Source organism: Dermacentor variabilis, unplaced genomic scaffold (assembly GCF_050947875.1).
Source record: "Dermacentor variabilis isolate Ectoservices unplaced genomic scaffold, ASM5094787v1 scaffold_12, whole genome shotgun sequence".
Taxonomy (NCBI): domain Eukaryota; kingdom Metazoa; phylum Arthropoda; class Arachnida; order Ixodida; family Ixodidae; genus Dermacentor; species Dermacentor variabilis.
In genome coordinates this window covers 14,944,682-15,222,974 of record NW_027460280.1, presented here as the reverse complement: position 1 = coordinate 15,222,974, position 278,293 = coordinate 14,944,682, and the positions used below count along the sequence as shown (strand labels likewise).

The 278,293-nt window shown below is 46.9% G+C and overlaps 1 protein-coding gene, 1 non-coding gene and 1 pseudogene across 2 annotated transcripts; 2 read left to right on the top strand and 1 right to left on the bottom strand.

The window, feature by feature from the left end:
• Positions 1-45,450: 45,450 nt before the first annotated feature.
• On the top strand, positions 45,451-260,229 carry LOC142566228 (growth hormone secretagogue receptor type 1-like). The gene is made up of 6 exons (XM_075677065.1): positions 45,451-45,841; positions 46,893-46,914; positions 50,938-50,989; positions 53,289-53,731; positions 226,943-227,487; positions 259,868-260,229. The coding sequence occupies exons 1-6, from the start codon at positions 45,668-45,670 to the stop codon at positions 260,096-260,098; spliced, it is 1,467 nt and encodes a 488-aa protein (XP_075533180.1). The 5' UTR covers positions 45,451-45,667; the 3' UTR covers positions 260,099-260,229.
• Positions 59,437-147,997, bottom strand: LOC142566188 (uncharacterized; annotated as a pseudogene).
• Positions 61,347-61,418, top strand: TRNAT-CGU (transfer RNA threonine (anticodon CGU)). The gene has a single exon. It is a non-coding gene; the product is annotated as a tRNA-Thr (tRNA).
• Positions 260,230-278,293: the final 18,064 nt, after the last annotated feature.

Here is a 278,293-nt window from a genome sequence, read left to right as displayed (position 1 = left end):
GTTTTAATCACTTGCTCTGTGGCATTAGTCAGCAGTGCCTTGCTCTTTGGACCGAGGTGTTATTGCGATAGCAATTGTATGGACACCAAGCGCATTTCTGCCATCGGCGTCGCCGTGAGATTCCACATAAAGTCCAAGGCCGATAAAATTGTCGCCGTGCACCGTATGCTGCATGTACGAGTGAAAGCGTGCGAGTGAGCCGGCGATCATGGCTCAATCTCGCACACGAAAGGGAGGAAAGTGGAGAGGAAGTGCGCCATCTTCCATCATGTGCAAGGCTCCGGGGGAGGGGAGGGAGTGGGGGGGGCACGTTCTTCCTTCGGACAGCTCGTGTGCATGCGTGCACCCGCTTGGGCTGCTGTATCTTGCAAGCCATCTGCGACGTGTACAGAGCCTGCCGCGCGCTGTGTTTTCGCGGCTTAGTTCACATTGGGATGCGAGACAGCACGAAGGTCAGTTCACTCGCTGCTGCTGCCGTGCTTCCTCACTCCAGTGTTTTGACAGCTAGTTTCCGCGATCATCGAGTGAGATGTGTTCATGTTTGCTTGTGCGTGCGTGACACCTTGCTTGTTAATTTAGTTAGTATGCCTATGTTTAAAAGTTTATACGGCCAATAAAACTACTATCCTTCGTACAGCTAGTTGTCCACTAATTTGCTATCGCAATCGATACTTCACCTTTTGGGTGAAACCGCAACTTTTATTATTAGCTGTATTGCAATTTCATCGGGTCCTACGGCTGCGTTGCTAAAGACATTTTCTGCTTTTTTCCAGTAAATGTTTTCTATCTAGATTGTTTTTTAGATTTCCGTTGTTGCTGGATCTGTTTGAGTCTGAACTATGCTGTCTTTTGTGCCAAAGTTATCCCTAATAACGTCACTGATGTACCGCAGCGTATCGTCGTCTTCGACAATGTTAACATCTTCATTCCTTGTAGCTGTTTGCGAAATTTTAGTTGGAGCTCCGAGTGATCTTACATGGTTCCAGAATCTTTTTGGTGTGCCTTTGTCTCTTTTGCGAATGTTATGCACCCAGCATTCGCTGGTGCATTTAATTTTTTCTTCCCCAAGCTCACTCGTCATCTTTTTCTTTTGTTGGTATTTGTTCCATCTAAGGAGCACCTCTTCTTTGTGTAATCCCAACTTTTTGGCTTCTCGATGATCTTTAGATGCCTACTTTTTCTCTTCCATAGCTTGCTTTATTTCATTGTTTCACCACTTAGGTAGTTTCCTCTTTCCAATCCAACAATATTTGTTGCCGTGCCCATCTTATCTCCTGCTGCATAACGTCTACCAGTCCCTTATATCGCCGGACTGCTGTAGGAAGTGCCTCCATTTTCTTCTCCGTTTCTTTTGTGATCTCTATTATTTTATTTTTCATTCATTCTTAGAATTCTGGTGTGGCTGGTTCATGTTGTGCATTATTGTCTCTCAAATTTTAAGGTTAAACGTGTACGATTGGTACCCTGGCTATCTTCTCCATGTTCATCAATCATCATTTGGTCTAGTCGTTTGTGGACCGTTTCTGAAACTAAGGCGTAATCAATACATGACTGCCTATTTATGCATTGCCACATTACCTGTCCATGACACTTATTCTTCCTGTTAACTTCTGTAAGGTTCTGTTCATCACACAGATCCAGCACTACCGACAGGAAAGGGCGCGTCTCTGCAAGTAAGGATGCGGCAAAGATGTTCAACTTGGCTACAGTGGCTAGAATAGGGAAGTGTGGCGACCAGCACGGAGCGCCTACGAGACGCAGTGAAGCCGCCCACAGGGGAGCCGCGAGGGGGTGCGCGCTGACGTTTACACGTCGCCCGGTGCGAGTTGCGCCGGCTCTGCTGCTTCAGCAACGCCACGCGCCCTGACCTCTGAGAAGTAGTGCTCGTTTCTTCTTCTGCTGCAGCAATTTAAAAACGTAGAAGAGCGCACGCACAAGCCACTTGCCGGCTCAAAGCCTAGCTGTCACTTTACACTCAAACCATCGAGAAACTGAAGAGACAAAAATGCAGAACTTGAAAAGGGCGTCCTCGCAGACCGGTTACACGCCCTTCCACCGAAGCAAAGACTTGCTGTTATGCAATGCTTTCAAGCTGCTCGCCAAAAATCAACGAAAGGTATGTAGTATAATCCGGACTGGTTGCTGAATTGCGTGATAATGCTAATGAAAAACTCGAGGCTCGACGAGCATGTCGGGCGGGAAGGCATACTCATCCTCCCAAGCGGAAGCTGTTTGAAGGTGCACATGCGGAAATACAAGGATGGGTTTGGCCTCAACCCTGCTATTATCACAGGCATTGAAAGAAAAACAATGTATTGAGGAATTCACGTGCCATGGTGGCCTGATTGTGGACGAAATGAAGCTGTCAGAGTTCTTGAATGTTGGCGCAGGAGGGAAAGTAGGAGTGGTGGACTTGGGGAAAATTCACATTGGAAAATGACAAACATCTTCCCTGCAATCACGGTCTTGTGATCATGTTTCAACCTTTCACTGGTTCCTAGCTGGCACCAGATATTCGGCGTTTTCGCTTCCAGGGGAGATGTGAAGGCTGCTTTTGTGCAAGATCTTGACAGAAGCCGTGTAGCTCGCGGAAAAGGCTGGACTGAAGGTAGATTATATCACGGCGGACGGAGCTTCATGGAACCGTTCATTGTGGCGGCTTTTTGTGATTTCTGGCTCCTCGACGTCCATAAAACCATCTGCACCATATCCTGTTGACACTGGAAGACGCCTCTTCATTTCGGATTTTCCGAGCGTGATAAAATGTGTTCGAAATGGCCTTCTTAAAGCAAGGTGCAAAAGGCCTGAAGGGTCTGTTTATACTGAGCACATCAGAGCAGCACACATAGAGGATAAGTGTCCACTTACCCTTAAAGTGATGCCGAAGATCACTCTTGCTGACGTGAGACCTAACAACTTTGAAAAGATGAAGGTAAACCTGGCATTGCACCTTTTCATTCCCCAGGTGCTTCGGGGCCTGTTTTTCTACAAGAAGCAACTAAAGGAGCACTGGAGTGACCCCGCACCAAGTCGAGCCTTTGTTCTGCTAATGTGGAAGCTAGTAAAAGCAATGACAGCACGGATTCCACCTGAGGGATTGAAACCTGACTCTGAACATGAAAGGCACGTCAAGGATGTATGAGACTGCTTAAACCGATAGGAGGCTCACGCGGGAACGTCACCAGCAGGATTTCTTTCAGCAAGCACTGCCAAGGGACTAAGGGTCACCCTTCATGCCACGCTTGATTTAATGAAGTACCTTCGTGAGAAACTTGGCTTTAAGTAGCTGCTGACGTGCCGGCTGAGGCAAGACTGCCTAGAGAAATTGTTTGGTATCATTAGACGATTTTCTGGTTGCAATGACAATCCCTCTTCTGCCCAATTCTTGCTCGTTGTGAACTGTTTGAGTTTTTACGAATTGGTCAAAGCGCCCAGGAGTGGCAACTGTGAAGGGGGCGATCTGACCTTTCTCCTCAGTGGTTAGGATGCAAGCCATAGCGGGAAGGTAGAAGAAGCTTCTCACGTGATAAAGAAGTTCGCAATGCTTCCATACCATGAGTACCTTGAAAAGATGAGCGATCCGCGGCTAGTCTTCTACATGGCAGGGTATGTTGTACACGAGACAATCCTGAAGACTGCGTGCAAGGAATGCTTTGACGAGCTCCTTGTTTTCGCCGACGAAGCCAAAGAATAGCTGGCGATGTTCATCAAGTTCTGCGGGGCCTCATATACCCTTCTGAGAAGCTCTTCTCATATGTAGACGCCCTTGAAACTACTTTTTTCGGTGTGGTTCAGTTACAACGAGCTGCATAGTGACTTCTTGGAAAAGCTTGTCTTCTGCCTGCAAAAAAAAAAAAAAAAAAAATGACGCCATGCTAGGCTGTGCACAGCATGGCCCCAAATTCACCAACCAGGTTACGAAATTTATTTTGGTCACTCGTTTGCACATTTCTACACGAAGGCACTCAACAAAGAGAGCGCGTTTTCCTGTGAAAAGAAGCACCTGAAGCTCAGGCGCGTCACTTAGCAGAGGCTGACAACGTTCTGTTTGAACTGCTTGTAAACTATTTAAACAAAATGTTTTTTTGTTGTTGTTCTCGTGAAAAAAAAAAAAGCACCAGCTCTGGCGTGTTGCGTATCAAAATATCGTCGATGACTGAGAATGGTTTGCTTCCTACAGATTCTAAGCAATTCTTCAAAATATGAGTTGTTTGTGCAAGCAATGTGTTGAAAATAAAATACTTGCTTCCGAGTTACCACTGGGAATTTTCTTGCTTTGCGTTCGATAACCAGATAAAACAAGGTGCATTCTACCATCGATGTGCGCTCAATCGGATTGTTACCTTGGCGCCCTGTGATTCGTAAGGAGCTATGCTACTATATAGCAATTTGCAGCCATGAACGAGCGAGCATATACGTAGTGTGAAGCTCTCTTATTTGTTATTGCATTCCTGACCGCGCGCGGATGATCGCATTCCACGCAGGGCCCCTGCACCACAGAACACCTATACAAACTTCTGCACTGCGGCTGCTAGCCGCCGTCGCTGCCGACGTGGATGGATGGATGATGGATGGATGATTGTGGCTCAACCCTTTGAATCGGGCGGCGGCGGCGCGCGCCACCTAGCCTTTAATGGTTCTATATGCATGCATACCTATGTATTTACTCCTTTACTTTTGCGTTGATATTGTCCACCAATCAGATAGCCTCCGTTTAGTTATTTCTACCTGTTCAAAGTCTATTCTACTTTCACTGTCTTTAAAACCCAAGGCTTTGAATAGTTCCCCGTTAGATTCAACTGCAGGGTGAAGTTGTTTACAAGCAAGTATCACGTGTTCCGCCGTTTCCTCCTCCTCTCTACACGCCTCGCACACCAAATCTATCTCCTGGTATCTGGCTCGGTACGTTTTAGTCCTGAGTACACCTGTCCTGGCTTCGAACAACAATGAGCTTCCCTTAGAGTTATCGTAAATATTTTCTTTGGCTATTTCTTGCTTAAACGTCCTGTATGTCTCCAATGCCGATTTGGTTTGCATCTCTGTACTCCACATACCCCTCTCTGCCTCCTTAACCTTTTTCTTGACAGATGATTCCTTACTTGTTCCCCCGCTACTGCCCAAGTATTTGCTTGTCAATTTTCTAGTTCGCTTCCTCCACCTCGTGTCAACATTCCTCGTGTATAAGTAACTGAAAACCTTCCTAGCCCACCGAATTTCCCCCATTTTTCTCAATCGCTCCTCAAATGCTATCTTGCTAATAGCCTCTCTGCCCTCGAAAGAAGACCATCCCAGATCCCCCTGCACTCCAAGATTTGGTGTCTTGCCATGTGCTCCCAGAGCGAGCCTACCCACACCACGTTGCCTAATTTCCAACTGTTGCCGGGTCTCTGTTCTAATACATAGAACTGCATTGGCAAAAGTCAGGCCTGGTACCATTACCCCCTTCCATATCCCTCGTACTACCTCGTACCTATTGTAGTTCCACAGTGCCCTACTCTTCATAATCGCTGCACTTCTGTTACCTTTAGTCGTTAGATATTTTTCGTACTCTGTCAGATACTCAATGCCATTATTTATCCACACCCCAAGGTACTTGTATTTATCGACTATCTCTAGCGTGGCCTCCTGTATCTTATGCTCGCCGCAACTGTTACCATTAAAAATCATGACTGCTGATTTTTCTTTGCTAAACCTCAAGCCCAACCTGTCTCCTTCTGTACCACATATGTCCATTAATTCCTGCAGATCTTCTGCATTGTCAGCCATTAATACAATATCATCCGCGTACATCAGTCCTGGTAATGACTGTTCAATCAATTTTCCTTGCTTGAGAAATGATAGGTTGAAGCCGAGTCCACTTTGCTGTATTTTGGCCTCTAGACCTTGTAGGTACAGCATAAACATCAGAGGTGACAATGGGCACCCCTGCCTAAGCCCCCGCCGAATCATCACAGGCTCCGAAACCTGCTTTTCCCATTGTATAATCACCCGGTTACCTTTATAGATATCTTTTAAGAAATTGGTTACTCCATCTTGCACTCCTAAAGTTTCCAGAATGCCCCACAAGCCCTCTTGAAGTACACTGTCTTGAAGTACACGTGTATGCGTGTGGCAGCGCCCCCTGGAAGTTTCCTTCCAAAGCGCCACGCGCGAGCCGGCGCGTTCATCGCACTGCTAGGGTGGCTAGAAGGGGAGGTGCGGATACCGGCGGCGCAAACGTGACCCCACAGCGCACCGATGCCGCGGGGCGGCGCTGTTGACCAAGGCGGGGTAAGCACGCAGCCGAAATGAGCGCCTCGCCAGCCTCGCGTCGGCTGCATCTCTACCACCGAAGGGAAAGTGAGCCCGTTTCAAGTATCGCGCGCTTTCTGCGAGCGTCAAAGAATTAATCTTTATCATGACAACAATGTTATGTCAGCCCACATCGTTACACCTGCGAAATTTTACGGGCCCAGTTCGCACTGTATCGAGATTCAAACACGTTTCTTCTGTGCGCATTTCGTGAGCTGGCTTTGGGTACGTACGTGTTAAGGGCTAGTGGGGGCTTCGAAATAATTTCGACCACTTCGGGTTCTTTAACGCGCACTGACATCATACGGGCCACGGCGGCCGCATTTCGATGGGGGCGAAATGCGAAAACACCCGTGTACTTAGATTTAGGTGCACGTTAAAGAACCCCAGGTGGTCCAAATTTCCGGAGTCCCCCACTACGGCGTGCCTCATAATCAGAAAGTGGTTTTGGCACGTAAAACCCCATAATTTTTTTTTGACATCATACGGCGCATAGGCGCCTTGCTTATCGCCTCCCTGAACATGCGACCGTCGTCCCCGAGATTAGCAGTCAATCACCCTATGCGTGCCGTAAGACCTGTAAACTGCAGACATTACCTGATAACGTCTGGACGTGTTTACAAACCACTTTTTGTCTGCGCTTGCAGACCTGTAGCATGTCATTTTGACGCTCATATAAGCAATTTACTATGATTGCAGACGGTGAAGCAACAGATCTGGTCATGAAATCGTTTATTTACAAGTGAGGAAAAAAATTTACAACACACGAGGTTTCAGTGTTTTCCGTTTCTTCTCACTGCTCTGCTGATTGACACCTTTAAGCAAAAAGTGAATCTCTGTGAGGCAATAAAAACGTATAACTGAGGCTGTCAGGGTAGCAGAATGGTCTAGGCAACCAATCTTTGATGTTTAACCAATTGACTGCAAAATCTCGGCCACAGCTTTGGCATGCCAGCGTGTTACACTGAATCAAAAATTATGGGGTTCTACGTGCCAAAACCATTTTCTGATTATGAGGCACGCCGTAGTGGAGGGCTCCGGAAATTTTGACCACCTGGAATTCTTTAACGTGCACCTAGATCTAAGGACACGGGTGTTTTCGCATTTCGCCCCCATCAAAATGCGGCCGCCGTGGCCGGGATGCGATCCCACGACCTCGTGCTCAGCAGCCCAACACCATAGCCGCTGAGCAACCACGGCGGGTGTTATACTGAATAAACGAGTGAGTTTGTTTTCAAGGGCATTGTCCAGCTTATAGAACGATTCTGAGGGATATAAAAGGCCCTCAAGGTGCCACTCTTTGGATGTCTCTGATGGAAGTTCTCTGGGGATATTGCCTTTATCACTAAGACATGCTGCTTTGCAGTCTTCACAATGTGTGGGCAAAACACGCCTTCTCGCCCCATAACCTGCAATGTAATAAACTTTAAGCCGTGCGTCGCTGCGGTGCTCTACATAACTGGTGGTCCACAGCCACTTGCACGGCATCTGTTGGCACAGCCTTCACGCTGCCTTCACTGTGGCTTTCTTGTTCAGCCAGCACCTCTCCAACAGATAACAACTCCGGGACATCCGACGACACATTGCCGTCCTTGGGGCTCCTTGTGAGGTTCTAGAAACTAAGACACCTGGATGTGCGCAAGCAACATTTGTTACTTAAGCATGCCGAACTTCTGTAAAACATTGGTACTATTTACCAAGCTTGCACGTATGCACACCTTATGACTAGAATGAATTGAGGTGGGGTAGGATGATTGTTTGCCCCACTCGCTTGTCTCACAACGCCGAAACATTGCTCTAGGCGGTCTTGGCTCAGTTTCGAAGTCATCATGTACATGATGTCAGCATTGTCGGTAAGGTACTTTAGAAGGTGTTTTGTTGAATGGATGGTCATCGTCAGCCCCTCAGAAGTACTGTTACTAAGAAAGCCGAGCCCATTGGAGTGAGCCTCCCATTCATCAAGAAACGGAAGAGTTTCATCAAGGGTGGCCTCTTTCTTGCTGCCCCATCTGAAATACCAAAGAGAACAATCATGCACCATTTTGAGAGAAAAACTATGTTAAAATAACCTCATGACTTCTGCAGGGAACCTCGACGTCATAGCTTCAATGAGCCTGGCCTGACCATTGGGACCACTCGATCCCGTTTGGCAAATGCTTGTTTGCAGGCAGGGGCACGGAAGAGATACCTTTTCTGAGGTTTTCTTGCACCCAGTATCACATCCGGGCACAAAGCTCCGTCTTCTTTTTCGCTGCCGACTGCATCTCGCCCTCGAATTACGGATTGTCGCGAGGAACACTCCAAGAGGGGCGCCGAGACCAACTGACAGCGGAGGCGCAGGCCAGCACGGCTAAGAGTCCCCCGCCGCGAGCGGCAGCGCCACATTCCCCCTGGTGGCATCGGTGTGCAAGGGGGTCACGCGCGCCCGAAGGAAAGCGCCACCGGTATTCACACCTCCCCTTCTAGCCATAGAGTTTCCTACAAACTCTATGCTTCTAGCCACCCTAGCACTGCCCTATTCTAGCCACTGTAACTTGGCTGCAGGGTGGCCAGATCACTCTAACCACAGGTAGCCAAACTGGCCTCCGCAGTAGCCCAAATGTAGCCAAAAACGAAACTTCTGGGTTACCCAAAAGTAGCCAAAGAGCTGTCTTTTTGTGAAGTCATTTCTTGAGCATATTGAATTAATTTTCGGCAAGAATATCTACATATTAGTTGCCCGATCGAGCGCGCATTATGAAACAGTAGTTGTAATTTGAGCGCCTCCATAAGTTTTTTGTTGTTCATTCATTCATTCAAACAACTTTATTCAGTGCCCTGCGATTTGGTGTCAGTCTGGACCCCGCCTAAGTTTCGGCCAAGGGTTGTTGGCCCTTGGCGGCTTCCTCGGCTCGCTGGACGGCCCAGAGTTGGTGCTGCAGGTCTGAGCTGAGCAACGCAGACTCCCAGCGCGCGCGGAGGCTGTCGCTGTTTGAGGCTGCATCACCGTTATCCTGTATTACAGCCGTACATTCTCATGGGATATGCTCCAGGGTGGCTGTAGAGTTGCAATGTCTGCACTTGTCCGTCGTGTATAAATCTGGGTGTGTTAGGTGCATAATAGCTGGACTCGGATAGGATTTGGTCTGTAACTGCCGCCATTCTACAGACTGGTTTTTGCTTAATTTTGGGTGTGGCGGCGGGAATGTGCGCCTCTGTAATCTATGGTGTTGCGTAATTTTGTGAAATCTGGTAATTCGATCGTCCCACTCCCACTCATCGGTAGTCGGTGAGGCGGGGCTAACCGAGGCTCGGTCCGTAAGTTCTCGAGCCATGCGGTGCGCCGCCTCATGGGGCTCTTGCATTGCCCAAGGGGCGCTGCGAAAATGGTGCTAAAAAGCGCCCTCTGTCCTGAACTGGGTAGTACCAAGCTCGGTCGTCTGCTTCGGAAAGCACGTTTACAATATGGACCCGCCACTTTCGGTTTTGTTGTATCACGGCTTGCAGCGAATATCGGGCGCCGAAGGTCTTTTTCAGGGGTGGCACGCAGCGTAAAGTGAACAAATTATGCGACGCCGAATACCTGTACGCCGTTCAAGAAATAAGCGGCGAAGTTTTAGCGCGGTGTCAATCGCAAGTGAAGCGAGGCGCGTACAAAGTTGAACTTCAGGTAAGGTTTGCATGATTCAGGTGCATAAACGTGAGGAAGTGCTTGCTATAAATGAATTCACAGCAGCGATAAGCAGAGATCATGTGTGCGGAACTGCTCGAGCGCACGACGGTACGCGCCGCGACGGCTGCGGTCTTTCGACATGCCGCGAAACGGCGGGCCTCCTGCAATCTTTGTTGACTGCATGCCGCAAGACAAGTAGCTATGCCTGCACTGTAGTAGCGGCCATCTGTCCCTTTAGCAATTGATAAATAACTGGTGCAATGCGTATGAGCTCGCAGTAACGTACGTGCGAATCGCGCTGCAGCGCGAGCTCGTGCGCTGCTCGCTTGATGTAGCTTTTAATGACAACGTTCGAACATCGATGTGCTGCAATCAATACTACCTTGCTGCGCTGCCTCAACGTGCTGGCTTGAGGTCAAGGATGAGCACATTGGACTCTCTAACCTGTGCTGCTCGTAGTGGGATAGGGAATTGACAACGAATCAGCCCGACCATTTGTGGTCATTTGCACACACTTGGTCACTTCACCACTTCGCACCAGTCGAACTGTTAATTGTCGCTGTGGCCGGGTCTCCAATCGTGAATCACCAGCCATGCCTGCTGCTATGTCGGTCTGCCGTCGGGACTGTAGGTGCAAAAGACCGAATTTTAGCAACGCTGATAGTCAAGCAAGCTTCAAGACAGGCGAAGCAGTCAGCATGGCGCGAAGTTTCGTTTACCCAGCGCGACGAACTGCAGCTATCCAAGCAGTGGCGTAGCTAGGTCGTCTGGAACCCGGGGCCCATAGGTCTTCTGTCACCCTACCCCGGTTGTAGTCGAGGAAGGCGAGGATATCAACAAGTTCCGGGTGTCTTCAGACGTATATGACACCCCCCCCCCCCCCACTGGCCCCTTGCACCCGGGGCCCACGGCCCCCCGGCCCCCCCTGTTGCTACGCCACTGTATCCAAGGCGCCCGACGCAACGCTCCGCTTCGTGAGGCCTTGAAGGAAAACGGCTGAATCTGATGTTGGGATTCAGGCCTTCTTGTTCATGGCAGCCTACGACGCAGAAGTAACGATGGTGAGCTTTTTTGAGGCTGAGTTAGGTCTCTCCGGATCGGCGTCGCCGATTCCTTCTGCTTCCAGCATTACGTTTCACGGAGAGTCCGTTTTCGTTAAACTATAGGCTGCGGCTAGCTCGCAGCGTGGTCTGTGAGAAGTGACGAGCCTTTTCGCAGTCGCAACAGGGCAGAAAAAAGTGCGGATCGACGTAAAACTCGGGCTAGAAACATGCTTCGCCACAGCCAGGGCTCAATACTACCCAAGCCGGTACTACCCAGATAACGTTTCGCGCGCCGCGACCCCCCAGGCGCTGCTACTATATTACCTCAAACTCCAGCGCAAGACGCCCATTGCTACCGTCTGGTAGTGTGTGAGCGGGTGTCCAGATGATATCGACACTTTTGTCGTGGTTATTAGCTAATTTTAGGAGTCATAGTGCCTCTGGGGAGATTCGACCGTTGGCGAAGTTTCCTATGACCGTCTGGGAATCACTGATGATTATGCCAGCTGGTATTTGTGCTATGGCTAGCGCAATAGCTATTTCCTCTGCGGTTTCTGCGTGTAGCGTGTTGACTGTAGCGCTCGTCGTGCATTTTCCCTCTTAATTTATCACCACTGCTGTGTAGGCGCGCTTGTGTCTGTATCTAGCTGCGTCTACAAATGTGGTGTTCTTGCTGTTACCGAATTTCTTCTGTATATTGCGTACTCTGCTTTCCCGTCTACCCTGATGGCGGGTAGGATGCATATTCTTGGATATTGGAGGGATGGTTATCATGTGTCTGATGTGTCTGGGCATATCAACTTTGACGCCATGTTGGGTATGATACCTTATACCTAGGCGATCCAATATTTGCCTACATGCTTTAGTTTAGGAGTTCGTATTAGTGCTATTCGTTGTGCCTCGATTAGCTCATCCAGTGTATTGTGGAGACCTAGCTGCAGTAGTCTACCGTTGCTGGTGGTGATGGAGAGTCCGATTGCTTGCTTGTAGATTTTTCTGATTAAGCATAGAGCGCATTCAAAAGTCACCTCCTGGGGGAAAATGGTGAACTGCTTACGAAACAAAATCATAGTCCCGCTCCTTCACGTCCGATAGCGCAGTGTGTCCGTGATAAGGCGAACAAAGTCTCGAAAGCTGCGCTTGAAATCTCAGATAGCGGGCGGTTATTTTTGCTTTCGATATATGACGAGCGCGATAATTTCGGAGAGCGTTCAAACATCACAGCCTAAGAGAAAAAGGTAAACGGCTTAGGAAACAAAATAGATCCCCTCCTTCACCTCCGATAGCGCAGTGTTTCCGTGATAAGCGCAAAAATCTCGGAAGTGGCGTTTGAAATCATAGATATCGGGCGGTTATTTTTGCTTTCTACTATGACGAGCGCGATAACTTCGGAGAGCGTTCAAACATCTCCGCCTGGGGGAAAAAGGTGAACTGCTTAGGAAACAATATTTCCCTCCTTCACGTCCGATAGCGCAGCGTGTCCGTGAGCGGCGCTAAAATCTCGAAAGTGGCATTTGAAATCATTGATAGCGGGCCGTTATTTTTGCTTTCTACTATGACGAGCTCGAAAACTTCGGAGAGCGTTCAAACATCTCCGCCTGGAGAAAAAGCGAACTGCTTAGGAATCAAAACAATAGTTCCCTCCTTCACGTCCGATAGCGCAGTGTGTCCGTGAGTGGGAATAAAATCTCAAAATGGCGTGTGAAATCATCGATAACGGACGCTCATGTTTGCTTTCTACTATGACGAGTGCGATAACTTCGGAGAGCGTTCAAACATCTCCGCCTGGGGGAAAAAGGTGAACTGCTTAGGAAACAATATTTCCCTCCTTCACGTCCGATAGCGCAGCGTGTCCGTGAGCGGCGCTAAAATCTCGAAAGTGGCATTTGAAATCATTGATAGCGGGCCGTTATTTTTGCTTTCTACTATGACGAGCTCGAAAACTTCGGAGAGCGTTCAAACATCTCCGCCTGGAGAAAAAGCGAACTGCTTAGGAATCAAAACAATAGTTCCCTCCTTCACGTCCGATAGCGCAGTGTGTCCGTGAGTGGGAATAAAATCTCAAAATGGCGTGTGAAATCATCGATAACGGACGCTCATGTTTGCTTTCTACTATGACGAGTGCGATAACTTAGGATAGCGTCCAAACATCTCCGCCTGGGGGAAAAAGGCGAACTGCTTAGAAAACAAAATAATAGTTCCACTCTTTCACGTCCAATAGCACAGTGTGTCCGTGGGCGGGGGTAAAATCTCGAAAGTGGTGTTTGAAATCATTGATAGCGGGCGGTTATTTTTGCTTTCTACTTTAACGAGCGCGATAACTTCGGAGCGCATTCAAACATCTCCGCCTTGGCGGAAAAAGGAAACGGCTTAGTAAACAAAATAATAGTTACCCTCCTTCACGTCCCATAGCGCGGTGTGTCCGTGATAAGGCGCGGAAAGTCTCAAAATGGGCGTTTGCAATCGTAGATAGCGGGCGGTTATTTTTGCTTTCTATATATGACGAGCGCGATAATTGCGGAGAGCGTTAAAACATCACAGCCTGAGGGAAAAGGTGAACGGCTTAGGAAACAAAACAGTTCCCCTCCTTCACCTCCGACAGCGCAGTGTTTCCGTGATAAGGCACAAAAATCTCGGAAGTGGCGTTTGAAATCATAGATATCGGGCTGTTATTTTTGCTTTCTACTTTGACGAGCGCGATCACTTATGAGCTCATTCAAAAATCTCCGTCTAGGGAAAAAAGCGGACTGCTTAGGAAACAAAATAATAGTTCCCCTCCTTCACCTCCGATTGCGCAGTGTGTACGTGATAAGGCGCGGAAAGTCTCGAAAGCGGCGTTTGAAATCTTTGATAGTGGGCGATTATTTTTACTTTCTACTTTGACTAGCGCGATAAATTCGGAGCGCGTTCAAAAGTCACTGCCTGGTGGAAAAAGGCGAGGGGCTTGGGAAAGAAAATAATAGTTCCCCTCCTTCACGTCTGATAGCGCACTGTGTGCGTGAGTGGTGCAAAAATCTCCAAAGTGGCGTTTGAAATCTTGGATAGCGGGCGGTTAATTTTGCTTTCTACTTTGACTATAGCGCGATAAATTCAGAGCGCGTTCAATAGTCACCGCGTCGGGGAAAAAGGCGACGGGCTTGGGAAACAAAATAATAGTTGCCCTCCTTGAACTCCGATAGCACAGTGTGTCCGTGATAAAGCGCAGAAAGTCTCGAAAGCTGCGTTTGAAATCATAGATATCGGGCGGTTACTTTCCTTTCTACTTTGAAGAGCGCGATGACCTCGGAGCGCATTCAAAAGTAACCGAATTGGGGAAAAAGGCGAACTGCTTAGGAAAAAAAAAATAATAGTTCCCCTCTTTCACGTTCGATACCGCAGTGTGTCCGTGAGCGGCGCAAAGATCTGGAAAGTGGCTTTTGAAATATTGATAGCGGGCAGGTATTTTTGCTTTCTACTTTGACGAGCGCGATAACTTTGCAGCGCATTCAAAAATCTCCGCCATGGGGAAAAGGGCGAACTGCTTAGGAAACAAAATAATAGTTCCCCTGCTTCACGTCCGATAGCGCAATGTGTCCGTGAGCGGCGCAAGAATCTCGAAAGTGCCGTTTGAAATCATTGATAGCGGGCGCTTATTTTTGCTTTCTACTTTGACGAGCGCGATAATTTCGGAGCGCATTCAAAAGTCACCGCCTGGTGGAGCAAGGTGAACTGTTTAGGAAACAAAATAATAGTTCCCCTCCTTCACTTCCGATAGCGCAGTGTGTCCTTTAGTGGCGCGAAAATCTCGAAAGTGCCATTTGAAATCTTTGATAGCGGGCCGGTATTTCTGATTTCTACTTTGACTAGCGTGATCACTTATGAGCGTATTCGAAAATCTCCGCCTTGGGAAAAAAGGCGAACTGCTTAGGAAACAAAATAATAGTTCCGCTCCTTCATGTCCGATAGCGCAGTTTGTCCGTGAGCGGCGCAAAAACCTCGAAAGTGGCGTTTGAAATCACTGATAGCCGGCGGTTATTTTTGCTTTCAACTTTGACGAGCGCGATAATTTTGGAGCGCATTCAAAAATCTCCGCCGGGGGAAAAAGGCGAAGTGTTTAGGAAACAAAATAATAGCTCCCCCCCCTTTACGTCTGATAGCGCAATGTGTCCGTGAGCGGCGCACGAATCTCGAAAGTGCCCTTTAAGATCGTTGATAGTGGGCGGTTATTTTTGCTTTCTACTTTGACGTGCGCGATAACTTTGGAGCGCATTCAAAAATCTCCGCCTGGGGAAAAATGGTGAACTGCTTAGGAAACAAAATAATAGTTCCCCTCCATCCCGTCCGACAGCGCAATGTGTCCGTGAGCGTCGCAAGAATGTCGAAAGTGCCGTTTGAAATCATTGATAGCGGGCACTTATTTTTGCTTTCTGCTTTGACGAGCGCGATAACTTTGGAGCGCATTCGAAAATCTCCTCCTGGGGGAAAAAGTCGAACTGCTTAGCAAATAAAATAATAGTTCCGATCCTTCACGTCCGATAGAGCAGTGTGTCCGTGAGCGGCAGAAAAATCTCGAAAGGTGCATTTGAAATCATTGATAGCGGGCGCTTATTTTTGCTTTCTACTATGACGAGCGCGATAATTTTGGAGCGCATTCGAAAATCTCCGCCTGGGGGAAAAAGGCCAACTGCTTAGGAAACAAAAAATAATAGTTCCCCTCTTTCACGTCCGATAGCGCACTGTGTCCGTGATAAGGCGAAGAGAGCCTCGAAAGCTGCGTTTAAAATCTTAGATAGCGGGCGGTTATTTTTGCTTTCTATATATGACGAGCACGATAATTTCGGAGAGCGTTCAAACATCACAGCCTGAGAGAAAAAGGTGAACGGCTTACGAAACAAAATAGTTCCCCTGCTTCACTTCCGATAGCGGAGTGTTTCCGTGATAAGTGCAAAAATCTCGGAAGTGGCGTTTGAAATCATATATATTGGGTGGTTATTCTTGCTTTCTACTTTAACGAGCGCGATACTTTCGGAGCGCTTTCAAAAGTCACCGCCTGGGGGAGAAAGGCGAAGGGCTTGGGAAACAAAATAATCGTTCCGCTCCTTCACGTCCGATAGTGCTGTGTGTCTGTGATAAGGCGCGGAAAGACTCAAAAGTGGCGTTTGAAATCTTTGATAGCGGGCGGGTATTTTTGATTTCTACTTTGACTAGCGTGATAACTTCGGAGCGCGTTCAATAGTCACCGCCTGGGGGAAAAGGCGAGGGGCTTGGGAAAGAATATAATAGTTCCCCTCCTTGACCTCCGATAGCGCAGTGTGTCCGTGATAAGGCGCGGAATGTCTCGAAAGCGGCGTTTGAAATCACAGATTTCGGGCGGTTATTTTTGCTTTCTACTTTGACGAGCGCGATCACTTATGAGCGCATTCAAAAATCTCCGTTTGGGGAAAAAAGGCGAAGTGCTTAGGAAACAAAATATTTGTTCCCCTGCTTCACGTCCGATAGCGCAGTGTGTCCGTGAGCTGAGCACAGATCTCGAAAGCGGCGTTTGAAATCTTTGATAGCAGACGGTTATCTTTACTGTCTACTTTGACTAGTGCGATAAATTCGGAGCGCGTTCAAAAGTCACCGCCCGATGGAAGAAGGCGAACTGCATAGGAAAAAAAAAATAATAGTTCCCCTCTTTCACGTTCGATAGCGCAGTGTGTCTGAGTGGCGCGAAAACCTCGAAAGTGGCGTTTGAAATCATTGATATCGCGCGGTTATTTTTGCGTTCTACTTTGACGAGCGCGATAACTTTGGAGCGCGTTCAAAAATCTCCGCTTGGAGGAAAAAGGCGAACAGCTTAGGAAACAAAATAATAGTTCCGCTCCTTCACGTCCGATAGCGCAGTGTGTCCGTGAGCGGCACAAAAATCTCGAAAGGTGCATTTGAAATCATTGATAGCGGGCGATTATTTTCGCTTTCTACTTTGACGAGCGCGATGACTTCGGAGCACATGCAAAAGTAACAGCCTAGGGGAAAAAGGCGAAGTGCTTAGGATAAAAAAAAATGATAGTTCCCCTCCTTCACGTCCGATAGCGCAGTGTGTCCGTGATAAGGCGCAGAAAGTCTCGAAAGCTGCGTTTGAAATCATAGATACCGGGCGGTTATTTTGTTTTCCACTTTGACGAGCGCGATGACTTCGGAGCGCATTCAAAAATCTCCGCCTGGGGGAAAAAGGCGAACTGCTTAGGAAACAAAATAACAGTTCCCCTCTTTCACGTTCAATGGCGCAGTGTGTCTGTGAGTGGCGCAAAGACCTCGAAAGTGGCGTTTGAAGTCATTGGTAGCGGGCGGTCATTTTTGCTTTCTACTCTGACTAGAGCGATAAATTGGGACCGCATTCAAAAGTCACCGCCTGGGGGAAAAAGGCGAAGGGCTTGGGAAACAAAATAATTGTTCCCCTCCTTGACCTCCGATAGCGCAGTGTGTCTGTGATAAGGCGCAGAAAGTCTCGAAAGCGGCTTTTGAAATCATAGATATTGGGCGTTATTTTTCTTTCTTCTTTGACGAGCGCGATAAGTTCGGAGCGCGTTCAAAAGTCACCGCCTGGGGGAAAAAGGCGAACTGCTTAGGAAAGAAAATAATTGTTCCGCTCCTTCACGTCCGATAGCCCAGTGTATCCGTGATATGGCGCGGAAAGTCTCAAAAGTGGCGTTTGAAATCATTGATATCGGGCGGTTATTTTTGCGTTCTACTTTGACGACCGCGATAACTTTGGAGCGCGTTCAAAAATCTCCGCTTGGAGGAAAAAGGCGAACAGCTCAGGAAACAAAATAATAGTTCCGCTCCTTCACGTCCGATAGCGCCGTGTGTCCGTGAGCGGCAGAAAAATCTCCAAAGGTGCATTTGAAATCATTGATAGCGGGCGATTATTTTTGCTTTCCACTTTGATGAGCGCGATGACTTCGGAGCACATGCAAAAGTAACCGCCTTGGGGGAAAAGGCGAAGTGCTTAGGATAAAAAAAATGATAGTTCCCCTCCTTCACGTCCGATACCGCAGTGTGTCCATGATAAGGCGCAGAAAGTCTCGAAAGCTGCGTTTGAGATCATAGATACCGGGCGGTCATTTTTCCTTTCTACTTTGACTAGCGCGGTCGCTTATGAGCGCATTCAAAAATCTCCGCCTTGGGGAAAAAGGAGAACGGCTTAGGAAGCAAAATAATAGTTCTCCTCCTTCACTTCCGATAGCGCAGTGTGTCCGTAAGTGGCGCGAAAATCTCGAAAGTGGCGTTTGAAATCATAGATATCGGGCGGTTATTTTGCTTTCTACTTTGATGAGCGCGATAATTTTGTAGCGCATTCAAAAATCGCCGCTTGGGGAAAAAGGCGAACTGCTTAGCAAATAAAATAAGCGTTCCCCCTCTTCACGTCCAAAAGCGCAGTGTGTCCGTGAGCGGCAGAAAAATCTCGAAAGTGGCATTTGAAATCATTGATAACGGGCGGTTATTTTTGCTTACTACTTTGACGAGCGCGATAACCTTGGAGCGCATTCAAATGTCACCGCCTTGGTGAAAAAGGCCAACTTCTTATGAAAAAAAAAATAATAGTTCCCCTCCTTCACTTTCGATAGCGCAGTGTGTCCGTGATAAGGCGAAGAAAGTCTCAAAAGCTGCGTTTGAAATCATAGAAATCGGGCGGTTATTTTGCTTTCTACTTTGACGAGCGCGATCACTTATGAGCGCATTCAATATCTCCGCCTGGGGGATAAAGGCGAACTGCTTAGGAAAGAAAATAATAGTTACCCTCCTTCACTTCCGATAGCGCAGTGTGTCCGTGAGTGGCGCGAAAATCTCGAAAGTGGCATTTGAAATCATTCATAGCGGGCGGGTATTTTTGCACTCTACTTTGACGAGCGCGATAATTTCGGACCGCATTCAAAAGACACCGGCCGGGGGAGAAAGGTGATCTGCTTAGGAAACAAAATAACAGTTCCGCTCCTTCACGTCCGATAGCGCAGTTTGTCCGTGAGCGGCGCAAAAACCTCGAAAGTGGCGTTTGAAATCAATGATAGCGGGCGGTTATTTTTGCTTTCAATTTTGACGAGCGCGATAACGTTGGAGCGCATTCAAAAATCACCGCCTGGTGGAAAAAGGCGAGGGGCTTGGGAAAGAAAATAATAGTACCGCTCCTTCACGTCTGATAGCGCAGTGTGTCCGTGATAAGTCGCGGAATGTCTCAAAAGTGTAGTTCGAAATCTTGGATAGCGGGCCGGTATTTTTGATTTCTACTTTGACTAGCGTGATCACTTCTGAGCGCATTCAAAAATCTCCGCCTTGGGAAAAAAGGCGAACTGCTTAGGAAACAAAATAATCGTTCCGCTCCTTCATGTCCGATAGCGCAGTTTATCCGTGAGCGGCGCAAAAACCTCGAAAGTGGCGTTTGAAATCAATTATAGCCGGCGGTTATTTTTGCTTTCAACTTTGACGAGCGCGATAACGTTGGAGCGCATTCAAAAATCGCCGCCTGGGGGAAAAAGGCGAACTGCTTAAGAAATAAAATAATAGTTCCCCCTCTTCATGTCCGATAGCGCAGTGTGTCCGTGATAAGGAGAAGAAAGTCTCAAAAGCTGCGTTTGAAATCATAGATATCGGGCGGTTATTTTGCTTTCTACTTGGACGAGCGCGATGACTTCGGAGCTTATTCAAAAATCTCCGCCTGGTGTAAAAAGGCGAGGGGCTTGGGAAAGAAAATAATGGTTCCCCTCCTTGACCTCCGATAGCGCAGTGTGTCCGTGATAAGGCGCAGAAAGTTTTGAAAGCGCCATTTGAAGTTATAGATATCGGGCGGTCATTTTTACTTTCTACTTTGACGAGCGCAATCACTTATGAGCGCATTCAATATCTCCGCCTGCGGGAAAAAGGCGAACTGCTTAGGAAATAAAATAATAGCAGAGTCCTTCCATGTTTTTTCTGGTCACGAAACTGCCGCCTCAGTTTCATATAGCGCCAGCGCCCGCCGCTAGAGGCGCAACCGTGCATGAGAGGGCATGCGAACGCCGCTACCGCTGTGGTTGTGTGTTGGGCAGCCTCGGTATTCTAGCTTTCTCAACTTCCTCAACGATCGCTTTAGTTTCACGTAACTATTTTTAACATTGAATATAATTAAATTACTGCCTGAGCGTGTCTTCTGCGATGATATGAGCGCACGGGACGAAAAAAAAAGCCGCTGATAACATGGAGCTTGCGGCGGTCTCAGACCAAAAAGAAGAAAGATCTGGAATTTTAAGAGCCAGAACCGCGATACGATTATGAGGCACGCCGTAGTGGGGGACTCGGGATTAGTTTTGACCACCTGGGATCCTTTAAAATGCACCTAAATTTAAATAAACGGGTGTTTTGCATTTCGCCCCCGTCGAAGTGCGTCCGCTGTACACGGCCGGGCGGTCCCGGTCCGGATTTCTTCGTCATCGCCGTTCGCCTCAACGCTTCGGTGGGCTCCGCTTTTTAATATTTGCCTTAAATTAAACACCGCGCATTCGCAACAAAACGCCAGTGGTCGCACTTATCACCAGAGGAGTAAGCGCCAATTCTCCGTTGCGCATAGCGCCAGATTGTTCGCCGAGCACAGCTGTTCAGTTTCTGTTAAACTGTGGCATAGAAGGACTCTGTGGGCAGTATCTTATAACGAGATCAAAAGAATGAAATTGCTATTGCAAAGGGCTGCTACCGTAGAATACTTAATGACAAAAAAAAAAAGGGAACTGAGCTGCTCCATGCGCTTAAGATTTCTTGCAAAGCGATGTCATTTCTGAATAAGATTTAGGTAGAATTAATGCAAGACGAACTTCGCTACTAAATGTCTTCCTAGACAATCACATGTAAGAAGACAGAACAGACAGACAGACTTGTCCTGTCTTCTTACATGTGATTGTCTAGAAAGCGCAACCAATGTTTCCTATTACAATGAACCAACTTGCCCAACAACGCATCCTGCTAAATGCCTTCGGTGCGGCTTTTAACAACGGATTAAGGCGAACCTGAAGTGTTAGGACCTGCACAGTTGAAACTAGCTGTAATTAGGCAATTGCCTTAGCAAGCAGTCGTTTAGAAGCGTCAGTAAGCCCAGCACTTCACTGCTCGTGGTTTCGACGCAGAAACGACGAGACTAGGTATTTTGGTTCTTAATTCGCAACTATTTACAATATGTTAAAATGTTGCAATCACCGGTCCTGATATTCTTATCATGGTCGAAAAATGAAAAAAAAAAACTTTATAATTCGATTAGGAAAATAAATAAAACGTGTTGGTGCAAAAACAAAATACAAGCACGATCATTTATTTATCATGTAAAATAAGCGGAGCGAAATACAGATAGCACGGAGGCGTCCGGTCACAAATGGTCCACTATTCACAATGCAAGAAGTTTGTTAAAAGCATGACACTGATATAATACGCATAAAGAAATAAGATCAAACGTGAGAGGTATGCATTGGGAGGCAGGAAACAAACACCAGCAAACGAATGGCAATGAGTACAGAATGCATAGTCGATTGTTTCTATAAACAAGAAAATGTAAAGCATAAGCATTTCATAACACACGGCTAAAGAACTCTCAAACGAACACAAGTAGCCACATCACAAATACAGCAATCTTTTTTTAATGGCTTGTTAGAGATACCACCTTTCTACTTCTTCAGCTGTTACTTAAACATGCAGACAAAACTTGCTCAGCAAATCACAATACAAATGTAGCTAACAGTGTGCTAATAACCTTCTTACTCATAGCAGCTTATAGACTTAAAAGTACGTGCAATTGAAGAATTGTAGCCCATCATTAGCCAAGACTAAAGGACAATGGACAATAAAACAATGCATATTATTCTGTTTTAACACTTGCATTTAAAGGAATTCTAATGCTATACCTTTCATAGATGGTCGGGGTAAGGGCGCTATTGCTGTAAACTACTCTATCCTGGTATAACACAAATTGAGGTTGCAACAAAGCATAAAGCAAATGTGTTCAGCGTCGGCTTCTCACGCTCCAGGGACACGTCGTCGCCGTTGATGTTGAAATTGTACGCAGTGACGATGTCCGAGGCGTCAAAGTGTTTCGCGCACACACGTGTATACTTCGATTCGAAATTAAAACCGCCACTTTCCTGCCGCGGTATGGCCCGCTTCCATTTCTCGCGCTGCTCCTTGTTATTAGGTAAACAGAACAACGACACCTTTTCGGTCGTGCCCTTGTAGCCGGAACGGCACCCAGGCCCGCAACACGTGTTCGGCACCGTTGTCCCACCCCACCACTTCAACCAAACAGCCCAACACTCGAAAAATAGCACAGCACATACACAGAACGTACCCGAAAAGTCAGCTCGCCTCGCACTGCGCACGCATTTCGGTACGCGAACGATGCCCTCTGTGGCACAGTGGCGCCGCGTCGCGGCACCTTTGGGCAGCATATGAACCTCTCCCATAGCGTGACGGCGGAGTTTCGTGACCAGAAAAACATGGAAGGACTCTGATAATAGTTACCCTCCTTCACTTCCGATAGCGCAGTGTGTCCGTGAGTGGCGCGAAAATCTCGAAAGTGGCGTTTGAAATGATTGATAGCGGGTGGTTATTTTTGCTTTCTACTATGACGAGCGCGATAACTTTGGAGCGCATTCAAAAGTCACCACCTAGGGGAAAAAGGCGAAGGGCTTAAGAAACAAAATAATAGTTCCGCTCCTTCACGTCTGATAGCGCAGTGTGTCCGTGATAAGGCGCGGAATGTCTCAAAAATGGCGTTTGAAATCTTTGATAGCGAGCCGGTATTTTCCATTTCTACTTTGACTAGCGTGATCACTTATGAGCGCATTCAAGAATGTCCGCCTCGGGGAAAAAGGCGAACTGCTTAGGAAACAAAATAATAGTTCCGCTCCTTCATGTCCGATAGCGCAGTTTGTCCGTGAGCGGCGCAAAAACCTCGAAAGTGGCGTTTGAAATCAATGATAGCCGGCGGTTATTTTTGCTTTCAACTTTGACGAGCGCGATAACGTTTGAGCGCATTCAAAAATCGGCGCCTGGAGGAAAAAGGCGAACTGCTTAGGAAATAAAATAATACTTCCCCCTCTTCACGTCCGATAGCGCAGTGTGTCCGTGAGCGGCAGAAAAATCTCGAAAGTGGCATTTGAAATCATTGATAGCGGGCGGTTATTTTTGCTTACTACTTTGAAGAGCGCGATAACTTTGCAGCGCATTCATATGTCACCGCCTTGGTGAAAAAGGCGAACTGCTTAGGAAAAAAAACATAATAGTTCCCCTCCTTCACTTCCGATAGCGCTGTGTGTCCGTGATAAGGCGAAGAAAGTCTCAAAAGCTCCGTTTGAAATCATAGATGTCGTGCGGTCATTTTGCTTTCTACTTTCACGAGCGCGATGACTTCGGAGCGCATTCAAAAATCTCCGCCCGGTGGAAAAAGGCGAGGGGCTTGGGAAAGAAAATAATAGTTCCCCTCCTTGACCTCCGATAGCGCAGTGGGTCCGTGATAAGGCGCAGAAAGTCTCGAAAGCGCCATTTGAAATATTAGATATCGGGCGGTCATTTTTACTTTCTACTTGGACGAGCGCAATCACTTATGAGCGCATTGAATATCTCCGCTTGGGGAAAAAGGCGAACTGCTTAGTAAAGAAAATAATAGGTACCCTCCTTCACTTCCGATAGCGCAGTGTGTCAGTGAGTGGCGCGAAAATTTCGAAAGTGGCGTTTGCAATCATTGATCGCGGGTGGGTATTTTTGCTTTCTATTTTATCGAGCGCGGTAACTTTGGAGCGCATTCAAAAATCTCCGTCGGGGGGAAAAAGTCGAACTGCTTATGAAACCAAATAATCGTTCCCCCTCCTTCACATCCGATAGCGCAGTGTGTCCGTGAGGGGTGCGAAAATCTCGAACGTGGCGTTTGAAATCTTTGATAGCGGGTGGTTATTTTCGCTTTCTGTTTTGACTAGCACGAGAACTTCGGAGCGCGTTTAAACATCACCGCCTGAGGGAAAAAGGTGAACAGCTTTGGAAACAAAGTAATAGTTCCCCTCCTTCACCTCCGATAGCGCAGTGTGTCCGTGATAAGGCGAAGAAAGTCTCAAAAGCTGCGTTTGAAATCATAGATATCGGGCGGTTTTATTGCTTTCTACTTTGACGAGCGCGATGACTTCGGAGCGCATTCAAAAATCTCCGCCTGGTGAAAAAAGGCGAAGGGCTAGGGAAAGAAAGTAATCGTTCCCCTCGTTCACGTCCGATTGCGCAGTGTGTCCGTGATAAGGCGCTGAAAGTCTCGAAAGCGCCATTTGAAATTATAGATAGCGGGCGGTCATTTTTACTTTCTACTTTGACGAGCGCAATCACTTATGAGCGCATTCAATATCTCCGCCTGGGGGAAAAAGGGGAACTGCTTAGGAAAGAGAATAATAGTTACCCTCCTTCACTTCCGATAGCGCAGTGTGTCCGTGAGTGGCGCGAAAATTTCGAAAGTGGCATTTGAAATCATTCATAGCGGGCGGTTATTTTTGCTTTCTACTTTGACGAGCGCGATAATTTCCGACCGCATTCAAAAGTCACCGGCTGGGGGAGAAAGGTGAACTGCTTAGGAAACAAAATAACAGTTCCTCTCCTTCACGTCCGATAGCGCAGTGTGTTCGTGAGCGGGGCAAAAACCTCGAAAGTGGCCTTTGAAATCAATGATAGCCGGCGGTTATTTTTGCTTTCAACTTTGACGAGCGCGATAACGTTGGAGCGCATTCAAAAATCGCCGCCTGGTGGAGAAAGGCGATAGGCTTGGGAAAGAAAATAATAGTACCGCTCCTTCACGTCTGATAGCGCAGTGTGTCCGTGATAAGGCGCGGAATGTCTCAGAGGTGGCGTTTGAAATCTTTGATAGCGGGCCGGTATTTCTGATTTCTACTTTGACTAGCGTGATCACTTATGAGCGTATTCAAAAATCTCCGCCTTGGGAAAAAAGGCGAACTGCTTAGGAAACAAAATAATAGTTCCGCTCCTTCATGTCCGATAGCGCAGTTTGTCCGTGAGCGGCGCAAAAACCTCGAAAGTGGCGTTTGAAATCAATGATAGCCGGCGGTTATTTTTGCTTTCAACTTTGACGAGCGCGATAACGTTGGAGCGCATTCAAAAATCGTCGCCTGGGGGAAAGAGGCGAACTGCTTAGGAAATAAAATAATAGTTCCCCCTCTTCACGTCCGATAGCGCAGTGTGTCCGTGAGCGGCAGAAAAACCTCGAAAGTGGCGTTTGAAATCATTGATAGCGGGCGGTTATTTTTGCTTACAACTTTGAAGAGCGCGATAATTTTGGACCGCATTCATATGTCACCGCCTTGGTGAAAAAGACGAACTGCTGTGGAAAAAAAATAATAGTTCCCCTCCTTCACTTCCGATAGCGCAATGTGTCCGTGATAAGGCGAAGAAAGTCTCAAAAGCTGCGTTTGAAATCATAGATATGGGGCGGTTATTTTGCTTTCTGCTTTGACGAGCACGATGACTTCGGAGCGCATTCAAAAATCTCCCCCTGGTGAAAAAATGCGAGGGGCTTAGGAAAGAAAATAATAGTTCCCCTCCTTGACCTCCGATAGCGCAGTGTGTCCGTGATAAGGCGCAGAAAGTCTCGAAAGCGCCATTTGAAATTATAGATATCGGGCGGTCATTTTTACTTTCTACTTGGACCAGCGCAATCACTTGTGAGCGCATTCAATATCTCCGCTTGGGGGAAAAATCCGAACTGCTTAGTAAAGAAAATAATAGTTACCCTCCTTCACTTCCGATAGTGCAGTGTGTCCGTGAGTGGCGCGAAAATTTCGAAAGTGGCATTTGAAATCATTCATAGCGGGCGGTTATTTTTGCTTTGTACTTTGAAGAGCGCGATAACTTTGGAGCGCATTCAAAAATCTCCGTCGGGGGGAAAAAGTCGAACTGCTTATGAAACCAAATAATCGTTCCGCCTCCTTCACATCCGATTGCGCAGTGTGTCCGTGATAAGGCGCTGAAAGTCTCGAAAGCGCGATTTGAAATTGTAGATATCGGGCGGTCATTTTTACTTTCTACTTGGACGAGCGCAATCACTTATGAGCGCATTCAATATCTCCGCCTGGGCAAAAAAGGGGAACTGCTTAGGAAAGAGAATAATAGTTACCCTCCTTCACATCCGATAGCGCAGTGTGTCCGTGAGTGGCGCGAAAATTTCGAAAGTGGCATTTGAAATCATTCATAGCGGGCGGTTATTTTTGCTTTCTACTTTGACGAGCGCGATAATTTCCGACCGCATTCAAAAGTCACCGGCTGGGGGAGAAAGGTGAACTGCTTAGGAAACAAAATAACAGTTCCTCTCCTTCACGTACGATAGCGCAGTGTGTCCGTGAGCGGCGCAAAAACCTCGAAAGTGGCGTTTGAAATCAATGATAGCCGGCGGTTATTTTTGCTTTCAACTTTGACTGGCGCGATAACGTTTGAGCGCATTCAAAAATCGCCGCCTGGTGGAGAAAGGCGATAGGCTTGGGAAAGAAAATAATAGTACCGCTCCTTCACGTCTGATAGCGCAGTGTGTCCGTGATAAGGCGCGGAATGTCTCAAAAGTGGCGATTGAAATCTTTGATAGCGGGCCGGTATTTCTGATTTCTACTTCGACTAGCGTGATCACTTATGAGCGCATTCAAAAATCTCCGCCTTGGGAAAAAAGGCGAACTGCTTAGGAAACAAAATAATAGTTCCGCTCCTTCATGTCCGATAGCGCAGTTTGTCCGCGAGCGGCGCAAAAACCTCGAAAGTGGCGTTAGAAATCAATGATACCCGGCGGTTATTTTTGCTTTCAACTTTGACGAGCGCGATAACGTTGGAGCGTGTTCAAAAATCGCCGCCTGGGGGAGAAAGGCGAACCGCTTAGGAAATAAAATAATAGTTCCCCCCTCTTCACGTCCGATAGCGCAGTGTGTCTGTGCGCGGCAGAAAAATCTCGAAAGTGGCATTTGAAATAATTGATAGCGGGCGGATATTTTTGCTTACTACTTTGAAGAGCGCGATAACTTTGGAGCGCATTCATATGTCACCGCTTTGTTGAAAAAGGCGAAGTGCTTATGAAACCAAATAATCGTTCCCCCTCCTTCACATCCGTTAGCGCAGTGTGTCCGTGAGGGGTGCAAAAATCTCGAACGTGGCGTTTGAAATCTTTGATAGCGGGTGGTTATTTTCGCTTTCTCTTTTGACTAGCACGAGAACTTCGGAGCGCGTTTAAACATCACCGCCTGAGGGAAAAAGGTGAACAGCTTTGGAAACAAAGTAATAGTTCCCCTCCTTCACCTCCGATAACGCAGTGATTCCTTGAAAAGGCGCAATAATCTCGTAAGTGGCGTTTGAAATCATAGATATTGGGCGGTTATTTTTGCTCTCTACTTTGACGAGCGCGATCACTTGTGAGCGCGTTCGAAAATCTCCATCTGGGGGAAAATGGCGAACTGCTTAGGAAACAAAGTAATCGTTCCCCTCGTTCACGTCCGATAGCGCAATGTGTCCGTGATAAGGCGCGGAAAGTCTCGAAAGCGGCGTTTGAAATCTTTGATAGCGGGCGGTTATTCTTACTTTCTATTTTGACTAACGCGATAAATTCAGAGCGCGTTCAAAAGTCACCGCCTGGAGGAAAAAGTCGAGGGGCTTGGGAAAGAAAACAATAGTTCCCCTCATTCACGTCTGGTAGAGCAGCGTGTCCGTGAGCGGCGCCAAAATCTCGAAAGTGGCGTTTGAAATCATTGATAGCGGGCGGCTATTTTTGCTTTCTACTTTGACGAGCGCGATTACCTTGGAGCGCTTCAAAATTTACCGCCTCGTGGAAAAAGGCGAGGGGCTTGGGAAAGAAAATTATAGTTCCCCTCCTTCACGTCTGATAGCTCAGTGTGTCCGTGAGCGGTGCAAAAATTTCAAAAGTGGCGTTTGGAATCTTGGATTGTGGGCGGTTATTTTTGCGTTATACTTTGACTAGCGCGATAAATTCGGGGCGCGTTCAAAAGTCACCGCCTGGGGGAATAAGGTGAGGGGCTTGGGAAACAAAATAACAGTTTCCTTCCTTCATGTCCAATAGCGCAGTTTCTTCGTGAGCGGCGCAAAAACCTCGAAAGCGACGTTTGAAATCTTTGATAGCGGGCGGTTATTTTTACTTTCTACTTTGACTACCGCGATAATTTCGTAGCGCGTTCAAAATTCACCGCCTGGAGGAAAAAGGCGAGAGGCTTGGGAAACAAAATAATAGTTCCCCTCCTTGACCTCCAATAGCGCAATGTGTCCGTGATAAGGCGCAAAAAGTCTCGAAAGCGGAGTTTGAAATCATAGATATCGGGCGTTTATTTTTACTTTCTATTTGGACCAGCGCGATCACTTATGAGCGCATTCAATATCTCCGCCTGGGGGAGAAAGGCGAACTGCTTAGGAAAGAAAATTATAGTTGCGCTCCTTGACGTGCGATAGCGCAGTGTGTCCGTGAGTGGCGCGAAAATCTCGAAAGTGGCGTTTGAAATCATTGATAGCGGGCGGTTATTTTTGCTTTCTACTATGACGAGCGCGATAACTTTGGAGCGCATTCAAAAGTCACCACCTAGGGGAAAAAGGCGAAGGGCTTAAGAAACAAAATAATAGTTCCGCTCCTTCACGTCTCATAGCGCAGTGTGTCCATGATAAGGCGCGGAATGTCTCAAAAGTGGCGTTTGAAATCTTTGATAGCGAGCCGGTATTTTTGATTTCTACTTTGACTAGCGTGATCACTTATGAGCGCATTCAAAAATCTGCGCCTTGGGGAAAAAGGCGAACTGCTTAGGAAACAAAATAATAGTTCCGCTCCTTCATGTCCGATAGCGCAGTTTGTCCGTGAGCGGCGCAAAAACCTCGAAAGTGGCGTTTGAAATCAATGATAGCCGGCGGTTATTTTTGCTTTCAACTTTGACGAGCGCGATAACGTTGGAGCGCATTGAAAATCGCCGCCTGGGGGAAAAAGGCGAACTGCTTAGGAAAGAAAATAATAGTTCCGCTCCTTTATGTCCGATAGCGCAGTTTGTCCGTGAGCGGCGCAAAAACCTCGAAAGTGGCGTTTGAAATCAATGATAGCCGGCGGTTATTTTTGCTTTCAACTTTGACGAGCGCGATAACGTTGGAGCGCATTGAAAAATCGCCGCCTGGGGGAAAAAGGCGAACTGCTTAGGAAAGAAAATAATAGTTACCCTCCTTCACTTCCGATAGCGCAGTGTGTCCGTGAGTGGCGCAAAAACCTCGAAAGTGGCGTTTGAAATCAATGATAGCCGGCGGTTATTTTTGCTTTCAACTTTGACGAGCGCGATAACGTTGGAGCGCATTCAAAAATCGCCGCCTGGGGGAAAAAGGCGAGGGGCTTGGGAAAGAAAATAATAGTTCCCCTCCTTGACCTCCGATACCGCAGTGTGTCCGTGATAAGGCGCGGAAAGTCTCGAAAGCGGCGTTTGAAATCATAGATATCGGGCGGTCATTTTTACTTTCTACTTGGACGAGCGCAATCACTTATGAGCGCATTCAATATCTCCGCCTGTCGGAAAAAGGCGAACTGCTTAGGAAAGAAAATAATAGTTCCGCTCCATGATGTCCGATAGCGCAGTTTGTCCGTGAGCGGAGCAAAAACCTCGAAAGTGGCGTTTGAAATCAATGATAGCCGGCGGTTATTTTTGCTTTCAACTTTGACGAGCGCGAGAACGTTGGAGCGCATTCAAAAATCGCCCTCTGGGGGAAAATGACGAACTGCTTAGGAAAGAAAATAATAGTTACCCTCCTTCACTTCCGATAGCGCTGTGTGTCCGTGATAAGGCGAAGAAAGTCTGAAAAGCTGCGTTTGAAATCATAGATATCGGGCGGTCATTTTTACTTTCTACTTGGACGAGCGCAATCACTTATGAGCGCATTCAATATCTCCGCTTGGGGGAAAAAGGCGAACTGCTTAGGAAAGAAAATAATAGTTCCGCTCCTTGATGTCCGATAGCGCAGTTTGTCCGTGAGCGGAGCAAAAACCTCGAAAGTGGCGTTTGAAATCAATGATAGCCGGCGGTTATTTTTGCTTTCAACTTTGACGAGCGCGATAACGTTGGAGCGCATTGAAAAATCGCCGCCTGGGGGAAAAAGGCGAACTGCTTAGGAAAGAAAATAATAGTTACCCTCCTTCACTTCCGATAGCGCAGTGTGTCCGTGAGTGGCGCGAAAATCTCGAAAGTGGCGTTTGAAGTCAATGATAGCCGGCGGTTATTTTTGCTTTCAACTTTGACGAGCGCGATAACGTTGGAGCGCATTCAAAAGCGCCGCCTGGGGGAAAAAGGCGAGGGGCTTGGGAAAGAAAATAATAGTTCTCTTCCTTGACCTCCGATACCGCAGTGTGTCCGTGATAAGGCGCAGAAAGTCTCGAAAGCGCCATTTGAAATTATAGATATCGGGCGGTCATTTTTACTTTCTACTTGGACGAGCGCAATCACTTATGAGCGCATTCAATATCTCCACCTAGGGGAAAAAGGCGAACTGCTTAGGAAACAAAATAATAGGTACCCTCCTTCACTTCCGATAGCACAGTGTGTCCGTGAGTGGCGCGAAAATCTCGAAAGTGGCGTTTGCAATCATTGATCGGGGGCGGGTATTTTTGCTTTCTATTTTGACGAGCGCGATAATTTTGGAGCGCATTCAAAAATCTCCGTCTGGGGGAAAAATTCGAACTGCTTAGGAAACCAAATAATCGTCCCCCCTCCTTCACATCCGATAGCGCAGTTTGTCCGTGAGCGGAGCAAAAACCTCGAAAGTGGCGTTTGAAATCAATGATAGCCGGCGGTTATTTTTGCTTTCAACTTTGAAGAGCGCGATAACGTTGGAGCGCATTCAAAAATCGCCGCCTGGGAGAAAAATGCGAGGGGCTTGGGAAAGAAAATAATAGTTCCCCTCCTTCGCCTCCGATAACGCAGTGATTCCTTGAAAAGGCGCAATAATCTCGTAAGTGGCGTTTGAAATCATACATATCGGGCGGTTATTTTTGCTCTCTACTTTGACGAGCGCGATCCCTTGTGAGCGCGTTCGAAAATCTCCATCTGGGGGAAAATGGCGAACTGCTTAGGAAACAAAGTAATCGTTCCCCTCCTTCACGTCCGATAGCGCAATGTGTCCGTGATAAGGCGCGGAAAGTCTCGAAAGCGGCGTTTGAAATCTTTTATAGCGGGCGGTTATTCTTACTTTCTATTTTGACTAACGCGACAAATTCAGAGCGCGTTCAAAAGTCACCGCCTGGAGGAAAAAGTCGAGGCGCTTGTGAAAGAAAATAATAGTTCCCCTCCTTCACTTCCGATAGCGCAGTTTGTCCGTGAGCGGCGCAAAAATCTCGAAAGTGGCGTTTGAAATCATGTATAGGGGGCGGCTATTTTTGCTTTCTACTTTGACGAGCGCGATTACTTTGGAGCGCATTCAAAATTCACCGCCTCTTGGAAAAATGCGAGGGGCTTGGGAAAGAAAATAATAGTTCCCCTCCTTCACGTCTGATAGCGCAGTGTGTCCGTGAGCGGTGCAAAAATTTCAAGAGTGGCGTTTGGAATCTTGGATTGTGGGCGGTTATTTTTGCGTTCTACTTTGACTAGCGCGATAAATTCGGGGCGCGTTCAAAAGTCACCGCCTGGGGGAATAAGGCGAGCGGCTTGGGAAACAAAATAACAGTTTCCTTCCTTCATGTCCGATAGCGCAGTTTCTCCGTGAGCGGCGCAAAAACCTCGAAAGCGGCGTTCGAAATCTTTGATAGCGGGCGGTTATTTTTACTTTCTACTTTGACTACCGCGATAATTTCGTAGCGCGTTCAAAATTCACCGCCTGGTGGAAAAAGGCGAGGGGCTTGTTAAACAAAATAACAGTTCCCCTCCTTGATCTCCGATAGCGCAATGTGTCCGTGATAAGGCGCAAAAAGTCTCGAAAGCGGCGTTTGTAATCATGGATATCGGGCATTTATTTTTACTTTCTATTTGGACCAGCGCGATCACTTATGAGCGAATTCAATATCTCCGCCTGGGGCAGAAAGGCGCACTGCTTAGGAAAGAAAATTATAGTTGAGCTCCTTCACGTGCGATAGCCCAGCGTGTCCGTGATAAGGTGCGGAAAGTCTCAAAAGTGGCGTTTGAAATCTTTGATAGGGGGCGGTTATTTTTGCTTTCTCCTATGACGAGCACGATAAATTCGGAGAGCGTTCAAACATCACCGCCTGGGGGTAAAAGGTGAACTGCCTAGGAAACAAAATAACAGTTCCCCTCCTTCACGTGCGATAGCGCAATGTATCCGTGAGCGACGCAAAAACCTCGAAAGTGGCGTTTAAAATCACTGATAGCGGGCGGTTATTTTTGCTTTCTCCTTTGACGAGCGCGATAACTTTGGAGCGCATTCAAAAATCTCCGCCTGGGGGAAAAAGGCGAACTTCTTAGGAAACAAAATAATAGTTCCGCTCCTTCATGTCCGATAGCGCAGTGTGTCCGTGAGTGGCGCGAAAGTCTCAAAAGTGGCCTTTGAAATCATTGATTGCTGGCGGTCATTTTTGCTTTCTACTCTGACTAGCGCGATAAATTCGGAGCGCGTGCAAAAATCTCCGCCTGTGGGAAAAAAGTGAGGGTCTTGGGAAAGGAAATAATAGTTCCCCTCCTTGGCCTCCGATAGCGCAGTGTGTCCGTGATGAGGCGCAGAAAGTCTCGGAAGCGGCGTTTGAAATCATAGATATCGGGCGGTTATTTTTGCTTTCTACTTGGACGAGCGCGATCACTTATGAGCGCATTCAAAAATCTCCGCCTTGGGGAAAAAGGCGAACTGCTTAGGAAACAAAATAATAGTTCCGCTCCTTCATGTCCGATAGCGCAGTTTGTCCGTGAGCGGCGCAAAATCTCGAAAGTGGCGTTTGAAATCAATGATAGCCGGCGGTTATTTTTGCTTTCAACTTTGACTAGCGCGATAACGTTGGAGCGCATTCAAAAATCTCCGCCATGGCGAAAAAGGCGAACTGCTTAGGAAACAAAATAATAGTTCCCGTCCTCCACGTCCGATAGCGTAATGTGTCCGTGAGCGGCGCAAGGATCTCGAAAGTGCCGTTTGAAATCATTGATAGCGGGCGCTTATTTTTGCTTTCTACTTTGACGAGCGTGATAAATTTGGAACGCATTCGAAAATCTCCGCCTGGTGGGAAAAGGCGAACTGCTTAGGAAAGAAAATAATAGTTCCGCTCCTTCACGTCCGATAACACAGTGTGTCCGTGTTAAGGCGCGGAAAGTCTCAAAAGTTGCGTTTGAAATCTTTGATAGCGGGCGGTTATTTTGGCTTTCTCCTATGACGAGCACGATAAATTCGGAGAGCGCTCAAACATCACCGCCTGGCGGGAAAAGGTGAAATGCTTAGGAAAGAAAATATTAGCTCCCCAATTTCACGTCCGATAGCGCAGTGCGTCCGTGAGCGGTGCAAAAATATCGAAAGTGGCGTTTCAAATCTTGGATAGCGGGCGGTTATTTTAGCTTTCTACTTTGACTATCGCGACGAATTGGGAGCGCGTTCAAAATTCACTGCCTGGGGGAAAAAGCGAGGGGCTTGGGAAACAAAATAATAGTTCCCCTCCTTGACCTCCGATAGCGCAGTGTGTCCGTGATAAGGCGCAGAAAGTCTCGCAAGCGGCGTTTGAAATCATAGATATCGGGCGGTTATTTTTGCTTTATTCTTGGACGAGCGCGATCACTTATGGGCGCATTCAAAAATCTCCGCCTTGGGGAAAAAGGAGAACGGCTTAGGAAACAAAATAATAGTTCCCCTCCTTCACTTCCGATAGCGCAGTTTGTCCGTGAGTGGCGCGAAAATCTCGAAAGTGGCGTTTGAAATCATTGATCGCGGGCGGGTATTTTTGCTTTCTATTTTGACGAGCGCGATAACTTTGGAGCGCATTCAAAAATCTCCATCTGGGGGAAAAAGTCGAACTGCTTAGGAAACCAGATAATCGTTCCCCTCCTTCACGTCCGATAGCGCAATGCGTCCGTGATAAAGCGCGGAAAGTCTCGAAGGCGGCGTTTGAAATCTTTGATAGCGGGCGGTTATTCTTACTTTCTACTTTGACTAACGCGATAAATTCAGAGCGCGTTCAAAAGTCACCGCCTGGTGGAAAAAGTCGAGGGGCTTGGGAAAGAAAATAATAGTTCCCCTCCTTCACGTCTGATAGGGTAGTGTGCCCGTGAGTGGCGCAAAAATCTCGAAAGTGGCGTTTGAAATGATTGATAGCGGGCGGTTATTTTTGCTTTCTACTTTGACGAGCGCGATTACTTTGGAGCCCATTCAAAATTCACCGCCGCGTGGAAAAAGGCGAGGGGCTTGCGAAACAAAATAATAGTTCCATCCTACACGTTTGATAGCGCAGTGTGTCCGTGAGCAGTGCAAAAATTTCGAAAGTGGCATTTGAAATCATTGATAGCGGGCGGTTATTTTTGCTTTCTACTTTGGCGAGCGCGATAATTTCGGAGCTCATTCAAAAGTCACGGCTGGGGGAGAAAGGTGAGCTGCTTAGGACACAAAAAAATAGTTCCACTCGTTCACGTCCGATAGCGCAGTTTGTCCGTGAGCGGCGCAAAAACCTCGAAAGTGGCGTTTGAAATCAATGATAGCCGGCGGTTATTTTTGCTTTCAACTTTGACGAGCGCGATAACTTTGGAGTTCATTCAAAAATCTCCGCCAGGGGGAAAAAGGCGAACTGCTTAGGAAATAAAATAATAGTTCCCCCCTTCACGTCCGATAGCGCAGTGTGTCCGTGAGCGGCAGAAAAATCTCGAAAGTGGCATTTGAAATCATTGATAGCGGGTGGTTATTTTTGCTTAATACTTTGACGAGTGCTATAACTTAGGAGGGAATTCAAAAATTTCCGCCTGGGGGAAATAGGCGAACTGCTTAGGAAATAAAATAATCGTTCCCCTCCTTAACGTCTGATAGCGCAGTGTCTCCGTGAGCGGTGCAAAAATCTCGAGAGTGGCGTTTGAAATCTTGGATAGCGGGCGGTCATTTTGCTTTCTACTTTTACTAACGCGATAAATTCGCAGCGCGTTCAAAAGTCACCGCCTGGGGTAAAAAGGCGAGGGTCTAGGGAAACAAAACAATAGTTCCCCTCCCTGACCTCCGATAGCGCAGAGTGTCCGTGATAAGGCGCAGAAAGTCTCGAAAGCGGCGCTTGAATTCATAGATATCGGGCGGTTATTTTTGCTTTCTACGTGGACGAGCGCGATCACTTATGAGCGCATTCAAAAATCTCCGCCTTGGGGAAAAAGGAGAACGGCTTAGGAAACAAAATAATAGTTCCCCTCCTTCACTTCCGATAGCGCAGTGTGTCCGTGAGTGGCGCGAAAATCTCGAAAGTGGCGTTTGAAATTATTGATCGCGGGCGGTAATTTTTGCTTTCTATTTTGACGAGTGCGATAACTTTGGAGTGCATTCAAAAGTCTCCGTCTGGGGGAGAAAGGCGAACTGCTTAGGAAACCAATAAATCGTTCCCCTCCTTCACATCCGATAGCGCAGTGTGTCCCTGAGCGGTGCAAAAAACTGGAAAGTGGCGTTTGAAATCATACATATCGGGCGGTTATTTTTGCTTTCTACTTTAACGAGCGTGATCACATATGAGCGCATTCAAAAATCTCCGTCTGGGGGAAAAAGGCGGAATGCATAGGAAACAAAATAATAGTTCCCCTCCTTCACCTCCGATAGCGCAGTGTTTCTGTGATAAGGGGCGAAAATCTCGAAAGCGGCGTTTGAAATCTTGGATAGTGGGCGGTTGTTTTTGCTTTCTACTTTGACTAGCGCGATAAATTCGGGGCGCATTCAAAAGTCACCGCCTGGGGAGAAAAGTCGAGGGGCTTGGGAAACAAAATAATTGTTCCCCTCCTTGACCTCCGATAGCGCAGTGTGTCCGTGATAAATCGCAGAAAGTCTCGAAAGCGGCGTTTGAAATCATAGATATTGGGCGGTTATTTTTCCTTTCTACTTTGACGAGCCCGATCACTTATGAGCGCATTCAAAAATCTCCGTCTGGGGGAAAAAGGCGAACTGCTTAGGAAATGAAATAATAGTTGCTTAGGAAAGAAAATAATCGTTCCCCTCCTTCACGTCTGATAGAGCAGTGTGTCCGTGATAAGGCGTGGAAAGTCGCGAAAGCGGCGTTTGAAATCTTTGATAGCTGGCGGTTATTTTTACTTTCTACTTTGACTAGCGCGATAAATTCGGAGCGCGTTCAAATGTCACCGCCTGGTGGAAAATGGCGAGGGGCTTTGGAATGAAAATAATAGTTCCCCTCCTTCACGTGCGATAGCGCACTGTGTCCGTGATAAGGCGCAGAAAGTCTAGAAAGCGGCGTTTGGAATCATAGATATCGGGCGGTGATTTTTGCTTTCTACTTTGACGAGCGCGTTCACCTATGAGCGCTTTTAAAAGTCTCCGTCTGGGGGAAAAAGGCTAAGTGCTTAGGAAATGAAATAATAGTTGCTTAGGAAACAAAATAAACGTTCTCCTCCTTCACGTCTGATAGCGCAGTGTGTCTGTGAGCGGTGCAAAAATCTCGAAAGTGGCGTTTGAAATCTTGGATTGCGGGCGGTCATTTTTGCTTTCTACTTTGACTAGCGCGATAAATTCGGAGCGCGTTCAAAAGTCACCGCCTGGGGGAAATAGGCGAGGGGCTTGGGAAACAAAATAATAGTTCCCCTCCTTGACCTCCGATAGCGCAGTGTGTCTGTCATAAGGGGCAGAAAATCTCGAAAGCGGCGTTTGAAATCACAGATATCAGGCGATTATTTTTGCTTTCTACTTGGACGAGCGCGATCACTTATGAGCGCATTCAAAAATCTCCGGTTTGTGGAAAAAGGAGAACGGCTAAGGAAACAAAATAATAGTTCCCCTCCTTCACTTCCGATAGCACAGTGTGTCCGTGAGTGGCGCAAGAATCTCGAAAGTGGCGCTTGAAATCATTGATTGCGGGCGGTTATTTTTGCGTTCTACTTTGACAAGCGCAATAAAATTGGAGCGCATTCAAAATCTCCCCCTTGGGGAAAAAGAACAGCTTAGGAATCGAAATAATACTTCTCCTCTTTCACGTCCGATAGCGCAATGTGTCCGTGAGCGACGCAAGAATCTCGAAAGTGCGTTTTTAAATCATTGATAGCAGGCGCTTATTTTTGCTTTCTACTTTGACGAGCGCGATAACGTTGGAGCACATTCAAAAATCTCCGCCTGGGGGAAAAAGGCGAACTGCTCCAGGAAATGAAATAATAGATAAATGAAATTAAATGAAATAATATAAATAAATGAAATGCAGTGACCATAAGATGGTAAGAACTCGAATTAGCCTAGACCTGAGGAGGCAACGGAAGAAACTGGCCAGTGCATAAGAAGCCGATCAATGAGTTAGCGGTAAGAGGGAAAATAGAGGAATTCGAGATCAAGCTACAGGACAGTTATTCGACTTTAACTCAGGAAGAGGACCTTAGTGTTGAAGCAATGAACGACAATCTTGTGGGCATCATTAAGGAGTGTGCAATAGAAGTTTGTGGTAACTCCGTGAGACAGGATACCCGAAAGCTATCGCAGGAGAGAAAATATCTGATCAAGAAACGCCAATGTATGAAAGCCTCTAACCCTACAGCTAGAATAGGACTCGCAGATCTTTCGAAGTTAATCAACAAACGTTAGACAGCTGACATAAGGAAGTATAATATGGACAGAATTGAACATGCTCTCAGTAACGGAGGAAGCCTAAAAGCAGTGAAGAAGAAACTAGGAATTGGCAAAAATCAGATGTGTGCGTTAGGAGACAAAGCCGGCAGTATCATTACTAATATGGATGAGATAGTTCAAGTGGCTCTGGAGTTCTATAGAGATTTATACAGTACCAGTGGCACTAAGGATGATAATGGAAGAGAGAATAGTCTAGAGGAATTTGAAATCCCACAAGTAACGCCGAAAGAAGTAAAGAACGCCTTGGGAGCTATGCAAAGGGAGAAGGCAGCTGGGGAGGATCAGGTAAGAGCAGATTTGTTGAAGGATGGTGGGCAGATTGTTCTAGAGAAACTGGCCACCCTGTATACGCAATGCCTCATGACTTCGAGCGTACCGGAATCTTGGAAAAAGGCTAACATAATCCTAATCCGTAAGAAAGGGGATGCCAAAGACTTGAAAAATTATAGACTGATCAGCTTACTGTCCATTGCCTACAAAGTATTTGCTAAGGTAATTGCACATAGAATCAGGAACACCTTAGACTTCCGTCAACCAAAAAAACCAGGCAGGATTCCGTAAGGGCTACTCAACAATAGACCATATTCACACTATCAATCAGGTGATAGAAAAATGTGCGGAATATAACCAACCTTTATATATAGCTTTCATTGTTTAGGAGAAACCGTTTGATTCAGTCGAAACCTCAGCAGTCATGGAGGCATTGCGGAATCAGGGTTTAGATGAGCCGTATGTAAATATACTGAAAGGTATCTATAGCGGCTCCACAGCCACCGTAGTCCGCCATAAAGAGAGCAACAAAATACCAATAAAGAAAGGCGTGAGGCAGGAAGATACGATCTCTCCAATGCTATTAACAGCGTGTTTACAGGAGGTATTGAGAGACCAGTATTGGGAAGAATTGGGGATAAGAGTTAATGGAGAATACCTTAGTAACTTGCGATTCGCTGATGATATTGCCTTGCTTAGCAATTCAGGGGACCAACTGTAATGCATGTTCAGTGACCTGGAGAGGCAAAGCTGAAGGGTGGGTCTAAAGATTATTCTTCAGAAAACTAATGTAATGTTTAACAGTCTTGGAAGAGAACAGCAGTTTACGATAGGTAGTGAGGCACTGGAAGTGGTAAGGGAATACATCTACTTAGGACAGGTAGTGACTGCGGATCCGGATCATGAGACTGAAATAATCAGAAGAATAAGAGTGGGCTGGGGTGCGTTTTGCAGGCATTCTCAGATCATGAACAGCAGGTTGCCATTATCCCTCAAGAGAAAAGCGTATAACAGCTGTGTCTTACCAGTACTCACGTACGGGGCAGAAACCTGGCGGCTTACAAAAAGGGTTCTACTTAAATTGAGGACGACGCAAGGAGCTATGGAAAGAAGAATGATAGGTGTAACGTTAAGGGATAAGAAAAGAGCAGATTGGGTGAGGGAACAAACGCGAGTTAATGATGTCTTAGTTGAAATTAAGAAAAAGAAATGGCCATGGGCAGGACACGTAATGAGGAGGGAAGATAACCGATGGTCATTAATTGTTACAGAATGGATTCCAAGGGAAGGGAAGCGTAGCAGAGGGCGGCAGAAAGTTAGGTGGGCGCATGAGATTAAGAAGTTTGCAGGGGCAACAAGGCCACAATTAGCACGTGACCGGGGTAGTTGGAGAAGTATGGGAGAGGCCTTTGCCCTGCAGTGGGCGTAACCAGGATGATGATGGTGATGATGATGATGATGATGATGATGATGATGATATGTGCGTACCCGGCGTCGGTGAAAAAGACAGTTCTACAAGATGGCGTACAAAATAACTCAAGCCGGCGCCTTCAGCCTCTACTTCAGCGCCCGTCTCTTGCCTAGCTCGCGTTCCATTCACTTCTTTCTCAGCGCTGGCTCGTGACACCTAGCGGCATTATTCCCCCTCCAAAATAAAAGCATCGGCCCTTTGCTTACTTAACTAAGATGCTTACTAAATGAAATTGAAAGTGTGGAAGTTTTATGACATCGGGTTGGCGCCGCCTTAACGCGCGATACGGTTTGAGGCGAATAACATGCACTATTTCCGAGTGGTGCTGTCGACGCCGAGGCGACGCGGCACCGTCGGGAATGACCTCATAGTTCACTTCGCTAACGCGGCGTATCACTTTGTAGGGTCTAAAGTACCTACTAAGCAGCTTCTCAGACAACCCCTGGCGACGGATTGGAGTCCACACCCAGACTTGGTCACCTGGCTGGTACTCGACTTGCTGATGTCGAAGGTTGTAGTCGCGCGTCTGTACTCTGCTGCTTCGTAATGTGTATGCGCGCGAGTTGACGAGCTTTCTCTGCGTGTTGAGTAAGTTGCTCGGCGTGGGAAGTAAGTAATGCGTCGGTGTCGTGCGGGAGCATAGCGTCTAGCGTGGTCTGGACCTCGTGCCCGTAGACAAGACGGAACGGTGGGAACCGTGTGGTTTCCTGAATGGCGGTGTTGTAATCGAATGTAACGTACGGCAGGACTTGATCCCATGTTTTATGATGCTCGACATCTACATACATAGACACCATGTGAGCAATCATTTTGTTTAGCCGTTCCGTCACTCCGTTGGTCTGCGGATGATAGGCAGTCGCCTTGCGATGGCGCGTGCAGCTAAGCTCGAATATGTCCTCTATTAGTTGGGCTGTAAAGGCAGTCCCTCTGTCGGTGATGACATGTGATGGGGCACCATGTCTGAGGACTATGTGATCGATAAAAAACTGGGCAACTTCGTAGGCCGTGGCACGTTGTACAGCTTTCGTCTCGGCGTAGCGTGTTAGATAGTCTGGGGCGACTATAATCCACTTGTTTCCGCTGGCTGACAAGGGAAAGGGTCCCAGAAGGTCCATGCCGATTTGATCAAACGGCGCGCTAGGTGGTGCGATGGGTTACAGTAACCCCCCGGGCTTCAAAGACGGCGATTTCCTGCGTTGACACTTACGGCAGCTTTGCACGTAACGCTTCATCGTGGTAGAAAGTCTCGGCCAGTAGTACGTCTCGCGTACTCTTGCAAGAGTACGTGAAAATCCCAAGTGTCCAGACGTGGACTCATCATGGCAGGCTAAGAGAATGTCATCACGAAGGGCGGCAGGTACTACCAATAGGTACTCTTTGTCGCTGGCACTCGAGTTTTTCTTGTAGAGGACACCCTTTCAGAGGCAGAAGGTCGAGAAACTGCGAGAAATGTGCATTGTAACGTCCTTGCCTTCTAGGTGATCGATGAGAGGGCGTATTTCGTCGGCCTCGCGCTGCCATATGATCAGGTCAGATGCAGTGAGGACCCCAAGGAATGCGCCGTCTTCGTCCATGTCTTTATCGCAAGTTTTGACGGCAGCGCGCGACAACGTGTCCGCATCTTCGTGTTTGTGGCCCGATTTGTAAACGATGGTAACATCGAACTCCTGCAGACGGAGACTCCATCGAGCAAGTCGCCCGGACGGGTCTCGTTAGTTGGCTAACCAACACAAGGAATGGTGGTCTGTCACCACCTTGAAAAGGCGACCGTAGAGATAAGGATGAAATTTCATGATGGCCCACACAACCGCTAGACCCTCTTTCTCGGAGGTGGAGTAGTTGATTTCGGCGCGTGAAAGGTTGCGACTGGCGTAAGCGATCACTCGCTCAACGCCTTCCTTGTATTGAACGAGTACAGCGCCAAGAACGATGTTCCTTGCGTCGGTATGCACCTCGGTGTCAGCGTTCACGTCAAAGTGAGCGAGGACGGGTGATTTCTGCAGGCGCTGCCGTAACTTGGTGAAAGCTACGTCCTGCTCATCCGTCGAAACGAAGGGTGTGTCATCTCGCGTGAGGCGTACAAGTGGTTCGGCGATCCGGGAGAAATTAGTGATGAAGCGACGATAGTACGCACACAGACCGAGAAAGCGGCGTACTGCTTTCTTGTCACGAGGAGTCGGAAAAGCAGCAACACCAGATGTTTTGTCTGGGTCAGGCTGGACGCCGTCGGCGTTTACGACATTCCAGAGAAACTTCAGCACTTCGTAACCGAAGTAACACTTTTCTGGCTTTAGTGTGAGATTAGCGGAGCAGAGCGCCTCAAGTACCGCCTCTGAACGCTTCAGATGTTCTTCGAAGGCCGCCGAAAACACGACGGCGTCATCTAAGTATACTAAACAACTCTGCCACTTCAGACCCGTCAGAACAGTGTCCATCATTCTCTGGAATGTGGCCGGTGCAGAACACAGGCACGAGTGGAAGTACTTTAAATTCGTACAGTCCATCCGGAGTAACAAAGGCAGTTTTTTGCGATCTCGTTCGTCAACTTCGATTTGCCAATATCCACTCTTCAGATCTATAGATGAAAAACATTTCGAGGACGCTTAAGCTTTTCCTTCAAGAGTGGAACGCCATAGCGTTATAGCACCCCGTTCGCACCGCCCACTCATTCGTTCGGCATGCTCTTGACGAGACAAAGGGGAGAAGCGGGCGAGTGGCGCGCCACCTGTCGCGGCAGCGCGGTACATTGCGAGGAGGGGGTCTTCTGTGTTGGCAGCAAGATGGCTCTGCGTGTGCGCCAAGCGCACAAGAAATGTAGCGGAAACGTACTTCGCTACTTGTTTAACTGCTACTTCTGTAATTTACATGCTTAAGATTACCGATATACACCACAGTATAACTTTCTCCGGAACGTTTCTAAGGCAGCACCGCATTAACTGGAGGCGCTTTTGTTCTGGTTTGAACCATCGAACTCATGGCTGAGTGCTAGCGTCTCCGTCTCACAGTCTGGAGACCCTGGTTCTATGCCCACCCAGCCGATCTTGCAAGTTGTTTTTATTTATGAATTGCCTTCCGGGATTTTTCGCTCACGACCAACGTCGCCGACACCGGCTTTTTTGCGACACGAGCTCCTTAATGCTGTCGCGTTAAAATACCTGGTTCGCCGTAGTCGATCTAACGAATCATCGGTCCGCGGAAGCGGATAAACGTCTTTTCTTTGTGACATTATTCAACTTTCTATATTCAACACAGAACCGAAGCGTTCCGTCTTTCTTTTTGACGAGGACTACCGGCGACGACTAACGACTTTGGGATGGTTGTATGACGTCCTCGTCAAGCATTTCTTTCACTTGTGCATTAATCACCGCGCACTCTTTCGCCGACACGCGATAAGGAAGTTGTCGTATGGGACGAGAATCGTCATACGTGATTATTCGGTGTTTCGTGATGGGTGTCTGGCGTACCTTAGAAGAAGATGCGCAGCTCTCCTTGAACCGAAGTATCGACTCGCGCAGCGCTTTCTGCTTTTCCTCCGAAAGGTCTGAATTGATGTCGATATTGCTGAGTGTGCGAGCTGGGTTGTTCATTGTCATAGACGCAAAGCATTCGGCAACGTCAGCTGTGGGCTCAGCAATAGCGATAGTAGTACGACGAAATAGATGCCGATGTTCCTGGCTGAAGTTCGTCACGAAGAGCGCAGAATGTCCACCTCGAAGCATAATGAGACTGCGGGCTGCACATACACCATGAGTCAGCAAGGGGAGGAATTGCCCTCTGCAACAACTTCGCGGTTACGCATATCGTCACATACTACCGCTGCCAGGGCACTTGCGCGTGGTGGTAAAGCTACACTGTCGGCGTAAACCCGAAGCGCGTTACGTCGGCAATTGTCGCGGCTGTTCTCTCTGTCGAAAAAGTCACTGTGCGCTCCCGGAGGTCTATAATGGCACCATACTCTCGCAGAAAGTCGACGCCCAAGATGTGGTCCCGAGAACAATCGCGAAGTATTGGCGGCGAGGAGTTACGGAGTCGCCATCTATCGGAAGCGCCTCGCTGGCGTAGTATGAGGGATCACGCGGCGCGTTCCTCATAGGTTTTGCTGTCAGAGCTCACTGAAAACACCACGCACGAGCTCTCCCGGACATTTCTGTAAGTACTTTCGAAACGAGAGAAGTTGTTTACTGTCTAAATAATAATCTTGGGCAAATTGAAAGCACAGAATCATTTACAGACGCTATCTCTTTACCAAATACGTACAGTGAATGCCACTGCGCGCGGTCGCCGCGATGGAGTCTGCCGAACCGGCTTCTTGTGTGAAAGGTAGGTAAACGCTGAGAGCAAACTATGTGAGATATGTTCTTATAGTGCTTGTATAACTAAATGGAGCGTAATAGAATGAAGCCTCAATGCAGCGATCGCACAGATTCGCAGCGACCGACTGCGCGTCTGCATGCTTGTCCGCGCACTGTTTCGCTTTCGCCGCGTGCGCGTTTTCGCACCGTGCTTTAGGCCACAGAATATGAGCATTTGACAGTATACAAGCAACCACTGTTGCGTGGGCACTATCAGAGCTGTTAAAAAATACTTTCATAGTAGACTTCGACGCCTACGAGGACTATGATGTGCCGTTGCGACGATTCAATCTTTTTTTTTTCATCTACATTCTTGGCTGTTTCAATAGTATTTCTCGAGTTGCTTGTCACTGTATGTTTATCGGTGTTCTGAGCGTGCGATTTCCCGCTGCTCCTTTTTGTAATCCAGTGCATTAATTCATAACACAAACAGGACCATATGCCATGCTCTTCTTTAATGTGCTTCTTACCGCTCCCTTTCCACTCCAGTGAACTTGCCTGTATCTATAGTATCGACAAGATCTAGACCAAACCGTCATGAAATTAGTCGGGCAGCGGACTCGAGCGAGCGTCTCAATGCGCGTTTTCCGAACATTGCAGACCCGGCGCCGTAGCAGAAATCTTCCTCTCGTCTGTGCTTGCTGCATACCCGAGATGTAGCCGATGGCTGTTTGCCGGTTTTATGTTTCGCGAGCCAAGCTTCACGCAGCTTCTTGTCCTGCGGCTACGTGTGAATAAGGCTGACACCGGGCTCCGTTGCGTACGTCCGGCACTGCGGCACCGAGCAGTAGCCTCCAATGCTGCGCGCCTTCAAAGGCAGCCACTACCTATTGTAGTGCTTTCAAGCGTTGTAAAGGAGACACTCGAAGCGGGAGAATCTCGCCACTAAATGAGGACCGCAGCGTACGCGGGAATTTAAACTCTCGTTTTCAGCTCGCTTCGGCGCTCCCGAAAAAGCCAACACGGCCGCTATGTCCACGTGATCCCTCATAGGCCGTCACGCCGACGGTGGCGCCAGCTTTTCCAGTGGGGGAGCTCGAGGCCAATAAGGCAGGTGGCTGGAAACGTACACCTACGGATTTGTACTCTGACCGTGCACATGCCCAACGGTGTTACGATATGCCCGCCAGGAGTACGAATTTGTGTTCCAGACCCAACGCGTGATAACTTTTCTAAGTTACGTCGCTAGTTTTCCGCACAAGATTGAGTAGTCGGCACCCGTGCCCAGTAACGCACTCGGTAACGCACTCGGTTCCATCGAGCGGCGCAGGACCATCTTATCCAACGCAGCCCCAACGATACATTCCGGAGCGTGGCCGCAGAGTGATCTGTGCAAGCAATCAGCCAAGAAATTCGCGCCTGCGCGGAAGGCTATCGACGCCCCTCAAGCAACCCTATAAAAGGAGCCAGCGACAGCCACGGACACATCAGAGCGGTGCTGGCAGCCGTCTGTGCGACTGCTAACCGTATTGTTGCACCTATGCAGGCATTTTGACGCGGTTCCATCGAGCGGCGCAGGACCATCTTATCCAACGCAGCCCCAACGATACATTCCGGAGCGTGGCCGCAGAGTGATCTGTGCAAGCAACCAGCCAAGAAATTCGCGCCTGCGCGGAAGGCTATCGACGCCCCTCAAGCAACCCTATAAAAGGAGCCAGCGACAGCCACGGACACATCAGAGCGGTGCTGGCAGCCGTCTGTGCGACTGCTAACCGTATTGTTGCACCTATGCAGGTGGGCGCACACACATTCGTGTGAAAGTTTATTTCCTTGCATTTTACGGTTGCTGCACTGCTCTGGTACCTCTTGTTGCCTGTGACGCGTTTGTGGAAAACTTCTTAAAATGGGGGACGACGAGGCTACGCAACTTGACAATTTTGCCAAGACACTCGCAGACGAGGCTCCCAAAAGCATTAAAGAAGTTACTAAGGTTCTGATAGAAATGACTTCCAAATTTATGGAGGCCATGACTGAAATTAAGGTTACCGTAAACAAGTTGAACTCATCTAGCGACGCTGTACAGACTGAAATAGCAGCAGTAAAGGAATCAATGGGTTTCATGAACACTGCCTTTGAGGGCTTCAGAACAGAAGTTAAAACGATGAGGATTGAACTCGCAGAAGTAAAGAAGAACAATCTGGAAATTCAGCAAGAAAATAAGAAGCTGACGAATGAAGTGAAGGAATTAAAAACAGAATTGGTTGAACTGAAGCAATACAGCAGAAGGAATAACATTGAATTGAAAGGTATCCCTGAATCTGATAACGAGGACCTCGGTAGCATGATGACACAGATAACTTCTTACCTACAAGTTAAGCTTTCTCCTGAGGAAATCGACGCTGTACATCGTGTTCCAACCAAGTCGAAGGGACCTCCCAATGTAATTGTGAAGTTTAAGTCAAGGTCCCCACGTGACAAAATATTGCAAGCTGCGAAAAAGAACAGGCTAAATACTTCCGTGCTTGGCTTCCCAGAGAACGATCCCGTTTTTGTCAACGAACATTTATGTCCAGAAAAAAAGGTTTTGCTCGGCAAAGCTATTGGCATAAAGCGTGCCAGAGGCTGGAAGTTCGCATGGGTCTCTGAAGGCAAAATCTTGATGAGAAAAACGGAAAGCTCGAGGGTAATGCACATAACCTGTGAAGATGACCTGGGAAAAATCGTTTGATTACCAATGCTCTTGTGTTTTAGTACTTGTACACTCTTACAATGTCTTTGGCCATAGATGAAGATGACTTGTTAAGCAGCGACAAAAACACATCAATATTTTACTCTAATATCCGCAGTCTGAGGAAGAACCTGAACCTTCTAGTGGCTTCCTTGACAAGATATTCCCAATCTTTTGATATTGTAGCACTTACAGAAACCTGGCTGCAAAAAGATGAGAAAGTTATGCTTCCTGGCTATGTTATGATATCTCATCCGAGAGAATAAAAAAAACCGCGGTGGTGGTGTTGCCTTTTTTCTCAAAAATGGTCTACCTTTCTCGTCTTTGGCGCCAGTCACCCTCAGTCAAGCAGACATAGAAACACTGTTCATAAAACTGCCTCATTCATTCACTGTTGGAGTTATTTACCGTCCACCAAACTCGTGCCTTTCCTCCTTTCTTGATAAACTCGAAGGAATTCTTGAAACTCTTTCTACACACTCGGAAGGCATAATTATTGTTGGCGATTTTAACATTGATACAAGTGCTGAATGCCACAAAGATTACATGAACCTGTTAACATCGTACAATTTCCGAAATATGATTAATACACCGACGCGTGTAACTACCTCTTCTTCATCTATTATTGATCATGCATTAACAAATGTACCGACTGGGATACGCGCTGGGGTTTACAGCGAACCCATCTCCGATCACCTCCCACTTTTTGTTACTGCTGACATTGACATAAAACCAGAGCGTGAGATTAAGAAGTATGTATCTAAAATAGATTATGCCCTACTGCGAGAAAATCTATTGGCCATTGACCCCAGTGTAATATACCATGATGACGTCGATACAGAGTTTAGTAACCTAATAGACACGCTTTCGCAAATGGTTACTACCTGCAGCAGAAATATTAGTGTTCGCTCTTACGAAGCACCACTATGCCCTTGGATGACTGAGCCAATCCTCGCCGTTCTAAAAGAGAAGGATTCATGGTACCGTAAGTGGAAGCAACACAAGGATAATGTTTACTATTCCAAACAATTTAAGAATCTGCGCAATAGATCCGTGTCGATGATGAGGGCACGAAAAAAAGCATATTACATGCGTCTCGTTGAACAGGCTTCTGGCAATTCACAAAAGGTCTGGAAAATAATAAACGAAGTTGCTGGCAAAGCCAGTTTCCGCCGTGTTCTCCCAGAAGAAATAGATCACAATACTACAGAAAGATTTAATTCCTTTTTCACCAATATCGGCCCATCATTAGCTGCTCAACTTCCCGAATCACAACAAAATGCTGCATCCAATACAGTTCTCAATACTTTTGTAATGTTTGAAATCGAACCCCAGGAAATTACATCCATTATTCTCGGCTTACCAGGCAATAAATCTGCCGGACTGGACGGTATTTACCCACGCATACTTAAGGAAAACACTGATATCTTGGTCCCCATCTTATGCAAACTTTTTAATCATTCATTAAAATGTGCAAAGTACCCCTCTGTACTAAAGATTGCCAAAGTTGTCCCAGTATACAAAGATGGAGACCGATCCAACCCGTCAAGCTACAGACCCATTTCTGTCCTAAGTGTTATTAATAATATTTACGAAAAGATTTTATCCAGTAATATTTGCAAATTCTTAGAAAAATATAACCTACTCTGTCAACAGCAACATGGATTTCGAAAACATCATTCAACGGCATCTGCAGTCCTAAGCCTGACTCAATTAACACAGCATTACATGAAAACAAACTGGCCGCTGTTGTATTTGTTGATTTAAAGAAAGCGTTTGATACTGTGGATCACGCTATTATGCTCAACAAATTAAACCACTATGGATTTCGCGGTGAAGCCTACAGCTTACTTTCCAGTTACATCGAAAACCGTCAACAAGCTGTAGTTATCAATAACATCATGTCATCACTTAAATATTTACAGACCGGGGTTCCTCAAGGATCCGTTTTAGGGCCCATGTTATTTTCGTTATACCTGAATGATTTGCCGAAGGTCCTAAGTTGCTGTGATATTTTAATGTATGCTGATGACACTGCGATCATAGTGACAGCAGACAACCATGAGGATCTAGAAGCAAAGACAAACGCTGAATTGAAAAAAATTACACGCTGGTTTTTTACCAACAAGCTAACGATTAATTCAAGCAAAACCAAATATATGGTATTTAGTTCACGAGCAAAAGTCATTGACAGCTTCCAAATTGACATTTTCATTAACGGCCACTCACTAGAGCGAACACACTCATTTAAGTATCTTGGTGTCATTCTAGATGAACATCTTCACTGGAAAAATCAGATTAGCGCAGTCTGTTCAAAGTTGGCTTCTGGCTGTTATACCTTATTACAGGCCCGTGATTATTTTAACACACATACACTGCGTACCCTTTATTTTACCCTTATTAACAGTCATCTAACATACTGTGTAGAATCATGGGGTTTAACATACAACACTTACCTTGATCCTATCCGGCGATTACAAAAACGGGCTGTCCGAATTATAACACAAAGCAAGTATACTGAACCAAGTAAACCAATTTTCCAGTTATTAAATATCCTTCCTTTCGATCTTTTGCGGTCTTTAAAGATAGCGCTGTGTGTAAACAACATAGTAAAATATAACCAACCTTTCAATGCCTCCCTGTTTCGCTCTCCTTCTCGACTCACAAGAAACCTCACACATAGTAACTTTAATTTGCCACCGAATAATAACATCTACAGTGAAAGATTGGTGCAGTTTTCAGGAGCCAAGGTTTGGAATGCTTTACCCCCAGAAATAAAACAGTCCCACGAAACTAATAAAGCATTAAGAACATACTTTTTGAGCCTTATTTGATCTATGTGACAGTCGTTCGCGGTTTGTGTTTGTTGTACAGTGTTGTTCATTACACATCTTTATTCATTCTCCTGTAAAATGCATATTGTATTATTTTCTCCTCATTGTATAGTGTACTCTGGTCTTTCGCCGTGACTTTGGGCTTTCTATTTTACACAAGTGTTGTGTCATTGCCATCGTGCATTTTTGTATCTGAACCCCACACTAGCCTCTGGCTATGGGTTCAGTCAGTGTCTGATAATTTGTATGGCAAGAATAGAAATAAAACAACAAAAACAACAACGGAGCGGCCGTCGAGCACAACAGGTATGTCTTGCGAGAGTCTGTCGCTGAGTTCGGCTGTTGTCGTCGCTGAATCGTGCTGAATAGACCGTGCTCGCGTCGATGGGAGGTCTTCGGAAGGGTGATTATCAGCAGCATCGCCCGCGAAGGTCGCTGTTGTTAGTTTTCGCGGGGAAGGCTTGGCGATCGTCCCTGTGCTGCCATTGGAGGGCTTCTTGGAGCTGGGGAAGATCGCCTGGGGGACGGCGAGCGCGACTGCCGCCGCGGGAACAGTGGCATACTCTCCTGGGTCAAGTATTCTTCAATCGCCCTTGGCCTTTCGCTTTATCTGGGCCTTGGTGAATCCGCGGCAAAACGTCCGAGGCGGCGGTATGGGCACTCGCGGTATACGTTACCGGCTTCTCCACAGTGGCCGGACAGAGGCCTTCTGTCCGGTGTACGCCAGACGTCAGATTTCCTTTCCAGCGGGCGCCGGTCCTCTATGCGTTGGATCGGTTGCACTGATGGGAGCGGTGGGACGTATGACGCGGCGTATGACGTGGCGGGGACGAAATGGGTAGAAGCGAGGACAGGGACTGGCCCCATAACTTCCGCATACGACGGCCGCTGCAAATGTGCTGTCACAGGCGGCGCATCGCTTCTTGGAACGGGACTTTGGATCGCTTGCTGCACTTGACTTCTCACGAGGGTAGAAATGGAACCCAGCGTGGGCTGAGGCGGGCAGCTGAGCCATTGAAGCTCATCACGCACCACAGAGCGGATAAGGTCTCGGAGAACGTCCAGGTTTTCAAAGGCAACCGCGTCCGTCAGTGAAGCAGCATTCGCGTGCCTGTCATACGTAGCTGAGCGCTGGTCCGAAGGTGAAGTAGCGTTCAATTTCCTTTCATAGAAAGCTGAGCGCTGGTGTGCATCTTTTCCATCGTGGCGGCTTCGGTTAGGAATTCAGCCACGAACTTCGGCGGGCTTCGAACCAGGCCAACAAATAGATGTTCTTTGACTCCCCGCATTAGATGGCGCAGCTTCTTTTCCTCCGACATGGTGGGGTCCACCCGACGAAAGAGGCGCGTCATATGCTCTACCTACGACGTCACGCTCTCATTCGGCAGATGAATGCGGGATTGGAGCGCCCCTTCGGCTCATTCGCGGCGATCAGCATTGGTGTATGTCTCCAGCAAGGCACGGCGGAACTCGAGCCACGATTTGAGGAGCCCTTCTCGGTTCTCGTACCAAGTGCGAGCACTGTCCTCTGAGCTGAAGTAGACGTTTCTCAACTTCGCCGCGTCGCCCCATTCGTTTATCTCGGCAACGCGCTCAAACTGGGCTAACCAGTTTTCTACATCCTCAAAGATATCCCCGTGGAACACTTTGGGCAACTCCGCAGGTACTGAGTTGCCGTTGTGGCCGTACCTTGCATCATAGTCGATAGAGACGTCGATGTGCCTTCCATACTGGTCTGCGGGGGCGTCGATGTTGTTGCGGAGAAATAATCAAGCTCCGGAGGCAATCCTCGGATTCTCCTGCTGGCGCGGTGAACAGTATAGGGCTGGTAGTCCTGCTACCAGGAGGGGTTTGTGGCATCGGATGAACCGTACCCCGCACCTCCACCAGTTTTGTCAAGAAAAGAAAATTGAAGATGTACCCGGCGTCGGCGAGACAGACAGTTGTACAAGATGGCGTACAAAAAAAGTCAAGCCGGCGTCTTCAGCCTCTACTTCTTCAGCGCCCGCCTCTTGCCGAACGCGCGTTCCAGTTCTTTCTCAGCGCGGGCTCGTGACACTTAGCGGCAATGTATATATTTCTTGCACTTGAAACTTCGTGTGACCTCGCAAAATTGAGCGCTGAAGTGACGGTGTTCTGTGAGTATACACAAGACCTCATAGTAGGAGATAGTTGAATTTCACATCCTGAATCCTCTCGGTGGTGTTATCTTCCTTCGTATAATTGTCGCATACTTGCCTCTCACTAATACTGCTTCGCCTTTTTGGCGAAACTGCAGCCTCTCTCTTTCTCTTGTGATTCTGAGTATAAGCGCTGCTGCGCATGACTGTTGTTGATTCTGATTTCGAGTGAATCCGGCTTGGCCTCATTTCTGTTACTGGGTGAATTATAGTGTTCCCCGATTATCGTGCACGAAGACTTAAGAAAATAGCAGTTGCGTTACTCGGAAACCTAGAGGATATTGTTTCCAGTACAGTGGAGTAGCCGCCAGTAATTCTTTCATTATTGAGATCTAATTCATTTATTGCAATTAAGTATCATAGTCGAGAAGTACTGTCTTGTTTTTCAAAGTGTTGATGAGGCATTTGAAAGCACAGCCAAGGGACATATAACTGCTGTATCCTCAGCGACGTACTAATTGCGCACTATTTTTCCCCCGACAGATAAGCAACCATCGCGAAATATGGAGAATGCAACGTGACTTCGCTCCCACCCGGATCATAAAGCATAAAGCGATCCCGAACAGGCTCCCCCTTTTAACCAGAGCGAAATAAAGAAAATGAAGGAAAACATTGGGATCAAGCTGGTGCCTTATTTGCCGTGGCCCGGCCAAAGTAACACGTCGCGTTTGGTGTCAGTGGGAGACAAGTTGTGATAGCTGTTCTTTTAGCGTAGATAAAGTGCACGGATGTTTTTTTTTTGCCACAAAACCTATCACCACAAAAGCGAATTGACAACGTCAATGCAAAGGTTCAAAGGTGCGTTTTGTTTCGTCCCAGTCGCCATGTGTTCCTCTAGTGAGCACAAGGTAAACATAATCCTTGCCTTGGGATCTGCATATGGCAACAACAGGAAGGGCGCAAATATATATCAGTCATGGAAGTGTGGCGCTAGACCAAACACGTCAACTATCATCAGAAATGGTGAAAACCTGAGACAAACCGGCAGCTTCAAAAAAACAGTGCCTTAGTACACCATCGTTGAGTCCTAGCGTCCGCGCGGATGTTCTAGCATTTATGGCCTCAAACCCTCATCCTATAGCGTGCGGGATGTGGCCGCCAAGGTACGAATTTACAAGTCATCAGTTTGGAGGATTCTAAATGGTGGCCTTTCACCCGTACCACCTTAACCAGCACCTATGCTTAGTAGATAGGGACCTGTAGAATCGTCTGGGTTTCTCGGTATATTCTTCTTACACATTTTTCTGTTTATACAGCAACATATTCATTCTGTAGGCATAGGCTATTCATACCTTTAGATGACAGCAGCCATGTTTAATTGGCTATCTCCAGCTCTTTCAAAAATATAATAAATTTTGTCCTGTGTGTATATTTAAATATATTGTGTGTGTGCATGCTGTTTACCGTGGCAATTTAAAACAATGAAGTGAGGAAATAGGGATGAGGCAGAGACAGTTGGTGCTTCTAATGCGCTTGTCCTCCTATTTTCAGGATTTGCAGAAATAAAGCGAAAGTATGACTTAAAAGCCGCGCACGTCTGCACCAACAATGCGGCAGTAAGCTATTATTAGCCACAATAAAATTTTAAGTGCGAAAGTCGAGGCACGTCACAAGAAACGTCAAATGATGTGAGTGACACAGCTCTTGTAATGACCCGTTACGTGGGTGGGTACGGGGTGAGAGGGGGTTTCGGCATCGCCTGCATCGCCCCCCATGCTTTAAGACAAGCCAAGTATTGACAGCCTTGACAAAGCATGTGCTGCGGCGCCCGTTAATGCACAGATATGAAAATACCGACCGGTGGACCCGTGCTGCTCGCTACGTTGGCAACCTCGCCGCGCGTCGACCCGCCGGGCGGCGCCTCGCTCGGCGGCAGCCGCCGAGCGACCCGCCGGGCGGCGCCTCGCTCGGCGGCAGCCGCCGTGCGCCGGCATTCGCGATGCTGAACGCGAGCGTCGCGTGCGGCGTGAACTGCACGCTGGCGTTCCCGCGCTCCATCCAGGCCGCCGCCACGGTGGCCATCGCGCTGCTGCTGGTGCTGGGCACCGCGGGAAACCTGCTCGTGGCGCTGGTCGTGTGCAGGACCAGAGAGCTGCGCAACTCGACCAACCTGTTCCTCGTCAACCTCAGCGTGTCCGATCTCCTCGTGCTGCTGGTGTGCCTGCCCACCGCCCTGGTCGAGCTACACTCGCAGCCTGAGGTGTGGTTGCTCGGAGAAGGAATGTGTGAGTGCAATCGTAGTCCCCCTTGAATCGCATTATGCCGACTTGGCAAGCTAGTCATTGAAAATTACTTTTCCATTGGTGTCGTCGACTGATGCGCATATTTTCGTTTGCGCACCAACAGAACCATCCTTTCTGCCTCAGCAAGAAGCATGCACCCTCATTGCATTGGTCTGCGCAATACATTTCCTCGCCTCTAATCTAATGCTGGTAAGGGAAAAATACATCTTCAACTTTTACATGATATGTTTCTTTCTTTGCATTAACTAGTGCCCCGATAGATATGCAGAAACGTTTTTATTGCCTATATTTGCTGCAACTGAAGCTCAATCTTGCCTACAAGTTTGATCTTTGGATATAGAAGCTTTTGATATTTTCTTTATCCGAGGCCACCCTATGAATATAGTGGAAACATGACAATGTCAAGTGACGCACAGTGGGCTACTTGCAAGATTTTTTTAACTGCGCCACGTACTGTACGGGGTGATCATGTTTTAGTTTTGTAGAATTTCTTCAAAATCGCCTGTTGCACGTAATGTAAGCCCGGTCCTTGAGCTGGCTTATGCCGAGAGGCGGACATGCACGACAATGGAAACTAATTTAACTAATTAAAAAGCCACAAATTTCTTCTAAGAGTGAACTACATTATGGCACATATATATATATATATATATATATATATATATATATATATATATATATATATATAAATTGCGAATAACCACTGTAATCTAATTAAGAGAAAAAGGTTGTAAATGCGCCAGTGACTGTTATTTTTTTATAATTAACAGTCATAGACATGATTATCAATCACACATGGTGAGGTACTAGGGGTAGGTAAATTATGTTAATTTGTGTCTATTCCTTGAAATGACATAAAATCTCATGAGGATGCAAGGACAAAAGAGACTTGGTCCATGAGTCCGCTCAGTACCGGCATTACAGCCTAGGTAAAAATTACACATTTGCTACAAACAATTTTAATGAGTACATAACGAATAATACATTCTGTTTTAGTCTACAGCACAAGTTTGTGAGTGTGACAATGGTATTATTGAGGTTACACATAACGAAGTATAATCAACATGAGGGACTGGAAAGAAGCGCAAGAAGAAATACCTTGCAGAATTCCAACCCAGTCTCCAGTGAAGCTGTTTCTTTCGAGCAGTTGCGATAAGCGTTTCATTTTTCTGTAATTATGTAACACACATAAAAACGGTTTCTGTATATGACTTTTCCGTCTGAAGAACTGATCGCATATATGATGTTTTCGAGCCCTTGCTAAGAGTTTTTTTTTAAAAAGGCAGTAATTCATTCACACACATTTTACGTCGACGGACAGGAGCTATGGTTACGTCCCTCCCCCCCACCCCCCGCCCCCCATTTCTGATAAATTTGTCCGCCTTCATCGTTCTCCCAGCGCAGCCGGATAAAGTCTACGTTTCGTGTCTTTATAAAACACACTCATTAAGGTCCGGATTGCTTGCATTTGTGATTTACTGCAACGGCCCTTACACTTTGAGCTTTGCTTGCACATTACCCATAACGTGCCCCTTGTGTTCTGTAAGTAAAAACAAAGTGCCTTGTTTATGCCACATAGGACAGTGGAAAAACAAAATACAAAGACTGTGTGACGTATGAAAATAGAAAAAAATTCAGCGTTCAAGATTTTGTTTGCAGCGCTTATAAATAAAGTAGGACCGCAAATGTTTGGCCTAAAATTACACTTGAAATTCTCCCTAATTTCACCGAATTTTAAGCTGTTATGCGCAGGTGCTTTAAGAATCTGGGACGCATTGGAAATATCGGCAGTACGACACTCTGGATCGCTAGAATAAGCGACTTTCTAGAAGAAGCTGTAGACAACCTGCACAGACCTGTCGCTGGTCACAGATCTATGCGTCCTAGTTCAACGAAATATGAACACCGTGCCTCGCACCCTGGAGGCAGGGGAAAATCTTCGTGTAATGCATAATGCTGGTAGAAGGCGATTGTTCAGTAACTATTTTCACAGCAGATAATTAAGGAAGCTTTTGACACACTTCACCAATAGAGGGGCCTCCATCTCCTCATGATATGACATTTTTATGCTTTAGGTCCTTCCATGGAAACACTTGAAGCGTTTTATACAAAGCCTTTATATACGGGATGAAAACGAGGGTTTAGCAAATTTAATTTAACTTTCAATTGGCACACCCGCACTTGAGAATGTGTTGGCATATTACATCTAACATTTTGCACAAGTTCCCTAAATATAAACTTAATTATTTCAGAAAACCGCGAAAACTGGTACACAACTTTTTCGAACGCTTCTATTCGCATTAACAGCTTCGCTGTAAAGAAAAGAAGGAAAAGAAATTTATATGCTTAATGTACGCAGAAAAAGAAAAAAAAAGAACGAACAAGGATGGCTAATCAGCAGGGGCGAGGGTCAGTGGCGGACATCATAAATGAAAAAAATATAAAGAACTCGTTCATAGCCTGCTGTTCAAGTCGACCTCGCATCACGAACAGAAACAGCCTAAAAATAAAATTGACAGGCGTTAGAAGTGGGACATGCTGATAGCAAGAAACATTTAGCAGGGATACTTAAGATTGCTTACGAGTGGGAATTATAATCGCTTAGGTGAAATGTTTTCGATTGATGTTTTCAACATGCATTCAAGTCCTTTCTGCTGAATCGGTGCATGTGTGTGTTCGCGTATGCGTTAGCCACAGGCTGGAATCGTTCGGACCATTTTGCTGCAGGACGGGGAATTTTATTTTATGCTTAATGGTATATAGGTCTGTCGTAAGTATGCCGTATTCCTTTGTGTTCCCTTGCTTCGTCTTCTGAGGCGTGCTTCCGCGGGTGGTGACGAAGTTTCACAGCTGCCGCTCAGGTTTTGGAGTGTATCGCAGTAAGCAGCACCGATGAAATCCGAAGAGCAAGTGACGGCGAGGCGTGCGATGAGGCACAACTTTAGGTGACTTCAGTATGGAGCCATCGGGGAGGTGCACTCACCTCGCACCCGATTTCCAACGAACGTTATCGAATTTTATTTTCGAAGGCATTAATTTACTTGGTTTACGGAAACCTTCCTGACGAATTTTATGTGTTGTTACTCTTCGCGCCTTCGGCCATTTTTGGTGCCATCTTTCGCTCATGCCGACAGCGGAATTTCCCGTAATGGGACATATAAGGCTTTCGAATTAAAATTGAAGTGAGTGTTGTAATGATATTATTATGGTGATGAGCATTTGACTAGGCGTTTCCACCAGCATATCTAGGATAAGTCGTGCTTACACAATAAAATTTCATACTCTCAGGTGCCTTTTGGTTTTCTAAAGGTGATAAGAGACGACAATGCTATGTCCACGATCTCTGGACAGGGTTTTTACAGTACTTGATTATGGGGCAGTGGGGGCTCCGGATTATTTTTGATTACCAGCATAGCGGGCCCCCACGGACGTTTTTGCATTTCGCCCCCATCGATACGTGGCCGCTGCGGCCGGGATTTCCCCTCGCGCTTAACAGCACAAAACTATAGCCGCTAAGCGAACGCGGCGATAATCCAGCGATTGCATACTGTAAGGCACACAGTCGTTGGACACAGTTAATTATACCTTATCCGTAGCCGCGTCATCGCCCTTAGTATAACATGGTAATTTTGCGTTTCAATATATGGTTAGGCGGTTCCAAAAAAGCTCGGGATGACGCAAGCAGCACAAGCCGATGTTTCTTCTCCGCAAATGCGGGCGTGCATGGCGTGCATCGTCAGCTACAGTGCGTCTCAGCGAGGCACCACAGACAACCCCCTGGGAAGAAATCTAGCGGAACTGATACTTTTAAACTTCTTTGCACTGATTTTGCTTCACAAAGGATCAAAACAAAGATGTTTCGCCACTTATGCGGGTGGCATGATTAGTACACGAATGGCCTATAAGAGTGAAAACATCCGACTTACGAAGCAGCCGTAAATATTCGACAGGCCGGGCCACGGTTAGAATTGCACGCCGAGCGATCACGACGCATAAACCATGATTCTAGGAAGGGTCTCGGGCCCTGTCGCTGCTCCCACGCTACGGTTAATTGTCACGTTTCCGATATCAAGCATGTGTGCTTTTGTAACGCATGCACTGATCAGCCAGTCCTATCTAATGCACGTATGTCATGCGTCACCTACGTGAAGTCTTTAATGTGCTCTTGCTGAGGCGAGTACCACGCCGCCGTCCCACCAATGGCTCCAAGGTGGACTGCGACGCCAGCAGTGATGGGGCCCGAGCCTAAAACTGATCGAGCCATGGTTTATCCCTTGGTTTATTGCTGGTGATCGGTACACGTGCAATTCTAAGCGCTGCCCTCTGGTCTGCAGATAAGTATTGAAGATGTATTTCCTCTTTTAGCAATTCGTGTACAGGTGATCCCAACCACATACCAAACGTCTGTTTTATTTTGGTATTTTGTTGAACAGAAGCAGTGCAAACAAGTTCACAAGTACAATTCTCGCTGCCCAAACACGGGATACGTAATAAAGAAAAGCATTATTTACGTCGCAACTATATTCATAAAAAAAATTTCACCTCAGTTGTTCTGTTGGATTTGCCCGTGCGCAGCCGGCAGTGCCCGCTTCCAAAAGTGAGAGGTTGCAAAGTATGCCAATGTCATACTTTGCGCAACCCGTACTTTAATTCTCGGTTAGAGTTAGTATATACTGCCCCGCCCCTGTCTGCATCGAGCCACGACCGTGACGACAAAGACGATCTGCTCGAGAGTGCGCGCAGGCTCAATAGAAGAAGACTGCGTTCCCTTCTCAGGTGTGCCGATAGAGTGCGACAGGACAACCTCTCGCAATTAAAGTTCCCATTCTCAGTGAACCGCGACACTGCAGGAGACGCTGGGTACTGCACTCATCGCCTGATGATCAGGACTTCTTTGAGCAGCCCTACAGGCAGCCCAGTGAGACATCCCCGCATCGAGACACCTGTGCACCAGGCAAGCCGCCGGCGGTAAGGTCTGAGCCCAGAATTCGGTATCCTGCAAGAACCTGCCCTGTCAGCGACCACCTATGCTCAAGAAATGGCGTGGGCAAGCCCGACGCAGGTGACGTTTCAAAACCGTAAAATTCCCGGGAGCTTTCACGGCGTTGCGCATGAAGATGCTGAAGACTGGCTGGAACAGTATAAACGCGTCTCCAACTCCAATCACTGGCGTCCTACTCGGAAGCTTTCGAACGTGTACTGTGCCCTCGAAGCGACCGCAAGAACAGGGTTCGTGAACCGCGAGGGAAGCTTGCCAAACTGGGACGAGTTCTGCCGTCGGTTACTTGAGAGCTTCGGAAATACGAATCGACGGGATAACGCTCAACAGCTTCTTCAGTCGCGCATCCAAATGCCAAAATGAGGGTGTCGCGATGTTTGCTAAAGACATGGCACCTTTGTTTCGCCGCACAGATCCCAACATGACCGAGATAAAGAAGCTGAGTCATCTCATGCCTGGCGTCAAGGAACAGTTCTTTCATGTACGCAACCCTCCGACAACAGTGGACGAATTTATTAGGGAGGCCACACCAATCGCATGGGCGCTGCAGCAACGACCGGACCATCTGCAGGAGCCACAGTACTCGCGGCCACTGACTAAAATTCCCTGCGCCAATTGATGATAAAGAAGATTGTGCGCGAGGAGCTTGCAATTGCAAAGCAACCAGTGACGCCGAAGGCGTTCACAGTCACCTCCGTTGCTGAAGTTGTGCGCCACGAACTCCTGCAAGCCTTTGCAGCTCCCGAACCAGGCCCTGAACCGTGCTTCGAGCCAAGTGCTTGCACCTATGCGGACGATGTCCGTCGTCCATTGTCTGCAATAGCAACACAACAGTACCGTCAGCTGAAACATAGTTACTAGCGATAACAAGAGTAACGGAAAAAAAGGTGGGACAGGGCATAGCGTTAGACACTAGCGCTCTGTCCTGTCCTAACTTTTTCCCTGTTAGTCTTGTTAACGCTAGTAACTAAGTCTCAGCAAATGAATCAACACCAACTAACCCAACTTCTTGCGTTAAGTACCGCCCACCTGTCACATCCTGGGCCCAACGAGAGCCTTTGCGGCGATCCCAACAGGTTCGCAAGAGCGATATATGGCGCACCGTCGATCGCTGATCGCCGACCATTGTGCTACAATTGCGGAGAACCAGGGCACATTTTCCGCTTCTGCCCTGATCGTGAGGCTGGCTGCCAGGAAAATTCACCTGCCGCTACGCGTCGTCAGCTTGAGGAAAGCTGTGGTGCCTTTGACGACAGCTTTACAGGACGCCAAGTGAGCTCAGCTAATATCCGGTCGCGTTCGCCGTCTCCGACACGTTTTTCATCGCCGAACCGCCGCAGTTTTGCTGACGTGGGGAGGAGCTCTGCCAGACCACGATGGGGAAACTGAAAGCCGTCACCTCCGGGGAGAAGGTTGCACGTAATCGAGTTGCCGAAAGTCCTTCAGTATTGCCAAGAACGCAGCAGATCGACTACCTATCAGAGCCGAACGCCGATAAAATTGTGACTGCCGACCTGCCTCTAATCGTTGATGGGCACGGAGTAAAGGCCTTAGTTGACACTGGGGCCGACTTTTCTATAATGCGCTAGCCCTTAGCAGGCAAACTTAAGAAGGTTAAAATGCAATGGACGGACCCTTCCATTCGAAATGCCGGAGGTTAGCTGATGGCGCCTACAGGCAAATGTACGGCTAGACTCGCGATCCAGAATATAGCTTTTGTCGCTACCTTCGTTATTTTACCAGTGTTGCAAACAGCTCATACTAGGCACGGACTTCTTGCGGGAATATGGCGCTGTGGTCAACACATGTGACGCCATGGTCACTGTTTGCACTAGTAAAGACACAACGACCCACGGTGCGTAATACACACACATTCTTATATGCAGAGTGCCTCAGGATCATGTGTGATATATATATTGCGGGTCTCGAATCTGGCAACATTGATGTCTTCAGGTAGCACGTGTGTGTTTATTGACCACTTGCGTTCACTCAAAAAGATCACGTACCCGTGACGCCTGCGGCAGAAAGGATGTTCCATATCCGCAGCCAAGGTTTGTGAGTGGTGGCGCGGGCTAACACTCCCACGGTTAGTTCTAGTAGGAACACATATCACGGAAAATGGATGGCAAAACGGCGCTGCAGCAGCTCAATTGGTAGAGCATCGCACGCGTAATGCGAAGACGTGGGATCTTTTCCCACCTGCAGCAAGTGTTTTTCATACACTTTCAATTCCACCAATTTATCATTTCTTTAATTCAATTAGTACGTACAAGTGATTTCCCAGATGTTGTCCTTGGTGTCCTTGTTTGTTGGCTTCTTATGATATGAGTAATAAAATCGGGCCCCTCGGTTACCCCCATTCTTCTCGTTCATTACATGACGTGCCTCTCGAATCCGGCAACCTTGATGCCTTCAGGTAGCACGTGTGGCTTTACTGAACAGTTGCCTGCACCCAAGAGGATCACGTACTCGTGACGCCTGCGGCAGAAAGGATGTACCACAACCGCCGCCAAGGTTTGTGAGTGGTGGCGCTGGCTAACACTACCAGGGTTAGTTCTAGTAGGAACACATATCACGGAAAACGGATGGCAAAACAGCGCTGCAGTAGCTCAATTGGTAGAGCATCGCACGCGTAATGCGAAGACGTGGGATCTTGCCCCACCTGCAGCAAGTGTTTTTCAATATCATCATCATCAGCCTGTTATATCCCCACTGCAGGACGAAGGCCTCTCCCTGCGATCTCCAATTACCCCTTTCCTGCGCCAACCGGTTCCAACTAGCACCCGCGAATTTTCTAATTTCATCGCTTTACCTAGTCTTTTTTCGTCCTCGATTGCGTTTTCCTTCTCTTGGTATCCATTCTGTAACCCTAATGGTCCAACGGTTATCTAACCGGCGCATTACATGACCTGCGCAACTCCCTTTTTTCCTCTTGATGTCAATTATAATATCATCTATACCCGTTCGCTCTCTGATCTAAACCGTTCTCTTTATGTCCATTAACGCTATGTTATCGATCTCCATTCCATCGCTCTTTGCGCGGTCCTTAACTCGTTGTCAAGCTTCTTTGCCAGTTTCCAAGTCTCTGCCCCATATGTCAGCACTGGGAAAATGCACTCATTGCAAACCTTCATTTTCAATGATACTGGTAAGCTTCCAGTGAGGATCTGGGAATGTCTGCCGTATGCGATGCAATACATTTTTATTCTTCTGTGAATTTCCATCTCATGATCAGGGTTGCCTGTGATTAATTGGCCTAGGTAAACGTACTCCATCACACAATCTAGAGGCCGACTGGCGATGCTGAACTCTTGTTCCTTTGCCCGGCTATTTATTATTATCTTTGTCTTCTGCATATTAATCTTCAATCACACTCTTACATCCTCGCTGTTAAGGTCCTCAATAATTTGTCGTAATTCGTGTGCATTGTTGCTGAATAGAACAATGTCATCGGCAAACCGAAGGTTGCTGAGATATTCGCCTTCGATCTTTACTCCTAAGCCTTCCCAGTTTAATAGCTTGAAAACTTCTTCCAAGCACGCAGTGAATTGCATTGGAGAGATTGCGTCTCCCTGTCTGACCCCTTTCTTTATAGCTATCTTCCTGCTTTTCTTGTGTAGAATTAACATAGCTGTAGAACCCCTGTAAATATTCTCCAAGGCATTTACATAAACGTTCTGTACTCCTTGATTACGTAATGTCTCTATGACTGGTGGTATCTCTGCTGAATCAAATGCCTTATCGTAATCTATGACAGCCATCGAGAGGCTTATTGTACTCTGCGGATTTCTCGATGACCTGATTGATGATATGGATGTGATCCATTGTAGAGCATCCCTTCCTGAAGCCTGCCTGTTCCCTTGGTTGATTAAAGTCCAGTGTTGCCCTTATTCTATTGAGGATTATTTTGACAAATATTTTATATAATACTGGGAGTAAGGTAATGGGCCTATAGTTTTTCAGTTCTTTAATGACTCCCTTTTTGTGGATTAGTATAATGTTTGCATTCTTCCAGTTTTCTGGGACCCTTGCAGTCGATAGACGCTTCGTATAATGAGCCGCCAGTTTTTCAAGCATTATGTCTCCATCTTTGATTAAATCGACTGTTATTGCATCTTCTCCTGCCGCTCTTCCTCGTTTAGTGTCTTACAAGGCCCTTCCAACCTCATCGCTAGTTATAGGAGCAGTTCCTATATACTGTTCATTACTGTTTCTAACTGAGGTATCCTGACTCCTCTGGGTATTGTGCAAGTCAGTATAGAATTCTTCCGCTGCCTTTACTATATGTTCGGGATGGCTGATGATATTATAGTGCTTATCTTTCAGTACAAACATTTCGGTTTGTCCTATGCCAAGTTCCTTTCTCACCGATTTGAGGCTGCATCCATTTTTTACGGCTTCCCCACTCTTTCTCACATTATAGTTTCGAATATCCCTTATTTTCGCGTTGTTGATCAGTTTTGACAGTTCCGTGAATTATGTCCTATCTCTTTAGTAAGGCACTTTCATTTTTTGTCGTTTCTTCATTGGGTCCCAGTTTTCTAGGGAGGCCTTGCCTACTGGTTGCCGCGGTGCCTTGCCTCCCACTTCACTTGCTGCCTCTGAAGCCACCCTAGTTACGGTTTCATTCATTAGCTCTATGCCATCATTATTTTTCTGTTCTAAGGCTGCATATTTGTTTGCAAGTACCAGCCTGAATTTGTCGGGTTTTACCGTTACTGCCTTTAGGTTGACCTGTTTCTTCTTGACCAATGTAGCTCTTTCTCTCTTCAAATTGAGGTGAGTCTTAGCTCTCATTTACCTATGATCACTGCACTTTACCCTACCCATCACTTCTACATCCTGCATTATGCTGCGATCAGCGGAAAGTATGAAGGCAATCTCATTTCTTCTTTCACCATTAGGGCTTTTCCAGGTGCACTTTCTCTTGCTAGGTCTCCTGAAGGAGGTGTTCATTATTTGAAGCTTATTCCTTTCTGCGAATTCTGCCAGCATCTCTCCTCTAGCATTCCCAGAATCGACGCCGTAGATGCCGATTGCTTGTCCACCAGCCTGCTTTTCCCACACTTTTGCATTAAATTCGCCCATTTCTACTGTATATTGAGTTCGCACTTTTCTCATCGCTAATTCAACATCTTCATAAAACTGATCTACGTCCTCATCGTCGTGACTGGATGTTGGAGCGTAGGCTTGTACTAGCTTTAATGTATACCTCTTATTAACTTACGACTACATTTACGACTAGGATTACGACTACAGCTACCCTCTCATTCATGCTGTACAATTCGTCAATGTTACCCGCTATGTGCTGATGGATTATCAATCCTACCCCGTATAGGAGAGGACATGTCCGTTATTCAGCAATGTATAAGCCTCACCAGTTCTTCTAACCTCACTAAGGCCGATGATGTCCCCAAAAATGTCTGTCTGTCTGAAATGTCTGATATCCCACAAAATGTCAAAAAATGAAATGGCTAAGCTAGCCTCACTCCAGAGGGTTCGAGTGTTGAACGTTGCAAGGGTGAGTTTCCATTGGCGGCCTGCCCGGATCCAGAGATTCTTAGCACCCTCTGCTTCGTTAGAGGTCTGACCGCCGCCTTGGTCAGGTGCTCCGCAGCTGCTGGGGACTGAGGGCCATTGGGTAATTGAGTTAGCCATTTGGGAGGGGGTTGCCGAATACTGCACCAGGGAGGCCAATTCCTGATCTGGTGAGGGAGGGTCTTCTTGAAGCTTTGTGGGCCTTCCTAATTTGGTTGTACCTGGATTGGTATAGCTCCACTCGCTCTCGGCATCTTTTGCCGGCGACAGGCGTCACTCCAAGCTTGCAGAAGTTGTGCACTGCAGGAGGTAAATTTCAAGGTCACCATCACAAAAGCTAAATAAATATTAATGGTGTTTTTCTCCACTTTCAATTCAATAAAGTTATCATTTCTTTAATTCAATTAGTAGGTACAAGTGATTTCCCCGATGTTGTCCATGGTGTCCTTGTTTGTTGGCTTCTCATGATATGAATAATAAAATCGGGCCCCATGGTTAACGCCCTTTCTTCTCGTTCATTAGATAACGTGCGTCTCGAATCCGGCAACATTGATGCCTTCAGGTAGCACGTGTGGGTTTATTGACCAGTGGCCTTCACCAAAGAGATGATGTACTCATGGTGCTTGTGGCAGAAAGGTTGTTCCACATCCGCCGCCAAGTTTTGTGAGTGGTGGCGCTGGCTAACAGTCCCAGGGTTAGCTCTAGTAGGAACAGATGAATATGACGGAAAATGGACGGGAAAAGGGCACCGGCAGTAGCTCAATTGGTAGAGCATCGCACGCGTAATGCGTTGACGTGGTATCTTTCCCCACCTGCGGCAAGTGTTTTCCATCCACTTTCACTTCCATAAATTTATTTCTTTCATTCAATTAGTAAGCTTCAGCCTCAACTGCAATTTCAGTTTCATCATCATCATCATCATCAGCCTAGTTACGCCCACTGCAGGGCAAAGGCCTCTCCCATACTTCTCCAACTACCCCGGTCATGTACTAATTGTGGCCATGTTGTCCCTGCAAAAATCTTAATTTCATCCGCCCACCTAACTTTCTGCCGCCCCCTGCTACGCTTCCCTTCCCTTGGAATCCAGTCCGTAACCCTTAATGACCATCGGTTATCTTCCCTCCTCATTACATGTCCTGCCCATGCCCATTTCTTTTTCTTGATTACAACTAAGATGTCGTTTACCCGCGTTTGTTGCCTCACCCAATCTGCTCTTTTCTTATCCCTTAACGTTACACCCATCATTCTTCTTTCCATAGCTCGTTGCGTCGTCCTCAATTTCAGCAGAACCCTTTTCGTAAGCCTCCAGGTTTCTGCCCCATATGTGAGTACTGGTAACACACAGCTGTTATACACTTTCCTTTTGAGGGATAGTGGCAACCTGCTGTTCATGATTTGAGAATGCCTGCCAAACGCACCCCAGCCCATTCTTATTCTTCTGGTTATTTCAGTCTCATGATCCGGATCCGTGGTCACTACCTGCCCTAAGTAGATGTATTCCCTTACCACTTCCAGTGCTTCGCTACCTATCGTAAACTGCTGTTCTCTTCCGAGACTGTTAAACAATACTTTAGTTTTCTGCAAATTAATTTTCAGACCCACCCTTCTGCTTTGCCTCTCCAGGTCAGTGAGCATGCATTGCAATTGGTCTCCTGAGTTACTAAGCAAGGCAATATCATCAGCGAATCGCAAGTTGCTAAGGTATTCTCCATCAACTTTTATCCCCAATTCTTCCCACTCCAGGCCTCTGAATACCTCCTGTAAACATGCTGTGAATAGCATTGGAGATATCGTATCTCCCTGTCTGACGCCTTTCTTTATAGGGATTTTGTTACTTTCTTTGTGGAGGACTACGGTGGCTGTGGAGCCGCTATAGATATCTTCCAGTATGTTTACATATGGCTCATCTACACCCTGATTCCGTAATGCCTCCATGACTGCTGAGGTTTCGACTGAATCGAACGCTTTCTCGTAATCAATGAAAGCTATATATAAGGGTTGGTTATATTCTGCACATTTCTCTATCACTTGATTGACAGTGTGAATATGGTCTATTGTTGAGTAGCCTTTACGGAATCCTGCCTGGTCCTTTGGTTGACAGAAGTCTAAGGTGTTCCTGATTCTATTTGCGATTACCTTAGTAAATACTTTGTAGGCAACGGACAGTAAGCTGATCGGTCTATAATTTTTCAAGTCTTTGGCGTCCCCTTTCTTATGGATTAGGATTATGTTAGCGTTCTTCCAAGATTCCGGTACGCTCGAGGTTATGAGGCATTGCGTATACAGGGTGGCCAGTTTCTCTAGAACAATCTGACCACCATCCTTCAACAAATCTGCTGTTACCTGATCCTCCCCAGCCGCCTTCCCCCTTTGCATAGCTCCTAAGGCTTTCTTTACTTCGTCTGGCGTTACCTGTGGGATTTCGAATTCCTCTAGGCTATTCTCTCTTCCACTATCGTCGTGGGTACCACTGGTACTGTATAAATCTCTATAGAACTCCTCAGCCACTTGAACTATCTCATCCATATTGGTAACGATATTGCCGGCTTTGTCTCTTAACGCACACGTCTGATTCTTGCCTATTCCTAGTTTCTTCTTCACTGTTTTTAGGCTTCCTCGGTTCCTGAGAGCCTGTTCAATTCTATCCATATTATAGTTTCTGATGTCCGCTGTCTTACGCTTGTTGATTAACTTAGAAAGTTCTGCCAGTTCTATTCTAGCTGTAGGGTTAGAGGCTTTCATACATTGGCGTTTCTTGATCAGATCTTTCGTCTCCTGCGATAGCTTACTGGTTTCCTGTATAACGGCGTTACCACCCACTTCTATTGCGCACTCCTTAATGATGCCCATGAGATTGTCGTGCATTGCTGCAACACTAAGGTCCTCTTCCTGAGTTAAAGCCGAGTACCTGTTCTGTAGCTTGATCCGGAATTCCTCTAGTTTCCCTCTTACCGCTAACTCATTGATTGGCTTCTTGTGTACCAGTTTCTTCCGTTCCCTCCTCAAGTCTAGGCTAATTCGAGTTCTTACCATTCTATGGTCACTGCAGCGTACCTTGCCGAGCACGTCTACATCTTGTATGATGCCAGGGTTCGCGCAGAGTATGAAGTCGATTTCATTTCTAGTCTCACCATTCGGGCTCCTCCACGTCCACTTTCGACTAACCCGCTTGCGGAAAAAGGTGTTCATTATCCGCATATTATTCTGTTCTGCAAACTCTACTAATAATTCTCCTCTGCTATTCCTAGAGCCTATGCCATATTCCCCCACTGACTTGTCTCCAGCCTGCTTCTTGCCTACCCTGGCATTGAAGTCGCCCATTTATTATTCTTTAAATACAATGAATTAGTAAGAGACCATATACAGACGAGGGTCCCAAAATCAAAGACTGCAATGGGACCCTCGGTTATTAATAACAAAGGAAAGATGTACTAAAGACGAGCTAGCTAACTAAAAGAAACAACACAATCGTGAAAATACAACATAGAAAAATAAAAATAACGAAAACAAATGGTCTGTATTAAAGCCTATAGTGCATATACAATACATATTAATGGCAAATATAGTGCAATGAATGACGTAAACTTACTTATACATATAGAATAGCTTAAGGGCATGACGAAGTGTATGAAAGGATGAAGATTTAATGCTCATAGGTAAAGCATACCACAGTTTTACAACAGCAAATAATGATTTCATTTTTGCATTGTTAGAAAGAACCATAGGTAGTAGAAAATTGGAGTTACGTGCAAACCTGGTATTATTGTTATTGGTGAAGTGCCTGCAATAAAAGAAAGTACCAGTGATTTTCCCGGTGTTGCCCATAGTGTCTTTGTTTGTTGGCTTGTTATGATATGAATAATAAAATCGGGTACCTCGGTTCACCCCCTTTCTTCGAGTTGATTACACACGCTAAAGACAGTGGCAGCCTTTGGGGTGTATATTTGCCACACAACAATAATCGTCATCTGTCTTGCCCGCATTTCGTTTCTTTAGCGCTGCGAACCCGGCACTTCCAAGTCACCAACGGCATGCATGTTGTCAGCATGACAGAGCATTCTCGATAGGAAAGTAACGAGTGCAGTGTTTTCAAGAAAGGAGATGCGGGTAAGACAGATGACGTTTATTGTTGTGTGGCAAATATACACCCCAAAGGGTGTAAACTTTTTTAGAGTGCATAGCGTGCATCTCGAATCCGGCAGCATTGATGCCTTCAGGTAGTACGTGTGGGCGTATTGACCAGTTGCCTTCGCAGAAAATATCACGTACTCGTGACGGCTGTGGCAGAAAGGATGTTCCGCATCTGCCACAGAGGTTTGTGAGTGGTGGCGCTGGTGAACACTACCAGGGTTTGTTGTAGTTTTAACACGTCATATATGCCATAGAAAGTGGAGGGGAAAACGGTGGTAGCTCAAATGGTAAAACATCGGACGCGTAATGCGAGGACGTGGGATAGTCCACCACTTGCGGCAAGTTTTTCATCCACTTTCAATTCCATAACTTCATCATTTCTGTAGTTCAATAAGCAGAAGTGATTTCCCTGGTGTTCTACTTGGTATCTTTGTTGGCTTCTGATGATATATATATATATATATATATATATATATATATATATATATATATATATATATATATATATATATATATATATATATATATATATATATAAGAACATCACATTTCGTTCCCCAGGACCCAAGCACGTATACTATACGACGTTGGTATTTGTGTTCTGATTCACTCAAGGTACACACACAAAAAAAATCTGCTGAATTGGTACAAAAATGCAAAGCGTTATTAGCGAATTATGCAAATGAGACATATGTTATGATATCAAAGCAAAATGTGAATAAACTTTATTGTATTTCATACTAGGGCAGTCAAAGCGCAAACCTCATTTGCAAAGTATGACAGCAGTTAACAGTAGTTTGCAATGGATGACAGCAATTCAAGGGATCACGGTATATTTTACTGCGGTATGATATACAGGGCGTACATTTTTAAATGTAAAAGAAAAGAAAAGCTGTCTGTGGCAGATTGCACTATTCAAATCGATGAGGTAGTGTACTCGAAGAGGTGGACATTACTAGCACAAAAATTGAAATCGGTAATCGAATAATTAACAAAAATTCTCTATTTAAGTTTTTAACTAATCGCGTTATGGAACATATTGCACTTTGCCAATTCTAGCGGATCGGGCTCCAAGGCATATCCACTTCAAGATAATTGTGTGGGTGACACCGTTTATGAGATATGCACAGTCAAACTTGCCTAAAAATGCACTGTCGTGCCACTTACTTTCCTAACGAAAAGTCGTTTTATGCATTGAAGCACAATTGTAACTGAATGCCAATGCATTTGTCCGCAAAGTTCCGGAATTAATATCTCAAAACTGCTGTGATTCTGACGATTTGTTCTATGTAGACTAGCTCTGTTATGATCCACGGCTGCCGCGCAGACAACCAGGTGGAAAAAAGCAGAGAATAACGTGCGCCAAGCTGCGCGGGGACCGCTCGAAACGCGCCTAGCAACCAGATTCATCTCGTTCTGCAATTAACACCTCTTGTGTAACATTTGGTGGAGGTGCGGGGAAACACCCACGACCTACAACGGAGCCATCAGCACAAGAACTACGCCGAAACAGTCGCCTCGTCGGACTTTCGCCGTCGTGCTCAATCAAGGCCACAAAGCAAAATACCCTCACCAGGAGTGTCTTGGCGAGCCCAGTCCCTATCCAGCGCTACCGAGAGCCACGCACGTTCTCGGCAAAGGCAGAGGAAGATGTGGATAAGCCAGTACAATAACTGGAACGCTGCCAGTCAGCTTAGGAACGTTATTTTCTTCTTGGCCGGCATGGTGATAGTGTGGTATGACAACCACGCGGACATGCTAACTACACGGACACGCTTCGTTGAGGAGATCAAGAACAGATTAGCCCAGAGAGCTCAGGTACCCGGCGACACTTGCACTACCTATATTGAAGAAATTTTGAAGCTGTTCCGAACCGTCAACCCTCAAGTGACAGAGGAAGATAAAGTGGAGGACGTCGTAAAAGGAATAGCGGAAGATGTGTAAAACTTCTTCATTGGTAAAGAGAACTTGAATACTGTATCACAACTGATACGGCACTGCTGTACTTTCGAGGCGCTGAAGACTCGCCAAATTACACGAAAGTTTGGACGGCTGGCGAAGGTAACGACCGTAGCAAGTGTTGACATGAGTCCTCCGAAGCCAGACTTTTCTTCCGCCATTCGCCAGATAGTCCGCGAGGAGCTCCAGCGGCATGACGAACAGGCACGTTATGCGGCGCCACGTTGCAGTTCCTCCGTTTTCCGAGACACTCTTTGGGAACCCTCTTCGGCTACTTGGAACCACTCGGTGAACGTCGCGGATCTTAACGGCTCCAGAGTCGAACCGCATTACGGTACGATCGAACCACCACGCAATGATTCGCCCCTTCAACGTTTTGATCCACGCCCACGCAACTTTCGTCCACGAAGACTAGCCGCTACCTACGACTTTCAAGGGGAAGAGCCTTGTCACCCTCAACCGATGTCTTCGGCAGAATACTTCAATCCGCATTCTGAAGTTCGCCCTTCGGCAGTGTGTTACTTCTGTGGGATGCCTGGCCATATAGCTAGGTACTGTAGCCGACGCCGACCATCGAACTACGGACCGTCAGCGCCGACTCTGCTGTCTATCGGTCGTACACTGTGCACTCAATGGCCACGAGACTCCACTTCAGGAAGCCACGTCCGAGAGGACCGATGCGCCGCCCAGGAGACCTACTTTGGAGAAGAAAGAACCCGGAACCGCTACCGCTCCCCTGCCTCCGACCGTACTCTGACGCCACTACCAGCCTTCCTAGGCTACTAATCACCCTCCCCTCGGCCGCGATTCGCGTCACCGTTGCCTCGGCGCCGTTTCGTGTCGCCCCCGCCGGGAAACTAGCCAGCGTGGCCGATGAAGGTGAGGTCGCTGGAAAATGTGCGCCGCCGACTCAACTGCCTCCAACTATTTTCATGCTGAAGAATAATGTTCATGCACTGATTGATGGGGTCTCTACAATGGCTGTAGTCGACACGGGAGCAACTGTCTCGGTCATGAGTGTGGAGTTTAAAGGCCTTCTGGGGCGCAAGGTTATGTTTCGTTGGGACTAGTGCACAAGTTTCCGTGGAGTCAGTGGTGAATCATTATACCCGGTTGGTGTGTATAACGTGGATGTGTCTTTGGGTGGGAAAGTATTTAATGCAGTGTTTACTGTTCTTCCTCGATTTTCGCATGACGTGATTCTGGTGATTGACTTTTTGCAATTGTGTGGTGCGAATGTTGACTGCCGGACGGGAGAACTCAGTGTCGACACCAGTGTTTCGCCTGTGCTCTTTGAAGGTGCAGCTTCCCCGGAGAGTGTATTGTGCGTGTATGATGATACAGTTGTGCCCGTCTTATCCGCGATGCGTGTTACCGTCGCCTCTTCATCTCCGACCCCTATCTCGTACGATGCTGCGGTAGAACCTGTACATCGGAACTGCTTCAAGAAAAACATGTTAGTTCCGCACTGCGTGGTCTCAGTGACCAATGGATTTGCGGGGCTGTGGGCGCTAAACTGTTCCACTGAAGCGGCAGTGCTACCTCAAGGCCTAAAGATTGCCACGTTTCAGGAAGACTCGCCCCTGTCGGTGGCAGTACTTACAGAGCCACCCGATGGAGGAGCAACCATTGTCTCGAGCCCCGGGAGCTCGAAGATACTTTCCATGATTGATAAATCACACTTTGATCACGAGCGTCGAGTGTTGATGGCCCTACGAAACACACCTCGGTATTAGACTTTGCGCAGCACGACTGCCCGCCATCGATTCCTGCATCCAGAACTCGTCACCGCATCAACACAGGAGCCGCCCAGCCAATCCGCCCCAAACCCTATCGTGTGTCCCCGTCAGAACGCAAGATAATCAGCGATGAAGTCCAAGAAATGCTATGGAAAGGCGTCATTCGAGAATCATCTAGTCCTTGGGCAGCCTCCGCGATATTGGTGAAGAAAGACCGTACGTGGTGATTCTGCGTTGGTTATCGTCACCTAAACGCCGTTACTAAAAAAAATGTATATCCGTTCCGACGAATTGACGACACCATCGACTGTCTCTTCGCGGCATCTTACTTTTCCTCTGTTGATTTACGGTCAGGTTACTGGCAAATTCCTATACACAAGGACGACAGAGAAACGACAGCATTTGTTTGCGCCCGACGAATTATTTGAGTTTAACGTGATGCCTTTCGGGTTGTGTAACGCACCCGCAACGTTCGAAAGGTTCGTGGATACGATATTACGCGGCTTAAAATGGGAAGTTTGCATGTGCTACTTAGACGACGTTGTGATCTTTGGGCGAACGTTTAGTGAGCACAACAAACGTTTAGACTTGGTCTTGAATTGCTTGGAGAAAGCGGGTCTTGTGCTCAATTAAAAAATGCCGTTTTGAGGAGCGACAAACTCTTGTGCTAGGACATCTCGTCGCTAAAGAAGGCAGCCGACCAGATCCGCAAAAGACTGCGGCTGTAGAAGCATTTAAGATACCCAACTCTGTCAAGCAGTTACGAAGTTTTTTGGGCTTGTGCTCCTACTTTCGCCGATTCATTCCCCAGTTTGCTGTCATGGCACATCCGCTTACACGCCTTCTCCAAAAAGGCGTTCCGCTTGAGTGGACTGCAGATTGCGACTCATCGTTTCGCCAGCTGAAGTTCCTGTTGACGTCTTAACCAATTCTTCGCCAGTTTGATCCTTTATCACCAACTGAGATTCACACCGATGCCAGTGGTGTAAGCATCGGTACTGAGCTAGTTGAGTATGTTGGCGACAGCGAGCACGTGATCTCGTACGCGAGCCGATCCTTGAGCCGCTCTGAGCGCAACTACACAGTCACCGAACAAGAGTGTCTGGCGCTCATCTTCGCAGTGCAACGGTTTCCTTCGTATCTCTACGGGCACCCATTCACTGTGATAACATATCATCATTCGCTATGCTGGCTTGTGAATCTGCGGGATCCCTCAGGACGACTAGCGCGCTGGGCCCTCGGTCTACAGGAATACGATCTCGTTATTTGTTACAAAATTGGCCGGCGACATGCTGACGCTGATTGTCTCTCTCGGATGCCACTTCAAACAACTGAATGTGATGCGAACAACTTTGATGAATACATCGCTTTTGTGTCCCCAGAATTTCCGGATATGGGTACCGTCATATCCGAGCAGCACAAGGACGAAAGCTTGCAGCCGCTCTTCGCTGCAGCACAGGAGTCACCTGCAGGCAGTCGCTTTCGCCCACGTGATGGTGGCGCGCTGTATAAGAAGAGCTATTCGACCCCCGGTGCCCGCTACCTTTTAGTTGTCCCCAAGAACTTTCGTAACCAAGTATTATTCCCCATGCACGGTGACCCAACTTCCGGTAATCTTGGTTCCACACGTACGCTCTACCAGGCTCAAGAACGTTTTTACTTGCCTAAGATGCGGAATGATATCGAACGGTACGTCGCCAGCTCCTCTCAATGCCAGCTATACAAGCATCCACCGCAAGCGCCACACGGCATGCTTCAACCAGTTCCCCCTTCTAGCATCCCCTTTGAGCAAGTTGGTATAGCTCTTCTGGGCCCTTTCACGCGATCCTCCAAGGGCAATCCTTAGGTTATCGTTTGCGTACATCACCTTACCCGCTATTGTGAGACCGCCGCGTTGCCATCGGCCACAGCTACAGAAGTTTCTATCTTCTTGCTGGCTCACGTTATACTCCGACATGGACCTCCTCGCATCGTAACCAGTGATCGTGGGCGGCAGTTTACCACGGACTTTGTTGAAGAAAGCCTTCGTCTGTGTTCATGTAGGTTCCGCCATTCTACGTCCTACCATCTACAAACTAATGGTCTGGTCGAGCGCACAAACAGAACGCTTGTTAACATGCTGTCCATGTACGTCGATTCAGCACACAAGAATTGGGACAGTATCTTGCCTTTCATTAACTATGCCTTCCATACCGCGAGACACGAGACTTCTGGTTACTACCATTTTTCCTTCTTTATGCTCGGCCGCCGCGCTACACCCTCGACACCGTATTTCCCTACTTTGCTTATGACAACGAATCAATTGAGATCCCCTGTCGAGCAGAAGCGCGACGTTTCGCTAGGCTACGCACCCTGGCATCGCAGGACCGGTCCAAGATAGGCTATGACGGGCGTCACTGCCACGTTTACTTCGATCCTGGTGACTTTGCGTGGCTTTTGACGCCGTTGCGGAAGCGTGGCTTGTGCCAGAAGTTTCTCGCCCTCTACGTCGGCCCCTACGTTATTCTGGAGCGCCTCAGCGACGTGAACTATCGCAGTGCGCGTCTCACGAGCAGTGGACGACGCTACGCCAAAGTTAAAGTGACACACGTCGCGCGTCTGAGGCGTTACAATCCACGAGATGACTGACTCGCCCGACTGGCTTCGTCTGCCAGCGGGGAAATCTCACGAGCTCTGTTGTGATCCACGGCTACCGCGCAGGCAACCACATGGAAGAAAGAACGACGTGAGCCTAACTGCCTCGGGACCGCTCGAAACGCACCTATCAACCAGATTCATCTGGTTCTGCATTAAACACCTCGTGTGTAACAATAATATTTATGTTCAACATAAAAAATCCACTCATGATTTTTCGCCATGAACAGCCTCTCTTTGTCGACGCAGTGGTGGAGAAACTCTGCGTGTTCTAGGTTGTGGCCAGGATACACTAAACAGGGCGTGAGCACAACCCTCTTGTCCTTCAATGAAAACAAAGAAAGCTTACTGATCATGTAGTTGTAGACAAGCTTACCACATCCCAGCATTATTCGAATAACCTGTACAATCGAAGCAAGGTTGTCGTCGCAAGATAGAAAAAAATTCTGCTCACATTCAGTGCATGAGCAGTGCATGAGAAATAACTGCTGAGTCTAAGTAGGACCTAAGTTCACACAGAAAAAGAAACAATGGATTTTTATATAGCTGCCAAATTGTTTCCAAGTTTGAAGTCGGCGAGGAATTTACGGATTGTTTAGAAAAGGTTCCATTTTTAAAAATCCGAATAAACTGACGTCCTCGGGCACAAATAGTGACGACATAGCTGTTTGACCCTTCACATTTAAAGAAATCATCTTCAGAGTTTCAACAACAAGAAGGTTTGTAAAAAAATGTCAATTTGTATTACCTTGCATGATCAGAGACAGGCAAAGCAATTGTGCATGATAATTATGTTGTTTCTTTTGCTAGAAAAAACCCTCGAACAGCCCCAACCAAACAATTTTTACCTTTGATTCAACTATAATTTTACGTTTGTTTTCTAAACCTCACATAGGCCAACATATCTTTTTTATACACTCAATGTGACTCATTCAAGTATTTAAGCACGGGAATGATATCGTAAAGCCAATAGTAGAGGTTTTTAAGTGCTGGAGTAGCTTTTTATATATTTTTATTCAAGAATACTGTCAACCCTCTTGCGAGGGTTCTTACATAGAGGGTTATGAAGAAATATAAAACAAAAAAAAATCATCTGCAATAATCACAAACACAGAATACATCGGAATCAATCGGCGCACTTGCACAGATCCATAGTTTGAATTGAGACAGATAAGTATGTTCCACAACACACATTGGTACCTTGTTCCACATTTCTATTACGTTGGGAAAGAAGGAGTACATGTACGTATCTGGGTGAGCGGTGTAAGCTTGGATAGATCGATTATGGTTAGTTCTGGAGCTCCGTTTGCCAGGTGCCAGTATTTACGTTTCCTTCCTAATATTTATTTGGCCTTGCAGTATTTGGAATAACAGTTTCAATCGATTTTTTTGTGGACGGATTTCTAGCAGCTGCAGTTTAGAAAAACGGAGCATTTCTGTGACTGAATCTATCCTTCGATATCGGGAGCATATAAATTGCACCGCGTACCGCTGAATTTTCTATAGTCGTTTCTTCAAATAGCTTTGGTGAGGGCTCCACACCTCTGACGCGTAGTCAAGAAGTGGCCTTGCAAATGTTTTGTAAGCGGTGAGTCTTACATCGCATGTACCAACCTCCATTTTTTTTCGCAGAAAAAATATCCTCCCGTATGCCTTTGAAGAAAGATTATCCATATGCATGCTACACGATAAGTTTTCTGTTATCGTTATTCCCAGGTGTTTAAACTGGCTAGTATTTATCAAAGACTTGCCACCAATAGTATATGGAAACAAAAGACGGCCACCTTTTTTTGTGGTAATATGTGTACATGTTGATTTAGAATAATTTATTTTCATTCTGCATTTCTTGCACCATCCGTTTAACGCCTTTAGACAGTTAAGTTTAAGTTGGTCTGCTGTGTTTCGTACTGTAGAATAAAATAAACAGTCATCCGCGAAACGTTTAAGATGTACATCTGGTTGCATCACAGCAGAAATGTCATTAATATGCTCCAAAACTAAAAGCGGCCCAGGACACATCCCTGCGGGACATCAGTGAGCCGGATACATGACCATCCATTTTGACCAACTGGTTGCGATTCGTCAAGTATGCTTTACTCCATTTTATCATAGTGGCATTAAGGCCGGTTCTTTCCAGTTTGTAAATCAGCTTTTTGTGTGGCACCTTGTCGAAAGCCTTGGCAAAACCTATGGCGAGTACGTCAATCTGCTCCCTAGCATCAATCGCCATTGCGAAGTCATTGTCTCTACGAGTTGTGTGGAAGTGAAAAGGCCTGTCCTGAATCCATGCTGGTATGGCTAAAGTAAGGAATTATTTTCTGAATGGCGAGGGATATGCTTAGCTATTATGTGTTCCAAAAGTTTACGCGAAATGGATGTAAAAAATATAGGCCGGTAATTACTCACTATTGTTCGACTGCCGCCTTTAAACACCGGAATAACTAGTGCACTGCGCCAATCTTGGGGTACAGAATGAGTGTGCAATGATTTTTGAAATATAAGTGTCAAGTAACGCGACACCCATTCAGCATATTTTTGAAGAAACTGGGTCAGTATATAATCTGGCCCGTGCGCTTTTTTTGCCTCTAAATTCAATGGCTGCTTACATACACCCCCCTGTGTAAGTATGATGTCATTCATTTCGCTATGCACTCTGCTTTCCGAACTAACGTCGACGTCATCATCGGTCGTGGTGAATACGGACTGAAAGAAGTGGTTAAAGTGTTCTACAATATCTTTGTTGTTTATCAGAACCTGATCTTTCCTGATTTCCTGTACCTGTTCCTTCCAATCACTGAAGTATCGCCAAAACTTTGGCGGTGACGTTCTGAGGAAGCGGTTGAGCGGGTCATTGAATTTTTTTAGAATCCTGCAGGGCTTGCTTCAACTCAGCTCGAGGTCGCGAAACATGTATAGATTTATTTCTAATTTTACGTAGCCTTTTTATTTTTACTGTCATATGATTTACGTTACTGGTTAACCAGGGGTTTGGGTGCTTTGTCTTCTTTACGCGCTTAGGGATTCAGCTGTCCTCGCAGTGTTGTACCTTAAAGTTCTGCCACAACTCTTCTACTGTTTTAGTATGGAAATAAATTTCAAAGTCACCAACGCAGGGTCCAGGTAGTCAACGATGGAAACATCATCCGCGCATACATAATATTTAATGCGTACAAGAATGTAAGGCCAGAAAGAAACACTTTTTCCCACTGTGATTGTAACAATAATCATCTTGTGGTCAGAGATACCATTCTCAAATTTACCAGTATAAGCACCTATTTTATCTGACACAAACACGAGATCCAGCAATGGCCGTGATGTGGCCATTACTCTTGGGTCTTCTTGTACAATTTGGTTTAGATTGTACATGAACATAAGTTCCAACAGCTTCTCTACTCTAGATGAATTGGAGCCAACAGTACATGGGTTTTGCCAATCTATGTGATGAAGATTCAAATCGCCATTCATTATTAATCTCACGTCTGCTTTGATATTTGCACGTAGGAAAGTGTTTAAGTCTTTGAGCAACCCAGGCGAGCTAGAGGACGCGCGATACACTGCTCCAAGATGTAGGCAATCCCATGAAATGTAATCTTGCACCAAAACGTTTTAGCAACATCTCAATGAATCAATACAGCAGATAAAGGGTTTTTAACTACGATACAAACGCCCCCACCACGTGTGTCCTGGTCTTTCCTAAACATTGTATAGACGAAAGGTACAATACAGTCCTCAGATATATTTTTACGCAACCACGTTTCTGTTATTGCCACAACATGTGCCCTTCGTGAAAGGAGCAGATGTTCTAACTGTGCAGTCTTATTTACAATACTTCGCGCGTTCAACCTTAAAAGGCGTAGCTATATGTGTGATGATGAGCCCGAGGGGTTGCCTATGGTATCAGGATCATCAGTGCCGCTTGACCGATCTGGCCTGTGCTGTTTTCTGTTATCAGCCCTATGTCCTAAGCTTTTAGACAGCAGGCAGCGTTCATTGCGGTTCTGATCCCCAAAATATGCATCGTTGTTTATGCGAAGTTCATCATGACCGAGCAGGACCTTTGCTTTCTTGGCCCTGTCTGCGGCTGCGCTTCCCCATAGTTTTCTGCGTAGAACTGATGTTTATTTGATATAGTCAGCGCTAATACGCCAAACAGTACCCTTTAGTTTTGCACCTTTATTCAACACACTTTCCTTTTCCCTGAGGTCGTAAAACTTAAGAATAACTGGTCTACATTGTGTTGGTTGGGGTTTACCAAGGCGATGAATTCGCAAAACTGTATGAACCTGTACACCCTTAGTTTTCTTAAATACATTCTCCAGAAGAAGTTCTTTTAGTTTTGACTCTGTTTCTACACCAGAGTCGGTCCCGGTTTCAGTGACGCTAAAGACTAACAAATTACTACGCCGACTTCTGTTCTCGTAATCGACTAGCTTTGCAGCCTGTTGTTGAACTATACTTCCTAAATTACAAATCCTGCTCTTCATTCTATCAACTGTAGCAAAGAGGCTCTGTATCATGTCTGTCTTTGTGCTGAGTGCGGCAATTTCATTTTTAATGCCATCCATCTAAGGAGCGAATGCGATCTGATTCCGAATCTTTTCTTCTGGCATTTCGTTTACCTTTGGTCCGGTATTTTCCTCAACATCTGCCGCCATACCAGCAGTCATAATACATATCACAACACTTGCGAGGGCAGGGCAAGACTATCAAAAAGCGGTTGTCGCTGCGATAAACAACTATATTGTCCATAGCACCAGCCTGCAAAAGCAGTAGCAGTGACTTGGGCATCTTGTTCGTCAGCCAGGTGCCATGCCCTCTGAAGCGGATGTCGCATCGAGGCTCCTTAAGTATGGTGTCGAATGGTGACGTCGCAATTGCGGAACAATGATCGATGATAGTGCAGTCCGCGGTATCATTGCCACGAGGCATTCGGAAGAAAGCCAGTAGTCCGTTGTTCGTTGTTGTGGTGGTGAAAATATACGGCAATACCTGCAAAAGCAGTAGCAGTGGCTTAGGCATCATGTTCGTCAGCCAGGTACCGTGCCCTCTCTAGTTGTAGATAGTGTTGCGACTGGGGGTCCGAAGATGTGGAATTCACTTTGCTTGTGGAGGAGTAAGGGAACGTGAGGCTGGGCCCAATATTCAGGACGTTGGACAAACACGTATATAGTTACATATTTAAAGGCAAATTCAAAGTAGTACAAAAAAAGTTCATGATGAAGTTGTAGCCGTTGATGACTCCCGCCGTCCGTTGCTCCTTTTATGCCCTGCGTGGTCATTGTTCTGTCACTTCCCCCAATCCGGTGTCAGGAGACCGATGACATCAGGTCCCGTCAATTCGAAGGTCGGTTGCCCTTTCTCTCTGAAGAGAGCTTTGTCGGAAATGCACGCACATCGCTGGACGCAAACAGGGAAAGGGGGAGCGTACGCTGATTCCGATGGTACACCGGCTCCGTCCCCGGCGTGGACATGCCAGTTTGTGCGGCTGACAAGTGATGGCCGTATCCAGACTGATTGCTCAAACCTCTCCTGAACTCCCGCGCTGGTCATGAAGCGTCCGCTTTGAGGACCACTGTGACGAGGCCGTCGGCTCGCAATCGCGCGAGCCGTGACCGGAGGATGTCGCGGCGTGAACGGCCGATCACAACGGACAGGAATTAGTAAAAGTAATTGGCCATATTATTTACTCAGAAACGTTTTATTGTTTTTAGTATAAATCGACTTTCCACTACTTCAAGTTAATGTTCCAATTTGCCTTCACTTGGAACAGAGTGGGATTTGGGGGGTTAAGTATTGTACACCAGATCCTGCGGCGCCAGAAAGGACTGTCATGAAGCAACCACGATAAGAGTGGCAATCACAGCTTAGTAAAAGTCATTATTCAGCTTATAGTAGCGTGGCATCCTACAGAGGAAAGGAAACAATATTTCTAAGGGGCAGCAAACATTGTAAGTAAAAGTGGGACAAAGGAATTTGAGCTGGGACATCCTGCAACTCGTTAAAGGGACACTAAAGCGAAACGAAAAATCAGTTTAGAGTGATAGTTTGAAAACTCTTGTCGGTAATATCGCGATGATAGGTTGATTATTAGAAAGGAAAATGAAGGTCCAAGTTTCATTTTTTTTGCATTTCGCGCTTACAGACCAAAACGCCGCCATGCCAGTGTGATATCCCAGATTTCAATGTAATTTTTCACATTTCGGTGGCGTTCGCACAGTAAGAATTCCCGAAACTTCGCGCAGTCTGCTTGGCTTTGGCTGCTTTAGAACACAATTTCGTCAATCTTTACCGTTAAAAAATCTACTAGGCCCTAGCATGTGCCGTCAATATTCATGAGGTCACGGAGGGATGGTGCTGGAAATGCGTAGGTTCCACTCGGTTTTCCTTTTTACCCCTTTTTCGGACCTACCAAGCGTTTTCTCGCGCAAAGAGCGGTGCTTTGGACATTGTGGAAGGGCATATATATGTATATGTACTATATATATTATTTTGAGTGTCCCTCAACAGCCATCGGCCTAAACGAGCGCACACCATGTCGAATACAAAGACAGTGACATGAACCAGACGTATTAGAGACAAAAGAAAATCACAAAGCAATACAAAAATCATCTAAAAGGAGCGATGAAAACAGCAATTTAGGCAAATATTTTCGTGCTATGGAAAGATTAATTATAGGTGATCTGCAAACGAGTCATGGGGCAAACGACACGCATCTCTGGATAGACTGTAACCGGACATTTGGCGGGTTTTGCACGAGGCACGCGAAATTACAGTGACATCAATAACTTGTCACAGACGATGGAGCCACGTACAATTTTATGAAGGACTGCATGTCACGCCCGGGTCGCCTGTCATGAAGAGTAAACATGCTGAAGTCGGCTAGGAGAGTCATAGTTATAGAAACGACGGCGACCACTATATCTACAGAAAGCATGCTATTACGCTCAACATTCTCGATTCGATTAGAATAGCTAATGGAAACGCTCTACCAGGATACTCAGGCGAACTCGAAACGTAGTCTTACGAGAGTGCAGCAAAGAGTGCGCAGACACTCGGGAAGATGAAATTATCTTGTTTACGTAGAAATAACGTGTCTCAGTGCGCGCATGCTGAAGATACATGCAACCGGAAATCATGCCTTGAGTCAACAATAATGCCAAGGTCTCGTACATGGGCAGCGCGAGATATTTGTCCGCCAAGAAGAGTATAATTAGTCATAAGTGTGTTGTGATTTCTAGTAATAAACAAAACGGAATCTTCCTTAGTGTTCAATTTATTCCTATTTATCAAGCACCATTCCTCGATGTTGTCAATGTCAGTTTGCGAACGGCGGCAGTCTTCCAAGTTCTTAATCGTACGGAATAATTTTAAGCCTTCTGCAACCAACAGAACGCTCGAGTTCATGATATGTAGCGGCAAATTGTTCATAAATACTAGAAGTAACAACGGTCCAAGGTTGGAGCTTTAAGTCACTCAGCGAGGATTATATAAATTTGTCGGACACACAGCGAGAATATCTGGCCAAATTACGGTGGCTGCCAAGGTAGCTTTTGAGCCATTTGCACTACATGGGGCAAAGTCCCTATCTTTCGATCTTCATCAGAAGTGCTTGGTGGAAAACCGTGTTGAAAACTTCAGTTATGTCAAATTAGATTGTGTCTACCTGACCGCGATGAAACATGTGAAGCCCACTGCATCCAAGAAAGGCGCATAAACTCGATTCATGGAATCGTCCTTAAAAAAAAAAACGTCTTCCAAGGATGATATCTTTTGTTTGAAATATGAATTCATGTGTTCGTGCATTACGATTCCAAAAACTCTTGCAAAATAAAAAATAAGAGACAGACACTGGTCGAAAATTATTCCGATCACATGCATAGCCGGATTTAAATACAGGAACAGCTATTGACCGCTTTCAAATGCAACGAGAAGCACCAGTGCGCAAAGATAATTTGAAAAACTACGTGGAAGCAGGGCTAAAAATGTCGGCGCCTCCTTTGATTATGAAGCTGGGAATTTCAACTCCTTTTAAAAGTTACGGCTTAAACTTCTGAATCGTCTATGAAACACTATGTTTATAGACACTTTCATATACTAAGCACTCTGTGCTGTCATCAAAGATAATAACAGCGATTGTGCTGTCAGAGCGCCCAAAGCAAGAGCTAAAGTTTTCAGCGAAAGCTTCGCATACATCTTGCGGTTCGAAACAAATACTGTCACGCTTCTTCAGCACAGCAGCACTGACCTTTGCTTCCGCACAAAAGCCCCAAAAGAGTTTGGTTGTTTGTTGAAGTTCTCTTCAAGAAGTTTAGCGTATTCAGCTTCATCGCGTGCAATAAGTTTTTCACAATTTGCCTGCATAATGAATATCTTTGGTACCAATACTCATTTTAAAATTTTACGTATAGTTTAGGAGACCGCTGTTTTTTCTTCAAGTAGTGTTTGAAATCGTAAGAAAACCAGCAAGGGAATCAAGACTGCCTCGGATAACATCCGGTATACATTTTTTTTCATTAATTCTTGTACAACTGATGCCAGTAGTGATGACATCAACGTTCCGAATCTCAAAGAATCAAGATTAATCATAGTTGTGAAGCTCAGTGTACAACCCAAGGTATTCGGCGTAAGCGTATCTAATTTTTTTTAGTTTGAGTTCGCGCACTGGAAGAAATGACAAAAAGAATGACAGAGTAAATGGGCAATAAAACTTATCTACTAGAACAAGAGCATCGCGCACCGCTTGAAGCGGGCTGCCAGAACTCCGAAAATCGAAGAGGCCCAGTAAGGGCCACCGCGGCCCGAACTAAGCCTTATAAGCGCAACCTCCTCCACCCTAGGGAGCAGACACATGGTGGGATCAGAACGCTTGTGTCCCACCGGAGGTTATTCCTACGGCCGTGGAGTGAGATGAGAGGGGAAGTGACGGAACATCGTGAGTAGGAAGGCTGGGTGCTTGTTGGTGAGCGGCAATGTTGTGAGGCTTCGCAGCATAGCCTTGAATCCAGTATACCTGGACGCAGGTGCCTGTTTTGCAATACAGGGTGTATCCTCTCAGGTGATTTCTTTTGCTTTCGTTACGGTTCACTGTGTGCGGTGGTGAAGGAAACGGATGCCAAGCGCCTGAGACACGTGGTGCCTAATCATGGCGCTCGTCAACGTGAAAAGGCTTGTCCGTTGGGTATGTGCAACGGGATCATCATTATCATCATCATCATCATCATCATCATCATCATCATCATCATCATCATCATCATCATCATCATCATCAGCCTGGTTAAGCCCACTGCAGGGCAAAGGCCTCTCCCATACTTCTCCAACAACCCCGGTCATGTACTGATTGTTGTCATGTCGTCCCTGCAAACTTCTTAATCTCATCCGCACACCTAACTTTCTGCCGCCCCCTGCTACGCTTCCCTTCCCTTGGAAACCACTACGTAACCCTTAGAGACCATCGGTTACCTTCCTTCCTCATTACATGTCCTGTCCATACCCATTTTTTTTCTTGATTTTAACTAAGTGTCATTAACTCGCGTTTGTTCCCTCACCCAATCTGCTCTTTTCTTATCCCTTATTGTTACACCCATCATTCTTCTTTCCATAGCTCGTTGCGTCGTCCTTAATTTAAGTAGAACCCTTTTCGTAAGCATCCAGGTTTCTGTCCCGTAGGTGAGTACTGGTAGCACAAAGCTGCTATACACTTTTCTCCTGAGGGATAATGGCAACCTGCTGTTAATGATCTGAGAATGCCTGCCAAACGCACCCCAGCCCATTCTTATTCTTCTGATTATTTCAGTCTCATGATCCAGATCCGCGGTCACTACCTGCCCTAAGTGGATGTATTCCCTTACCACTTCTAGTACCTCGTTACCTATCGTAAACTGCTGTTCTCTACCGAGACTGTTAAGCATTACTTTAGTTTTCTGCGGATTAATTTTTAGACCCACCCTTCTGCTTTGCCTCTCCAGGTCAGTGAGCATACATTGCAATTGGTCCCCTGAGTTACAAAGCAAGGCAATATCATCAGCGAATCGCAAGTTTCTAAGGTATTCTCCATTAACTCTTATCCCCAATTATTCCCAATCCAGGTCTCTGAATACCTCCTGCAAACACGCTGTGAATAGCATTGGAGATTGTATCTCCCTGCCTGACTCCTTTCTTTATTGGGATTTTGTTGCTTTCTTTATGGAGGACTACGGTGGCTGTGGAGCCGCTATAGATATCATTCAGTATTTTCACATACGGCTCGTCTACACCCTGATTCCGTAATGCCTCCATGAGTGCTGAGGTTTGAACTGAATCAAACGCTTTCTCGTAATCAATGAAAGCTATATATAACAGTTGGTTATATTCCGCGCATTTCTCTATCACCTGATTGATAGTGTGAACATGGTCTATTGTTGAGTAGCCTTTACGGAATCCTGACTGGTACTTTGGTTGACAGAAGTCTAAGGTGTTCGTGATTCTATTTGCGATTACCTTAGTAAATACTTTGTAGGCAACGGACATTAAGCTGATCGGTCTATAATTTTTCAAATCTTTGGCCTCTGCTTTCTTATGGATTAGGATTATGTTAGCATTATTCCAAGATTCTGGTACGCTCAAGGTCATGAGGCATTGCGTATTCAGGGTGGCCAGTTTTTCTAGCACTATCTGCCCTCCATCATTCAACATATCTGCTGTTACCTGATCCTCCCCATCTGCCTTTCCCCTTTGCATAGCTCCCAAGACTTTCTTTACTTCTTCCAGCGTTACTTGTGGGATTTCAAATTCCGCCAGTTTTTCTAGAACTATCTGCCCTCCATCCTTCAACATACCTGCTGTTACCTGATCCTCCCCAGCTGCCTTCCCCTTTGCATAGCTTCTAAGGCTTTCTTTACTTCTTCCGGCGTTACTTGTGGGATTTCAAATTCTTCTAGACTATTCTCTCTTCCATTATCGTCCTGGGTGCCACTGGTACTGTATAAATCTCTATAGAACTCCTCAGCCACTTGAACTGTCTCATCCATATTAGTTACAATATTGACGGCGTGGTCTCTTAACGCGTACATCTGATTCTTGCCAATTCCTAGTTTCTTCTTCACTGCTTTTAGGCTTGCTCCGTTCCTGAGAGCATGTTCAATTCTATCCATATTATAGTTCCTTATGTCAGCTGTCTTACGCTTGTTGATTAACTTAGAAAGTTCTGCCAGTTCTATTCTAGCTGTAGGGTTAGATGCTTTCATACATTGGCGTTTCTTGATCAGATCTTTCGTCTCCTGCGATAGCTTACTGGTATCCTGTCTAACGGAGCTACCCCCGACTTCTATTGCACACTCATTAATGATGCCCATAAGATTGTCGTTCATTGTTTCAACACTAAGGTCCTCTTCCTGAGTTGAAGCCGAATACCTGTGCTGTAGCTTGATCCGGAATTCCTCTATTTTGCCTCTTACCGCTAACTCATTGATCGGCTTCTTATGTGCGAGTTTCTTCCGTTCCCTCCTCAAGTCTAGGCTAATTCGAGTTCTTACCACCCTATCGTCACTGCAGCACACCTTGCCGAGCATCTCCACATCTTGTATGATGCCCGGGTTAGCGCAGAGTGTAAAGGCTATTTCATTTCTAGTCTCGTAATTCGGGCTTCTCCACGTCCACTTTCGGCCATCCCGCTTACGGCAGAAGGTATTCATTATCCGTATATTATTGTGTTTTGCAAAGTCTACTAATAACTCTCCCCTGCTATTCCTAGTGCCTGTGCCATACTCCCCCACTGACATGTCTCCAGCCTGCTTCTTGCCTACCTTGGCATTGAAGTCGCCCATCAGTATAGTTAGGTGCGCTGCAGTGACCATAGGATGGTAAGAACTCGAATTAGCCTACACCTGAGGAGGGAACGGAAGAAACTAATACATAAGAAGCCGAAAAATGAGTTAGCGGTAAGAGGGAAAATAGAGGAATACCAGATCAAGCTACAGAACAGGTATTCGGCTTTAACTCAGGAAGAGGACCTTAGTGTTGAAGTAATGAATGACAGTCTTGTGGGCATCATTAAGGAGTGTGCAATAGAAGTCGGTGGTAACTCTGCTGGACCGGATACCAGTAAGCTATCGCAGGAGACGAAAGATCTAATCAAGAAACGCCAATGTATGAAAGCCTCTAACCCTACAGCTAGAATAGAACTGGCAGAACTTTCGAAGTTAATCAAGAAGCGTAAGACAGCTGACATATGGAAGTATAATATGGATAGAATCGAACATGCTCTCAGGAACGGAGGAAGCCTAAAAGCAGTGAAGAAGAAACTAGGAATTGGCAAGAATCAGATGCAAGCGTTAAGAGACAAAGCTGGCAATATCATTACTAATATGGATGAGATAGTTCAAGTGGCTGAGGAGTTCTATAGAGATTTATACAGTACCAGTGGTACCCACGACGATAATGGAAGAGATAATAGTGTAGAGGAATTCGAAATCCCACAGGTAACGCCGGAAGAAGTAAAGAAAGCCTTGGGAGCTATGCAAAGGGGGAAGGCAGCTGGGGAGGATCAGGTAACAGCAGATTTGTTGAAGGATGGTGGGCAGATTGTTCTAGAAAAACTGGCCACCTTGTATACGCAATGCCTCATGACTTCGAGCGTGCCGGAATCTTGGAAAAACGCTAACATAATTCTAATCCATAAGGAAGGGGACGCCAAAGACTTGAAAAATTACAGACCGATCAGCTTACTGTCCATTGCCTACAAATTATTTACTAAGGTAATTGCAAATAGAATCAGGAACACCTTAGACTTCCGTCAACCAAAGGACCAGGCAGGATTCCATAAAGGCTACTCAACAAAAGACTATATTCACACTATCAATCAGGTGATAGAAAAATGTGCGGAGTATAACCAACCTTTATATATAGCAGTCATTGATTACGAAAAAGCGTTTGATTCGGTCGAAACCTCAGCAGTCATGGAGGCACTACAGAATCAGGGTGTAGACGAGCCATATATAAAAATGCTGAAAGATATATATAGCGGCTTCGTAGCCACCGTATTCCTCCATAAACAAAGCAACAAAATCCCAATAAAGAAAGGCGTCAGGCAGGAAGATACGATCTCTCCAATGCTATTCACAGCGTCCTTACAGGAGGTATTCAGAGACCTGGATTGGGAAGAATTGGGGATAAGAGTTAATGGAGAATACCTTAGTAACTTGCGATTCACTGATGATATTGCCTTGCTTAATAACTCAGGGGACCAACTGCAATGCATGCTCACTGACCTGGATAGGCAAAGCCGGAGGGTGGGTCTAAAAGTTCATCTGCAGAAAACTAAAGTAATGTTTAACAGTCTCGGAAGAGAACAGCAATTTAGGATAGGTAGTGAGGCGCTCGAAGTGGTAAGGGAATACATTTACTTAGGACATATAGTGACTGCGGATCCGGATCATGAGACTGAAATAATCAGAAGAATAAGAATGGGCTGGGGTGCGTTTGGCAGGCATTCTCAGATCATGAACAGCCGATTGCCATTATCCCTCAAGAGAAAAGTTTATAACAGCTGTGTCTTACCAGTACTCACGTACGGGGCAGAAACTTGGAGGCTTACGAAAAGGGTTCTACTTAAATTGAGGACGACGCAACGCGCTATGGAAAGAAGAATGATAGGTGTAACGTTTAGGGATAAGAAAAGAGCAGATTGGGTGAGGGAACAAACGCGAGTTAATGATATCTTAGTTGAAATCAAGAAAAAGAAATGGGCATGGGCAGGACACGTAATGAGGAGGGAAGATAACCGATGGTCATTAAGAGTTACGGAATGGATTCCAAGGGAAGGGAAGCGTAGCAGAGGGCGGCAGAAAGTTAGGTGGGCGGATGAGATTAAGAAGTTTGCAGGGACAACATGGCCACAATTAGTACATGACCGGGGTAGTTGGAGAAGTATGGGAGAGGCCTTTGCCCTGCAGTGGGCGTAACCAGGATGATGATGATTATGATTATTATGATGATGATCAGTATAGTGTAGTTTGTTTTGACTTTACCCATCGCCGATTACACGTTTTCATAGAAGCTTTTGACTTCCTGGTCATCATGACTGGATTCAGGGGCGTAGACCTGTACGACCTTCAATTTGTACCTCTTATTAAGTTTCACAACATGACCTGCCACCCTCTCGTTAATGCTATAGAAGTGCTGTATGTTACCAGCTGTATTCTTATTAAGCAGGAATCCGACTCCTAGTTCTCGTCTCTCCGCTAAGCCCCGGTAGCACAGGACGTGCCCGCTTTTTAGCACTGTATATTCTTTATTTGTCCTCCTAAATTCAATGAGCGCTTTTATATCCAATTTACTGCCCTCTGATTCCTCCAATAGCACTGCTATACTCACCTCACTAGATAACGTTCTAGCGTTAAACGTTGCCAGGTTCATATTCCAATGGCGGCCTGTCCGCGATTATGCACCGGTGCAAATCCTACTCTCATTTCGCTAGAATAGCAGCTTGGGCTTGTTGGTTTTCCATCCTGCTAGTAACAGCGCAAAATATAGACAAGGGACGAGAGAAGAAGACACCACAAGCGCTGACTTTCAACAACGTTTATTCTGAAAGAAACACGGCTTCTTATAAACATTGCCCTCACGTGTCGCAGTCACGTGATCTCACATCATGTGAAACAAGCACTTTTTTTTTTCTTTTCTTTTATACACTCAAGATAGCGGTTGCACGTGCAAAAGCTCAAGTTCCTTTTTTGTCAGTAACAAGGACGGCGTGCTAACGCATTGGTCACGAAGTCTGGTAATCTCGGCCGCCTCAATTATCTCCCGGACCAGCTGGTCATTGTGCTTCTTCAGCACTTTACAGCGTCTAAATTCTGCGGCGCAATCTTTTGAGGGGCAATCCCTGATATGTATGCCTAGATTCCTATTAGCCTGCTCGACGCTAAGTTTGTGTTCCTTCAGTCTCTCATTGGTGCATCTAGAAGTTTGCCCTACATACCTTTTTCTACATTTCAGAGGTATTGAATACACAACGGCTTCCTTGCACTCCACAAAACTATTCTGGTGATTAGTCGTGCACCCTTCCTGGTTTGTCGGCTCTTCAGCATTGACGCGTCGGCAGAGGCTTTTTAGTTTTTTCGGGGCAGTAAGCACTACATTGACACCAGCTTTGCGCCCAATCTTTTTCAGGCGGTGAGATACGTTGTGCACGTATGGCAGGGCCACGGTCCGTCGTTTTTCTTTTGGCTTCTCGCTACCTGGCTCGCCATGGGCACGCTTGAGTTTTAGGTTCTTGCTCATTTTTTCCGCAACGGACACAAGAAGGTGCGACGGGTAACCAGCCCTAGTAAGCCGGTCAACCTGCCGTCGAAAACTTTGTTCCATTGCGTGGATGCACGATTTTTTGAGCGCATTTGCTAGACAAAGGTTTGCAATTGCTCTCTTCACTATTTTTGAATGCGCTGATTCGAATGGCAGTGGCGCCTTGTCGCCTCTGGGTTCATAGGCCCAGCAGACCTTCCCTTTGGAGAGCTCGAGTCGGAGATCAAGGAATCTCAAAGACCCTTGCGTGGGGACCTCGTGGGTAACAGCAAGCGGCTGAAGCACATAACTAAATCATGTTAGTGCCTCCGAAACTGCGTCATCTGAATTCGTGCCAGAGCCATCACATAGAACCAAGTAATCGTCAACATACCGAAAGACTCCCCGGACGTTTGTTCTGGTTAGAGCGTTCTGAAGTAATCTATCTTTCTGGGCAAGAAACAAATCGCTAAGTACTGGCGCAATACATGACCCTATACAGACGCTGCGTTTCTGGAGGTACACATTCCCTCCCCACGTAACATAAGTGGATTTCAAATATACAGAAAGGAGTTCCAGGAACCCACCAGTTGAAACCCCGGAGGCGTTCTGAAAAGCGACAGCACCGTGTGTATCTATACATTCTTCCACGCACTTCAAAATTTCATGTTGGGGGATCGAATAATATAAATCTTTAACATCTACAGAGCATGCTGCAAAGTCAGTGCTAGAATTGTCTTTTAAAAACCTTATTACAGCGTCTGAGGATTTCACCTGGAAAGGATCGTCAACAGTTAGTAGCTTTAGTTTTTCTTGCAAGAACAGGGCAATCGTTTTCTGCCAAGTGCCCTTCTCAGATACTATAAACCGCAGGGGCCACTCAGGTTTATGCGTTTTTACAGTGAAAAACATGTCAAGGGATGATTTTTTGCTAGTTTCGATGCTACGCACAAGGCGGTCGAGTTTGAGATTTCCGCATAGCTTCTTTGCAGCTGACTTTGCTTTCCGCAGAACAGACTTTTCAGGACTGTTAAAAACAGAACTTATGGCCTCTAACGCCTTATATTGGTAGACGTCTTTCGGCATCACAGCGAAGCCCCCCTCCTTGTCAGAAGTAAGCAACGAGAGGGAATGTTCTTTCAAATACGTCACCACTTGTCGCACAGGTAGGCTCTTCGTGCCCATTTTGCAACGGGCGACCACGTCGACTCCGGTCTGCTGGGCCTATGACTCCTGCTGGGCCTATGAACCCAGAGGCGACAAGGCGCCACTGCCATTCGAATCAGCGCATTCAAAAATAGTGAAGAGAGCAATTGCAAACCTTTGTCTAGCAAATGCGCTCAAAAAATCGTGCATCCACGCAATGGAACAAAGTTTTCGACGGCAGGTTGACCGGCTTACTAGGGCTGGTTACCCGTCGCACCTTCTTGTGTCCGTTGCGGAAAAAATGAGCAAGAACCTAAAACTCAAGCGTGCCCATGGCGAGCCAGGTAGCGAGAAGCCAAAAGAAAAACGACGGACCGTGGCCCTGCCATACGTGCACAACGTATCTCACCGCCTGAAAAAGATTGGGCGCAAAGCTGGTGTCAATGTAGTGCTTACTGCCCCGAAAAAACTAAAAAGCCTCTGCCGACGCGTCAATGCTGAAGAGCCGACAAACCAGGAAGGGTGCACGACTAATCACCAGAATCGTTTTGTGGAGTGCAAGGAAGCCGTTGTGTATTCAATACCTCTGAAATGTGGAAAAAGGTATGTAGGGCAAACTTCTAGATGCACCAATGAGAGACTGAAGGAACACAAACTTAGCGTCGAGCAGGCTAATAGGAATCTAGGCATACATATCAGGGATTGCCCCTCAAAAGATTGCGCCGCAGAATTTAGACGCTGTAAAGTGCTGAAGAAGCACAATGACCAGCTGGTCCGGGAGATAATTGAGGCGGCCGAGATCACCAGACTTCGTGACCAATGCGTTAGCACGCCGTCCTTGTTACTGACAAAAAAAGAACTTGAGCTTTTGCACGTGCAACCGCTATCTTGAGTGTATAAAAGAAAAGAAAAAAAAAGTGCTTGTTTCACATGATGTGAGATCACGTGACTGCGACACGTGAGGGCAATGTTTATAAGAAGCCGTGTTTCTTTCAGAATAAACGTTGTTGAAAGTCAGCGCTTGTGGTGTCTTCTTCTCTCGTCCCTTGTCTATATTTTGCGCTGTTACTAGCAGGCTACTCTCATTTGTCCTACGTTCAACCCCTCTACGCCAGGGAGCGGTTTCTCTCCTAATTCCTCTGTCTGGGCTGACCTGTGGGCTGACACCACGCGACCTACGTTCACCCTTTCTACGCTAGGGTGTGGTTTTTCTCCGTATTTCTCTGTGTGTGCTGACAAAGCCCTCTACCAGGGAGCAAGAGAGAATGAGGTTGCCCGGATGGGGGAGGTTATAAGAACGCCCGCGAGACGCCACTGAGGCATCTTCTCGGCTCTTGCGTACAGGAGCACGCACGCCGTACATTTTTGTACTTTCTCGCTTGGAGCGCCCAGCTCACCCGTAACGGTGTATTAAACTGAAAGAGCGTAGGTTAGGGCGTGCTGGTATTCCATCACTGAGGTCCTTTAGCGTACGAAAAGGGACAAAAGGCAGTGGCAAGACGCTGTGTCCGCGTCTTGCCACTGTCTTTCGTCCGTTTTCGTGCGCTAAAAGACCTCAGTATTAATCTGGTGTTATTTCTTTTTACGTAATCTCGTCTTCCCTGCCGAGTCCTCTCCGATGGTCAATCTTGTTCGAGCTCAAAGCAGGAAGTGTTGAATGTCGCCGAAACTCCGTCCCAGTAACAACTGGTACCAGCACGTAACAACTCGTGGCCGCCGTAAGACCTTCTGAACCTTGAGTTCTTGCACGGCCGCTCAGGAGACAGTAAAATATTCAAGTGTCTCACTGTAGGCAGACTAGAGATAGCATATAGCACAGCCTTGTCAATGGCTTGAATTTGCATTACTAAAGGGCTGGCTTCCGTCGATTTTTGACACTAGTGGGCCCTGATAAATCATGTGTAGGGGCTAAGAAATCATAATCTACGACCGTTTGGTAGGGTTGCTGCATTCGTACAGACGTGGCAGTTATCAGCCCATTCTGTGTCGACGATTATGCGCTCACCGGGGATAGCCGCTCTGTTGGTCGTCCCATTGGTTTGTCATATCGCTCAGCTCAATTGCACCAGCCCAGTGAACCGCCAATATCCTATCAAAACCAGGTGTGATCCATTTGTCCACGTCTCTTCATAACATCTAAAGAACGTCCTACTAACATGTGTTTTGCAATTATGGAGTAGCCGATGTCTTATTTACGTTCATTCTATTTTAGCATTACAATATGGGCAATCGATACTTACGTCGTAGAGATGTACGTCATATCGGAGGGGCTACATTTTAAGTTTTCTTAAATATCTACTTATAATACCGTTTCGGTTGGGGAGTGTAATTAAAGTTCTGTAGTTGAATTTTTTATGGGACTACATCCTTGAGGACGCTCAATTTCTGGAGGTTTACTGCGCATGAAATGCCATTCATATCCAATGTGGTACCTAAATTTTGCCGAAGTAAAATGGGGAACCACTGGCTCAGGTTAGACAGTGAAGGCTCGTCGAAAATTTTCAGATAATTTTTGTCGCGATACGTGGTAGCCCGTGGCGTTGTGCTCCTCATCGCATGACGTCCAATGTATGTTGTAATAAGATGGCAAAAATACTTCTTTTCGGACCACACATGAACGAATGCTCTGCTGCAGCAAACGCAAGGCTTTTGCTAAACTGGACGCGCGGTCTGCCCAGAAGTGTAGCGACCGCACAGTGAGCGCACTGGCGCGCAAAAGCCGCTTGCCACACGTTCGAGGAATTCGGGGTCGCAGCGTCGGAGCGCATCGCGGCCAGCCTCGGCGGGTCACCGTGGGCTTGTTGCGTAACTGTTGGTAGAGTTTGTTACCGCGTACGAATTGCAAGGTAGCCTTCTCTAAGAATGATAGATCAGACGACTGCCGTACCGCCATGAAGACGACTCGCAGGCCTAGTGAATTGCCGCATTAGGTCAGGGTAAGTGTTTGTTATTTCTTATCTATATATTAATGACGTAGCTATGAATATAACTTCAACAATACGGCTGTTTGCCGATGATTGTGTAATCTATAGACAGATAACCACGCTGATGACGTTGCCATATTACAAAAAGATTTAGCCACATTAACTGAGTGGTGTCGCGTGTGGAACATGTAAATTAATGCAGATAAAACTAAGGTCAATACATTTTCCCCCAAGTTAAGCTTTCCGTCCAACGTATACACTCTACGCAATTGCATACTCGAACGAACCTCTTCTTTTAAATACCTGGGCGTTATTCTTACTTCTGATTTAAGCTGGGCCATGCATGTTGAACATATTACTAACAAGGCACTAAAAAACTTGGCTTTTTAAAGCGCCGTCGGTACTTTGCAAACAGTGACACAAGATTTCGTGCATACATTTCACTTATCAGAGCAACCGTCGATTACGCCTCAGTTATTTGGAACCATCACACAGCTAACCTTTCTGATTGCATCGAATCAATTCAAAATAAGGCTGCCCGCTTTATGTTGCGCCCCTACTCTCCATACCAAAGTGTGTCTGCGTTAAAGCAGACCCCTAGTCTTCCACTTCTTGGCACATGGCGGAAATATTTCTGCCAGTCTTTTTTTCACTCCCTTTACTATTGCGGTTCATCTTTCTCATCTGCTCCCACCTTGCTGGCCCAGTATTTGTCCAACCGCAATGACCATGTATGCAAAGTGTCTGCCATATTTGCTAGAACCAAAATATTCCAAAATTCCCCTTTGGTGCTATCAGTGAATGAATGGAACACCCTACCCCAAGATATTGTAACAATCACTGACCCGTCTGCCTTCCAATCAGCCCTGCGCACATTTTTAAATTTATAAAATGTTCAGCTGCCACTGCTTGCCTGTCCTGTTTTATACATATATAAATGTTGAAATGTGTATTTTTCCAACACCCACCTGCCGCGTGTGCCTTGTTGCAGCGTGCCATGTATTGCGAATGTGAATTGTAACCCTGTACTCTCACCCTGACTTCTTTTCGTCTTCTTCTTTTTTTTTTACAAACTGGATCTTTGACCCAAATCTGCGCTTGATTGTTGACTTGAGTCGTTTTTGTTGTGTTGACATATCATGTGTGAATTGTATCTCCCCCCCCCCCCCTATATCATGCCTTTCGGGGCCTTTAGAATATTCAAGATAAAAACATAAATAAATAAACTGCTGAAAGAAAAAAAATGCCTCTAGGTCTCGTGGTAGGTTAAGCACATTGAATGCAGGCTGCGAGAAAACATTACTGCTATAGACGCTGTGCAGCAGCTTGCAAAAGAAACCAGGCGGCGCCACCGGAGCGTTCTGAGCACCCCCCTGGACTAAAGTGCACCATTGCTCCTCCGTCGCAAGAGCACAGCCAGCGGCGTCTTAACAGCGCCGTTCGGTAAATGCTGTCGGGCGACTTCGAACAATATTCTGCACAATGTGGAGATTTAGAGGAAAAACTTGTGTTGCGGTCGTACGCAAGAGCTGTGGTGGAGAAGCAGTGCCACACGCTGGTGTGTGAAATGCCCGGGCTGCTGATGCATCACGACTGCCCGAGGCCGTTTTTTTTTCTGTGCGCGCTTCCCGTCCCGTTCGATTGCACTCACCCTGTAATCAGCTGAAACGGGAGAGAAAAAATTGTAAGTAATGCAGTAATGAGAAAAAAAAAATAAGGAAAGCGGATTTTTAGTTACTCCTCGAGACATCTGCGGATGTTTGAAGTGACTAAAATAACACGATAGGTACAATCTGATGTTAAATGGATCGTTTGGATCTCTGAACTATAGTTTTGGAGTTCCAATTAATACTAAATATGGATTGGATTACTAAGCTGGTGTTACTCTCCTATGAAGTGTTTTAAAGGCTGAAATGAGAGCTCTCATTTATAAAACGCTTTTATTTACAGTCAAAGTTATGCCCTGTCACATGGGCACTTTCGATCGCGATCGAGCCTCGATCTGACTCGTACTTTCGATCGCGATCAAAAATGATCGCAACTGCGCAGTCCAAGGATCGGAATCGTGTTGTTTGGGCTGAAAGTGTAACTGAGCAAGTCCGCAGAACATAATAAACGTGCCTAATAGATAGGAAAGGTTGTTGTACAAAACCTTTTTCAGAAAAATAACTTTTTCACTCGTTATTTTAGGTAAAAGACGTGCCACGTCCGCCGATTCTTTTGATCATCTGCAACTCTCAGAACTACATGCATGGTGTCGACGCTGCAGACAGATTTGCAAAATTATAAGTAAATGAAAAAAAATTGGTTTTGCATTGTTGGTTAAAACGACCTTTTTAGAGGGTTATTTGTTCGGCTCTCCTTCTCGTTATACATAATTTTCTAACATACTGAGCTAGAACCTGCTTACATCGGTCTCCAATCGCTATCGAGGATTTCGATCACGACGCACGGATGACAACCGACTTGATTAGGATCGACGTTAGATCGCGATCGAAATCGCCCGTGTGATGTGGGTTTTACTATGAAACAACACCAGTTTGGTATAATCTAGTTAGTACATCCGATAAAAACAATCTGTCGCTCTGAAAGAACTACGTGAAACTATAGCGTCCTCGCGGCACTGGTGAATTCTGCAGAGATCATTGCACCAGTATCCCGGCGAATGCATGTGTGGGAAGCTAATATACCAGTTAGGGATATGTCACCACACAAATCGACACGATTTTTCACTCGTCGCTCAAGCATACGGTAAGAGCGAGAGGCTGGGCAACCACTTCAAACAGATCGAGGCTTAAATACACCGCGCTTGGTCGGGAGCTGTAGTTGAAAAAGGAGCTGTAGTTGAAGAGCGAACTGACGTGAACGGCGCACAAGAAGGCTTCATGAGCTTAAATCGCTGGGCGCGAAGGAGGGACGCGCATGCGCGATGATCAGGGCCCTTCAGCGCGAGCACATGCAACTTTAAAATGAGAAACAATGCTTCTGAATTATGCGAATTTGCCTGCCAAAACGACGATCTGATTATGAGGCACGCCGTACTGGGGACTCCGGAAATTTATACCACCTTTGGTTCTTTAACGTGCACCTAAATCTAAGTACACAGGTGTTTTCGCCCCCATAGAAATGCGGCCGCCGTGATCGGGATTCCATCCCGCGACCTCGTGCTTATCAGCCCAACACCATGGCCACTAAGCAACTGCGGCGGGTAACAATGGCTCACTTATCTGTTCGTTTAACCATGGGCCAGATTTTTGTATCGTCGATCCAACCGCTGTCCATCGGTGGGCCCGAAACAAGGGCGCTTGCCGCCCATGTTATAGCTGTACGGCCGCTTCGCTGGCCTTTAATCCAATACCAGTCATGTCGGTGCGATCACGTGACCAGACATGGCGCGCCCGTGCGTCGCTACTGAAAACCGTCTACAGCCATGGAGGGAGGAAAGCGTAGGAGAGGCCCCGGCCCGCACGGATGTGTTGGAGAAAGTGTGGCGGAAGTCATGTGCTGTTTTTCGCAAAGCAGCACTGGGTCTGGTACCCTAAATGTCAACGTCGTCATAGCAGCCGCGCTCCTGAAGCTCTAGCTGCTGCTCTCGGCCTCTGAAAAGTGAGATAAGATTTTCCGGCCCGTGGCTTTCTCGCAGCACATTCTGTTCGCGAGACAAGCTTACTTTGGAGCGCGGTTTGTAAGCTTGAAAGTTGTATTTTGAGTGTGTGAGTGGGAGCGTCATCCAACAACACACTCAAGTAATTACAGCGCGTGTCTTGGTCGTCTTTTTCAACGTGTTACGGAAAAGCACAGAAGCGCGTCTGCTTCACTAAAACTGTTACAGAAGTATCGTAGGCTTTGTTCTGATGCGCGACGGCAGCACACCCTTCTGGCGGCTCGTAGTAATGCAAGTTCAAAGCTCGCATCTGCTCCGACGAGCTGATTGGAGGTGCAAAGAGAGATGGACACAAACATGGCTGCATTTCCGGCTTCAAAAACGTGACGTCAGGGCCTCTCCTATTTTGTTTATTTCCTCCATGTCTACAGCAATCATACGGACGCTCGCCACGTTTCTGGGCCATCGTCGTGATGTACCACTATCGACGGCGCATGCGCTGCTCGTGCGCGGTGGGTCAAAGGCCCAACCAGTGGCACACGTCGTTTCGCGTCGGTTGGAAGAAAAGGGCAGGCAAACACTGGACATAAGCTCTGCCGCACGGCGACGCTCGCTCCTCGGCTGCGGCGCATTGTTGCTTGACCATCGTGTCTTGAACCGTCCAAGTACGGCCTAAACCAACCTGCTGTAAAGAACTTGAAACATTCAGTTAGTTATCTGCATGCTCTTTTAGATATAAAATATACATTTGATTAATGAATGTACACCTGCCGCAAAAGTTTCTTTTTAACTTTGAAAGTAAGAATGGAGCACAAGATATCGACATGAGCGTTCGGTGCCCGCGTCGCCCTGTGTCTACACGATCGCTTTGATAACATCTGCACGACCATGCCATATCATACCAAAAGCTGTCGAACGAGTTTACCTTTTGGTGGCTCATTGCAGAGCAAAGTATGTAAGCAATAGGTGTGCAAAGTATCATTAAAAATCTTTATTGGTTATATAGTTATGCTTGTTGGTGTATACGCCGGCCCAGGTTATGTATGCCCGTTATTAGAGTTGTAGGACGAACTCGGCGCTGGCACCCAGTATTAAGGTTTGTAGTCGGGCATGAACTATGTGGTAGCTGGCCCATGCCGTCGTCTAACTCACCCACGCTTGGAACGTGGTTGTAGGGAGGAACTTGCTCTCATCGAGAACTAGGAGTACATGACGTATTTACATATTTACATTAAAACATGAGATACATTTCAACAGTCTAGCATGACTCCCAAATGGAGCACGCAAGACGAAGCATACAGCACACAGCCTCGAGCAGGAGCACAAAGCACCAAGCACCCTCTAGCAGCCGACAAACACTGCTTAAAAAGCCTCTGTCATCCCTAGATCCCTAGGGGAGGGAAAACCTTCGTCCAATCGGACTGTCCACAGTCGTTGGGGCGTAGTCGACCCGCCTTTGAGGGGGAGGGTTCGCACATTCACATACGCACTTTGGATTCCCAGAACCCACCGAGTTGAGCGGGTCCTCGTAGCCAGGTTGTCAGGCCTGATCCCAGCCGGCGCCTCATAATTCCAGAGCCGACTTCTCCGGCAGCCGCCACGAGTTTCAACAGACTGTGACGAATCCTGGGGCCCGAGGAAATGCACCGCAAAGCACCCTTTGTTAGAGAAGCTCTCTTGCTGCAAATAGACCATGAAGGCCACGGCAAATCAACCAACAATACACGGTCCGCCAAACGTGCCCAGCGCTGCTGCCGTTGCCGACTCCAAAGGAAGCACATGGTGCATTAACACTGCCATGGTCTCCAGTTCTGCGAAGGGAGTGCATGGTCCGTTAGCGCTGTCGTCTCGCCAGTTCTCTGAAGGACCACACCCCTGAGAGTCGATCGAAACAACTGCAGCGAGCTCAGATAGGTTTGCATAGTAGTACACCTGCAGGCTAATCGTAACAGCTCCTCCAGGGCCCGGAAACTTTCCACTGGACAGTGCTGACAACCGCTCGGCAGGAAGATAATGGCTAGCGAGCCAGAATACGACTTAGCTCTCCGCAACAACTGCGCCCTTGGAATGCCTTAAACCATCTCACAACAACCGGCATAGGAGAGTCGATCCCGGCAACACAATACCACTCAGCGTGCAAACGCCCGGAATCAGCTGTTAAGCCACCAGGCTTCCTATCAAAATTTGAATGCAAGCCGCTCAACTGGGAACCCCCAAATTTTGTGCCGCCAAAACGAGCGTTCACGTTACCTCCGAGTTCAACCAAACCTGACCGTCGCGCTGCACAATAATAAAGGTTTACGCAGAAATAAACCGAAGGCTCTCAACCGCCAATACCCGAACATAAGTTAAGCAGCCTAACTTCACGAACAGCCTGTTCTTACCTTACCGCAGTAGCGTACATATCGCACGTACTCGTGCCACTGAACAGTCTGGTCAACTCCACAGGTACGTAATCACAATCGACCTAGCTTTGTGGCCCCTATTAAGAACGCGTACTTGCGTCGTACGCAAACGTTTCATCACGCTTACTCTCGTTTGATCTCCTAGTTTATACAGGACACGTACCTCAAGCGACAACTAAACTTGGGTAACTTACGTACTCCGCAGAACCCTTAAAAAAGCGACTTCTAATAACTAGTTCCAGAGAAGTCAGAACGCAGCCGCCCTCAACACACACGAGCTACCCCATCATAAACATTCTGCTTCTTTCCGTCCGCACAGGACACGCCCTAATGGAACTGAGAACGCTTCTTAGTGCAAATTATGCACTTACTGAAAACCTACATGCTTAACCTTAGAAACTTTCAAAACACTTCCAAAAAAAGAAGGTTAACCAATACACACGCGCGTTGCCATAGGCCTTTCACCGATAACCTTGACCTCCAGGTTACTCACAAAAAGGCCGATCTACTCATTAATTAACACCTCGCGAAACTAAATGTTTAAATAAAACGCATCTTTCAAATCTCGGAGCTTCTCAAACAAAACATAAATAACGATCATAGCTTACATATTGAAAGAAACGAGTCTCCACTTGCGAAAATTTTCAAAGGCTCAAAAATAAAACAAAAGAACACGTTTCCCTTCTACGGAAGCTCTCTCGGCCTCCCGTTTTAAACGTTTACGACGGATTCATACTTTTGAGTCATACTCGCGGTGGTCGCTGTTCAAAAGCTATTCTGGCTACCCAGGAACAACAAAAGCGCTGACACACTATCAGCTCCTTCAAGACGTTACAGTCTCCTGCGCATTTGCGTCCAGGCGCCAGGCTTTCATCACGAACTCGACTGACCGCGTCGAGACTCCCTACCACCTCGTCTCGTCTTGCCACCTTGCGCTCCTTCGCACTACATGCTGCACCATGAAAAGAACGATGGAATGACGGCGAACATAACTGCCCCGTGCCCTTTGTCCGCGTCCATGCAGAATATTCTTTTCGGTCTCTTTTTGACTGGTGGCTCGAACGTGCTTGATGCGCCAACGGCGTCAACGATGACCGCACCTTGCTTTTCCTCGTGCCTTGGCTTTTTGCGTCTGTATCCGTCTTTGTCTGCGCTACATTATTCACCGCATTCCGATCTTTACGGCGCTTCTTTCTACGGCGCCTTCTCTTTGAACTCCCTTTCATGCCGCCTTCTCGTGGCCTCAAGCTGGCCGGCACACATCTCATCGGCCTGGATCGCTCTCCTACGCCCACAGTCTGAGGGATTTTCATTTAAATCAACTCTCTTATTGCCGTGACTGGCGCACAGCTACACTGACTCTAGAACAATGCAGCAGTCTTTACTCTAGCTATGCAATTTGCACTCTTGTGAACTGCCCTCTGCTGCATTGCCCAGCTCATGCTGTGCATCGGCACACAGCTCATCGGTCTCGATCGCTGTTTCACACGCACAGTCAGAATGACTCCTAAGTAAATCAGCCCTCTCTTGGCTACCTAGACTGGCGGACAGCTGCACCGATCCCTGAACAATGCAATTGTCTTCCCTTGAGCTACGGAGCTCGCAACCCTGCGAACTGCCCTCAACTGCATCGTCCAGCTGGCACTTCACTTCGGCACGCAGATCTCACTCGACATGGGTGCTCGTGTCTGTCGGGTCAGCAGTACTGTGTACTTTTTTAACAACCTCGTTAACATTACAAGCGACGCACACGCTGTGACTGTGCCAGTTCATTCACAGCTGGCCTAGCTGTCTCTACAGTGCTCTGTTGGCACAGCATCTCGTCGCTCTCACTATGGCCTTTAACGGCCTCTGTTGCCACTAAGGCATCGTTAGCTGCTAGCACTTCGAGTTCACCTATGAACGTGCTGCTAACCTCGCAGGTGCTACTGCTTCTCTCGGATTTCGACCAAAATCTGCTATCGACTTCCTGCTACTTTCGCTGCGTTCAGCCTACAGATTTCTCAAGCCGCTGTTGACTTCGTTCGATTGACTGCTCCAAAATTTGAATCTCCTTGTTCAATACAGCAACGTACTGCTTCGTTACTTCGGTTAGGCCTTCTTCCTGCGAAAATCTTTTCAGTTTGTGCCTAGCTTCTTCCTGTTTTTGCCTCATTTCTTCTTGTTCTTGCCTAATAGCTTCCGGTTCCCATTTTTTACTTAAAATTCGTTTACCTAGTTGTTCGATGAGTTTCAAATTATTGTCACTTTGGAGAATGGTTTTACGAATTTCTGCTTCCGTCAAGTCCTCCTCTACGTCTACCTCAATGTCTTCACACAACCACAACAGGTCAGCTCTCGTCAAACACAATAGGACCATGGTCGCTCCTTTAAGCTTTGGCTCTGCTGTCACACAATACTTGCTGCGATAGCCACGCAAATCAGAATACATGTAAAAGATCCCCTGTGATTCAAATATACAAACAGAGAAATTGAAGCCTGGTAAATCTTGCAGCCAAAATCAAACGCTTGCGTACTCAAGCAGCACCATATCACCAGTCCTTCTCCGCCCTATCCAGTCAGTTACAAGAGATTGTCAATCCCAAGTCGCCTCCAACTTCATCGGGATACCGGTCGGTCACCATGTCCGAAAGTCCGTGAAGTATCATTGCCGTCTACGACTTGTAGGCCGATCTCACCACTGCCATCCAGTTAATAGGTTTGTGGTCGCGGTTGTAGGTAGGACCTGGCTCTTCGACGGGAACTAGGAGAACAGGATTTATTTACATATTTACATTAAAACATGCGATACATTTCAACAGTCTAGCATGATTTCCAAATGGCGCACGAAAGAAGAAGCACACAGCCTCGAGCACGAACGCACAGCCCCAAGCACCCTCTAGCAGCCGACAAACTGCTGCTTAAAAAGCCTGTGTCCTCCCTAGATCCCCTGGGGAGGGAAAGCTACTATCCAACCTTCGTCCAATGGGACCGTCCACAGTCGTTGGGGCGTAATCGACCCGTCTTTGAGGGTGAGCGTTCACACACTCACATACGCACTTTGGATTCCTAGAACCCACCGAGTTGAGCGGGTCCTCGTAGCCAGGTTGTCACGCCTGACCCCAGCCGGTGCCTCTTAATTCCAGAGCCCACTTCTCCGGTAGCCGCCGCGAGTGTCAGTAGACTGTGACGAATCCTGGGGCACGAGGAAACGCACCGCAAAACACACTTTGTTAGATACGCTCTCTTGCTGCAAATAGACCATGAAGGCCACGGCAAATCAACCAAGAATACACGGTCCGCCAAACGTGGCCAGGCCCTGCTGCCGTCGCCGACTCTCCGAAGAAGGCGCATGGTGGATTAACGCTGCCGGGGTCTTCAGTTCTCTGAAGGAATTGCATGGTCGGTTAGCGCTGTCGTCGCTGCCGGTTCTCTGAAGGACCCCACCCCTGCGAGTCGATCGAAACAACTGCAGCGGGCTGAGATAGGTTTGCAGAGCAGTACCCCTGCAGGCTGTCGTAACAGCTCCTCCAAGGCCCGGAAAATCTCGACTGGACAGTGCTGACAAACGCTGGGCCGGAAGAGAATGGCTGGCGAGCAAGAATACGGCTTAGCTCTCCGCAACAACTGCGCCCTTGGAATGCCTTAAACCATCTGACAACAACCGGCATAGAAGAGTCGATCCCGGCAACACAATATCACTCAGCGTGCAAACGCCCAATAAGCTGCTAAGCCACCAGTCTTCCTATCAAAATTTGAATGCAAGCTATGCAACTGGGAACGCCAAAATTTTGTGCCGCCAAAACAAGCATTCACGTTACCTCTGAGTTCAACCAAACCTGACCGTTGCGCTGCACTAGAGTAAAGGTTCACGCAGGACTAAACCGAAGGCTCTCAGCCACCAATACCCGAACATAAGTTAAGCAGCCTAAGTTCACGAACAGCCTGTTCTTACCCTACCACAGTGGCGTACATATCGCACGTACTCGTGCCACTCAGCAGTCTGGTCAACTCCACAGGTATGTAATCACATCGCGCAAGCTTTGTGGTCCCTATTCGGAACGCGTACTTGCGTCGTACGCAAATCTTTCATCAGGTTTAGTCTTGTTTAATCTCCTAGTCCATACAGGGTACGTACCTCAAACGACAACTAAACTTGGGTAACTTACGCACTCCGCAGAACCCTTAAAAAGCGACTTCTAATAACTGGTTCCAGAGAAGTCAGAACGCAGGCGCCCTCAACGCACACGAGCTACCCCATCATAAACAGTGCTAGGGGGAAGGCCTGCTTGGGCTATGAACCTAGAGGCGAGAAAACACCACTGCCATCCAAATCAGCGGATTCAAAACTGATGCAGAGAGCCACTACAAACCTACGTTTACCAAATGCACTTAAAAAAATCGTGCATCCACGCGATGGAACAAAGTTTTCGTCGCCAGGTTGACCGCCTTACTGGCGTTGAGCGCCTTCTTGTGTCTGTTGCGGAGCGAATGAACAAGAACCTAGAACTCGAGTGTGTCAATGGCGAGCAAGGTGGCGAGAACACGAAAACGAAAGAAAAACGAAGGACTGTGGCCCTGCCATACGTGCACAACATATATCACCGCTTGAAAAAGCTAGGGCGCAAAGCTGGAGTGCTCACTGCAACGGAAAAACTGAAAAGCCTCTGCCGACGCGCCAACGCAGAAGAGCGGATAAAGCAGCAAGGGTGCACGATAAATTACCAGAGCCGCTTTGTGAATTTCGCAGAAGCCGCGGTTTATTATATACGTTTTAAATGTGGGAAAAAGTATTTAGGGCAACCTGGAAGATGCACACGCGAAGAATAAATGAACGTAAACTTATCGTCGAGCAAGTGAACAGGAATTTAGGCATCCACGTCAGAGATTGCCTAAAGCTTGTGCCGCAGAATTCAGACGCTGTGAAATGGCCAGCTGGTTCGGGAGCTTATTGAGGCAGCCGAGATTGCCAGACTTCGGGACCAATATGTTAGCACGACGTCGTTGTTGCTAACAAAGAAGAACTTGAGGTTTTGCACGTGTAATTATTTTCTTGAGTGCGCAGAAGTGCCTGTGTCCCATAATGTGCAATGACGTGTCTGTGATTCGTGTGATTCCTGTGGACAAATGTACAAGGAACTGTGTTTCTTTCAAATGAACGTTCTTGAAAGTCATTGCTCATAGTATTGTCTTCTCCTCTCGCATTACCGTCTACGTTTTCGCTCTTAACACCAGCATTCTCAAACTGTGTCACGTAAAACCCGTGGGCATGGGAACAGAGGTAAACATGGGTCATCGCTTTTCTTTGTATACAGAGATGTGAACGCAAACCCGCGTATAGAGAACATGGCGGTTCAAAGTCGTGGCGACGGCACAGTTCCCTTGGCCAATGAAGCCAGCACGAATGGTTGGGCTCTTTGTATAGTTTACATAAGGGGTGCAATGCAGGATGCGTCGAGTCTGGCCAAACTCGGAATCTTCACGAGCTCTGACGACACCCCAAGATGAAAGCACAAATGGTACCGAGACGCAGTTTATCTTTCGACAAGTCTCCAGTTTCATTCGTTTATCTACATTCACTATGGATGGCTATCATTCCTTGGTCTTTGCCTTCTGTGCGGTCGACAAACTGGGGCTCACGTGATCATACCATCGGTGCATGGTGGTGCCTACTTTCACTTGTTTGTCGTTCCACAGAGTGCATTACGTGCACAAGGAAGTTATAAAACAAATGCATTTTGTACAGTGTTATTAGATACATTAACGTGGTTTAGAAGCATTTTCAAGCTTACACGATGTACACTGAATGTGTATTAGGCTAATTTGTAATTTAGTACGCTTCGCGTTATACCACGAGGGAACGCTGTGGTGGCGTCATCAGATCCATTCACCGGGCGAGCATGGCGGCTAAACATCGAAGAGGCCCAGTATAAGCAAATTCGTACAACGAGCTTGCAGTCCGCGACGTAGTGATCAGGCTCGACGATGACCACTATTTCTTGAATAGTTCTGTTCCTCCGTGAGCAATCTTTCCGTGCACCCCGTAAGACTGCCAATAGCGTCGGCGATTTTACAGATCACGGCGTAATGCTGAAGAAACAACTTGTCCGGTGCTGCTTCTATGAGTGCGCTGAGTTCCTCCACTGTGCGTGACTGCGAGCGTCAAGGATATTACGTAGTGTGTGCAAAAGGACGACATTCCTATATAGGTACGATGCGACAAGGAGGTGGTGCCAACGATGGATCTCGCAACCAACACAGTGAAGGAGACATCGACAAACTACAGATAAGTATATTTCTACTGTTTCATATTTAGCATAATAATAGTGCATGGATTAAGTCACTTTCGTAGTAACGAACTGAATGTCCAGCAGTTTAAAAAAGGCATTGAGAACGAAAGAGTGTTCGTGATTTTACATGCACGTGGGCCCGTGAAAATATAGAAAAGATAAAGGTAACCTTCACTAAATTGGTGAGATAACAGAAATTCATGAGTGACGTTCACCCAGCAGAATCTATGGAAGAGTATCTTTATCCAGGTGAAAGCAGGAAACTTATACAAAAGTTTCATGGGTTGAACAGCACATATAAGGCATTACCGAATCGTTATTGCAACGTTACCGATATCCTTGAAAAAAGTTTAGAATCATTGCATTCTACCGGTTATGCAATATGGGACATAAACTGGAGGTTAACAAAGAAACTTGGGAAGTCAAGGACTGTGCAGAAAGCGAAGTAACGAAAATTGTTAGAGATAGCATTAAGGCAGGAAGACAGTGGCGTTGTAAACCGTGGCAACTGATATGCTAGTGGAGATTAAGAAAAAAAAATGGAATCGGCAGGCAGGCCATGCACGTCCTCAATCACTTGTTGCCAATTCATAACAGGTGATTACATAAGCGTGACAGAATGGATGTCAAGGAGAGAGAACTGCAGCCGAGGATCGTAGAAAACGGCGCAATGGGACAAAAATATGATGTTTGTAGGCATAGGATGCATTCAAGACGGGATTGTAGGGAGAGGCATTTGTTTTGCAGTGAGCAAAAATAGGTTTGTGGTGCTGACAGTAGAGACTCGTGAAGGTGCGAGAACACCTCAGCTGCTGGCAGATTAATCAACAAGACAATTGGCTCTGAAAAAGACAACCCCAGTTATGAAAAATAAAGCAACGTTGTCCCGGCACATTGTTTTATTATGCATACACTAAACGCTCCCACAGTTAAGTGCACTTAGTACTGATAGTGCAACGAGCATTTTTCTTTGCAAATAATGGTTTATATGCGGTTGATTCATTCGAACAATCCACTTTTTTTGCAGCAAAACATTCTGCTGCTGGAGGCACACAACCGCCTTGTGGCAGTAGGCGAGCGCCAGGCACGTACTCTTGAGAGTGTGGCAGAGGTCCAGAGAGCTGCTCTGCAACTGTAGTATCGGTGCCCTCACTGCGCTCCACTCGAACCCCCAGAAGACACCTTATAAAGGAGCTTTCAGTTTATTATTTTGTTTATTATTTAAGAGCACGAATAAAATTATTGCAATAAACATTGTGCTATGCATATTAGGGCACTTGTAACATGCACTTGGTGTCTCTTCAAAATGGGCAAAAACGTAATACAACCTGTGCCACGCTTGGACCATGTAAATGAAAAATACACTAATGCAGTATACACGTCATTGTGCTGTTTGTTCTTTCTATGTGCAAGAATACAGTTCGTGTTGATTAGCCACAACATGAATGGTGTTTGTAATTCACAGTGAAAAGACAGGAAGCAGTAGGAGCTTAAGAATGCTATCACCTGCAGCCAGTGCATATGAATGCGACACTCCCAGATTCAAACGTGCCATTACATGCATGTTCGATACCACATATTCTTTAACAATGTCATATATTTGCATGTACTAATTTTCACACAGCTTAAGCACTTGCATAGCTGACTTGTGATGTATCCATTTCATAGGCCAAATAATTGTAGACTTTGACCTTTTGCGTTGTATGAAAAGCGGCGTCCTGTACAGTCGAATACAACTTCAGAAGACAGGAGAGGCCCCGCCCAGATGACCAAAGCGCAGCACCCGATTGCCTCCACGTGTAAAGAAATAGTCCCTCTCCAACGAGCGGGTATTAGTGCGTCCGGTGGCACGAAGTCAGTCTAGAGTGCGGGCCCATTGGTGCAGGCTTGTGTTCACCTGCCTTTGAAGGGCAGGTTCCTCGGCCTCCTAAACTTGTATCCGACTATAAAATCACGTAATGCCATGCACCGGTTGCATAGACTTTAGCAACTTGATAGCACACAATGATCAGGAACAGAAATCTATACAGGCATCCAAGCAAAGCTGGCTGGAAGCTGATGGAAGTAATGGGAGCTTGTGCTTCATAATAGGAAACTGCTCTGTCCAGTACAATTGTTCTGTTCGGTGTGGCACCTATTATTAATTTAATGATGGGGTTTTACGTGCCAAAACCACTTTCTGATCATGAGGCACGCCGTACTGGGGGACTCCGGAAATTTCTACCTCCTGGGGTTCTTTAACGTGCACCTAAATCTAAGTACACGGGTGTTTTCGCATTTCACCCCCATCGAAATGCGGCCACCGTGGCCGGGATTCGATCCCGCGACCTCGTGCTCAGCAGCCTAACACCATAGCCACTGAGCAACCACGGCGGGTGCACCTATTATGTCAACAGTGTCAATATACAAATTACACTTTTCAAAGGCCATTCATTTCGCCATTATTTTTGCATGACGGTTCTTTCAATCAGTGCTTGTATTACACGAGCAGGTGGATTTGAAAGCAGAGCTTCGTTTGCAAACCTTCAGATTCCATACTTGTGTGGCAAGGCACTGGCATGTTGTCAAATAGCTCGCACTTCCTCGGTGCTGCACCAAAGAAGCCCCATGCTCAATTTGAAGTTGGATCGCGCAACAATTCGACGCCCACAATTAAGAGTAACACACACAGCAGAGCGTTCTGCGGTGTGTATTTCTTTTCTTTGTGTCCCGTCGAATTGTTGTGCAATTCAACTTCAAACTTCTATATCAATACACCCAATCTTCAACCTCACCAATGTTCTAGTTATTAGGCCGCAATGGCGCACATCTTTGAAGTGTCCAAACACAAGTTAGCTCTCCAAAAATTACCGCAAGCGTTAAATTGTGCAGCATAGGTGTATGCACGTGCGATATTCTTTACCACTAAACTCACCGGAATCAAAGGGGCAAGCATTAACCAGCCTTACTGCTGCCGTTACGATCATTATCATGACACCAATGGAAAGACAGCGCCACGTTTCAGTAAAGGGAGTGCCGGAGGGAAAGGCGTGACATAGAGGCTATACAATAAAAATAGTAGTTACAAGACATGTTCAATGCCAACATATGCTGCATGTCGCTAATCCAACTTTGGCATTGCGGCAAGCTTTTATATGTTTGAGCATATCGCGTTTTGTTTAATCGTTGCTCTAAAGATGTACAAAAGGTCTATTCGCTCTGCAGTTTTTATAAGGGGTAGAGTATCCGCCTCGCGTGCAAGAGGACCGTGGTTCGAATCCCGGTGCCGCGCAATTTTCCACCGGATAAAAAAAAACAAATCCGCGGGTGGATAAAATTGCATAAACAGGCCTGGAGTGCGGCCTCTTCCCGGTGACCAGAATCGGTAACGCACTCTCTCACCAGAGCAGGATTGGCCACTCTGGTGCAGTACTTGGCCACAACCTCCTATATGAATACAACAATAAAGCCCCGGCCCTCAGTCCCCAGCAGCCGCGAAGCAAGTGACCACGGTGGCGGTCAGACCTGTGACGCAGCAGAGGGTGCTAAGGATCCCTGGCTCCGGACAGGCCGCCATTGGAATCTGAACCTGGCAACGTTTAACGTTAGAACATTATCTAGTGAGGCGAGTCTAGCAGTGTTATTGGAGGAATTAGAGGGTAGTAAATGGGATATAATAGGGCTCAGTGAGGTTAGGAGGACAAAAGAAATATATACAGTGCTAAAAAGCGTGCACGTCCTGTGCTACCGGGGCTCAGCGGAGAGACAAGAACTAGGAGTCGGATTCCTGATTAATAAAGATATAGCTGGTAATATACAGGAATTCTATAGCATTAACGAGAGGGTGGCAGGTCTTGTTGTGAAGCTTAATAAGAGGTACAAAATGAAGATTGTACAGGTCTAGGCCCCTACGTCCACTCATGATGACCAGGAAGTCGAAAGCTTCTATGAAGACGTGGAATCGGCGACGGGTAAAGTCAAAACAAAATACACTATACTGATAGGCGACTTCAATGCCAAGGTAGGCAAGAAGCAGGCTGGAGACAAGTCAGTGGGGGAATATGGCATAGGCTCTAGGAATAGCAGGGGAGACTTATTAGTAGAGTTTGCAGAACAGAATAATATGCGGATAATGAATACCTTCTTCCGCAAGCGGGATAGCCGATAGTGGACGTGGAGGAGCCCAAATGGCGAGACTATAAATTAAATAGACTTCATACTCTGCGCTAACCCTGGTATCATACAAGATGTGGACGTGCTCGGAAAGGTGCGCTGCAGTGAGCATAGGATGGTAAGAACTCGAATTAGCCTAAACTTGAGGAGGGATCGGAAGAAACTGGTACATGAGAAGCCAATCAATGAGTTAGCGGTAAGAGGCAAACTAGAGGAATTCCGGATCAAGCTACAGAACAGGTATTCGGCATTAACTCTGGAAGAGGACCTTAGTGTTGAAGCAAAGAACGACAATCTTATGGCCATCATTAAGGAGTGTGCAATAGAAGTCGGGGGTAGCTCCGTCAGACAAGATACCAGTAAGCTATCGCAGGAGACGAAAGATCTGATCAAGAAACGCCAATGTATGAAAGCATCTAACCCTACAGCTAGAATAGAACTGGCAGAAGTTTCAAAGTTAACCAACAAGTGTAAGACAGCTGACATAAGGAACTACAATATGGATAGAATTGAACATGCTCTCAGGAACGGAGGAAGCTTAAAAACAGTGAAGAAGAAACTAGGAATAGGCAAGAATCAGATGTGTGCGTTAGGAGACAAAGCCCACAATATCATTACTAATATGGATGGGATAGTTCAAGTGACTGTGGAGTTCTATAGAGATTTGTACAGTACCAGTGGCACCTAGGACGATAATGGAAGAGAGAATAGTCTAGAGGAATTTGAAATCCCACAAGTAACGCCGAAAGAAGTAAAGAACGCCTTGGGAGCTACGCAGAGGGGGAAGGCAGCGGGGGAAGAGCAGGTAACAGCAGATTTGTTGAAGAATAGTGGGCACATTGTTCTAGAAAAACTGGCCACCTTGTATACGCAATGCCTCATTACCTCGAGCGCAACGGAATCTTGGAAGAACGCTAACATAACCGTAATCCATAAGAAAGGGGACGCCAAAGACTTGAAAAACTATAGCCCGATCAGCTTACTGTCCGTTGCCTACAAAGTATTTACTAAGGTAACCGCAAATAGAATCAGGAACACCTTAGGCTTCTGCCAACCAAAGGACCAGGCAGGATTCCGCAATGGCTACTCAACAATAGACCATATTCACACTATCAATCAGGTGATAGAGAAATATGCTGTATATAACCAACCCTTATATATAGCTTTCATTGATTACGAAAAAGCGTTTGATTCGGTCGAAACCTCAGCAGTCATGGAGGCACTACAGAATCAGGGTGTAGACGAGCCATATATAAAAATACTGAAAGATATATATAGCGGCTCCGTAGCCACCGTATTCCTCCATAAACAAAGCAACAAAATCCCAATAAAGAAAGGCGTCAGGCAGGGATATACGATCTCTCCAATACTATGCACATCGTGTGTACAGGTGGTATTCGAGACCTGGAGTGGGAAGAATTGGCGATAAGAGTTAATGGAGAATACCTCAGTGACTTGAGATTCGCTGATGATATTGCCTTGTTTATTAACTCAGGGAACCAATTGCAATGCATGCTCACTTACCTGGAGAGGTAAAGCAGAAGGGTTGGTCTAAAAGTATAATCTGCAGAAAGCTAAACTAATGTTTAACAGTCTCGGAAGGGAACAGCAGTTTATGATAGGTAGCGAGGCACTGGAAGTGGTAAGGGAATATATATATATACTTAGGGCAGGTAGTGACCACGGATCCGGATCATGAGACTGAAATATCATCATCATCATCATCATCATCATCATCATCATCATCATCCTGGTTACGCTCACTGCAGGGCAAAAGTCTCTCCCATACTTCTCCAACTACCCCGGTCATGTGCTAATTGTGGCCTTGTTGTCCCAGCAAACTTCTTAATCTGATCCGCCCGCGTAACTTTCTGCCGCCCTCTGCTAGGCTTCCTTTCCCTTGTAATCCATTCCGTAAATCTTAATGACCATCGGTTATCCTCCCTCCTGATTACGGGTCCTGCCCATGCCCATTTCTTTGTCTTGATTTCGACTAAGATATCATTAACTCACGTTTGTTCCCTCACCCAATCTGCTCTTTTCTTATCCCTTAACGTTACACTGACTGAAATAATCAGAAGAATAAGAATGGGCTGAGGTGCATTTGGCAGGCATTCTCAAATCATGAACAGCAGGTTGCCACTATCCCTCTAGAGAAAAGTATATAACAGCTGTGTCTTACCGGTACTCATGTATGGGGCAGAAGCCTGTAGGCTTACGAAAAGGGTTCTGCTTAAATTGAGGACGACGCAAGGAGCTATGGAAAGAAGAATGATGTGTGTAACGTTAACGGATAAGAAAAGAGCAGATTGGGTGAGGGAACAAACGCGAGGTAATGACGTCTTAGTTGCACTAAAGAAAAAGATATGGGCAGGATATGTAATGAGGAAGGAAGATAACCGATGGTTATTAAAGGTTACAGACTCCATTCCAAGGGAAGGGAAGCTTAGCAGGGGGCGGCAGAAAGTTAGGTGGACGGATGACATTAAGAAGTTTGCAGGGTGAACAAGGCCACAATTAGTACATGACCGGGGTAGTTGGAGAAGTATGGGAGAGGCCTTTGCCCTGCAGTGGGCGTAACCAGGCTGATGATGATGATGACGTAGGTGCAAGAATGCGCTGCATGTATCCTGTTCGCATTCGATGGAGAACAGAAAGATAGTGCCAGAAAGAGGAGGCACGCCCTTGACGCGCCCAGGAAAGGCATGGCAAGCGGCTCACGGCAAGTGTGCAGACAGCGGGACTATGGGGGCGAGCTCCACCACTGTAAAAGCTGACGCCACCGTCGGCGTGACGTGGCATGAGGGATCACGTGGACACAGTGGCCGCGTCGTTGGTTTCGGAAGCGCCGAAGCGAGCTGAAAACGAAAGTTGAAGTCTTACCTGCGCGTCGGTTTTGATTAAGTGGTGAGGCTTTCCCGCCTTGGGTGTCTGCTTGACAACATTTGAAATCACCATAATAGGTAGTGGCAGCCTTTTATAGAGGCGTGCAGCATGGTAGGCTACTGCTTGGTGCCGCAGTGCCGGACTTACGCAACGGAGCCCGGTGTCAGCCTTATTCACGCGTAGCCGCAGGACAAGAACCTTCGTGAAGCATGGCTCGCGAAACTTAGAACCGACAAACAGACATCGGCTACAGCTCGGGTATACAGGAAGCACAGACGCGAGAAATATTTCTGCTACGGCGCCGGGACTGCGATGTTCATGGAGTAGCAGGAAACGCGCACTGAGACGTTCCCCGCGCTCCCTGCCCGGCTAATGTCACGATGGTTTGGTCTATGAAGTTGTTGATGGTAGGCACTGGCAAGTTCACTGGAATGGAAAGGGAGTGGTAAGAAGCACATTAAATAAAGGCATGGCATATGGTCATGTTTGTGTTATTAATTAACGCACTACATTACGAAAAAGAATCACTGCGAAATCGCCCGCTCACAGCATACAGTGGGACGCAACTTTAGAAAGAATATTGAAACGTCGAATTTAGGAGAAAAAAAAAATTGAAACGTCGAATTTAGGAGAAAAAAAATTGAATCGTCGCGACGGCACATCACAGTCGCCGTAGGCGTCGAAGTCCCTTATTAAAACGAGATTGTGTTTGTACAACTCTGATAACGTCCACACAACAACGGTTGCTTGTGGACTCTTAGATGATTATATACTGCGACCTAAAGTTCACAGCACAGTGCGAAAACGCTCTAAGTGAAAGATAAACACTGTGCGCGGACATGCGTGCAGACGCGCAGTCGGTCGCCGCAAACCCGTGTGATCGCTGCATGCATTGAGGCTTTGTTCTGTTATGCGCCATTTGGTTATGCAAACCGCCCACTGTAAGAACATATTTCACTTAGTTTGCGCTCAGCGATTGCCAACCTTTCAGGCAAGAAGCCGGTTCGGGAGACTCCATCGCGGCTACCGTGCGCAGTGGCTTTCACTGTACGTATTCCGTAAAGAGATAGCGTCTGTAAACGATTATGTGCTTTCAGTCTGCCCAAGATGATTATTTCAACAGTAATAAAGTTCCCTCGTTTGGAGAGTACTTACAGAAATGTACAGGAGGCCAGCCGCGTGGTCTTTTTATTAAGCACCGTAAGCCAAACCTCTGAGGAGCGTGGCGCGTGATTCCTCATAGTACGCAAGGGAGGCGTTCCGACAGATTGTGGCTCCGTAAGTCCTCGCCGCCAATTGCTAAGTTGCGATAATGCGTTGATAACAATACGCGGCGCTGGCGTGTATCGTTGTGGAGCCTTCTGCGCTTGAAACGTGGAAGCAGGTTGCCGCGCAGGGTGCGCTCATGTTGTCATACGCGGCTTTTTTGTCTACATATTTTCTTGCCTGTGGCTTTGGCGCGTTCTTGTAGCTCTGGCGCGTTGGCTCCTTTCAGTGAATGCCGTCGAGCAAGCTCAGGTAAAACTCGGGTGAGCGAGTTTTACCTGCATCCTGCATAGCACCGCAGGTGACGTCATCGACGAGCTTGCAGAGACATACATGTGGATTAGGCGTCCAAGGGGTAATCAGGAAGGACCGACTCGCCATTTGGCGCCAGTTGAAAAGGAGCCACAAGGTGCAGCCAGGCAACGACAAGGAGGCCGTGCGAAGCGCGAGCATGACGACGGTACCGTGCCGACGTCGATGGCGCTGTTTGAAAGCGTGTGTTCCCCGCCCCAGTTGACAATATTAAAAAAAAAAGAAAAATACGACTCTCATCGTGGTCGCTGTAATTGGCGATACGCTTGTGTTCACTCTGGATGGGGCGCACTGCCCTGCCCATTTGGGCATTCGTATCTAGCATTTATGAGCCTTTTTATTACAGAAGGAGCTGTTCTTTGGAGGGCTACGAGCCCCAAGTCACTCTGCATCTGCCGCGTTGGCAAGTTCTGCTTGTCCTGGGGAAGAAGCGGGGGCCTCGACAGAACCGCATGGGAAGAAAGAAACTAAACGACACCGGCGTCTTCTCATCAGGCCTTCTCTTCGGCAAATTCCGGAAGCGTGAACGCTGTTTTATTTCCATTGCTAGCGGGAGAGCGTACTCGAGTAAGCATACGGCCCCAAGGGGAGGCGGGAGCCAGTGGGGTCAACCCGCCAGCCGTGGCCTTGCATAACAAAGTAGCTGAACCTTCGAGGAGATGTCACATAGACGCTGCTATGAGAGTTGAGAAGAGTGCGATTTTGCGCATCGATCGGGGCTACTTGCGATCCGGTAAGCTGGGGCGGTTCATCTGGACGCCGCATCACTAGCTGTTGTTTTGCAATTTTTGGAGTGATAGGTTGCCGAATTCACTAAGTGTACAACCTACCAAACACTATTTTTGTAGTCTGCTTATTAATCTTCAACCCTTGTTTTACACTTACTCGGTTATCCAAAGTCAAGAAGGAGGGCTGACAGATGGGGTAATACACGTGTTATAAAGCATATAAACAGGGATAAAGTGCTTCAGAAAGGCTGGCCAACGTATTGATAGGAGGAACTATGTTAGTCAAAGGCGGCCTAGCCTTCCTCGTCAGGGTAGTTTTAACAGGTCAGTGGAGTGACGTCACGTGCAGTCGTTGTCGGTGGCAGTTGGCTGTGATTGATAAAAAAAAATGTGCGATGATATTTCACGGCTGTAGGTGTGGTTTCTAAGACGAGGGGACAAGAGCGGGATATTTGGAACGGGGCAGAAAAAACAGAAAAGAAAAAAATTATGCAGATACCACGCACTATGGGAATCGATGTAAGCGAAGCTTTCTGTGCTGTTTGTTTTGATTGACGATCATTAGCGGTGATGTTGACGGCGAATGTTTAAATTCTTCAGCGTTTTGTCAACACGAGAGTGGTGAGTTGATGTTTAACGTTACCTTGCGTGCACCACCGCTGTTCGCCTGCGTAGTACACAAAACACAAAGGGAGAGGTGTTAGCTTGAAGCGTTTTTGTGCACCACACGTCATAACTCCTGAGATGGTTGAGCATTGTCATTGCCTCACATGGCACATCGCATCGTGGCAGAAGCATTAAACTTGGATTTTGAGGCTGTACGCTCCAAAACCCCAATCGGATTATGAAGCAGGCCGTAGTGGCGCGCTCCGGATTAATTTTGGCACTGTGATGTTCTTTAACGTGTCCCTAAATCAAAGTGCGCGAGCGTTTTTTATTTCGCCCCCGCCGAAATGCGGCTGTCTTGGTCAAATCTGCGACCTCGAGCAATGCCATGGGGGCAAAGCTATCGCGGCCGGCACATAAGTGTTGATTTGAGGTGCGACCGCTTCCATTGAGTCGCCTAGACCCTACGGTGCGCTTGAATTAATGCGGATCTGCTTCCGCACGCCCTGCGTAAGTTGTCTGCTAGACACATTTGGATGGTTTTATTTTTTAGAAAAGCAGAAAAGCACCGTACCGTACCTTGAACTTAAACGTATTTGGCGTTTCCTTGCCTTCCCCTATCCCCCTCCCCCTTTGTATTGGTATGGGAATTGCGAGCGAAGAGTGTCGCTCGTTTCGAGACTGCGTCGGTTCTCCCCATTCTCTGTCTTCTCTCGCCCCTCTCTTCCATTCTATCTAGCTTCCCTCTGGACTTGCACGTTTGCAGAATGGTAAGCGCTTGCGGGGCGTCACAGATAATTGATGTCAAGAAGCTAAGGTGACGATGATCCGGGTGCTCCAGAAGGCATTGTGCATATTCGACGGGGTGTGGTCCAAACAAGTTCCTCACGTCTCTTTTCTTCTCTGCTACGCTCCTTACATGTATATACACGCTCTGAACCACTCCCCGACGTGGTGTGCCAGATAGCAGCACCACCACCACCGCCAACAGCAGCAGTGGGAAAGTCGGAGTTTCGAAAAGGCAAAGCTGCTTCGCTTGAAAAAAATAGAGAAAGGAAGGACATGGGACGGTGGGGTGCTGGGGGAGCGAGAGGTTAGAAAACCTTGAAAGGTGTCGTAAGTGGCGTGCGTTTGTGGTTTTAGAAGAGCAGGTGAGCCGGTCAATGTGCGAGTGACAAAAAGTGATGAGTTGAAAGAATGACTGGAGTAGCTTAGCAGCAATGCGTCAGGTAATTTTGAAGGCGTTAAGATGGCGACATGGAGTCAGGGGGCAATGGATATGGTAGTTGCAAGGCAGCAGCTTGGTCTTGCAAGGGACGTTAGCCTCAGTAGTTTGGCGTAGGATTCGTCACGGCCCTGTGTGGTCGAGGTAACGAAAAAGCTATCCTGTCGTCTGGGACTGTCTGTCGTCTGTGTCCGCGTAGGACTTTAAAGGGAAAAGAAGTAAAGAGAAAATTCCAGGAGGAAGGGCAAAACGGAAGAACAAACAGTAGTGGGACAGCAGAAAAAAATGGGAGGGGGCAGGTGTACAAGGAAAAAGGGCTTGCATGGTTTATATATGGGTAAAAGCGTGGAAGAGGATAATAAATTGAGTGTTAGGGTGGACGCAGGGAAGAACTGGAAATGGAGGAATAGGTGAGATTGAGAATTGAGGTTTGCTGGTGGCATAACGTGTTTTGTGCCTTTTTTAATGATGTGAGAGTTCCTGGTTCAAGTTATAGCTTTTAGCGATTCTAAGTTGCCACGTGCCAAATTGATCGCCATCTGCTGTAGGCGTTGAAAATTGTGTATGAGGCATGATTATGTATGTTTCCTCGAGGAGACGGGAAATTTATTTGTAGCATATAGGCCGTTTTTTCATGGGCGTCACCATATTGCTACGCAGTGGCGCCATCTATGGGCCGTGGGCATGCTGGCTTCTGCGAGCGCTCCGTTATGGATGGCAGGTATACGCTCGGCGGTAGTTTCTGGGGTTTGCTTTCGCGCTCGTGTGGTCTATTTAGTATGACGTGGCGTCTTCTACGTGCAAAACGGTTATGTAAAGCGTACTGAAGTGGTTTAAGCCGGTATGGCCGGACTTTCTGCTGTCGTTGAGGCGGACAGAGCACGTAGCGCGATGTGCGCGCGCATGTTTGAGCCTGCAATCAGCCTCGGAGATCAATTCTGCCTTTCTGAATGTTCCATTCGCTAATGCGACCTTATTGTAGTATTATCATCTAGTTCTAAGCTGCGGTTTAGGAGCAATGAACATACGCGACAATAGTAACTGCGTGGGTACCGTTCTGCTACGATAGTCCTGAGCTGTGCTGTTATGGTTTGACAAGCGTTCAAACTGTCAGCAGCAAATTACATTGCGTGACTACTTCGTTCTGTGGATGAGGTATACAACCATGAATAAAAGTTTTGGTTCGTAATAACAGTATACCTTACAGCGTGAACTATACTTGTCCAGCAAAGCGACCGTTTACGAACTGTGCGAGCATCCAAAGCAGTGGCAGGTGCTGGATTACAGATATCTTTGTTCGACATAGCGCATGGTGCAAGCATGCGGCATCAACGTTTATAGATGTATAAACGTTGCGCGGCGTGACTATACGAGGTCGTACTGTGGCGTTAGCCCGTTTTCTTTCTTTTTGGAGAAGAGGATGATAACCAAATTTTTTTTCGGTTGTCTTCATTTCGTTCTCTACGACGCACTCACGCGTATTATGGTTTGAATGAATGGTTTATTTCATCATCAGTTCAGCATACATATCCAGTGGTACAGTGGGAAGGGGTGGCGCAAAGGCAACTGAATGCCTGACAATGCGCCAATCCCCGCCCAGACCATGATATTGCACAACACTCAGCGAGTCACTATCTAATACATCAATGTAGTAAAAAAAGGAAAAAAAGAAAAGAACAGTATTATTGCAATACACTCAGCCTGTAATACATAATACATAAATATAATACTACATAAGGACACATAATGTAAAACTAATACATCATGTAATACATAAATGCAGAAGAGAAAACAATAGAACTAAGCCGTGGTTTTAATAAGTGAACTAGAACATAATTGATATGACCAGCTTGTCGAGAAGAAATTTTCATGGCTTAATTTTGAGGCACAATACAGTTCTGGAAGAAAGTATACAATATAAGGAAGTCTTACACGGAAGAGAAAGAGAAAAAAGATGTCATGTTTGAAGCGCCATTAGATAAGCATGTATCTTTTTTTGAAAATTGCTACTGATCGGCTTTCATTCACTATGCTCATGGCCGTCATGTTAGAGTTTAAAAATGAAGGAATAAGGTGCGTTAGTTTTTGTTTGCCGTAGTTGGTTCGAATCCTTTCACTGTAATAGGTGGTTTTCCTAAGATTATACGTGTGTGTTTTCCGCGAGTAGGTATCCTGAAATATATCTGTGTCCGATTTAATTTGATTGTAGATGACTGTCGCTAGTTTTTTATGAAATATATTTTCGAATTTTAATATGCCGTGTTTATGGAAAAGTGTAGCAGAAGGCGTTCGGCGCGGAACATTTTCGATTATACGCAATATTCTTTTTTGGAGCCTGTGAATACTATCTTTATTTGTTTTTGTTGTTGTGCCCCAGATTAATAGGCAGTAATGTATGCGCGAGTAAACTAAAGTGTAGTAAAGCTGCTTTGTCACCCAGAGGGGCAGTAAACATCTGATTTTGCCAATTATGCCAATGGATCGCGATATGTGGGTGCGAAGATGATCTATGTGATTGGACCAACTCAATGTTTCGTGAAAGATAACGCCTAGAAATTTTTGAGTCTGGACGCGCTCAATCAAAGCTCCTTGGAATGTGAGCTGCGTATTGCGGAGAATACAATGGTTCCGAGGTTTAAAAATGATGTACTTTGTTTTCTTAGTGTTTAATTCCAGCTTATTTGTTCTCAGCCATAGCGACAAATTGCTAAGCCAAAGGTTCGCTTCTTGTACTAGAGTAGACATATCCTGACCCGAAAAAAAGACGTTAGTGTCATCGGCATATAATAATATATCTGGTGTTAGAGGTACGTTTACGATGTCATTTATATAAAATAAGCATAGAAGTGGCCCAAGTATAGAACCCTGTGGGACGCCGTACTTTATCTTGCCCATTTGTGACTTCGAGTGCTGCATATCTGTATACTGAAACCGATTAGTAAGGTAGCTTCTTATTAAATCAAGGGGCGTACCTCTTATTCCATATTCATTCAACTTTTGCAAAAGAATTTCATGCTTGATCGAGTCAAAAGGTTTCTTAAAGTCGAGAAATATTCCAATTGTGTGATGTTTTTGCTCAAAATGTTCAATAATTTGATCTTTAATAGATAATAAGGCCTTTTCAGTACACTTGTTCTTCTGAAATCAGTATTGATGTTCGGTTATAATTTTTTTAAGCTACAAAAGTTTGCAATTCGTACATATATGGCACGTTCTATAATTTTTGAAAAAATGGGGAAAACGGAAATGGGCCTGTAGTTATTCATGTTATTTTCATTACCCCCTTTGTGAACAACGGATACTCTAGCAATTTTCAATTTCTCCGGGAACGTTCCAGTGCTCAAAATAAGGTTGAAAATATGTGCAAATGGTGCGCTTATGTGTTCTGAAACTGCTTTTAGAGGTTCTGCCTTTATATTGTCAAAACCCACAGCACATTTGTTACTTAAATTCTGTATCAGCGAGGCTACTTCCGATTCATTCGTGGGAGTTAGGAAAATAGATTCCGAGACGTGTGTTTTAGTATACGATTTGTAAGACTGGACAGCACCATTTGAAATATCAGAAGCTCCTGAACTCAAAAAATGCTCATTGAACATATCGGCAAGTAAAGTACCTGAACAAGATCTGCCCTCTATTTGAAGCTGAGAGATAGCCTTCGTAGTTTTCCTTTGCAAAAGATCGTTCACAGCGTTCCAAATTGCTTTCTGATCATTGAGTATGTTTGCAAACTATTTTTCGTAGTAGCTAAATCGCGCCTTTTTAATGTCAGATCCTATCCTATTTCTGACCTGCTTAAATTCAAGCAAGTAGTCTAAGCGCTTTGTTTTTAAGAATTCGGTGAACAGCTTATCCCTTGCTTTCATCCTTTTCAAAAGTGAAACGTCTATCCATGGTTTTCTCGCCCTCTTGTTTATCTTATGCACCACAATCGGAAAAGCTAAATTATAAAGGTCTGTTAACTTTGTTATGAATATGTCGTAGGCATTCACAGGGTCAGTATTACGGAAATTTTGTCCTCAAGAATAGCCATCCCATTCTTTTTATGCGATCCCTCTCATAAATTATGGCTTTACAGGGGAACAAGGCAATGCCGAAGCACATAGCTTATCTATGTATCATGCTGGTTCCCCAACCGCAGTGATCACCGTGTTGAATAGCGCCATCGGCCTCATGCAGGAAGGCTAGCGTAGACATATAGTGATTTGAAGCCTACTAGACTTGAAATGCGTGAGAACGATGCCGGCGTATCACAAATATTCGATATCACCTGCCGCTTAGATGTTTCGTGGCTGCCTTAGGTTGACCGTTCACGAGCATTCGCTCTTCTGTTTTAGTCGCTACGCCAAGCGATCAGATAGTGAGCAGATTTACCATTTTATGCTGGTAATACAGAGACGTCGGTTCTCTTTGTTGAATTAGAACCGATATACGCAAAATAGTTCGCAACACATGCACACACTACGGCTGATAATGCGCGTCACATGTTTGCGCCCCCAAGGGATATTTCCGCGTACTGTAGTTGCCGATGCACCGAAAGGCTTCCCTGACAATCGTGTATGAACGGAAATTGCGTAAATTTCGGAACGTACGTTCTAAAACATCTAGAACTCGTTACGCAGCACGCGACAGGAATACTTTCAAACAGCGCCGCGCGGCATCGCACGAGCCAGAGAGGAGGAAAGGCTCGCCGCGCTCCGTTTCCTCCTCGCCTGATGAAAAGGTCTATAGAGCCTTGCTTTATCGAATATAGGGCCATGCTCATTGAAGTGGCTGGCTATCAATTGCTTTAGGTAAGCTGTGTTTTCTATCTGCGCGATGGCCGTTGAATCTTGTATGAATTTGTTGTCCAGTCTCACCTACGTATTGTTACAAGCGGCACATTACAGACTGTAGACTGCGTTGCTTGATGTGCAGGTGAAACTCTAAGTCACCTTGTGAAGGTAATCCAACGTTGTATTTTTACTGTAGTAGTAGACTGAATATGTTTGCAGGTAGAGCACCTGGGGCGGCCACAGGGACTGGATGTTGGCTTCGTCTTTGTCGCTTGGCATTAGCAACAATGCCCTCAATGTAGGCTACTCTGCGTTGGTAGGCTACTCTGGGCGGAAGACCTTATTAGGTTCTGGTTGCTGGTGAAAATTGGGTAGTATTTACTGAGGATGTTGTTTACGTTTGGGAGTGCGCTTCAGAATTTAGTACTAAGAAGAGGCGTTGTTTTTGTGAATACGGCTTTTGAGGACCTCGCTTTGATCAAATTTGGCTGCCTCGGTGTAGGCTTTTTGAAGGCAGTGTTTGGGTGGACCCTGTTTATAGTTTTTTTAAAGATGATCGAGTCTGTTTATTTAGTCCTGGTTTTCAACGCAAATGTGGTGTACTCGTGTGGCCTTTAAAGATGCCTTGTTTGCGACGTCTCGGATGGTGGCTCGTATACTATAGGTACTGTTTATCAAAAGGTTTCCTATTGAGCGTTGTCTTTCGTGTCTCATTGTCAGTACATATTATTGTTCCAAGTTATGCGCTCGGATGAAGATTCCGACGTGAACTTTATTGTTGGGTGCAAAGAATTTAGGAATGTTACAAATTTATCTAGACAGTCCTGACCGTGGTCCCCGCATTATAAATACGTCGTCTATGTATCGTAGGTATGTGTGGGGCCTGTTTGTGCAGTAAGATAGGAAATTCGTTTCTAGAGTTCCCATAAATATGTTCGCGTAGATTTGTGTAAAACTTACACCCATGCTTCTTCCATGTATTTATAGGTAGTAATTCTCCTCATATTCCAAGTAATTTTACGGTACAAGTGATTCAAGAAGAGACGCATAGATTTGGACAGTGTTGTGCATTGTGTTTCGACAGCGTTTCTTTTATCGAAGATAAAACCGGATTGAAATGTTGGTCCACCGTGCCGTGACGTCTAGTGTTGCGAGAATTATGTTTTCTGATAGTGTGCCTTTAGTACTAGTGTACTCCACAATTCTCAGTAGGTGAGGGGTATCTCGTATAAATGACGGAAGTGTATTGGGAAAGTCACCAAGGAGGTGGTTAAGAAATGTGGAGAGGCTCCTTGTAGGGGTGTTGTTCGAATGTTGGGCGCCCTGGGATATTAGCGGTGTATAGTTCAGTGAGTGGAATTTTATGAATTTTCAGGAGGTAGAAGTGCCCTGCAGTTTCGATACTTGGTTTAATAAATTTGAATTCTGCCGGTGTTATCAATTCTTCAACGAAAAGTAATTTCAGCATGTTGGTAATTGTCAGTGGGTATGGTAACGTCGCATCGTTGTCTTTACTTTTAGTCAAGTCCTGCAGAAAACACCGCTTGTATAGCGGAACTGGGGACTAATTTTTTAGTAGCTTCTACCCGGCCATTTTTCACCGTCCTAATGAGCGAACGTCCGACAATATAAGTGTTATAAAAAATATACCGGAAATCGAGATCAACATTTAGCCACCTATAAACGGGCAGATTTGGCAGCTCAGAATGTCGGCGGCCCGCCATAATTGCTGAAGATGAAGTTAGCCACCCACAGAGCAAGTTACCAAAGTAATATACGGCTCACACTATGCGCGACTAGTGTAAGCAGCCCAGCTTGCTAATTTAATTATGGTGTTTTACGTGCCAAAACCACTTTCTGATTATGAGGCACGCCGTAGTGGAGGACTCTGGAAATTTCGACCACCTGGGGTTCTTTAACGTGCGCCTAAATCTAAGTACACGGGTGTTTTCGCATTTCGCCCCCATCGAAATGCGGCCACCGTGGCCGGGATTCGATCCCGCGACCTCGTGCTCAGCAGCCCAACACCATAGCCACTGAGCAACCACGGCGGGTGCCCAGCTTGCTAGTGGCTTAAGACGTAAGCGGCCAACTGGCCAACTGTTCGTGAGGTTCACACGACAAGCGACTCAGCCTTGTGTGTCTCAAAGCGTCGCTGGCCTGTCTTCTGAGCGGCTCACAACAGGAACGGTTTGCTATTAGGTGGCCTTTAAATCAAGTGGCCTACACTGTAGTTCGCCAAAAAGGGTACTTATATGGGTTGCGTGCCTCTTTCTAAACCGCGCGTGTACTTTGCGATACATCTACACATCAGCTCAGAAACAGAAACAAAGAACGGACCAAATACTCACCAGTCACGAGTCGAACCCGGTTAGACTGCATGGCAGACAGACATCAATTCCATCACACTATGGCACTGTAGCGATTAGTAGTGAGTAAAAGGGTCGCAAAAGATTTTGTGGTATATCGCTAAAGTGTACTTCATGTTCTGTAAGCGCTCTTAATATGCCAATGCACAGTATTTTCCAACCTATAAGCACGTTTTATTTCAGTGCACTTCGTGAATGAATCGCACATTGAATCCACCTTGGTGGTTTAGTAACTATAGTGCTCAACTGCTAATTTCGAAGACGCGTGATCACTCTCGGCTGCAACAGAATTTTCATCATCATCGTCATCATCATCAGCATATTTTATGTCCACTGCAAGACAAAGGCAGTAGACATAAAACAGCACAGGAGTAATCTCCAATTACCCCTGTCCTGCGCTAACCAATTCCTACTAGTGCCGGCGAATTTCTCAATTTCATCACACTAAAAAGTCTTCTGCCGTCATCGACTTCTCTTGGCACCCATTCTGTAACCTTAATGGTCCACCGGTTACTTAGCCTACTCATTACATGACCTACGAAGCTCCATCTTTTTCTCTTGATGTCAATTAGAATATCGGCTATACTCGTTTGCTCTCTTATCCACACCGCTCTCTTCCTGTCTCTTAAAGTTATGCCTAGCATTCTTCGTTCCATCGCTCTTTGCGCGGTCCTTACCTTCTTCTCGAGCTTCTTTGTCAGTCTCCAAGTTTCTGCCCCATATATTAGCACCGGTAGGATGCTCTGATTGTATATCTTTCTTCTTAAGAGTAATGGTAAGCTTCTAGTCAGGACCTCATAATTTCTGCCATATGCGCTACAACCCATTTTTATTCTTCTTTAAGTTTTCTTCTCACGATCAGCGTCCCCTGTGAGTAATTGACCTAGGTAAACGTACACCTTCACAAACTAGAGGCTGACGGGCGACTCTGAACTCTTGTTCCCTTGCCCGGCTATTCATCATTATCGTTGTCTTCCGCATATTTATCTTTAACCGCTCTTTAATGGCTGCAAAATGCCAAAGCTCGATGTACTGCATGATGTCACTACCCGTTAAAAAAAAAACTCCGGGACATCGAAATTCGTCCGCAGCCTTTAGTTAACGGCGTTCCTCCCACCATCATCATCATCATCATCATCATCATCATCATCATCATAATCATCATCAGCCTAGATACATCCTCTGCAGGGCAAAGGCCTCTCCCATACTGCCACGGTCCTGTGCTAACTTCTTAATCTCATCCGTTCACCTAACTTTCTGCCGCCCCCTGCTACGCTTGCCTTCTCTTGGAACCCAGTGCGTAAACCTTAATGACCATCGGTTATCTTTCCTCCTCATTACATCCCCTGACCATGCCTATTTCTTTTTCTTGATTTCAAATAAGATGTAATTAACTCGCGTTTGTTGCCTCACCCAGTCTGCTCTTTTCTTATCGCTTAACGTTACACCCATCATTCTTCTTTCCATAGCTCGTTGCGTCGTCCTCAATTTAAGTAGAACCCTTTTCGTAAGCCTCCAGGTTTCTGTCCCGCAGGTGAGTACTGGTAACACACAGCTGCTAGACACTTTTCTCCTGAGGGATAATGGCAACCTGCTGTTAATGATCTGAGAATGCCTGCCAAACGCACCCCAGACCATTCTTATTCTTCGTATTATTTCAGTCTCGTGATCCGGATCCGCGGTCACTACCTGCCTTAAGTAGATGTATTCCCTTACCACTCCCAGTGCCTCGCTACCTATTGTAAACTGATGTTTTCTTCCGAGACTGTTAAACATTACTTTAGTTTTCTGCAGATAAATTTTCAGACATACCCTTCTGCTTCCCCTGTCCAGGTCAGTCAGCATGCATTGCAATCGGTCCCCTGAGTTACTAAGCAAGGTAATATCATCAGCGAATCCTAAGTTACAAAGGTATTCTCCATTAACTCTTATCCCCAATTCTTCTCAATCCAGATGTCTGAATACCTCCTGTAAACACGCTGTGAATAGAGTTGGAGGAATCGTATCTCCCTGCTTGACGCCCTTGTTTATTGAGATCTTGTTGCTTTCTTTACGGAGGACTACGGTGGCTGTGGAGCCAATCAATCAATCAATCAATTTTATTTAGCAGAAACAAAAGGAACTGGAGGGACACCTGGGCAAAAAGCTGTCGCAGCAGCTTGACGGAGGCCCAGGGTCCCTTACATGGCAGTAGCACTCACATGATATATACACTGAAATCTTTATACACAACAAACATTACAATTTCGTACGTATGCATGAAGATGACATTTTACACTTGAATACAAATGTACTAAAGTGCCACTATAAAGAAAGAAAGTAGTCACGCAAACCATTTTTATTTAGCGTAGCTGTGTGCTTATATTTGTTTAGTACAGTCGGTATATTATGTGTTAAGGACTGTAGGCTGTAATTGTTTCGGAACCATGGTACCTTCCACACCTCGGGGTTTCGTGTAGTATGTTTCGTGTGAGTGCAGAGTTCTAGCTGAGCAAGGGATGCAAAATAATTCTTAACATATTCAGATGAGAAGTAAATCGTTTCTAGTAATCTGTGTTCGTATAATTTATCAACGCGGTTTAGTCGGTATTTGAGAAATATATTATCTGTTGGTGAAAGCCCATTAACGTTATCTATATACCGAACGATTTTCTTTTGAAGTATTACTAGCTTTTGCAAGTTAGATTTAGATGTTGTAGCCCAGACAAGGAAAGAGTAATTTATATATGATAAGAAGAGACCATAGTATATTTGAAGTTTTGCTCTCGTAGGTAGAAATGTGCGACAACGTGCCATAGCACCGGTAACCGCAGAGAGTTTTCCGCAGAGATGTTTAATATGGGCATCCCAACGTAAATTAGAAGAAAAGTATACTCCAAGAATTTTAAATTCTTCAACCAGTTCAATGCGTTGGCTCTGAAAATAAATCGCATGATTAATGTTAAGTGGTTTATTTTTCGCGCGAAATATTAGAACTTTTGTTTTCTTTGAATTTACTTTAAGCTTATTTGTCTGTGTCCAATCGGACAAACTTGCCATAATTTTATTACATTTTTGCACAAGTTCATTCGCATCAGGACCTGAGACACACAGTGTGCAATCATCCACGTACATAATGAATTGAACCTCACTGTTTATGGTTACGATATCATTTATAAAAACGTTAAACAAAAGTGGCCCAAGAATACTTCCTTGAGGCACACCACATACAATACTTAAGAGGGACGAGTTATGTTTATTAATGGAACAGTACTGACGTCGATGTTTCAGATATGATTTGAGTAATTCTAGCGGTTTCCCACGAATTCCATACAAATGAAGCTTCCGAATAAGAATCTCGTGATTGAGGCTGTCAAAAGCTTTACTGAAGTCTATAAAAATGCCGACTGCGTAGTAGTTGTTTTCGAAGCTCTGCAAAACGTATTCTTTCAGCGCAAGAAGAGCCATTTCTGTGGATCTGTTTTTCCGAAATCCATATTGTGAATCAGTAAGCACACTCTGTTTATTGAAAAATTCCGTCATTCTAGCAAAAATAAGCTTTTCCAATCCTTTTGAAAAAATTGGGAGCACCGATATCGGTCGATAGTTAGACGCAGTATTTCGATCACCACCTTTATAAATAACCGAGACTTTCGCGTGTTTCATTGCATCTGGAAAAATTGCAGTCTCTAAAATTAGGTTGTAAATGTGCACAAGCGGAGGTACAATAAATTGCAAAACATGTTTTATAGGTTTAATCTGCAAATTATTTACATCTAAAGCTTTACTGTTTTTCAGCCCCATGTACACACTGTATACTTCATATTCATCAGTAGGTGCAAAGAATGCGCTTTCGCGAACAGCATCGCTATGACAAACCACCCCTATGCTATCATTTCCTTCAGCCATATCGCTTTGTGCAGTTACGAAGTGGTGGTTAAAGTAATCGGAAAGCGCTGTGCCTGTTATCTCACGTGCGCCCAGCTTCATCGATGTCAAGTGCGTATCGTCCTTGCGGCGGCCTAGAACAAGATTAATCGTTTGCCACGCAATCTCTGGGCGTTGTCTAGAAACATTTGCAAATAAGTCCTCATAGTACGCCGCCTTTGCTTGCCACTGTAGATATATTTCAGTATTTTTACATACGGCTCGTCTACACCTTGATTCCTTAATGCCGGCATGACTACTGGGGTTTCGACTGAATCACACGTTTTCTCGTAATCAATGAAAGCTATATATAAGGGGTGGTTATATTCCGCACATTTCTCTGTCACCTGATTCATAGTATGAATATGGTCTATTCTTGAGTAGCCTTTGCGGCATCTTGCCTGGTCCTTTGGTTGACAGAAGTGTAAGGTGTTCCCGATTTTATTTGCGATTACCTTAGTATAATTTGTAGGGAACGGAGAATAAGCTGATCGATCTATAATTTTTCAATTCTTTGGCGTCCCCTTTCTTATGGATTAAGATTATGTTGGCGTTCTTCCAATATTCCGGTACGCTCGAGGTTAGGAGGCATTGCGTGTGCAGGGTGGCTAGTTTTTCTAGAACAATTTGCCCACCATCCTTCAACAAATCTGCTGTAACCTGATATTCCCCAGTTGCCTTACCCATTTGCATAGCTCCCAAGGCTTTCTTTACTTCTTCCTGTGTTACTTGTAGGATATCAAAATCCTCTAGACTATTCCCTCTTCGATTATCGTCGTGGGTGCCACTGGTACTGCATCAATCTCTACAGGACTCCTCAGCCACTTGAACTATATTATCCATATTAGTAATGACATTGCCGGCTTTGTCTCTTAACGCATACATCTGATTCTTGCCTATTCCTAGTTTCTTCTTCACTGCTTTTAGGCTTCCTCCGTTTTTGAGAGCATGCTCAATTCTGTCCATATTATACTTCCTTATGTCCGCTATCTTACGCTTTTTGATTAACTTGGAAAGTTCTGACAGTTCTATTCTAGCTGTAGGATTTGAGGCTTTCATACATTGGCCTTTCTTAATAAGATCTTTCGTCTCCTGCGATAGCTTACCGGTGTCCTGTTTAACGAAGTTACTACCGGCTTCTATGCACACTCCTTAATTATGTGCAGATACGGGACGTTCAACATCAAAAGCCGCTCACTGTTTGAGAAGAAACATTGTGCGACGCTTTTTTGTATTCACGTACAATATTTTAGCGATAAAAGGGACATCAGTTTCAACCGTAGTAATTTTAGGCCTTTTAGAGCGATTGAGACATTAGAATTTACTGTTTACTTCATCGCCTGCTTTTTACCAGCTTACATCTGATGTGCTGGGCTGCGCGTAGAAGTTTGAGCGAACTGGTTGAACAGTTAGGCCTCCGAAGTGCAGGAACAACTGCAAAAATTCTGAAGAGACACAGGATTCTTTATTCACTGTTAAAATGTAGAAAGTTCGGGTGCCATATTTGTCAGCAGGTTTAATGTAACTTCTTTATCTGTGCTAAAATGCTTAAAAGCTTTTTATACTAACCCAGCACCGCGGTAACTGTTCAACATAGCTCAGCGCGCTTTGAACGAGGCCTAAAATTTGAACGAAAGCGCTTGGATATGCTTTGATAAAATACATACCGAGACATAGCGTCACTGCTTCTTCAAGATTGCGTTCTTTGCGCAAGATAACTTCGCCCTCTGTACAACAAATGTCCTTGGAAGACTCAGTCCACAGAATCTTTGATCTGGGCCCGTTTGGCGTATGGAGCCAGATCCTAAAACTACGAAAGAATTTACATAGCGTTAAGATTTAACCGTGTTCTCTGAGTAATATTAGAGACAACTAGAACTATAATGTACGCTATACTTCTTACAACTTAGAGTTATGTGGAAACAGTTTTCGTGAACATTCTAAGTGACTTGCATCCCGAGTGAAGTTTGAAACGAATACATGATATCGCATTACCAGAATATTTTGTCCATTTTTACGTGTAGGTACCAACTGCACAGAAGATAAATAAAATAAGCCAATGACACAAGATATAGCTAGAGTTTAGAAAATCAGCGCACTTACTGAAGCAATCAGCGAGTATTTCGCATGTCGCCCTCTCAGCTCGTCATCAATGCTGGTGAAGTCCATATCACCAATGTACAGTTTTGTAACGAGCTCTTTGTACAGTCTGTTCGCGATTTCGTCCCTCTTCTGTTTAAACCCTTCACTTCTGCTTCGATGCCAAGCTGAAAATCAGAAGCAGTACGTATTTCAGTTCATCATTAAATGCTTAATTTAACCATGTAAGGTGCAATAATAAGAATTTCTTCGTTCGAAAAAAAAAAGCTTGGCAGCCGAGCGGGTGGGTTGGTCTTGCGCATCTTGATAGTGATGCACAAGAGTACCACCATTCCCTCCTTGTTAAAAGGCCCTGTTGAACCAAACGCCTTCCCAATTGCCAAGGGAAAAATAACTGGTTACTGAATCTCTTCTTCGCTCATACGAGACAACTATTTCAACATTCTCGACCGAAATCCAGGTTCAGATTTAAATTCGTATTATCGGTTTCTGCCCTTATTTCACTATTCGCTGACAACCATTATAATATTGTCACGAGGTAGTGACAGTGAAGAAAGCAGCAAAACTGAGTGACGAAACTAGCGTTTTATTGGGTGAACCTGTGCCGTCAAAAAGAGGCTACACACGAGGAACAACAACAGCGGCGAACACAGTCGGCGATCGTCGAAAATCTTCTCTGGCGGCCAAGCGCGTCGCCTTTTATACACGAGTCGTAGAAGGTTCTAGAGTAATCCGTGGTGCCCGCGTGTCCTCCAGAAAGTTCTACACAATTCACGTCGCACATGCAATCAGATTACCCAAGCTTCGTGACAACAAAACCATCGATAACATTCGAGAAACTTCCGATACATGCGGGTGCGTCCCGCGTTGAGCGATAACATTTGTTAGAGGGTGAAAAGCGCTCACCGAGAAACGATGAACAAGTCCACGTGTCAATGCTCTCTCTAAAAAGCGTCGTCCCCGATGATGCAAACGTAACAGGAGATCGAAACACAAAAGGACATTTATAAAACAAAAGTAACAAAACAACAAACAAACAAAGTCCAAATTAACACAGTCCCAAAAGAGAAATTCCAAATTTCAGCTAGGCAAAGCCCCAAAGTTCGCTAGCGCTGGTAGAACGACTTAAGTCGCACAACGTGGACTATTTCAGGTCTTGAGCGGCGCCGCTGTGATAGCAAAAAGCCGCCTGGCACGACCTCACAGTGGAGTGCGCCAATGCGTCGGGTGATCTTGTAGGGTCTGAAATAGCGGCGTAAAAGCTTCTCGCTAAGTCCTCCTCGGCGTATTGGGGTCCAAACCCAAACACGGTCACCGGGCTGGTACTACACGTAGCGTCGTCGAAGGCTGTAGTGTCGGCTGTCGGTCCTCTGCTGGTCTTTGATCCGGAGGCGGGAGAGCTGTCGGCCTTTTTCGGCGTGCTGGAGATAGGTGGCGGCGTCCAGATTCTCTTCATCGGTGACGTGTGGTAGTAGCATGGCGCCGACAGTCGTTGTCGGGTTCTTGCCGGAAACCAGCTTGAACGGAGTGATCTGTGTTGTTTCTTGCACCGCCGTGTTGGAAGCGAAGGTTAGGTATGGGAGAACGGTATCCCAGCGTTGTGTTCGACGTCGACGTACATGCTAGCATGTCGGTGATGTTCTTATTCAGGCGCTCCGTAATACCATTCGTCTGTTAGTGGTAGGCAGTTGTCCTCCTGTGGCTTGTCTGGCTGTATTGCAGAATAGCTCGGGTGAGCTCCGCTGTAAAGGCTCTTACTCTGTCGGTGATGATGACTTCTGGGGCGCCATGTCGAAGCTGGATGTTCTCGATGAAGACTTTCGCCACTTCGGCTGCGCTACTTTTCGGCAGAGCTTTCGTTTCAGCGAAGCGGTTGAGGTTCGTCGCCACGACGATCCACTTATTTCCAGATGTGGACATCGGAAAGGGTCCCAACAAGTCCATCGCAATCTGCTGAAATAGTTGGCAAGGAAGCTTGATCGGCTGTAGTAATCCCACTGGCCTTGTCGGTGGTGTCTTGTGTCAATGACAGTCTCGGCATGTCTGTACGTAACGGGTGACTTTGGCGGTCAGGCACGGCCAGTAATACTTTTCCTGTATCCTAGATAGCGTCCGGGAGAATCCGAGGTGCCCAGTGGTCGGATCGTCATGTAGGGCATGTAGTACTTCTGGACGCAGCTCGGAGGGAACAAGAAGGTAGTTGGCGCGGACTGGTGACAAGTTCTTTACGAGTAAGTTGTTTTGAAGTGAAAACTAAGGCAATCCTCGCTTAAATGCCCTCTAAGACAACATCCGTGTTCCCTTACAAATACTCGACGAGGCTTTTAAGGCGTAAGCCTTTAGCGGCTCATGAGTGCCCGGGCGTAGTCCGCGGTGGACGCAGGAAAGCGGTGATCACCGGCGAGGGGAGCATGAGAGGGGGCGCCACCGGCGAGGGGAGCAAGCAGAGGAGGCGCCATGCCAGTAGCGCTGTGCGAGTGGGCGTGTGGGAGAGCGCGGACATGCGTGTGGGTGTGCGCGCACATCTGCGGCAAACCTTGCAGCCATATGATTGGGATTGCATTCCATGCTCGCGGCCACGGCGGCCTCCGTTCGCAGAACACGTCACACTCCGCTAAGGGGGCGCTCGTGACGTCATCAGAGTGGCGCGCGTACTGCGCATGCGCTCAGTAGATGGCGCCACCCTCGCGCTCCAAACCGGCGTCGGCAGACGCTCCTCTCTAGCCGAGTCAGTATCCGAAGCGCGCTCCCATTTCTCCAGCAACCAAGCGCACTCGCGCTGCCGAAGAAAAGCGCAAGTCGCGGCAGGCTCAGCGACAACATTCGAGTGGAAAGGAACAGTCTTCCAGAGTCTCCCAAAACAAGAAGGGTGAAAGCTGGGCTTGTGTCCAAGGTATTGTACGGTATCAACTACCAGCAGCACACAAAAAAGCAACTAATCGAATACAGGCATCGGGTAATAACAGGTCTTTCAGACTTTACCATGCTTGAAGACCTCTATGAGAAAGAGCAAACAAACAAGCACCTGGACAAAGTAGAGTTACAGGCTGAAGCACAAATTCTTTGCCTCAAGAGTTCAGAACGTGGTCCCAAGAAACTATGCCAGCTAGCATATGAGATGCAAATACGACTACCCCTGCCTTCAAAAAAAAAAAAAAAGAAAACCACGGGAGCACCTGAATTTGAAGCACAACAGGCCCATACCGTTCAATACGTGGGCAAACAATTAGGCCACGAGACTATATGCAACTGCCAAACACACAGAGGAGGTTGCTGATTATGAAGCTGCTAGAAAACATCAGACACACATAGTACACTGATGTTGCTATAGCAGTGTAAAAGTAGTATGACAGTACATAAAACTAAACCCCATATAAGTGAGTACCATTCCAGGTCATACTACACCTAGAAAAACTGAACTGAAAGCAATCAAAGCAGACTTGTAGTGCAGATTACACCCTGCACAGCACCCTGCGCACCTGCATTAATTCACCAGAAACTGTCTGGGCCTGCACATCACGCAAGATTGTCAGGAACATCCACTTGTCAAAACGTTGGCTCCTGCTTTTACCGTGTTCTCGTTTTGCTCATCGTCTTGAATTTCCATCTCCCGCCTTCCCTGTGTTTTCCCCAGAAAAAGAAAGACATTTTTGAAGGCTAGATAAAAATTGGTGCTTGATGCAGCCAAGCATAAATAGAAATGCTACAGAAAGGAAATAGAGAAAAATTCCAAGTGCAGGAAAAAAGATCATTACAATTGCCAATCATTGCACCTTTCAAGAAACACTGTTCTTATTCCAATAGACAGACCGACAGCTTGCTTATGCAAGCACACTCTTCCAGTTCCATGCCATTGAAAAAAAAACAAGTTTCTTGGAGGCTAGCCACAAGCGCACTTGGTGATCACAGTGCTTTTTTCCCCTGGACTTGTATATATATGAATTTTCTCCCTTTCCAGTTTTTATGTTTGGTTTCATCAAGCACTAGTTTCTATCAGGTTTTATTGCTGTGCTACCTTCTGGTAACCTTTAGTGGTCACTGCATTTTCACAATAAACCTTTTAATTAGAAGTTAACGGACCCTGTTCTTACTCATTCACACTATACGTTCTTGCTACATTGGCCAAACAACAGATTTTATAAGGTACACAGGAGCATCATCAGGGTCATTAAAGTGACTTGTCACATTCTAAAAAAATAAAGAATAGTCTGGCTGCAAACGGTGCCGGAGGACACATAGGACGAACAAGAAAACCGAGATGATCTAACAACCAAAATTTGATGTACACACCGAGTAAATGCTGGCTGACAAGCAATAAACTGAACATACACAAAAAGTAGAAGCAAAAATCAATGTATGTTTTCTGACAGGAAATGCATCCATTTCTAACGAAGGCCGTGCTGACAAGATTATCCCAGCATCTTTAGATCTACAGCTTCCGTAATTTCTCTAGGCAGCCGATCTGCACAAAATGCTAGCTTCTTCATCTACAATAAACGCTCAGATGAGGAGAGTGCATTGTAGAGGAAGAAGCTAGCATTCTGTGGAGATAGGCTGCCTAGAGAAATTATGGAAGCTGTAGATCTAAAGACACTGGGAGAATCTTGTGTCAGCATGGCCTCCGGTAAACTTTCAGAGATGGATGCGTTTCCTGTTGGGACCTGTATGGACACACATCAGATTTTGCTTCTGCTTTTTGTGTAAATTAAGTTTATTGCTTGTCGACCAGCATTTACTCGGCATGTTCAACAAATTTTCATTGGTTAATACGCCTGATGATCGCCTTGGTCTCTAGCAGAAAGGTGTTCATTCTTCTTACAGTGAAGCTGTATATGCCTAGGCGAACCACTAGCGGTCCGATCACAAAAACCCTAGTGTAGGGGTATCAGCCATTGTGTTTGTCTTAGATGATGGACGGGGAAATTTCTTGTTGGGTAGACATAGAAATGCTTATGCATTTAAAACATATACATTTATTCACGTATTATTGGAGGGAAGGGACACAGATGGGGGCGCGATTAGGACAAGATCATGATGTCATAATTATCTCACAGCAAAGGTGTGGTCACCGAGAGTGACGTAGTTTCTCTCCCGCAGCAGAGCGCGCGTTGTTAGGATTGGGGGCTCAATCCCATCGCTCGTAATCAGTTGTCAAGATTGGGGTCGGGCATGAATTAGAAGGTAGCTGGCCCATGCCGTCGTCCAACTTATCCACGCTGAGGACGTTGATGAAGAGAAGGACTGCTTCTCACTGAGAACGAGGAATACGGGTTTATTTACAGTATCTACGTAAGGATGTTGCAGTTCATCAGTATAGCATGACTGCGAGAGAAAGTGCCCTGAGCCGCCGCACAACAGCTGTTTATAAACACTCGGTCCTCCCTCGATCGCAAGGTGAGGGAAATGGCCGACCAGTCATCGTAAACGAGTCGCCTCTCTACGGGACGGCTTACACACATACACTCACACACACACTTCCTTTCGCGAGGTTCATGGTCCCCAAACGAGGTCAGACGGACTTCGTAGAACTCGGTGCTTGTGTCAGGAAAGGTGCCTTTTATTCCCCGAGCTGACCCCCGCAGCGCGGCCGGGTGCCCATTGTCTTGCGTCTTGGACGGCGCAAGACAATGGCGCAAGGAAGCAGTCTCGAACTACGTTCCCTCGGGAACTCCCTCGTTCACAGCAGACCAGGTTGGCGGGGACGGGTTCAGGCACAAAGCCTGCTTCGTCGCACTCATCTTGGCTCCACCGACGCAGAGTTGAGGACGCGCGTATTGTTCTTCACACACAGTCGACTTAGTGACGCCGTGGCTAGAGGTTTGCGGTGGCATTCTAGGAAAGCTGCCGCCGCTGTCGCAACTGGCTGGCAAAACTTGCACTTGAGCTGGCCATTCTTAAAAGCGCATCCATGACCCGGAAAATCTCGACTGTCCAGCGCTGACAACCGCTGGGCAGGAAGAGAACGGCTGGTGGCCAGGGGGTGATGCCTTGGCTCGCAGCGACCACTTGTGTAATGATGTCACCGCCCCAAAACATCCAACAAGGACAGGCTACTGCAAAACGAACCCCACAACACGGCTCTGCGCCGAGTTGACGTACCTTGAATCTCACATTAGACCCGCTAGGCTTCAAAGAAAACATAAGTGCAGAAACAAGAAATGCTGCATTTCGCTATGCCAATTTTTGAAGCAATTTCGTGCTGACAAATTCACCAATCATAGAGGGAATCCTGCTAAATGAGAGGGGATCTTCTTGGCTTAAGAAAATTAACAATAGTAATCCTAAAATTTAGGCGGGACCCTTAAACGCAGAATTCAACTTAGACTGCTCAAACCATCCGCATTGCTATGCAACTTTCCCTTCTTTTATCTAACGGAGAAGTTGTACTCTTGGAGAGTGAGACTCCATCGGAGCAAGCGGCCATTTTTGTCTGACATTTGATTGAGCCACGTCAGAGGACAGTGGTCGGTCTCGAATATGAACTTCGCTCCGTACAAGTAACACGACAACTTCTGGGTGGCCCAAACTAAACAAGCGCATTCGTCCTCTGAAGCGCTGTATATATAGGCTCCCTGTCTTACATTTAGTTTACGGCTGGCATAGAGGATAGGATGCTCCTCGTTATCGTCGCCGACCTGACTAAGTACCACACCCATACCTCTGTCGCTTGCGTCGCATTGAACTATGAATTCCTTTGTGTAGTCTTGCGTGCGAAGCACGGGACGAGAAACCAATAGCGTTTTCAAACTTTGGAAAGCGTTCTCTTCGTCCGTATCCCAGTGTACGCTACTGGGTGCTCCCTTTCGGAGGGCGTCCGTTAATGGACTTGCCATTTGCGAGTAATTCAGAATGTACCGTTGCTAGTACCCCACAAGTCTAAAAAAATGAACGAAGATCTGTTTTCGAGCGTGGCTGAGAAAATTCTCCAATCGTAGCTATCTTCAGCTCGGCCCGCCGTCTCGTGCCCTGGCCGACAACATGGCCCAGATAAGTAACCTGTGAACAACCAAATCTACACTCTTCCACTTTCTTCGTGAAGCCGGCTTCCCTCAACCATGAGAACACCTGTTTGAGGTGCGATACGTGTTGTTCCCAACTATCCGAAAAAATTGCTACATTATAAAGATATGGCAAGGCGAACTCCTGCAAGTCTTTTAGGACAATATCCATTAACTTAGAGAAGCTAAACGGCGCATTCTTCAGCCCGAAGCTGAGTGCGAGAGGGCGAAAATTGCCTACAGGTGAGATGAATGCGGCGTAGCGGCTGGCACTTTCTGAAAGGGGAACTTGCCAGTACCGCAGCGCGAGATCTATAGTTGAAATGTATTTTGCAGCGCTAGCTCTTTCAATTCGTTCCTCAATGTTGGGTATGGGGTACAGCTGATCCCTAGTGATGGCATTTAACTTACTGTAGTCAACACATGGACGAGGGTCCTTGTTAGGGGTTCCTACCAGTATTAGCGAAGACGTGTAGTCACTCTCAGCGGGCTCAATAACTCCCAACTCTAGCATGCGCTGTATCTGTGCCTCCATAATTTCTCTCTGTCTTGGAGATACCCTGTAAGGCTTTGAGCTTAGAGGTTCGGTCGATGTCAACTCTATTTTATGCGTTATTAGTTCGGTTCTACCCGGCCGATCGCTGAATTTGTCGAGATATTTGCCTAACACCCCTTTTAGCTCATTTAGCTGCTCGGGTCTAAGATCGTGCGAGCCTACAGAATGTTTTACTACTTCTTATAGGCAGATTTCAGCGTTGGAGGTCGCCCTATACTCCTGAAACTTGGTACTAGTGCCATCCTGCTCTTTGATGGCATTGTTAACGACTCCGCTCCGCTCTATATACGGCTTCATCGAATTGCAGTGATATATCCTCAGCTACTTCCTGTGACCGGGAAGTTTCAGAGCATAGTTAGTACCTGAAAGTTTGTGCAACACTTTAATGGGCCCGTCCCAGTGAACTTCAAGCCTGTTCTTTCTTGTAGGATTGAGGATCCTTGCCTGGTATCAGGCGTTAAACGTACGAAGCCTCGCATTCTCGTCGTAATAGAATTTGGCGTTCTTTTGAGCTACTCTGATGTTCTTTTCAACTAGTTCTTAGGTTGCGCTTAGCCGTTCCAGCAGATTTAGCACGTATTCAACCACTGTTGAACTCTCTCCTCTTTCCTCCCATATCTCTCTTAACATTCTCAGTGGAGAACGGAGTGTCCTCCCATACACTAGTTCTGCTGGCGAGAACCCTGTAGCCTCACGTGGAACCATTCGCAAAGCAAACAAAGTTGCCGGCAGACAGTTCTCCCAGTCCTCCTTGTGCTCGTAACAGAACGCCGGCAAAACTCGCTTAAGCACAGAATGCCACCTCTCTACACTATTTGACTGAGGGTGATAGACGGAACTCTGTATCAACTTTACCCCGCACTTTTGCAAGAATGTGGAAGTCAGTGCGCTTGTGAATACTGACCTTGATCCGCGTGAATTTCGGCTGGAAAACCAACTCGAGCAAATACTGTCAAAAGCGCGTCTAATACTTCGGTGGAGCTGAGCTCCTTCAGAGGGATTGCTTCTGGAAACTTCGTAGCCGGGCACAGCATGGTAAACAAGTACCTGTCACCCAATTTTGTTTTTGGTAGAGGCCCTACCGTGTCTATCGCAAGTCGTCTGAAAGGTTCTGTTATTAAGGGCACTACCTTTAGTGGAGCTTCCCATGTCTCTCCTGGTTTATCTGAGCGCTGGCAGGCGTCGCATGATCTTGCAAAATTTTCTACGTCTTTGAAACAGCCAGGCCAGTAGTATTCCATAAGCAATCTTTCCTTTGATTTGTTTATGCCTAGGTGGCCGGACCACCAATTTCCATTACAGAGACTCAAAAGGTCCTCCCTATACTTAGTAGGTACGACTAACTGATCTAAAATCCTACCCTTTCGATCTCTGTAGTGCCGATACAACAATCATCCTCTCTCATGTATCGTCACGTTGCGCCTAGCAATGCCTTCTTTAGCTGTGTGGTGTAATTTAGCTAAGCTGTCATCATTCTTTTGCTCCGCTGCCAGTGACTCTCTGTCCACTCGTAAGAGCTGATCAAAGTTCTTTGAGGCCGGTGATAATAACGACCGTGTCTCGCTTGCGAGTGCATCAGCGAGCTCTCCCTGCAGGGGTGAACTTTGACACCCTGGCGATCCGCTCTCATTGAGCTGGTCAGCTGGTGGGCTTTCCTCGACCGTTGTTTTATCCCTCGAGCCTAGCTCGGATTCGGTAATTGAAGTTACCTCTTTTGCTGCTTCCGCTGGAGCAGCTGGTGCATTTTCAGCCGAAAGCGACGCGATTTTACGAGCTTGGCCTCGCGTCAATGCCTGTACTACGCCCTCTCCCAGCTTAGGCCCTTTTTCACGCAGTAACCGATTTGAACGATTCGAAAGAATGTAAGGGTACTGCAGTGACAAAATTTTGTAAACTGCAGCCTCGGTCACTAGCCCCCCGAATGGTCAACTGATTTTGACTTTGGCCATGGGCAGACATACGCTGTGTCCTTCTACAACCTCTTTGATTCATGCTACTTGTCCAGTAACGTCATCTATCGTCACGTAAAACGGATGGACAATGTCCATAGTGGCGGCACTGTCTCTTAGCACCCTGCATGGTTTGCCATTAACTTGCAGGTCGTCAAGATATCGGCGTAAAAGTTCCATATTGTCGTATTTTTCATCCACGTAGGAGAAAACTACGATAGGCTTTCCGAAGTTCACAGCGATATGTACCAGTTTGTGGCACTTATAGCAGCGGATCGCTCTAAAAGATTCGAATTTTATTTTCTGCTCTTTTTGTACAGTTTCGCCGTTATATTTCTCCTCGCTCTTTTCTGAGTGCTGTTCCTCCACGCCCACATGCTCCGGTAGTCTAGTCTGCGAACCGTTTTTGAACGGAAATGGTTTCTGCGGTCCATTCCGACCGTCCCAATTTCCGTCCTCGGCGTTCAACTTTCTACGCGTTGCGTACTCTTCGGCTAATTCAGCCACCCATTCCACAGTGTTTACATTCCCTCTGTCTTGCACCCACAGCTTCACAGTTTGGGGGATGCTTTTGTAAAATTGCTCTAGACACATGCATTCAATGATCATGTCTCTGCTGTCGTACGCTTCCTTGCTTTTCAGCCACTCGACTAAGTTGGCCTTTAAGCCGTATGCAAACTCCCGATACCCCTCGCTATCTTTCTTGCCTGTGCTCCTAAACCTTTGCCGAAAAGCTTCGGATGAAGGCGGTATTTTTTCAGGTGACTAGCCCTAACTATTGCATAATCATATGCATCCTGTGCACTGAGTCTGGCGATTACTTCCGCCTCCTCACACGGCAACATAGACAGCGACTGCTGTGTCCATGTACTCGGACCGAAGTTCATCTTCTGGCAAGTCCTTTCACAATTGAATAGGAACAAGCCTATGTCGGTCCCCAACTCAAATGGCTTTAACAGCCTGTCCATGCAGTATGATTCTGCCTCACTTGATCGTCCCAGAGCCCCTTCACTTCCTTGAGACAACTTCAAACGTTTGCTTTCAAGTTCAAGTTGCATTTTTCTTAACTCGCGATCTTTATCGCGTTCCTCTCTCTCTCTCTCTCGTTTTTCTCTGTCCCGTTCTTCTCTATCTCTTTCCCGTTTCTCTCTCTTTTTTAGAAGTTGCAATCCCATTTCAATTTCTTCCTCACTTGCCTATTCGCAGATTAGCTCCAATAATTCCGATTTTAGCATTTCCTTGCGCACATCTAGGCCCAGTTCCTCACCAACAATCAACAATTCGTCTCTCAGCCGTGTCCTTAACTCCATGATTGCTGCTTTACTGCCTTGGTCCTGCTCGCTAAATCTACCTAGGAAAACACAACCTAGCTAACAATCAACAATCTAGCTTCCCTACAGTTCTAAACAGAACAACCGCAAATTGAAGCCTAGAGAGTCAAAGCAAGAACCAAGCACTCACCGCTGTAAGATTTGGAGTCGGGCTTGTAGGACGATCGGAGGAACTTGGGGCGACAGGACTAGGCGACAGGACTGGGCGAGCAGGGTTTATTTGCAGTATTTACATTTTAAACAAGTGATACATTTACACATTCCAGCGTGACTTCCAAATGGAGCCCGCACGACGAAGCATACAGCAAACGAGCACGCAGCTCACGAGTACATTGACAAGCACAGAGCACGACGACGAGCACACCTAGCAGCCGACAAGCAGCCGTTTTTAAACACTTCGTGTTCCCTAGATCCCTAGTTGAGGCGAAACGTTCGACGTCATCGTAAACAAGCCTCCTCTCTGCGGGACGGTTTACACACACACGTACGCACAGTTCTCACTACCGATTAGCAGCGTCAAACGTCAACGCAGTCGACCCACCGCTTGCCCATTATCTTGAGTCTTGAAAGGCGCGTTGGTTCCCCGAGCTGACCAGGCACCGTGGTGACCGGTTGTCCGGCGCCTCTAAATTCCAGAGCGGACCTCGCACAGTGGCCTCCGCCACTGTCCATTTTCTGGCGTCTTCAAAGGCCCGTGAAAAGGCACCGCAAGGCATCTCCTTCCAGGAAATCACCCTGCTTCAATCGAACCATGAAGGCGTTGCCGATTTCACTGACAATAGTTGATCCGCCGATCGCGTTTACTCATAGCGGCACCAAGGGGTTGTTGACGTGCCACCTCGGGGTCCCTACGAAACGAGTCACCGCGGCGGGTGTTGAAGGCTTCCATGGTATTCTCGGGAAGCTCGCCACGCTCGCAGCTGCAGCTGGCTGCGAAAACTTGCATGTTGCCACCTCGGCAGGCCATTCCTAACAGCTCCTCCATGGCCCGGAAAATCTCGACTGGCCAGTGCTGACAACCGCTTGGCAGGAAGAGAACGGTTGGCGAGCAAGAAGATGGCTTTGATCTCTGCAATCTTTGCGCACTTGGAATGCCCTAAACCATCTCACAACAACTGGCACAGAAGAGTCGATCCCGGCAACACAATACCACTCAGCGTGCAAACTCCCGGAATCAGCTGTTAACCCACTAGGCTTCCTATCAAAATTTCAATGGAAGCCACTGAACTGGGAACCCCAAATTTTGCCCCAAAATTTCGTGCCGTCAAAGCAAAGCGTTCACGTTCCCCCTTAGTTCGACCAAACCTAACCGTCGCGCTGCGCAAGAGCCAAGGTTTACGCAGAACTAAATCGAAGGCCCTGAACCACCAATACCCGAACATAATTTAAGCAGCCTAGCTTCACGAACAGCCTGTTCTTACCCTATCGCAGTGGCGTAGTTATCTCACGTACTGTTGCCACTGAACAGTCAGGCCAACTCCACAGGTACGTAATCAGAATCGCGCTAGCTTTGTGGTCTCTGTTCAGAACGTGTACTTGCTTCGTACGTAAGCATTTCATCACGCTTACTCACATTTGTTCCTTTAGTCCACACAGGACACGTAACTTAAACGAACAACTACCCTTGCGTATCTTACGCACTCCGCCGAACCCTTAAAGAATGCATCTGCTAATAACTCGTTCCACGCACGCTTACTAGAGAAGTCAGAACACGGCCGCCCTAAACACACACACGAGCAAGCCAGTCATAAATCTGCTTCCTTCCGTCGACACAGGACACTGTTTGGGATCTGACCGCTGGTACGATCTGTTGGGAACTCGGCGCTGACGCCCGTGGTTGTACCTGGGTCGCAAGCCCCAAGGGTAGCGTTGGCCTGGCGGCCTGGGGTACAACTGGAAGCATCCGAAGGTCCCGGCAAAGCATGAGTCGACTGGTAACAACGAAACAACTTGTTTATTTTAACATCGCAAAGAGTTGGCGGTCAGGTTTGACCGTAGTAGAGAGACGGGAGAGCACTTCACTCAACAGAAGAAATCGGAGCCCTCCTTTTGGCGTCCGGGGGCAGCTGTTTTTATACTCTCGCAGTTGAGGGCAAGAAGGAACCCCTCAAAAGACGAGCACGTGAATGTACAATGGGCTAATGGTGACGCACACTGTCGTGGCGCTGCGCACGATCTCGTAGCACCCTGTCGTGGCGCTGCGCACGATCTCGTAGCACCCTGTCGTGGCGCTGCGCACGATCTCGTAGCACTCTGTCGTGGCGCTGCGCACGATCTCGTAGCACTCTGTCGTGGCGCTGCGCACGATCTCGTAGCACCCTGTCGTGGCGCTGCCGGTCGGACACAATGACTGTAATGAGAGGCTGGTCCCTGCTTTGGCATCGCCTGTTTCGGGCACAATGACTGGAACGAGATCCCTGCTTTGGCATCGCCTGTTTCGGGCCCAATAACTGGAATGAGATCCCTGCTTTGGCATCGCCTGTTTCGGGCACAATGACTGGAACGAGATCCCTGCTTTGGCATCGCCTGTTTCGGGCCCAATAACTGGAATGAGATCCCTGCTTTGGCATCGCCTGTTTCGGGCACAATGACTGGAATGCGAGGAGGATCCCTAGGCGGTCGCATCGCCGCAGACGCGCCTGGAAACACCTGGCGATGAGTGTTGCGGCGACGACGATCGGGCCAAAATGTCTGCCGCCCGCCGCAGTCGCGCCGGCAAAACCACGTGTCGCAGGCGAAACGCAACAGACCGCCCCGCCGGGGGAAGGAGATCCCGATGGACAGGGGACTGCATCCGCTGTCCGGAGGGATGTCGCTCGATGATGCTCATAACCGAAGTCGGGCGTCCCTTGACGTTTCTTGAGCGCAGCGCACAGAGAAGGCCTCGTTCTCTCGTTCAGGTTCGCACGGGACACTGCAAAGTGACTTCGGGAGAGTTCACATTTTTGTTCTCGTTCCCGGCAAGCGTTAGAACTACGCTGAAAACTCAACCGCTCAGTCAGCAAGCACGGCACAACCCTCACTAAGCCCTGCCAGGCTCTTTCCCCTTTTTAGACCACTGCCTAGTTCCTTACAGTAGTCTAGCATCACTCAGAACGCGTCCACAAATTGAAAAATTGCACTAGAAAGCATATCATCACTTTGAAACACTAAACAAAAGCAATATGTTAAAAAAAAATCCTGCCTCAGGAAGAAAAACATCAGTAACAAACAATTTTGAGGCTGATTCCTACGTTAGGGGCTTCGACTTAAGCCATCGGCGTTACCGTTGAGACTCCCCTTTTTGTAACGTACCTCAAAGGAATATTGTTGTAAAGCGAGGCTCCAGCGCAGGAGGCGGCCATTTTTGGGAGAGATGGTCTGCAGCCATTGGAGAGGGCAGTGATCCGTCTCAATGATAAACCTCGAGCCGGCTAGATAGCATGACAATTTCTGAACGGCCCACACGAGACATGCACACTCTTTCTCGGTGGCGCTATACGCCTGCTCACGACTGGTCAGCTTACGACTAGCATACAGGACGGGGTGTTCTACTTCTCCATTTTCCCGTTGGCACAGTACAACGCCCATGCCTCGCTCACTAGCATCGCACTGAACAATGAACCCTTTTGTATAGTCTGGCGATCGTAGCACAGGCTGGCTTGTTAGGGCACTCTTTAGGGCGCTAAAAGCTCTTTCCTTGGTCTCGTCCCAGACGACTGTTTGAGGCTCTGTCTTTCTTAGAGCATCCGTCAGGGGAGCCGCGATATCAGAGTACCTAGGGATGTACCTCTGATAGTAGCCGGCGACACCTAAGAACGACCGAATATCGGTCTTTGTGCGCGGTTGCGGAAAGTCTCGCACAGCGGCCACTTTTATTTCAGAGGGGCGGCGACGACCCTGACCAATCACGTGACCGAGGTAGACAACCTCGGCCTGTGCTATCTGGCACTTAGGAGCCTTGACTGTCAAGCCCGCTTCGCGCAGGCGGGTTAGCACTGCCCGCAAGTGTGTCATATGCTCCGACCAGGATGCGGAGAATATCGCTACGTCGTCTAGATACGGTAAAGCGAATTCTTGTTGTCCCCGCAACACTTTATCCATGAGGCTTGAAAAACAGTATGGCGCGTTCTTCAAACCAAAACTCAACACTTTAGGACGGAATGTTCCCATTGGTGAAATGAACGCCGCATACCTACTAGCCTCTTCTGTAAGTGGAACCTGCCAATAACCCCTGACAAGATCTAGGGTGGAAATAAACTGAGCGCTACTAACTTTCTCAAGGCGCTCCTCGATGTTAGGGATCGGATAAATTTGATCCTTAGTGATGGAATTAAGCCTGCGGTAGTCGACGCAAGGACGAGGTTCCTTGCCCGGTACCTCAACTAAAATCAAAGGGGAGGTATAATCACTCTCACCTGCCTCAATAACACCGAGCTGTAGCATTTTCTTTACCTCAGCCTCCATAATATCGCTCTGGCGGGGTGACACCCGATACGCCTTGGATCGTACTGGCTCTGTGGAGGTAAGTTCTATATCATGAGTAAGTACAGAAGTCCTACCAGGCCTCTCAGAGAACAGACCTTGAAACTCTTGTAATAGCTGGTGTAGTTCGGTTTTCTGCTCGGGCGACAGCGGTGCTTTACTGATAAGGTCACTAATGACTTGACCGGTGTCTTCCCTGTTCGTCACTGAGCCTAGTCCCGGAAGCTCGACTGGAAGCTCTTCAGGAACGTTTATCATCATGCACACCACTGCTTCCCGTTGTCTATAAGGTTTGAGCAGATTACAGTGGTAAACTTGCTGTGCTTTCCGCTTTCCTGGCAGACTTACCACGTAGTTAACTTCCGACAGTTTCTGAACAATTCGTGCTGGGCCCTCCCACTGCACGTCTAGTTTGTTGTTTAGCGATGTGCGCAATATCATGACCTCATCGCCAACCTCAAAACGACGGGCCCTGGCTGTCCGATCATAATAAACCTTGGCCCTCTGCTGGGCCTTTGTCATTGCTTCACCTGACAACTCCTGTGCCCTTCTTAAGCGTTCGAGGAGCTTAAGCACGTACTCCACCACGACTGGGTCGTCGCCCCTACCTTCCCACGATTCTCGAAGCATGCGAAGCGGAGATCGAAGCGAGCGACCGTACACCAGTTCAGCTGGCGAAAACCCCGTAGCCGCATGCGGCGCGGTCCTTAAAGCAAACATCACCCCAGGCAGACACAGCTCCCAGTCAGTTCGATGTTCAAAACACAACGCTCTCAACACGCGCTTCATGACGGAGTGGAGCTTCTCAACGGAATTCGACTGTGGGTGGTACACTGAGCTGTGTAACAGCTTTACCCCACACCTTTCGAGAAAAGTTGTCGTCAAAGCGCTAGTAAACACTGTGCCCTGATCTGATTGGATTTCCGCAGGAAAACCAACTCGCGCAAATATGGACAGTAGTGCATTAACTATCTCAACTGAGCTGAGTTCTTTAAGCGGCACTGCTTCAGGGAACTTTGTCGCTGGGCAGATCACAGTCAAAATGTGTCTGTACCCCGTGGCTGTTACCGGCAGAGGTCCCACAGTATCAATAACGAGCCGTCTAAAAGGCTCCGTAATGATAGGTACCAATTTCAACGGCGCCCTCGATTTGTCCCCTGGTTTGCCCACCCGCTGACAAGTGTCACATGTCCTCACGAAATGGTCTGCGTCCCGAAAACACCCTGGCCAATAGTACTCTTGCAAGAGACGGTCCTTAGTTTTCTTAACTCCTAGGTGTCCGGACCACGAACCCCCGTGCGACAAGCGCAACAGATCCTGGCGATAGCATTGAGGCACGATCAGCTGATCGAACTCCACTCCTCTGCGGTCTAGATACTTCCGGTACAGGACTCCACCTCTTTCCACAAAACGCGCAGTTTTCCTGGCGATACCTTCTTTGACATTGCAGCGCACGTTTTCCAGGCTGCCATCCTTTTTTTGCTCGGCTATCAAAGCCGACCGGCTGACTTTTAGCAACCTATCAAGTCCGTCTGACGTAGGCGCGATGAGCAAATCAGTAGATAGCTCTTCTAACTTTCCCGTGTCGGGCATTTCCTCTCCAGTATCTGGCGCCTTTAACGTTACAGACTCAAGTTTATTCAGTTCGGGCGTGCTCGGAATATCAGCTTGCTGCGCTTCTGACCCTTTTTCGTTGTTTGATAACGTCGGCCCCGCAACTACCGCCTTTGCAGCGAGCTCCCGAACCTTCGATCTGGTTAAGGCCTGAACACTAGCTTCACCAAACAAAAGCCCCTTCTCGCGCAGGAGGTGATCGGACCTGTTTGAAAATAGGTACGGGTACTGGGGTGGCAGCATAGATGACACTGCCGCCTCTGTCTCAAGCGCTCCGAAAGGTCCTTCAATAAGCACTTTTGCTACTGGCAGACACACGCTATGAGCTTCCACGGCTTGCTTGATCCACGCGCACTCGCCCGTGAACATATGGGGTTCTACGTAAGATGGGTGAACTACATCCATCGTAGCTGCGGAATCGCGAAGCACTCGGCACTCTTTCCCGTTCACGAGGAGGTCTCGCATGTAAGGCTCGAGAAGCTTCATGTTCTCGTCAGTGCTGCCTATTGAAAAAAACACAACTTTTGGTGTTGTTTCCGGACACTGCGCCGAAAAGTGACCCGGCTTCTGGCACGTATAACACAAGCGCGCTCGCCTCATCTCGAACCGCTTTCTGCGTTTGGCTGCCGCCGTCTCTTTACGTTTGGTCGGACTGCTTTCGCTCGCATCCGCACTACGCGTGTCCCCCTTTGCTCTCATGGGTGTGAATTTCGGCCTCTCAAACTTCGAGCCAAATTCACCCTTTTGACCGTCCTTAGCTCCGCGAGCTCGACGCGTCACAAACTCCTCGGCTAGCTCAGCGGCTCTAGCCACCGTACTCACGTCTGGCCTATCCAAGACCCAGTATCGCACGTTCTCAGGTAACCGACTATAAAACTGTTCTAGCCCGAAACACTGCAGAACTTTATCGTGGTCACCAAACGCTTTCTCTTCTTTGAGCCACTCCTGCATGTTCGACATAAGCCTATACGCAAACTCTGTATATGACTCACTTCTGCCTTTCTCATTTTCCCGAAACTTCCGACGGAACGCCTCCGCAGACAGCCGGTACTTTTTTAGCAGACTCGATTTTACTTTGTCGAAATCCTCTGCCTCCTCTCTATCCAAGCGAGCGACTACGTCGGCCGCCTCGCCGGGTAACAAAGTGAGCAAGCGCTGTGGCCACGTTTCCCGAGAGAACCCCTGCTTCTCGCACGTTCGCTCAAAGTTAACCAGGAACAAACCAATGTCCTCTCCAAGCTTAAACGGCCGCATCAGGTCAGTCATTTTGAACAATACGCGTTCTCCTGCACCGTGTGCCTGACTTCCATTACGAGCGCGTTCCATTTCTACCTCGAGACGCTTCATTTCCAAAGCGTGTTCGCGCTCTTCTTTTTTCTCTTGTTGCTCTCGCTCTTTCTGTTCTTTACGTTCACGCTCTTCTTTTTCTGTCTCCCTCTCTTCAATAGTCTCAAGGCATTCCGACAGCTCGTCATCCTCAGCCTCTAACTCAAGAATAGCCTTTAGCAGTTCAGGTTTTCTTAGTTTGTCTGAGACATCCAGACCCAACTCTCTTGCAAGCTCCAACAATTTCGGTTTGCGCAACGACTTCAAATCCATGGCTGCTCTGAATGCTGCTTTCTCTACTGCTTACTATTGTCTTGCCGCAAACTAACCCGGCAGCAACGACAACCACAATTACCAGCTCTGTTTCTGACACTAACAAAAAGCCTGGCAAAGCTCAGAAGAAGAAAGTCCCGCACTCACCAAACCTCGCAGGCAGGAATTCCGCGCAGTCGTTCCGCTGCAGGCAACCAGTCGTCACACAGGGCTCGTTGCACTGCTCCCGGATCGTCGTTGAGCTGCTCAGCATACAGTCAACTGCATCTCTTCGCTGCTGGCCTCCGTTGTCGCGATCTCGCCGCTGGCAGACAGTTGTTTGAAGTCGTAGGCGATCTCACCGCTGCCAACCAGATGTTTGGAATCTGACCGCTGGTACGATCTGTTGGGAACTCGGCGCTGACGCCCGTGGTTGTACCTGGGTCGCAAGCCCCAAGGGTAGCGTTGGCCTGGCGGCCTGGGGTACAACTGGAAGCATCCGAAGGTCCCGGCAAAGCATGAGTCGACTGGTAACAACGAAACAACTTGTTTATTTTAACATCGCAAAGAGTTGGCGGTCAGGTTTGACCGTAGTAGAGAGACGGGAGAGCACTTCACTCAACAGAAGAAATCGGAGCCCTCCTTTTGGCGTCCGGGGGCAGCTGTTTTTATACTCTCGCAGTTGAGGGCAAGAAGGAACCCCTCAAAAGACGAGCACGTGAATGTACAATGGGCTAATGGTGACGCACACTGTCGTGGCGCTGCGCACGATCTCGTAGCACCCTGTCGTGGCGCTGCGCACGATCTCGTAGCACCCTGTCGTGGCGCTGCGCACGATCTCGTAGCACTCTGTCGTGGCGCTGCGCACGATCTCGTAGCACTCTGTCGTGGCGCTGCGCACGATCTCGTAGCACCCTGTCGTGGCGCTGCCGGTCGGACACAATGACTGTAATGAGAGGCTGGTCCCTGCTTTGGCATCGCCTGTTTCGGGCACAATGACTGGAACGAGATCCCTGCTTTGGCATCGCCTGTTTCGGGCCCAATAACTGGAATGAGATCCCTGCTTTGGCATCGCCTGTTTCGGGCACAATGACTGGAACGAGATCCCTGCTTTGGCATCGCCTGTTTCGGGCCCAATAACTGGAATGAGATCCCTGCTTTGGCATCGCCTGTTTCGGGCACAATGACTGGAATGCGAGGAGGATCCCTAGGCGGTCGCATCGCCGCAGACGCGCCTGGAAACACCTGGCGATGAGTGTTGCGGCGACGACGATCGGGCCAAAATGTCTGCCGCCCGCCGCAGTCGCGCCGGCAAAACCACGTGTCGCAGGCGAAACGCAACAACACGCTCTAAAGGGACTAAGAACGCTTTTCAGTGCGAATTACGCACCTACTTAAAACCTACGCGCTTAACCTTAGAAAATAAGAAACACATAAAAAAGAACGTTAAATAATACACACACGCGTTACCATAGGCCTCTCACCGATAACCTTGACCTTCAGGTTACTCACACACACACAAAAAAGAAAGCCTATCTACTCATTAACTAACTACTTGCGAGACTAAATGTTTGCATAAAACACCTCTTTTAAACCTCGGAGCTTCTGAAACAAAAACATAAAGAAAGCTGATACCTTACTTATTGAAAGACATTTTTAGTCTCAAATCGCAAAAATTATCCAATGCTCAAAAATAAAGCAAAACAACACTTTTTACTTCTACGGAAGCTCTCTTGGCCTCCCGTTCCAAACGCTTACGACTGACTCATACTTTTGAGCCGCACCCGAGGTAGTCGCGGTTCGAAAGCTATTCTGACTACCCCGGAACAACAAAAGGGCCAACATATTCGCAGCTCCTTCAACACGTTACAGTTTCTGGCCAATTTGCGTCCTGGCGCCACGCTTTCATTACTAACTCGACTGACCGCGTCGCGACTCCCTACCACCTCGTCTCGTCTTGCCACCTTGCGCTTCTTCGCACTACATGCTGCACTCCGGAAAGAACGACGGAACGGCGAGGAACATAACTGCCCCGTGCTCTTTGTTCGCGTCCCTGCAGAACATGCTTCACGGCCTCCTTTGGACCGGTGGCTAAAACGTGCTTGATGCGCACACGTCGTCAACGACGACCGTACGCTTCTTTTCTTCGCGCTCTGCCTTTTCGCGTTTGTCGCCGTCTTTGACGGCGTTACATTACTCACCGCATTCTGATCTTTACGGCGCTTCTTTTCATGCCGCTTTTTCCTCGCGTTCACTTTCATGCCGTCCTCCGGCGCCTCGTGCTGGCCGGTACACATCTCGTCGGCCCGCATCGGTCTCCTAGCCGCACAGTCTGAGTGATTTTCATTTAAATCTACTCTCTCTTGGCTACCTAGACTGGCGGAGAGCTGCACCGATCCCTGAACAATGCAGTTGTCTGCCCTCAACTGCATCGTCCAGCTGGCACTGCACTTCGGCACGCAGATCCGACTCGACAGTTATCTCGACATAGGTGCTCGCGTCTGTCGGGTCAGCGGTGCTCTCTACTTCGTTAACAACCTCGTTAACGTTACCTGCGACGCACACGCGCGGTGACTATGCCAATTCGTTCACAACTGGCCTAGCTCTCTCTACAGTGCTCTGTTGGCACAGCACCTCGTCGCTCTCACTACGGCCTTTAACGGCCTCTGCTGCCACTAAGGCAGCATTAGCTTCTAGCACTTTGAGTTCACCTATGAACGTGCTGCTAATCTCGCAGGTGCTACAACTTTCCTGGGCTTTCGACTGAAATCTGCTATCGACTTCCTCCTTTCGCTGCGTCCAGCCTATAAATTTCTCTGGCCGCTCTTGACTTCCTGCGTTTAACTGCTGCAAATCTTGTATCTGTTTGTTCACTGCTGCCATTTCCCTTTCCTGTCTTTTACTTAGAATTTGTTTGCCAGTTTGTTCTATGAATTTCAAATCATTGTTACTTGCGAGAATGGTTTTACGAATCGCTGCTTCCGGGAAGTCCTCCTTTACTTCTACCTCGATCTCTTCACAAAACCACAACAGGTCTGCTCTCGTCAAACACATTAGGACCATGGTCGCTACTTTAAGCTCTGGCTCTGCTGTCACGCAATACTTGCTGCGATACCCACGCAAATCAGAATACAAGTAAAAGATCACCAGCGAATCAAATTAACAAACACAGCGAAATTGAAGCCTGGTAAATCTTACAGACAAAACCAAACTGTTACCCACTGAAGCAGCACCATATCACCAGTCCTTCTCCGCCGTACCCAGTCAGTTGCAAGAGGTGGTCAATCTCAAGTCGACTCCAACTTGATCAGGATACCAGTCGGTCACCATGTGCCAACGTCCGTGAGCTGCCGTTGCTGTCTCCCGAGTCGTAGGCCGATGTATGAGCCGTAGGCCGATTACATCACTCTCAACCAGTTGTAAGCTTTGGAGTCGGGCTTGTAGGACGATCGGATGAACTTGGGGTGACAGGACTAGGCGAGCAGGGTTTATTTGCAGTATCTCTGGAAGTATGTCAAAAGTAAAAGGAACAACAAAGTAGCTGTGCCTGATACTGTAGATGACGTAAATTATGGTGATGACGTAACCATCAAAACTGGGCACTTTAATCACTACTTCCAATCAATATTTTCCGGCACTGCTGCTATTGTGAAAGGCTTACCAATTCCTAGCGACTTCGAACAAATCGAAAACATAGAAATAACAGAACAAGGAGTTGCTTCACTGCTCAAGAACGTTAAAGCTAGCTCCGCATCTGGTCCTGATCACATTCCCAACTATGTCTTAAAGAACTGTGCTGCATTCGTCGCCCCATTTTTAGTAATTCTTTTTCAGGCATCCATCGAAGAGGGGTCCCTGCCTAAAGATTGGAAAAGTGGTAACGTAGTACCAGTATTTAAAGGCGGCGACAAGAAAAAGACAAAAAATTACAGACCTATTTCACTAATCAGCGTCTCATGTAAGCTACTAGAGCATATAATTTATACCAACTTAATGAGTCACTTACAGAGCAACGGATTCTTTTCCCCCACGCAACATGGGTTTCGCCGGGGATTCTTATGTGACACTCAGCTAATCGAATTCACCCATGATATCGCATCATCAATAAATAACGGACACCAGGTTGACTGCGTATTTCTGGATTTTCAGAAAGCTTTTGATTCTGTTGCACATAACCTTCTACTCGCAAAACTGTCTGCCATCAAAATTCCAGCATCACTGATTAAAGGGCTTGAGGTGTATCTTACTGATAGAAAGCAGCGTGTTGTCCTTGAAGGACTGACCTCATCAGAGACTGATGTCTTATCGGGCGTTCCACAGGGGTCCGTCTTGGGCCCACTGTTATTTCTAATATTCATAAATGACATAGGAACGCATCTTTCCAGTCACATACGCCTGTATGCTGATGATTGTTGCATATATCGCGCCATTACGTCCCCTGCCAATTCAAGTATCTTACAAAATGACCTTCTAACAGTGTCCACGTGGTGCGACAGCTGGAGTATGAAATTAAACTCTGCTAAGTGCAATGTCATTCGCTTCACTAACAAGAGGGTACCACTTGTTAAAAATTACTTTCTAAACACTGAACCATTGATCGAGGTAAGTAGTTACATGTACTTAGGCATTGTCTTTAAAAATAATCTTTCTTGGAATGACCATATAGAGAGCGTGGCGTCTAAGGCTAGTCGTATGTTAAATTTTCTAAAACTTAATTTCTGGAGAGCCCCCCATAAGGTAAAAGAAACGCTTTATTTAACAAACGTTCGTCCGATGTTAGAGTACGGCAGCTCTGCCTGGGACCCAGAGACAAACACAGCCATTAACCAACTGGAACGAATACAAAAACGCGCCGCCCGGTTCGTTACTGCCAACTATGATTTCACTCTGAGCTCATCACAAATACGTGTTAACTTGGGATGACCACTTCTCGAGAACGGACGGAAATATTTGCGACTTAAACTTTACTTCAATATTTACACAGGCAAGACTGGTTTTTGCAGGGACACATACATGAAGAACCCAAGCTACATATAACCTAGAACAGATCATCCGCTAAAGGTACAAGAGTACAAATGCCGTATCAACCTATATAAGCATTCCTTCTTTCCAAAAACTGTATATGATTGGAATAAACTGCCGCTCGAAATTGTTACAGCAACGCCATCTGTGTTTGAAACTTTGTTGTTGAAACATTTATATCTTTAGTTCTAAAATGTGTTTCGCTTCGGACAGAATAGGAGATTAACCTTTCCTGTCCGCGGCTTTTTGCCTTACTCGCTGTTCTCTCTTTTCCATTACTTTATTATAATTATAATAATTATTAATAATATCATTGCGTTGTATTATGTACTAAAGTGTATTTATATTGTATTTAATAATAACCTTAGGTGTAATGTTGTGTTAAGTACTGTGTTTTCAATATCAATATTTTGTTGTATTATGTATTAGATGTATCCTTTTGTACATTGGGCGCTGTAGGTATGTAAGTAAGTAAATAAATAAATAAAGAAATGAATAAATTTACATTTTAAACAAGTGATACGTTTACACAGTCTAGCGTGACTTCCAAATTGAGCCCACAAGACGAAGCCTACAGCAAACGAGCACACAGCTCACGAGTACATTGACGAGCACAGAGCACGACGACGAGCACACCTAGCAGCCGACAAGCAGCCGTTTTTAAACACTTCGTGTTCCCTAGATCCCTAGGTGAGGCAAAACGTTCGACGTCATCGTAAACAAGCCTCCTCTCTGCGGGACGGTTTATATACACACGTACGCACAGTTCTCACTACCGATTAGCAGCGTCAAACGTCAACGCAGTCGACGCGCCGCTTGCCCATTATCTTGAGTCTTGAAAGGCGCGTTTGTTCCCCGAGCTGACCAGGCACCGTGGCGACCGGTTGTACCTTGTCCGGCGCCTCTAAATTCCACAGCGGACCATGCACAGTGGCCTCCGCCGCTGTCCATTTTCTAGCGTCTTCAAAGGCCCATGAAAAGGCACCGCAAGGCGTCTCCTTCCAGGAAATCCCCCTGCTTCAGTCGAACCGTAAAGGCGTTGCCGATTTCACTGACAATAGTTGATCCACCGATCGCGTTTACTCATAGCGGCACCACGGGGTTGTTGACGTGCCACATCGGGGTCCCTACGAAACGAGTCACCGCGGCGGGTGTTGAAGGCTTCCATGGTATTCTCGGGAAGCTCGCCACGCTCGCAGCTGCAGCTGGCTGCGAAAACGTGCATGTTGCCACCTCGGCAGGCCATTCCTAACACCGCAGACATGCAAGAGGTGGACTTTGCACCACGTCGCAAAGTCCATCTCACCGCTGTCAGCCAGTTGTTAGGATTGGGGGCTGAATCCCACCGCTCGTAATGAGTTGTCAAGATTGGAGTCGGGCATGAATTAGAAGGTAGCTGGCCCATGCCGTCGTCCAACTTATCCACGCTGAGGACGTTGATGAAGGTATGGACTGCTTCTCATCGAGAACGAGGAATATGGGTTTATTTACACTATCTACATAAGGATGCTAGACTACATCAGTCTAGCAAGACTGTGAGAGAAAGTGCCCTGAGCCGCCGCACAACAGCGGTTTATAAACACTCGGTCCTCCCTCGATCCCAAGGTGAGGGAAACGGCCAACCAGTCATCGTAAACGAGTCGCCTCTCTGCGGGACGCCTTACACACACGCACTTCCTTGCGTGAGGTTCACGGTCCCCAACCGAGGTCAGATGGACTTCGTAGAACTCGGGGCTTGTGTCAGGAAAGGTGCCTTTTATTCACCGAGCTGACCCCCCCTAGCGCGGCCGGGTGCCCATTGTCTTGCGTCTTGGACGACTGCGCGTGGGAAGGGGTCTCGAACTACGTTCCCTCGGGGACTTCCTCGTTCACAGCAGACCAGGTTGGCGGTGGCGGGTTCAGGCACAAAGCCTGCTTCGTCGCACTCATGTTGGCTCCACCGACGGAGAGTTGAGGACGCGCATATTGTTCTTCACACACAGTCGACTCAGTGGCGCCGTGGCTAGAGGTTTGCGGTGGCGTTCCAGGAAAGTTGCCGACGCTGTCGCAATTGCCTGGCAAAACTTGCACTTAGCTGGCCGTTCTTAACAGCTTACAACAGTCTCCCTCCGAGATCCCAATAGGTATAAAAATGCGTCCTTGTAGTTAATTAAATGAAATGTGCAGCCCCAGTGTGTCACTTGGCAACTACAGTGCATAACCGAGTCATAACTACTATGATAAACGCATTACAATACACAAATGCGTAACATAATTCAGAAAGACTTTGATGGACCTGCTGTATTAAAACAATGAACCACTCATCATTGCCCTTTCTATGATGGCGATCTTGCAAAGCGCGATGAGTGACATTCCAAATAAAAAATGTGATAAACCCAAGCCAAACGTGTGTGTAACCTCATTAAGAAACACAGATATAATCAATAATATAGAAAGACTTGAATAAACCGAAGGAATTAACCCAATGATAAACACCGGGGCCGCATATTTCAGCTTCGCTGGTTTACCATCTGTAGAGGGTGCATGGGCAGTAATTTTTTTCTGGTATTGTTTGTTAAGTATTGTTTAATATTGTGCCAGTAAAACACGTTGCGCTAGTTGGTGCATTGTATTGGTGCTGCTTTTTCGGTGTTTTTTTCTTAATGTTGTGCCCTTCTTCCTTTTGTAACTATATTTATGTCCCCTCAACTAATACTCCAACCTTGCATCCCGCGAGGTATAAAGTAAGTACATAAGCACATGTCATTCATTCATCTGCATACACCTCACACCATTCCTTGCTGAAGAAATGTCACTGTATTGATGTCTCGCAGTGTGCATCTACATTAAGTGTCGTTTGCATTTCGGTATAGTTTGTGAACAGTGTAGTGCATAAAGATGAGATGACATTAAGGTTATGACCTCTGTGGTGCATAAGCAAAAGTTGCAAAAGTTGACATGTTGGACTGTTGAAAATAAGACCAATTGTATATATCACAGTTACTTTAACAGCATTTAATTGACCCCTTGACAAAAACTTCACTTCGCATAGATTCCAACACGTGCACTGAATCTGCAGCTTTTTTTTGCTTATTAATGTGGTCGTTACTGCATGGCCACATTGTAGATTTGAAAACAAAGTTCAAGAAATTCGTTTGCTGCAATATAGAAATATGCGCAGATCACTGCGATTGCCACACCAGAACTTGATACAAACATGCAGACTATAGGATGCAGACAAATGCCCAGGACAAACTCCAGTATGTTGGCATCCTTATACTTATGAAAGTGAACAGTTTCATTACATGGCTGTCAATGAGAGGGAGAAAAAAACTTAATTGTATTTGTGGAACAAAAACGCACTGATAAGCTTAGAGATATAGTCATTGCTTAGCACTTCCGAAATGAATAATTACAGCTTGCTATCGACATTGAAGCAGCCTTTCGACAGCAAGAAAAGCAATCAGTTTTTCCAGCTCTGAACATTGAATTGCAGATAATGCAAGCAGGCATAAAATTCTGCCAATACAATCTGTTTAGGAATACCAAATTGGAATAAACACTGAGACTTTCATTTGTACTTTCTCTGGCTGGGGGGGGGGAGCTATTTAGTTTGAAATGACTCCCATGAGCATGTCGTAGCCATGTTCACCTAATATAGGTTAAATGCATGACTAGCTTAAGAAATGTGGATGATTGCTATAAATTACAGTGAATAAAATATAATATATAATAACATTCACAATATAATAATAATATTTATCTCCGCAAAACAGGCTAACCGTGAGCGGCGTGCGAGGCTGAGCAGAAAGCTGAAACACTCTACGGCAAGTGCGCTTGCCGCGGGCCTACGGTCCTGCATTATGGATAGCGCGTATTGATATGGTCTTCTTGTTTGAACTTCCGAGTGTACTACCAGGGCGAGACACAGGACAACAAAGTGCACGAGAAGCGTGTCCTTTAGATTGGTAGACAATGTACAGGTTTCTACAAAGTGACGGTAACAGCTAAAAACATTTGATGCGTCAGCTTTTGCGCCTTTAGAAATATTTAGAGAGGACTCCCATACATATATTCACAGCGCACACACGGCGATGGACGAACCAGGCAAGCGCTAAGGTTGCATTTCACCACACAATTTTCATTCCACGTCCAGTAATCAGACAAATCATTTGCGGCTTCGTTCAGGGGCACACGCGGGCTTTCCGGTTGGTACTTGTTGCGTTTGGCGCAAGAATATGGCTAGGAGCAGGCACCGTGTATGCGCAATCACGAGCAATGTACACGCATCATTTCTCCAGAAGCTGACGCGGAGCACGGCTTGCGCGAGGATCTTGTTGGGCTGACACGACGACTTGGTGGTAGCCGAATTGCGAATAGTGCATATGCGGTGAGGGTAGCTATATGAACTTGTCGATAGGTCATCTTGTAGCGCAGGCAAAACGAAACGGTCATGAAAGGCAGATGAGACAACAGCGCTGAACAGCTGCTTACGTGCGCCATGTCGCACTGAACTTCAGAAACCGCCGTGCCGCACTCCAAAACAAATCTTAACGTTTTTATACTATTAAACGTGCACATTACTTGCTCCTAATCAAGAAAAGTAATAATATTGTACTGTAAACACTTTATTCGATACAATAAAAGGATTATGCAGCGTGTGCCATGAAACCTGGCAGTAAGAAACCCTGGGCGTCGCACCAGTCGCATTGTTGAAAGCGCAATCATGTGAAATGGGCCCCCTAAATATCGCGTTGCTACGCGTGCGACTGCACCAATTTTTGTCGTTCCAGTCACAGCATGTGAAACAGCCTTTAGACGGTGAAAATCGCTCACCCGAAAAAATAAGCAAGTCCACGTGTCTATGCATTAAACATTACGTAGTGTGCAGCTGCATATATATCACACTTAACCATCCGTTCCAGTGCTTCAGTGTCGCGCTCTTATAGGGTTGGAAATGTTGGCTGTCTCTGCCATTGCCGACGTTCATCAATACAGCGATTACTATTCGTTGCTCAAGATTGAAAACAATTTGTATGTAAAGCGTCCCTGCCAAACAAATTTGAAATAATCTGTTGAATATACATACTTCCAGTTCTTTCGACGCAGATTGAGAATAAAATAGTTCTGGCATTAAGGACACAGCTGCGGCCTGACGTGGAGCCCTCTTGCAAACTTCACTTGCTTTTCATCGTTGTGCCCTGTGGCGCCTGGCCCACGCAAGCTGGGACAGAAATAGAGCTTAGGATTTCAACATGTTGGCATTGGTAGGTGTATTACAGCACAAATATTGTATGACAAGATTTACATCTGGGCAATGCTGAGATAAATCTCGTCAGTGCTATTCAAGCTGCATCAACGTTAAACGAACCTTTGGTCGTTTTTTACATCCTCTTACATCCTTCCGCAATTTTTCCGAAAACATGTTGGGATACATATTTGAGAGTGTATCTCCTAATACAAAGTACCTCGTTCGGAATAGGGTAGATTTTTGAACTGAATTGCATTGCTTTCACTGAAACAAAGTGAGAAGAGACATCTTTCAGCCTTATTAGTCTCGTGGTAAAATTTTCCCACGCTCACAACAAGTTATGTTGACACGTGGACTTATCTTTTTCAGGTGAGAGATAGAATAAAGTTTATTCTGCAACGGTTAAGGCGATCTACCCACACCCCGACACGCAGGTCAGGGCGAGGGTGCCGCCGCCTCAGATGCAGGCTGGGAGGTCTTCAGTCCCAGCAGCATCTTCAGCCAATTGGACGAGCCGGAGCTGGAGCTCAGAGCCTGAGCTGCGCAGCAGGGTCTCCCAGGTGTCTCTACCACCAATATTGTGCGTTCCCCCTGGAGAATACGGGCATTCCAATATTATGTGGTCGAGGCTACCTGTCGCCCCACACAGATTACGCCTACTGCTCCTGGCCTCGGGGAACACGTGGTTCGTCATAACTGGGTGCGGATACGTATAAGTTTGCAGTCGTCTGCATGCGACTGCTTGTCTTTTGTTTAATTTGGGGTCTGGCGGGGATACCAGTCTATAAAGCTGCGTGATCTTCCTATATTATAGCATGAGCTCTCCGCTCCCTCGGTCATCGGGGGCCCTGTAGGGGCTCGGCGGTAGAGATCTCGAGCCAGCTCGTGGGCCGCCTCGTTGCCGGGGACGACCTCATGCGCCGGAGTCCAAATTATTTGATTTTTTCTATTTAACTTTCAGCAATTTTACGAATTGGCAAGAATCAGATGTATCCGTTAAGAGACGAAGCCGGCAATATCATTACTAATATGGGTGAGATAGTTCAAGTAGCTGAGGAGTTCTATAGAGATTTATACAGTACCAGTGGCACCCACGACGATAATGGAAGAGAGAATAGTCTAGAGGAATTCGAAATTCCACAGGTAACGCCGGAAGAAGTAAAGAAAGCCCTGGGAGCTATGCAAAGGGGGAAGGCAGCTGGGCAGGATCAGGTAACAGATTTGTTGATGGATGGTGGGCAGATTGTTCTAGAGAAACTGGCCACCGTGCATACGCAATGCCTCATGACCTCGAGCGTACCGAAATCTTGGAAGAACGCTAACATAATCCTAATCCATAAGAAAGAGGACGCCAAAGACTTGAAAAATTATAGACCGATCAGCTTACTGTCAGTTGCCTACAAACTATTTACTAAGGTAATCGCAGATAGAATCAGGAACACCTTAGACTTCTGTCACGCAAAGGACCAGGCAGGATTCCGCAAAGGCTACTCAACAATAGATCATATTCACACAGCAATCAGGTGATAGGTAAATGTGCGGAATATAACCAACCCTTATATATAGCTTTCATTGATTACGAGAAAGCGTTTGATTCTGTCGAAACCTCAGCAGCCATGGAGGCATTACAGAATCAGGGTGTAGACGAGCCGTATGTAAAAATACTGAAATATATATATAGCGGCTCCACAGCCACCGTAGTCCTCCATAAAGAAAGCAACAAAATCCCAATAAAGAAAGGCGTCAGGCAGGGAGATACAATCTCTCCAATGCTATTCACAGCGTGTTTACAGGAGGTGTTCAGAGACCTGGATGAGGAAGAATTTGGGATAAAAGTTAATGGAGAATACCTTAGTAACTTGAGATTCGCTGATGATATTGCCTTGCTTAGTAACTCAGGGCACCAATTGCAATGCATGCTTACTGACCTGGAGAGGCAAAGCACAAGAGTGGATCTAAAAATTAATCTGCAGAAAACTAATGTTTAACACTCTCGGAAGAGAACAGCAATTTACAATAGGTAGCGAGGCACTGGAAGTGGTAAGGGAATACATCTACTTAGGGCAGGTAGTGACGGCGGATCTGGATCATCAGACTGAAATAATCAGAAGAATAAGAACGGGCTGGGGTGCGTTTGGCAGGCATTCTCAGATCATGAACAGCAGGTTCATTATCCCTCAAGAGAAAAGTGTATAATAGCTGTGTCTTACCAGTACTCACCTACGGGGCAGAAACCTGGAGGCTTACGAAAAGGGTTCTATTTAAATTAAGGACGACGCAGCGAGCTATGGAAAGAAGAATGATGGGTGTAACAATAAGGGATAAGAAAAGAGCAGATTGGGTGTGGGAACAAACGCGAGTTAATGACATCTTAGTTGAAATCAAGAAAAAGAAATGGGCATGGGCTGGACATCTAATGAGGAGGGAAGACAACCGATTGTCATTAAAGGTTACGGACTGGATTCCAAGGGAAGGGAAGCGTAGCAGGGGGCTGCAGAAAGTTAGGTGGGCGGATGAGATTAAGTCTGCAGGGGCGACATGGCCACTATTAGTACATGACCGGGGTTGTTGGAGAAGTATGGGAGAGGCCTTTGCCCTGCAGTGGGCGTAACCAGGCTGATGATGATGATGATAATAATAATAATAATAATAATAATAATAATAATAATAATAATAATAATAATAATAATAATAATAATAATAATAATAATAATAATAATAATAATAATAATAATAATAATAATGATGATGATGATGATGATGATGATGATTGAACTTCCTCTGGCCTAGGATTCTGGCCGCTAAGGGCGAGATCCATCTGTTGCTCAAATTCTGTATGGCAGTTTTGCTGTCACTGATCACCAATACGCGTCCGTTCCAGCGCAAGCTAACGCGATCGCAATTTCCTTGGCAACTTCAATGCTGCGCCTGCGCAGAGTGGCAGCTGTCACGGAAATAGCCCGGCCGCTGGCGGCCGTTGCCACCATAAAATCGCCTATTTAGACCTCCCGCCGCGTCTACATAGGCCACCTCATGTTCCGAAATTTTACCGAATCTAATTTGAAATGCTTCGGCTCGTTTTTGCGTCCTGTCTTTGTTATGTTCCAGGTGCATGTTTTTTGGCAGGGGGGACAATCAGATTTTTTCTGATCTATTTCGACCTTCCAGGTGGGGCCTCTGTCCTGATTTATTCCAACTTTGGTAAATATGGCTCTTCCTGTCCTCGCGGGGCTAAGTCTCTCAATTTGAGAGGTTCGCACCTCTTCCGCCAGTTCTGCCCATCCGTCGTGCACCCCAAGAGCCATCAGTCTCTGTGGATGTGCACATGGGCAGTCCCACCGAACTTTTTAAGCATTTTCTCATTAGGGAATCAATCTTTTCTCTTTCCACCGCTTTCAAATCGAGATATCGCGTTGCGTAGCTCTCCCGGCTGAATATGTAGGCCTGTATTAGATTAATCAAATTTTCCTCCTTTAATCCTCGGCCTTTATTGGTCACCCGGTTTATTGGTCACTTTATTGGTTTAATTAGGCTCAGGGCATGCATCGCGTGATTCTGCAGCCTCTTTACGGTCTCGCCGTTGTTGCCGTGTGACTGGAGAATCAGGCCCAAGGTACTGATTTTCTCGACTATTGGTACCTTTTTACACGCCACTTTAATCTTGATCTCCGACGGTACCCTACACCTTAAGAGCTTCGGATTGTATATAAACAATTCTGATTTCTGTGGAGAGCAGGCTAGGCCTCTCTCTCTCCGCCACCTAATCGACTATGGTGTCGGTGCCAGCCTGGAGCAGGCTTTCGACGGCCGAATCACTTCATCGGTTGACCGAGAGGGTGATATGATCCGCATGTATACTAAATTTTAATCCCTCAAGCTTTGCCAATTGCTCGGTGAGTTCCCGCATAGCCACGTTCAAGAGTAGGGGCGACAGCACTGATCGCTGGGGTGCACCCTTACTCCCTAGCTCAACTTGGGGGATTCCAGCGTTTGGAACTTCATGCAGGCAGTTCTCGTCAGGAAGTGCCTGAGGTATCGATCTGTCCTGGTACCTACATTAATCTTGTTCAGCACTTCCAGGACCGCCTCATGCTTTACGTTGTCGAAAGCCTTCGTGAGGTCCAGCCCCAGAATTTCTTTTGTACCTTTAGACCTTGAGTGTACTATATCATGTTTGATTTGGAGCATGACGTACACAAGGGAGGTCGGAACCCGACCATATCATGTGGCCACAGATCGCCCTGCTCCATGAATCCCATCAGTCTGGTCTGGACGATGCGCTCCATCAATTCCCCACGAACGAAGTTAAGGAAATTGGCCATAAGTTTGCCAATTGAGGAGGCTTCCCGGGTTTCGGTATTAAAATAATGGTTGCCGTCTTCCACTGTTGTGGGAGCTCGCCTTTATCCCAACATTCCTGCATGTACTCCGTTAGATACCTAATGAGTCACCGTCTACGTTCCTGAGCATTTTGTTCGTTACCCCGTCAGGACCAGGAGTCGACTTCGTTTTAAGTCTTACAATCTTCGCCCTCACTTCCGCTTTTGTGAGGTTCAACGCCTCGTTAGGCGCTCCACCATAATCGGGAAGTGGAGTTCGCAATGTTCCCCCACGTACGTCTCAATTAATTAATTCATGTAATAAACATCGTTCCCTTCGAATGCGTGCCTCGCTTTTCCCAATCTTACACTGGATTGAGTCTTCAAGCTTTCGGTGTCTAGCAAGTGCCAGAGGATGCTCCACGTCTTGGAGAGGTTCATGATCCCCTCCATTTCGTCACACTTGTTGCCCCAATGTTGTTCGCATAATGTAAAAGTATAACCTTTGATTTCGTTATTATGCCTCGCAATCCTTCTTCTGAGGTTGCGGTTCCATTTCTGTTTTTTGAGACGACGCTCCATGCTTTGCTTAGCTTCCCATACTTGCAGAAGACGGCTGTCCGCAATGTCCGGGGCGTTATCCTCTTCGAGCGTTTTTGTCGTCGCTCTAACGTCCGATTTGAGCGCCGTCGCCCATTCCTCGATGTTTCTGATGGGCTCCACTTCGTGCGCCCTCCTGATATCGCTAAACTTATCCCACTCAATTACGGCCGGCGCGCGAGCCCTGCGCGTTTTAAGGCCTTCTTTCAGTATGGAAAAAATTATGTAGTGGTCGCTGCGAAGATTTTGATCCGAATTATGCCATTCTAGACCTTTTACGATTTTCGAGAATGTCAGATCTGGAGATGTATCCTTACTAACGCTATTGCCCACCCTCATTGGACTCTCAGGGTACGTGTGCAGAGTGAGCCCTATGTCATCCGTATCTTCCCACAGCTGTCTGCCTTTCGGGCTTTGGCGCGGGTACCCCCCATTCCTAGTGATGTGCATTAAAGTCCCTCATTATCAACAGTGGCTGGCTGCTTGGAATTTTGAGCGCCTTGCGAAGCAGAGCCCTGAATCTCCGGTGAGCGCTTTTTCACCGTCTACAAAATGTTATCGCTCAGCGCGGAACGCGCCTGCATGTATCAGAAGTTTCTGGAACGTTATCGATGTTTCCATCCCTTGTCTCTTGTCACCGAACCTTCTGTAATCTGATTGCATGTATGCGCGACGCGAATCATGTAGAACTTTTGGAAGACACGCGGGCACTAGCGATTACTCTAGAACGTTCGCTGGTTTGTGTATAAAAGTCGACACGCTGGACCTGCAGATCAGATTCCGACGATTGCCGACTGTGTTCACCGCTATCGTTGTGTTTTAAGTGTAGCCTATTTTTGTAGACACAGGTTCGCCCAATAAAAGTTAGTTTCGTCATTCACAGTATTGCTAATGTGTTCTTTACCCTCACTACTAAGTGACAATTTGCTAAAATAGCGACGACTAGTACAGTTGTAACCGTTGAAGTAAAAAAAAAAATTAAATTATGGGGTTTTACGTGCCAAAACCCCTTTCTAATTATGAGGCACGCCTTAGTGGAGGACTCCGGAAATTTGGACCACCTGGGGTTCTTTAACGTGCACCTAAATCTCTAACCGTTGGAGTACAAATACCCACAGCTTCCTTGCATCACTCTCCGAAGCCATACGATTACATATAGAAACATAAACCAGGACTTGCCACCTTTTATAAGCTTTCTTTTCAAATAATACTTGAGAAACCAACAACCATGCCTCAGCGTATTCCTTACTGGAGAAAATAAATACGCTCGTGGCGAAGTTGTTTTGATTATTTGCGCTGTTTTTTCTATTCCGTTGAGTACTGGTTGGTCGAAAGCAGGAAAGTCAGGTAACTTACCTGCTGACCACTGAAGACTTGCAAGAGTTTTCTGCGATGATTCAAAATGACAGTCAGTTAAAATTAGTTGAAAAAATTTTATTCGACAACATGTCACACCTTGGTTAACAAGTTTTCTTTCCACAAGACATATGGCACTTCTGCGACTCATGGCATCCAGAGACATACGTCTAAGCCTCAACAGTTAAACCAAACATATCGCAGTTTTTTAACACGTAGCACGCACAAACCAGAACATTATATCTTCATTTAAACATTGCAAAGGTGCTCAGTTTAAGCAGATGAAATTTGACAGTCAATAAGTTCCTTTGTCCAAGCGTCTGCCTCACTATAACACCGTGTTACCGCACATGGAAATCGCGCATCATGTGCGGTAACACATGATGCGCGAAAAATCATGTGCCTCAATGAAATAATGGATAGCAGATGGCACTCAAAATACCAAAGGCGACAGCAAAATATACAATTTGTTATACATCGGAATATTGTTGTTTGCGTGGCGGTAATTATTTTATAGCGACTGGAGATGTTTATACAACGTGTGCGCTGTGGACTCCTGTTATTTTAGCGAATCTATATGGGAAAGACTGTAGATGCTTTAAGGAATGAAATAACATTCATTGCGTCTTGGGCACAAGAACACAGGCCACGGAAGCACCAAGCTCTCAGGAGTACTTACAGTTTCGTGACAAGTCTCCTTTCCCAAAAAATGCGTTAACTGCTTTCACATAGGCTATGTTGCTCTGTACCTTGCATATTAAGAGAATATGAGCTTCAAAACAAACTACGTCGGATATTCTACAAAAGCATGGGTTCCAATGTGGTGTAAAAACGCCCTTCGCTCTGAGCGTTACGTTCTGTGCGCCCATAGATTCGACAGGGAGGGCAAATCACAACGAGGCAGGCCAGCTCCATAACGTCTCCCTTCGAGGGCAGCACCACGAACTGAGCCTAATTTCTGAGTAGCTTGCCCTGTCCTTCGAGTGCCATCATCATTCCAAAGAACACGTAAAGATTTGTCTGAAGAAATACAAATATACTAGCATGTCTATTTTGCTAGAAGAATACAAAATTTTCTCGTGGGAGGCAAAGACTGAAGGTGAAAAAGCCTGCTGAAGTCTTGGCTCCCTCATCAGTAATAGTCTGCAACAGTTGGCAGGATGTAATGTGCATTTCATCAGGTACATAGTGTATGCTTTTTTTTTCATCTGATCGCATGCGTATTTTTATACATGTGCATCCAACATGCTCTAAGAAATTGTACATCGAAAAACATACATTGGTATGGAATCAAACAATCTTGCGTAATTTTGAGAAGAAAGGGGATAACCGAGGTGCCCGGTTTTATCTATTACGTGTACGATGCGTAATGTCAAGACGTGGTATTGTTCGCCACCTGCGGCAAGTTGTTTTTTCATTCACCGTCATTGCCATTAATTTATCATTTCTTTAATTCAGTTAGTAAGTACAAGCAATTTCCCCTATGATGTCCTTGATGTCTTTGTTTGTTTGCTTCTCATGTTGCGTAATTATTGCAATTTTCAGCAAAAGTACAACCCCCCAAAATTCAACTAGAAATCTCGAAACATAATTTGACAAAATTTATGGATCGACTACGATGTTAGTAGTGAGAAGGAAGGATTGATAATGTCATTAGCCCTCCCCCAGAAAGATATAGTCAGCTATAATGAAGTATTTGGACGAAACACCAATCAACCTTTAGAAGATATATTCTCAAAACATTTCAGCAACCTCATGTCAGCCGCTCAAGAATTCAATTACTTTTTTTCTAAAGCGTCTTCCCATCTTCAGCCTTTTGCTCCAGATGCGTCTAGCGCTGTTCCTAATACTGTACGATCGGCATTATTTCCACCGGTTACTGGAGGACACTTGCACAGCATGTTATTTAGCTTTCGACCTAAGGAACCATCTCCATACATGATATTCATTTTTCTGTGCTTGAATCCGTCCTTCTTTTCCTTATTAATGGGTATGTGGATCATTGCGTTATTCACGATTATATAAAAGCGGCTGTGGTTAAGCCGCTCTATAAGAGTGGTTCTCATAGCAAAGTAGAGAACTACAGACCGATTGCTGTTCTGCCTGCGATCAGTCAAATAATTGAAAAACACCTGCTTGTAACGATTACCTCTCTCCTAAATAAAAATAATGTTTTGTCACAAGCACAGTTTCGTTTCATGCAGAGAAGAAGCACTATTTCCCTACTAGAAGAATTTACGGACACTATCTATTCAGCTTTTGATAATAATGAATTCGTATGTGCTCTTTTTCTTAGATGGAAGCAAGGCTTTTGATTCCGTTATTCACTCATTACTTCTTGATAAGCTAGAAAAAATTCGTTTCAGGGGTCCATTTATAAAGTTATTGTCTAGTTATTTTAGTAATCACCCTCAGGTGGTGCGCACAGGTGACTATTCCAGTACAACAATAGTGTTAAAATTGGGTGTTCCCCATGGGTCTATTTTATCTCCACTTTTATTTACCCTGCACGTCAATGATTTGCCTCAATTTGTAAAAAATGCCGCATATTCCAGTACGCCGACGACAGTGTCCTGTCAAGTCAGCTTGAAGTCAGCTTGAAGGTTGATATCCTTCAAGCAGATGCCACGTCTGTAATGAACTGGTCTACAAGTAACGGAATTTGAATTAATAGACAAAAGACTAAACTAGTTTGCTTTCAAAATCCCTATAAAAACTTCATCGTCTTGCGCCATTTTTTGTTCACGACTCCAATTGTATGAACTGCAAATGCATACCATTAGAGTTCCCAACTACTGTAAAATATTTAGCCATCATGTTTGATTCTGATATGACATGGAACACTCATTTTACAGATATTAGCAAAAATCTTCCTACAATATCTTGTTTTCTGTATAACTGTAGATATCTGTTCCCGTTTTCGGTCTGGAAAGTCATTGTTCACGCAAATTGTGTGCTGCTATCTTAGATACGGAATTACCATATTTTATCACTGTTCATTTACATGGCGCGCAAAATTGAATTCTATCCTGAAATCTGTTCTTCGAAATGGTGCATACAATGAGACCATTCCCCCTAATAATAATTTGTTTTCCTTTTTGCAGTTGCGCTCATTTGGCACATTTTTTGAAACTGTGGTTTTAAAACATTTTTGGAACAGTGATTTTCTTTTTGTCTTTGGTTCCTGTCAGACCACTGAGACATCATAATACGTTTACTACCCCGTGGTGTTATACCCATTTTGGTCGTTATACCAAACATTTTATGTTCTTTACGTTTTTAATTCCTTACACACTGAACTTTACTGGATCTCATCAAAACGGGCACCCAAACTGTACCTCAAAACCAATTATTCTTCTGTTTGGTTGTCATTAGAACTCGTGCCATAGTTTCGATTAGTTTAGTTCGGTCTAGATTGGTATGTACACTTGTTTGTTTCGCTTTATATCTTTTGTAGCTTGATCTTGCTCGTAGCACGTGTTTTTTTGGTACCTTGCTTTGGTATTGTAGCCTCCTCTTGTGTTGCAGTTTGCTTTTGTTTTGTAGCTTGCTTCAGTTTATAGCTTGCTAACCTTGTTTCTTTTTTTTTTGAGTACTTGGCGCTGACTGCCGGGTACAGCCCGACTAGCCTTCATGGCTTGGGCTAATATTTTCACGAACTAAAATATATTATTATTATATAATTATTAGAGTTGCCTGGTCTGTAATGTAAGGTCAATATTCGATTCATGGAAGTTTATTAATGGCACTATTCTATATTCAATTTTATATTCAAGGAAGTCGCTGACAGCAGACGGCAAGTTCCTGAAATTAAAAAAAAGTTTTTTGACTAAGGGAGAGCATTCTTGGCTTCCAATCGCATAGTCCAGTGATGGCGGCCCGGGCCGTGGGTTTTAATTTGTTCGACAATGTGCAGCAGCATGTGTCGCTTGGTAAACATTGATCCTTCTCTATAGCATTTAAAGAACATTTCTTGGTGATCAGCAATCAGTTTCTCGAAGTCGCCAACGGCCTCTGCTGTCAAAACCGGAGACAGTATTATTTGAGTAATCTGCGCTGACGGGACAAGGCTTCGCACATGCATTGAATTTTGGCATTGATGCCAGAATCAGCAGAAGGTGCAGGATTAGCACCAGCGATGCCCTCGCAGAAGTAATAACAGTTCGATCCAGCTCGAACATCCTTGGCCGTTCACTGCTGCTTACCGCTCGATGAAAACAATGTGCTAATGCCATCATTCAATTCTTTGCGGGAAAATTAGGCTTGCCCTTTAACTGCAGTTTTTAAAAAATGTGCTATTTCTTTCGGTAGAATTCCGTCTAGTAAAATATGCATTGTATCATACAAAACATCTTTTGTGAAAACAAAAAAACCGAATAGAGGTCAACACGGACTCTCCATTTATTCTAAACTTCTTGGACCGCTCAGTCCGGCCTGCAGCGCTTGTAATTTGTTTTCAGCTGCTCTGCAATTGCCCCGCGTTCCGTCCTGAGAATGCACTCACTATGCCGGATAGTCGGCCGTTTGCACCAGGCATGTGCGGCAGGAACGAAACCGTGCAGGGCCAAATGAGTCTTTGAATTCTGCTAATGATTGGACAGCCAGAGCATCGGCTGTCAAAGTCATGAGAGCACCAAAATTTGTTTCTGCGCTAAGGTTTGTGCGAAAGATCATCCCTTCAGTGCTTACAGCTTGTAGCACTGTTGTGAAATTCTTAAAGCAATTCCAGACGTCCTGTGTGATGTTTCAAATGGGATGTGTGGCCAACTCCTAGTAAAATATATGTTACTTAGCATGGAGCGTTCATGAGGTGGGAAATTTAGAAGCGATATGTAGAACATACTGAGCTTTCCTCGCCTTCCTCTCTTCGTACCAATAGGATTTGCTAATTCAACGTCGCCGTAGTAGAGGCTAAGCCAAATAATGTTATTTTGCTTCTGAAAAATTGGGTGGGAACAAAATCCACTGCCGTCATGAAAGTTTTCAAGTATGGAACTATGTTTGCTTTGGAGGAACGTTTCTGACGTGGGTGACAACCTCCGGGTTCTTCAGAAGATTTGCTAGGAGATATTGAAGCTTTACAATGTATGCACTTTTCTTCCCGCGAGCGGCACTTTATTTGGACGCACGTAAATGCCAGCGTTCTCGCAGCAGCGCTTGCGAAGTCTGTTATTATTATCTTATTATTATCTTATTATTATTAGCTGTGTGAATGGAAAATTCAGCTACGGCCAACATATTGCTTGCTTGTTGCAGAACGTCGTCAATTGATGTTTTCAGACACTTATGTCGACCTTCTAGTGACCGGCAGAGACCCAACATTACACTAGATACGATGCCATAGCTGTTGGGCTGTTATTCTAGAGATGTAGGGACGAGATCGGGATCACTAATTCCACTGTCTGTATGGACTTTTTTCCGTGGCTTATTATTTTCCGAATGTTTAGTCTTAAATCCCCCTTGGGGCTCCTGATAAGGTTTCAGAAAGACACAATTACTTCCACACATTCTGCATACAAATGAAGTCACAGTGCCGTTAGGGACACTTCTCAAACGCTGCACAAACAAACGGAACGTGGTAGAAAAAAACCCACACTTCGAGCAGACAAGCCGCCAAACCAGCTGAAATACTTCTCGCTGCGCCCGTGCCAACGACCCAGCTTCGTCGACGACTCCCTCGGAAGGCGTGTTACCTGCGTTGTTGAAAAACAAAGCAGGTGTTGAGGAGCTGCGGTCTTATCAAATCGGAATCTTCATTGCTAGTTGCAGTACTCATCTGACACTAATTCCGTTCTGAACATAAATAAACATGCTTTTTAGGTATACTATCATGTTCAGATAAAAGATGATAGTGCCAATGTTACATAAAATATCAGATATTTCCTACGAAGATTAAAGCCATTTCTTTCTTTTAAAATACATCTGAATACTTGTGATCGTCTGCCAGAGCACCTGTATCCTGAGAGCATCGTGTTGGGCGAGTCGGTAGCTGTTCATTGTAGCTATTAAAAGGGCCATAAAAATAGACACCGCGTGGGAGAAGACAAAAGGACAGGCCTTCCTTGTATCAAGGAGGTATGCAAGGTGACTCAATGCATCACTGTATTTCTGCCAATACGCCTAGCTCTGTACAGACAAAAAATGTGCTCCTGTTCTTGCTGCTGGCGATGCACGCAAGAGAAAGATCTTAGCAAAAAGAAGCTAATTATATGCTTTAATTTGCTACAATTCTGATGAAAAATTGAGCGTCTGTTAGAAGAGTGCAGTTTCTTGGGGACTTATTTCTACGCCACGTCAAAGGACAGTGTTCAGTTTTACTAGGAACCGTGATCCGGCCAGATAACAGTGGAGCTTGTGTACTGCTCATACCAGGCAAGCGTGCTGCTTTTCTGAAGTAATATAGGCCCATATGCAGCTTTTCTGGACACGTACCAACTAGCGCTCCAAGCGGCCGCGGCACAAAGATAGCGCGTTTGCAAAGCAACGATCGGGTTTTTAGCGAATAATTAGCGCTGCAGGTCGATTATTGAAAAAGGCAGGTCACAGACACGCAGTAGAAAAGAATCCACACGAGTCAAATGCAGGGATCACATTGTGGCAAGCTAGAATTTTGTTCCCAGAGCGGTTAAATATTTAACAATGGAAGTCTATGGAAACGACAGAAATTTGTGCTCGATCTTCGAGACAGAAACAGTAGCTGAAATGAAACTACGGCTGCTATCGCAATGCCCGCTATAGTGAACGTAGTCCGGAGACTCAGCTTCCGATTGATGCCCATCCCGACGCTCTAAACGTTCGCAAAAGCGATTTTTGAGACACTATCGCGCAAAACTCACGTGGTATCATAAAAACCCGATCGTATCATAGCGCAAGCGTTGGAAGCCGTGGCCGAGTGGTTTAATCGCTTTCACCTATCGTTCCACGTTATGCCGGCAGCGGTTAGATACCGTGATGCGTGATGTTTTCTTTTCACGCCACGTAGGCCTGAGTTCGATATTCCCCCACCAGATCACCAGAACACAAAACTCTTAGATTTGGTTTCGCTTTTGTTTCTGAAGGAGTGCTCTTCAAATATTATATTTTCTATTTTTACTTCCTAGAACGTAACAATCGGTTGCTCATTTTTTAAGCAATCGCTTTTATTATCAGATTTTATTCCTTGGACAACATAACAAGCATGCGCATGCCTTTAGGTTAAGTTAAAAAAAGAAAGAAAACTGCCGTGCCTTGTACCATCGACACATTCAGGAAGTCGGTCATTGCACCTTCACCATTCTGTGGAACTTCGCGGCAATGCACATGTGTAACTGAATGGGTGCAATTAAAATTTTATTCCAATATACATCGACCGAGTATCAACAAGTTTCGAGGTAGTCCCTTGTAACAACACACATTTATGGCACTTAGTCGGAAGATCGGTGGTGCGTTAAGGCAGTGTTTTGGTCGGGGATAGGCGGTTATGTCACGCGACAGGAGCAGATAGCTTTGTACCCTTTGGGCAGAGGGCACATTGACTTGAAGAAGTGCCAAATTTAAACTTTAACGCAATTTATTACAGCTGGAGTTTGAACGGTGATTGCGGAACGAGTGCCATGTAGTCTGCACGCGCATGTTTTTGCTAGGCAGCGGGGAATGAGAGGGAGTGTATGTGCGTCTACACGCCTTGAGCGTGCGTGCGTGTGTAATTGCATTTGCGTGTGCGCGCGTCTTTGTGTCTCCGTATTTGAATTTGCGTGCACACGAGTGCGTGTATGCGTGTGCGAGCATAGGCGCGTTTGTGTGTGCGTGCAGTTCCGTGTGCGTGCGTACGTGCGTACATTTTTGTGCATGTGTCCATGCGTGGGCGCGTGTAAATGTGAATGCGGGCGAACATGTGCCGTATCTCTCTCTGTGTGTGTGTGTGTGTGCGTGCGTGTGTGTGTGCGTGCGCGAGTGTGCGGGCGTGTGTGTGTGTCTGCGTGTGTGTGTGTGTGTGTGTCTGTGTGTGTGTGCGTGTGTGCGTGTGTGTGTGCGCGCGTGCGTGTGTGTGTGTGTGTGTATGTGCGTGCGCGAGCGTGCGTGTTTGTGTGGGCGTGTGTGGGCGTGCGCATGCGTGGGTGCGTGCATGTGCGTGCGTACGCACGTGAGTTGATGTGTGTGTGCGCATGTGTGCGTGCGTGGGTGTGTGTGTGTGTGCGTGCGTGCGTGTGTGTGCGCGCGCGTGCGTGTTTGTATGGGCGTGTGTGGGCGTGCGCATGCGTGGGTGCGTGCATGTGCGTGCGTACGCACGTGAGTTGATGTGTGTGTGCGCATGTGTGCGTGCGTGGGTGTGTGTGTGCGTGCGTGTGTGTGCGCGCGCGTGCGTGCGTGTGTGTGTGTGTGCGTGCGTGTGTGTGTGCGCGCGTGCGTGTTTGTGTGGGCGTGTGTGGGCGTGCGCATGCGTGGTTGCGTGCGTGTGCGTGCGTACGCACGTGAGTTGATGTGTGTGCGTGCGTGCGTGCGTGTGTGTGTGTGTGTGTGTGTGTGTGTGTGTGTGTGACAGCACTTCCCGGATTACGCTATACTTTCATGGATGAATGGGATATGGAGGTTATTTAAACCCGTATTTAAATCTACTACTCAAAAACGAATGACTCTGCATTTATAGCACCGTAGCCCTATCTCTTTCTGAAAGTCAAAGTAAAAGAAAAACAGCCTGAGCCGTCAGTATCGCCGTCCCAGATTTCGTCATGATGGCACCGTCACCATGGTTACTCCTCCGTGAGCTGCTACCTAGCTGTTCACCTTCGTTATCTTCCTCCCCACGGCGGCAGCTCATTGTCTCCAAGCCAGCGATGCGCTAAACCTGCACCATCATTGTGTCATGCGTCGCTTCTACGACCAAGCAAGCTTTCGGCGGCACACATTCGCTGCTATATTGATATTAAAACTGTCAACTGCTTGCCTTCGAATAAACAGCGTTAATAAAGATCGAAAGCGGACGGGCCACCAGGAACACGCTCACGGAGCCATACCATTGACATGCACGAGGCATACTACGCCTCGTGCACCGCCTATAGAGGCGCCACTGATAGCCACCTAGCGGGCGCTTCCAATAGTACGCGCGGGAGCAATACCAGACGAGAACCCATTGCAGCAAGGGTGGCTGCAGTTCGCGGCTGCGATTTCTCCTTTGTTCGGGTGCCAGACTGCTTCTTCAGCGGTGACAGCTGTATGGGAGACGCTGAGCTCTGTGGTAGCTGGTATGAACACGATGTTACCGGTGTTTGGGACAACATGGTGCCCATACGTGCCAGCTGCGTCCCGCAGACAAACGCCATGAACCCCATTTAAATGAAGTGGAGCTCATGTTAACTAGCCGATAAATTTTGTTGAATAATGTGATGTCGCGATCGTCCTTTTAAATTCTACCTTTGCCGTAATGCTGCTTCTGTACCTCAATAATAAGCAACCGTCGTTTGTGCAGACTTATATCAAACAAATCCGCACGGTGCGATGTCTACATATGCCGTTGTGATTTTTCTGCCGATGAATACATGTGACATCGCCGAATAAGTGCAGTCAAAGTCGCCTCAAGAAGAGTAATTGCGAATTTATTGATGGAAACGCGTACACTAGTCAAAGATGTCACCAAACGCACGGGTTAATAAAAGAGCGTGTTAGCGCTGTACCACCGATGCAATCCTTCATACACCGGGCACCCCACCCCAATCCTTCATTCGAGCACCCCACCCTGCAACAATTCTTCTTCGACATTACTCGGAAGCTTTGGCCACCCCACACTTGGGAAGGGTGTTGCCTATTTTGCTCTGAAAACGTGAATAAGACAGAGAAGCACTATCAACGACACAACAAACTACGGCGCGCGGCTGGCTCATCTCCCGTGTGTTCTGCGCAAGGCCGCCACCAGTGGCGCGTCTATTGGAGCGCACTACGTTCATAGGCTACGTGCGGTCAGGTTGACTTTACAGGCGTTCTTTTTCTGCGTCAGTTACGCTTTCCGAGACCGTTTAATTTTAATATATTTCTTGGCATAGCTCTTACAGAAGCATGTTTAATCAAAATGTCTTCGCTCGGCTAGATTATCCCGAGGACGGGCTCCAAACTACTCATTTTCTTTAGCCATTTAAGATTCATACTTGTAAATATAATTAACGTAGCTTCGTTAATTGCGCACACAACATCTCAACTTCTAGAGATTCTAGAGTATCTAGAGATTACCAATATGAACACTCGAATGATAAAATGATCTCACCAAGACTTAGAATGGTTGGTCTTTTTATTTGGTGCAGTTAAAAACAGCCGGCATATTGATAGTGCAATAGGCTTCCTAAGGAGCAAGTGTGAAAGCATGGACTGGTTTTCTTGGTGCAAATCAAGTTCATGAGCCTAAAGGCACGTGCTCAGCCGTGCACTTCTGTCTTTACAATGGATTCTTCTACATTATACAAGAAAGAAGCACCTCAGCGCTACGGTATATCACAGAAGGTGTGCTAGAACATTCTGTGCGCTCCCGATTACATTTCTGAGCATTGTTGGCATCAGGCTCGATTTCCTGGCGTCATCTGGAATAAAAAGTCGGGGTATCCTTAAGCTTTGCCTTTAAGAGGAAGCTTTAGCTTGGGCCCAACTCCTACGCGGCCTATTCAAATACATGTAAAACGAAAAAAAAAAAAACGTTTTTCTGAGATAACTCCTGGAACGATTTTAATGAACTTTGTTGTGTTTTGAAGAGAAAGTTAAATTCTAGTGTCTGCTGAAAGCTTTATTTCGATATAGGGCCTGAATTTTGTTAAAAAGATTTTCACTAATTCGAAGGTCTCAAAAAAATAGAAGCACGAAGTTTAGAAATTAATAGATCTGCTTCAAGAACAGATATCGCGGTTCTGTAAACGGCGTCCGTTAGATCATCGAAAGCGGACAACTTTGATATGTCATTTTATATCTTACGCAAATGTGTTACGTTGTTCACGAGGGTTCTGTAAAGTATCTCCATATTACTAATTTTCTTGAGATTTATGTGTAACACATCAATTTTGCTTGCTTTAGATGCATTATTAGATGGAATTCCTAGAGTTGTGGTATCATTTTTCAGTGCTGAGTTAGAGAGTTCTAAACTTCCTAGTTTCGTTTTCTGAATATGTTCGAAATTTGCCAATTTTTAACAAAATATTGACGACCTAAATTGAGAATTCGAAACAAGCAGTCACTAGATTTGAAGTTTTTTTTTAATCTAACAAACCTCGTCAAATTTGGTGCAGTGGTTGCCGAGAAAAACGAATTCTCCTTTTACATGTATTTAGATAGGAGCACCCGAGCTAAAGCTTCCTCGTAAGAATGGAACATGATAACATAAAAAAATCCCTGACTTCTTCTCACGCTTCCCGGCAACTGCAGCTTATGTTTACCGGGTAAGGCTGGTGTCGAACGCTTTGCACGAGGCGAGCGTTCTGGTAGAAACGCGGACTCTTGCATGGGCCGATCGCGGAGGTATTGCACAGCCGCGCCAATAATTTTCAGGTTCCTGACGTTTGAATTGAAAACCTCAGACCCATATCGCTCACGTCCTGCCTCGGCAAGCTGTACGAAAAAATTATAAACACGAGACTCCAGAGACACTTGGAAGATAACAAACACCTACCGGACACCATGTTCGGTTTCCGCGCAGGCCTGTCCACACAAGATGTGCTACTTCAAATCAAGGAAGAAGTCCTGAGTAACGTTTCCCGCAGCGGCGAGCACGTCATCCTAGCAATCGACATCAAAGGGGCTTTCGACAACGTCAGCCACCAAGGAATCCTAGAAGGGCTGGCCAACACCAACTGCGGCGAGCGAACGTACAAGTATGTTTACAAGTGTACAAGCTTCCTGAGCCACCGCATGGCGGAGCTGAAGATGGGAGAGATCCAGACTCCAGTGTACCAGCCTCCCAACAAGGGCACACCACAAGGTGCTGTCATCTCTCCCACGCTGTTCAACGTCGCCATGATCGGTCTCGCAAGCAAACTGCAGGACGTAGCAGGTCTTCGGCACGCAATCTACGCAGACGATATAACGCTCTGGACCACAACAGGGTCCCTCGTTGAAAAAGAAGAACGGCTGCCAACTGCAGCAAATCTCATCCAAGATTACGTCAGCCAATGTGGTCTACAATGCTCCCCCGAGAAATCTGAGCTTCTACGAGTCTGGCGAGGCCGGGGTAGCCACACAGTCCCCACAGACCCAACAAGAAGACTCGAGGTACGCCTCAACGGGGGCCTCATACCAGAGAAGCCATTGCTGAGGGTGCTGGGCATGTGGCTGCAGTCCAACCAGCGGGCCACACACGCCCTTGCGCTCCTTAAAACCAGTGTCAAGGCGGTATCACGCATGATCTCCCGCGTAACATCCAAGAACAGAGGCATGAAGGAAAGGGACACCCTCCGACTGGTCAGTAGCCTGGTGGTGAGCAGAATCACATACAGCCTGCCTTACTACCACCTCACACAGTCTGAGACAAAGCAGGCCGACACACTTTTGAGGATGGCTTTGAAGACCGCTCTCCGCCTGCCGATGAGTACATCGACTGAAAAATTATTGGCGCTAGGGTTGCACAACACCCTGAGCGAACTGACAGAAGCCCATTACGTCTCGCAACAACAGAGACTTGCGCGGACTCGCACGGGCCGGCAGGTCCTACGAACCTTGGGGTTCCCAGCTATAACAACACGAACCCAAGAAACCTGCTTGATACCTCGTCACGTCCAGGACAGGTTTCACGTTGCCCCGATACCACGCAACATGGCCTCTAACCTACACTCCGGCAGGAGGAGAGCAAGGGCCCAGTACATGGAGAAAGCGTTCAGGTTCAGTACAACGGCCCGGTTTACGGACGCCGCCATGTATGGGACGAACAACAAGGGCGCAGTTGCAGTGGCATGCGACCACCGAGGCCACGTTACCTCCGCGGCATCGACCCGCCCCTGCACGATTACGGAAGCCGAAGAGCTGGCCATCGCGTTAGCCATCCGCGAGGGCCTACACGCAAATCAACCATTGACGATCCTCACGGATTCCCAGCAGGCCTGCCGCAACTTCCTACAGGGTAGAATTGGAAGACCTGCTGCACAAGTCCTAGCCGGAATACTCAAGGAGGACTCTGAGGACTTCGCCACCCAAACTATCATCTGGATACCGGGTCACACTGGCATCACGGGCAACCTGCACGCCGACAGAGCAGCTCGAGGATTCGTACATAACCGAGCACTCATCACGCCGGCTGCAGAAGACTTGGACCCTGTCGACCTCGAGTATTCAGCCATCGTGAACTACCACAGAGGGCGTCGCTTGCGATATCTACCACCCCATCGAAACCTAAAGACAGAAGATGCCGCTGCCTGGCGTAGGCCCCAGACAGGCACTTACACGAACCTACACATATTACATCGGATACACCCCACAGCCTACAGGGACGAATGCCCATGGTGTGGGGCCACACCAACCCTATACCACATTACGTGGGAGTGCACACTGCACAACATAGAACACCCAGACACGAACATAACGAGGGCGCAATGGGAGGCACTGCTGTCCAGCTCGGCCCTCGACGACCAGCTCAAGCTGATTAAGAGAGCTGAGAAGATGGCAAGAGCCAGCGGAGCCCTGGACTAAGGGCCCAGACCATAAGCGGTTTTTCTGATTATTCTTTTAATAAAGTTTATCTATCCATCTATCTATCCCACTTTTAATATTTTAGTTTTAGAACATTTAACAGAAAAGTTATGCGCTTCAGTATTTTGTTTCATGTCGTTTGTTTGTGGGCTGTCAGTCTCGAAATTCCGTGGAATAACTTTGTCAAGACTGTAAGACAAAGTACGAGCAACTTTAGTGATGGAATGTTGTGGCAACATAACCCGCATATACCGCATGTCATCTAGCAATGCATGGCATATACATATGCCTAAATATGTACGAAAATGTTTGCTCACTGACAACGACGCCGACACGACATTTTCTTCTTTCCAGTCGGTAATGTTGCAATACTACGGCGTAGTTGATGGGAATGTCCTCCACCCTCGTCACTTTCCGGAGACCGTGCGGCAGGAAATCCCGGCTGGTATGCTCTCGGGCGACAGTATGTGCTGCTTCGTTTCCTGCCAGGTGTTCGTGGCCTGGGGTTCATGCGACATAGGTTTCGGCCAGTTCTTGGCGTCTTGTTATTTCTTTTATAATCATCACTGCTGCGGCAGAAATTCGGCCTTTTCGTAGGTTGCTACATGCGGCTTGCGAGTCGCTCAAAATGATTGGTGTGTTTTTGCACGTGGCGGATGCCGAGGGCGATGGCCACTTCCTCCGCTGTTTCTGGATTTCTGGCCGGTATGTTGGCAGCGACTAGCTCATTCCATTGGTTGTTGGTCACGGTAATTGCGTATGCTCTTCTACCTGGGTATTTTGCTGCATTTGTATAATCTTGTTGGGGTTCTTTGAGTATTTCTTGCTGAGTGCTCCAACATCTTGCTTGTCTTCTGTCTTTGTGGTATGTTGCATGCATGTTGCCAGGTATCGGAGCGACTGAGATATAGTCACGAAGAAGTGACGGCAATTGGGCTTTCGCGTCTGAGTCTGCTAGGAACATTCATGGTTATATTGGGCTTGATTTTACAGTGACAATATTAAGCGAAGGACCGGACGTGGACGTACGTAGCGCAGCGTACCGCAACGGACGTAGCGTACGTTGCGCTACGTACGTCCACGTCCTGTCCTTCACTTAATATCGTCACTGTAAAAGTAAGCGCAATATATCCATGAACGTTCACCAACTAGCCCCCTTCATTGATTTACTAAATCTGCTATGAAGTTTTCGCTGTATGCGAGTTAGCGAAGTACTGCTCTGCCTGTTTGAGTCAGCATAAGGCTTTCCAGCTGGCTGGCTCTGTGCACTTCACTGATTTCTTCCCAGGTGTTATGGAGGCCAGGTTTAAAGACTGTCGTGGTTGAGGTCGTACTGGGAACTTCTAGTTCGCTCTTGATTGCTTTTCTGATGACGATGTTGAGTTTTTCAATTTCAGCTTTCTTAAGGAATAGATACCGGTGCAATATGTGATCTGGCTTATGAGGAGTGGTTGGATTAATTGGAGGGTTCCTTGCTCTTTAAGTCCTCTTCTTCGGGTGGTTATACGCCGAATGAGATGAGTTACTTGTGTTAGGGTCATCTGAAGCTTCGGACGTGTAGCTGCGCCAGAACCGTCTATGTGTATTGTGAGGCCAAGGACGCGGAGGGAGCCAACTTGAGGGATATCGATTCCATTGAGTCTGACGTTGGGATCTGGGGCGATGTTGGCTGGTGGTCTTCTCCGGGTCCTTGCCTTGAGTATAAGTAGCTCTGATTTTTCAGGGGCGCACCGGAGACCGCATCTTGATAGGTACTGTTCTATCTGATCGATTGCCTCTTGGAAGGTAGTTTGGTGTCGGTCGGTTATGGACGCCTTTGTCCATAACGTTATATCGTTGGCGTATATTGCATGGCTTAAACCTTCGATGCCATCGAGTTGTTGCGGGAGCTTAATCATGGCGAGACTGAACAGCAAAGGTGAAATGACTGACCCTTGTGGAGTTCCTTTGTTGGACATTTCGAACTTGTCGCTTCAGATGTTGCCGATACCCACCGTAGCCGTGCGATCTTTGAGAAAGTCGTATACGTATTGGTAGGTCCGGATTCCGCTGTTTGTGTCTTGGAGATTCTGGAGGATTGCTTCATGCTTCACATTATCGAATGCTCCTTTTACATCTATGGCTAAAATAGAGAACTTCTTGTGGCATTCTATGTAGTCCTTGAGCTTTAGGAGTATATCTTGTGCTGAGAGGAGCTGTCAGAAGCCAAATATTGTGTCAGGCATGAGTCCTGAGTCTTCGTAGCCTGTGGGGAGGCGATCGTGAACCATGTGTTCGAGAAGCTTTCCAGCGCAGGAAGTAAGGGAGATGGGCCGTAGGTTGCTGATTTTAGTGGCTTGTGTTTTGAGATCATAATGACTTTTGCGCGCTTCCATTCTTCCGGGCGCTCACCTTTTTCTCAGCAGTGATTCATGTAGTCGAGGAATCCATTTAGGGCCTTGTCTGGGGCGTTTCGTAGGATCTTGTTTGTCATCTTGTCATTTCCTGGCGATGTGTTATGGGTGAATTTGGCAAGGGTGGCGTGGAGTTCAGGAAGCGTGAAACGGCTGTCGAGAGTGAGGGTTGGTTCGCCTTTGTACGTTCGGGGATCGGTCATCTTGGGCGCATTGTCTCCGACAAGTTTACGCTTGATTTCTTCCAGAATTTGTTTCTCATTCCTGGATGGGAGTGAATGATTTTAAGGTCACATCATTGTTAGGTCTTGGTTTTGGTGTTAGCTAGAAGGGCTCGCAGTATATGCCAGGTCTTCTTCGTGCTGAGTGTGCGTTGAAGTTGGTCGCACAGCTTATGCCAGTTCTGACTACTGAATTGATCTCCGTATTCTTCTGCTTACTTTGTTATGTGAGCGATCCGTTTCTGCAGCTTACGGTTAGGTTTCATCTTTTTCCACCGCCTCAGTAGTGCTCTTCTGGAACATCAAAGATGTAGGAGGTGAGAGTCTAAGGTCGGCGTGTCCATTGTGAGTTGTATGTGTTTGGTATGCTTCTCCACCGTCTTGACCACTTCGGTTAGCCACTCTTCAAGATTTTCGATGTTTTCTTCTATGTCATATTCTCGGAAGGCCTTCCAGTCCGTCAGCCTTGCCGTTCAGGTTCAGGTTCAGGATTTCCAGCTGCAGGATGTAGTGGTCGCTGTCGAGGTTTTCTTCCAGTCGGGTCCATTCGGCCTTGGATATTCCTGTTGTAAAGGTGAGGTCGGGATTTTTATCCCTGGACACGCTGTTGCCTGTTCGAGTCGTTAGTTTAGGATCATTCCAGAGGGTGAGGTGATTCTGTTGTGCCGAATCGGGGCACTCGCGCTCCTTTCTTGGTCGTGTGCTGGTAACCCCATGCTGTGTGGGGGGCATTAAAATTCCCCATTATTACGAGTTTATGGCCTTTAGATTGTCTTCTGGCTTGCGTGATGAAGTTTACAAAGCATGATAACGGATCCCTGGGTGGACTATATAAGCATACGACATATAGTCTTTGGTGTGTCTTCTTTTCAGGTAGCACTTTCACTAGGGTGTGTTCGATGGTTGTTCCCTGGATTGTGTGATCTTGCGTGGTGAGATTTTTCTTCGTCTGGATGGCTGTTCTCCGAGATCCGGTGTGTGTATCATATCATGCGCAGATTGGTGTGATACGTTTCTTGGATAGCGATGATATCTGGTTGTTCCAATTTGGTGAGTTCCTGGAGGTTTCTTCTTTTAGTTCGGATACAGCGACAGTTCTATAGCCACCGCTTCATTGGAAGTTGTGGCAATCTCTTCTTGGTGTTACTCGCCATCTTGTTCCAACTCGTTGTTTTCGCCCCGGGCCATGGGATTCCGGTCTGGCTGCATTATGGAGGTCTTTATGTGCTTTCTTGCGAGCCGTGTCGGTGTTGTTCAGTAGCTTTTCTACTGTGGCTTTCGTTACATGGTTCTGCTTCGCGTATGACATGAAGTTGCTGAGCTCTTGGAGGGTAGCATGGATAGGTGCCAGCAGAGCGGTGGTGTGTTGCTGGAGCTGTGATTTATCTCCTTTGTAAACGTGGTCATGATCTCCTGTATCTGCTTCCGCACATCCATCGTTACAATTTCCTTGATTCGTTCATCCGTAAGGGGCGGTGGAATGTTTGGCATTCCTTGAGGTTTCGAGGCTTGATTGGCGGTGTTTTGTTTCTTGCACCTTTGTATGAGCTTGTCAATGAGGGCTTGCTGATTTTCGAGTTGTGCTCCCAGATCTCGTTCGGTTTCCGTTGATTCTTGTGCTCGTGTGTTTCCTTCTGCAGTGTCTGCATACGTAACTCGCTTTTGTGTGCTGCGTGTACGGGATCCAGACTGTGATCTTCACCGGGGTCCTTCGTTTCCTTGACCACCTGTTGATTTGTAGTCACTTCTGGATCTGTGTGGACTCTGTAGTGAGGTACTGCTTGATATGGATAGTGCCGGGAAGTCTGAGTCTGAATTTGACTTCTATCTGCGTTGCTGCTCTTGTATCTTGTTTTCCCATTACAGTCTGATCTTGTACGGTGGTGGATTTAGTTTCAGTTTATGTCGGCACCCCTTTCCTGCTGTCTCATAGGTTTGTTGGCAGATTTTACAACTGGGTTGGCAGGCATGGTCTTCCGGTTCATTTTCGATCCCGCATATGTAGCAGAAGTTGATAAGGGGTTTCGGGCAGATATCTTGCCGGCGGCCTAGTTCTCCGCAGGTTCTGCAGTATCGCACCGATTGCCTGTATGGTTTGCAGCGGTAGTCGCAGCATTTATATATGATGTTGTATGGGACGTGCGGTCCGTCGAAGTAGATTAGTGCTGTTGATCTTCCCAGCATGCCTGCTGCGACAACCGTGTATCTTGCATCTACTCGTAGCCCTTGTATTAGTTCCTCTTCGGTCGTGCCTGGCGGGATGTTGTAGATTACACCTTTGCTGATGCCCTCTGGTGTCCTGACATGTGCCTTAACTTATTAAATGGACCTTCCAACCTGGATGCTGGTGCTCTTGAGGAGCATGTCGTACGCTGTCTTTGTTTGGTGTATTTGCGATTATTATATTCTCGACATGTTGCACTTGAATCCAGATGTTGTCATAGAAATCTTTTTGGGACAACTTGCTAGCTCGGCCGATGGCAATGTCCATCTGGAGAGTTGTAATCCCGCGTTATGTCTGTAGATGGTCTTCGTGTCGTCCACTGGCAAAGGCGGAAATCTCAGTTTTCTGTTTATAAGCGGTACGTGGAATTACCGTTATTTTTTGCCGTTTGAAGGTTTCACGCCACGCTTGGATATGAAATGCATCTTTTAAATTGACGTATCAGGAATCCAAAAAAAGCTGCCCTCGACTAGCGCAGCTAGGTTTCTTTCATATTGTACTTCGTCCAGTGAGAGATGAGGCAGGCCACCGACAACAAAAGTGCAACATATTAAAGAAAAGGGCAGATAATGGAAGTGCGAAAGGCAAGGAGTTTAACCATGGACGTGCCCGATTGGCTACCGTACACATGGGGAGGGAACATTGTAATGGCAATTTAGCGGTAAATGCGAGATAAATGCGGTAGGCATTACGTCGCACCTCTGTGAGGTCCCGGACTCATGATTTATGCGGCGTTTGCTAAATTGCAGTGTTGTTCAGTACTTCACTCGACACGCGTCCTGTCTATTCGAAGAGTGAAGTGCAACCGATGGTGGGGTCTGCAGCATACCACCATGCATATATATACATTTTTGCAAATGGTCCCATCTCCTCTCTACCTCTCCCACGTGATCAGCCTGCCAAACTTCATACGCTTGCACTTTTTTCCACTTTGACAATCCTAATGCTACGTATTAAAATATAAAGAGAGAGATGAGGAAAAAGAATGAAGAGGTAGCGAGAGTGAACACTGCAGTACACACAGTGCAGGCACTTTCAAGAAGCACAGTTGGTCTTTTGTGGCCGTGTGAATCGAATAACGCTTACACCAAGTTCCCATGATATTTTTCTCCGATTGTGGCCTGCCCTCGAACCGGGCAATATCTGCTCACGGAGCAGGGTGCTGAGTGTTGAAGTGGCAGAGAAGGCGCTCTATACTGTCTCGTCAACCACCAAAAATTGCATGGGCGCTGCTGGACATTCCTAGAAAACTGCATATGCGACGCGCAGCCATATGCAATATAGCATTATTGTTTTGCGATGGCAGATTGCAGGTGAGAGAGAGGATAATTATGGAGATGAAGAGACGCTATATTCTGCAGCAATTTAGGAGTAAATGAATGAGTGAATGAATTCATTAAAAAAGGATAACCGAACATCGGTGGAAGCACGTCTGCGCACATTGGGAAAGAAGCGATGCACAAAAATGGAGAAAAAAAATAGAGTCCAGGTGGCAGGCGAAGTCCCAGTTAAGGGTCGAGAAAACATAAGCGGGAACTCCTGAAACCAGTTTAATTTCAGTGTAGATGTGTGATGTAGGGAGCAAATGATTGGTGTCACCGCCCAGTATCCGTCCTTTGCGGTAGTATAAGCACCCGCGGTTCTTGGTAATTAACGTTTACCAAATACCAATCTTGGCAATTACTTATTCGTCGGGCATACCTCGCCGCGTATCCCTTAGTGACAGGCTCTGTGAATTACAGTTGCGCTGTCGCGACAAGTTACGATCATACCGTGACTTACGGTTGTGGTTGCCATACTCGTGACCCTTGTGTTTGCAGTAATACTATAAACATCGGTTTACTGCACAAGTTAGAGAACAGTCAGTTTAGAACAGCGTTTCTCGGCTTCTTCTTCTTCTTCTTCTTCATCATCATCATCATCATCATCATCATCATCATTATTACGCCGACTGCATGGCAAAGGCCTCTCTCATGCTTCTCCAACTACCCCGGTCCTGTGCGACTTGTAACCATGTTGTCCCTGCAAACTTCTTAATCTCATCCGCCCACCTAACTTTCTGCCGCACCCTGCTACGCTTCGCCTACCTTGGGATCCCTGATTTTCCCGGAGAGGTTCCACTTCCGGCCACCATAGCGGACAGTCATGGAATGTTGTGCTCCTTAGGGGCGGTTCATGCGGCCCAGTCGGGCCGTGGTACCAGGCTTATGGAAACGTCCTCACAGGATTATCAGCTTGTTTTGCTGCATCCATGTGTAATACAGTGTTTTTACACGGTGATGTGAAGGCCAGGCCCTGTCGAGTCGAACATTTCGGCGATGCGCTTGACCGTCATAAGCTGTTGCCGGAGGTGGTGGCCCTCGGGGTCTATCAGATGGACCATATCTGGGCTATAACCTTTAAGGACGAAGTCGGAAAAAAGAAGCTGCTGTCGGCGAAGGCCTACAGCGTGAAGGAACACCGCTGCGTCGCCATTGACCCGTACAACCAGGATATCAGACTGAAGCTGTTCTGGCTTCTTCATACGACCCCCGACGAGGACGTCAGAGCAACCTTGACGCCATTCGAAACGGTGACCGAAATTTCCACGGAGCGGTGGCGAGTACCCGGTTGCGGCGACAAAGGTTCTCACACGTGGCTTATAGAGTTACGGTTGAAACTTGGTATGACCATGGAAGACATCCTGCATCAGGTACGAGTATCAGAGGACCACGCGCTCGTGATCGTGCGAGGCAGAGCTCTGCTCTGCCACCGATGCCGCGGTACCGGCCATATACGGCGCGAGTGCCGTGTGCCACACTGTGGGCTTTGTCGTCGTTTCGGCCACGACGAGACCCAATGCGTGAGAAGCTATGCTAACGTGACCGGGTCTGGACGGAGCTACGCATTAGACGAGCACTTGATGGACCAAGCGTACGCGGAAGAGACTGCTGGAGTGGGCGGGGACCCACGAGGCCCGCAAGAGAAGCCAGTGGTCATGGCCAGCGACAAGTGCTAACCCAGCAAGGGCAGTAGCGAGGCCGAGGCCAAGAATGAAGTGCAAGGTGAACAGTCTGCGGAAAATTCTACGGTGTGGGAAAGTGGGGGCAACGCGGTGGCTGCTGAAGGCGTTCTGCGACAGGGCATCCCTGGCGCTGCCTTCATCAAAGAATCGGGCGAGAAAAGCGACCAGGCCAGCGCCGTTTCAAAGAGGCCTCGGGAAATCCCCGACGAAGATGGCAGGCTTGAAGAAGGACGGTGTTAGGAGCGAAGGGCCACCCACGAATGGTTCCACTTTCCGGCGGTCTACGCTCAAGCCCAAGCCAAACGTTTCGCTTGAGAGGAGGCCGACGCCAGAACTTCCACCTGAAGGGCGGCAGACGCCGACCGTTCCACCAAATAAGCGGACGACCCCGACAGTTCCCCCGAGGTAGCGGGGTGCTGTTCGGTAGAAGGCTTATTAGGGACTAGGTGCTGCGGAACCTTTTAAGGGAATGATGAGTAGCGCAGTGGGAAACGTCATGGCTTCGCCGCATGAGACGGAGCTTATGAGAGTGCAGAATTTTTTTGTAAGTTTCACGGACTTTGATTTCAGAAATATATTGTAGTTTCCGTTTGCTCTTTTCTTTCAATGACAACTAATCATGGAATAGCAATACGTATTGTTACGCTTAACGTACGCGGGTGAACGGCTAGGTGGCGACAAGCACAATTAAATCGCCTGATGCTGGAAAGCGACATAAACATTCTTGCTGTTCAAGCAACTAAAATTGAAATCGAAGAGCAAACGGACGAAATGGGTCAGGTTTTCAAAACGCGTTACAACATTTGTGTTTGTCATGGAGTAGGTAAGGCCGGTGGCTGTCTTTATTTTTGCGTTATTCATTTCGTATTGTTGCGCAAAGTGTAATGTCGGCCCAAGATGAGCGATTGGTCCTATGTTATTTCTTTTTGAATGATGTTGATTGGCGAATTATCTGTGTGTACGCTCCAAACAAAATTGGTTATAGGTAAAATTTTTTTCACTATGTTGAGTCACACCTGGCGTGTGAAAGAAATGTTGTTCTTGGAGACTTCAATTGTGTTTGCATGTCCGAAGATAGGGTGCCCAGTACAATATTACGTGATACAAGTGCGCATCAACTCTGCGCACTCGTGGCAGACTATGATTTGGTAGACGTTGGAAGCATTTTAAGCGGCAACAGTGTTCTCTTTACTCATCTTCAAGGGCAGAGTCACGCTCGACTAGATCGTTTGTACGTATCAGCAAACCTTGCGATAAGGTCACTTGCTACGCAGTAATAATAATAATAATATTTGGGGTTTTACGTGCCAAAACCACTTTCTGATTATGAGGCACGCCGTAGTGGAGGACTCCGGAAATTTTGACCACCTGGGGTTCTTTAACGTGCACCTAAATCTAAGCACACGGGTGTTTTCGCATTTCGCCCCCATCGAAATGCGGCCGCCGTGGCCGGGATTCGATCCCGCGACCTCGTGCTCAGCAGCCCAACACCATAGCCACTGAGCAACCACGGCGGGTAGCTACGCAGTAAAGCACGTGAGCTTCAGTTACCACAGCCTAGTAACGTGTACATTGGGCATGAAACATAGAGGGTCCAACTTTAACTGGGAACTGTGGAAAATGAACGAAACGATCTTAAGTGATGAATGGTTTGTAAGAATTGTAGAAGGAAAAATTGACGTAATGCAAATAGATGCTACATATAGATGAACTAGTTGCTGTGCTGTACATATAGAAATAGATGCTGTGGGAGCAGTTTAAAATTGAAGTGAAAATGAGTGCTATAGAGAGAGCTTGTGTGATACGTCATAAAGGTAAACAAAGAGGGAAATAACTGCAAAACATGCTCGATTATTTTCTAAACGCGGAGTACCCGCCGTGGTTGCTCAGTGGCTATAGTGTTGGGCTGCTGAGCACGAGGTCGCGGGATCGAATCTCAGCCACGGCGGCCGCATTTCGATGGGGGCGAAAACACCCGTGTACTTAGATTTAGGTGCACGTCAAAGAACCCCAGGTGGTCGAAATTTCCGGAGTCTTCCACTACGGCGTGCGTCACAATCAGAAAGTGGTTTTGGCACGTAAAACCCCATAATTTTTTTTAAACGTGGAGTGAACAATACCGGGAATGTTTTCGAAACAGATTAATTAAACGCGAACTTGAAAGCGTGGACGCTGAAATTTATCAAGGAGCTGCGATAAGAGCACGAGCCGAGAGACTGTGGCTGGGAGAGGCGCCAACTAAGCGCGCGCTCAGCGACGAAAAGGGTTGTGCCTCCACGAACATAATTAAAGAAATTTGTTTCGACAACACAATGTCAAAAAACCCAGAAGTAATTGAGGAAGCTTTCGTTGAACACTACGGAGCGTTGCTGGTTAGGCAGGTGCCTGTAACAGAAGAGTTTCTGAACACCTGTCTAACGCTTCTGCCATAATTAGAAGATGAAATAAAAGAGGGACTCGAGAGACGAATCCCTGCGAAAGGAATTAGAGAAGCCATAGAAGACTTGGGTAAAGGAAAGGCGCCTGGACCAGACCGCCTAGGAGCAGCTTTCTATAAAACTTTCAAGGCAGAAATAAGCGAGATACTGCACGGTGTAATATCAGAAGATCATGAAACTAAGCACTTGCAGCCATCATACAGGAAAAGTCATATTGTACTTATACCGAAAACCAGCGATACGGTAAAGCTGAAATCTGTCACTGGGTACCGGCCCATAAGTCTCACGAATGTGGATTATAATGTCTACATGAAGGTGCTCGGAAAAGGGATGCAGCCAGTTATTAAATCCCTAGTAGGCCCACACCAAACATGCGGTATCAGGAAAAGAACAATATTGTCGAAGATTCACGTCGCTAGGAATATATTGGAATGCTGTGACGCGAACCTCGAATGTGTAGCAATGGTTCAGTTAGACCCAGAAAAAGCTTTCGACACGCTTGCTCACAGCATACTTCCCGCCCTGTTAAAACACATTAATGCAGGCAGATGGAGTTGCCATGGCTTATGAGAACTATTCTGCTCACCTTATAATCAATAAAAAACTTAGTGAAAATATACCAGCGTTACCCAGTGTGCGCCAGGGCTGCCCTTTGTCGCCATTACTTCTTGCGATTTTTCTTGAACCTTTCTGTTTGAAGGTACGAGATAATGAAAACATTCGTGGCTACCGTCTTTTAACTCAGGAAGTAAAATACTAGCTTACGCAGATGACATCGCACTTTTTTACATTGACCAAGAGAGCATTCGGGAGGCAGTCAAGGATGCAAGAAAGTTTTGCATACTCAGTGGGAGTGCCATAAGCTGGCAAAAAAGCTTAGGCTTCGGGCACGGTGAATGGGACAGCCAGCCTGCAGTGTTCGAAACAGTACCGTTCACAGATATGCCAACTAGTTATTTAGGTGTTCCTTTGGAATACTATCGCGATACCACGACGCAATGGATCGAACGAACTCAGTGGGCTAAAATACCAACAACAAAGTGGGGAGGCAAGGCTCTCGCAATATTCACGAGAGCCACGGTCTGCCGTTTGTTTCTTGTCGCCCAAGTGTTTTATATGCTGCAAGTTTGATTTATATCCCGAGTGTGTGTACAGAAGTTGCACAGGGTTTTTGCTATGTTTGTGTGGGGATCAGGATAGGAGCGCGCGAGTCGTCTGAATCTGTTTCATGCTGTACAGAAAGGAGGGTTCCGTCTGTCGCATTTATTTTTGAAAGAGTTAGTGTCGCATTTCATGTTCTTGCGATACGAAAGCGATTGTTTTTTGCGGTGCGTTATCCAGACGCGATTAGGTGATGCACTGCCAGAATATGCAGCGACGTCGTATGGCATACCTCAAGCAGTTGTCCGAGGTTTTTTATTTGAAGTGATAAGTTCTTTCCGTTTTGTAAAAGCACACTTTTCTTTGGAATACCTGAATAATGTCGCAAGAAAGTTATTATACCGCGATTTAGTTGATATCATGTATCCAGTACCAGTATACCTTGCAATATATGCACTGAGGCGTGAGCAGAATGTCTTAAAGAGAATAAAAAAATGCCAGTAAGTGCAACAACAAAAACGTTCTTTTTTCATGTTGCACACTGGCACGCTTCCTGTCAAGCCATGGCTGCAGGAGAAGGGGATCTTTGTACCCTGGAGTGTTAATTGCCACATCTCCAAGAAACCGGAGTCAACTGAGCGCATATTTCTGAAGTGCAGGGACTCAGTCTGCCTTTGGGACATTCTACAAAGGACTCTAAAGAAAGAATTTGCTATAACACCTTTTGGAATCCGGTTTTTACCCTTTGAAGAGACAGAAGGCGTGCCATGTGATGTGGTGATGTTACTCTGCATGCAAAGCGTGTGGAAGACATGAATGGCGGTGCGTAATGAGGGTGTTGACGCAAAACCAGCCAGAGAATATTTTGTTGAAAATAAAGTGTTCATTCGCGAAGTGTATAAAGCGCTCAGCGAACGACCAGAGTGGTTAGCAACATTTGAACAGCTTGCAAACATTAAGCATTTTTAAACTAAAATTAATCGACAAGGTACAGCCTCATATTTGGATTGCCTTTCTTTTTGTTCTGTAACCGGAGCGGAGAATTAGTGTGAATCGTGTACTTGTTACGAAACAGGCAATAAAGAAAGCCTGGTTAGCTCAGATGGTAGAGCGGCTGTCCCGGAAAGGCGGTGGTCCCGGGTTCGAGTCCCGGACCAGGACCAATTTTTTGTGCAACTGCGAGGCTTTTCTTTCGAGGAAGACATATGGGTTTCCTTTGTAGCATTTGCTACGAACGGGTGGATGTCCAATTTTCCCTTTTTATTAATAATAATAATACTTTATTGATGACTTGAGGCTCATACAAAGGAAGAATCGGGCCTGCCGAAGCCGCAGAGGGCTTGAACGGCAGTCTCTGGCAGACAGCGACAGAGCCATCAGTGACACGTTATTAGTTTGTAGACAACAGTGCGAAAAAAAACACACACACATGACAGGCTTCCGATCCTGCATTAATGTGTCTAGGAGCCTTTCTGAGACTATATTTCGTCTTCACATCTTGTATGCATTGGGGAAGTAAATTAAACGTTGCTGGGACATAATAGTTACGGAGTCTTCGACCATCTGTCTTCTTACAGCGGGGTGTAACATAAGGATTCTTTGGTCTCAGGCAACGAACAGGCACATAAGGAATTTTATACTGGCTTATCGAAAAATGCTTTAAGACAACAGTTTCTAGCAGCTAAGAATTGAAATCAGGTAAAGACCAAGTTTTGAAAGCATCACATTTGGGGGAGACATCATAAGCAACATGCTTTAGAATGCCACGAAGGATGGAGTTGACCCGGTTTACGAAATGTTGACTGTCATGGCCATATGTAGATATCCCATACCAGATTACACTGTAGCATAAGGCATATACTACAAGGTTTCGGACAGACAATGACATGGAAAATTTAATATTATACAAAATACAAGACACTGCGCGAAGTTTTTGAGAAATATATGTAAAATGGAGAGTTCCAGGATAAATCACTGTAAGAAAAACACGAAGGTATTTAATTGAACAAGCGTATTGCATAGGGTCACACGAACAGGGATTACAATGTAATGTGTGCAAATATAATGGTGATGATACGGTAACTTGCTTGACAGGGTTGTGGAAACAGATTAGTTGAGTTTTGACACATTGATATGGATTACATTATTCCGAAACCAGTCCATCACTTTTCTTGTTGCCATTTGTAAAGAAGAGATGGCGTCAGTATAACTTCGAGCGTGTGAAACAAGGACAGTGTCATCAGCATACTGACATAATTTGACATTCACAACATTAGATAAATCGTTAAAATGTAAATTAAATAATAACGGACTTAAAATTGAACCTTGGGGGACGCCAGCTTTAATTTCAGTCAGGTTGTTACGAAATTTTCCAATAGACACAAGTTGGTGCCTGTGAGATAAGAAGTTTTTCAGAAGCCGCAAAAACGCACCCCGAAAGCCTAGCAAAGAAAGTTTGGTTAGTAGTATGCTATGACAAACGCTGTCAAACGCTTTGCGGACGTCGAGAAACAGTGCACAAGTAATCTGATTGTGTTCAAACGCAGAGTTTAGTGTATCGGAAAAATCTTCAAGCAGGAACTGCGTACCCGATGCGGCAGAAAGCCATACTGGCTAGGAGATAATACGCCACGATTGTTTACAAAGCTGCTCATTGTCTTGAGCAGATGTTTTCACAATATCTGCCCAATGCTTGAAAGGATTGAAATTGGCCGGTAGTTTTCAATATTGTTGCGTGCGGCACTTTTAAAAAGAGGAATGACCAGCGCATTTTTCAGATTATCGGGCATGATACCAGTGGTAATAATATCGTTAAAATGAGTAGTAGCACATCTTTTATTGCCGCGAAAGTTCTGCCCAGCTGTAATATTGAAATACCATCAATTCCTGGAGACTTATTTGGTGTTAGACTGAAAAGGATTCATTTCAGATCATGTTCCGAAAACATGGGAAGAAAGGCGCATTATGAAATACGAGTTTGCAATGTGAAAATATCTGGAGGAGGTCTCGCTACACCAGACACTCTTGAAAAAAAATTAGTTAAAATCATTAGCAGTTACAGTACCATTTGAACAAAAACGAGACATCACATCAACATGGAGATTAGCGTTTACGTCACCACCTCTAAGATTGTTAATTAGGGACCATGTTTTCCTGCTGTCACAACGAGCGTCCGCGAATTTTGCTCGTATGTTATAAGGTTTTGATAGACGTATCATAGCACTGACCTTATTTCGAAGCTCTTTGAACCGAAGCCGCAAAGCAGTACAATTAGGACTTCTCTTTGTTTGAACCCATAACAAGTCGCTTGGTTTTATTGCCGTGAGTATTTCTGTCGACATCCATATTAGGTCCAAGCTACTTTATTTGATATTACAGACCCGTGTAGCTGCAAGCCGGAAATATGTGAACAGTGTTACAAAGTTCTTATAGGCGTCGCCTGGAGGAACAGTCATCAAAATGTTATACAAGTCTTGATTCATTACAAATTTGTCGAAAGCCAAAGGGTCAACAATTGAGATTTGTTTGACTTCGTTCGGAGCGACCAAGTCAGTAGTGTCATCTGTTAGAGAGCAGCAGACCATGTAATGATCAGCACGTTTCGTTGTAATAACGGCAGATTTGAAACTCAAGTTATATGCACGTATATTTATATGATCTATGTAAGATGTGACAAGATGACCAGCAAGGAATTCTTGGTGCGTAGGTTCACAGATCGTAATTTGCAAGCCCCATTGGAAATGACGTCCAAATAATTGCTAACTTTCGTCGCTGAAGGGCGTAGCGTATCTATGTTGACATCCCCAATTAGGCAAACATGGTCCATAGACGACTTCGAGGCCAGGGCGAGATACAGTTCATCCAGGAATATGCGACCGTTGCAACACGGTGGGGGATAAATCGCAAGCAGAATTAGTGACAAGGGAGGTGCGCTAACATCCACTACCACAATTTCAGCTTGGGAAAACGAGAAAGTCAGCTCAGTCGTCGCCCATGTGTCTCGGATGAAAACTGCCACGCCTCCTCCCCTTTTAATTGGCTTAGTGTATGAAAAAACTTGGTATCCAATTATCTGATAATGATTGATGCAGGCGCACGGAATGTTGTTCTCGGTAAGCACAAGCGCATCGAAATAGGAGTTCAAACGAGTAATTAAGGCCTGAAAATGGTCCCAATGTTTTCTAATACTGCGAATGTTGACGTGAACTGCACGGAAGGCGCAACCTATAGGATTAGGAAAGAAACTACAGACCTCGTTCAGACTATTACATGTCTTGAAGGCATCTTTGTTCATGCTCATTCAGTACTCTCGAGATCAGATGCCTTATTGATATACAGAGTAGGTGCGTCTTCATCCATCTTAGCCAGTATCCTGCCGTTTTTGGTCCAAACGCATTACATTTTTTTTCTGTGCGTTTCTGCCATGGGGGGGTGGGCAGCCGATACAGCTCCCATTGGGCACGCGAAAGATTATCGTTGAAGTAAAGCCGCGCAAAGGTACTATGATGAGCAAGTTCACCTAGGATTCCTCGTGCGGCGAGCCATTGCTGTTTGGCCGAGACAGTGTGCATTTGCACATGGATTACAGGAATGGTATTGTTGCGTGCGGGAAGTCGGTGAACGGCAGAAACATCGGTCGGTTTGACTTCGGAAATGTTTAGCTTCGCCGCCAGTCCAGACAAGAAGGAAGACAAATCCTCGTTAGGGTCACTATTGCCGGCCATGAATCTCAAAATTGCAGCGTCGGCTGTATTGCTATAATTCGCTAAGTTCAGAGCCAACCTTCTCAACCAACTCAGCGTGGGCAACAGTCTTAGAGGAGAGTGTATCTACTTTCGTGCCAAGCCCGCCGACTGCTATATGGTTCGCAGTTACAGTGGACGACACCGATTCATATTTAACAGCAAGGGAATCGAGCGACCCCTGTATCTGCAGAACAGTTATTTGTAGTTTTTTCTCCGATAGCTTTGAAGGACAGTAGTTCTTCCACTCGAATAGCCTACATTTCGGCTGTAGTCGTCAGCTGGTCCAGTTTATCGTTTACAGTCAAAAGTTGTTGTTCGAGTGCTCCATCATCCGATTTATTACCCATTGCAGGTTGCTTGACAGTTTGCGTCTTGCATGCCAGGCATACCCAAGATCCCCGTTTTGCGGCCAACATTTTCGAAAAAGTTGATTTAGCAGCCGTCGAGCAGTTTTTACCTAGGTGAAAAGCTTTATTGCAAACAGAGCCCGTCAGAAACTTATCGTCTCGCGGCAATGGCTCAGCACAAGTGGTACAATCAGGCATTGTGGTGCAGTCGGCTGCAGAGAGCAAAACAGAAAAAGGAACGCGGGCAGGTGGTCCTTTGAACTCACCTGTCGACAGCAAAATAACGGATCAATACATGGTACAGCCTTGCCGCCGACTGCGACGGGAGTCAGCGAGAGCAGTCCTTTTGTGGACGGTAGTCAGACTTGATTGGGCTGCCGAGATAGGTGACCAAGGTGATAGGAGCGACGGTGGGCGACAGGGAACGAAGCCGATGTTGGTTCTTTGGCATCTTGATGCGAAAATCGGTGATCCAGGCAGCCAACACATGTCCATGCGTGCTCCCTGATAACCGAATCGGTAGCTTCGAGTGCGTGCGCAACCAGACAGCCTGTCAACAGCAAAATACCGGATCAATACATGGTACAGCCAAGCCGCCGACTTACTGCTCTCCACCTTGCGGGCTTCCACGGAAATATTCCTACAGAAATATAGCTCAGATGGTAGAGCGGCTGTCCCGGAAAGGCGAGGGCCCTGGTTTGAGTCCCGGACCACGACGATTTTTTTTTTCAACTGCGAGGCTTTTCTTTCGAAGAACCCGTACGTGTTTTCTTTGTAGCATTTACTAGGGACTGGTGGATGTCTTATTTTCCCTTTATTAATTACTTCGCTCCACCTTGCTGGCTTCCGCTGAATATATACGTCGAACTGTTGCCTTTGCTTAGACTTGTTGACAAAATCGACTTCGCCCTGCTATCTGCTAGCCGCCTGGTTAGCTCAGATGGTAGAGTGGCTGCCCCGGAAAGGCGGTGGTCCCGGGTTCGAGTCCCCATTCCAGGACGATTTTTTCTTCAACTGCGAGGCTTTTCTTTCGAGGAAGCCGTACGGGTTTCCTTTGTGTAGCATTTGCTACGAGCAGGTGGACGTCTGTTATTTCCTTTATTAATTACTTCTTTCCACCTTGCGGGTTTTCGCAGAAATACTACGTGGAACTGATGCCTTTGCTTCGAGTTGCTGACAAAATCGACTTTGCCCCGCCATCTGCTAGCCGCCTGGTTAGCTCATATCGTAGAGCAGCTGCCCCGGAAAGGCGGTGGTCCCGGGTTCGAGCCCCGGACCAGGACGAATTTTTCTCCAAGTGTGAGGCTTTTCTTTCGAGGAACCCGTTTGGGTTTCCTTTTTAGCATTTGCTACGAGCGTGTGGATGTCTGATTTTCCCTTCATTAATTACTTCTCTCCACCCTGCAGGTCTTCGCAGAACTATTACGTCAAACTGTTGCATTTGATTTGAGTTGTTGACAAAATCGACTTCGCCCTACCATCTGCTAGCCACCTGGTTAGCGCAGATGGTAGAGCGGCTGTCCCGGAAAGGCAGTGGTCCGAGTCCCGGGACAGAACGAATTTTTCTTAACTGCGAGGCTTTTCTTTCACGGAACCCGTATGGGTTTCATTTGTAAGATTTGCTACGAACAGGTGGATATCGGATTTTCTCGTTATGAATTACTTCTCTCCACCTTGTGGGCTTCCGCAATAATATCACGTCAAAATATTGTGTTTTCTTCGAGTTGTCGACAAAATTGACTTCGCCCTGCCTTCTCCTAGCCACCTGGTTAGCTCAGATGCTAGAGCGGCTGCCCCGGAAAGGCGGTAGTCTCGGGTGCGAGTCGCGGACCAGGATGAATTTTTCTTCAAGTGCGAGCGATTTCTTGCGAAGAAACCGTATGGGCTTCCTTTGTAGCATTTCCTACGAACGGGTGGATGTCCAATTTTCCCTTCATTAATTACTTCTCTCCACCTTGCGGGTTAAATTCCGTTGAATAATTACGTCAAACTGTTGCCTTTGGTTTGAGTTGTTGACAAAATCGACTTCGCCCTGCCATCTGCTAGCCACCTAGGTGGTGGAGCGGCTGTCCCGGAAAGGCAGTGGTCCTGGGTTAGAGTCCCGGACCAGGACGAATTTTTCTTCAACTGCGAGGCTTTTCTTTCGAGGAACCCGCATGGGTTTACTTTGTAGCATTTGCTGCGAGCGGATCGATAGCTAATTTTCGCTTTAATAATTACTTTTATCCACCTTGCGGGTTTCCGAAGGACTATTACATCAAACATGACGTTATAACGAATTCACAATTTTGCCTTTAGAAAGGGAAGATGTACGTAGACAGCTCTTTTATCCTTCAAAGCAAGTATCGTGTTGCTATTGACAGTGGGAATTTCGCCTTCGGGATTTTGATTTACTTCATCAAGGCGTTTTATTGCCTCAATCATGACATTCTTATATCTAAGCTTTCTATGTGTGGAGTTCGCGGCAGTACCCTCGCCTTGTCGAAGTCATACTTGAAAAATAGGAGTCAGTATGTGTATATCAATAATGTCCAACCTTTTTTCTTGTCAATTAAAAACGGGTTGCCCCAAGGGAGTGTTTTGGGCCCACCATTATTTAAGTTATACGTTAATGACTTGGTAAATAGTTATGCTACAGTTGATTTCTTTGTATATGCGGATGATAGCACTTTAGTCTTCATTGGAAAGGACGCGAACGAACTAATTATTGCGTGCACTGTTGCGTAACCTGTCTGAGTGGGCATAGTTAAATGGAATCAGAATTAATCCTGCTCAGACGAGAGCTTTTCTTTTTAGGGCAAGAAATAAAAATGTTAAACTGGAACACTCAATAACTTATTGAGATAAAAATATTCAGCTAGCTAACGATCATAAAATACTTGGTATAATTTCTTCCTGTCATCTAAATTGGTATGCTCACTTTAACCGACTTCGCAGTAAATTTTCTGCAGCAGCCGGTGTGCTGGCTCGCTGTAGAGCTCTCATGCCGGTAAACACCGAGCTATAAATTTATCATTTATTGTTTACCTCTCCAATTCAATTATTGTAGTTTAGTATGGGGGACCAGAACGCAACCGAACGTAAATGAAATAATTAGATTACAGAAGGCGCTGCTCCAGCACATTGCCAGTACCGATTCCCTGTCGACAATAAAAAGTTTGTCAGATAGAGAGAGAGAGTGAGTGAACTGTAATGAGCACCAGCAGTTCAGTCGGCTGGGCCTAGGCCTTCCACGATGGGACGTCGAGGTCTTGCCTCTTCGCCGCTTCGTAGGCGTGCTGGCTGGCCCAGAGTTGGTCGTCGAAATGGGAGCTGCGCAGGGCGGCGTGCCATCTCGACGAGACGGTCACGGAATTAAGGTCTGGGTACTGACGTTTGCATTCCCATAGCATGTGGGGGAGTGTTGCTGATTCAGTTTTACAGACCTTGCACGTCTGGCTCTGGTAGATGTCGGGGTATATAGTGTGATAGCGTGTGAGGGAGGGGTATGTATTCGTCTGTAACAGACGAAGGGTGGTTGCCTCTGCCCTGTTTAACTTGCGGTGAGGGGTGGGGAAGGTTCTTCTTGCGAGGTAAAATGAATTCACAGGGTCGTTGTACCTTGTAAGGCGGTCGCGTCCTGCGGGTGCACCAGCACCGTCTCCGGCACGGTTGACTAGTCCTCGTGCTACGGAGTGTGTAACCTCGTTGAGGTTGGTGAGGTGCGGGTGGACAACGCTGGCGTGTGCTGGGATCCAGACGAGCGTGATTTGATTTTCAGTCGAATGCGGGGCTTGTCGTTAGATACGGAGTGATTGCTGAGAAATACGACCTTTGATGTAGTTGTTGATTGCTGAGCGAGAATCGCTCAGTATGGTGTGACAGGCTGGGTCAAGAGTGGCCAGGGCGATGGCCACTTCCTCGGCTGTCTCGGCATTTTGGGTAACGATGCTGGCAGCATGTCGGAGCAAGCCGCCTGCCGTGGTAACCGCCGCAAAGCGCCGTCCATCTTGGTACTCAGCTGCGTCGACGAACGTGACACCCGCGGTGTTGGCATAAGCTTTGATGAGGGAGGCAGCTCGTGCCTTCCTGCGTTCTTTGTTGTAGACTGGGCGCATGTTTTTCGGAATAAGGTCGGCGTGTATCCATTGCTGAATGTCGCGTGGTATTGGGTGTTGTCTCCATGTTGACGGTGGTAGGTGATATTAAGCTTGTTTAGAATGCTGCGGCCCGTTTCCGTTAGGGTAAGCCGCTCTAGTTGGGATCGACGTTGGGCTTCGATTAACTCGTCTAGCGTGTTGTGGATACCTAATTGTAGTAGAAGTTCCGTGCGGGTGTGCTTGGGTAGTCCTAAGGCCTGCTTATAGGCTCCTCTGATGATGTCCAGTTTAGTCTTTTCAGCTTTGTACCAGTTGAGAAAGGGCGCAACGTAAGCGATGTGACAGACGATGAAAGATTGGACAAGGCGGATGAGGCTTTCTTCCTTCATACCCCCTCGCCGGTTGGTCACTCGTTTCAGCAGTCTGGATGTATTAGCGGTCTGTCGAAGGATCTTGGAGATAGCCGTATAGTTAGCTCCGTTGGCTTCTATGGTCATACCAAGAACGCGGATGCTAGGGACCACGGGTATAGGTCTACCATCCCTCAGGTTGAGCTCTATTTCCCCGTATTGGCGTTTATTCGTGGAGCCCCGCAGGGGCGTCTACGGAGTGTGGGGCGGTATAGGAGAAGCTCCGACTTTTCGGGGGGGAACAGCGGAGTCCCGTGCCTTCAAGATAATTTTCTATGACGTCAATGGCGTCTTGTAGGGCAGTTTCGATTTGGCCGTCACTGCCCTTTGCAGCCCAGATTGTAATGTCGTCGGCGTATATGGTGTGTTTAATGCCGTCGAGTTTTTTAGTTCTTGTGCTAATCCGAGCATGACCAGATTAAACAGTATTGGGGAAATGACAGAGCCTTGCGGTGTGCCCGTGCTGCCAAGGGAGAGTTCCTCCGATCGAATGCCTCCGACCGACAGGAAGGCCTTCCGATTGGATAGAAAGTCTCTTACGTAGTTGTAAGTGCGTTCTCCAAGGTCGAGGGAATGGACCCCTGGCGCCAGCAGTTGTTGATGTATTCGGTGAGTTGTTGCACCGAGGGGTCATCTAGATTTCTTAGTGTTTTATTCGTAACACCATCTGGGCCGGGCGCCGAACGGCTGTTCAGCCTATGCAGGGCAGCATGGATCTCTGCCACGCTGAAATCTTCATCAAGGGCAGGGTTGGATGTCCCTGTTTATGGCCCGTGAGGTTGAGTGGGCCTAGATGGGTTGTACTTTTGACATAAGCTATTCTTAACGTGGTCCTTGCCATGCGTCTTGCTTTCTGTGAATAAAAGCTTGGTGAGGCGATCTTGTTGATATGAGCGGGTGGTGGTGCTATCAATCAAATGTTTGAGGATTTTCCACGAGCGGGGGTGGTGGAGTTGCCCGTCTAGAGAGTGACAGAGCTCTGTCCATTACTGTTGACTTAGAACGCGGCAGTGCGCTTCAATTTCCTTGTTGAGAAGTGCGACCTTTCGTCTGAGTCTTCTATTGAGCCGTTGTCCCTTCCATCTAGAGAGGATGGATGATTTGGCCTCGATAAGGTGGGCGAGTCTACTGTCCATGCGCTTAGTCGGGGCCTCTGTTGTGATAATGCGGGTGGCCGATTTAGTATCAGACAGTAGATCGCATGGCCATGATTCTATGTCGGTAATGGGAGTGTCCGTCGTTGCTGTTACACGGCGTTTACGGAACGCATCCCAGTCCGTCCAAGTAAAGTCCTTTGTTCTTCTCATAACGGCTGTTAGGTGTGGGAGAGTAATTTCGACGATAGAGTGATCACTCCCGAGGTCGTGTTGGGTGTTGCGCCAATGGGCGTTGTCTGCGTTTTTGGTGAAAATGAGGTCTGGTGTCGTGTCTCGTTCAGTAGAAGTGCCGAGGCGAGTGGGGAAGGCTGGCTCAGTAATGAGTGTAAGCGCGAGATCATGGGAGTCTTGCCATAAGTTACGACCTACAGCAGAGCTGTGTCTGTAACCCCATCCTGTGCGCGGGAGATTGAAGTCACCTCCGATGATAAGGGGCTGCTGCCTGCGATGTTAAGGGCCTTTTTGAAGAGGGTTAGAAATCGGCTACGGCGCTGAGATAGAGTATTGTAGATATTGAGGATAAATATTCCTTCCTTTCGTTTTCTGTGCGGGATGAGCTCAATGAAGAGGTGTTCGATGCGCCGATCATTGAGATTGTGTTCGATTGTGGTAATTCTTTTTCGAACGAGTGAGTAAGATTACGTCGGGTTGACATGAAGTAGTACGGAGGTGCTGACGGAGAACGGGTTGTTTACGGAGGTAGCCTCGGCAGTTCCACTGTCACAATGTTGTGTCAGTGTTAGTGCGGGCCATGATGAAGGATAGGGGATGCCACAGGTGGCAGGGTGGCGGCGACGATTCCTGTGGTGTCCGTGGCTACGGCTTGAGCGGTGGAAGCGGTTTGTGCGAAAAGGGTTTGAATATTAACTTCCAGGGCGGTGACTGTGTGCATAAGGGCGATTAGAGAATTCTGTAAAGTTTCCACCATGCTTTGGAGTGTTACGAGCATATCCTTGACTTCGGAGCGTACTTGGCCCTGAGCACCTTCTTGGAGGGCTCGCTTTTTTGGGGCTGGCCTTGAGAGCTCTTCGGGTTGGCTGTTGGTAGCGGGTTCTGTGGTGTTGAGTGTGGGTTGGGTTTTGGGTTGTTTGAGGCTGTGAACCTCCTGGGTAAGCTTCTGGGTTAAATCACGCATAACTGCGTTTTCTTTCTTAAGGTGTTCGATGTCTGTGTTGTCTGTGCTGGGTTTAGGCAGTGGGGGGGGATTTTACGTGACCCTCTCGCGAGACGCCCGTAAGGGCCTCTGCGAAGCTCACCTTTTCTGAGGTATATCTGGCTCCTGGACTCGACGTGGATCTTGATCTGGAACGACCTCGGTCCGACCTCGGTCTGGAGAGGGAGTGGGACCGAGACCGGTGCTTGGTCTTCATGGACGGGAAATCTTCTGATTGAAGGGCTGAATGCTGTGCTACTCGGCGCACTCCGAGGCGTCTTCGTATAACGTGCGGCGTTTTGTACCTGGCAGTACAAGCTTTGTCCGCTGTGGGGTGGGGTCCACCACACAACGTGCACTTGGGTGTACGCTGATGATCTTGATCTGGGTTGCGAGCTCCGCAGCCGCGGCAGATCTTGTTATTAGGGAACGGGCAAACGTCCATGCGGTGCCCGAGACGGCCGCAGTGGTAACAGATATCGATCTGCTTGTGGTACAGGGAGCATGGTATTAGTGTTGCGCCATACCGATTCATGTATGGTACGTCAGGTCCGTCGAAGGCAATGACGATGGTCGTGGTGGAACCGATTCGCTTTGCGGCCAGGGCTAGAGGATTGCGATCATTTAGGATGTTAGCATCGACTTGTCTGGCGTTATCGGTGAGAGGAATGCCTCTGATAACTCCTTTGGTAGTATTTTCTGGGGCAGCTTCGTACGCGCTGACCTCGTGGGTTACCCCGTTGACTTGGATGGACTTGATTCTTACGTACCGGTCCGCATTTTGCGGGCTGGGCGTGCTAATCACCATGATGTTTTTCTGGTTTTTCGAGCATATTGTGTCATTTTGACGGTCTTCTGAGCTAAGTTGCGTTGCTTGAAGAATAGCTGCAGTCACTGTAGGGCTGCCGACCTTGGAAATATTGAGTGCTCCTTTGGGTCTGACGATGATCTTCATCTCATTTGCTGGTAGCGGGAGCATGCACCCGGCCTTGAGAACCCGTGTTCTAACTTGCTGCCTGGCTCTATAGCGAGAGCGAGAGTCTTGCGTCCTAGGTTGTTGTTCTTGGGATAGTTCTCGGCCCCGCTGCTCGTCTGGGCGGCGGGCGGTACACCTACGGGAACGGGCGGTACACCAGCCCATCTCGGTGGTTAACTCTTCTGGGGAAATATCTTTGCCACATACTTGGACTTCCATGCTCCGCAGATTTGGCCAGGGGCTTGTGCGTCGTAGCAGAGCTCGCACGGACACGCGCGGGAACGTGTCAGGTAGCCTGGTAGGCCGAGCACCTGAGGCACGCGCTTAGCCTTAGCGCGGCGACGGCGTACTCGTGACACAAAAGTGGTCGCAGTCCCGGAAAAATAAATGTCCCACCTGATAACTTGGTATCTACAGAGTCCTGGTGTTCTCACGGTTCGAATGGTACAAAATTAGGGCTGGTATCCACAGAAAATCGAGGCGAAAACATTTCAAGAAGATGGAGCCGATGTGAACACAAGCTATGGACCAATTTATATGGGCAGACCGCTACTACGAATATCGCGTTTTACAGATGTTTTATTTTGCAAAGGAATAGTTAAGGAATTGGCGTACATCCACAACGGCCTTGCAGCGCCATAAAATACCACTACATCTAAGAAACCCTGATCCTTTTTATGTACCACGTTTTCACACTGGATACAAATTACAATCCATTCCGAAATCCAGTTTCGCGAAAATCCTTAATAATGATATTGACAATACTAATTTTCTCGCAGGGAATTGAAGAGTTGCTTTGTTCACTTGTAAACATATATATTTCATGTATGGCGATTCTAATTGTATGGTGCCCTTTGATTTTTTTATTAACCTTATCAGGTATATTTGAATGTTCTCTGTTTCTGTATCGCAATACAATTATCCTGTCAATAGGCTTATATTTGAAAATGTTACAATTGATTTAATGCGGGTTGAACTGCTTTTCAACTGTTTTATGTTACAAAGTACTCACTGTTATAGTCTTGCCATGTACAACAACGTCTCTGGGGACCAGTCACACTGCTTATGGCAGCTTTTAGCCCAGGAGGACGTTTCTAGTATATACTTGAAGAATTATTAAAGTACAAGTTGAAATCCGCGACTTCGAGCAATGCCATAGCCGCGAAGCTATCGCGATGGGCACGGAAGTGTTTATTCGACGTGAGACCGCTTTCGTTATGTCGCCGAGACCCTTCGGTGCGCTTTAATTAATGCAGCTCTGCTTCTGCACGCCCTGCGTAAGTTGTCCGGTAAACATATTTGGATGCTTTTATTTTGCAGATATAGCAAAAAGGCACCGTACCGTACGTTGAAGTTATATCCAGCGTTTCGTTGCCTTCTCACCTTCTCACGTCACCTTTTCCCTATCCACCCCCTCCTTGTACGGGAACTGCGAGCGAAAAGTGGCAAGGCTGTTCTTTACTCGTTTCTCGACTGCGTCAGTTTTACCCATTCTCTGCCTTCTCTCCCCCGTCATCTCTTCCATTCTATCTAGCTTGCCTCTGGAGTTGCACGTTGGTAGAAAAGTAAGTGCTTGGGGGGGAGGGGGGGGAGGTCACTGATATTTACAGCTGTTAAGAGGCTAAAGTGGCGATGACCCGGGAGCTCCAGAGGGCATTCTGCACATTCAACGCCATGCGGTTCAAACGAGTTCCTCGTGCTTGTTTTCTTCCCTGCCACGCTCTTTCCGTGTATATACACGCTCTGAACCCCCCCCCCCCCCCCCCACCCCCGATGCGGTGTGCCGACAGCTGCTGAAGAAAAAGGCAAAGAAAGCTTCGTTTTAAAAAGGACAACCTACTACGTCATTTCCTCCATACTTTTCTCCTAGCGCGCGAAGGGTATAGGGCCTCTCCTTAGTATTCCTTCCTGCAGGGTTGCGGGTCTGTGAGCATCTGTCGCGGCGACAGTGTTGCCAGCTCAGTGTGCAGTATTATCCCTAGGATGATACCCTCAAATCCCTATACATTGCGAAAAAATTCCTAAAGTTGTTATACAATGACAACGTTATGCGTTACGTGGACGCAGTGCTTTGTGTGCGCTTCTGTTCGCATCTTCATACGTCTTGTTGAATTATAACGTAGATTGGTTTCTTTTTACTCGTCTGACCTTGCTCGTCACCGACAGTTCCACAAGTTGCCATTTACTTTGGTAAGGCGTCTACTGCACAAAGATCTCTTGGTACCACGAGGGTATGAGGTGCGGTCGAAGTATAAATATTCTAAACTGCCAAGCATGCGTTCTCGAGCGCACAAAAAGCTAAAACTGGCCATCCTACAGAAGCTTCCTTTTAGACACGCTGCGCAACCGCTGTACTATCCAGCCGCGATAATTCATCGCCCTGTTTCGCGAAGCGGAGCAAACAAAGGTTTCCGAAACGAAGCACAGCGCTGGTTCGCCATTCTTGGTCAAAATGAAACACTATGTTACTAGAGACTTCTCTTAAAGGGCTGCCGCAAGACATGCCCCTTACGGCCGTGCAGAAAACAGCGACACCCTCGCCTTTATGACACCATAATCGAAAGAAGTCGCGAATGACTGCAGCGCCACTAGTTCTAGCGACCGCTTGCTCCGGGCGCGCCGCTCCACTTCCACTGGCGGTGCTAGAGACTTAAGAAGCAGCTGGTTTCAATAACCTTACTAAAGTATGCGTGGTGGCGTAAATGGCGAGGTAAGTGCATCTTTGAAGATCGCTACACACTTCGAGAAAGATGCTGAAACCCCAAGATCTAGGGATAAATCACTAGAGTTTGCCTGACTGCGCGGCGATGAAGCGCTCAGCGGAAGAGGACATCGGGTGGCTTGCGCGCCAAGTAACCGCTATTCAGGAGGTCAATCAAAGCGCGTTCCAGCAACATATGCTCGCGCCGTGACTCGAGGCCGGGAGGGAGAAACCAGAACCACCTAGACTTGGCGAAGGCCTCGGCACTCCTCCCGTGACCTCACCACGCTCAGCCCGTCTGCCTCCGCTTGAGGTGCCATCAAAACAAATAAATAAGCACAATACTGCAGCATGTTCGAGGGTATACCTCAGGAATTTATTTGCATCCAGTATAAATTTAGCACTGGCGTGATTTAAGAAACTAAGACAAGTTCTTTCCACGTCAACTTCGCCATTTGGAGCAAAGCTGGCAATCGCCCCCATAAAACAAAATGCACTACAGAATTTGGGTCTAAAAAGACGATGCGCCGGAAATACATGTTTCTTTTTTTCAGTCTGTCATAGACAGCTGTACAATTCATATCACACATTTTATTTGGCATTGGTTTCCACTTTCACAGAACGACATTCGAACACACAACACTCCCATCAATAAAATATGACAATAAATTGACCTCACTAGCTCAATAAGAAAAATCTGGTGAACTTCACAATGCCGAATAATTTTAAAAATTTCCATAAAAGTCAAGATAACATAACACGCAGTTCATATATTGTATGTATTCTTGCATACACATTCGCGAAAACAGCACACATCATTTTCACTTGAGGGTAATCAACTTTCTGTTTTTCCCATTATTCTTTTCTTTGTTTATCTTGTCGTTTTTGAAGGCTGCGTAATTATTCAGCAGAGCGTTTCATCATCATCGTCATCATAATCATAATCATCATCATAATCATCATCAGCCTGGTTACGCCCACTGCACGGCAAAGGCCTCTCCCATACTTCTCCAACTACCCTGGTCATGTACTAATTGTGGCCATGTTGTCCCTGCAAACTTCTTTATCTCATCCGCCCACCTAACTTTCTGCCACCCTCTGCTACGCTTCCCTTCCCTTGGAATCCAGTCCGTAACCCTTAATGACCATCGGTTGTCTTCCCTCCTCATTACATGTCCTGCCCATGCCCATTTCTTTTCCTTGATTTCAACTAAGATATCATTAACTCGCGTTTGTTCCCTCACCCAATCTGCTCTTTTCTTATCGCTTAACGTCACACCTATCATTCTTCTTTCGATAGCTCGTTGCGTCGTCCTCAATTTAAGTAGAACCCTTGTCGTAAGCCTCCAGGTTTCTGCCCCGTACATGAGTACTGGTAAGACACAGCTGCTACATACTTTTCTCTTGAGGGATAATGGGAACCTGCTGTTCATGATCTGAGAATGCCTGCCAAACGCACCACAGCCCATTCTTATTCTTCTGATTATTTCAGTCTCATGATCCGGATCCGCAGTCACTACCTGTCCTCAGTAGATGTATTCCCTTACCACTTCCTGCGCCTGGCTACCTATCGTAAACTGCTGTTCTCTTCCAAGGCTGTTAAACATTACTTTAGTTTTCTGCAGATTAATTTTAGACCCACTTTTCTGCTTTGCCTCTCCAGGTCAGTGAGCATGCATTGCAGTTGGTCCCCTGAGTTACTAAGCAAGGCAATATCATCAGCGAATCGCAAGTTACTAAGGCATTCTCCATTAACTCTTATCCCCAATTCTTCCCAATCCAGGCATCTGAATACCTCATCTAAACACGCTGTGAATAGCATTGGAGAGATCGTATCTCCCTGCCTGACGCCTTTTTTTGTTGAGATTTTGTTGCTTTCTTTATGGAGGACTACGGTGGCTGTGGAGCCGCTATAGATATCCTTCAGTATTTTTACATACGGCTCGTCTACACCCTCATTCCTCAATGCCTCCATGACTGCTGAGATTTCGATTGAATCAAACGCTTTCACGTAATCTATGAAAGCTATATATAAGGGTTGGTTATATTCCCCACATTTCTCTATCACCTAATTGATAGTGCGAATATGGTCTATTGTTGAGTAGCAGAGCGATTACAGCTGGATTAAGGATCTTCTTTAACATTGACTCTTCACTGTGACCAGTTGCGCAAGTGTCAAAGTCTTCACGGTCACAGATCAAATACTTCATCACACTTAGACGTGCAGCTCTCCGATTACTCTCTGCATGAAACATATTCTTTGCCTGTAATATGTTCTAGCACAGTCTCGGTGCACATCACCACATGAATGACACATGGCTGTGGAAATTTCAGGCCGCCTCTGCTCCATATTATCAATCAGCAGAAGCTCACTGCGTTCAAGCTCTCTCTCAGTAATTGTGAATAAATCACAGCAGTCATTGCAAGGATGGTGCTTCAAAGCAGCGCATGCACAGTAGCCAGCGAGGTACACCAATTCCGGCATGTCTTCCTGGGGCTTCTTTAGGTCACAGCTTCTTAGCTTCATGTTATCTTTGTCAATCAGCATTTCAGCACACGTCTCTTTGCAAGTGTCAGTAGATGCTGGCATATCTGGCAAGATTAGTGTGTTCTGGACGCGGATCTTTGCCTCAGCTTCAAATACCTGTGTGATCGACACATTGTAAAGGGACCCCAGACAGCTTCCGGTACTTCCCAAACCGACCTTCGAGGGGATCGGTTTGAAATTTTCCAAGGAGAACGTGCGTAAAACCGAGAGCTCCTCCAAACAATATCTTGACACCTCAATTAAGGCGTATGCGGAAAGCCGGAGAGCTGAGTGAGTCTCCTTTGTCAGCGCATCTGTATACACACACCTACTTTTCCAGTCATCCAGCCCGGTAACAAATGTGTCGAGCAACTGCAGCTGCTCATCATTGATTTCACGTACTGGCCCTTGCCACACATCTCTCACTTTGTGTCCCTTATGGGGAATCTTGACGTTGACGATTCTCCACCGTCGCACAATTAGGTCGATGAAATCTGCAGTACCATCTGCAAGCGTCAGATGCACGGGTTCACCTCTTATCCTCAAAGCAGATGAAGGAAAAGTGTTAAAAATTTGCAGAGCAAGCTTCACGTTCTGCCTCTCAATATTTGTGGGATTTAATTCTTTATACGTTAGCCCAGAGCCACTTTCACAGTATTAGTTTGTTCAGCCTTATGAAGCTTTCTGAGTGATGTGAATGTTGCATCCGCCATTTTCATACTCTCTGTGGTTCCACAGGAAAAAGGTGGGTAATATAGACATTTGTCAGTATTTTTTGGTTTAGTGAATTGTTTCTGATATATTTCAGCAAATACACAGAGTCAGCAATATGAAAGAGTGCCTGTGGGTCAGCTGGATGGGGGTAAACAATTTCGAGCTACTGGGCCTCACTGAACATAGCCATTACTTTCCGGTTATGGAATTATTCTCTGTGATGACTGCATCGATATGAAGGTTCGCTTCAAGTCTCAAGACTACTTTTTTTACAGTATCATGCAGTTCCATCGCAGTAATTTTTGACACTGGAAGGATGTGTGCAACATTTTTGAACGGTGACAGGAGAGACTGCATCATAAATACATGCGCTGTCTCAGCAGGTTCAGAACAGGTCGCAGCAGCCCCTGTTATGCTGTCACCCTTGTATTTAAAGAACTGCTGTAAGTTTATTTCATCTACCATTAATGTTGCATTTCTTTCATGAGCTTTTAGCAGACTTGCCCTCCTTTTCATATATCTTAGGAAGTCCTCTTCATTTTGCTCCTTTAAAGGGCTGACATCATTTGCACCACAGATACGCTTGATTGTTTCAGTATGAGGCAACACTACCTTTTCACTGCTCATCAAAAACTTGTAGCCATGTGGTGAAATAGTGCACAAAATGCACACAACACCAAAAGTTCCGCAGAGCACCGAACAGCATTATTCCTCTTCATGAGGAGATGACATTGCTCTTTGAGGAACATCACAGCGCCCAACTTTTCGTCCTCCAGAAGGTCTCCACTTGAACTGTCTTCAAGAAATGAGATCACCAATTTCAGTGCAGCCTTTCCTTTGTCCACTTGTTGTGGTTCTCTTTTAGTGCAGTGGTCCTCGACATTAGCCAAGAGCTGAACAAGCACGCGGAAATCGTGGATATGATGCGGGATCTCAAAACACTTGTCAGATGTAAGACGAGCACCTCTCCAAAACGCACGTACAAACATATCCGATGACACAGTCACGGACACCAAAATCTCGGGAGCATCTATTGTCACTGTTACCAGCAAAGATCATGCAGCTGTCACAAGGTATCGCTGTCCAAAACCTTTTCTCTCCTAGCTTGTGCAGGCGTGAATTGATGTCCTGCAGGCTATTAATTTTGTATTCTCGTTCCACGTTCTCGTGCGCTAAAGCTGACTGCTTTAATGCCCTTTGAAGCTGCTCGTTCTCAACACGTGTTCGCTTTGCATCAGGGTCTTCTCTCGACTGGCAAGAATCCGAAATATATTGCGGGCAGTCGGGAAAGATCGCTGGAATGGCGTCAGGCGTAAGCCGGGTGATCTTCATTTCAACATCGATGGTCCGTCCGTCGCAGGCCGTGTATTTGGACGTTGTGCGTAGGTGCTCGGGCGTGGAATGCCGTTCACAAACCTGCGAAAGAACCAGCGCCGTCATATTATGAACACACCTTGACGCCTGCAAAGCTGTGACATACGCTTACAAATCTAAGCGCGAGATCTCTGAAAAGCGCATTTTACTGACCCATCAGCCATTCAACGAATGAATATACACACACCATCACAAACGCACGCGAGCCCACGTGGCTTACAGGTTTAAATGAATGGTCACTTGAAAACATATTTATATAACAATGGCATATCGTAGTTGGCACTAATACAGTTTCATTGTACATTGCTTATATAAATCATCACTGCACAAATTGAAAAGCCAGACAACACGTACCAGCGGATCTTTCAGTTTTCCAACGTCGACATCATCCCGTCGCACTGCCCGCTGCCATTTTTTCCTTCGTTCGAGATCACTTGGGAACCCAAACAGCCTGAACTTTGGCCCGTCGTCGTAGTTTCGTCTACAGTTTTGCACACAACATCAGCCCATGACATCGAACAGACCGCACGTGTACACAGAGGAATAAATGCAAAAAAGCGAACCACGTGCCGCGACGTTCTCCTGCGGTGTCTCAATGGCGCAGGATATGCGCGTCACGGGGTCGCGTAACATCTAAAATCCCTTGGTAATTTTAAAGTAGCGACACCCTTTGAACTCTCTCGCGCGACCTCCTCGCCTCCTCCTCGCCCCTTGCGCGTTCCCCCGCGGCTACCAGCTTTGCCCCCGTTTTTCTGCACGACGATTGGTCTCCCTGCCTTTGCCCTTGGAAACGTGCGGATCTTGAGTTTTTCTTGTGTTTTTTCTTTTTCGTTCGCGCCATTTTCCACCTAAGCACGGCTGGCTCAGTGTTTTAGCTCGGCGTAGCGAACGCTGTACGCGGCGTTTCCTGCTCTATGTGCTAGCGCTATGCCGGGCTGTTGCGCATGTAACTGCAGCAAGAAGCCTAAAGATGGTTAGGCCATTTTTATGATACCACAAGGAAAGCGTGACTACTTTCGCAGGAAGCAGTGGCTGCATGACATTGGCCGAAAGAACTTTGTTCCGACAAAGAACAGTGGTGTTTGCGAGCTGAGGCGTCTTTCTTATAGCTCGTAGCAAAGCATCCCGTAATACTGCATTTTTTTTTCATTCTTCCGGTCTGCTCACCAGCGTCATTGTTGCGGTTGTCCTCAGTACGCTTAATATTCAGAGGCGGTTTCACCACCTCGCACGTCGCTAACTGTTGTTATTCAGTCGTAAGTGCAGCGTTGTAGATTCTGCTTTGCGCCCTGAAAAAATTAGTGGCAAGTATACCCGTGGTATTGCAGGTGATGAGCGTTAGCAAGTCAACATTGAGTTTTTTTTTAGGTTTTAAGGCGAACGCCTTTAGATCTCCATGTTTCAAGGTCGTGTTGTAAACTGGAAGTCTCACGTGACCCAAGGAAGGCCAGAGGTGACCCAAAGCATGTCCACCCCTGTATACGAGAATGTTTACCCAATTAATGAATCATTAGCGATTCCCATAAGGTGGATTAGGGGGGATTAAGGTTGATTAGAGTGTATTAAAGGAGATTAAGGTCGATTAGAGTGTATTAAGAATGATTAAGATGCATGAATAAAGATTAAGGTGGGTGGAGGGGGAATAAGGCGGATTATGGTGGATTAAGGTGAAGGGTTGATGAAAGGGTATTAAGGCCGATTAGGGTGGATTAGGGTGAATGAACAAAGGTTAGGGAGGATTAAGGTGGATAAAGAGAGATTAAGGTCGATTAATGTGGATTAAGGCGAATTAGGGTTGATAAAGGAGGATTAAGACCAATTGGGATAAATTAGGGCAGATTAAGGTGGATTTGGGACCATGGAGCTGGATTAAGATTGATAGAGGTGGATTAGCGTGTATTAAGTAGAGTGGGATTATCAAGCGGGATTAGGTTGGATTAAGGTGCATGATTAAGGATTAAGGTGGATGAAGGCGGATGAAGGTGAATTGTGATGGATTAGGGTTTATAAAGGAGGATTAAGACCGTATAGGGTAGGCTAAGGTGCGTTAGGGGCGATGTAGGTTGATTCGGTAATATTAAGGTGGATTGGGAGTATTTAGCTGGATTAAGGTGGATGAAGGAGCATTAAGGTGGATTAGTGTAGACTAAGCTGAATTAGGGCTCATTGAGTATTAAGACCGATTAGTCTACCATAATCCTCCTAAAGCACATTAATCCACCGAATCCACATTCATCGACCTTAAGCCTCCTTCATTTACTTTATTCCACCACGATCCACGAAAGTCCTCCTTAATGCACTCTAGTTCTCCTTCCAAAAGGACTTCTTCTTGGGCAAGTTGGTGCTTAGATTTCCTAGGTATACTTTGTGGCGCAAAATACATTTCTTGAAAATGGACAGAAGAAAGGGAGACAGTGAAGCGCCGAACTACCAACTGTTTAATGAGAGCCTGAACAAACGCACAGAAGAAAATACAACTTCCGCTCATGCGCAGGGAGCCAAGGTGTGACAGAACAACATGGTCATGATAACATACTTTGGATGAAGCACATTTCTGCGGAATATAATACGATAGGTGTATCGCTGACAAAATCAGACCCTTTCTTTTTAATATAAAACGCTTCCAACAACTCTCTTGCAGTTTGGTCCCTACTTTTGCCAAGAATCAATACTTGTTCAAAGCATGGCCTACAACGACAGGCTTTACAGTGCGCAGGAAGATGCGCGTTGTCACACTTGCCGATGCTAATAGCACGCACGCTAATAGCACGCTAATAGCTATTAGGCGACCCACTGACCTTTGGTTCCCGTCGAGTCCTGATTGTACCCCTGATTTATAGCAAACAACCGCATTTCCAAAAGTAAGTCCTGGAACCATTACACCTTTCCACATACCTCGGAGGACCTCGTACCTATTGTATCCCCATAGCGCTCTGTGCTTCATTATGGCTGCATTTCTCTTCCCCTTTACTGTTATGGTTTTTTTCCTGTGTTTCCATATATCCATTGCCTTCGTTTATCCATATACCAAGGTATTTATATTCTGTTACCCAAAGTATTTCTTGGCCCTGTATCTCCACTGTCTGTTCACTGTTTTCATTGAATACCATAACACCTGATTTTCTAACACTAAATTTCAAACCTAAATTGCTGCCTTCCTGTCCACAGATATTAGCCAGACGTTGCAAATCACTTTGCTTGTTAGCTAGCAACACACTGTCGTCCGCATAAGATAAACCTGGAAGTTGCTGCTCTATTACTGTACCCGCCTGTTTGTATGAGAGGTTAAACCCGATATTACTTCCTTCTAGCGCCCTCTCCATCCTCACCATGTACATCATAAACAGCAGCGGGGATAAAGGGCACCCCTGCCTCAGTCCCTTGTTGATATGAACTTTCTCCTCGCTCCTCATCCCTTCCCACTCAACGCAAACGGTATTTTCTAGGTAAATCTCTCTCAAAAGCTGTATACAATCGTTAACTAAGCCTTCCCCTTCCAGAATATCCCACAAAATGTTGCGGTCTACGTTGTCGTAGGCTCCTGTAATGTCTAAAAGGCCACATACAACGGTCTGCTTTCTGCTTTTGATATTTCAATACACTGAGTAAGAACAAACAAGTTATCATCCAAACGCCTACCTATTCTGAAGCCATTCTGAAGCTCTCCCAAAATGCCATTATTCTCTGTCCATGCTTGAAGCTTTAATTTGATTGCCTGCAATGCTAGCCTGTATATTACCGATGTAATGGTCAACGGTCTATACGAGTGAATTCTGTCTTTCTCCCCCTTACCTTTATAAGTTAAATTCATTCTACTTTTTCGCCAACTGTCTGGTATTTGTCTATCTTTTAAAGTTTTTTCCACGGCTTTCACCAGAGCTTCCTTACTTTTTGGTCCTAGTTCATTTATCAGCCTAACGGGAACCTCGTCTAGCCCTGTGGCTTTGCGCTTAGGAACTTTCTCTTCCGCTTTCTTCCAGTTTAAATTTGTCAGCACCAGCTGCTTTTCCCCTTGGGTCTCTTTCATGCTCTTTTTTTCATCAAGTATAACCTCCTCATTGCCCTGGAAAGATTCGGCTGTTGCTTTTCGGATGTAATTTATTGCCGCTTCTCCTTCCTGTGCGTTTTCGTCTTCGTCAAGGATATGTTGTATTGTTGTTGACTTCCTGCCCAATAATTTTATGTGGTTCCAAAATAGTCTAGGTGCGGCCTTCTTTTTCTCACGTATTTCTGACAACCAACATTCACTTTCACCTTTTAATTTTGGTTGCACCAGTATTTGAACCGTAGACTTTTTCTCCCGGTATATTACCATTTACTAGTTACTTCATCCTCTGACAACTGCGCCTTCTTTGCCTGCCTGTGCTCTCGAGATGCTTTCTGTCGTTCGGCGATCGCTTCTCGTATCGCCTTGTTCCACCAGCTTTTCGGTTTCTTTTTTCCTTTCCAACGAACATGTTGTTTCTCTTTCCGTATTTCTGTCGTTATTACACGTAGAAGCTCACCATATTCCCACTCTTTACTTGGCTATTTGCCAAGTTCTTCCTCAACTCTAGTGACTGTATTTGCTATTTGTTCAGCGTTCAAATCTGGACTGGCCATTTTGCTCTCCTTGCTCTCTTTCCCAACTACATATCCCATTTACAATATGATGCGTTTATGGTCCCTCCCTATGCTGTTAAACCCTTCCTCATCGATGACCATTTCTCTCAACTTATCATGAATTCCTTCTGTCATCAGACAGTAATCAATGGTCGATTGCCGGCTTCCCACTTCCCACGTGAGGCCCTCACTTAGGCCCTCCCACACTTAGGCCCTCTATTCACGATCACAAGGTTATGTTGCTCACAAAGGTCCAGCATTGACTTCCCGTTATTGTCGGTATAGCCATCTAAATCCTGTATGTGGGCACTCATGTCACCTAATAGGAAAATTTCAGCGCCACTCCTGAAACCCTCAATATCATCGCTTATGCATTCCACTAACTCTTTATTCTTCTCTGTTCAATTTTTTCCGGTCCGCAAAAACGTAACACCCAGCCAAGCTTCTTTCCCACTCATTGTACCTGATAACCAAAGACGCTCTTGACATTGTGAATTTACTCTTTTCCATTTGGCTCCCTGATGGATGAGCGTTCCGACTCCCCCTCCCTTTCTTTCCGACTTAGTTCTGTTGCACCCTTCCCAAACATAATTATCTAACTGGCGGCTCTTCTGAGTCTCTAAGGTGCGTTTCTGTAACCGCATACACCCGTATTTGTTCTCTGTGTAACTGCTCCTCAATCTCTGCCCACTTTTCCTTTCTTCTGCTGCCCTGCATGTTTATGTAGCCTATTGCATAGCGAGCTCTTTTTCTTGTTTTTCTCCTTTTTCTGTTATCGACGGCGATGCTCTTCTGATGTTCCCCTGGAGGACCTTCTTCATTACTATCTACTCTGACCTCGTGAGCGCCCGCGGGCCCCCTAAAAAAGCAACAGCGCGACCACCAAGTCGCCAGCCCACTTCTCGTGCTAACCTGTAATTGAAGTGGATCCCGTCTCGTTTAAAACCACCACAACTTCTCACTTCCCTGTTTACTTCGACAACCTCGAAGCCTTTCTCTCGGCTCAGTAGCATCTAGCACCTAGCGCCATCTGGTGCTCAAGGGCGACACCACGCGCAGTGGTACGGCTAGGGCACAGTGGGGTGACGTGAGAGGAAAGGTGAGGGCGAGTGCGGAGGCCTTCACCTGGTCTAGCTGGCTCTCGAGAAACACGGTTTGCGCGGGAAGTTAGCTGTGGCTAGAGTTGTGCGGCGTGTCAATTTCGACTGGCGGCGGCGTGGTGGTCGTTTCTAGTCCGCGGTGGCGGCACCGGTAGGGTGGAAACCGAAATTACAAATTAAAAAAATATGTCTCGCTATATCCTTCTTTGCTAAATTGGTTGTAATTCTGGCTTTTTCACACTAACGGCTGAGAGGACCGAAAACAGAGGTGTTGAAACCTAGGGAAATACAAAACTTTTTGCGAGTTTTACTTTTCAGCCGACACATTAAAAAAAAAGTTCGGCCAGTATCGAAAAGCGTCTATGTTGAAAGTTGAGTGCGCTTGTATATTCATTCCTCCACCAATATACAGAGACGTGCTGTTTTTTGTCGTCGTAGGGGCAATTGTTTTCTTTTTTTGCTATGCCTCGGTTTATATGAGATTTTTCGATTCAGCAAAGAGTCAGTGAATTCGTCTACAATTGCTAAGCCAGCACCAATGCACGTGACACTGTCTAGGTATGTTAGCCTTGCTTCCACTTGTTCTGAATGAGATTGTTTACAGAATACTCTTTACGTACGAAAAAAAGACAGACCTTTTCCATGACCAACCTTTGCTGGGCTCAGCCCTTAAGCTGTCAACTAAGACGCAGATGTTATAAGGTACATTCCCGACTGGACAGTAAGTCAATTCACTTGTTCAAAATATGAATCACCCTTTGCTTATGTAACTCTCCTTATAACGTCCTTCTTCCCTGAAGAAAACAGAATCAAAATCCCCGCCTTCTTTTTGCAGCAGGTGAACATTTTTTTTCAGCAGAGATCTGATGAGTAGGAAACAAATTTGCTCAATTTCTTAAGTCGTCGTCATCAGATTAAATAAACGAAGTATGGATCAGTAGAAATGCAGGCATTGTTCGGATGCACAGTTATTTCCGAAAATAAGGAGTCCTTTTTCAGCCTGCATGTCGAAACTGTTTTATAGTTCAGTGAAGCTATCGGTGTCAGTTGCATTCAATTTTTTATATGAATGTTACTAAGAAACAGCACCATGGGATAAAGGTGTAAAAATAGCTTTTTACCTGTAGAAATGTAGAAAAACTCTTTCGAATGCCCCCGCAGGGGCGTCTGCGCAAGCAGGCGTTTGGTGTGTTGCGACACCACGGACCCGAGCACACGAGAGTTGGACCCTCCCGCGTGTAGCCGTGCGCGGCTTAGCCGTGTCCGGGGAAAGGAGGATCCTGGGGGTTGAGCCGATGCCGGGTGTTCGGACCTTTAAGGCCCCCCGGTGGAGGCAACACACCTCTTTGGCCTCTGCTTCACGTAGACGGCACCCCCGGACTGACCCACCCGGGGGAAATCGGCAGTCGCCTTTTCCTGTCCTCCTCTTCAATCTTCGACTTTCTCTCTAGCCTTTTCATCTTTCCTGTCTTCTTTTCACTTCTTCTTACTTCCGAATTTCCTGGCGGCAAGGGTTAACCGTGTGTAGTATATCCAGTCTTGGTTATATGCATTAGGTTATAGTGGCGGTGCATAGCTGGCGTGTGCAGGTTGCTCACAACCTGTAACGTCCCCTTGTTGGGCTCGGTGGTGGGTGGCTACCACCGCCGCCGAATTTCAAACCATATTATGGCAGAAGCTTTTCCGCGACTTCCAGATCGGCCTCTGAAAAGAGGCCGCACGGATGCACCTTTTCAATTCACCCTCCGAACCGACATAGACAACTTCCAACGTTACCACGTCTTGCATAGTGAAGGATCACAAAGCATGCGTAAGCTATCTCCTTTCTTGGTGGCGAAATGCCTCGTAGAAAAAATTGGCAAAGACTATAAAGCCTCGAAAATGACCAGTGGAGACCTACTTATAGAACTGAGAAACAAAGAACAAGTGCCAAAGCTGTCCGAACTCGCCAGTATTGGTGAAATCAAAGTCACGATTTCTCCCCATCGCTCCCTAAACACCAGCAGGGGCGTTATCTCAGAGGAAGATTTTCTCAGCTTGAGTGACGAGGAACTTCTCGAAGGGTTCCAAGAACAGAATGTCATTAAAGTACAGAGAATTACAATCCGAAGAAACAATGAACAACTCCCGACCAAACATGTGATCCTCACATTTGGTACTAGTATTCTTCCCACTTCTCTCGACGCAGGATACCTAAAGATAAATGTCAGGTCATATATACCGAACCCGAGGCGATGTTTTAAGTGCCAGAGGTTCGGCCACGCATCACAATCATGCAGAGGCAAAGAAACATGCGCGAAATGCAGTGCCAACGATCACCCATCTGAAAACTGTAACGCTCCCCCACGCTGTGTGAACTGCAAAGGGGATCATCCAGCGTATTCACGATCATGTCCCTGTTGGAAGAAGGAGAAGGAAGTGATTGCTCTCACAGTAAAAGAGAAGATTTCATTTTTTGAAGCAAGGAAGAGGCTTTCACTCTTACCTCAAATAAGCTATGCCAATGTGGCGTGACAGGGGGCAGCGCCACATCGGTCTCAGGAGTCTACAGAGGTCACAGTCAGTGGTCCTGTAGCAACTCCATCCGCCCCCTCGGTGGCAGCAGCTAGTGCTACTCCACCATCATCCAAGACGGCCCTGCAGACAGTCGTCCCGCAGGTTCCCAGGCTAAACAGAACGCCAAGGCCCGAGGCGCGTGTCTCGGCGCCTGGCTCTCGATCATCCAGCGCCTCAGAGAAGGCAATGGAGGTCGACACTAAAACCCCGGCGTCATTGACGCCAAAAGAACGGCGCTCTTCTGAGCGCCCTAAGAAGGACAAGGTCCTTATAACTCTACAGAAAAAGGGACAGGCAACCTGAACGGTTACCGCCCATTAAACGTGTACTGTCCCGTATCGCATGTCACCTTTAGTTTTTTTTTAAGTTCGCAAACACCACTACATTTTTCATTTTAGAAACATGGCTTTCATTGTTCACTGGAATTGCAGAGGTCTTATACACAATATAGGTGACATCAAAGACATTATCAACACTTTTTGGCCAGTTGCAGTGTGTCTCCAAGAAACGAATCTTGGTCCAAAAAATACTAACATTCTCAAAGGTTTCACCGTTGTCCGAAAAGACCGCGAACACTCTAGCCGTTTGTCAGGAGGAGTCGCCATAGTCGTTCAGGGCGGCACCCCTACACGAAATGTTCAACTGAATACTTCTTTCGAGGCTGTTCCCGTCACCGTTCTATCGCATAAAACCATCACCATCTGTTCACTTTACATCCCACCCCATACTCATTTTACTATTAGACAACTGGAAAATCTAATACACCAGTTGCCGGAGCCTTTTATTCTGGTAGGAGATTTTAATGCCCATTGTAGCCTCTGGGGTAGCGATAGAACAGACCAAAGAGGGCAAGTAATCGAAGATTTTATTTTGTCTAACAGCATATGTCTTTTAAACTCGGGTTCACCAACATATTTCTCACCAAGCTCACGCAAATTCAGCTGTCTAGATTTAGCCTTCTGCTCACCGTCTGTTTTTAGCGATTTTAAATGGGAAGTCCCCGACACTTCATATGGAAGTGATCATTTGCCAGCATTTATCAAGCTCTCATCCACATTACCTACAATAAACTCTAAGCCACGTCGCTGGAAAATACATCTTGCCGACTGGCCGCTTTTTATGAAACATGCAAAACTTGAAGATGTCTGTTTAAATGAACTCAATGTAAATGAAATTAATGAGAAGTTCACTACAGTTTTAGTTTCAGCGGCAGAAAAGGCAATACCTCAAACATCCAGTCTTGTGCGCAAAAAAAGTTTCCCCTGGTGGACCCCCGAGTGCACAGAAACCAAAAAGCTTCAAAATAGGGCCTGGGGTATGTTACGAAGACACCCCACCTATACCAACCTTTTATGCTTTAAACAGGCCAAAGCCAAGGCACGATTTATCAGAAGGCAGGCAGAAAAATCATCGTGGAAGAAATACGTATCTTCCATAAACAGTACAGTTACGTCTAAACGCATGTGGGAACAGGTAGGAAAGTTTCGGGGAGATTACTCATCTTACACAATACCGTTACTTACAAGTCCAGACACACAAACAACAATACAAGAACAGGCAGATATACTTGGCGAACATTTCCGTGATGTATCCAGTTCAGGAAATTATACGAAGGAATTCTTACAGTACAAACAGTCTGCTGAAAAACAGAAGCTACCCACTACTGGCGCGTTAAATGAACCGTACAATTCCCCCCTCACACAACAAGAAATAAACAGAGTCCTTTCTGCAGGTAAAAACACAGCGCCAGGACACGACCGTATCCACTACGCCATGCTGGCTCATCTATCCCAGGCATCTGTAGAAGCTCTCCTTAAGTTTTTCAACATAATCTGGGAATCTGGTATAATGCCCGAAGAATGGAAAAAAGCAATAGTTGTTCCATTTCTAAAAGCCGGTAAATCCCGAACATCCGCAAGCAACTACAGACCCATTTCCCTCACAAGCTGTCTGGCAAAATCATATGAAAGCATTATCAATATTAGACTCTCATTTATCTTAGAATCAAGAAACCTCATAGACCCCCACCAGTGTGGATATCAAAAGGGCTGTTCAACTACTGACCATCTTGTCCGTCTAGAACATGAAATTCGATATGCGTTTTTACACAAACAACACTGTCTTTCAGTTTTCTTCGATTTGGAAAAAGCCTATGATACCACATGGAGATACGGAATTTTAAGAGACATGGCTGACCTCGGCATCCGTGGTAAAATGCTAAATTGCCTAGCTGATTTTATATCTAATAGAACATTTCAGGTACGTCTGGGTACAGTACATTCTCATACGTTTACGCAGGAAAATGGCGTTCCACAAGGCTGTGTTCTCAGCACGACACTGTTTATAGTAAAAATGAACTCAGTTAATATGATTATACCGTCGTCTCTTATGCACTCTGTTTACGTAGACGATCTCCAAGTGGCTTGCCGCGCCTCAAATTTGCCAACCTGTGAAAGGCAACTTCAAATGACAATAAATAAGCTTACACAATGGGCTAACAAAACTGGTTTCCGTTTCTCCACACAGAAAACAGTTACTGTTTTGTTCTCTCAGAAACGAGGGCTACACAGCGATCCAGTTCTAAAATTGAACGACACCATACTGCCGGTGAAACAAGATCATAAGTTTTTAGGAGTAACCTTTGACACTAAACTTAACTTCCTAACTCACATAAAAGCACTAAAGATCAAAGCAAATAAAGCTCTAAATATTCTTAAAATTTTGTCCCATAAGCACTGGGGTTCCGACCGAACCTGCCTTTTACGTGTTTACCGGTCTCTTGTGCGTAGCCTTTTAGACTACGGCTCCGTGGTTTACGGTTCAGCCAGACAGTCCTACATCCAACGACTTGATCCGGTACATAACCTCGGACTGCGACTGGCAAGTGGTGCCTACCGAACTTCACCTATTCCAAGTTTATACGTCGAGTGTAATGAACCCTCCTTACAGCAGCGCAGAGCATTCCTCACATTTTCCTACGTACTCAAAATTCAGTCATCACCCCAACACATATGCTACAACATCCTCACACAATGCAACACACGCTTACACTACACAGGACAAGATTAGGCCACTTGTCCTGCGGTATGAGCAATACTGTCGGGATTATGACATTCCCCACGAAGTCCTCCAGGTTGCCAAGAAACCACAACGGCTGGCTCCGTGGTACGATTTCACACACTTATGTGATTGGACATTAACACATCTAAAGAAAAGAGACATCCCACACGAACACATTATACAAGAATTCCGTGCACTTCAGGACAAATATCAAAATAACATGCAATATTACACTGATGGCTCTAAAACAAAAGACCACGTGGGTGTGGGGGCCGTAGCGGAAAAGTGGGAAACAAGTATTCGATTACCACAACACGCTTCCGTTTTCACGGCTGAAGTTTACGCTATCTGGGTTGTTGTTAAAAAGATTATAACTGATAAACACGAACATGCAGTCATATACACTGACTCTTTAAGCTCACTGAAAGCTCTACAGTTGAAATCTGAGTGTGAACCCCTGATAGGAGACATTTTAAACATGTTGGTGCTTAACGAATACGGGAGGTCAATTCGTTTCTGTTGGGTCCCAAGCCATGTCGGGATACCAGGTAACGAAGCAGCTGATAGCTGTGCATTGATGGCAGCATAAAAAAATATTACAAACACGAAACTCCCATATAATGATAGCATCCGTGCAATTAGAAAAGCCTTCACGGTAAAATGGCAACGCGAATGGGACCGTTGTGCCGACAACAAGCTACATCTCACGAAACCCATAGTAGGCGAGTGGAAGTCATGCTATCATCAGGAGCGGTTCATCGAAGTAGTTCTATGCCGACTACGCATTGGGCACACACACCTCACGCACAATTACTTACTTACGAAAGAAGACACACCAACATGCGAGAAATGTCAACAGCCACTAACAGTTCTGCACATATTACTCACATGTATGCAGACTGAAACACACAGACGAACACTTTTGCACAAATTATATCAATTACACATACCTTTACACCCCGCTCTAATTTTAGGTGATGATCCGCTAGTCCCATTATGTGACGTCCGTAAATTTCTACACGACACTGGGTTTTTACATAAAATATAGATTAACAAAGCCTTTTCCTTCATAAACTTAATTTTTAAACACCTCGAGTTTGGCGCAGCATAGCCTCAGCCGCTTTTGCGCCATTAAACCCCCCATTTAACTAACTAATCTTTCGAATGCAGCGGCTGGAATAGTGCGGAAACTTTCAACCGGCCTCTTAAGCTCATCGGGCCCAGAAATTTCTATCTCGCTACAAGTTGCATCTCTCGCGTTGATGCCCCTTTCATACATATCACCGATTCTGCCCGCAACTACAGCGCCCACGGCCCTGATGCCGTGATTACGACGTTCGGAGGCCGCTGTTGTTTCTCGTTGTGCCATATTGTGCTTTTGAAGGAGAAGTTTCGGAATCCCACGTTGCGCTGACTTGTGACCACACACAAGCGGAGACGCGTGGAGAGCAGGGTTACCTTTGTTTGTATTGTGTTGCTTCAGTGCTCTCCTGCTTGAAATGAATTTACGCTTGAGACAGGCAAAAGAATTAAACAAGACAACACAAGATCTCAAATGAAGCTGTATTGACTTAAAGGGGCCCTGAACGACTTTTTAGCGAAGTGGAGAAACACATTTGAAGTGAAGATAGGCTATTTCAGAACCACTTTGCCGCAAAAAGTACATCAATGCGTTCAGCAGAGGCGGAGTTATCGGCAATCAAACACGGCCTCCAGCTGTGCTCCCTTTCCTACTCCAATGCCTTGCACTGCGAAGGCTACGGCGGAGACGTCACCGTGGTGCGCAGTTCAAATTTCCGATTTGGACGCTATGCCGCGCTAAACGTAAGCCAAACGCGGCTGTCCTCAGAGAGCCGCAGTGGGCTTAGCCACTGGACTCGGAGCGGCACCTCGGGGCGGCCGCGGTGTAGCCGAGCGCCGCGACCAACAGCAGCCGCGTATTGGAGTGTGCGTTATGACGAAATAGAGCACACAGAAAGGAGCGAAGATCATGGGGTTTTTGAAACGAGAGTGTTTGAGAAAAAGGTGACTTCGCGCTCCGCTTGCGAGCTCCACGGACCGCTAACGACAGCAGAACTTGGCTGAAATGTTCACAACGGCGTATGCTACCCGCGGACTATGTTATTTCACCAAGCCAGAGGGGTGGTTCAGGGCCCCTTTAAAAGAAAAATCTTTCTCCCTATTGAAATGGCGCGCCGATCTCGCCAACAATAAACATCGGCGGCAGCGCGCCGACGTCTCGGCGGTATAGCTCTGGCGCGCTAGCGGTGTCTGCCACGTTGCCACTGGGACGGCGGTTCTCGGAGATCATGCTAAGCAAAATGCATGAGCCGGGGGATGATGCGCGGGTAAGCATCTCGATGCCCGCACTCTACCCTCCTAAAGACCGAGGCCGGCCTGCAAAGGAGGCTGACCGAGACCAAATGGCAAGGTTCACACAGCCAAAAAGGCTAAGCCAGCGGGGCAAAAGTCAACGAGGGCGTCGTCGTCTTCAACAGGACCAGGTTAGGGAGAAGGTGGCACAGCGATTCGATGATGCGAAAATGTCGCTTCTCTTGATGCGAGTCCTGGGGCCTGCCTTGATAACAAAAGTCCCATACACGAGGAAGGGGCCACTACTAGGAGGCACGGACGGCAGCCCAGGAAGGATGAGCCGGCACAGTACCTTGGGTCAGCCATCAACTCTTGAGGACCGCCGGACAGGAGCTGCGAGGAACGCACGAGCCGTGTCTGCCCTTTGATCGCTGCCAAAAGCCTGTTTCACGTGCTGTGACTGGAGCGACAAATATCAGTGCAAACGGAAGCGTACCAATGCGATTTTTAAAGGCGCATTTCACAGGATTGCGATTTGAACAATGGCACTGCCGCAACGCCTAGGGCTGATTTCTGCCACGTATTGTGAAGTACGCCGCATAATTTTTCAAATGCAACTAAAAAACCTTGTGCGTTATGATAATATTGACATGTCTTTATTACGAGCAAATAATACGTGTATTTTGTAATGTAAAAACTATTTGAAGTTTAGATTTGTTTTTGAGTGCGCAACAGCGGTTCCTGAAGATCAGTGCGAGGAGACATGGCGGACGTTCACAGCTGTTTGCAGCCGTAATAGCTGCGCAGTGGCTCGCAGCTGGTCGTTCAGTGATGTGTGTTGTCTCATGTGCCTCCTATGTCCGTGTCGTTCTGCCTGTGCTACAACAAATTACAAGATGCCCTACCAACAAGCCCAAATATAAGTAGTCGCATATAAAGTAGTCGGAATTCGGCTACGGTGAAATAATTGTGTCAGTGCACGGAGACCCTCACGCTACCCGTGGTTAGCGTAAGCTTCTGGAGAAGTGGCATGCGTATATTAATCGTAATTGCGCATAAGCGGTGCTTGCTACAATCCATATTCTTGCACCAAACGCAGCAGCAAGCACCAACCCGAAAGCTCACGTATGCCCCTGAAGGAAGCCGGAACTGATATATGTGCGTGATTACTGAACGTGGAATGTTTTTGTGTTGTGAACTTCCATCTTAGCGCTAGCCGGGTTCGTCCATCGTGGCGCGTGTGGTGTTGTTATGCGTGGAGGTCCTCCCTGAATATTTCGAAAGTCGTAAAAAGCTGACAACAAAATGTTTTTAGGCGCTACAGTCACTTGTGTACGTAGCATTCTAACAGATATGGGTGTCGCCTACTTTCTCGTCCTGTGTCTCGCACTGTTAGTATACTTGAATTTGTACCGAGAACCTTAAATCAACATGCTGCAGTACGTAGTGCGGCGGCGCAGCCCCACAGAGCCAGTGAAACGGAAGCAAAAAAGTTACGCCCAGCGTACCTTTAGTTTGGTGCGAGCGAACATACTGCTCCAGGAGAGCAGGCTCGGCTCTGTGCCTACTGCTCCCCCAAGAAAATCGTGGTTTTTTTGAAGGTAGGGCGCCGTAAGGCGCGAGAAAGGCATAATCCGGCATGGCATGACTCAGCACGAGCGCCGTGGGCGCGAGAAAGTATGCTTGACACACCTTTAGCTTCAGGGATATGCGTATGCCCGACGTATGTGCCTTTAGATACATAGATCGCCAAAAGGCGTCAGTGCCCACTGCTTCACCTCGTTCACCGCGCCGGCAGCCAGCGTCGCAGCGTAAACAAACGGGTGCATTTGATTATGGTCAACAGGTGACCTCACACGGCGATGCCGGCACGCCTAGCGACAAACGCATAGAAAACGAGCAAATAAACTTCTCCGTAGTACCTAGCCAAAGTCAGGTATTCAAGGAACAAAAGCCCCCACATTTTCTCTCTCGCAGCATATCTTACTCGCGCCTGCGCAAAGACGCTGCGCAGGCATTGCAACGCTGAGCTCCGCGTTCGCTTCCATCTTTCGCTGTGGTCGTTCGCTCTGTTACGTCGACACCGACGCTGGCCGCAGGAATGGGCGCCTAAAAGCTGCGCTCTGAAAACACATTCACGCATGACACAAAGTTGCCTCACTGAGTGTACCGCGCCGAAGCTGCGCAGCCAAGTGCATGGAAAGGCGAGGTAGCCAGCCAGAGCACCGATATCTGTCTGGAACAGATACCGAGATATCCGTGCTCGTGCCGCGCTTGGGCGATCTGTCCCGCACCATCTGCAGGCTCGCCGGCATGCCTACGCGTGGTTTGGCCATCAGACGCCATTGACTCCAGTAGTGCCATGTACGGTAGTGGAAGTTCCATCCTTAGTGTGCAATATGATTTTCACTACATTCGCAGGTCGGCTCACCCCGTTCCTGGAGCTGGTGATGGCGCATGTGTCGATCCTGACCATACTGGCGATCAGCTTCGAGCGCTACTACGCCATCTGCCAGCCGCTCAAGGCCGGCTACACTTGCACAAAGATGCGTGCTATGGCCATCATCAGCGCTGTGTGGCTCCTAGCGCTAGTCGTCACCAGTCCGATGCTGTTCGTGTCCCAGTACGGCTGGGTGGAGTATTATGACGGAAGTACGGTGGCTTCGTGTGGCACCTCGTTCGGGCGGCCTTGGCGGCGCCTGTACATCATGGCCACAATGGCGCTGCTCTTTGTGCTGCCTTTGTTCGTGCTTCTGGCCGTGTACGCGAGCATAGCACGCCAGCTCGTGCGTCAGCGCGACACTGGCAGCGCTCCTCGGTCGGCGTCCGAGCAGGCGCAGCTACGCGCCCGCCGCCAGGTGGTGCTGATGCTGGCTGCCGTTGTGATCAGCTTCTTCGTCTGCTTGCTGCCCTACCGGGCACTCATCTTTTGGATCATCGTCTCTGCCGCGCCCGTCGAGGAACAGGTCGAGCACTCCTTGCTCGGGCTCTCGAGGCAAATCCTTGTAGAGGCTCGCATTAACCACCGTGCTCACAAGCTGTTGAGCAATATGTGATTGAGTGGTGTGATCGCCTGGTTGTTCGGTAGTGACGGTTTACATTGGTTATAGGAGTGTTCAGAGCATGGTTTATCGCAATATTACGCAGTGGCTGAGGAGTTCTATAGAGATTTATACAGTACCAGTGGCATCCACGACGATAATGGAAGAGAAAATAGTCTAGAGGAATTCGAAATCCCAAAGGGAACGCCGGAAGAAGTAAAGAAAGCCTTGGGAGGTATGCAAAGGGGGAAGACAGCTGGGGAGGACCAGGTAACAGCAGATTTGCTGAAGGATGGTGGGCAGATTGTTCTAGAGAAACTGGCCACCCTGTATACGCAATGCCTCATCACCTGGAGCCTACCGGAATCTTGGAAGAACGCTAACATAATCCTAATCCATAAGAAAGGGGACGCCAAAGACTTGAAAAATTATAGACCGATCAGCTTACTGTCCGTTGCCAACAAACTATTTACTAAGGTAATCGCAAATAGAATCAGGAACACCTTAGACTTCTGTCAAGCAAAGGACCAGGCACAATTCCGTAAAGGCTACTCAACAATAGATCATATTCACACTGTCCATCAGGTGATAGAGAAATGTGTGGAATATAACCAACCCTTATATATAGGTTTCATTGATTACGAGAAAGCGTTTGATTCTGTCGAAACCTCAGCAGTCATGGAGGCATTACGGAATCAGGGTGTAGACGAGCCGTATGTAAAAATACTGAAAGATATCTATAGCGGCTCCACAGCCACCGTAGTCCTCCATAAAGAAAGCAACAAAATCCCAATAAAGAAAGGCGTCAGGCAGGGAGATACGATCTCTCTAATGCTATTCACAGCGTGTTTACAGGAGGCATTCAGAGACCTGGATTCGGAAGATTTGGGGATAGAAGTTAATGGAGAATACCTTAGTAACTTGCGATTCGCTGATGATATTGCCTTGCTTAGTAACTCAGGGGACCAATTGCAATGCATGCTCACTGACCTGGACAGGCAAAGCAGAAGAGTGGGTCTAAAAATTAACCTGCAGAAAAGTAAAGTAATGTTTAACAGTCTCGGCTTAGGGCAGGTAGTGACATCTACTTCTTCATCTACTAGGGCAGGTAGTGACGGCGGATCCGGATCATGAGGCGGAAATAATCAGAAGAATAAGAATGGGCTGGGGTGCTTTAGGCAGGCATTCTCAGATCATGAACAGCAGGTTGCCATTATCCCTCAAGAGAAAAGTGTATAATAGCTGTGTCTTACCAGTACTCACCTACGGGGCAGAAACCTGGCGGCTTACGAAAAGGGTTCTACTCAAATTGAGGACGACGCAACGAGCTATGGAAAGAGGAATGATAGGTGTAACGTTAAAGGATAAGAAAAGAGCAGATTGGGTGCGGGAATAAACGCGAGTTAATGACATTTTAGTTGAAATCAAGAAAAAGAAATGGGCATGGGCAGGACATGTAATGAGGAGGGAAGATAACCGATGGTGATTAAGGGTTACGGACTGGATCCCAAGGGAAGGGAAGCGTATCAGGGGGCGGCAGAAAGTTAGGTGGGCGGATGAGATTAAGAAGTTTGCAGGGATGGCATGGCCAAAATTAGTACATGACCGGGGTTGTTGGAGAAGTATGGGGAGGCCTTTGCCCTGCAGTGGGCGTAACCAGGCTGATGATGATGATGATGATGATGATGATTACGCAGTGGCTATGCAGCTCTCACTCGCACAGCGCATGCTGCACGTGTCTGGTGGTCCTAAGAGTGAAGTCCTTGGCCAACTCCTCGGTCGATGGCCGCACTTACTCTAAATTTAAAGGATGTATTATAGAGGTTAACGTGAGTATATCAATGGAGTAACATTTTGTCACACATGCGTCTCTTCTTTTTTTTTTCTAGATAACTTGGGCACTATCAGGAGTAGGACAAATAGACTCTTCCTTTTCCGGTGATGGTAGTGGCACTAAGACAATCCATGGAAGGAGAGTGACTGCAGTAGTGCAGTTTTAGTCCATTGGGGGGGGGGGCTGCTCGCTGGTGCAACTGTAGTGGTGTAGGTTTATTCTACCCCCACTAGTGCAGATGCAGTTGCAACTATGTATAGCGGCTTGTTGAGGCACTTTCGCCCCTTCTTAAGAAATAACAGCATCTGAAAAGCATCTGTGCGCAATTACAAGTGTATTTCAAATTTTAATGGATCGTAGTTATGCTTCTGTACATGCAGTGCTCATTACGATCTTCCCAATACCTACGTCAAAAGCCTAAAAGGCCACCCTCAGTTACGTAAAATTTTCATTTTTTCGAGGATGCCTTCCAGGCTTTTCATATACATAGACTGGACGTACACACTCTGGGAGCCTGGAATGAGTACTGCTACAAAAGGCATAGATACAATGCTTAAACGGACATTCCGGCGCTTGCAATTCGCGAAACGACCTTCCAGGGACCTTTATTTTGCACACAGGCGCCACTCTTCAGCAACCTCGCCAATCCTGTAAAGAATGCTTCTAATGCTGAAACGAAAACGCATAATTATCCTCCAAACCAGTTAAATGACTGCAACATGAAACATTCGGCAGGCACTTAAGGCTGATTACATGTGGGAAGGCGCAATCATTATAATCGCTTTGGTGCAATGCTTTTTCTACGCGTTTCTTGTCCGCGCAAGCTGCGTTTTCACTGCGCCTCGGTAAGGCCAAATGAAATTGCGCCAAGCGACCGAATGCGCTCGCTTGCTCGCGAGGAGTTGATAACTTGAAGGACCGCTCAGCGGTATTGCAGTGGACATGAATGGTTTTTATTGTGTACGCTCAATTTATACAGTCATAGCGTGGCGCCACCTCCTCAATATTGGCTGAGTCGTCACGTGCCCAACGACGCACGCTCTAGGCCACACGCATAGCCACCCAGATGGCGTGATGTGCGCAATGACGCACGCACTAGGGACACATTCAGTCAATCACGGCCGTGGTGTCGGCGACGCGTGCTCGCCCCGCATCCCGGTCGGCCGGATTCGTTCCCCACCCAGGCCGACATTTACCAAACTTCCTTTTCAAAACCCGTAATTTACTTTAGAAGAACTTGCGTTTGGCTTGTTGTTTATTACATATCATTATGACCGCTAATAAAGGCCAGGACAGGGGAAGAGAACTCAAGAGTGTCGTCAGTGTATCTTCTCTTCCCCTGCCCTCCTCTTTATTAGCGGTCAATATGATATGAAGTAAACATCAGCTAGGCCAAACTGAAGTTCTTATATGGAGCATACACCTCGTACAGAGGTGTATGCTCTTGCTGTGTTCCATCGTCTTTAGTGTCCTCAAAATACCGCCCATGTCGGCGTTTTGTGTACTCTTGCTCTGTCCTAGTCTTTATTAGTGGTCAATATTATATATGAAGTAAACGCCAACTAGGCCATGCTCAAGTTCTTCTGAAGCATATATGTCGTACAGATGGCCGTTCTTGCTGTGTTACATCCTCTTTTGTGTCCTGAAAAAGCCACCCATGTCGTCGTTTTGTGTTCTCTTCCCATGTCCTCGTTAGTGTTACCGGTCAATATTATATCAAGTAAACACCAACTAGGCCAAACTCAAGTTCTTATGCAGCATACATCTCGTACCGATGACACTTCTTGCGGTATTAGATCGTCTTTCGTGTACTATAATACTGTTACGCGAAGGAAGAGTCAGTAAGACGAGCAACTATTTACAGGTTGTATGTACAACAGCGGTTGCGCGCTGACCGGTTAGATTCACAGCGCGAGCCCACTGTGTTTGTTCTTCCTCCTCTTTTCTCGAGCGATGGCGCCCACGCGCCTCGCTCAAACAAGCAGATATCACACACGTGCAGCATACTGCCGCAGCGGCAGAAGCGACGTCCCGGAGCGTCTAAATGTCATCACTCGGAGGGTGATACTGCTTCAGTCGTGTAACGTGCACGATATCACTGGACTGGGAATCAGATGGGGCGTCAGGGGCGATCTCGTAGGTGACGGAAGTCACGGCACGAAGCACTCGGTATGGACCTGTGTAACAAGACAGCAGTTTTTCTGACAGGCCGACCTGACGCAACGGAGACCATAGAAGCACCAAAGAACCAGGCGGGAAGTGCACATCTCGGTGTCGCTGGTCGTAAAAACGCCTTTGACTCTCTTGGGATTTCAGAAGGCGGTCACGGGCAATTTTCTTTGCGTGGGCACAGCGGGCGATAACGTCCTATGCATATTCACTGGTCGGTGCCGCGTGAACAGGGAGTGTTGTGTGAAAGGGTAGCTGGTCCTCGGCCGAACAGAAGGAAAAATGGGGAATAATCGGCAGTCTCGTGGCACGAGGAATTATAAGCAAATGTGACAAACGCTAGAGCGACGTCCCAGTCAGTGTGGTCTGAAGAGACATATTTCGCGAGCATGTCTGTGAGAGTGCGATTGAGACGCTCCGTGCGGCCATTTGTTTGCGGATGGTATGACGTGGATAGCTTGAGCCTCGTGACACAGGACTGCAGGATGTCCACCATAACTTTTGATAGGAATGTCCGGCCATGGTCAGTGAGAATTTGTAGCGGATCTCCATGTAATAAAATAACGTCGCGTAGAAGAAAATCGGCGACATCTGTGGTGCAGCTTGTAGGAAGCGCTCGGGGGATGGCGTATCGCGTGGCGTAATCCGTGCCTACAGCGATCCACCTGTTAGCAGAGGTAGAAAGAGCAAAAGGGCCAAGTAAGTCCAAACCAACCCAAAAGAGTGGTTCCGCGGGAATGTCGAGTGGTTCCAGGTACCTAGCAGGAAGCGTCGATGGTGTCTTGCGTCGCTCGCATTTCTAACACGCAGCTACCTATCTCGAAAGGAGCAAGCAAGCCCTGGCCAAAAGAAGCGTCGGTGGATCTTGTCGTAGGTACGCGACATACCCAGGTGACCGGCCGTGGGGAGGTCGCGAAGTTCGTGGAGAACAGCCGAGCGAAGGTGTTTAGGGATCACGAGGCGTAATGCAGGGCCGTCGGGGTGAACGTTGTGGCGGTAGAGTGCGCCATCTTGAAGTGTGAATAATCGAAGGGAACTGTCGGCGAGTGACGATTCCAGGCGGTCAATGATGATACGCAAAACGGGTCATGGCGCTGCTCAGCGGCGACATGGAGCAGTGGAACACAGGCGTCGGTGTCAGTATCACACGTAGAGCTAGCGTTTCCGACTGTGTAGCGAGAGAGGCAATCTGCGTCCTAGTGTTGGCGTCCCGACTTGTAAGTCACTGTGTAGGGGTATTCTTGTAGTCGGTGGGCCCAACGACCGAGCCGGCCAGTAGGATCCTTGAGCGACGAAAGCCAGCAGAGCACATAATGGTCTGCGACTACTGAGAAGGGCTTGCCATATAAAATTGGAGGACGCTTAAGCTTCGCCTTCAAGAGTGGAACGCGATAGCGTTATCCCACCCCGTTCGCACCGCCCATGCAAAACGATCTACGCAAGCCAATCGTCGTGGTCGGCACGGACAGCCGGGCTGCGACGCGCCACGAAGGCGGTCGCGCTCATGGGGCGAGTGGCGCGCTAAGTGTCGGGGCAGCGCCTACATTGCGAGGAGGGGTCTTCTGTGTTTACCGCAAGATGGCTCTGCGCATGCGCAGAGCGCAGGAGAAATGTAGCGGAAACGTACTTCCCTACTCGTAATGCTCGTACATTCTCGTAATTACCGATATACACCGCAGTATAACTTTCTACGGCTCGTTTCTAAGGCAACACTACATTCACTAGAGGCGCTTTTGTCTCGCTTTGAACTATCGAACTCGTGGTGAGTGGTAGCGTCTCCGTTTCACACTCCGGAGACCCTGGTTCGATTCCCACCCAGCCCATCTTGCAAGTTGTTTTTATTTATGAATTGCCTTCCGGGATATTTCGCTCACGGCCAACGCCGCCGAAGCCGACACCGGGTTTTCTGCGACACGAGCTCCTTAACGCTATTGCGTTAATATGGGCGGAACTTTGACACAACCCAGACGGGAGCAAGATATTCGCGCTCGGTAATAGAATGGCTGTGCTCTGCAGTTGCCAAGTGCCGGCTAACGTAGGCTATAACGCGCTCGTGTCCGTGTTGGCGTTGCGATAAGACGGCGCCAATCCCATAAAAACTAGCATCGGTTCGGACCTCTGTAGGTGCGGACGGGTCAAAGTCGGCCAAGACCGGTGGATTGGTGAGAATCGTGAGAAGGCGTGAAAATACGGCAGCCTGAGGGGAACCCCACGTAAAAGGCACGCTTTCTTCAGAAGTTGAGTGAGCGGTCGAACGATTGCTGCGACATATTTGACGAACCGTCGGAAATAAGATATGAGCCCCACAAAACTCCGGACGTCTTTGACAGATTGGGATACAGGAAAAGCCGTTACCGCTCTAACTTTTCCCGGATCGGGTTGTACTCCAGGAGCATCGACGAGGTGGCCTAGCACTGTAATCTGTCGGCGCTCGAAGTGGCACTTCGATGAGTTTAATTGGAGCCCAGCCTTGCGGAAGACGTCAAGGATAGCTGCTGCGACGCACTCAAGGTGCGTCTCAAATGTAGGAGGATGAGCAAAACGTGAACAAGGTGAATGCAGGAGCCAACGTTTCGACAAGTGGACTTGTTTTCTTCAAGGCGACTTCTTCAAGGCGTCGCCTTGAAGAAGACAAGTCCACTTGTCGAAACGTTGGCTCCTGCATTCACCTTGTTAACGTTTTGCTCATCGTCTTGAATCTCCATCTCCCGCATTCCCCGTCTTTTCTCAAATGTAGGAATACAAGGACATCGTTGAGGTAACAAAGGCAAGTTGACCATTTGAAACCTTGAAGCAGAGAGTCGATCATTTGTTCGAACGTGGCGGGGGCATTGCATAAACCGAACGGCACAACTTTGAATCGGTAGAGGCCACCTGGAGTGACGAAAACGGTCTTTTCTTGGTCTTGCTCATCGACGGAAATCTGCCAATAATCAGATCAAAGGTCGACGGACGAAAAGGATTTGGCACCTTGAAGACAGTGGCTATGGTGTTGGGCTGCTGAGCACGAGGTCGCGGGATCGAATCCCGGCCACGGCGGCCGCATTTTGATGGGGGCGAAATGCGAAAACACCCGTGTGCTTAGATTTAGGTGCACGTTAAAGAACCCCAGGTGGTCAAAATTTCCGGAGTCCTCCACTGCGGCGTGCCTCATAATCAGAAAGTGGTTTTGGCACGTAAAACCCCAAATATTATATATTATATACCTTGAAGACAATCAAGAGCGTCGTCAATTCGTGGTAAAGAGTAAACCTCCTTTTTAGTAATTCGGTTTAGATGGCGGTAATCGGCGCATAAACACCATGGGCCATCTTTCTTTTTGACGAGCACGACCGGCGACGCCCAAGGACTCAATGAGGGCTCAACAATGCCTCTTGCGAGCATCTTGTCGACTTCCTGCTTAATAACTTGCCGCTCTGCCATGAACACGCGATACGGTCGGCGGTGAGTGGGAACAGCATCACCAGTGTTTATCCGATGCTTACCAAGGGACGTCTGACAAAGTGGTCGATTTTCAGTGTCAAATATGTCGCGGTAGAAAAGCAAAAGGCGATATGGGGCGGCTGCTTCGTCAGGTGCGAGGTCCGGAGCCACCATGGGACGTAATAGGCCGTCGAGGTTCAGGGCATCGTGCGGGCAATTAGCAGGGTCTGGAGACGCGTCGGCTGCAAAAGCAGTAGCGTAGTCGTCTGTCACTGACCGGAGGGTGGCCACCGCTATGCCTTCAGGTAACACTTGCTTGCCAAAATTGATAACGGGCAGACACATCCAATTAGCGCCAAGGGTTACGACGGAGCGTCGCACAGAGATGTCGCGCGCCAGGACATCACGAATAGGTGCGACGACATAGTCGCCATCAGGCACGGTTGCCATTGCCGCCAAATCGACGAAGGTTAGGGCTTTTAGAGGTAAGCGAACAAACGTTGTAGTGCAGAGGGTGTTCAGTTGTTCGGGGCGAACGTCTCAGAGAAGAGGAAGCTCTAGGCACAGCGTACCGGTGGCACAGTCGACGAGGGCAGAATGCGTCGCCAGAAAGTCCAGCGCGAAGATTAGGTCTTAAGGGCAACTCGTCAGCATAGTGACCAGGACTGGAACTTGGCGGCCAGCAATTCCTATGCGAGCAGATCACATACCCTTGACGGCAACAGTGGCACCATTGGCGACGCGTACGGCTCGAGTGATGGCAGGCGTAAGAATGCTTTGAGACGACGACATAGGTTAGTGCTCATACTGGACAATAAGGCTGCAGTATCAATTATTGCCATCAACGGAAAACCACCCACGTCTAGTTCAATTAGGTTCGTGTTGATGAGTAGCGTCAATGGAGGATTTGGTCTGGACGAACGTGATGCAGCACTACCTCCAAGAGCTGCATGGCCTAGTTTTCCGTCCGTCTGTTTGGCGAGGAAAAGCGGCGAGGTTGGGGTGACGAGGAGCGACGGCGCTGAGGCGACGGCGATCGCACGGAGCAGCGCCTGTCAGGGACATCGGAAGTATCGTACCGACGGCGAGGGGAATAACGGCGAGCGTCGGCGTATGGGCGAGGAGCAGGGAATGAGCTCGTGTACGGCGGTATCCAGGTGGTGCGGCAGTGGCAGGATACATGACTAACGCGGTGGCAGCGGAAGCAGATCGGTTTGTCGTCTGGGGCTCGCCAGTCGGCAGGATTGCGTGGTCTGAGAGCGAAATACTGGTCATTACAGGTTGTGGACAAAGAAATGGGTGCCCAATCAGGTCGGGAGACAGAACAGGCGTTACGGATGCCAAGGTTTGCAATGTCTTATCGCACAACTGCTTGGATAACGGAAACAGTCGGTGCCGCTTGGTCAAAGGTACCTTCAGGGGGTCGTGGACGAAGGGGGCCGGACTCGCCGCTTCAATGTCACGGCGAACGATACGGGTGACGTTCTCTTGAAATGGTCATGTGGAAGTCAGAGCGGAGCAAAAGGACGTGACAGGAGTGTTTGGAAGCAGGGAAAAGTGTGGGACGACGAGATGGCTTTTGGCTACCTCGGAGCGGCGGCATCCTTTGAGGATGGTGTAGATGGTAGAAACTTCCTAAAAGACGAGCAAATTGAAGGCGCCGTCCGCCATGCCTTTTAGGATATGGCCCACCATGTCAACCTCGGTCATGTGATCGCCGACTTTCCGGCAAAGCGCGAGTACTTCCTGTATGTAGGAGACATACGATTCGGTCGACGACTGGACATGGGTGCCAAGCTCTTTTCGCGCAGCCTGTTGGCGACCTGACGAGTTGCCAAATAGGTGACGAAGCCGCTCTTTGAAAATGTCCCAGATGGACAGCTCGTCCTCACGGGTGCGAAACCAGACAGGCGGTGTCCCGTCGAGATAAAATATCACATAGGCAAGCGTGATGGTAAGGTCACTGTGGTGGCTTTGAAAAACACGCTTATACATGTTGAGCCAGTCATCGACGTCTACGTCATTTTAGGCGGAGAATGTCCCAGGATCACGGAAACTAGGAACTATAACGTACGTTGCGGTAGGCGCCGCAGGTGTAGGTGGCGACGGGGTGGTTCCCTCGGAAGCCATGGCGAGAAGACGACGGTGCGGCAGCTTCGGAGCTCCGTGGCAAGAACGGGGAGCGTTCCACCTCGACAACAATGTTACGCGAAGGACAAGTCAGTAAGACGAGCAACTATTTACAGGTTATATTTACAACGGCCGTTGCAGCACTGACAGGTTAGATTCGCAGCGCGAGCCCAGTTTATTCTTCCTCCTCTTTTCTCGAGCGATGGCGCCCACGCGCCTCGTTTAAACAAGCAAATATCGCACGCGTGTAGCAATACCGCCATTGGTCTCGTTTTGTCTTCCACTGTCCTCGTCTTTCTTAGTGGTCAATATTATATGAAGTAAACACCAACTAGGCCAAACTTAAGTTTCTCTGCAGCGTATACGTCGTACAGAGGGCCGTGCTTGCTGTGTTCCATCGTCTTTCTTGTCCTCAAAAAACCACCCCTGTCGTCGTTTAGTGTTGTCTTCCCCTGTCCTTGTCTTTATTAGCCGTCAATATGATATGAAGTAAACATCAATTTCGCCAAACTCAAGTTCTTATGAAACATATATACCTTTCAGACAGCTCTTTTTGCTGCGTTCCATCGTCTTTCGTGTCCTCAAAATACCACCCGTGTCTTCGCTTGGGTTCACTTCCCCTGTCCCCGCCTTTTATAACGGTGAATGTGATATGAAGTAAACACCAATTAGTCCAAACTCAAGTTCTTATGAACCGTATATTTCTTTGAGATAGCCCTTCCTGCTGTGTTTTATCTTCTTTCGTGTCCTCAACACACCACCCGTGTCGTCGTGTTGTGTTCTCTTCCTTTGTCCTCTTCTTTATTAGCCGCAATATGACATGAAGTAAACACAAATTAGGCCAAACACAAGTTCGTCTGAACCATATATCTCGTATAGATGACCGTTCTTAATGTGTTCCATCGTCTTTTTAGTCCTCAAAATACCACATGTTTCGTCGTTTGGTGTTCTCTTCCCTTGTCCTCGTCTTTATTAGCGGTCAATATGATATAAAGTAAATATCAATTCGGCCAAACTCAAGCTCTTCTAAAGCATACATCTCGTACAGATGAGCGTTTTTTCTGTGTTCCATCGTCTTTTGTGTCCTCAGAATTTACCCGTGTCGTCTTTTTGTGTTCGCTTCTCCTTTCCTCGTCTTTAGTTGTCGTCAATATGATATTAAGTAAACATAAATTAGGCAAAACTCAGTTTCTTATGAAGCATATATCTCGTTGAGATGGCCCTGCTTGCTGTGTTTCATCGTCTTTCGTGTCCTCAAAATTTACCCCTGTCGTTGTTTTGTGTTCTCTTCCCCTGTCCTCGTCTTTTTGAGGGGTCAATATGATATCAAGTAAACGCCAATTAGGCCAAACTCAAGTTCTCATGAATCATTTATCTCTTTCAGATAGGCCTTCTTGCTGCGTTTCATCGACTTTTTGGTCCTCAAAACACCACCTGTATTTTCGTTTTGAGTTCTCTTCCCAGGTCCTCGTCTTACTAGCTGTCAATATGATATGAAGTAAACAACAATGAGGTCAAACTCAAGTTCTTCTGAAGCATATATCTCGTACAGATGAGCCTGCTTTGTGTGTTCCATGGTCTTTCGTCTCCTCAAAACACCACCCGTGTCGTCGTTTTGTGTTATCTTCCCCTGTCTGTCTTTATTAACGGTCAATATGATATGAAGTAAACACCATTAGGCCCAACTCAAGTTCTTATCAAGGATATATCACTTTCAGATAGCCATTCTTGCTGGGCTTCATCGTCTTTTGTGTCCCCAAATTCCACACATGTCGTCGTTTTGTGTTTCGTTCCCCTGTCGTCATCTTTATTACCGGCCATTATGACATGAAGTAAACACCAATGAGGCCAAACTCAAGTTCTTCTTAAGCATATATCAAGTACAGATTGCCCTTCTTGTTCTGTTACATCGTATTCCGTGTCCTCATTATTTACCCGTGTCGTCGTTTTGAGTTTTCTTCCCCTGACCTCGTCTTCATTCGCGGTTAGTGTGATATGAAGTAAGCACATTAGGCTAAACTCAAGTTGTTATGAAGCATATATTTTTTTCAGATGGACCTTATTGCTGTGCTTTGTAGTCTTTCGTTTCCTCAGATACCACCCGTGCCGTCCTTTTGTTTTCTCTTCCCCTGTCCTCGTCTTTATTACCGGTCAATATGACATGAAGTGGACACCAATTCGGCCAAAGTCTAGTGCTTATGAAGCATATATCTCGTACAGATTGCCCTTCTTGTTGTGTTTCATGGCCTTTCGTGTCCTCAATATTTATCCGTGTCGTCGTTTTGTGTTCTCTTCCCCTGTCCTCGTCTTTAATAACGGTCAATATAATATGAAGTGAACACCATTAGGCCAAACTCAAGTTCTTATAAAGCATATGTCTCTTTGATATTGCCCTTCTTGCTGTGCTTGATCGTCTTTCGTGTCCCCAAAATACCTCCCGTATCGTAGTTTTGTGTTCTCTTCCCCTGTCCTCGTCTTTATTAAAGGTCAATGTGACATGAAGTAAACACCGATTCGGCAAAAGTTCTTATGAAGCATATATCTGGCGCAGATTGCCCTTCATGCGGTGTTACATCGTCTTTGGTGTCCGGAAAATATCACCCATATCGTCGTTTTGGGTTCTCTTCCCCTGTCCTCGTCTTTACTTGTGGTCAATATGAAATGAAGTAAACACCAATTAGGCGAAACGCAAGTTCTTATGAAGCATATATTTATTTCAGATGGACCTTCTTGCTGCATTTCATTGTCTTTCGTGTCCTCAAAATACCACCGTGTCGTCGTTCTTTGTTCACTTCCCCTGACCTCGTCTTTATTACCGGTCAATATCGAAGCAAACACGAATTAGGCCAAACTCAAGTTCTTCTGAAGCATATATCTCGTACAGATGACCCTTTTTGTGTGTTCTATCGCCTTTCTTTTCCTCAAAACACCACCGATGTGGTCGTTTTGTGTTCTGTTCCCCTGTCTTCGTCTTTATAGCGGTCAATATGACACGAAGTAAACACCAATTAGGCCAAACTTAAGTTCTTATGAAGCATATATCAAGTACAGATTGCAATTAATGCTCTATTACATCGTCTTTCGTGTCCTCAATATTTACCCGTGTCGTCGTTTTGTGTTTTCTTCCCTGGTCCTCGTCTTTATTAGCGGTCAATATGACATGAAGTAAGCACATTAGGCCAAACTAAAGTTTTTATGAAGCATATATATCTTTCAGATAGGCATTCGTGCTTTGCTTCATCTTCTTTCGCGTCCTCAAAATACCACCCCTGTCGTCGTTTTGTGTTCTCTTCCGGTGTCCTCGTCTTTGTTAGCGTAGAATATCATATGAAGTAAACACCAATTAGGCCGAGCTCAAGTTCGTATGACGGATATATCAAGTACAGATTGCTCTTCTTGTTCTGTTACATCGTCTTTCGTGTCCTCAATATTAACCCGGGTCGTCGTTTTGTGTTTCATTCACCTGTCCGTCTTTATTAGCGGCCTATCTGATATGAAGTAAACATCAATGAGGCCAAACTCAAGTTCTTCTGAAGCCTATATGTCACACAGATGGACGTTCTTGCTGTGTTCCATCGTCTTGTCCTGAAAATTTACCCATTTCGTCGTTGTGTCTTCTCTTCCCCAGTCTTCGCGTTTATTAGTGGTCAATATGATATTGTCACGTGGGGCTGACGTGCCCACAATACCTGTGCCCACAAAAACAGGCTACACTTATAGCGCAACAATAGCGACGAATACAGTCGGCGATCGTCGAAAATCTGATCAACTGGTCAAGCGCATCTGCTTTTATACTTCAATCGTCGAATGTTCCAGGCTAATCGCTGGGACTCACGTGTCTTCCACAAAGTTCTACACTATTCGCGTCGCGCATGCATGTAATCCGATTACACAACGTTCTGCGACAGACAGCAGATGGAACCATCGATAACATACCAGACACTTCCTATACATCCAGGCCCGTCCTGCGCTGCGTGATAACATTTGTTAAGCGGTGAAACGAGGTCACCCGAGATAGATAAACATGTACGCGTGTTAATACCCCCCTCTTAAAGAGCAACGACCCGATGCTGCAAACAAGCGAAAGTAATACACAAAAACACCCGTAGCCAAGAAACAGCAACAACTCCTCGTCAGTGACGTGCGGCAGCATGGCGTCGAGCGTCTTCGTCGGGTTCCTGCCGTAAACCAACCTGAACGGCGTGATCTGTGTTGTTTCTTGCACCGCCGTGTTGTAAGCGAAGGTTACGTACGGCAGGACCGCGTCCCACGTCTTGTGCTCGACGTGGACGTACATTGCTAGCATGTCGGCGAGGGTCTTGTTCAGGCGCTCCGTGAGACCATTCGTTTGCGGATGGCAGGCAGTTGTCCTCCTGTGGCTTGTCTGGCTGTATTGCAGAATGGCTTGGGTGAGCTCTGCTGTAAAGGCCGTTCCTCTGTTGGTGATGAGGATTTCTGGGCACCACGTCGCAGCAGGATGTTCTCGACAAAAGAACTTGGCCAATTTGGCTCCGCTGCCTTTTGGTAGAGCTTTAGTTTCAGCGAAGCGGGTGGGTTGTCCGTCGCCACGACGATCCACTGATTCCCGGATGTTGACGTCGGAAACGGCCCCGAAAATCCATCCCAATCTGCTGGAATGGTGGGCGAGTAGGTTCGATCGGCTGTAGTAATACTGCTGGCTTCGTCGGTGGTGTCTTGCGTCTGCGACAGTCTCGGCATGTCTTGACGTAACGGGTGACTTCGGCGGTCAGGCGCGGCCAATAATACCTTTCCTGTATCCTCGACAGCCTCCGGGAGAATCCGAGGTGCCCAGCGGTTGGATCGTCGTGTAGGGCGTGCAGTACTTCTGGACGCAGCGCTGACAGTACAAAAAAAAGGTAGCTGGCGCGGACTGAGGAGAAGTTCCTGACGAGCAAGTTGTTTTGTAGCGTGAATGAAGACAACCCGCGCTTAAATGCCATAGGGACAACGTCGGTGCTCCCTTCCAAATACTCTACGAGGCCTTTTTGCTCCGGGTCTGATCGTAGCTGTTTAGTGAAGTCTTCCGTGCTTATTATTCCAAGGAAGGCGTCGTCGTCCTCGTCGTCTTGCGGCGAGGGATCGATGGGAGCGCGCGATAAGCAGTAGGCACCAGAATGTTTTCTTCCGTACTTGTATATTACGGTGACGTCTTATTCTTGCAGTCTGAGGCTCTACCGCGCGAGCCCTCCTGAAGGGTCCCTTAAGTTAGCTGGCCAACACAACGCGTGATGGTGGCTGACTAATTTGAATGGCCGGCCATATAGGTAAGGGCGGAATTTTGCTGTAGCCCAAATGATGGCGAGGCATTCCTTTTCAGTGGTAGAATAATTGCCTTCCGCTTTTGACAGCGACCTGCTAGCAGCAGTTATCACCCGTTCATGTCCGTCTTTCTTCTGGACTAGGATAGCACCGAGGCCTAGGCTACTGGCGTCAGTGTGGATTTCGGTATCGGCGTCTTCGTCCAAATGTACATATACCGGCGGTGACTGCATGCGCCGTTTTAGTTCTTGAAATTTGTCGGCCTGCGGCGTTTTCCACTTGAACTCGACATCATATTTGGTTAGATGCGTTAGCGGCTTAGCGATGCGTGAAAAGTCCTTGACAAAGCGCCTGTAGTAGGCACACATGCCAAGGAATCTACGCACTGCCTTCTTGTCAATGGACTGCGGGAACTTTGCGATGGCAGCTGCTTTCTGCGGGTCGGGGTGTACTCCGGATGTGCTGATGACGTGGCGTAGGAAGAGCAGCTCATCGTAAGCGAAGCGACACTTTTCTCGCTTCAGAGTGAGCCCTGATGATTTGATGTCCTCTAGTACTGTCGCAAGCCGCCTAAGGTGATCGTCGAAATTTCCGCTGAGGACAACGACGTCATCCAAGAAAACAAGACAGGTCTGCCACTTCAGTCCTGCTAACACCATGTCCATGACACGCTGGAACGTTGCAGGCGCCGAGCACAGTCCGAATTGCATGACCTTGAACTCGTAGAGGCCGTCTGGCGTGATGAAGGCGGTCTTTTCGCGATCTCTCTCGTCGACTTCTATTTGCCAGTAGCCAGACTTGAGGTCCATCGACGTGAAGGGTTTAGCGTTGCAGAGCTGATCCAATGCGTCGTCTATCTGTGGAAGGGGGTATACGTCTTTCTTCGCGATGTTGTTCAGGCGACGATAATCGACGCAGAAACGTAGGGTTCCATCCTTTTTCTTCACCAGGACAACAGGAGATGCCCACGGGCTTTTCGACGGCTGGATGATGTCGTCGCGGAGCATTTCGTCGACTTGTCGCCTAATAGCTTCGCGTTCTCGTGTCCAAACTCGGTAAGGGCTCTGGCGGAGTGGTTGAGCGCATTCTTCGGTGATTATGCGATGCTTTGCAACTGGCGTTTGTCGAATCCTCGATAACGTCGAAAAGCAGTCCTTGTATCGTCGAAGAAGACTTCTGAGCTGCTGCCGCTTGCTCTTGGGGAGACTTGGATTTAAGTCAAAGTCTGCATCGGGAACTATGGTCGTCGGGGTAGATGCGGCAGAACCGGAAAGAACAAACGCATTACTGGTTTCCAGAATTTCCTCGATGTACGCGATCGTAGTGCCCGCGTTGATGTGTTTGAACTCCTGGCTGAAATTTGTCAGCAACACTTTAGTTTTTCCTTCGTGCAGTCGAGCGATCCCTCTTGCGACGCAAATTTCACGGTCTAACGGTAGACGCCGGTCAGCCTCGAGGACGCCGTCTACGTCGGCAGGTGTTTTGGTGCCGATGAAAATGACAATGCTGGAGCGAGGCGGGATGCTGACTTGACTTTCGAGGACGCTTGAGGCATAGTGACTACGAGAGCTCTCCGGCGGTATCGCTCGACCTTCCGATAGCGTTATCGACTTCGAGTTCAGGTCGATGATTGCGCCGTGTTGGTCCAGGAAGTCCATGCCGAGAATGACTTCTCGTGAACACTGTTGGAGGATAACGAAGGTGGCAGGGTAAGTCCGGTCATGAACGGTAATTCTTGCCGTGCAGATTCCAGTCGGCGTAATGAGGTGTCCTCCAGCGGTCCGAATTTGAGGGCCCTCCCATGCAGTCTTAACCTTCTTCAACTGGGCGGCGATGTGTCCACTCATGACGGAGTTATCGGCCCCCGTGTCGACTAAGGCGGTGACTGCGTGGCCGTGGAGAAGCACGTTGAGGTCGGTGGTTCTTTGTCTTGCGTTGCAGTTATGTCTTGGTGTCGGATCACGGCTGTGTCGCGTTGACCTGTGGGTGCTATGGGACGTCGTCAGGTCGTCTTTCGTCGTCGTATTCTTTGCTTCCACACTTCGTCGGGATGGTGGCGTGTCGTTATGTCGTCGAGGTGGTATCTTCGGCGTCTTCGTCGGCAGCGGAGGATCTTCGTCAGTTTGACGAACAGCAGTCGCACCTCCATCGGTTGCTGCTGTTAGTTTTCCGGATATGGTCTCGCTGACCGGCCCCGGGCCGGGCCAGTGTATGGACGGCGCTGCGGCGACAGTTAGCGGCCTGTTGACGGCGAACAGGACGGTCGTCGAGGGCTCCACTGAGTAGCGGCGATGTAATCGGCGATGTCACGAGGGCGTTCACCTTCCCACGGGTGCTGTGCGTTGACGGCGATGCCTCCTAATCCCAGGTCGCGGTATGGGCATCGGCGGTACACATGGCCGGCTTCGCCGCAGTGGTAGCACAGCGGGCGGTGGTCGGGGGCGCGCCAAATGTCCGTCTTTCTCGCGTAGGTGCGCTGGGCGACGGGTGGCCGTACTGGCGGGGGCGGTGGCGGACGACGGAATTGCGGCGTTACAGGGCCCTGGCGTGGTCGCGGAGGGGGACCTTCACGGCGTGCGACGGTGGCGTAGGTGATGGCTTCTGGCTAGGGATGCGGCAATTGCCGTTGAACCTCAGGAACTCCCAGCAATCGCTGAACCTCATCTTTCACGATGTCGGCGATCGAAGCTACTTGAGGCTGCGACGAACGCAAGACCTTCGTCGCAGACCTTCGTTGCCCTGATGGTCTCTTGGAGATCAATGGAGCCCAGCGCTTCGATTGTGCACTGAGGCGTGAGCACTTGGCGGTTATATTGCCTAGTGCGCATTTCTAAAGTTTTCTCAATCGTCGTAGCCTCTGTGAGGAACTGAGCTACCGTCTTCGGTGGGTTTCGGATTAGTCCGGCGAAAAGTTCTTGCTTTACGCCTCGCATCAAGAAACGTACTTTTTTCTCTTCGGACATTTCGGGGTCGGCGTGCCGGAAAAGACGGGTCATCTCTTCTGTGAAGATGGCGATGGTCTCATTGGGTAGTTGGCCTCGGGTTTCCAGCAGAACTTCGGCCCTTTCTTTTCGGGCAATGCTCGTGAACGTCCTCAGGAAGTTACTGCGGAAGAGGTCTCAGGTTGCAAGGGTGGACTCCCGGTTCTCGAACCAAGTCCTCGCGGCATTTTCCAAGGAGAAGTACACATGTCGTAGCTTATCCTCAGATGTCCAGTTGTTAAAGGTCGAGATTCTTTCGAAGGTTTCGAGCCAGGTTTCCAGTTCCTACGACGTAGCTCCACGGAAGGTAGGGGGCTCTCTGAGTTGTTGAAGTGCGACGGGTGACATTGGGGCTGCCATTGTGGTGGTCTTGGCCACAATCTTTTTGGTCTTCTCAGGTAGAAGTCCGTGCTCCGGGGGCAGCTGCTGTAGACGACGGCTTGGGGTGCGATCGGAGATGGTTGTTCGGCGCGTTCGTTCGGTTGCCGGCGCGCGCGATTGGACTACTCCGCGCCGACGTCGCCAGCCGCGGGGCACCGCCCCGTTTTTGGTGACGTCAAAATGACGACACGCTCCTGTCAATCAACCGCCCACCGAGCATTTCGTCCGAACGCGACGGGAGTTGAGAAGTTTGGAGCGATCATACGGCTTCGCATGGCGCGTCTGGTGGATTGGATTGGATCCAACAGGCGGCCTTTTCGGCTGCGGAATGGCACGTTTGAATCCAATCCATAGTTTAATTCTAGAAAATCGCGCTACCCTTGGAAACTTAGGTTGTTGCGCTGGCGTTTCTAGAGGAAGGAGGAGAGCGGGTGGCGGTGCGAAACGCGTTTGAAGAAATGGCAGAAAGTGAATTCCGGCGTCGTTTTTGTTTCTCGAAACAAATAATTCGTTGGTTGTACAGAGAAATCGACAACATCATCGGAGCCAGCGAGCCACTGGGATGTTGTCGCTGCCTCTTGAAAAGTGCGCCACTCTTCCCGTCGTTTTTTTGTTTCTTTTTCCTTCTCGCTGTGCACGACACCACCTAGGGACGACGCAAAGAACCTAATAGTTATAAATTGCAGTAGTCACACGTACTACTATTTGAAAACGTGCTTGGGCTTGAGAAGAAAAAATACATTTTTTTAGATAAAGATTTCATTCATTGGAAGACGAGAAACATTTGGCTTTGTAGTATACTGTTTGCAAGCAGACGACAAACGAGGGAGGTAAACTTCCGGGGAGGTCACCGCTTCCTGATTGGCTGCTCTCTCCGCCTCGCTGTCACAAATTTTGCATACTGCCACTTTGTGACGTTGCAGCAACTGAACAGAACGCGTATCGAACAAAATATCTCCGATCGCGCCCTTGCTCGATTGTGCGGGACTACGTTGGTGCTCTCTTTGCGGTCCGGGCTTGGACGAAAAGCACCTCCACCAGATGACACGTGGTAGTGACGTTAAAGAACACAGCAATACTGTAAAAGACAAAACTAGCTTTTATTGGGCGAACCTGTGCCCACAAAGACAGGCTAGACTTAAAGCACAACGATAGCGGCGAACACAGTCGGCGATCGTCGAAAATCTGATCAGCAGGTCAAGCGCGTCGGCTTTTATAGAGCAGTCATCAAATGTTCCAGAGCAACCGCTGGGACCCGCCTGTCTTCCACAAAGTTCTAGGGCCCAATAACGTAAAACTATTCCAATATGTTTCCATTCCAAGCTCCTGACGTCAAATTTGCGTAACCGCCGACGCAAGCACCGGGCGGTCACCCACGGGGTTGTCTGAACAGACCAATCAAACGCTCTCCTCGCTCATAGGAGGGCATTTTTGTTTGCTTGAAAAACGAATAACGTTGCCTAAACTGAGCGGCTTGTCGTATCTAATTGGCTGACAAGAGGCGAGGAGAACGCTCAAGTGGAGAGGGATTCACTGGGGCAGAGCCAGTGCACTGAAAATCGATAACCGGATGAAGAGTGTGGTGCCGGCTTGTGCGATTGGTCGGCTTTCCCTTGCTTAGCTTGTGGTGGCTGGTCGAAAATCACGGCGGCATGCAATGGAAGCTTAAGAATGCCGCTAAAACTGACCCTCAGGAAATAAGAGTTGGCATAATGGGGTGGTAAACGTGCCGAAAGGGCTCGAAAACCTTACACGGCCGCGCAAGAAGTTTTATTATACGCAAATACACCCATGCCACGGAGCAAGAAACATTTAGGAGAGGAAACTCCGCTGTTTGCGGCGACCAGAAAAGGCCACAAGCCCGCGGAGCCGTTATCGTGCTGGCGGCGCCTGGCGGCCTGGAAAGAAATTACCGCCGTTGAGAGCGCGACGCCGCGGCCTGCCCGCGCGCTGCATTTTTTTTTCGCTGCGGCTTCTACGACGCGCCGCATGGCGCCGCCACTGTATACGGCCCCGCCGGCGCATGCAACAATTGTGACCTTATCTGGTCACCCGCGCTCACTCGCGCTGACGGGAGTTTCACCTCCTAAATGTCTTACTCCGTGACCCATGCTCTTCGGCAGGTGCGAGTAGCCAGATCGGCGGCAGCCATCTTTTATTCCTTTCGGAACGGGGCAGTCTGCGGCTATTCCGAAGAAATTTCACTTTTGTTCGCCATATTAATGTATCTTTGTCGCGTACACGTCACTTTGACGCGGTGAGTTTGTGCGGTTTTGTGACGTCGCGTGACAGGCAGGTGAAGTGGGTGCAGCCCGAAAACTTTTTACCCATAGCCGACGGCTAATGGCGAAAAAGCGTTGAATCAGAAATAACTGTTTTTCTTTTTTCTGTCAAATAATGCATAATCAGTGTGTACACATCATATCGGATGGGGAGGTATCGCGGTTTTCGTGACGTCGCGTGACAGACAGGTGAAGTGGGCGTGGTAGAAAAAAGTTTTGTTCAGTCGTGGAGGGCTGATAGCAGAATTCGAATAGAAAAGTTTGGAATAGCTTTACGTTATAGCGCGCCTACACTAGTGGCGTCGCGCATACATGCAATCAGATTACACATGTTGCGGGGAAAGACAGCGGATGCAACTATCGATAACATTCCAGAAACTTCTTTTACATGCAGGCGCGTCCTGCGCTGTGCGATAACATTTGTTAGGTGGTGAGAAGTGGTCGCCCGACAAAGATAAAGAATACACGTGTCAATACAAACGCCTCTCCAAGATGACGGCGGGACAGACACATCTTAGATAAACTAGGCATCCGCTACCACACATAACACGGAGAGAAACGGGACATACCCAAGGAAATAAGGGCCAGACTCACGGTACCCCCACTACCCAAGAATATGCATTCTGTACAGACGAAGGGTAAAGAACATGGCGAACTGTGGAAGAAACAAGGACCCGGTCTTTGTAGGCGCTGCACGTTACAAACACAAGCGTAGCATTGTCGCAGCAGTACTTAACCACAATAGGCCATGCTACACAAGCTTGTCTATAAGCACCACATGCATAGAAACGGCGGAAGAAGCGGCTATAGCGTTAGCCATAGCACAAACCGACGCGTACTACATAATCAGCGATTTGAAAATGACAGTACGCAACTTTGCGAATGGCTGGATCTCACCTGAGGCGCTACACATAATCAGAAAAGCCAAAACAACAAAGACAGATGCGTCCAAATGCTATGGATACCAGCCCACACCTTGGCTCAACGGAACAGGACAACTCTAACGAGGCGGCAAACAATGTAGCTCGAGGACTCACTTTCTGAGCTGCGACGAGCGTAGACCCCTCGACAGGACCCTCCGGGGTATGGGAAGACAGAATGACCAGGTTCAACGACATCACCACCCATTACAAGATGCAGATGCACTTATCCACCACCCCATGCACAATTGAATTGATCGCAAGGTGCTCAGTAGCGACAACTACAAACGAAATCATAAAAGAGTCCCACACTAATGCACACTTTTTATCCAGAAATATACGCAACAGATAGAAGCAAAGTGTGTGGCACCAGAGCCACGCTAGAACACATGTTATGGGAATGCCAGGGTAGACTAATACAAGACAATGAAAGTGACACCTCCACGGACAGCCTCCCACGCGCGATGGCAGGCCACGGTGCTCAGATCGAACCTGGAAGACCAACTGTGGGCAGTCCTGCGGGCCAAGGAAGTCGCCGGGAGACAAGAACTCTTGGCCGTCACCTCGGCGGGCGCCCCATCCAACTGACTCGCCGGACGCGCCTCGTTCCGATTCGAAATAAAGTTTTTTCACTCACTCACTCACTCACTCACTCACTCACTCACTCACTCACTCACTCACTCACTCACTCACTCACTCACTCACTCACTCACTCACTCACTCACTCACTCACTCACTCACTCACTCACTCACTCACTCACTCACTCACTCACTCACTCACTCACTCAAAACACACTGCCTCTGAAAACTAAGCGGCTAAGATATTTTGATCTAATTTAATCGCACACAATATATTTTAACTTGGTGTGGGGAATTACCACGATAACAAATGTGAAAAATAATACTATTGCAAAAGGGCCAATTAAGAGCAATCTCCAATGCACGCACGTTGTTTAGCTCCCTCTGTACCGCTACACTCAAATTTACGTGTAAAGAATGTAACTGCTTTTGATCCAAGGCGTATTCTTGCCTATATAAGTTGCAAATTCAGCACACGATTACTTTTTTATCGGAAACTGCGAATTTACAGAGGAACCCAAATCACTACACAACACTACACCGTGAATTCTGGTACGACCCACGGCCGTGCACTAATTATGGAATGCAAACACTGAAATATGCTCTTCTGTCAACTCTAAATAACCGTAGTTTGAATGATTCGTCCATTAAAGCCCTTCTTCTAAAGACCTCATAAAAATATTTTTGTGATTTCCTTCTGCAGGTCCAATAGTTGCAGGAGTATTGTATAGTTTTAGATTCCAGTCTGTTATAGTTTAGCTACAAGTACTTTTTGCAATACACTTATCCAGTTGATCATCGGTCGGCATGCAAGTGTCTGATGTACTTACGGTAGATGGGAGCTCCGTCAAACCGCGATACAGTGGTTCTTCTTTTTCGCGTAATTGGGGAATATTGGTGAATACACCGTTTTACATAATTACAAAAAATAGGACCTTCAGACATTTGACGGCGCACGCGGTTTCGCGACACCACCAACGGGGGAGGGGGGGGGGCGAGCTGCTCGGAAGCGATGCGTCCGCCCACGATTAATGGAGCGATAGACGGAAGTATGAAACGCTTTATTGCGATTTCTCGAGAATTTCGCACGCGTTATGCCTTATTCCGCCATTGTAACGGTACCTTCATACGCGCTTTGTCGTGTGGTTGTCTTGCATTAGTTTCGCCAGACTGTCATTGTCGCCGCAAATAAGTTTAGCTTCCCGCATGAGAACAATTCTTATGGGTGTATCGGCGCGATTAGGTCTCAGCAAATTACGCAAAACAAATGAGCTCTCAGTGTCCCGAATTCATACAAACAACTGGTATCAAACAACTATGAGGGCATTAGAATGTTGAGACTGCATGGGATTCCAGAACACAGCGAAGCTGCTCAGGAACCACAAAATACCAAGAGAAAGAAGCAAGAACGGTTCTCGGAGAAATATGAACGCCGTCGCCTCGAGTGTGACGCGTGCGATCAGAAAGTTTTTTTTCTGTATATTTTTTCATTACACTCTTTGCCGCTCTGGGCGAAACACATGTGATACAAAGATGGAGAATTTTAGGAAATAAGCAAAGTTTATAGAAAGGCTTTCAGTGGACGGTAAATAAGGAGAATTTCAATAATTACGCCAGAGAGGCACCGGCATGCCAGCAACTTTGCATTGTGTAGATATTGATGGAGTTTACAGGTCACTGGAGGAGGCTTAAAAATAGGGTTACTTACATACGCGCGCGAGAGCAATTCTAGACTAAAGCTCCCTCAGGGAAAGTTTATTTGTGCCATTTTTGACACTCACCAAATGACCACAAAATAAGTTTCGTGATCAGGAATATTTAAACGCTTGAGAAGTTCACTGACTCTATGCTCAGAAGTGAAACCGAAACTGCAATGAAGGTTTGGGGTGCTATAGTATCGAGCAAAAAAAATTCACCGGCGATTACGATGCTCCCTAATGCGAATTTCGCGCGCAGATATTTAGGTGTTTTGAATTCGCGTTATATTCTGACAAAGAACTTGATTGTGAACGACAGGGTCCTCTTGATCATTCAGTTTAAACAGAGCCAAAAAACACACGGACAAGGAAGAGCACAGGCAATCTCCCGCAATAAGACTTCCGTTCTACCATGAAGCCGCGCGAAGTGGTAAAAGACATATCCTAGCCTGTTCCAATCCCGTATGTATATTACATTGTGTGTCGCACCGCATCAAGAAAGCGGCGGGCTGGGCCGGTGTCAAGGTGGTGCTTACCGCACCTAACAAGTAGGAAAAGTTGTGCAAGAAAGTTAACGAAAGGCCGGCAAACGCCTGGACTACGTAGTAAGCGACATACCGCCAAACCTGTAGAGTGCAAAACCAATATATCTTTTGCCATTCCCCCCTCTTGCGGCTGCATTTACATAGGGCAAACGGGACACTGCCTTAACGAACGTTTACCCTGAGCATGCGCACAGTATCAAGATTAAGACTGGTAGTACTCTACGTATTCATTGTGCAACGTGTGACTGTTCACCCCGCCTAGAAGTCACACGTGTGCTGAGAAGGTAGTGATCAGATGACCAGGGAGATCTTTGAGGACTTTTCAATTTGTGAGTTGGGAGCCACTTGCGTAAGCGCGCCTTCTATGAGTCTTTACGATGAGGAGCTTCCTCAGAAGTTAATCAGTTTGGATTCTGCCCACATTTTGCGTTTCACATTTGTACAGTTTTACGTTCGTGACGCATGGGCAGGAGGAGTTGATCCAGGATGACTCGCCTTCCCTTTCTTCTTTTCTCACTTTTAGCCTGTTGCAAATAGTATACAGGGTGTCCCCCGTTACTTTAGCCAAACATTCAAAATATGCAAATGCCACGTAGCTGGACAGAACCAAGGTAATGTTGTTTGCCGTGGCTTGGAAATACTCAGATTATTTCTTTCCAATCTACCTAATTATATAGTTAGTCCTAATTATTTAGTCAACTTCTCAAATATTTTAGTTACATGAAAAGTGTCGACGAGAAAATCGTAGAGCGACATGAAAGACTCCCGGTACAGCTTTCTGTCGCCCAATACGTGCCGCACAAAAGTGTTTTTCCGAGCATGAAAGAAACGCGCAAATACACGCAAAACGCTCGAGGCACATTCGCGTGCATTCGCGGGCTAGTTTCAAGCTGGGAAAACCGCGTTTATGTAGCACGTATTGAACAACAGAAAGCTGTATCGGGAGTGTTTCATGTCGCTCTACGATTTTTCCATCGAGACTTTTCATGTAATTAAAATATTTGAGAAGTTGACTAAATAATTAGCACTAAATATATAATTATGTAGATTGGAAAGAAATAATCTGAGTATCTCGAAGCGACGGGAAACAACGTTATCTTGGTTCTGTTCAGCTACGTGGCATTCGCATATTTTTAATGTTTGGCTAAAGTTACGTGGGACACCATGTATATTTGGATGGATGGATGGATGGCATAACTTAACTGAAAGTCCTGCTAGCTGCGGGCGCGAGGCCCCATAGAGCGGGCTACTCCCACGTTGGGACTGGGAGTTATGCTTCTTAATGCTTCTTGTAGCCTGGCGCAGTCTTGATTCTTGTTTGCGTGGGTCCGACCACAGAGTTTCCTACAAAAATTACTAGAGGGAACTCTGGCGCTAGTGTTTATGGGAGCTGCAATGGGAGGGATTGTACCAGCATGGCAATTATGGGATGTACATGGATTTGCCTCATTTTCGTCCTTTTGGCTTCAAACTGCTTTGTGACTTTGTAAACTCGTCATTTTTAACAGTGAATTGCGTAATAAGTAATTAAAAGATATCATTAAACTTGTCCGACAACAGGATTCGGACACCGGAACTATAGCACAGCAGCCTGATAGTGAAACCATTAAGCCATGAACGCAAATATCGACAACCGAATGAATAGCCCTTATGAATTTATCGCGTGCATGCCAGTGCCGTGAGATGCTTGGCGCGTTTCGATTTGGCCGCTTGGACAAGCTCAATCGTTGCAAGTAATAGCAATTGTGCGTGTTCCCGGCGTCTTCTACACTTCGAAGAGTATCATCATCAGCAGCCTGGTTACGCCCACTGCAGGGCAAAGGCCTTTCCCATACTTCTCCAACAACCCCGGTCATGTACTAATTGTGGCCATGTCATCCCTGCAAACTTCTTAATCTCATCCGCCCACCTAACTTTCTGCCGCCCCCTGCTACGCTTCCCTTCCCTAGGAATCCAGTCCGTAACCCTTAATGACCATCGGTTATCTTCCCTCCTCATTACATGTCCTGCCCATGCCCATTTCTTTTTCTTGATTCCGACTAAGATGTCATTAACTCGCGTTTGTTCCCTCACCCGATCTGCTCTTTTCTTATTCATTAACGTTACACCCATCATTCTTCTTTCGATAGCTCGTTGCGTCGCCCTCAATTTAAGTAAAACCCTTTTCGTAAGCCTCCAGGTTTCTGCCCCGTAGGTGAGTACTGGTAAGACACAGCTATTATACACTTTTCTCTTGAGGGATAATGGCAACCTGCTGTTCATGATTTGAGAATGCCTGCCAAACGCACCCCAGCCAATTCTTATTCTTCTGATTCCGTCTCATGATCCGGATCCGCCGTCACTACCTGCCCTAAGTAGATGTATTCCCTTACCACTTCCAGTGTCTCGCAACCTATTTTAAATTGCTGTTTTCTTCCGACACTGTTAAGCATTACTTTAGCTTTCTGCAGATTAATTTTTAGACCCACTCTTCTGCTTTTCCTCTCCAGGTCAGTGAGCATGCATTGCAATTGGTCCCCTGAGTTACTAAGCAAGCCAATATCATCAGCGAATCGCAAGTTATTAAGTTATTCTCCATTAACATATATCCCCAATTCTTCCCAATCCAGGTGTCTGAACATCTCGTGTAAACACGTTGCGAATAGCATTGCAGAGATCGTATCTCCCTGCCTGACACCTTTCTTTATTGGGATTTTGTTGCTTTCTTTATGAAGAACTACGGTGGCTGTGGAGCCGCTATAGCATAGAGCCGAAGAGCATAGGTTGCGCTGAAATTTACGACAATAAGATTGATATAGCGTAATATACAAAGCCACCAGAACGCCTGAATCCACAAGCACGAAGATCAGACGAATCCATGTATTCTCATAATTCCCATGGTGGTGCAACGACTGCAGCGCCAGAGTTCTCTCTAGTAATTATTGTAGGAAAGTCTATGGGTCCGACGACACGGCCAGAGCAAGTGATATACGTCTAGTGTGCTATGGCAATTTTCGCAATATGACGTTGTGTATAGGTCAGGCATGTAGTGATTTAGTCTGTTCTGCGTGGGGTATGTGTTGGTTTGAAGCATTCTAAACTTGAGGGCTTGAGGTCTGGTGAGCTTATTGTGAAGTGTGCTGTATATTCTGCTGCCTAGATAAAAAATGCTTTGTTATCTCGTTGTATGTGGAGGGAGGGTCCCGATTCTCGCTGGGATGGTCACGACAAGAATAGGTGGCGTCGCGGAGGGTTAAGTCTCGCGCGCTTCTGTGAGCCATCTCTTTGAGATTGCGAGGGGCGTCCTTGATCACTCCGAGGTGTGCAGGAAACCAGCAGATGTTGTGATGCTGCAGCGGTGCGGATGCATTGACTATTTGTAGTACTTGTCTTGCAACGGCTCCTTTCTGAAAGGCTTTGACGGCCGGGCGTGAATCGCTGTAGACATGGGTGGTGGTCGGGCCTGTGAGTGCGATGGCGACCTGCTCTGCTATCTTGGACTTGGGGGTCTTGATTGTGAGAGCATTTGTGACTTGACCTTGCCTATTGACCGTGGTGACAACGAAGGCCTGCCTGGACGGGTACTGTGCCGCGTCTCCAAAACCGTGCTAGGATCTTCTTATCACGTATTTCGTGCAGGATGAACGATCCGCGTGCCAGCCTTCTGGGTTAATGGTGCGCGGGGTTCACGTTCTGCGGGAGTGGGCGAACCGTGTAGGAGTTGTTTGTGTCCGTCGGAACGCTTTGATATAGATTCTCGATTGCTGTGGTGTCATGACGTAGTTTGGCTAGGATTTCTCCACCCGGTTTGGTTCCACAGATTCTTGTCAATTGAGCCCGTTCTTGAGCTTCGGCCATTTCTTCAAGTGTATTGTGCACCCCCAGTTGCAGCAGGAGCTCGGTCTCGGTGTTCTTATAGATTTCCACCGATAGTTTGACTAGCTTCCTCAGTTTCACATAGAGTTTGTCCTTCTCCGCTACCTTCCATCTGTGAATGGCTCCTCGTACCTGAAGTTGCATAACGCCAAGGCGTGTGTTAGCTTGAGGAGACTTTCTTTCTCAAGGCCGTGTTGTCTGTTTGCTACGCGTCGTAGGAGATTCAAGGCATTATTCGACTTTGTCACGATCTTTTCCACTGTCGCGACGTTAGAGCCGTTGCTCTCAATGAGCATGCCGAGGACTCTGATTTTGCTGACGTGTGGAATGGTTCCTCCGTCTTTTGCTCGGAGAGTAATGGCGCGTGTGTCTCTGATTTCCCTCTTTGGCTTGGGACCGCTTCTCTATGGTTTGCAGACGAGGAGCTCCGACTACGCAGGCGAACATAGCAGGCCCGTGGGAGCGTGGTATTCCTCGATCGCGTTGATCGCCTGCTATAGAGCGTTCTCAATTGATCCCAGGCTACCTCCGGGGATCCAGAGCGTTACGTCATCTGCGTATATGGTGTATTTGACGTTCTCGATTTGATCCAGTCTCTTGCCTAGGCCAGCTAGCGCAAGGTTAAAAAGCACCGGAGAGAGGACAGAACCTTGTGGGGTGCCCTTGCTACCCGGTTTGTATTTCTAGGACTTGATTTCTCCGAGACGGAGGGTGGCCGTTCTGTCGCCCAGGAATGATTATATTATATAAGCGTAGAGTCTAATGCTGAAGTCGAGGTTAGATATCGTGTTGAGTATGTAGTCATGCGATAAATTATCGAAGGGCTTTTCGAGGTCTAGCCCTAGGATTAATTTCGCGTCTCTCGTGTCAATGATCTCATGTTTGAGAAGCTTCATGGCATCTTGGGTGGATAGCCCGGGTGTAAAGCCGATCATTGTTGCGGGGTAGATATCTTTTTCTTCGAGATGTTTCGAGAGCCTGTTTAGGACCGCGTGCTCGGCTACCTTGCCGACGCAAGACGTCAGCGAGATCGGTCTGAGGTTATTGATGTTGGGCGCCTTGCCAGGCTAAGCGCGACGAGAGTCTTCGGGTCGTGCTCCGTCCCCCTAGATTTTGTTGATTTCCTCTGCGAGGGTTTCGGTGGAGGTGCCGTCTGGATTTCTAAGTGCCTCGTTAGTTACGCCGTCCGGCCCCGGCGCTGACTTGCTGTTTAGGTTCTGAAGCGCCATGCTCTTCAGTTGAGAAGTCCAGATCTAGCTCTGGGTTGGCCTTGACGCGATATGCTCCGGCGGTCGTGCCTCTAGCATTTTTGGCCAGCGGGAGGTACTTGTTGGCGAGACGGTCAATGAGGTCCTTTTCCGTGGTAATTTTGAGTTCCTCGTGCATGATCCTGTTCAGCGTGCGACCCTCGTCCACTTTGGTTCTGGTTCTGTCTAAAAGGTGTTTGAGCAGGTGCCACGTCGTCTCGCTGTTGATGCGGCCGTCCGCAGCGTCGCGCACTTTGTTCCATTGCTGGTTAGATAGTTGCGTGCAATATTCTGCAATCAGCCGGTTGAGGCAAGAAATTCTTTTCCTCAGCCATCGATTGTGCCTTTGTCCTTTCAATCTCCTGGTGAGCCATTGTTTGGCTTCCAGCATGTGAGCCAGTCGGCTGTCCATGCTTTTTACGGGGCGATCTGCCTCTATTTCCTTCGTGGCCGTCTCAATGTCGGCCTTTAGTTGCGACGTCCATTGTTCCATTGATTCTTTGCCTGTTCGGCGTTCGTGTATATTTCTGCAGGCTTCAATAGAGATGTTGGCAGTCAGCGCTGGTCCTGTGCTCTTCCTTGTCCGTGTGTTTTTTGCGCCGTCTGAAATGACTGATCCGTGCCAACTAGCTCGCTTCCAAACACTTCTAAGGGTCCTCTTGGCCGGCGGCACTCAGCTTCTGCTAGGGCGGCTCGTTTATCACTGCAGCAGGGGCAGACGAAGCACCGGTTGCATCCCTCATTATTCAGAAAGAAAGCGTGAACACGGGAACTTGTGGCTCGAGCGGAGCGCATTTTCTAGTGGCGGCAGCGCACGCGAAGTAGCGCATGCGCAGTGGGACCGAAACCACGCCAGCGCTTTGTTTCCATATCTGGTATTGGTGGACGCTTTCGTCGCATCCCTGGTCACCACCGTGAAGAGCGTCTCGTGTGGCAGTCCTATTTCATCTTTACGTTTTCGCCACACTATCCTCCTCCGCTTTCCTCCTTATGGTTCCGCTGCACCCTCCTACGCTGCTCTCCTTTCCTCAGCCATGTGTAGTACATGCTCGAAAAAAAGCCTTTTACGCCGTCCACCACCAGGGGACGAATATGCGCTGATTGTAGGCTTGGCTTAATTGTGACATGTTTGACCACGCCAATGGGAGGCATGCTCGCTGCCTGGCTTAAATTAATTGAGGACTTAAACCGCCTAAGAGTAACGGCAGCTTTGCCTATCGTGATGGGCAGCGCGAAGGCTAAACGGGGATGAGACAAGTGCCAAGGACAAGCGCTGTCGGCGCTTGTCCTGTCAGCGCTTGTTTTTGTCACTTCTCTTGTCCACGTTTAACCTTCGTGGTGTACACTCAAGGTGATAAATCACCAACTGGCCCAATCAGTCACGCTAGTAGATTTAACCATTAATATTTGACACTGCTGAGCAGCCTGCCAAGACAAGAACGCTTTGTGTGTGTTAGGTTTTACAGCCAAGCTATATATAGCTACACTCTTAGGCAAAGTTACACCCTTTGGCTTGCCCCTTCTGCCACACAACGATAATCGTTATCTGCCTTGATGCGTTTCCTTTCTTTAACGCTGCGAGCCCGGAACTTTCCAGTAACGAACGGCACGCGCGTTATCAGAAGGGGCACTCCAAGGGGTGTAAACTGTTCTATGTCGATAACGCGCGTGCCGTTCGTTACCGGAAAGTTCCGGGCTCGCAGCGTTAAAGAAAGGAAGCGCATCAAGGCAGGTAACGATTGTTGTTGTGTGGCAGAAGGGGCAAGCCAAAGGGTGTAACTTTGCCTGTAACTGCCTGTAACTTTGAGTGTAGCCGATTCATCCGTCCGTACATCCGTCTATCGGACGCCTGTACGCCGAAAACGCCCCGGTGCAATTCCATGCGCATGCGCGAAAAAAAGAGAGAAAGAGAGTCGCGCGATTAGCCGACACCACCAAGATAGCGGAAGGCCTGTTTACTCAGATCTATGACGTCACGCTACCTGGCTTGAAATTTCCAATGACAAGGCTAGCGTGACGAAAGTGGTGACGTCAAAATCACTGCTGCCTACTTGGGAACATCCCCATTAAATTCTATGGCAGTCGGGCCAGGTAAAATGACGTCATAGATCGGAGTAAAAAGGCCTTGTGCAATCTAGGTGGTGTTGGATCAGCTGCGCAAGTAAAGACGTCATTGCTCTCCGTCGCAGCCGAGCGCGCGTGAAGCATTTTCTCTCCGCCTACGAAATGGCTAGGCCATGCGCCATACGCCCTCCTTAGGCGCAGGTAACTTTCGATCAGCAACGCCGTGAGCAGATCCGGGAACGAGCTCGTCCACACCGTGCCGATGCTGCAGCCTGGGCACAAGAACAGCGCCGAGCAGCCGAGCGCAAGCAGCAACTGCGTACCGAGGATCCGGCAGCCTACCAAGCAGTCGTTTAAATAACCGTCAGGATTAACCCAGTGATAAACATCGGAGCCGCACGTTCCAGCTTCGCTCCATCTGTATGGAGTGCCCGGCCGGTGATTTTTTACATTGTTATCTAGGCCAAGTAGGTCACAGAGATTTGGAATGACGAAAAATTTCCAGACGAACAATGCTAAGCTGCAGTGACACTCTAAAGCGATGATTATACCTTTTTTATTGGAAACAAACGGGCACCTGATATTAGCTCTCATCAAGCTTGCTTAACGTCTAAACTAGTAGATTGAAGAACCGTGTCTCTTTACCCACGCCTTGCATTTTCTCCCTCATCGTGGGTCGCCATTGTTATGGTGCCAGAATAGCCAAGGGACTTAGTCGTTCTTATGCTCTTACCGGTACTGAGCAGTTTTTCTCTTAACTGATGCGCTAAATTGAGCGAAACTTTCTCTATCGTTCACACATAGGAGTGGTCGTGGTATACCTTACCTGCCCGCTGTGCTTGACATGTTTCACTGTGTGGCCTGCTAGAATGTGCCACAAGCGGCGGTAATAAGCCGATTCTCCATTTCGGTTCGCAGGTGAGCCTGGAACTTTTCTACAGCCTGTTGTACCTGTGCCGTGTGATGCTGTACCTGAACTCGGCAATGAACCCCATCCTCTACAACGCCATCTCGTCAAAATTTCGCGTTGCCTTCTGCCGTCTGCTGGGTTTTCGTCGCCGCAGGCGCCACTGCACCACCAACACGCAAACGAGCACTTCACTGGCCTTCCAAAGCAGCTTTAGCAGCGGTGCCCCACAGAATGTCTGACACCCATCCACGGTCTGCATATCAACTCTGCGTTAAGGCACAATTAGGAACTCACACCTGCCGCGGCGTCCTGCTACAGTAAAGAATGATGACTTCTTTTGCCCTCCCAGAAGCGAAGCGGCAACACAGTATCGCAGGGCTAGTCTTTTCAGCTCCTCTGGATAATTGCAGCTTTGCGCCCGTAACTCATTCCTCTTTGACGCCAATGAACCTCTGTGAGGCTAACTTTGGCCACTGGTTGTGTATCGCTGGGCCGACTGGGTGTGTGCCGCTCTTAAATGAACCTATTTGAAGCCCACTTGGGTTATGTGCAACTGGGAACTTCACAGCGGCGCTGCCAGAAAGGGCCGCGTGCCTAGAGGGAAGAGCGAGAGAGAAGCGCCGGCTCCGTACACATGTAATACAGTTTTGACTATACTTGTACAGGCATCGTAAGTGAGAACCGCCAGAATTTTCAGGCTGCACTATTGTTGTATCGGGGTTTCGAAATAGAAACCCCGATACAACATCATTTCCCCTCTCTTTTTCAAAATTATTTTCAGAAGTTGTGATATTACACAATCTCAATGGTAGAAAGCATATTACACAAGAAGCAAGGAAACATCGTTATACATTCATGAATGGCATTACGCATTTGCGAATGACATTGCACGAGAAGCAAGGAAACATTATTATACATCTCTGTAAAGCATTCGCATTTCTGACTGACATTGCACGAGAAGCAAGGAAACATCATTATACATTTCTGTATAGCATTCGTATTTCTGACTGACATTGCACAAGAAGCAAGGTAACATCATGATACATTTCTGAATGGCATTCGCATTTCCGATCGACATTACACAAGTACAGAAGCATCATTACAGAATTCCGAATGACACACAACACTGCGTAAATGTTACGTCGGCGTGGCCGCCATGAACGCCACGCCGGGCACGTTGGTCACGCCGGGACGGCGGCCGGAGAGATGCACAGAGACGCAGATGAAGACCGAGGCAGAGAGTTTATCGTAGTGCGCACGCCTTAAATAGGCTGGGCTTCTGTACGTAAGCGCCCCCTGAGTGCGGTTCAGATACGGTTTCGATTGCGAAACCCTGATACAACAGCTATCTCTGAGATCGGGCCACGTCTTCGGTGGGATAGCCAGACATACCTAGAAAACAAAAAAAAACTGGTCTCACAAGGCCAACAATGCTCTTCGAATTAAAAGCAAGCGTCGCTTATAAGAAGTACTCGTAGCGATAGCAAGGGTATTAACGATCTACCTTTTTCACAGTGTTACGGAGCATGCGCCTTGTCCTAACGATTAGTCGCTAAATGCTTTCGAACAGTGGCGCACGCGGCCTGATATTGGAGGCAAGTACCCCCTCCACCCACAAAAAATGTGCTTATCCCATACACTGGAAATCGGCGTTACGTGAAACATTTTGCAGGCGCCTGGCCATGCAGCATTGTTTGGAGTTCCGAAAAGCGTCACCAGGCGGACCAATGTGTTAGCGTAAAAACAGTATTTGTGTGTGACAAGAGTACAGTGCAGTGGAATTAACGCGAGTACGTCAGATGAAGACAGCAGCAAGAGGACGACGACGGTAACGACGATGGCATGATTTCTGCGAGCGATCGAATTAATGAGAACGAGCGGCATGGAAGTGCGAGATGGGTAAGACACGCAGAAACTGAGTGCTCACTGACGGCAGCACGTGGTACCACTTGACGGACACAAATCGGTCACTTGACGGCGATGTAGCACAACCTGTAAGGCCGCGTCCTTTCATAGCCATTCGGAGGAGTCGCGTTGTGCAGCTGCTCGCGTTGGCCGAGCCGTGTTGACGCTGCCATTGTTGAATTCGATGAAGCGTTGTCACACTCGGAGACCATGTGCACCAGGAAAGAGCGGGCCTCGATATTTGATTAAGCGGGCTGGTAACGACGAGAGGCGCCGTGAAAGTCAGCTGCCAGCATTGGAAGGAACGAGGAGGCGGCGTGTTGCTGTCCGGCGCTCAGAAATAAGCGCTTGTGAGAAACTTGCTTTCTCAATCGCAGTTTGGAAGGATACACCCACCTACCGGTGTTCTGCTGCCGATATGCCGGGATCTTTTTACGCGTGGCACCTGGCGCAGATAACATGCGAGAATCAGAGGCAATTGTCAAATTACGAATCTAGCATAACGACCATTCACGGCTTCACGAGCACGAGTCATCGCCCCACGTTAGTAGACAATCCACTGGGTCGGCATAAGTTCCTGTCATGGTAATGTGATCCCTTGCATGCATGTATGTCAGGAATTATCTCATTATTGTGACGCCTATCATGGCATTCATAGGAATAATGTCATGGTTTGATACACACACCATGGCATGCATTCAAATCATCTCAAACACGACAGCGTCCCGCGTCGACTGTCGTTTCGGGAAAACTATTTCCGTACCACGCATACCCGACTACACAGGCCATTCATGTAGCTGTAGCTGAAGGAAGTTGCTGAAATTATTGAATATGTGAAAGTAAAATACATCAGAAAAATCGTAAAATACGACTTACACATATGCTACAGGCATGATACGTCGGATTGCAATTCGAATATAGGAGAAAACATAAACATCCTGTTAAGCGGAATCTCAAACATAAACCCGTTTCCCAGCGTGTCTACCACTCACAGAACAGTCATGGCCTCCGAGATCTGCTCATGCTGGCGTGCGCAAATCTCCAAAACCATACAGTGGTGCTCCCGGTTCCTTGCAACACCTCTAGATGGCGCTCCCCTCCGCCGCAGATTAGCGTGAGATATTGTGGCGAATGGACGTGTTTTTACAGGGCTCCGTGGTGGCGACGAAATCATAAGATTTTGTGCATGCTTTGAGCTTGCTTCTGCTTTAGAATTGTAGATTTCTTTAGCCTTTAAATGATAATTGGGTAGTTTTCTTTTTTGCTTTCTCTCTTTTTTTCGTGTGCGTAGGTGTGTTTCGTGTATATTTGGTTTTGCAGGATAGTCAGAGCGTACATTCGCGCCACGTGCTTCAACATATGCAACCGGGTGGGACGTTAAGTCTTTATAGCATTTAAATATTAGCTTGAAAGTGGCAAGGCTAATAGCTATCAGTGGTTTTACTGTGTTTGCTTTCGTATCGGGAATATTGCTTTGGTAGGAAAGTGAGAGCGTGGCCGCGTGTTTGAACACGTGTGCAAACGTGTCATACCTTAAGTCTGTGCGGCATTGCTTGCTTTTAAAACATTGGTGAGAATTACTTTGCCACATTTAAAGAATTCAGATTCTGTGCGTATCGGTTTTTGCTAGAAAGCACAAGGTCTGCATTAGTATAGTATTATAGTATTTGAGGAACTGTCAGACGTTGTTTGAGATACTATTGGCCTTAGTGAGATTAGAAGGACTGGTTAGGCTTATACATTGCTAAATAACGGCCATGTCCTCTGCTATACAGGTCTCCCTCATAAGAAGCACTACGGGGTAGGATTCCTAATCCATAAGGGCATAGCGGGCAACATTGACGAATTCTACAGAATAAATGAGAGGCTAGCAGTTGTCGTAATCAAACTTAATAACAGGTATAGATTAAAGGTAGTACAAGCCTACGCTCCAACATCTAGTCACGATGAGGAAGTAGATCAGTTTTATGAGCATTTTGAATTAGCGATGTGAAAAGTGCAAAATAAGTATGCTGTAGTAATGGGTGACTTCAATGCAAAAGGGGCAAAAAAGCAGGCGGGCGAACAGGCAATCGACAGCCACGGCGTCGATTCTAGAAACGCTGGAGGAGAGATGCTGGTAGAATTCGCAGAAATAAATAAGCTTAGAACAATGAACACCTTTTTCAGGAAACGTAGCAACAAAAAATGGACCTGGACAAGCCCTAATGGTGAAAGAAGAAATTAAATTGATTTCGTACTTTCAGCCGATCCCAGCATAGAGCAGGATGTAGAAGTGATAGGTAGTGTAAAGTGCAGTGATCATATGTTACTGAGGGCTAGGATTCACCAAAATTTGAACAGACAAAGAGTAAAATTGGTCAAGAAGCAACAGGTCAATTTAGAGGCACTAAGGGTAAAAGAAGGCAAATTTAGGCTCGTACTTGTAAACAAATCTGCAGCCTTAGAACAGAGAGATGATGAAGATGATGACATAGAGGTAATGAATGAAACTGTAACGAGGCTGGCTTCAGAAGCAGCAATTGAAGTGGGAGGTAAGGCACCAAGGCAACCAGTAGGCAAGCTCTCGCAAGTAACAAAGGACCTAATAAAGAAACGACAAAGAATGAAAGAGTCCAACTCAAGAGACAAGATAGAATTCACGGAACTGTCCAAAATGATCAACAAGGCGAAAATAAGTGATATTCGAAATTATAACGTCAGAAATACCGAAGAAGCCGTCAAAACTGGACGTAGCCTGAAATCAGTGAGAAGGAAACTTGGCATAGGACAAACCAAGATATATGCACTGAAAGATATGCAGGGTAATATCATCAGCAATTTCGAAGCTATAATAAAAGCAGCGGAACAATTCTATACTGACCTGTGCAGTACCCAGAGGACGCAGGAGTACTCCATTCGAAACAATAAGGAACAGGATACAAAAACTCATCCTATAACTAAATAAGAGGTCACAAGGGCCTTTAAAGACATGAAACGGGGAAAAGAAGTAGGAGAAGATGGAATAACAGTCGATTTAAACAAAGATCGAGACATAATGCTAGAAAAACTGGCGGCTCTCTACTCGAAGAGTCCATCGACTACACGGGTCCCAGAAAACTGGAAGAATGGAAACATTATACTAATACACAATACGGGAGACGTTAATGAACTGAAAAATTATAGGCCCATTAGCTTACTCCCAGTGTTATATAAAATATTTACCAAAATAATCTCCAATAGAATAAGGGCAACACTGGGCTTAAGTCAAAAAGGAACAGGCTGGCTTCAGGAAGGGATACTCTAGAATGGATCACATCTATGTCATTAATCAGGTTATTGAGAAATCAGCACAGTTTGATAAGCCTCTCTATATGGCTTTCATAGATTACGAAAAGGCATTTGATTCAGTAGAGATACCAGCAGTCGTAGAGGCATTACGTAATCAAGGCGTGCAGAACGCTTACGTAATTACCTTGGACAACATCTGCAGAGGTTCTACAGCTACGTTAATTCTACACACGAAAAGCAGGAAGACAGCTATAAAGGGGTCAGACAGGGAGACACAATCTCTCCAATGCTATTGCTTGGAAGACGTATTCAAGTAATAAAACGGGGAAGACTTAGGAGTGAGGGTGGACGGCGAATATCTCGGCTACCTGCGGTTTGCCGAGGACATTGTTCTATTCAGCAACAATGTAGACAAAATACAACAAATGATTGAGGACCTTAACAGGGCGAGTGTAAGAATGGGGTTGATGATTAATATGCAGAAGACAAACATAATGATGAATATCCCGGCAAGGGAACCGGAGTTCAGGATCGCGAGTCAGCCTCTAGAGTTTGTGAAGGAGTACTTTTACCTAGGTCAACTAATCACAGGGAACCCTGACCATAAGAAGGAAATTCACAGAAGAATAAAAATGGGTTGGATTGCATACGGCAGATGGCGTGATCTCCTAACTGTAAGCTTACCGTTATTATTGAAAAGTGAATCAGTGAATTTTACCGGTGCTAACATATGGGGCAGAGACTTGAAGACTGACAAACAAGCTTGAGCACAAGTTAAGGACCGCGCAAAGAGCCTGGAAGGGAAGAATGTTAGGCATAACTTTAAAAGACAGAAAGAGAGTGGTTTGGATAAGGGAACAAACGGCCATAGACGATATTCTAATTGACGTTATTAGAAAAAAATGGCGCTGGGCAGGTCATGTAATGTGCAGATTAAATAACCGTTGCACCATTAGAGTGACACAATCGGTACCAAGAGATGCGAAGTCGAGGACGGCAGGACACTAGGTGCTGCGACGAAATAGGGAATTTGGAGGTGCTATTTGGAATCGGTTGGAGCAGGACAGGGGTAATTGGAGATCGCAAGGAGAGACCTTCGTCCTGCAGTGGACATCAAATAGGGTGCTTGTGGTGATGATGATGATAGTATTTGCATTAGAAAACGCCGTGCAATACATGGCAAGAAAGCAGGGAAAGCGTGAAGTGTGTGTGTGAGGGGGGGGGGGGTCCCTCAAGGCAGACGAGGCGACGGATGAGATTGGAGAGTGAATCGAGTCAATCGGCACACACTCTGACGTCGGTGCTAGGCGAAAGAAAATGGAGGCTTTCCAGGATGACCTTGTCAAACAGGTCCAAGAGCTCAAAAATAAGGTAAATATAGAGCGTGATGCACGGAAGGTAGTGCAAAAAAGACTTCAAGCAGCCGAGGACTAGCTGAACAGGGCCGCCATTGCGAACGAGTAGGATCACGATAATGGAACGCAGTTCCCCAACGTGACAGGAGAGGTAGGGTCAGCAAAGCACGTAGAATGCGTGCAACGTGGGGAGGGGGTAGCTGAAAGAGCGGCACCTACCTTGAGGCCGCTACGCGGAAAAAGCAGGAGCACAGGAAGTACAGTTGGAAAGAAATGCAGGGGGAGTCGGAACAATCATCCATCAGGGAGCCTAATGGAAAAAAGTAAATTCAAAATGTGAAGAGCATCTTAGGTTGTCAGTTACAATGAGTGCACAAAAAACTAGGCTGGGCATAACGTATCTGTGCTCCGGAAATAATTGCACAGAGAAGAATCAAGAGTTAGTGGAATGTATAAGTACTGGCATTAAGGGTTTCGGGAATGATGCCGAAATTATCGTCTTAGGTCCCATGAATGCCCACATACAGGATCTAGATGGTTATAGCGACAACAACAGGAAGTCAATGCTAGATCTTTGTGAGCAACATAACCTCGTTATTGTAAAAACAAGGCCTAAGGGCGAAGGGTAGATGACGGGGGAGCGGGAAACCGGCAATGAATCATTGATTACTGTCTGATGACGGAAGGAATTCATGATATGTTGAGAGAAGTGTTCACTGCCGAGGAAGGGTATAGCAGCATAGGGAGTGAGCCTAAACGCACCATTTTGAATATAGGATATGCAGTTGGGAAAGAGAGCAAGGAGTGCAAACGGACAGTCCGAATTTGAAAGCTGAACAAATAACAAATATAGTCACTAAAGTCAAGGAAGAGCTTGACAAATAGCCAAGAGTGGCAATATAGTGAGCTTCTAATTGTAATGACGACAGAAACACGGAAAGAGAAACAACGTGTTCGTTGGAAAAGGAAAAAAAAAAAGAAACCGAAAGGTTGGTGGAACAGGGAGATACGAGAGGCGATCACCGAATAACAGAAAGTGTCCTGAGGGCATACGCAGGCAACGAAAGCGCAGTTGCCGCAGGATGAAGCAGCCATTAAAGGGTAAATATACCGGGAGAAAAAGTCTATGGTTCAAATACTGCTGCAAGCAAACATAAATGGTGAAAGTGAACGTTGGGTGTCAAAAATACGTGAGAAAAAGAATGCCGCACCTCGAATATTTTAGAACCACATAAAGTTCTTAGGCAGGAAGTCAACAGCAGTACAACATATCCTACACGAAGAAGGAAACAAACTGGAAGGGGAAGCTGCTATAAATTACATCCGAAAAATAACAGTCGAATCTTTCCAAGGCAACGACTAGGTTGTATTTGAAGAAAGAAAGAGCATGAAAGACAACCAGTTGGAAAAGGGGCCGGTGCTTAGAAATTTCAATTGGAAGAATGCCGAAGAGAAAATTTCTAAGCGCACAGCCACAGGGCTCGACGAGGTTTCCGTTAGGCTGATTTATGAACTGGGACCAAAAATTAAGGAAGCTCTCGTGAAAGCAGTGGAAAAAATTTTAAAGATAGACCATTACTACACAGTTGGTGAAAAAAGTAGATGGATTTAATTTATAAAGGCAAGAGGAGAAAAATAGAATTCACTCGTATAGACCGTTGACCATTATATCGGTGATATACAGGCTAGCAATGCTGCAAACATGGGTAGAGTATAATGGCATATTGAAATAACTTCAGAATGGCTTCAGAATAGGTAGGCGTTTGGATGATAACTTATTGGATCTTAGTCATTGTATTGAAATATCAAGATTAGCAAGTATACCGTTATATGTGGCCTTCTTAGACATTACAGGGGCGTATGACAACGTAGACCGCAACATTTTGTGGGATATTCTGGAAGGAGAAGGCTTAGGTGGTGATTGTATCAAGCTTTTTAGGGAGATTTACCTAGAAAATACCGTTTGCGTTGAATGGGAAGGGATGAGGAGCGAGGAGAACGTTGATATCAACAAGAGACTGAGGCAGGGGTGCCCTTTATTCCAACTGCTGTTTATGATGTACATGGTGAGGATGGAGAGGGCGCTAGAAGGAAGTAATATCTGGTTTAATCTCTCAGGCAAACAGGCGGTACCGTAGTAGAGCAGCAGCTTGCATGTTTATGTTATGAGAACGGCATTGTGTTGGTAGTGACTTGCAGCAAAGTGACTTGCAACGTGTGGCTATTATCTGTGGACAGGAAAGCGAGAATTTAGGTTTGAAATGTGGGGTTAGAAAATCTGGGGTTATGGTATTCAATGAAAACAGTGAACAGACAGTGACAATACAGGACCAGCAAATACCTTGGGTGAAAGAATACATATACGTTGCTATATGGATAAACGAAGCCAATAGATATATGGAAACACAGGAAAAAACAATTACAGTAAAGGGGAAGAGAAATGCAGCCATAATGGAAGCACAGAGCGCTATGGGGATACAACAGGTACGAGGTGCTCCGAGGTATGTGGAAAGGTGTAATGGTTCCAGGACTTACTTTTGGAAATGCGGTTGTTTGCTAGAAATCATGGGTACAACAAGGACTCGATGGCAACCAAGAACCAAGACACCTCGCATTGGGCGCTCACGAGAAGACTACAAATGAAGCGGTGCAGGTTGATAATGGCTGGACAAAATTCGAAGTGAAGCTCACGGTAAAGTTGATTATGAAGAACGACTGAGGAATAAGGAAGAAAGTAGATGGGCTGGGAGAATGTTGAGGTATTTGTACAGGAAAAACATTGACTCACAGTGGAGGAAAAGAACTAGGAAGCTTAACAGCAAGTATGCGGCCTCTAGGGTGAGCAACACCGCAACAAATAACGTCAAGCGGAAAGTTAGAGAGGCTGAAGTTATCTCATGGGTGGCGCCAATGAAAAAGAAACCTGCCATGAGTAACTACTTAAGAGGAAAAAACGAAATTAAGAAAGAAACAGCTTATGATAACTCAAAGGGAAGCTCATTAGTTTTTGAAGTGAGATCGGGATGCCTTAGAACGCGCACCTATAAAGCGAGATATAAGAAGGAAGAATTATGTGCTTGCTGCGGTAAAGCTAGGGAGACTATCGAGCATGTTTTATTACAATGTGAAGACGTTTGCCCAGCGGTCGATTTTGGCGCCACTGGCCTCCTTGAAGCTCTTGGGTTCAGCGAGAGCAGTGGAAAAGTAAATATGTCCAGAATAGGGATTAGTAAGAGGCGATTGGAAAGATTAGTGGACGAAAAGTAGGGAAATGACAAAAAACGGGGACGTACAAAAGCAAAGTTCGCAAGAGAGGGATCAGAAAATTTGGTTGTGGAAGATCATAGCGTTTTTTTTCTTCTTTAATCTAGGTAGGACATTGGGCAGTATAATAGCAAGAGCTTGGTGGCGCAACCCACCACCCCTATCCAAAGGGAACGCTCATAACCTCCATCCCTCCATGGATGCATCCATCCATCCATCCATCCATCCGAAGATGGCGGTTGTTTTTCACACGTCCACGTCCTACGAGCAACGAAGTGTGATTCGTTTCCTATCGAGCAAGGGACGAACGCCCATCGAAATCCAGAAGGAAATAGAGCGCACGTGTGGGGAATGTTGTCTTGCTTTGAGAAGTGTGAGGTGATGGTGTTGTGAGTTCGCAAAAGGCTGTGAAGACTTGCACGACAATGAGTGTTCGGGGAGGCCTCGCTGGCTCACGACACAGGGGCAGGGGGCGGAAACTGCCTATACCTGCCCTGCCGATACGCGGCGGCAGCCCCGCTTCCACCTCTGGTGCTTGCGGGCATCCAACTGGAAATAATTCACGAACAAAACATTGCCTCCATGATGTCACTAATGAGGTCAGAAGGCAGAGGGCGCGCCGCCTGAAGGGGGAGGCTTAACGTGAACCCCTCCTTTCCTACTTCTCATGCAGGCGGGCTGTGTCCGTGCTCTGTTGCAGGTCCGCTGGCCGCGTGGTGACATCGGCCAAATCGCGGAGCAGAACCAGCTTAAGTGTGCCGTGTTTACGAGGCGCTTTTCTTCTTCTGCGTTTACCATGGAAGCTTCATTTCTGAAAGCACTGGGATAGCGCTCGTACACGCGAATGCCAAGCAAATATGAAAATTATTTATGTAGCAAACCGTTGTTAATTACCAATATTCGCAGGTAATATTTACATTTCGTCATTTCGGGAAAGTAGTCGCTTTGAAATTCCTAACTTGTGGTTAAGTTTAGGGCGACAGCTCAACTAGTCCACAGAGGTAATGGGGGTAGGCTAAACAAAATACCTTCCTGGCACCATCAATCGTTCATTTTGTTCGCGTGTTGTGAAGTGGATCAACTAAAGCTGGCCGATTTCTCAAAACACTATCCTGCTCTTAGTGCAAAAGCGACAATCTGCAGAAGCAGTTTGATTCACAACTTAAATTTGTACATTATGGGGGAACATAGATTCCAGAAGACCCAAACGAATGCCAGCATTAACCACCACGAGCTAGTCACACGGAAATTGACTGCCACGTATGTTTAAAGGCGACACAGTTTGTGGCTTACAGAAAGAAGGTAGAGTACAATAAATGTATTTGATTGACAGTATGAAAAGTAGGGACCCACTGAATTTTAACCCTTTACTGCACCTTGTTGCATTTACGCAACATTCCGATGAACGGCGTTAAAAACAAGCAAAGTCCGTTTGGAGCGGCCTGTGCACATTGTTGCATTTCCGCAACATTCTTCTAAAGAACGGCGCCTGCGATGCCACATGTGCTCATCCTTCGCATCTTCTAGCAAAACAAACGGGGCGGAGGCTGCACGCGCCCGCGAGCAGTGATACAGGTAAGTTTTGCTAATGGTAAATGTATTTCTCCATAAGACAAAGCGCAAAAAAAAATTCTTACGCAAAGCTCCACATTCTCCTGACTCTGTAGATTCAAAAAAACTTTGTTTTCTCGGAATAGTTTGTTCCTGGCGACGGAACGTTGCTATGTTGCGCAAATGCAACAACGTGTGCATGGTTTACTTTCTTCGGAAAAGTGACATGAATCCCACACTTTTATGGCCGAGCAATTCCTCCTGACAGTGAAGGCAGCAACCCTTCCAGGAGTGACGATAACCAAGAGTGTAAGTCCGTCTCGATTCAATATGTGCGCAAGATGTTTTCCGGTCGAATTTCCTTTCCTTTTTTCAAAAGGATGCGGTGCATCCGCACGCTGCCGTGTCCCGTCGTCAAGGGCCAAACCTTACATCTGTGCTTCTATGTTCTAAATTTTGACAATAGCCCGAAAACACTGCATTGTTTCCTGGTTGCACGGGGATCTGCATGGCATACTACAAGAAGTGTGGGAGCCACCTGTGCTGCACAAACAAAAACAATTGCTTCTTTTTGTTCCACACTAAAACATAAGTGTACCAATGATCGTCATGTGCAAATAAACATCTGAGTATGAATCGCACAAAGCGCTACCTTTCATTTTGAACTTCTTTATTTGCACGTTGTTGCAAATATGCAACATAGCATTTTTCTGCAAATTCAAACTACAGAAATTCGCTAAAGTTAGCTTCCAAGGGGAGTGCAGCTACTTTAATGCTTCCCTACAACTCCATGAATAATATTTTGAGGAAACGAAAAATTGTGCAGTAAAGGGTTAAACAGGCTACGTACGTCTGAATGAACAGGAAGTAGCATACAATTGCTCTCATTATTTGAACTATATGCCGAATGAGAAAAGATATTTCTACAGCGCTTACAAGTGCGTGTAATCTGCCTGTCGTCATACTTTGCGTCATACTAATGTATACAGAAACGCACACCGAGTGTTAGGATACTATTTTGACACAACAGCAACGTACGGCAACGACAATTCATAAAAAAAACTTAGTAGCACTTTTCATCGCAAGGGGGTTTACCAGTTCGTACTTAATGATGATTAAATACCCTATACTTGTATTACTGGCATTATAAATACATTATGCTGGCAAAACTAATAGCATTGCGCCTCGTCTATAATACAGGCGCTCAAAAACTTGCACACACCGACGGTGAGCCTAAAGCAAGGTAACGGAGCATGTGGTAACTCTACGCTCCAAAATTTAGATCAAATAGAGAGCTTCAACCTTCTTTAGTGCGATATCTTGGTAATGGCTCATCAAAACCCCACAACAAATTACGTGCGTGCGTCCTTTTGCCATCATTGCTCTTTAAATTTAATAAAACATCACGCATGTCTTATTTCTTTAGCCTTGGCTATATGCGTCGACAAAGTAAAGAGTGCACAAAATGTTTAGCCCAACAAACACGCACTCAAGCCCTTCAGTGCAAGTATTGAACCGACAGCATGCAGATGGGCTGCTGTCGTGAGGAATGGGTCGAGCGACACTCCTCCTGTGTCAGTTCACTGAAGCTTGCACATAAGGGGTTTGCTCATGCACTATGAATACCTGCTCAGAAAATAGAGTGCTTACCAGCTGTCATTAGGGAACCTGAAAACCTTCGCAGAGCTGGAATTCCTGGTGTTAGAACACCGCAGAGCCGCGCAACACACGTGATGCTCCGATTTGGCCAGCTTCGTCTCATGCTCGGTTGACCCGGTTTCCTGCGTCTTCCGTTCGTTGCACGCCTGATCGAGCTTCTCTGTCTTATCTTTCCTATAGTCAGGCGTGGAAGGACAGCCGAAGCAGATGACTAAGCGTGATGCGGCTTGTGTGAGCTGAGATAAGCTCCACGGCCGCACGAAGACAACCACTTGCCGCGCTTCGCCCGATTTAAAACTCAGAAAGAAAATAAATAAAAAACTAAGTTAGGATGTGCGGCAACCACTTGGAGCGTGCACCTTCCTTGAAAGCAGAACTGGTACTCGCCTTCCGGTGTGTGACAGGTGCATCCCAAATTTAATCCTGTGGTACGACAAATGTTTAAACCGGTGTGGGGATTATATGGAAAAATAGCTGAAGGTGCGTAGAATAGTACGTATATTTGTAATTACCTGTCTGTCTCTTGTTTTGACTAATAAAAAATAGGGGCAAATACTTCCTGATTCGCGCTCGTACGTGGCATGGCATGACATTATTGTCATGCATGAATGATATGCATATCCAGAATATATCCAGTTAGAGAAATGCACGTCCTGTTATTCAATCCATTATTGGCCTCGAGCTCCACCACTGGAAAAGCTGGCGCCACCGTCGGCGTGACGTGCTAGGAGGGATCACGTGGACATAGCGGCCGCGTCGGCAGCTTCGGGTGTGCCGAAGCGAGCTGAAAACGAGTTTGAATTCCCTCGTACGCTGCGGTCCTCATTTAGTGGCGAGATTTTCCCGCTGCGAGTGTCTCCTTTACAACGCTTGAAAGCACTACAATAGGTAGTGGCTGCCTTTGAAGGCGCACAACATGGTAGGCTACTGCTCGGTGCCGCAATGCCGGACGCACGCGACGGAGCACGGTGTCAGCCTTATTCACACGTAGCAGCAGGACAAGAAGCTGTGTGAAGCTTGGCTCGCGAAACATAAAACCGGCAAACAGACATCGGCTACAACTCGGGTATGCAGCAAGCACAGACGCGAGGAAGATTTCTGCTACGGCGCCCGGTCTGCGATGTTCTGAAAACGCGCACTGAGACGCTCGCCCGAGTCCGCTGCCCGACTAATGTCATGACGGTTTGGTCTATGAACTTGTCGATGCTATAGATACTGGCAAGTTCAGTGGAGTGGAAAGGCAGCGGTAAGAAGCACATTTAAAAAAAGCATGGCATATTGTCATGTTTGTGTTATGAATTAATGCACTGGATTACAAAAAAGGAGCAGCGGGGAATTGCGCGCTGAGAACACCGATAAACATACAGTGCGACGCAACTCGAGAAATAGTATTGAAAGGTCAAATAATTTAGTAGAAAAAAAAGATTGAATCGTCGCGACGGCACATCGCAGTCCCCGTAGGCGTCGAAGTCTCTACAATGAAATTATTTTTGAACAGCTCTGATAGCGCCCACGCAACAATGGTTGCTTGTATACTGTCAAATGCTCATATTCTGCGGCCTAAAGCTCATGGCACGGTGCGAAAACGCGCGCGGAGAAAGCGAAACAGTGCGCGGACAAGCATGCAGACGCGCAGTCGGGCGCTGCGAATCTGCGCGATCGCTGCATTGAGGCTTCATTTTATTACGCTCCATTTAGTTATACAAACACTATAAGAACATATTTCAGATAGTTTGCTCTCAGCATTTACCTACCTTTCACGCAAGAAGCCGGTTCGGGAGACTCCATCGCGGCGACTGCGCGCAGTGGCGTTCACTGTACGTATTCAGTAAAGAGATAGCGTCTGTAAACGATTGTGTGCTTTCAGTTTGCCCAAGATTATTATTTAGACAGTAAGAAACTTCTCTCGTTTCGAAAGTACTTACAGAAATGTCCGGGAGAGCTCGCGCGCGGTGTTTTCAGTGAGCGCTGACAGCAAAACCTATGAGGGGCGCGCCACGTGATCCCTCATACTACGCCAGCGAGGCGCTTCCGATAGATGGCGACTCCGTAACTCTTCGCCGCCTATAGTAATCGCATTTATGACATTCACGTCATGACATGATTGTCATTGTCATGTTGGCAAGTTATATATCAGGATATCCATGACATGCATGAAGTGATATAACATATCATGACGTGATTGTCATGAATGACATAAATGGCGTGAGGTGGTGGCGTCGGGGTCAGTTCTTTAACTGGATATGTATCATAATATGTGTGGCAAGACATGCCTGCATGACATGACAAGAATGGCATGGAATAACGTGCTCCTGCTTGTGTTGTCATTAACGCCGTGTTATTCACGTCAGGTCACACAAGCATGTCATGTCATTTATATCAGATATATATCGGGTTAAAGAAACGACCATGAAAACATCACGTCATGCATAACATGACACGTCCAAGTCTTTCATTAATGTCATACGCATGCCATGAAATAAATGTTATTCATGCCATGACACGCATGTCTTGTGATCCATGTAAGGTCATGCATGCAATTCATTCATATCTTGATATATACTGAGATACAAACACGACCACAACGGAATCATGCCATTCATATAATTTATGTCACGACATACATGCTATGTATGTTGTCATTGATGTCATATGTCAGTCATGCAGAGGCGCGACTATCGCCCCCAGAGCTGGTGAAGAAGAAGACGGCTCACGTGCAGGAAGCGTAAAAATAGCACACGCCAGCGCGCTAGGCCTGAGCGGCCGCGGTAGGCTGTTAGGGTTGGCCTGTAGAAACTCGGCCAAAAGAATGCTCGACTACCATGCCTCATCGAAACGAAAGGTGGATTCCTAATTTCTTGTGGTTGTCTCGAGGGATTGCCGGTCTGGCTGGCGCCCCGCAGTGCTTACAGGCCCGTTTGTGTGTGTACGACTTTAGAAGAACCCTTTCCACGAACTGTCAATCTCTAAAGGAGAACTTCTTCGAACCAACGTCGCCTAGAAGAAAGGATCAAGCCGCCGCTACCGGCTCACCGAAAGTGAGAGCAGCTGCAGAGCCGCGATGGATAGATGGATGGAGGGTTGGAGCGTCCCCTTTGAAACTGGGTGATGCCAGTTGCCACCATTCTCAGCTTTATATTTTTGTTTAACTGTCTTGTAAGTTATTAAAATTCGCGATTTTCTTTAAATACGTCTTCCTACACTTTTAACCTTATGTCACCTCTCTTCTTTTGAGCCACCAATCCTCCAATCGCTTTTTGGTAATTTTCAGCGCATATTTATTAAAATGGCTATTGTTATCTCTGAACCCTAGGGCCTCAGGGCCCGCATCGACATTGGGATGGATACCCTCACATTTTAGTATGAAGTGTCCTATTGTTTCTACAGATTTACCACACACAGTAGATGTGTCTTCTTCGTTAAATTACTTTTTGTAGCTCCGCGTTCTAAGACATCCTGACCTAGCTTCAAGGAGTAGGGTACTGCCTGTTGAGTTATAATAAGACGCTTCCTTCCTGATGTGCTGTTTCCAGTATCGATATAGCTCAACACTATACTTCTTTTCCATTGAATTTATCTAATTTTTATCTTCCGCGTTTTTAAACTGTCGTATAATGCTGTCTTTCTCCATCCTCGTGTCTGGCATGCTTACTGTTTAGCTTCCTAGTTATTTTCCGCCATTGTGAGTCAACGCTCTTTATGTATAGGCATTTAAATACCTTAGCTGCCCAACTGTTATCGTCCAATTTCCTTAGGCGTTTTTCGTATAGGATTTTACTCTGAGCTTCCCGTGCTTCAAACGATCCCCAGCCCATAGTCCCCTGCACTGCTTCATTTGTGGTTTTCCCATGGGCACCTTGTGCTAATCTTCCAACAGCTCTCTGATTTACTTCTAGTCTTGACTGAACTTCTGCCCTTAAGCACAGGACCGCATTCCTGAAAGTAAGCCCCGGCAACATTACTCCCTTCCAAATACCCCTCAGTACCTCATAGCTGTTGTACCCCCAGAATGCCCTATATTTCATTATGCCGGCATCTCTTTGCCCTTTTGCTGTGAGAGACGGTTCGTGCTTTTCCGTGTACATCTGCCTTTGTTTATCCATACCCACGACAAGGACTTACAACGCCACCTGCTGAGTGCCACCTGCGGAGGCGGGCCCGTACAGGCTCACCGAAAGTGGGAGCCGCCCATCCACAACCAAACGTGAGCAAGACCCCGCCTACGATTTTGCGGGCCTATTTCAAGGGCCCCTCAATGTAACTTTTCACTTCATTCTCTTCTTCTCATCTTTCACCAACCATTGAATAAACCGTACAAGTTTTGCACTAGAAGTCGTCTCGTCCCTGCCTGATCGCCATGGTCTACCGGACACCTGCAGCCTGTCGACAACGCCACGCTACGCCACGCCGGTCGAGCTCGTAGAAACAGGCGTCGCAACAACTGATCGGCAGCGGTAGGATACACTACCCTGGAAGACGCAACAAGGCGCCGCTCCCGAGATACCGCGGCACCATGGATGGCCAGCCTAATTAACCGTGACCATGGCGGCCACTGCTTCGCCCCGCCTCCCACAATGTTATGCATGCATTTGTGTCGTGCCCCCCATGCATATTCTGAAAGATACACAGATACGACGGCATCACGACGTAGAAGGCTAGATAGAAAGATAAGCTCAAAACATCTCAAGTTCGCGAAGATAAAATGGGAGAAATTCGGAGCTACATGCGTTCTTTACAAGAGATTCAGGGTTATACAAGCCTGTAGATCTGTTAGTGTGGCAGCCACTTATGGCTTGAAGGCATTGCCTGACAGTCATCTGCCATTTGCTCATTCCATGCCAGCCTGTTACCATGAGGCGCGTGTTTGCGCTTCGTTTTAATTTTTCGATTTATATGTAATATTTCGCGCGATACCCAAGAATGTTCTCTGTTCACTCCTTTCTTTCTGGAGGGAATGTAGTTTTCTTCACAAAAATGTACAACAGGCTTAAAATGTAACCATAATTCATTTACGTCATGAAGTAATGAAAACTGCAGAAAGCGGGCGTTCGAATATTCTGAGACAGCATTCTCATCCGCTTTTGAGTAATCCCTGATGCTTCGGTGTGCGACTGCGGAATTTCAGATTTAATCCTGCGGTAGCACAAATGTCTAAATCGGTGTGGGGATTACGAGGAAAAATAGTTGATGGTACGTCGTTGTAGCGGCTTCGGAGGGGACAGCAAAGGCCTGACGTGAATAAGGCGCGGAAACACTGGGTCGACTGGAGAACAACACGACACCGATTGGCCAACTATTCAGCATAACCTGTCGCCATAAAGAAAGACATTCAATAAGAGCGGACACTCCTTTAGAGCCCAGCCGCTGAAGTGGCTGTAGCGTACCAAGCGGATGGAATTAACACCTGAACCACACTTCCGGTTTTGGGCG

Excerpts from the sequence above, each read along its gene's own strand:
- LOC142566228 (XM_075677065.1), top strand. The coding sequence starts at position 45,668 with ATGGGGGACGACGAGGCTACGCAACTTGACAATTTTGCCAAGACACTC. Across the intron at positions 53,732-226,942 it reads GTTGCTCGGAGAAGGAATGT|GTCGGCTCACCCCGTTCCTG; the intron begins GTGAGTGCAATC and ends CTACATTCGCAG. Across the intron at positions 227,488-259,867 it reads CCGCGCCCGTCGAGGAACAG|GTGAGCCTGGAACTTTTCTA; the intron begins GTCGAGCACTCC and ends TTCGGTTCGCAG.